We start from the raw sequence: 260,575 nt of genomic DNA, 5'->3' as shown, positions 1-260,575 counted from the left end.
CCTACCCTTGGACAGGACCCCAGTTCAGCCCAGCCTGGGGCTGTCTGTCCCAGCCCCAGAGACGCTGAAGGACGCTGGTCTCCAGTCCTGCAGCAGCCCAGCCCGTTCCCGTCTCCACAAGCCCTGCCTGGCCATCCTAGGCTGTGTCTGACCCTGGCGCCCCTCACCAGGCCCAATCCTGAAAGAAGAAAACTGGGAGGTTTGAAACTAGTCTGGTAGCGGTCTCTGGGGCCCAGAGCTGGCTGTAGCGGAGACCAGTATATAAAAGTTTTCCACACAAGCTTACCTAACACTAGCATTGCATCCTACATAAATCACACTTCAGAACTCATAAAGAAGGAGTGCTTTGGCTGGGATTGCCAAAATAATTTCAGTCATGTTTTAACATCTAGCTCCTTTTTAAAACTCAGTCTCACCTGGGGGCAAGTCTGTGTTTAGTTGGAGATTTAAGGTGATTGAAGATAAACCAAAGGTTTCTCCCAAGCCTAGACAGTCCACCTGACAAGCATTAGAAAACCAGGCAGGGAAGAGATGCACAGCGCAGTCTGGCTTTGGCTTAGTGATAAAACTCCTTAGCAGACAGGTCAAATGGGGTATGTACAGCCCGGAACTTGTAGCTACACTCCTTTACCATTTTCTTCTTGGCTGGTTGGACTAGAAACCAGACTTGGTTTTCATGTTTCAAAGTTCAACTAATTTTATCCATTCATAAACAGCTTTTTTCAAAATGTTATAATTTCTTTTTGCAACACCTGTGAGGGGAAATTTTGGCATTTGTAGCACTGGCAAATTTTAAGAAGAGGTAGATCAGACAGCTATCGGGAATGACACAGGTTATCCAACTTCGGGTCAAAGCAATGGACTAGCTAACTTGTGAGAAACTTTCTATTGGTTTAGAGGCTACTTCTGAGGCAGAGGGTAAACTGATGGAATAATTCGCTTATTAGACATCAGCTTCAGATTTCTCAACTCTTGCTGCTGCTTGTAACAGCAGGCAAACTCACTGCCGTTCATTAGAAACAGTGTTGGCCTTGTGCTAAGGTCGCAGTTCATGATACTGAAAACATTAATTTATAGCAGACAAATACAGCCTGTGATAAGCTTGGAAAAATTAGAAAAAGGCCTTGGCAGAGCTTCAGCACAATTTGAGATGTATTTTGGCTTCTTGTCCCTTGGGATGGTATTCGCCTAATAGGTGTTGTTTCACAAGAAATCATTAAGACCGATACTCTTGAACTACCTTTGACTCTTTCGGAACTTGCAGTCTCTCCAACCAAACAGCTTACAAACTCTGATAGCAGGATATACAGTTCAAAGATGGCAGGAGAGACTCTGCTTTTTGCTATTATTTGTACATTCTGAAAGAGGCATGAGTCACGGTGACTTATATTTATGATGAACCGTTCGCATTGTGAACCCATGCTTTACAAGGTTCATCATTTTCCCTACAGAGCTTGTAAAACCTTGGAAACGTTGATGCTAGAGACCTGCAAAAAGTATAAAATTCTTCAAACCTTGCGGATTTGCAATGAAGAATGTTCTTAGATTACAAAACCTATGAGTTATTTGGCCTTACATGTAGAATATAACTCTCTTCTCTCCCCTAGCCTTAAAACTTCAGTCTAGCTGGCAAACAAATCAGAAACTACTCCTTTCAGGATCTATACAAGAGTTAAAAACAACAGCCTGAAAGAATTTAGTTCTGAATGATACTGAAACAAGACTTCAGAGGAGCTAACACCAAAAAAGTAAATAAAAGGTTTCACTTCTGTTATTTAGATAACTTCAATTTTTCTTTTAAAATAATTTTTTCTTTTTTCTCGGGACTGGCCTACTTCATAACAATGTGACTACATTTTTCCTAAAAGGGCATAAATCTTAAACAGCTCTTTTATTAATGTGCAATTTGGAACAAATGGAAAAAAAGCAAATAAGTACCTGAAATAGTATTCATGCAACTTAAAAAAAATCAACTCAGAACATTATATAGCCCCCTGTAATGATCTGCAAAGAGCTCTGTACGGTTGCATCCTTGCAACTGCATGGGATTGTGGCCTAAGTCAGCACTTCTCAAAATGTGGTCCCTAGAAAGCAGACTGTTGCCTCCAAGTTTCCAGATGCTAAACTGCATTAAAAGAAGTACAACATACATTAAACCCTTTTACCATGTAAGTAATTGCTGCTGTAATGCTACAAAATTATGAAAGGAATGAAGGTCAGCACAATTTCTAAATGGGCAGAAACAGACTACACAAAGCAATCTTTCTCTAACCATGTGGCCTAGCCCAGAAACAAGCTTAAGAACTCCTGATGCAAGTCTATTTGAAATGCAGATTTTTATTTATTTTTTTAATGCTTTCTGCTTGTCAGGTTGCTTATATATGCTTCCATAGTTTGTCTGCATTCTTCCAGTTTCCTAGCCTTCTGCGTGACTGCAGTTCCTCAGGGCAGAGTGAATTATAAAAGAAAAATGGTATAAATCAAAAGTCCTTGTAGACGACACTGTGGGGAAAAAAATATAAAGAAACATAATGCTCTTGCCACCTAACTCTCAATTATAGAAAAATAACATCAGTGAGAAAATTACTAGTTACATAATTACTCCTCTCAATAGCTGTTTTTTGAAATCCCATGAAAAGCTCTCAGAGTGCATTTTAAACTTTGAAGCAGCGTAGTAGATCAAAGCATGTGTATGTTTATTTTCTCTTATTAAGGAAGCGGTCTGGTATTTGACAGCTACAGGCAATGTGAATTGTGTGAAACTTGTAGGATCATAACAGCAACAAACTTGAAGCAGTGTGTGTCTTGATAGATTTAAATACAAAATAAAAACTAACGTTGCCAGTTAAATGGATTATGGTGTTTTTCTCCCCTTCTCAGGCCAAGCACGCAGTGTTTTAGACAAGAAACAAAAAAACCCCGCACAGTTAGAAAGGAAAATGATATTTCTTTTAGTCATGGGAAGTGTACCTTTCCTGTGTTTTAACTAAACTGTATTTGGGGGAGTAAAAAATTATTTTAAAACAAAGTCTGAATTGAAGAGATAGGATGTAGGACATGGTTAAATGGATTAGATCATCTCTGGAACAGACTTTCATCAGGAGCATGTGTATTGCTACGTACACTGTCACCAAATCTTCAGTACAGAAATAATTGTATAGATAGGAATAAATCAGAGGCAGGGTAGCAGATGACAGTGTCTTCTTTAACAGAGAGCGCAATTGCAGAGAGATTAAGAACACCTTTTCTCTGTCATTAAATGCCTTGAACAATGAGTCCATCAGCATATCTGCTTCTTATAAAGCATGCCTACATTTGCTAGAGCTATATCTGGAAAGAATGTGACCTCTTAGTGTCACTGGCCCAGCCTTTGCAATGAAAAACTCATGGAGAAGCAAAATATCAAGGAAGATGTTTTGCCTGAAAGCACAAGTTCATCCTCCGAAGCAACATCTACCCTTCGCTTTGTCAATTTTCCAACAACAGCTGCTAGCTATCTGTCATATTAATATGCTTTCAATATACTGTGCTTGAAGCAGCTGGACCAACTTGAAACCAATTTGAAAAACATGTTTATAGAGAAAGGCAAAGGAAATGACCTGTAACATTGTAGACACAATATGTTCCACATGAGCGCTCCATCAGTTGAGTTTTTACCAACTCAGTTGTTTTATTATCATTCAAGGTCTCCAGTTTTCATTGTGCTGCTGTTAGTAGGTCTGGGATGCCTCTGACTTCCAATCTGTCTTCCCAATATTTTCCGTGGTTTTTTGGTCCCAGAGAAGGAGCAGCAGTAAAAGAGCCATTTAAGTGAACAGCTCCACCACACGTTCCTGTGCATCTGCAGAGGAGTGCAATGACTAAACCAGGATTTGCTTACCTAGTAGGTGTGTGAGAAGAATGAGCAAGCAGGTATTTCCTTTCTTTTGCGGCTATGAAGAGACAAGAATGAGCTTCAAAGAATAAGTGCTACAAAATGGTTCAAAAGAAATGTTTTTTCTCTCAAGCAACTTCCTTGTAAAAGGTGATGAATCTTCCTTGTAACAGTGATCCACCCCCCACCCACCCACCACTCATTCCAGCAGAATTTAGTGAAATATGACAGTTAGAAAGATCACAGTTTTAACTGTTTTGGATATTAGGGTCACATCTTAGAATGTAATGAAGGAGAACGTTGAAAAAGATCATTCACTCGTCTTTTGCTCTTTATAAAATTCTTAACTTGATCCAGAATTATTGCCAGTAAGCCAAACTAGTCACTTTTGTTTCATGAACTTTGAGGCTGAGAATGTAAACCTGAAAAAAAATAATAGCCAAACCCACAGACAAACATTTTCCCTACAACTACTATATTTTTCCCATTTCATAAAGAAATACATACATGCCTTTAAACAGGTATTTGATAAAGGAAGTACTGCAGGCTCATTGCTCTCTCTTGGTACCAATAATTTTGAATGTTTTGGTGATTTTGCATTTAAATTCTCAAGCCTAAACCAAATATTTACAGTAATTGCCTTTGTGTGTCCATGTGATTTTAAAATGGAAGTTATAAAGTGACCAATGGCATTTTGAAGTAATGATGAGCTATGCAAAATGTCAGTTAACTAAAGAAAAGATTAAAGTACAAGACTGACTAAAACACTCAGCCCTACATGCTCGCTATCAGCTGATCAAGATGCTGTTGCTCTGGAGAAACATACTTGTTTCAGTTGTGGTCAAAACCAAGCTGATCATGAACTCCTGATGCAATGCCATCATGCGAAAGCCATTGCAATGCTACAACATGTGACATGAAGTGCTGTCAAGAGTCAGGAAAGCACTGATGCTATTAAGCAAAGTCTCTTGTGGTTCTTCCTCTGAAATGCTAGCTTGGTTAGCCACAGTTAGAAGCAAAAGTTGAGACTGAAACAGCACAGAGCAAGACAGTGAGGAATTGAGTGCACACATGTCTTACAAACAAAAAAAAAAAAAAAAAGAGGCTTGTTTAATCCAGCAAATGCTTTGGTTTGTTTAGTCTAGCAAAATAAAATCTAAGATGAGATAGGATTATTCCTCATAAATACATCACAGAAAGGAAAATGAAGCTCTTCTAAAGCTAAGGGATAATGCTGGTATGTGAATAATTGAGTATCAGCTTATCATGAACAAATTAAGTTTATAAATTAAAATGCAATTTCCAACCATCAGAAGAGTGATGATCAGAAACAGTTTTCCAACAGGAGTAGTAGGAGCACCAGGCTAAACAGACCTAAGGTGGCACTTGATATGTTTGTGAACAGGATGGCACAGTGTGATGCCTGAGAAAGCAAGGAGCAAACCTGGTTTTGAAGCACAAAGTTCCTGTTCCCCTGGCAAACTGAATTACACAGCTCCTGATTTTGATGCATTCCTGAATCTGGAATATCAAGGGAAATAGATATAAGACCAAATTTTTGTGTACATTGAACATCCTGGAGGTCTGTAAATTACATTTTTCCCCTGCTTTTACTCTGTTCTGGCAGCTTAAGGAAGTATTTATTTAAATATCACTTAGACATACAGTAAATAAACATGATCACACACACCTTGCAGGGTATCTGAGCATGCAAATATAAAACCTTTACTAATGACAACCACATTTCTTCAGACAGAACTGCATCCACTAATGAACTGAAAGTCTGCTGGTAGTGCAGTAGAGACAGGATGAGACTTTTCTAATCTCAGTCTCCCTATCACCTCTTATTCTCAACCTGGCTTCCCACTTCTTATCATGCCTCCAAAATTTCTTATCTGTTTTACATCTGATCAGCCAGGGGATAAAGCAAATCCAGCTGGAATGCAGCAGCTTCAGTTCTTAAAGACGGTTTCTACCTTTTCTGTTCAGCATGTTGGCTGAACTGCTTTGCCACCCAACTTGAACCATTGCTTTTCCATGAACCTGCTGGTACCTCGATGCCAAATCTTACATAAAATGTTGGGTTTCACAAACAGCATTTTTTCAGCTCAGGTATCCTCATTTTACTGATAGGAAAGCTCTAAGTCAGAGTAATTGTCTCACTTCGGTCAGACCATACAATGGAAATGCAGAGCATATTACAGCAACCTTTACTATATCAGTTTCAGCAGGCATGTTAACGGTTACCCTGAATCTGCAGGAAAACCTGCAGCAAGCTTGCATCAGGATTTAAGCTAGCAAATCTGCATTGCTTTGCCCTGTGCCACGTGGCCTCATGAGCTCAGGAGCCTGACATTCTAGGCATCGCTGCTCCCTGCTCCACTTATTAGTGCAGAGGGTTTATATGGGTTTGGAAATGTCACCATCCTGACAGACCCCTATAAACACTACCAAGTTAAAAGTATGAACAGCAACTCACCTTGAAGACATCTGAGGGCTTTCCATCTGTAAAAAGTCTTAGAAAGTCTATAAATCCACTCGTCTATAAAATATCATGGAGTTCTGCACTGCAGGACCAATGAATCCTTATTGGATTTTTCATTCAAAATGGAAATCAGAGAACAGCAGTAGGATAAGGAGAAGCAGATTTTTTTCCCTTGGGCCTAGGTATTCTTTCAGCAGTGTTGTTAGTCAAACCCCTCACCTACAAATTACACTGCCACTGAGTATATAACAGCCCTTGCCTATATATCACGAGAACTGTAAATCTTAAATATAAATAAATGAAATTATTTTTAAAATGAAAATTCAAATATTATGTGTTCCATTAATAAATTATTTTCATGTGTTATTTACTAAAAGTATGATGAATCTCTCTAACAAATTCAACTGTGCACTTCCAATTTTAAATCAAATGTTAACTGCCAGTAAAGCAAGTAATAAAAAAAGACCTCTCCTTTAATCTTAAACACCGCTACATTTAGCATAATTTGGAAGGCTTATTCTGGGATTGCATAAACCTCTCAAGGATACTTTTCATGCCTACTAAATGTAAGAACGGTCTGTCTCTCTCGTATAATGTACACCCCATTGGCTTGCTCCACGTGGATCACTCATGAAGAACAGGGCTTTCCATTAGCACATGCTGAAGCATGGATCTAAAGACCTTAACATGGCCAGAGGAAAAGGGGAGAGTTTCTGCATGTCAAGGGTACTGGGATATGACTGACAACCTTCCTGGATTTCATTTCTATTATTTAGCCCTGACAAAACCTCCCATTTCAAGCTCCAGGATCTTGTTATTCAGTGAAGGGGAGGTATTGAACATCATGACCTGTTCTTATTTTCCTGGAGTGAATAATGACTCCCAGTTTCTTCAAACATGCGTGAAGTTCCAGCAATTTACCAAATTCTGAAAATAGGGTGGGACAAAGGCAGCATAAAGAAAGCAAAATATTTAATGAAATACTACGTATTTCATTCTACGTAGAAAAAAGCAAAATCCTAAACGTCACATATTCTGTTGTAAGCCTTCCAATGAGAAAGCAAAGCCAAATGTGAGCAACATAATGAACAAACGAGGCAATTTTGCTTAGGTAGGAAAATCTTTGGCAGCAAAGGAAGAAGAAAAAATTCCCTAACCTTCTGCAAGCACTCTGCTGTGTAGGAGTAAAAACCAGCTAACCACAGCAGGGAAGAAACTTCACCTTTCGCTATGAAACATCTCAAGGTAGGAGTATTATGGGTTTTTATAGGGGAAAAAAAAGTATTTTTATATATAAAATAGATTTTATATTCCATATTTTTATATATTGTAATTTTTTTTTTTTTTTAATCTGGACAGGCTCTTGGACCAGATCTTCTGATGACATTTGCACCAAACCAGCAGCTGAGCTCCTGCACTGCATGGCTGGAGTCCCTAGTCACGAAACATGATGGGTATGACATACTGGCTGCAGAATACAGCACAGGGCCTTGGGATACCTTTTCTGCCATTTCCATGAAGGACTACAGCAGCATTTCCACATCAAAATATATTTTTTTTGAGAAAATGTTTTAAATAATTCACAGAAAATGTAAGGATTTCAGGTTGCTATGATGTTTCAGGAGGCAGTGGATCAAAGCATGGTCTCTCTCTCTAGTCCTCTTTCACCCCTTCCCAGCAGATCTGATTTCAGGGTTGGAAGCTGAGAAGTGCAGAGAAACGTAAGTAAGAAGCAGAGATAAATTAGTAGTGAAAAGCCTCTGTCTAAAACTGGACCTGCATGGCCCCAGTGTTTGAAATACCTGTATTACAAACTAGTTTTACAAACTGTTTCCAATCAAGTTGGTAAAGATAATATTGTTTCAATCATGCTCTACCAAACAAAAAACCAAAATGATTTAATTTAAACATCCAGACTTGCATGGGTGTAATACAACAGAATCTGGACACTGAATTTAAACTAGCTCTTATCTCTGATGCCTAAACTTTTCCATGTGCACAGACAAAAATATTTCCCAAGAATGGTGTTATGTTCTGCAGCTTGCTTCTTTCTTGCTTTGTCAAGGTCCTTTTCATACAAGTTTAACAGAGCTGTGTTCAACTGAATTAGTTTTCAGATGAATTCATGAAAGTGAGATTACACCATGGCTACATGATGAAATTGTTTGCACTCTCTATGATTTTCTTTGTTCTGTGAAGCCTACTGTTTACTGAAAAACAGAAAATTATTCATTTCTTGAGAGGTACAGTTTTATTTTTAGTCATTGACTTCCTTCTATGAATAAAAGGAACTTTTCACCTAGACAAAAATCCATACCTCGGTCAGATTTGGTTCCACACACTTCAGTAGCATGAATTTGAATTCTTGTTATTTTTTCCCCGTGATAACTTACAAATAGCTAATATGCTTACTTAAATCAGACAGGCTCTCTGCTCAGTTTGAACTTTGTTTACTTACATGTTCACAGAGGAACAAAGAGTGCCAAGATTATTTCATTCAGCTTAATTTGCTACCCCATGCTCTTATAATGAGTGAGCTCTCACTATAGTTTTTGCAGTTAGTGTGTTTTAATAATGCTGTCCAAGTACAGATTATTAGTGCAATTAATTGCTTTGGGAAGAGTTTTATGAATACTTCTGATCAACTAAGAATCATGAGTCTTTTGAAAAGGAACATACTGTTACATGAACAAATTGATGTGCAGAATACCCGATTAATCTATTTGGACTTTTTGGTTTGGTGTTTTTTACATGATTTTTTGTTGTTTTTTCCTTTTTGCAATATGACATATGAAATCTAACTCCAAACTCTGGTAGAAAGTAAGAAGGGAACTAATTTTAATGATGTTTTAATGATGTTCTAATGTATATGTTTTGTTGGGGAGGAAGCCAGAGAACTAGCTGAAGTTCTACTTGATCATAGTGGAGTTCTACTTTCTTCGCAGCTTGTGAATTTGGCTTACTTCAATAAATGTGAACTGAGAACATTTCTTCATTTCTAAATGGACTTGTTTTTCTGAAACGGTAGAACTCCCTGACCTTTGCCCAGGTATAACAGCAGTTGATGCAACCAAAGGGCACCAGATTTCAAAATCATTCAGAGTTGAAGGTAGCTATCCAAGCACTAAGGTTCAAACTTTATCAAGTCCACAGATGAAAAAAAAGCTATACGGGAGAAGAAGAACGTTCAGGATTTACATCATCCATGAAGGCCAACACATACAAAAAGCAACACAGAGCAGTAAATTACCCAGAAATCTTTAAAAGGAAATTTCAGTTAGGCCTAAGTGTGGAATCAAGCTGCTCAGTCCACTCTCTTGAACCTTTCTTGCTGATGTTTTTTTATGCATCCTGGACTCTCCCGTATCTATCATCTGTCTTTACTCCCACGTTCATGGTGATCCTGCTGTGCTGTGTTAACTCCAATAAAGCTTCACTATCTGGATCATATTTAGCTGGATGAAATGGAGATTCATCTCTGTCTAAATCCTTCTGTTAAAGCTGGAGGTGGATGGTTGCACACTGACAGCCTGATTTACCTTCAGCCCCTGCAGAGCCCAGAATGGGAACTAGGGGAATACCGAGAAAGACAACGTGCTAACAACCTGTATTAGATATCCTGGAGAGGCCTCAACAGTGGGCAGATACTCCTGTGTCTCATTACAGAATAATTCTAGCACTGTCTCAGCAGCATCTGGTTCTGGCATTGCTGGAGACATTATATAGGTGTAAATGTTGTGCTGATCTACACCAGAAGAGAAACTCCTACACCCATCAGATACTGCAAGAAGATGGGAGTTGAAAGTTTCAACTGGCTTCTATTAGCAAGGGTACTGAGTGTCTAGTTACTCGTGTACTTTTTTGGATTACAAGCTTTTCACTGTAGGTGTGATCTCTCACTACATACCACATGCTGATCTGAGTGCCTTAAAAATTGTAAGGGGAAGGACCTTACGCTTTTTTGTATCTTTGAGCTGTCACCGAGTCCTGCCATGACCCTGCCAGCCTTACAGATGCCAGGGAATGGGCATGAGTAAGAGAACCCATCACATTCCTGTACATGACAGAAAGCCCATCCCGAGGACAAGCTTATTAAGCAGGTGTCCATAACCAATGGGTTAGTCCTTCTCATTGCTTCATTAAATGTCTTCTTTCTCTTTGTCACTAAATAGACTCTTGGTGCCCGGTTTCTGGGAATTCTGGCACTGCCAATACCTTTATTCACTGCTTCTATTTTAGTATATTTCACACTTTTTTCAATCAAATAAGAATCTGAATGTATACAGCATATACAACAACTTCTAGCTAGGGATATAAAGTACCTTCTAAACACTAAGCAATCTGTGCATTGATCCTATAATAAAGCTGCAACACATTCCATCTTAATCCCAGGTACCAGAGGTCAATGGTAAAAATATGATATCTATTTCACAGGAGATACCTTGGCAAGAATCCACCGACCCTACAAAAGAACAGTTACAGTTTTGCTCTTTCTCATCTGATGAGTGAATAGCAGAAGTAGAAACACATCCCAAAGTCATGACAGCTACCTTTTTTTCTCCATACCCTACGTCTCATCACTCCCATTCTTTCCTCTCCTTATCCAGTTCCTGTTCACATGTTAAATAGCATCTGCAAATGTGAAGAAAAAAAAAAAAAAGAAGAAGATACCTATACATAGCTACCACAACGGTAGGATATGAGCATGTCCCAGGGCACTAAAGTTGAAAAAGCCTTTGATGAATTAAAAGATGCAATATTAATAATATATAAATACAGAGAAAGTACCAAGAAAGCTTGGAGCATATGCTGGATAGCAGATTCTGCTGATCCTGGCCTCTTCAAAGTACTTTCAAAGGTCTTCAGAATATATTCAATAGTATTACTCTTCAAAACTAAGGTTAGCACATACTACCTTAACAAAGAAATGATGATAAGAGGGTCCCCATAATTCAAACACATATGACTGGCATGGCACGTGTTAGGATTTTGCTACATTACATACATAAGCAGTGTTAAGATTTGAGCATTGAGGAGTTTCTCACTGATCTTTTGGAATATAATAAATATCAAACAATATTAAGAAGATAAATTTGTCCATCAAGGATTATAAGAACTGACAATATTTTGTGACTAAAATAGAGCAGACTTTTTAAAATATAGCTCAACAAACTGCCTGATTCAGGAAATCTGTATCTACTGGAACTCGTAGAAAAACAGACATTATTTATCCTCAGACTTTTGGAGTTGGTTTGATAACAAATGGGATGAAAGGCTTCATAGGATAAAGGATGCTTCTGAAATGCTAACATTGATGTGTACTTTTTCTTTTATCAGTCTGCAGTTAGCCTTTATAAGCTTTTCAAAGTGGAGTACCAGAGTATTTCTATTCCTAAAACTGAAATAAGAAATTACTACAAAAATGAATTTCAGATGGAATATAGCCAATTATTAGCATCAAAACTTTTTACAGCTCATGTCACTAAACACACGGAATACTCTTTGTGAGTGACAACATCATAGAAGGCTTTATTTTTAATCATCAGAAAAGCAAACTACTGCAACAAAATTGCAATAACTGACACTTTTTTTCAGCTGTGCTCACCTTAAGTATAAGACAAAATACATGTCCTGAAGGAAATTACTACACACTCTCCTTTTGGATTCAGCTGTTTTTGTTACTTTCTTGATTAAAAAAATAAAATCTTCCTTCTGAATCTTTTCAAAGATATAGGTAATACTAGCCTCTGCACTCAGTGTTAAGTAGCACAGGCCAAGTTTACTCAGCCATGGCCAATTGATGTGCTCTTGGCTTGTAATCAGACACTAAAAAGAACAGAAGGCTTAACCAAATTTAATTTGCTATTTTATTTATCCTTATGTTGCCCCTTCATCATACAAATATTAAACATTTATATTATACAGTTAGAAAAACAAGACAATGTTTAGAGCTAGTTTATGAGCTAATCTGACAAATAACCATCAGTCCTGAGATGCAAAATAAATCATTTAAGTAGGATTCTGGGTCACTGTTTTTTTCTGACCTAGTCTGGGATGGAAACAGCGAAGACTGCCATTAGAAATTATAGTATTCAGTAACGCTTGCCAGCTCAGTAGTTGATGGCAGTAATGCTGTGTCAGTGATTGTTTGGAGAAAAAAAAAACATACAACAAAAAACCCCCATCCTCTCCAACTGCATGAAAAAGCAAAGAATTTCTTACAAGTAAACTCACACATTGAAATCTGGCAGTCTTCTATTTCCAAGATGCTTCTCAGTGCTCAACAGGGAATGATGACATCCACAATTCGTTTGATTACTTCTTCTGATCATTTATTCATTGCAAGATCCTGGCTTGATCAACTCCACATTGTTGTCCTAGCAGTGTTCATGGGATCAGACCATTTTATCTGATACCGTAGATCTCATAACCGTAAAATCGAAACTTCTGAAGACTTTGCAGTATTGTTTTGGCACTCTGTCAGAATAACTCCTGCTGTCATCCTTCTTAGGAGACTTGACTCTAAGTAAGATTGTTGCTGGGCAAAAGCCTGCAGTGCTACAAATTAGGTCATTAATTGTAAAGTAAGTTCAAACCCTATGATTTGGCAAAGACAGTTTTGGATAAATAGGCTCAGTGCAGTTTTGGAGTCTCCTTTTAGGAACATATTCATTGTGGGTCATATTGTTAACCATAAACGGCTGCATTTTTGGCACATTGACCTTGAAAATCTATTTCTAGATATACTGTATATAAGGCTGCTGCAGCTTTACTGAGTTGACCCCAGACAACCTCATAAAGAATTAGGTGCAGAGTCTGATGCCACATTCATTCTTTAAATGGCCATTGATGATTCAAATTTCTACACTTCGAAACTGTAACTGTCTTTTAATCTGAGGTGAATATATATTAATTTTCTAATAAATTTTTGCATATTATATGATATGCATGTAGATTTCTGCAAAATAGCAGACATGGAGCCAAAGAACATCTTCAAGATTATCTGTGTCTGAACCCCTTTAATTTGTCTGATCACTTAGGCATAACAGAAGACAGAACCAAGCTCATAAATTCCATGCTTTATATATTTGTATACTGATTCATTTAGAGGCTCCGTGTCAAAAACATCAGTCACCTCAGGACACAGCATCAACAGACAATTAACGTTACATTTAATGCCAAGTACTCATTAATGAAAACTAAACAGATGCAAGTGCAGTGATGCAAACACACTATTGTTTCTCAGATAGTTTAGGTACAACATGAAAGGTAATGCTAAAAATGCTTTTGTATGACTACATTGTCATACAAAAGCCGTCATTGTCTGGGGTTGTTTAGCCTGGAGAAGAGGAGGCTGAGGGGAGACCTTATTGCGCTCTACACCTACCTGAAAGGAGGTTGTAGCGAGGTGGGGTTCGGTCTCTTCTCCCTAGTAACGAGTGACAGAACCAGAGGAAAAGGCCTCAAGCTGCGCCAGGGGAGGTTTAGGTTAGACATTAGGAAGAACTTCTTCACCGAGAGGGTGGTCAAGCATTGGAACAGGCTGCCCAGGGAAGTGGTTGAGTCTCCATCCCTGGAGGTATTTGAAGAATGGATAGATACGGTGCTTGAAGACATGGTATAGATGGACTTGGCAGTGATAGGTTGACAGTTGGACTTGATGATCTTAAGGGTCTTTTCCAACCTTGACGATTCTATGATTCTATGATTTCATTTCATCTTCTTGGCCTATATGTAATGCCCACAGTAGTGCTTAACTTAAAATATATTTACCTCTGATCCTTACATGATTAAATCAGAGAATACGCAAGAATCAATGAATGTATTACATGGAGTATATGTACAACTCTACTGTGACTAGAAATTTCTACACTCTCAGTTCTGCAGACACCTGACTCACTCATAAGTTTCAGTGAACTGAGCAAAGAACAAGTTCAGTACTTTTCTTCTCTGTTGGGGGAAAAAAAGATAATTGGTACATCCCAGCTGTGTTTCCTCTTCCTTTGTCAGCGTCAGCCCCATATTATTCAGGCAGAGGGACAATGCTGTGTGATTAAGACCAGTCACACTGCAACAACATCGATAGACCTCTACCACTGCATAAAGTAACAATAAAGTATTATACAGTTTGTAATCCAGCAACCAAATCATTGCAAAAAAGTGTAATTTAATCAAAATACACATACAACAGAAAAGAACAAAGTAAATTAAATTAACTTTCTCATATCAAGAGTTTATCCAGCGCAAGTAGCAAGATTCTTTAGCTAGCCCGCCTTGAGACTTTCAGCTGTTTTCACAGGTGTGGGGTAAAAAACACATTATAAATAGTATGCAAACAAAACAAAGTCAAGGGCATAATCTATCAGTGGGTTGTTCTGGTGTATAATTGATAAAAAGCAGGACAAAACATGTTATAAAAGCAGCACAGAACTGAAAACCTGGGGTTTTTTTCTTTAAAAAAAATGTGGGCGCTCTTGGTTCTCATAGGTGCTGCAGCTGTTTCTGCTCACCTGCAGGATCTTGCCTTTGATCGGTAAGAACAGACATCGTTTTATATTTGCACAATTTCTTCTGCATGAGCAAAAGCCTTTCAACTGACTTACCTGTTTGAAATCCAACCTTTCTCTCCCCTTTCAGGCAGAAGGTGTTTCGTGTGATTCCGCAGAATGATGAGCAGGTGGAAATCATCAATTCCCTTGCCAGCAACATGCAGGTAAAGAATGTGGGGAAGGGGCTATATTGCATTTGAAAGGAACATATCTCCTTTTGTTCCACTAACATATATCTTAAAAAAAAAAATCATGCTACTGAATTAAAGACCTAATCTTGATTCCATTCAAGTCAACTGGAATGTTTCTTCAGAAGGAACAGGACAAGGTGACACAGCTAGAGCTACGCAAATACATTCCAGTACCTTCCTAGAAAGTCTGGGTAACCCAGTCTGCATATCAAAGTGCCCACCAGAATTTATTAATAGAATAAGTTAATCTGAAATGCTGTATTCAGTGTGGGGTGCTTTCACGAATGTATTAGATAAAACATGGAAATTCCAACTACCAGAACTTTTACCATTATACGCAAAATATTTTGCTCGTGTAAATAATCTAAAAATCCGTACTCCCACCAAACTGAACTTTTCTTTGGCCTCTAGTCTCTCATGTCATCTTTTCTTTGACTTTTCTTTAAAGCTTCCTTTCTATCCAACCAAGCTGCATGTTTCTTACTGACCTTGATGTAGATATATGATGACACAATGACATGAGAAAAAACAATAAAGACAGCAAATGTGTTTTCAATATTTCTCTTCAGCTTTGATGTAGTAAAATAGCTGTTGGTGAAAAAGACACCATTATCTGTAGGATGAAAGGACGGTATTTTTAACGAAGTACAGATGGGGAGAACTATCATCAACAGGCTAGTATAGCATGCTGGAACAGTAGTCTGTAGAAGAATATACTATTGGAATGGTGCTGCCAATATTAAGTAAATTAATATACCATGCTTCCTTTTAAGTGTGTAGTATAAAGGGATTGTTTGTTTTGTTTTTCTTTTAAGCAAAGAAAATATCCCTGGACTACCATTGTTATAGAAAGCAATCAGTCAGGACTGATGTAGTAGTATATCCTGGAATAGTCATCTCACTTGAAGACGCATAGCTCATGAATATGCCCACCGGCCCCAAATTCCTTTACATTCATGAGACGAAAGGCTGAAAAGGCATTAGGTTGACAAACCAGCTTTGCTTTCATTGCCTTTAATAGGGTGCTAAATCCAGAGGTCTGGAAGCTGACTTCAGCAAAAATACGTGAAATAGTAATAGGACTCTTGTTTGTCCACCCTGAACTAAATATCTTCTGAAGGCACAGGTTCCTCATACCAACTTTAGTGAACTGAGTCTTAAAAGCGCTCATACAGACAACAGTCTTTCCCAGCTGATTTATGTAAAGTATTCATGTAGCATCCCTCCACTACTGAGTCAGGAGTTCTACCTAATGCTTATAGGCAAAAATTTCCTATGAAATCTGTGCAAAGAATGAAAGAAGTTGTAAAGATAGTTATAATACTCACAAGTCTGTATGCACTCAGATGCTGTAGAATACTTGGCATTTGTGAAACTGTCACTGCCATCTCCAGTATTCTGCCATATAAATTGCAGGGCCTAATAAAATCTTCTTAATCAATTTCCAGTTAAAATTTAGGTTGATACTTCTGGCAAGCAAGGTTGGGTCAGTGTAATAGGATAGGAATGAAATTTGGTAATCACAACCAACATCATCATCACACATACACCTAAAAATCACAGCCATATGTATGTGTTTATTTGTTTATGTATTCATTTGGCCTTCTTTCAGGTTGACTTTTGGCAGCCAGACTCTGTCACACTGGTAAGGCCAAAAATGCAAGTTGATTTCCGAGTTGAAGCTGACAAGTCTTTTGAGGTTGAAGATCTTTTGAAAGAAAGTGGAGTGGAATATAGGTAAGTTTGTTCTCACTACTGTATTTTGAATAGAAGGAGATTAAATACTGGGGAAAATGTGTTTGATCTTTTCACATTAGTCAACTGATCTTCCTGTCACAAACTTCATCCCTCCTGTGGATGCCTCTGCTGGGTTCAGCTTTCCTATGGCAGTTCAAATGGACTGTAGCTGCTCTGCGTTAAAGGGGTGAGGTGAAATGTTGCTAGAGGTAGGAGACAGGAAGCAAAGACTTACTGCCAGGAATTTCCCCAAGGTGAAAGCTCACTGCAGTACACAAGGCTGGAGTACAGAGGGGACAAGAAATGTTTCCCACTAAAGCCAAAATGCAGCAAAGGTCTAGAAAGAGCCAGAAAGTACACCAGATGGGTTTGCATGATAGTATAAGGGAACTGAAGCCAGAAAATGGTGAGCCCCAAGGGCCACCATGAGGGGCTCCCCACTGAGTTCTCTAAGCTGCAGAATGATAGCTAAAGAGGCAAAAAAACCAAACTGATGACAAAGACGACAGTTGCTAGGTGAAGGGCCAAGGGAGTGGGGAGAACAGATTCCCAGGACAGCCTTGGGGTTACTCAAGTCACACAACAGATCCACGGCAAGGATTTCTCCAAAGAGAGAGCTCTTAATTGGCTTAGATATTTTGTAAGTATATTACCCAGAAGTAAAAACACCCTGAGTTTCCATGACTGAATACAACTGCAGCATAAGTGGAGGGAATAGACCACACTGCCACACTACATATTCCTGAGAACAGAAGCATTGCAGTGAGTAGCACTAATGGGAGGGTAAGGAGAAAAGAGCAGGACCAGGCAACTGCTTATACTTCATATCTTCCAGTCACTATGCAAGCATTAATCAAGGATGAGAAGTTGACTTTCGGCTGGAGTGGAGTGGGGCTGTCTGTCTTCGTTGCTCCTTTAGCTCCACCTGAACTTTGCAAATTGGCTTGGCCCAACTTGATTATCAGGCTTCTTCGATGTGTAATGGATGTACTGTCAGCATCATGTACTCAGACACTGAAAGTCAGTATTACTTGATCAAATTCTCATGACTTCATTTGGCTGAGTGGAGAGATTTTGTCTCTCAGCTCCATTGTTGTTGCCACCAGACCAAACTCCTTCATTGGACACCACACAGTTCTCATTAAACATAACTTTTATGATCCGCTAAATCCAAGGATAATCCATCCCTAAACTTACTGGCCTCATGTTAACCATGTCTGATTTGGATGGCGCTGAGGGAACAGAATCTAAAAACATTTTAGAAGAAATAATTTTCAAAAATGCCACAGCCCACATACAGCACAGGAATCCAACTTCAGTGGAATTTCCTCTTTGGCAAAGGAGGAGTTACTCTACACGTGTTAGTTTTTCCTATAATATTCATGAAGTCCCTCAGGTCCAAGCACAAATCTTTTGATTACAACAAAGGCCATAATGTCTGGAAGGTGCCCCTGACAAACTTGAGTGGAGCGGCCTTGTGACAACCCAAGCCGTTACAACTCTTTTGAAGTGCAGCCGCAGTGCCGTGACATCATGTCAATGCAGTCATTTGCACTGTTTGTTCTGAAGGCTGGTGGCACCTCACAAACTGGCCTCCTGCTCTTCTATCCAAATCACAAATGATCAAGGACATATCCTGGATGAGTAAGATTTGTAAGAATGTTAAGACAAGCACTGGAAAAACAAAAGGTCTTCATTTTTTGATAGCCAAGGTTGAAATATGAGCCAAAGGTCCTCAAGAGTATGCTCGGCGATGAGCTGTGCCTTTGTGTCAGCCCCAGCAAAAGATAAACAGGAGACATCCAACCAATCCAGACAGGATGCTGGGGTTTTCGTGCCCTTGTGTGTTCTACTTTAATAGCCCACCTCACATGCAGTGAAGTAGCTTGGAGGATGGATAATGCCACCTGCAATAGAGCTGTCAAACCACTGAAAGCTTGGTTTGACATAGAATTTCATCAGGCAAACATCTCTGGGTTGCTACATGGGAGTGTTACGTTGCTGCAGTCTAACTGTCCTCCAGTACCAAAAGTTCAAGAGAGGACCCTTTTCCTATTGAGGCAGAGGCAATCTGGGAACATGAGGTCAGCCCAGAGCTCATTTTCTACACACACTCTGTCTCAGCATTGCCATTCTTCCTAAAGCCAACTGTTGCCACCCTGGAGGTTTGTTAGTATGGGAGTAAGTAGGCAGGTGCTAATTAGGAGGAAGGTATTGCTCCCTGACCATTCTCACGGCAAGGCTGAGGCAGGAAGTAGGTTGAAATTTGAACGTAATATATCTTATTTTCAAATGCATAAATCAACCCCGCCACATTTCACTTCACAATCCATGTGGCCTTAATTTCAGGAAGACCCTGAAATGTCTACCTGGTGCTTACTTTCCTGCGAGCAAATTGTATGTTTCTCTTTACACTTTTCATGGTGCCCTATTGCAGAGTTCTGATTGACAACCTGCAGGCTGCACTGGATGCCCAGTTTGACAGCAAAACTCGTACCACCAGACACAGCTATGAAAAGTACAACAACTGGGAAACGGTAAAGTCTAGAAGTTTGCTACTTTATTAGCTCGGTACCTTAGCATCTGTAGTCAAAATGGCTTCTGATATGCTTCCAGCCTTCTTCCCTTTTCCTCTTCTGTTCCATCCATTAATATGATAACTCTTCCAAACTCTCCTTCCTCTTCTCCTTTACTGCTCATTACCAAGTTAATCTGTATAATCCATCCCCGTACACCTATTTCCTCTACTTCTGCTCCCAGTGCTGCAAAGAAACTCTGGCAGAAATCTAATGACCAGGCTGACATGCTTCACTATTAGTTTTCCCTTTCCTTTTCACTCCTCCTATCTCCTCTGCTAAAAAACTTGATTACATTCCTTGCCCCAATTCTAACTCTTCATCTTCCACCATAAGCTCTCCCCTCCTCCCTCCTTTTTTCACAGCCATGCTCATTTTTCCTGACACGTAACCTTGACCGTGTCACTCTTCACATCTTTGCAGAGGCTCCTTACCCTCCATTGCATCACAGCTCTTATACTTAAAAGTATGACAATCTCCCTTTCATGTCTTTCCTTGCAAAAATCTTTCATTTTTCTGCTGATCATTGCCCACTAAGCACCCGTTACATTTTCAAACAAGAAAATTTGTATTTCCTCTCCAAGTGGTATCTATAGATCATATACAGAACTAATCAATTTTCTTCCATCAGAACTCTCCTAAAAAAAAAAAGTCTCCTTTTACAAGGCTATTTAAAAATAAGAACAAAAGCTCCTCTGACTCTGCAAAGGTTATTGGCATGCAAAAAACCACCAACATCCATAATGTCAACCATTATTTCTAGTATTCTCTTGCCAGTTTGTCTAGATCTGTCTTCTGTTTCCTGTCTTTTTCTTAGTTCTTAGCTCTTTGGGCATGAAATGCTTTTTTGTGTGGATGTGACAACTTTTTTGTGAGCTTTTGAAGGCACCTGTAACAAAGGAAACTTGCTCCAATATTAAGATAATAAAGGCTGTTATTACTTCCCTTAAATAATAAATAGAATGAAGGAGATTTTCTTTCTTTTGTATCTGGCATTGGTGGACTGTTCCTACAAATCCCTGTCCAGCACTTCTGTCAGTAGTTCAAGAATGATGATGAATAAAAGAGCCATGAAACTGAAAAACATTACAACATGTAGAAGATTCAAGGCATTCAATCTACTTAGCTTAACAAGAAAAACAGTTTTCTTTTGTTAAGAGAGCTTAAGGGTTGACAAGGTCATAACTATATAGGGTTAGCATTCAAAGGCTTTTGTAATCCACCAGCCATACTCCAGTGATGGATTTAGATAAATTCATACTAGAAAATCTTAATTCAGACATGTAGCTCTAGTACAAGTAAGAATTAATTCTTAGAAATCTACAAACTGTATTAAATCAAGTAGATGCTCAGAAGGACCCTTCTGGCCTGAAGTCTGTGAATTAATTACTCTGGACCTGAGGACAGAAACATCAGTAAATATAACCTCCTTATTAAACAGATAGCTGCTTGGACTGCTGATATTGCTGCTCAGAACCCAGACCTTGTCTCTCGCAGTGTAATTGGGGAAACATATGAAGGACGGCCAATGTACCTTCTCAAAGTAAGTGCTTGGATTTCTTTGTGCTAGACTTTTCCTCTATTAACCTCCACAAGATTATGATGTCTGTTAAAACACCAGGGATGCTAAGATAGTAATATACATTTTGCAGAAAATCCAACACATTTTGTTCACTACTACTATGATTTTTTCAGCTTTTAAGATTTTTTTTTTAAAAGGGGCATAAGGAATTATTAGAAGTTCAGACATATAAATTTAACCACACTCCTGAGAGCTATTTGAATGATCATCTACCTTTATGTTCTCTGCATCTGTTGTTTGTAAACCCATTTACTCTGAAAGGATCTATAAATGTCACTATCTCTATCAATAGGCAACAAATTTGTTTGTATCTTCATCATATCTAATTTTTGGCATAACTCTTACGAATAAATAAGATACGATGACTTAAATAAAGGTGAAAGGATAAAGATTACTTGCTGAAAATTGCATAAGCATTTACAATAATATATCAGTCAAGCAAACAAGATCAACTCTTAGAGACACTACAGGAAATAAATCAACAGTGCAGAATAATCAAATAATTGGGGTGGGGGGAAGCTTATCTACATTAATAAAAATGAAATTATTAAGAGTCTATTGTTTTAGTTTGAATACCATGGTCAGCTACAGCTGAGAGCACTCCATAGATTTCCATGTAATCAAGGAATGCTGTATTTGTATAAAGTTTGACTTTTTGGGTCAGCAAGGTGACTGACTTGTTCTGCATAGAAATTATTTTGTTCAAGACCTGGATTTTTTGTTGGGTTTTTCCTAGATGGGAAAAAGTCGTCCAAATAAGAAGGCCATCTTTATGGATTGTGGTTTCCATGCAAGAGAGTGGATCTCCCCTGCTTTCTGCCAGTGGTTTGTGAAAGAAGTCAGTAAGCTTAATGACGAAAAAATATTTTACAAAATGCAACTATGTTTAAGAAAATCTTAAGTGAGCAGCAAGAGCTGAGGCCACTGCAGATGATTGCCTTTTTACCTCTAAATACCAGTCTGCACATCCCTTCTCTAACCTCAGACGGTTAGGGTATAACTACTTAAACCAGATCTTAATGGTTGGACCTGTAATCTTTCAGCAGCTTAAGACTACCTAAAAGCATATGCAAGAGGTACTGACAACTACAAGGGTTACTTACACAGTCTATAAATCCCTTTTTGCACCTGTAGTCAGAGAAAGGTGAGAGACAAGCAAACAGGTCTAGTAATACTATAAACATAGTCATGTTTTTTACATAGTCATAAGGAGTAGGGAATAAGGAAATTCAAGGGCACATCAGAAGGCGTCTGAATGCACGTCAGAACAGCTGTCTTCCTACAATGTCAGGTGCTGCATTCCCTGCAATGAGCTTTACTCAGTAAGGCAACAGAGAGGGTGGAGAGCTACCCTCAGCTAAGCACAGAGTGCACTGAGGAAATGTACCCAAGAGAGGAGGAAGACTGTAGATGAAGCTCCCTAAACTCCACTCAGGAAGAGGGAAATGCATACACATCCCTTTGAGCTGCCACTTCAAGTTGTACAGAACGTTTTCTAAAACATGAAACCATATTCAGGAAATACACACCTGTGTAGCTCACACAGAGCTTCACTTCAGGCTGGGATACTTTAGGCCTTGAGTTAAACAATTTTATCTCCTTTGACTTTTCCTTCTCCTTATCACCAATATAAAAGCAGATGGGAGTTATGAAATGCTGCACAGTGTTCTCTACAGAGAAGAGGTATATTCCCCCTCAACAGGGGGAGATCAGTCAACTTAGCAGAACAACTCACTGACTGAATCTCAAATTTTGCAAGAATCTCCCTGCTTGAAGATTAAAAAAAAAAAAAAAACAAAACAAAAAAACCCAAACAAACAAAAACCCAGAAGCAACAGCTGGGATTTAAAACCCAAGTAAAAGAAAGCCAAGGTACATCAGTGAGCCACACTGGCAGAGGCCTTGGTGGCAAGTATATTCTCAGTCTTACCAGACAGCCATGCGGTTTTGTGTAGGGAGCAGTGGAAATTGAAAGTGACATCTCAGTGGAGTCAATGGGAATGTGATTTCATTATCTCCTAATAAGGCTGCAACCAGTATTTGCTACCATTTTTCTCTTAGCAATTCACGTCACTACAGCTGTCATTTTCACTGTCTGGTCACTTAATTCATGGGTGTACCTGACACCAGCAGCGGCTCTGCTCAGTGGATCCAAGTGTGGATAGGCAGAAGTGCTTTAAAAGCACAGTCCTCTGAGCGTCATCAGCAGTTCACTTGGGATTGCTTCTAGACATAAAAGTGAAAAAAAACCTACAGAAAAACAGGAGCAAGGTGGATTGTTATATGCATCTCCAAAAAAACCCCAAGCATAAAAAAAAACAAAAGAGGAAAAAGTAAGTTCTAGTGATCTGAAACTGCTTTTCTAGATCCTGCAGTCAACCTCCCCACTTGCTAGTTACAGGACAATAGATGCCTTTCTCCATTGCATTGCTCCCTGTGTTGTCCTTTATGTCTGCGTAAGGGAAACATGGGTGCAACATACTACTTAGAGCGAATTTCCATGATCGTTGCATGCTCCTCGACACTGATATAAATCTGTGAACAAGCACACAAAATGCCAGGCCATGAAGAATCAGGATATATGGGTTTATGGCAGGAGTTTTTGTGTTATTCAATGTGTGTTTGGAAAAGTGCAGGGAAAAGTCTGCCTGCCTATGAATATGTGCATCCACAGCATTATGAGTGGAAATGTGTAAGGATGTTCTTTGGAAATATTCTCTATAATTTTGGTTATTGATGAAATTGCTCTGCACAACAGATAAAAAATGGGAATAATGATTTTTCCTTCTCACATAAATTAAATGCAAACCTTTAAGGTGACAGGATGTAGGGACAATATATGGACAGAGCTTTGCTCTGTCTTTAAACAAGAAGCTAGTAGATGGAAATCTCTGCCCAGTGATTTATTATCCTGTCTAAAATCAACATTGTTTTGCCATATAATTTATCTACCAGAATGAGATGACTTTCTAACAGCAGTGTGGTTCGAGTCAGTGTAAATCCTCTAAATATATGTAATATCACAGAGCTGCCATCTCACATGGAGGAGTGACCTGGATGACTTTGCCCATCACATTCATTAATTCCTGATCCAGACCCAGGCCTGGGTAAATACACACAGGAGATACAGACCTATGAAGGCTTCATCAGCTTTTTCTACTTTTCTCCAACTAGGCTGTTGAGACCTATGGAAAAGATACTGTCATGACCACACTTCTCAACAGCTTGGATTTCTATGTTTTGCCTGTTATTAATATTGATGGCTACGTTTACACTTGGACAAAAGTAAGTACGTTCTTCTTTCTCAAGAAGAGTATTGCTGAAAAAGCCAACTGTTAGAACTTTCTCTTAGTTTTGATCTATGCTTCACCATTCTATTTCAGGACCGCATGTGGAGAAAGACACGCTCTAAAAATGCTGGTAGCAATTGCATTGGTACAGATCCCAACAGGAATTTTAATGCTGGCTGGTGCAGTAAGTGTCTCCTAACAACAGGAGATCATGAGGTGCAATAGCCAAGATGATTAATTATGGATTTTCCCTACCTGATGGTTGGTCCAGCTCCAGCTTGAGTGAAGACTACCAGTATAGCATTGTGGAGTAGCTTGTGTTCAATTTTGGGGGGCGGTTTTGGGCAAAAAACAGACTTTGGTTACTAGTGTCATCAGTATGGCTACTTCTGTGAACATATATATACACACACATGCATGTATATATATAGACATATATACACTTACACACACGTATACACACACATATACGTATACACACACACACTTCTATGAGTTCAGAACAGAAACTGGGAGAGTTTTCTTTCGGTTGGTTTCAGTCAGTGGAGAGGGGTCTCTTTTGAGTGCGTTCCACTTGTTTTTTTCCTGGAAGCATCCTAGAAATGAGGGAGATGATATGCAAGGAGAGGACTATTAAGTACTGAAACAAATCAATATCCCAAATCACTTACATAATATAGGGCTTTACATCAATACTCATGTTCTTCCAACTATGCACACTGTACAGGGCATATTTATTTAATGCTATGTCATGTTGCCCTGTGTCTTAACTATGCAAGAAAATATTCTCTGCTCTGATATGGCATGTGTGTCAGTAGGATTTCCAAGGCTTATCTACAAAAGTGCTGTAACATGACTCTCCTAACAACTAACTTTTTTCATTAAATACTCATTAAATTCACCTTTCTTCCCAGCTCTTGGGGCCTCAAAAAACCCCTGTGATTCCACTTACTGTGGCTCTGCACCCGAGTCTGAAAAGGAGACTAAGGCTTTGGCTGATTTTATTCGTGAACATCTTTCTACAATCAAGGCATACTTGACGATTCACTCCTATTCCCAGCTGCTACTGTTTCCTTATTCGTATACTTACAAATTACCATCGAATCACGAGGAACTGGTAAGTCTCTTTGTCATTTTGACATAATGGAAAGAATAAGTAAAAATCATCACTTGCTATTTAGGTCCATTTAACTTCAAGCAGTTTCTGTAACATCTGGAAAGAATCTGTACTGCCAGTTTTTGAAAATACTTCAGTTTTTCATAGCAAGAACAAGGGAAGCCACGATGGCTTCAAGATAGCTCAAGCACAGGATAAACTCAAGAGCCTTATTTAATTTCCACATACACAATGAATTTGCCACAAGGTCAGGTTTGTCTTCCAGTCATGCGATACAGAAATCCACTATGCTGTGCAGCACTGCTTCGCCCTGACTCAAGAAGTTGCTGCGTACGTAGCTTTAATACATTACATGGAAACATTATGCCCTGTAAGTCAAGCCAACAGCTCGATGGATTGTAATAACTATGAAATGACTGAATTGGTATCATCAACAGCAGACAAGGATCTCTGTCTACCACTTCCTACCAACCCTTAATTCTCACTGAAGTAAAATGGTGAAACTCGTATTGATACAGGTTCAAGACAACGAGGCAGTTTTAATAATTAAAAACAGTTAGATATAAAACAGGTAAAAAGTTTGAGTTCTGAGGCCTTTCTAAATAGGCCAGGATTCAAACACACCTTTTATTTGGAAGAGGAGAGGATGAATATGGTGCTTAAAAGGAAAACGCCTCTTTTACGCATCCTAGAGAAAGGCCACACCCTAACGCCATTTAAGCAAGATAACAACAGTCTGGAATACTTTTTTTTTTTTTTTTTTTTTAATCCTGAAATACAGAGAGAGGGGTTAAAACTACTAAATGTGTATAAAAGTTGTAAAATTTTATAAGGTCAAAAATCAACAATAATGAATAAGAAAATGACTTCAGTTCTCTGGCATATTAGCAATTAGAAGCTGTTGGCAGGGAAAACAACATAGCAAAACAAAACAAACAAATCTTGATTCCCCCTCTTTCCTGGATGCTGCCAAAAGTCCAAGGCAACAACAGTGTGTGTTGCTGTGCTGTGCAGGTTTGACAGATTTATGAGTGCTCCCAAATAGATGTCATGATTCTGAAGCACAAATATAAACTGGGGCCAACAGTGAAGTTTCTTGTTACATTTTTTACAGCTTAAAAGAGAGGATGAAATTTAGATTAAGATTTTGTTTTCTTAATTTATATTCCAAAAAATTTTAGTTGTAATTATTCCAGGGAACTGTAGTAATATCTTGTCTTCAGTTTTTACAAAAGCTTCACATTTCACACATTGCAGCTCAGTCTAAAGCAGTAAAACAACACAAAACCCTCGAGGCTGCTTTGTTGTCAAGATCACAAAGTTCCCACGTGTTAAAAATTTGCATGACATTCTGCCCAATTTTTTGAATCGAGAGCAAATGTGATGAAACATAACTAAAAGTACAGCATGTTTCTCACAGTATTAAATGTAAAAAGTTTACGTTGACAGCTCATTATTAAAACAATCCTTAACAAAAAGAAAGAACCTATGTGCTTTTCTAGGTTTTCAAATTCCTTTATTAAATTAAAATTTTATATTAGCCATATTCTATTCTAATACACAGTAAAATTTAATGAATCACCCATACTAAGGTCCTACAATTTTTATCAATAAAAACTCTTCTTTCCTGCCATAGAGGACAATTCTGCTATTATCATTCAGCATAAAAAAATAAATAGCCCAGGAATGCAGGGTATATATTTCGTTTCAACCATTTGATTTCACTTCGTAAGTTAGTCTTTCCAACATCACTTTATCCTGTATTTTAAATCGGGCACACTGATCCCAGAGGGAGTTCCATTATTTTCCACTACAAAGCAATCACAAATCTCACCATCATGACGAGGCGACCTTATGAGTGTTTTTCACATCTTAATTAAGGGAAAATATTTCCTCTATTGGTGATCCCAACAAAAAGACAGCAGGATCCCAGAGGTGTTCAACTTGTGCAGTATCTGATTTTAACAAGGGAAGACTTCTTGCCAAAAATCCTTCTTTGGAGAATGAGATCAGAGTATCACCCAATCAATGTTGCCTGTAGTTGGGATAATTAAACAGAAAGGGCCTAATTCACTCCAGTGTCAGTGAATTAGAAAGACTGATTTCAACAGGCTCTGGGTCACGTTTGAAAGTACAGCTTTTCAGGTTACTTCAAATAACTAAACCACATTGATTTAAGCTGTGACTAAAGAAAATTTAAGGTTTTCAATCAACAATTGTATTTGCTTGAAATGAGACAGCTACCAAAAGAGGTATTATTTTGTATGCCAATTGTTGCGTTTCATGTCTAAAAGTCTAGATTTAGAATTTAGAGAAATGCTGAAGAATGAGAATCTCAACTTTTAACAGAAATTGTCTGGGCAAATAAAGGGATCATAAATCATTTTGCAAATGAAGAAGCAAAATTTATAGTGCCATTATCTTAGATCTTATTTTTACTCTGACAGATCTAATAAATTAAAGGAAATATAGTTGCAATTTCTTATCTCTTTCAGTGAGCAACTGGACATGTGCTTAAACAAAACCTCACATGTCTGCTTATCATTAACAACATTTTGTTTCATTGTATTTAATTAAAGGTAGCATAATACCATGGGGCTTATGCTGCATTCCAGTGTCTGAGATATAGAAGGGCACAAAAATTGAGTAATTGGAGATTGAAGACACTAAGTCTGCAGAAGAGAAAGATCTAGAGAACGCTCGTGCCTTCCTTTCCTGCAAGCATACTGAACAGCATGTCCTTGGGGCTCAAAAGACCTTTTCTGTTCACAGCCTCAAGAAATCACCAGACGGCATAAAACTTCTGGGTTTGGTTTCTCAGGTAGAACAGGGCACTCTGAGAATACCAGACATCCTTTATGCTCCACTGCATTGCTGTAGCAAATCAGAACCACCTCAAAGTTATTGTAACTTACTTTGAGTCGGAGATTAGAACTATCCCTCAACGACCCCTGGCCCCGGGGTGTAAAACATGATGAAAGTCACGTATGTCCCTTCCTTCCCACAACTTCCCACTCTTCTTAGATGCAAGAGGATCTCTGAGGATTTCAGCCCCACAGCTCACAAGGATTTTCCCAAAACTTTTCTCCCTTTATTCAGGGTTGTTGTTTTGTTTTTCACCCCTCTTCTGGGTTGTTGCACAAAACTTTCACTGTTATCCAAACAATACTTGAACAACAAAAATACAAATACCCAAGACAGGAAAATCTAGGTCAGGAATTTCTCAGAAGTTACACAATATTCTTGTGATGACACCCTGAAAGAAATATGTACTCCTTTTTGGTGAATCACATTTTGCCTGCTTCATAATCCTCTCTTGACTCATTCTTTACTATACCCTGGAGGGTTCCCCTGCACACAGAATACACACTTGAATCCATCTCCTACAGAGAATAGAAGCATTAGCTTTTCACAATTAAAAAATGTGCTTGGCAAGACCAGTATCTCTCCACACCCCAAAAAGATTCTTTTCATCTTATCATTTCACTATTCACATTTTTGTCCTCTTGCAATAAAGAACTCTGTATTTAATTGCACTTTTCATAAACAGTTCAGCCTATATTTTTTAATCCATTCATATTTTGGCCTTAGCTTCCTATTAGATCACCCTATGCTTTCCTTATTTTCAGCAGACAAATCTAGCTTTATCAATTCTTGTTTGTATTTGAATTGGCTCTGAACTATGATTTGATAGAGCAGGGAAATGTGCATCGTGCCCTTCCTTCCTTCCTTTCCAGGTTCAATCCTATCTCTCAGTTAAACAACAAACTCAGTGCCAAATACCTGTCTGCAGCCAGCTCATTCTCATTGTCAGATGTGTATTATTACACTCTGGCAGGCTGCAGAACATATATTATCTTACAACCCAAGATAATTTTCAAGTAATACAAACTGAAATCCTGTCTCTGGAAGGTGTACTGGCCACATTGGTTACTGTTTAAGCTCACAGAAATTCGCCTTCCATATTGGGTTGGTCTAGCATTTCATTTCCTCTTGAGTGCTTAAAATAGGATGTAGTAGAAAGTGGAGATATGCCCAGAGTCTGTGCAGCCTGCAAGAAGAGTGAATTTCAAATATATTGCATGACTTTGTGAATATCAGTCTGATTTTTTAACCTGATGCCTGGGAGCAAAGTCTTTTCACTCCTGATTTTATTCCTGAATGTGTTTAAGATATATGAAGAGCTGTGGGTAAGAATTTTTGAACAGCAAAAATCCTATCACCTAAAAGACTCAGACATACCAATGAGGAGTTGCAGCCTGTGCTGTTGTTGTATCTGTGCTGTTGCGAACTCCTGTGATTGTACTACTTGTTACAAGTAAATATTGGTAAAGTCAGCCGGGAAGCACAACAAACAGGGAAGTGGGCAGAAAAGCAGTATTTGGAACTGGCTTCACAGCTCCTCCACTGAATTTGCCACAACAGATGTCCCGCAACAGAACTGCTCTGTGCGGACAGTCTTACAGTTGTGAAAAAGGATGTTTTTAGTAGCAGCATCTTCCTGATGAAGCTCATGTATGAATCTGGCTCAAAAACAAGAGTCTCCAACAGGTGTAGGGCACATTCAGCTTAACACACTGGAAACCCTCTCACCAAGGACTGATTTCTTAAACACTCTGTGAGACTGCCACAGAGACACAGGCTTGCAAAGACACAAGAAGCATCATAGTAAAGTCCTCCACTTGGCTGGACTCCCTGGGCTCTTGGGGGAGATGCTTAACTATGAGCAACAACAGAAGAGTGAACTAAATTACACATCAGTCATGGACTCTTTTGAGGGGAGTCTGTTTTTATTGGCAAAACAAGAAGCCTCAGAAGTTTAGCTTCACTTGGCTAAAGCTAACTTTGCAAATACCATGTTTTCAGACTTTCATTACGAAGGAAGTGGAGGGTCGCTTAAGTAGCACGTGAGACCAAGGTGAAGTGAAAATACAGTTTTCAGCCTTCGGGCAAATCAGTGTGCAGTCCAGTGAGGGAAGAGAGCAAGAGGTCCAGTCAATCAGTGGAAAGGCTTCTCCAGATCCCTGTCAGACTGTGAGGGCAAAGGGAGTTGTCCACATGCAGCAGCTGCATAATCAACATCCCTGAAGTGTTTCTAAACAGCCACAATTTGCTGGCAAATCTGGCCTGATGACACAAGAGTAAAATGAGGGAGATGCTCCCAAAAAAATTACCTATTAAGACACAGAAGATGCTTAGTCTGACAATTTATCTTGTTAGTTCAAAACTCCAGATGCGGTCAGAAAGAGAGGCCATTAACATATCTTTCATTAAAAGCTAATAACTGAAAAAATAGGTTTAAAGGTCGTTAATTATGTAAGATAATGGCAACTGAGAACACAACTCTGCTGCCTCACTGGCCCGTGCACTCTGTACACAAGATCAAGCAAAATATTAGTAACTGCTGTGTAAACGCAGATGGGTGATCAGTGCAGGGAATACTGCCTTCTGCTGAAATGACCAGCTCTGCGAGTTCAGCTGCAAGCCAGAAGCTGAGAAGCCATTTCTGCTCCCAGTTACAAGGTATTAATTTGGAGTTATTTCTAGGACTTCAGGGCACCAGTTGTTTCTCTGCTACTATAACTCTCAGCAAAATTTTCCTTGCAAGAGAGGGATTCTTAACAGTAAAAAAACCAACCAACCAACCAACCAACCAAAAACCCCAACAAACAAACACCAACCAAACAAACTCCAAACAAACGGCAACAATTCAGTTAAGTCAGTTGTGCAAAGAGATCTAGAAAATCACTCAACAGCAATTACTATTAAGAGGTAACTTTAGTTCCTATAAAGTCGAAATTTCTTTTATTTACCTTTGGGTTTTGGACTATAAATCTATTAGGAAAGCAAATGGTAGAGAGTCACTTAAAGGAAAAAAAATCAGCTAGCAAAACTTCATCAGAAGTTTCATTTCATGATGAAGTCATAAATGCTCAGTCATGTTTTTCACTTAGAGAGGGTCATTTAAAATACTACCTCGATCTCCAACCTGGAGAGCGTGAGGAAGTTGTTTATTTGGATTCCAGGCTCTTAACAGCTGGAAATCTCAACTGCTCTTTCTACAGATCTCTCTTTTTACAACTTCCTGGCCAATAATAAGAAATCCCTCAGGTAAAAAGACTTCCTGACATACTTTTTCTAGTATCTGTTCTGGTATGATTTAAAGCCATCATTTGGCAGCTGAATGAAAGGCATGCCCTATTCTTCCCAAAGAGCAGCTCTGCTGTTCTATTGTTCCTACCACGCAGTTTACTAAAGAGACAGCAAATACCGGTTACCAACAGGTCCAAACATAGTATCAGACTATCTTTACAAATTTGATTTCCACCTTGCATATATTTGAAAAGAGGAAGAATCAGTTTACATCTAAAACTTCATTTACTATTTAGAGAAGATTTGACTCAACCTCAGCTGCTGGTTAAATGTATATATTATAAACAAAAGATGATTGAAGAAAACAAGGTATCACTAGCAAATAGCAGTCTCCAACCTCTACAATTCCCTCAACATGTGTTAAAAACTATTATGAATTTTAGAAAAATCAGCTTGTTTAAGGGATTAAAAAAACCCAACCAACCAACAAAAAAAACAAACCACCCAACACTGGAGAGAGCTCAGCTACCCCAATTGCTCTGAATCCAAGGTTGTGAAATGCAAAGCAACAACATTCTTCCTACAGTTGCTTGTCTTTGGGCAACAGAGAGGCCAGAAACTAAACCCCACATTCAGGTACAGGCAACGTTATAGGTGGAAGGACAAGCTTCAAATACTCTTTGGTCTGCCTTGTTTAAGTATTCTTAACACGCTAAATGACCACAAATTCCTACAGCAAACTCACATAATTCTAGGATGTTCAAAATACAAAATTTGAGAATGGGGAAACACTTGCGATTCTGCAATAAAGTAGGCTGCTAGTGCTAATGCAAATGTATTTCGATGCTGATTTGTAGAAGCTGAGAAAGCTCTCGCACTTAACTAAGATTTTCTAAACATATTGTCCAGTATGCCTTTTCGAGTAATTCACAGGAACACTTGAAGTATAAGGATGAACAGAGAATATTTTACAATATATCTTCCACTGGGAAGTAAGCCAGAGTATAACCTACAGAGAAAGAAGGGGCTTGAGGAAATTCCTAGAATAGTAAGCCATTCAGCTGCAAGCTATAAAGATATGGCAACCCATTGCTTATTCTCATACTGAACATCTGCTTTCAAAAATCGTTCATATTTATCATCTGTTAGTAATAGTTTTCATGTTTTATTACCAACATGCTGTATAATGAAGAACTGGAAAAGCCACACGTTCCAAAGAAAAGTCTGTTATTTTCCTTAATGCAAACATACAAAGCTTCACAGTACTATCGATGGGCCTGATCCAGCCCTCACTGAAATCAGTGGGAGTTGAATGAGTCCCTCTGTGCACAGGAAATGAATTGAAATTAATGAGACTACATATGGCTCCAAGGTAATTTATGCCTTTTTCTGGCTGTTAATATTTATAAGACCTTAATCTGCTTCCACTTGTATCAGTGTTCAACTCCACCGACTAAGCTGACTCTACCCTGAATTTATAGCTGCATGAGTAGAAGGAAAAGAAAGGCTATTGCATGTTTGCAATTTACTGTACCAAGTTATTACTATTCTCTAAGATTCTCTTATCTCTAAATAAGATTCCTTATTTAGTTTTAATCTTGTACAAGTTTCTTCTAAGTATAGAACATCCTGTTACCTATTGTTCCCTTACCTATCCAAACTATAGTGGACTATACAGCAGGCTGTACATCAGTAAAGCAATACACAGACTGGACTATACTCCATTAAAGTTTGGAGAACGAGCTCTTGACTGATAAGCTTTTTTCACAACAACAGGACCAGTTGTGCCTTGTCAGCTACTGACATCTAGTCATTCTGAGAGGTGAACAACAGTTTTCAAATAACTGCTCAAGCATGGCTTTTCAGTTTATTCAACAATGTATTTGCTTAGATTCACTGAGAGAACTTCTGAAAATCCGCATTTATCGTTCTTCTTTTCCTACAGAATTCCATTGCTCGTGCTGCATCCGAACAACTGGCCAGTTTGTATAATACCAAATATACATACGGCCCAGGAGCTACAACAATCTGTAAGTACTGGCCTAAATATACTAGCCATCTATATTAAGTGCTACTAAGACTATCAAATGCAGTTTTATAGTGATTCTTGTTCCTCTTCCTAAGCAGTCCCCTTCTTTCTTCACAAGCATATGCTCAGAGGTATATATGGAATCTGTCAGTTCTAAAATATGGGATGATATATTCCTTAAGGATCCCAGGGAGTGTGTGACCCCTGAAAAGTAAATTGACATGGTAAAGTGTTTAGGAATTCATGTGCATAGCACGAATTCCTAAATTCTACACAGGTTAGTTCTAAACATAAAAATCTCAAACAGAGATAACTACATTTCCAGTATCTCCAAGTCAAGGCAAAAAACCAATGTGAATCCTAAAGAACGGCTTCAACCACTCTAGCAACACAGATAATTATTTCTTTTACTTTGCATTACAGTTTGAGAAATGTACTAATTACAATTCCATTCTTCTATCTTTCTTGGGAACTCAGCTGTCAGGATATGGCCTTTGCAGCATCAAAAACTGAGCTGAGGCTGTCAAATATAGATTTCTAGTATTTTATCTCCTATATTTAAGATCTCTTAATTTCCTTAAATATGGAAACTAAACTCTTTTCCCTACTTCTCTTTCCTTAAATAATTTAAAACAGTTTCTGCCAATTTTTAGAATATTTATGAGGATCTCTCCTTTAAAAATGTTTCTGTGATGCTTATCAAGTCTGGAGGATCCTTCCTTAGCAAAAGAGACTGCCTTCATTGTACCAAAGCACTGGAAAAGGAGAGTACTACTTGTCCAGAAGAAAAAGACGGAGCTGATATCCCAAACCTGCACTTCTTTCATATTTGTATGAACCTCAAAAAGCTACCCAGTGAGAGGGTGTTTGCTTCTGATATCAAATCTTTCTAAACAACCCCATGCAAGCACGCCATTCTCCTGTTCCCTAGATGTTCCTCCCATGGTCTCCCCGCAATATTGACAAGGAGGGAGCAGTTTAGCTTGTTTACATTTGCTTGCATGCATCAGTTGGAACGAAGCTCACAAATGGCCTAAAATCACAGATGCTTTTCCGTGAGCAGAAGAAATCAATCAATTCACTGAATATTCCTTTTTATCTGTCCTTTCTGCATTTCTGGCTACACGGCTTGACTCCAAAGTATATCACATTTCAATGCATAGCCCCATTTTTCCAGTTAAGCTTTATTTTATTTCTTTATCAACAGATCCTGCTGCAGGGGGCTCTGACGACTGGGCTTACGATGAAGGCATCAAGTACTCTTTCACTTTTGAGCTCCGAGACACTGGTAGATATGGTTTTCTTCTCCCTGAATCTCAGATAAAGCCAACCTGTGAAGAGACTCTACTTGCTGTTAAATATATTGCCAATTATGTCCTTAAGCACTTGTATTAGAATGGAGTTCTAAAAAACTATTAAAGAAGGTTTTATTCAAAGATGCCTTCCTTTTTATTCTTCCCTAACAATAGTTTTTTATTTCTCTGTGCTTAATGTTCTTAGTCATAGCCTTAGTCCATCATAGGTCAATAAAACCACAAGTTTGTCAAGAGAAATTGTATCTTTTATTAAGGCAACTAATATAGTCAGGGGGGTCTAAAAAGAAAAAGCACAAGAAGCTTAATCAACTTAAGGTAAAGGTTGCCTTAATGATTAAAATTATCTTTACACAGAGCAGACAGGCAAAGCATTAGAACTTACACAGCCTGAATGCTAAACAGAATGAGAACAGCTACGTGATTCATATAAATGCATTTTCATTCAACCATTCATTGCCTTAATGGCAACAAGGGAAAGTTCACATCGCATACTTTTAAAATTATGTTAGCTGTGATATGCTCTTGTGAATTTTCTCAAAACCCACCCTGGATCTGCCCATCACTGAAAACTGGTTTGGATCTGAGGTCACTGCTAATCTGATCTGAACTCAGTGCTGAAGCTTAGAATTACTGTTAGTTTTAAAGACCAAGACTTGATACAAATCACGCTATAAACTACCCTGCATTTAAGGCTCTCACGCTCACTACAGCAGCATTTCTCAAAATATTCTCAGAGTCCTGGTACTTCCTGGGGCCCCACATGTTCCTACTGTCATGAGCGGAAGAATCATAACCAGCCATAAGGACAAAGCCTGGTGATAAATGATTAACTGCCTCTTTCGTGAGAAGCTGTAAAGAATTATCCCCTCCCGATCAACTTTCTGTACAGGTAATGTGGGTCTGACTGGGTCAGAGTGAGAGTGGGCAGCTTTCTCACGCAGCTGCAGAAAATGTGTTTGGCATTTATTAATGCTGATTAGAGCTTGGCTAACACGTTATGCACTCTGCAGAAAGCTGGGACAAACCTTATGTCAACACAGAACCTGGCTGATCTCCCTGCCATTGCTGGAAGCTCTGAACAGACTTCCGCTGTCCGTTGATGCTCCTGGAATTACCGCTATTTCTGGCAGGTCCCTAGCTGATGCACTCAAAACAGCCCATGAAATGCATCTTACAGAGAAAATGGTTCTCCCAAGAAAATCACCAACTTCAGACCTGTCAAAAACTAAGCTTTCTCCTTTTTTGCCTCTTCTCTGTGGAGGGAAACAGAAAGACAAGGTCCAATTTAAAATGACACTTTCATTTACAAGTATAAGAAAAAGAAAGGAACGCATCTGCTAGCCCACTCCAATTAGCCCAGCAGCGCTCATATTAAACTAGTCCTCACACACGACTGATCCAGCTGTTTTTGATCACTGGTGAAACTGAACCCATGTGTGAAAGTAGCACGTACCAGTAAAAAGACATGTCATTCTGTTTTGCAACAGAAGTGGGGAGAAGGATAATCAGCTTTACTAAAAATAGCACAGGATGCAAGCAGAACATACCGGCCAGAGCCAAACATGTCAAAAAGGGCAGGAATATAAATTACTCAGAACATAAGATATTTTAGCTAATTTTAACTAAGTATTAACAACCACCCAGGGACTATCCTAACTAAAACTGTAGTATTTGGGAAAGTATCACAGGCCTTACACCGACTGCAAGGTGAATTGTTGATACTTGGCACCATTCGTTACTAGGAAGGCTCTTTGCAGGACTGCAGGCAACCAAACACAGAATCACAAATACAGTTGAGGGGTAGGTCACAGCACCCAGCAGCTCCAGTGGTGTGAGGGTTACCCCAGTTAACTTAAACTGTGACTCTGAGGCAGAATATGGCATGCATTTGATAGCTCCGACATTCACAAAGTCAAATCACAGCAAGGCAGTGATATGCAGCTCTTCTGTGCCTTCACCACAGAAGGCACTCACTACCACCTCTGGTCAAATTACAGAGAGGCAGAAAAGAGCAATTAAACGTGAGATATCATCTATGCAGCTTGGAACATAAAAAAATACAGGGAGAAATTTAAGCAGGAAAGAGCATTCTGCTAGCAGGTAAACTGTTAGGACAGAGACACTGGAAGAAAACATGGAGAGGAAGCAAAGGTTCAGCAACAAGTCACAATGCTTCAAATTTCAGCATTGCTTTCAAAAAACATACAAAATCCACATGCAAAACTGATTGATAATATATTTTCAAAGACACCATTGTAGTTATTTGGAACCAATTCCTCAGTTATGAAATAGTTCTTAGAGAGAACTAGGAGAAACACAGGAAAAGAAATAAAAACATTTATATGGATGATGGAGGTACATTCCGACATTTGTAAGAGGTCAACTTTTTCAATAACCCTAAAGAAAAATTTCCACAGTTCTCCAAACTGAATCTTTTTCTTGCTTTCTAAAGCCAAATAAATCTGTAAAGGAACAGTAAATATTTTACCAATGTTAAAATATAAATAGAACCCACCTCACAAATAACTGTGGTTTTGATTTTTCTTTAATTGCAGAGTTTAAGCTGCGTCTTTACGGTGAATGCTATAAGCCCACACTGCAATTTTGTATCATATAACAATATTTTTAACCATAATCATGTTTATGAAAAAAAGCCATGAAAAAAACAGGGGAGTAACTCTGCAGCCCTGAGATACCTGGGAATTTTGTCAAGAATGGAAGGCGCTCTCAAAGAAATACCAGCAATGTGCACTCACAGCAAGGAAGGCCGGCGGTGTCCTGGGCTGCACTAGGCAGAGCGGTGCCAGCGGGTCAAGGCAGGTCCTTGGCCATCCATCCTTCCCCTCCACTCAGCCCCGATGAGGCCAAATCTGGAGTGCTGGCTCCAGCGCTGGGCTTCCCAGTGTGAGACACAGGGACACACTGGAGCAAGTTCAATGAAGGGCCATAAAGATCATTGAGGGACTGGAGCATCTGTCATGCAAGGAGGGGCTGAGAGAGCTGGGACTGTTCACCCTGGAGAAGTGAAGGCTCAGGGGGATCTTATTTATCTGTATGAATACCTGATGTGAGGGTGTAAAGAAGACAGAGCCAGGCTCTTCTCAGTAGTGCTCAGCAACAGGACAAGGGGTAATGAGCATAAATTACAGCACATGAAACTCCATGTGAACACAAGAAAAGACTTTTTTACCGTGCAGGTGCCCAAACACTGAAACAGGTTGCCCAGAGATGTTGTAGAGTCTCCATCCTTGGAGATGTTCAAAACTTGACTGGACACGGCCCTGGGCAACCTGCTTTAGGTGGCCCTGCTTTGAGCTGGGGGTTGAACTAGACTGTCTCGAGTGGTCCCATCCAACCTCAACGGTTCTGTCATCCTGTGAAATTCATCTCTGCCTGATGCAGATCAACCAAGGACTGAGATGAACAATTTCAGCTTTTCCTATTTGATTTATACTGCTCCTTTAATTAGATAAATAGAAAAGGAGCATTCTGTTTTCTTGGTTGAGAATCACACCAAAAAGCTGCCATCTTTCTCTTATTAAGCTATTGTTTAGCTAAATACATTCAAACAGCCAATTCATTCCAGTGCTCCAAAACTCAAAAGGGATTAAGAACGGATGAAGTGCTTTAAAGACAACGTACTACCCACGGGCCAGGCCTCACAGGAGTGACACGGGAGATACCAGACCACTCCCAGAGGAGATGTCCCTTCAGTACAGAGCTCAGCTGGAAAGGCCCAACAAAGGCAGCGCTATATAAATTCTTGATTCTTTAACATATAAAGCAGGTAACTCACACACAAAAATGAATGAAGTACAGTAAGTCCCGACAGTTGTGTAAGGGTTAAACACATGCTTCTGGGGCAGATATTTCCAAGTTTGCTCAAAGTTCTCAAGCAGCTGCTGACACATAGTGGTAATTCAGAGAAGGAAACTTCTGTTCTTAATGATCCAGACTCAACTGCCTCAAAACCTGTGCTAGAAATTAAACCTATCCTTCCAATGCAGCCTGTTCTGAACTCTGCTTGGCTGACATATGGCCTCAGCATGCTTCCTGTCACTTTGAATTCTTCCAAGGACAGATGTGGGCTGTGCATTGAAGCAGGTTGCCTCTGTGCTCCCCACTGCACTCGCAACAGCTGCGGTGCAGCTGCATACAGTCTTGTACCACAAGAGGAGAGGAAACAGCCGAATGCCACTTTCGAGAATGGGATTGCATCTCTCTCCTTTGCAGGAAGTACACTGGGCTACTTGCCGTAAACTTTGCAGCCACAGAGAACAGGGAATCTGCTATCAATAAATGAATAGATACAGCCTAGCCAAGAAATAGGGAAATATTGCGAAACATCTAAAACTTTTTCTTCAAATCTTTTTAAACAAAGCACCCCAGGTTTTTGGCAAACACTGAAGTGTTTTCTTTCTGCATTTAACAGAAGACCTAAGGTGCCTAACTTTGGAGTGCTTCAAGGAAAGTATGAATCACATTGTTTTAATTTAAAATCAACTCCCAATTTCCTGACTTTATGGGGGAAAATCAAATATTCATGTTTCTCTTCAATACATTGATACATTAGGCCATAAGAACCAGCATAAATACTGTAATGAAGAAAAAAAGGAAAACGGTTCAGGAGTAATGGCTGTCATCCCTGCAAATCCCTGTGCTGCTGCTGACATGAGAGAGCCAGGCCACAGACTACAGCTCAGTGTCACAACGATCAACCAGTTCACGTCCAGAAGTGATACAGCTCAGAGCGTCTCTGTTCAATCCAGAGTTAGTCCATAATCTAATCATCCTGCTACAAAAGTCAAGAGATGCTAGTAAATTTTGAAAATGACAAACAGAACTCAAAAGACAAACACGCTGTGATGCAGCATTGACATGCGTGTTGCATCATCATCACTCATCAGCACGGTCCCTTTTCTGCCATTGCAAATGTGCAACATTCTCAGATTATGAAACTGTAAATACAGTAGTAGATGCAAAAAGCCTGCTTTTCACTGACATTTTCATGTCCCTGTTCATAGGATGTGTGTGCGTAAAGATAATAACCTCACATACATAAAGTTTTAGAAGTTCAAATGTCCAACACGCTTAGCAGAAATATTCTAATATCCAGGTTTATAGTACATTCAAATCCAGAAACTGAGATCCTTTTCTCTTAAAAAATATCCCTCGCACCTGACAGCAGATACTCTGTTCACCCATTCTCTTCCCAGGTCTATGCACAGTAATGCCACCAAGGTCTGCGAATTCAGTCTTCATCCACCCTGGAGTAAAGGAAAGGAAAAGCAGGTCCTCCTTGTGGTATATTCAACTAATGAGTTCAGGCCTATTGAAATTAACAGTTATTTCACTCAAAAACTAAACTGTGAATACTGCAAAAAACATTGGAATTTCACTGAGGGGTTTTTATGTTATTTTTCACATAGCTTCTATTAATTCTTCAATGATTTTTTTAAATGTGCCCAGAAATTGAATGAATAAAGGTTTCAAAAGGGAATGATCATTTTATACAGACTTTCAGAAAACTATTCTTACATTTTTCTCCACAAATGGAAATGCTGTTCATGACCTGAAGGCTTTAAGGATCATAAATAGAACATTTCCTATTCAAATGGAACTAGAATTCCTAATGACACAAGGATGTTTTATACTTTCCCTCTTTCAATATGTATCTTTGAATCACGTCTGAAAAGCAACAATATATTCCTTATAAATGTGGAATACCTTTCCTCCATTTAAAAGGCAGGCTGAATAGAAAATGATGCTTTATTTCTAGCTTTTGTCACCACTATTCCTGTGCAGTTTCAGCCTCTCACATCTCTACCGTACGTTATACTGTCACTGGCAGCGATTGTGGCAACAACATATTGAGCAATAAAAAATATTTAGAAATAATGAATTATTTGAAATCATTCTTAACACAAAGTTAATTTCTATTATACGCTTTCTAAATTGGAAAATCCATTACACCTCAGAACTTAGAAAAGAAAAGAAATTAAAGATAGCTTTTAAAAAAGCCCTATTACACTGTACCTACACTGGACTTTGTTCAGGTATCTGCCTATTTTGGAAATCATGAAGAAGCTGATTTCCTAGGATTGCAATGATATGCAGCTAAGAGAGAACCTGATTGTGAAATTGCATAGCCCAATATAAACTTCTGGCTAACAGTGAAAAAGTAATTATTGAGAGGCAATTCCGCATTTTATGTGCTCTAAAATATTCACTTCAAATTTATTAAAACCTAAAATACCAAAAACTGAAATAAAGATTCCAGTACCCTCACATTAACTTCAGTCCAGACTAAACTCTGTGTGGTTGTATCTGCATACCCATAGAAAATATTCAATTCTCCCAGACTTAACAGCTGTAATGAAACTCTCTTCCTGAACAGAGTAGGTGTCTGCCATAACCATCAAAAAAGGAAAATCGTGAGCTTTGTTATAGTGCCAGGCATGCAGGGAAAAGCACCCTGGCCCTCCACGCAGAAGGCAGTCACAGTACCGCTGTCTGCATGCTCTGAAGCCTTTACCAGATATAACGCTGATCGTCCCTCAACGGGTGGGACAGACACGTCCTTCTGCAAACACCCAGTGAAAATATGCTCTCTCCAGCACTGCCCAACCAACTCTACAGCCTGAGAGCCCATCACAATCCTGAGCACCTTAAAGCTTTGGTACTTCAAGCATACAGCTTAGTATGATATGTTTTCTCTCCTCTCAGGACAGCTCTGCGTCTGGGAATAGTTAATTACCTTCAGATTTGTCTGAAGTTGGAGTCCTGACTCATTCTTTCCTAGAAAGAGATTAAAATTATTTAGTTGTCAGTTCTATTCATCTCCATATTGACAACAATGAATGTGCTGTGCCTGCTGAGCCGTGCACCGCTCACGGAGGACTCCAGCCTGTGAAGTACTCGGCTCAACTGGGAAGACAATTCACAGAGCACAACGAGAAACAGCACTGCTCGTTCACGTACATCAAAGTGATTTTGTTTTCTAATAGATTTCTAACGAATCAATCATAACAAACTCGGTCTCACACCAGTTTTAGTTCAATTAAATAGCTTTAGGGGAAATACATGATCAAACACAGAATCAGCACGGTCTCCGGGGACTGTTGATGGACACCGTGTATTTATTCAGTCTACTGGGCCTCTTTTAATGTTTTAACAACTTTGCCTGGGTGACCATTTAGAATCCAAATTACCGAATTAGCACAGATAAGCTGGAATCTTCCCTCACTTTTCACATCCTGCCAGCTTTCTGCACTCTTCGGAAACAAGGTCAAACTCTGCAGACCATCTAATATTTGTTGGCCCTCATGGCCTTGGATTCTGAGAAAAATGCTGTCCTGCAACTAATTTTGGACACGTACCCTGAGGGATTTTGAATCTCTCCTCGCAAAAAGCTGTGGTTACTTTTTGTGACGCTGTTTTGCTCAGCTTCCCTGACTCACTTTGAGATGCAACTCCGGAGTCAATACTGCTCCCACATGACTGTTCAAGAACTCTCCTGGCACGTTAGCATGTTTCACATTCAGTTTATGGAGACGTAAGTTGGATAAATGTCATTAAAGCACATTCTACTCAACTGCACTCTATAAAACAACTCATCAAACAGCCCACCATGACTCAAGGTGTGTGTGCGAGATCTGAGTAACTTACAAATCCTCTGCCGAGGTTCCCTCTGGCGAGCTTAGACAACACCAAACACCTTCTCCTTACAGTTGTGTGGGACAGAATGTTGCAAGGTTGCTGCTTGAAGGCTTTTTCAAGCTAATATGTAGATTTCAAAGAGGAAATTCAGCTGGGAATTTAAAAGCAGAAGCAAGTCCAGACACTTCGGGTCATTCCTGGATTTAATGGGAAAAAGTCCTTTCCAGTTCCTGGAAACACATTTCTCCTCTTACTGGAGTAAATTCAGAGGGAAAAAAAAACCAACTGCAAAAACCAAACCACAAACCAGCCCTTTGCCAGCATGCACGGTCGTGGTTACTCCATACAGAACTTTTCCGTTTTACAGTGCTTAGTGCTAGAAGGCGTGCTACATCTCAGCAACCTGAAGGCACTTCTACCTCTGCTGCTTCAGGGTATGTCAGAAGACAGTTTAATCAGTCACTAGTCACTTCTGTTCCAAGCAGAATGCTAATATGAAAGAGTTTCTTCAAGAAATTGAGACATTGCGTTAGCTGTATGGTGAAACGAGATGCTTTCAGAACACGTCGTTCCAGAACAACCACTCGACTTCGCTGATTGCGAGGACTCGCAGAGCACACTCATGTCGAAGAGACAGGGCTTCTCATGACATCTTGTGGCAGCGTGACAACCTGACAGGGCTTTGTTTTCACAAAAAGTCATTTAAGATGTTGCAAAACAGTGATACCACAGAAAACCAAACACGCAGCAAAAAGCACCAACTTATAATCAAATTCAGCTGAACAGACTAGCAACACTTTTTTAAGTCAGAAAAATTCCCCATAAAAATATTTAAAGACATAAAGTATAAAATAATAAGACCATTATTTTAAACTAATAAAATAAAGTCAGAAAAGTGGAACAAGTTCAGTTTGAAGCAATTCAAACTGCATGTGAGCTACAGATCTAAAGGCAAGTATGTATTATTAACACTTAATATATTCTTACCTATTCTAACTAGAAAATCAGAATCTCCTTTTCAAACCGTGACTTGCAGGGAGAGATTGGTACAGAAGGGAAAAGCTTAATTGTCCAGAAACTTAATTACAAGCTGACTCAATTAGGCTAATTTATGCTGATATTTATGTTGCATGTAACTGAAGAAATATCAAAATAGCAAATTTTATTTCCCATTTGTTTTCAAATTGTGTTCTGAGAAAAGATGTATTTTAATTATACCTGAAATAACACAAATTGTGGTTCAATACTGTCCTAATTGAAAAACATCAGTCCCAGAGGACTCAATAAATGGCCCACCTTGAAAAGGAAATCACAGGTAGCTCTAATTAAATACAATTAAAACCAACAAAATTACTTAAGATATAGTCTTATTTTCAAAAACATACTCATACTCATCCTCAAGACACTCAAGAAGGATGTTTTCCCAGTCATTAACTGAGTAATGCTTAACTCACACTATTTTTTGATGGAAGGTATTTCAGTTTCTCTCTATGCAACTTGGCATCTGAAATCCTGACTCAGCCCCTCATACAGCTTCTGGAACAGTGGTAGATTTTCCTGTCAGGGCAGAAGCAACTGGCTTTGTCTAGACTTTGCTGGAGGATAACAACAAAATACAAGCAGGTTTTACGTAGTCTGAGATGAGCACTGGAGAACAAAGCTTCTGGGAGGAACATTCAACCAGAACTGCTGCTCTTACTGAACAGGCAGGAAAGGGATTTCAAAAGCAAATGTCTGCTGCAGCACCTTTAAAGCAATAAAATCCTACATCAGGAATACCTCATATTTGGCCTTCAAATGTAGGGGGGGAAAAAAAAAAAAAAAATCTACATTTCATTCAGGTCATGCACCTTAGGTTACTGCTTCTGCCAAATTTAGCCACAGCACAAAGGTGCAACGAACAACCAAGACCCTCCGTTCTGCAGAGGGATTCATGTGAAAAAGCCATTCCATGCAGTCCTGTTCCCATTGAGAAGCACCCTCTGGGAATCCAGGCGACGGTGCTCCTGGGAAAGAAATGAAAGAGGAAAGCTTTAAACACAGTCTTCACTCAGCTGTTCCCTAGCTGTAAAATAGTACAGCAGTACCATCAGACTAGTGGAAGACTTAAGCAAAGGTGCCTGCAACGGCTTTGGAAGGTATATGAAGCAAATAACATCAGTCCTGCATGGAGAGGATTCATTCCACCAGATCCCTACTTTGTTCTTAATATTTATGATTATTTTGTAAAAATGGTTTAAAGGATCTGATCTATATCCTGCAAGTACTGCTCATCTTTCCAAACCACATGTGAGAAGCGCATTTGTGTGCCTTCCTAACACTCACACGTTACTGCGTCATGAAATACACGAGCATGGGTAGGAAAGACAGTCTTGTCAGCGCTAGGATTGAGGAGACCGAGAGGCTCAACTCCTCACCCACGACAGGCTTGTCACACACAGCATAAGCCCCCTTATGCCTCAGATCAAAAATCTGTAAGATCAAAAAAGGGCACTTTCCCACAGAGATACTCTGAAGCAATAGACATTAAAGTCTGCAAAGTGCCTAAGGACTACTGTAACTCCACAGAAACAAATTAGACATTTAAGACCTTGCCTACTGTCTCGTCAAGCTGCATGCATTTACTTTGTGTGTAATACAGAACTTTATTTCATAACCTGCTAAAGACCGAAAAACAGATTTTTGGCACAAGGGCATTTGCTGGCACAGTTACACAAAATATACTTAATGGGAGGTTGTGAAGCACGGATTGGGCATTTAAGAGTCAAGCCCTCCTTCAGGTGTGCTTTTGCATCACAGGTGTGCTTTTGGCAAAATCTGAAGAGGTTGCGGGGGGCAGGGAAAGAAGTCACCACAGACACAGCATATTGCAATAGCCGTATAAAAGACAACTAAGCTGTTGCTGAACAGGGAAACAGCAATGGGCTACAAACCCACAAATCCCGATCTCGAGTTGCCTCCACTCTAAAAAATGGTCTACAGATGAAAATTAGTTTTTTGTCCATTTTTACAACACAAACCAAAGCAAAATCTGGAGACAGTACAACATGCAGCTGCACAAAACAGCTTTCAGCAACTGTCTTCACTGTCAGAATATAAAAGCACACTAATTTTGTAGTCACTAGAGGGAGCCATCTGGCATTCTACTTGTGCTGCTCCTCGAGTGTTTGAAACTCAAATTTCATGGCTCTGCTAAAGGCAAAGATTATTTGTGTCAGATCTAAACATACTAAGTGTTGCAAAGAAGAGTTTGTATACTTATTTACCGGCTTTGTGTTTTTGTTTTTTGTTTGTTTGTTTTTCCTTCTTCTTCTGTAAGGAACCCTAATAGACACTCAAATAACCTTCAGATAGAAGCTAAAATAATCTTGGAGAATATTACTTCACCGAAGTAAAGTACATCTTTGTTTTTGAAAGCTGGTTGGGAAGCAGAGTGGCAGGAAGGTGATCTTCATAAAGTGTGCAACCCTGACACAAGAATGGATTTCTCCTGCTTTTCAAAAGCAATTTCTGAAAGTTTCCTCTTCACGTAGCTCTGTCTTCAACTGACAGGGACGTAATATACCTTCTCCCTTTGTGGTGCAGACATTGGGTGAAGTTACACAGTCTTAACATACAAATACTATATTTTTATGGATTTTCCAGACCCAGATCATTTGCCCATAAATTAGAATGGAACATAGAAGACTCTGCTCAATCCTGATCCACAACGTGCTATAGAAAAAATGCAACTGTGAAGCATTAAGAAAGTAGGACCTGCAGAAGACCTCTCTGGGCCAAGCTTGGAGTAAATTATATATGTACGTGATAATGAAAGGCTTGTGATCTATTTTTCTTTCAAATTCTGTTTTCTAGAATTGATCATGACTGGTTATGTCTATAATGGGACACTATACTGGGAACTTCAGATGCCTGAACTAACTTTGTGAGTACACATCTCTTATGGGCTGTACAAGGCTGTGGAAGAGACAAGACCATGACCAATTTGCTTAACTTAAACTTCTGTGGTGTCTCCTCGTGCAGTGCTGATGGCTGTGTCTGGAGGTGGAAGAAAGCAGTGAGCTCTCTTAATTTCCATCGTTCAACCAGTTTAAGGTCTGAAAATGAGCCTCGAAGGAGCTTTATTGCTAGAAGCCTTTTACCTCAGCACACAAATCATAAACTAATCCTTAAAAACTGAGTAGATGACACCCAAAAAGAAACTGTCCCTTTCCTTTACTATGGCTTCTCATCCAGTCTGGATAGAGCACATGTTTTTGAAAAAGGAGCAAGGCCTGTTTTCAGTTTGCACCATTACTGAAACCTTGGGATACAAACACAGCCAACCTTGAATAACCTTCCTCTGCCTACATGGGACGGACAAAGAGAAGAAGCAGTAATGGCGATAACACCTACCAGTCACAAGCTGGGACTCAACACCGGTCCTAGCCAGACAAGGGCAGGGAGGCCTCCTCCCCCAAGCCATGCAAAGCATTTACACCACCTAGTTACTCCAAAAAGGAGAGCAGAGGAGTTGTGTGCATTACTAGAGAGCAGCTCTGAGCATATCCAACCCCTTAGCAAAAGCTTATTTAGACAGGAACAGGCAGGAGACATATGAAAGCAGATAATTAATAAATTAGGTCATTACTTCCCAAACATGATAGACGTGTTGAAGCCCAGGACGCTTCTCTCTGCAGCCTTCACCAATTTTTTGGTACTTCACCTGTAGTCGTATCAGGACCTACACTTACCTGAAAGTACCAAATATACTCAGCTAGGAGCAGAAATCCCAGAGACTGCAAAGAAAAATGCCTACTCTAATTCTTCTTCATTTATATGCTGCAGCGTAAGGTACAATTTGTGCTTTAGAAATTCAAACGGACAACAGTTTATTAGATGTTCAGTCCCTGTGGACTGCTTTCCTTTGACTAGTATTGTCTTTGACTGTACAGATGAAAGCCTCTGTACAAACCACGTCAATTTTAGCAGAGTTCATTAATTTTTACCTTCACAAGAAGTCTAATCTGACAAGATGAGGTGCTGGATATTAGCTTAAATACTTTAATCATTTTGTCTTTCAGAATTCTCTACGTAGAAAGAACCATGACATTAACACCAACGGTGGTTGCATTGGCACCAACCTGAGCTGGCACTTTGCTGCTGCGCAGGGTAGTAAGTAACCTGACTAATATAAAGACCACCTTGAAACTAGCCCGCAGGGGTACGTTGGTAACAGGGATTATTTTGTCAGTCATTGAAAATGAAGGCCTTTAAGGCTCCAATTTACATTCTACTGATTTTACACTGTAATACAAAGGCTCAAATGCTGTGAATACAAACCCTGTTTCCAGCTATTGGTGCTAAAGAGAGGTACATAAATCAACCCACCATGAGCCTGCACGGGAGCCTGAGGGAGAGACTGAAGCTCTCGCTGCCTTTATTTGTAACAGCCTCTCTTCCATCAAGGCATATCTAAGCTTCCACTCATATTCCTGGATGCTGTATTTCTTTATGGATACAGTTCCATAAAAGTACCTAATTATGATGCACAAGTATTTAGAAAAGCTAATATAGAGCTTAAACTTCTATGAAAGTGCGTATAACCATAATGAACCAGCATGTGAAAAAAATCACAGGAGATCCTATACTTCCAAGGGAACCTAATCACAATGGACTGGCATGTGAGAAAGCTAAAGAAGCCCCCCAGTGAAGTTTTAAACGCTTAATTCAGTTACTTCTGTTGAGCACTAGCTTCAGCAGAGCCATGTCCAACTTCAGTTAGGGAAGGCAAAAATCAAACCGTGTTCAATCAATTTCCTCTATACGTGCTTTTGAGATACTAAGACTTCACATGATATATCATGTGCTTTTAAATCCCATTTTGATTGAAACGTCTCTCAAAATAGAAAATCTCACTTTAAAACAAAATCTTACCATACACACTGCACGTATGCAGCAAAAGACAGTGACGGTTTTGAGGGAAAATCTTATTGCCACCTCCATTTCATTTAAGAATGACTGCCTTGCGGCATTTACAATAAAAAAAGAATTTTAAACCTTATTTTTATACGGAAGTGCACCTTGAAAACTACCTGTTACACACCAACGACTTTCACGTCCACTTCAATATCAGTAAATGATTTAATTTCTGTTCTGTAATCCAGAAAGTACCAGAATAAACACCATTAACCAAACATCTTTCAGCATCCAGTTAAGAACTGAACAAGACTGAAAATCCAGTCAAAGGGAAGCAATATTCAGTCTCTCCATCTTAACAGGCACTAGAATAAAGGATGTAGACATGAGTCTGGATATAGCTCCTTTCTCCCACTGATTCTGTTAAAAAAAAAATAACAATCCATTTTAGTGTTGCAGCTTTATTTGAAAGTGACTTAGAGTTTTGGTAACACAATTTTTTATACAAAATTGATACAATGAAAAATAAACTTCAGAGGTTTCCTAGAGCAGATTACAGGCTGTAAACTCATAATCAAATGTACTATATAGAAAAAAGTAACTTTGTTCAAAGTCTCGTTTGCAGACCAGCACCAAGTGATCCTGAAAATCTAGTTTTACTCTACGTGCCAAAAAAATCAAAGCCCACACAAAACCTCACTTCCTAAGTAAGCAAAGTCTCATTGCAGTTGTTCTACCTCACTGTATTTCCAATTTACAGTAACAGTTGTGACTAACCGTACACAAGAGACACATCAAGATTTCCAACAGCATCTTCAGTGAGTAAAGATCAACTTTTACAAACCTGGTATTTTAAACGTTTTTAAGGAGTCAGGGACAACAAGGTATTTGAACAAAACTTTATGAATTGCCATTTCCAAAGAACTCAGAAGTCCATTAAAAAAAAAAAAATCCAAACCCCTGTAACAGTTCCTTTTAAACTATTTCACTTCAGCAGGTCAGTTTCACGGATCTTGGGGTCACTAATTATTTTTATTCCTTTGTCAGCAGTACATCATAATCCCATCATATAAACTGGCAGTATTAATAGGACCAGAGGCGGAAAAAAGAAAAAAAAAAATCTATACAGTCCTGCAATTATTTTACCATTCTTAATACACACTCAGTAGAAAATAAGACTCCTCCCAAAACTCATCTTTTTTTATTTTTACCTTTGTCTGAAATCAAGTTTCTCAAGTAGAAAATCTATTTTGAGAACAAAGTTTCTCATTACACACACAGATCCTCAAATGTCCCATTTTTGGGGGTTACTGTACAATTTGGCTTCATACCACCCTGGTAGGCACAGGAAAGATACTGTTCCTCAAATATTAAGGCCGTACAGAGCTACCAGATAGGAGCAAAACAGTGCTACTCCAACTGTGAAAGTAACTGCTACTGTAATTCTTACACTTGCTCTTCTCTGTATCCCACAAAGCAAAATGGTTCCGAATCATGCGATGTCGTGCAGTCACATTGTACTTTGTAGAAGACCTCAAGGGTCTGTTTTCTGCTCTCTGCTAGACTTGCTTCTCACTTTATGACTCCTGAACTCATCAATTTTATTGTGGCCATTCATGTAGGTGTGCTAGGAACAGCATCAGTGCAGAAGGATGCTAATCCAGTAACCCCAGAAAATCTGCAACTTTAAGTCTTCCCTAGAAATTGGAAAATTTCCCTAGAAATTCCACTTCCTTTTCAGGCTCTCTGCCTTTTTCTTTCACCTCTGAAACATACACCAATCCTCCTTTATCGCCGCTCTCCACCCTGTGATACCAATGTAAACAAAACCCAGTGACAGAATAATCAAGTTTTGCCAGTGAAAAAAAGCACCATACCATTAAACTTTTGTTCCTTTTAGTAGAGTTACAGCAGTATTTAGAGACCAACACCTCACGCATACTATTGCTTAAAACCTTGCTCCCAGGTCCTCTCTGTAGTGTACTCTGCAATGCTTTGGATCCTGGTATTAAAACGGAAGAGATATTGAACATATTATGTGATCACAGGAACACGGATAGTAGTTTCTGTGAATTTCTAGCTACATAAATTTGCGTGCAACAGACCTACTTTGTGCCTGGTGACATTTACAATGCAGATTTAGTTCTCCCGTGAGGCTGGTGAGTCATTCACTATTCACTGGCATTGAACAGTTTTGCCATAGCCACCTCTTCCAGCATCATAGTCTTGCCGATATTCATCTCGGACCTTACGAAGGAGGAAAAAAAGGAAGTCCAGTAAAGACAAAGACAAACAATTTCTCAAAAACTATTACACCATCAGAACATAGTCAAACTGAGTTCACAACATGTAAGTGGCCACAAGGAGCTGACTGACAAAACAGAAGGCAAAGTGCCTCATGCAGAAGATGAATACAGCATATACTAACTTCCTTTTTAATAATGCCCAGGGGGACCCTTTAATCAAGACAGCCAAAGTGAGGATGCCTCGCCTCATGCTTCAGCAGTAAAAGCATCTGCTACCTGCTCAACTTTAGGTGAGCTAAATGCTGTCCTTTGTGTTCTTGACAGCCTTACATTTTCTGGGCCTATTTATAAGCATTATCTCCCCAAGCAGCCAAGAAGTTTCTGAAAGTACTTCCAGTGAAATACATGAAAAAGTTAGTTATTCTTAGTGCATAACACCATCATCGATAAGATGTCTTACAGACTAAGGTATGTAATGTGCCATCTTAAACAATAATTTGTAAGTTGCTGAAGTTTTCTGAAGTTGTTCTGAGTGCGTTCATTTAAAAAACAATAATTTGGCAAAGTCACCAGTCCTAAAAACGAGACTGTGCAACAACCTACCTGGCCCCCTGATCTTCCACGACCATACTGTCTACCCTCCTTAAATCCTGCATCCCAGTCTGTCCTTATGATCCTATCATCAAGTCTGGTTCCATTGATATATCGCATTGCATTTTCAGCATCTCCTCTTGCATAATACCTTAGGAATAGGTTAACGGAAAAAAAAAAAAAAAGGGCTTCTATTTTCAATGCACGGAAAAAAGAACAATATCAAATAGGCTACAAAAACAAGTATTCGCTTGAATCAGGTTTCAGCGTGGTTACTTTTAAAACTAACCGCTTTGATGAAGCTATGTGGGCTGAGAAAACTGCTAGTGAAACAGAGCAATGTGCAGAATTCAAGCATATTAAAAATGCATATATTCTTTAACCAAGCTCACCCTTAAAAGCATAAAGCTCTATTACTAAAGAAAGAATGAGAAGCTCCATGCATGCCCTGTTCATGCTGCAAACCTTCACCATTTCGACGAGTTCACTGGGACCAGTAACAGAATGGTCTTCAAAGACACCTGGATGCAATGAAGTCAACACATGACGGGGATGCAAGATACCAACAGACACTTTGTGTGTATGCTTGTATGAAAAAAACGACCTCTTTAGTCCGGCAGTGACAATATGCTTTTACCGCAGAGGTCAATTATCTAAAAAGTGTCTGGCTTAAAGTATCAGAGTGAAAGCAACCTAATAAGCCCCGCTCGACGTGCAGTGTACGGTTGCCCTCTCTCGCCCAGGACTCCCACAGACGCTTCAGCCACCGAATAGTTTTATCCCCGGATAATTCTCCCGTGACTCAGAGCCCGCATTTCAGTTCACCCACGCCCCGGCCGCTCCTGCCCAGGGCTGCGGCGGCCTGCGGGCGGCACAACCAGCCGCCGCCCAGGCGCGGGGCCCGCGGCCCCCGCCGGGCCGGGCCCGCAGAAGGATACTCCACGAAGCAGAAGCCGCAGGCGGTTTTCTTCACTTTGTCCAGCCCCATGATGACCTTCTTGATGTCGCCGCTCTTGCCGAAGAGCTCGTGGATCTGCTCCTCCGTGGTGTAGAAGGAGAGGTTCCCCACGTAGAGCGTGCAGCTCTTCCTCAGCAGCCGCTCCTGGTCGTACCGCGTCCCCTGAGCCGCAACAACAGCGTTACCCCGCGGCGGGCCCGCAACCGGGCCCGGCCCAGGCGGACCGCGCGGCCCCCGCCCCCGGCGGCAGCGGCGGCGCCCCGCTCACCCGGAAGTGCTGGTCCCGGTACTGGCTGAGGTCGGCGTAGGAGTCGCTGCGCAGGATGCTCAGCGTCCCCCCGGCGCTCATGGCGGCGCGGCCGCCCGCCCCCCACCGGCCGCCCCTCCCTCACCGGCCGACCGCCCACGCGACCCGCGGCCGCTGAGCGGGCAGCCAATGGCGAGGCGCGCGCCGGCTCTCGCGAGAGCGGGCGGGGCGCGGCGGCGGCTCTCGCGAGAGCGGGCGGGGACGGCTCTCGCGAGAGCGGAGCAGGATGGTGCTGCGGCGGCTGCTGTTCGCCCTCCTCAGCAACCCGCGGCTGATCGAGAAGCTCTCCGAGTCGCGGCCCATCCGCGCCGCCGCCCGCCTCACCGCCGCCGCCATCACCCGCGGGCAGCTGGGCGCCCGTCAGGCGGCGCGGGGCCTGGGCCCCCGCCTGCTCCGCCTGCGCGACGCCTTCCTCGGGGAGCTCAAGGACGGCGCCCGGGCGCGGGGCTGGCCGTGGCCCCCCGGGCGGGGGCCGGGCCGGGGCGGCCGCCCCGGAGCCGCGCCCTGAGCGCCGCGCCGAGAGGGGGGCAGCTGCGGAGCCGCAGCCGGCGCAGGATCCCGCCGGGGAGGAGAAGGAAACCGCGGCCGCTTCCCGGCGCCGAGCGCGGGAGGACGAGCGCCTCAGAGCCGGCGGGTGAGCGGCCCCGGGGCCGCGGCGGCGGCTCCTGCTGACGCCGGACTCTCCCTCAGCCTCTCGCGGAGCGGGCACGGGGCGCTGGCGTGCAGCGCCGGCCACGGAGCACCCCGGCGTTACCCCGCCCGCCGACGGCGAGCTGCGGACTGGGGCTGCTTCCCCACAGCGAATCGCCAGGAGCGGTTCCTGAGCCCAGGCATGACAACGCGAAGCGTGCTGCTTACTGGTATGACGGATCTTCATTTCACAGTCGGTTTACACTTTCCACGGTACTCAGTAACAGGCAGAAGGCAGACGCACATTCAGCATCATCCAGAATACTGTCAAGACTGTCACTTTACGTGCTTGATAAGAAACTTGAAATAAAAACAAATTTCTCAGTGGAGTTCCTTTAACAACTTCTGTCTGTACAACAGTAATATTCTACATTTATACTGCAACTTCGGTACAAAAAGAGCTCTAAATGTCAATGATGATGGTGATGGGTAGGATAATTGCCCGTTTTACAGGTAGGTAAAAAAGAGATTCAGTTGCTATCCTAAAAGCACACCTCAAGTCTATGGTAGCAAGAAGGGTTTAGGGGAAAAAAAAAAATACCAATAGAGCCATTCTAACTATAAAGATGGAAAAAGATGTATCCATCATATGTGATGCTCTGGGCTGGTTTACTTAAGTTGCTGTATCTAACGTCATATGAGACTAAAATAGTTAACCTTCTGTTTCTCTATTTAGTCCAGCTGACGAGATGCTTAGTTAACTGGGGAGGATGATGTCCATTCTTTGTATCACCCCAGTTGAAAAGAACCTTGCAAATTATCTGAGATACAGTTTCCAGCATTGCTGGTAAAATTAAACTTCCCACCAACAAAGACTTAGGTGTACATGGATGGAAAAGATGGATCTACAGTGTAGATGATAAAGGTCTAGCTGGTGAGACAAAAGCAGTGTATTTTCAATCTGAATTGGTATTTGTAGTCCAGGTTCTCTTCCCGGCTGTATTACGGGTTACCTGTGCAGCGGTAAAGTCATCGTGCCTTGGGAATGGTGCTCCATCACATCCCTGAAGAGTTTCAAGATCTACCCCGCCGAGATTCCCACAGATCATACGTTTTATGAAAACAATTTTCAAAATGTAAAAGAAGCTGTTTAAGAAAGCTAAAAACAGTAAGCAGGACATGGAATACCGGCTGTGGCACACGGCTATCATCCCAATGTAAGAGAGCAAAAAGGAAGTTAACTTGGAAAATACATTTGGTGTCATGGTGCTTTCATCACTACTTCCACTACTTCGTGAGTCGTCCGCACAAGCATACATGCACCCCCTCTCCCCCTGCCTCCCCCCAAAACATGCTCCTTTACTTTACAGGCCTGTCAATAATGAAGGATGTGGGATGAACATGTAGGGGAGAATTAACACAAAATGCTTTACAAGAGAGCAAGAGCTATGTTCCTTAAAAAGCTAGATTGTACATTTAATTTGGAAGATAGAGGCCTTCACACAGGGATTTTTCCTAGCTTCCCTTTAGAGCCTGGCATCAACGTATATTGTCTCTGTTGAAAAACTGTCTCGTAAGACCTGACGTAAAGCTGTGTGGATGAAAAACTGCAAAAAGCATTGCTGCCTTTGTGAGCAGAAAGAATTCAAGTGCCAGTTTCGTTTCATAGGGAGAGGCTTTATGTACAACGCACGTGCCAAATTAGTATCTCTCGCCGTGTCAGATGTTTTGGGTCCAGAAGTTTGTGCAGGCAAAAATGAAAGTTGTTAGCTGTGCTATACTATTAAGCATATACGTCATTCTCAGGTGAAGCTCAGAGTTATTTGTATCCTGCTTTAAAATCAGACTGCTCTCTAACAGAGAGCCAGGATGTGATCTGTCATTCTCACTAAGCTGATTTAATGGGGAGCGGTTACTGAAAGGGGAGCAGGGTGCAGGGTCCTCCCTCGGATCCTCATGCTTCCCTGCAGGAGAACTGGTGGATCTCTAACCCTGTGGTTAAGCCAGTTTGGGGATCCATCTGGTCAGACGCACGCAAAGGATCAAATCCCTCTGAGTTACCTGTTTTCTGTCTGCACAGCTCCTTGAACCAGCTCACCGCAGGGCCTGCTCTGCGCCACTGCCGGTACCAGAGCCACAACAGAGCGACGAAAGCTGCAAGACGTGCAGTGGGAGTGCGCAAGGGAAGGCCTGCCCCGTTTGCAGTAGCTAAACAACAGATGGGCTTAATGCCATCAAAACGCAGCATTCTCAAGCTGCTGTATGTAATACTTACGTAGCACGTCCACAAGAGTGGAACTGTGGCAAGAAATGCTAAACAGGCAAAGCCTGGATTTTAGGATTTAGCACAAATACTTAGGCTGAAGCATCTTCCATGTCCTAAATCAGATTCTGTCAGATCAACACCGGAGATTTTTCAAGACAGCACCACCCAAGACAATATTACAGTGCCGGTGCCTGTATTGTGAGCGCAGTCTGGTCTAATGATCGAGAGGAAGCTCTGAATTTTTAAGAGCATGAAAATAAAACCTTATTGAGCCAGACCACCTTTTGTCTAGTCCTGTAACCTCTCTCCAGCAGCTCAGTTAATGCCTATTAGCAGTAAAAACCACACAATCCACAAACCCTCTGTCAGAGATTATAAGAACTTTGAAAAATAAATCTCAGATGGAAAGAGCTAAGTTTGAATCACAGTTTTGGTGGGCTCTGGTTTCCTCCTGTCTCATCACGAAAATTACCCAAGTTCATATGAAACACCACAGGGGCTGAATAACTCAAATTTTAAGCAGGTTCTATCCAGAAGTGACTACACTGGTGAGTGTAAGAGATGAAGAAAGGGAATAAAGAGAGGCAGGGGAGCTCCCAGTGCCACTGCTTGTGCCGAAGGTGGGTCTGTGAAGAGGAAGGTCTCGCAGCACCTTTGGGCAGTGCCCAAGTGAAACACTAAAGCATCGTTCTCCGAAAATCTAATGGCTCTGCTGACCTCTGTCTAGCTGAAGGATGTATAGTCCTAACTGACTTCTCCAATTTCCACTGAACAGGAAGGGTATTTGTGGTGGGTCTTCCATTGATAAGTGTGGAAATATCAAAGTCTCGTTCTTGAACGAGACACTGCATTTTGTAATTGTGCCTCTGACTGTTCCAGGGATTATAACAAAAACATGGCAGTCATTGCAGGTAAAATTGTTTGCTCGCTGCTCTACTGTTTGGCAGAGGGTTTCTCCTTCAGACCCAGCCATATCAATGACTTCTATGTGCGTGTCTCTCTTCTTGATGTTAAGCAGAGACCTAGGAGGCATGTAGGTGTGAGCAAAGAGGAGAGTATAGTGCCTTGGATGGTTTGAGGGCTCTGGAGAATGCATGAGTTGCTCCAAGTGAAACAAACATGGTATCAGCCCTCCCTGGTGTAAGCACCCGAACAGCAAAGCCCCGAGAACATTGAAAATAATAATGACGTGTTTCCACTTCACAGCTCTATTCTGTGACATGCTGAACAGGACTAATGGCAAGATGAGAGGAATGAGAAACCGAGGTTCTTGGTGACTGAATAGGGAGAGAAATGCCAAAGGAACAAAATAAAACAGCAGTAATGTTGGATTGCCCTCAGAATGCTCTAACAGCCCAGATGACCCACGGTAATGTGATTTGACCCGTATCAACTGATGGATATATTTCTTTAACATTCTAAAACCAGCACCGATGGCCAGAATATGTAACATCCCAAAGAGCATTATTCCGTTGACTGTAAAATGTGTAACTCGTGGGTGACTTCCATGCAGTGCAAGATTATGAGGATTAAGATTATAGCTGAGAAAATTGAAAGGGGTTACTATCATTTTCTCATTTAATTGACCTATTACATCAAATAGGCTGCTCTTTTTAATGCTGTAGAGGCTGTCTAAGCCCATGGAGGTGAAATAGAAGGTGTCAGCTGTTACAAAAACAATGGCAGTAAAACACGCGCATAGGACAAGCTTCAGAAAGTGGTTTATGACAGTTTTAATGCTCTTTTGAGAGTCGACAATTAAACCTGCCCAGTAAAGCAGGGGCATTAGAGCAAATGCCAAAAAGGTTGGCCTGTTGAAAAACCCAGCAGTCGTTATAATACCTATGAGAGGGCTGCTTGTAGGCTCTGCTAAGCTGCCATCAGACTTTCTTGAGGAAACCAATACCATCAGAAGAGCAAAAAGAAGTCCTTCAAGTGTGTTGGTAAACGTTCTTGTATAAAATACCAGGGTGACATACGACCCAGCAAGAAGTACCAGCGCTTTCCACGGATCCGCTTCCCAGAAAGGAGCTAATCGGTAAACACTGTAGTCGAGTATGAAAGAAAACATTGTAAAGAGAAGGCGAGGTGATACGAGAAGGGTGTAGCTGTTGATGCAACTTGAACATATGTCCAGCTGCTGCAAAGACTTGATCACCCAGTAGCTAACTCCAGATGTCATTAATGGGAAAACAACCGTTCTGCAAGGAGAGCTGGAAAGGAACTCCCAAGGATAATAGACCTGGAGGTTTAAAATATCTCCTATAAAGGAAGGAAAAAAGAAAAAAATGCATACATACATAATAGATTTTATTCAGTACTTCAGCATTAGGGATACAACTTAGTGCGAGGCATCACGATGCAGAGCAGTCCCTGAACTTCTGAGACTACTGTCAACACCGAGGTTTTTAGGAGTACGCCGTTAATCTTTACAAAGCTCCAAGGAAAAAAAAAAGGCAGCCTACCGTGGCGGCAGGGCTGCAGGCAGCACTTGGGGGCAGCGCGCAGCGGGAACACAGCCGCCCAGGGCTGCAGACCCGCCGCTACCCTGCCTGCAGGAGCGGCTGTGCAGGACCCCCAGCGGGTGCCCCGGCTCCGTGCTCTCCGCCAACCCCTAACCGCGGCTTGCGGCACCGGAGGCCGGCGCTGCCTCACGACGACGCTACGCCATAGGTGCCTGCCTATACGTTGTGCAGCACGGCTTTACATCCCCCGCGGGCCCCGCGCTGTAGGGCCGCGAGGGGAACCGCGCCCCTCGGGGGTCTCCCCGCCCCGGGCGGACCGGAGCGCTCCCGCCGCTGCCCCGCCGGGCATGCGGGCACCGCGGGGCCACCCCGCCCCTCCCGGCACCGCCTTACCTGCCATCACCTCGGGCGACTGGAAGAACTCGTCGGGGTGCAGGTAGCCGGCCTGCGGCAGCAGGCACCAGCCCGCCCGCAGCGCGGCCAGGAGCGCCCACAGCCCCCGGGCCGACATCCCGGCACCGGCACCGGCGGCACCGGCTGCGCCGCCCCGCGCCTCCCGCTCCGCCCCGCCAGGGGGCGCCCCGCCGGCCCAGCGCCGCAGCGGCGGCCTGGCGCGCATGCGCGGCGCCCTCCGCCCCGCCGGGCCCCGCCGCCCCCGGCAGCGGCGCGGGGCGCACTTTGGCTTTAATTATTTCATAACTGGTCCAAACCCACGCGCGGGGCAGAGCTCGGGAAAGGCGCAGTCACCGCCTAGGGTGGCGGTCTGCCCGCGGGAGACGTCGAGCACCGCAGTTCCCGTCACTAACGCCCTGTGCCTCCAGGCCGCCGGGCTCGGCCTGCCGCCAGCCCCGGTGCACGCACAGGCCAGAGCCTCGCTGGGCTCTTAACAGCGGTTCTGTAACTGAGGCGGAGCAGGGGAAACGCCATTCCTGCCCCTTCTTTCTTATACTGAGCAAGTCTGAGAATAATTTTTTTTAAACGGCTTTTCTGTAGCATTGTGTTCACAAAGATAATCCACTATAGGAGGAAAACGTGAGGATGAAAGCATTGCGCAATTCCTGCCTACAAACAACATCGCTCCGTGAAGGAAGTGATGAATCCAAACATTTGTACAAGCGATGCAAGAAACCAAGGGGGACGTGGGCTCCTTCAGGGGCCTGCTAAGGAACGGAGCAATGCCCGGTAACAGTGGGGTAATGACAACAGTAACAGCCTCGCAAAACCAAGGGACCTGGGGATCCAGCTATGTATCCTGCTTAAAAAGTCACTCTGCAAGAAAGATCTGGAGCAGCACGGCAGGGATGGGCGCAGACGCACAGAAGCTCCCGCCCTGTGTTTGCACCCCTGAACCCCCCACATCGGCCGCTCCTCGGGTGCTGCTTTTCCAAGCTGTGCCCTGTGTTCTGCCAGCACCTCCCGTCTTCCATCTTCCCACAGACTCCAGGCTCTGCTACAGGCCCACAAAAGTGAAGTCCTGATGCTTATAATTTATGAGGGGCCTGCCGCAAGCTGTACAGGTTCTAGGGGAAACATGGTAGTCTGTCGGCAACTGGGAAAGGCGATGAGCTGTTCCATACCCTGAAAGACACTGTCTTACGCCCCTGCTGCTTTCTTGAGAAATGCTGAAACCCCATATACAGATTCATACATGATGCCCGCCTTAACCCCAGCTAGATTGTCTCGCCATCAGGCCTATTAAGAGATGGTGTCAGCAACTTGCGCAGTATGCAGCAAAACTGGTGAAAAAAACAAGGTTCCATCTTTAATATAGTCAGGAAGTCCAGGAAAACACAAAGAACTTAGAATAAAAAAAAAAACCCAAAACATACTATTGAACCATCTTGCCGCCCCTGAACACCCAATAAAAAATTACTGACCTGAAAAAAAAAAAAAAGCTGTATACAAGTATAACAAGTGTACTTTCTACTATATATGCTGCTGAACCTTGACTGGCCCTGAAGCCCTTACCTCAGACAGACACCTCCACTTCTCTCGATGTCAAAACACACCTACCCAAATCGCTTAGGCAGGTTAAAAGCTACAATCAACTGAAGGAACAGCAGAGCACCAACACCAGTCAAGCCCAGGAGCAGAATGAGCTCCCGGAATAGAGGCTGTGACTCATTTACCCCGGGCCCCGCCCACCACCCTTCCCACAATCCCCTGGGAAAGGGGAGGGGCAAACCACCAGAAGGCATAAAGGCAACCAGAGGAGTGATGGGAAGTTTGCTAATCTGCCTTAAACTTAGAGCACGTAAAGCACTGACCAGAGAAAGCGACCCTTACTGGAAACGACAATATCAGCTCTTTTACTACAACTACCTCTATTGCATTAGCAACGTGATGGGGGAGAGAATTAACCTTGATTTTTCTGGGGTGCAGACAGAAAAAGATGTCATACTAAACTACATAGCTCATTAAATGCAATAACAGTAGTATTATCAGAAATTACGTGCTTTAGGATCCTATAAAAAACCCCAAATGCTATGGGGTTACACTTCATTTTGTAGGGCCACAAAAATGATCAGAGGGCTGGAACACCTCTGCTATGAGGAGAGGCTGAAAGAGCTGGGGTTGTTCAGCCTGGAGAAGAGAAGGCTCCGGGGAGACCTTATTGCGGCCTTTCGGTACTTAAAGGGGGCTTATAAGAAAGATGGGGACAGACTTTTTAGCAGGGCCTGTTGCGATAGGACAAGGGGTAATGGTTTTAAACTAACGGAGGGTAGATTCAGACTAGATATAAGGAAGAAATTTTTTACAATGAGGGTGGTGGAACACTGGAACGGGTTGCCCAGAGAGGTGGTAGATGCCCCATCCCTGGAAGCATTCAAGGCCAGGCTGGACGGGGCTCTGAGCAACCTGATCTAGTTGTAGATGTCCCTGCCCATTGCAGGGGGGATGGACTAGATGGCCTTTAAGGTCCCTTCCATCCCCAAGCATTCTATGATTCTATGATTCATTTCTAGCAAGACCACACATGCTATCTAACTTCTACCAGAACTACGTTCTGGAAAGGACTGAATGACAAAGCCGAATTAGATCCTGTAAGAATCCCTTCCCAAAAATATCTCTGGTTGCAAAGTAAATTATTTACTCCAAATCACCAACAATTCAGTGTCGTCTCGATGGTCTCTCCGACTGACTCCCTTAACAGAACGAGATGAGTCTCAAAGGACAAAAACCACAATAAAAACATGGAAATACAAAAAATGTATCACAAGTTGTATGAAGCAGCCTAATTAACACCTAAGTAGCTAGAAAAAAAATAAATTGCAAAATGCAACAAAAAACACTGTGGGAGATGTGTCGATAAAAAATAGATGAAGGCTATTGCCTTCTGAGCCGATGGTAGACAGCATTGTGGTACCGGATACCAAACGGGAACGTAGTATAAGCCAGAAAACAGACAGACTGCTGTGGAGCACGAAGACGGTTTTGGCAAAGGCTCTGACAGAACAAGAGGCATCGTCACAGGGATTAGAGAGATCCCAAAGGGCCGGAGAGACCAAAGAAGTCTCGGGGATGCAATGAGCTCAAAAGGGAATTGAACAAAGTACAGATGTCCTCAGGGGACTGGGGACCGAATGGAGGCACAGCAAACGGGTGAGAGGACGGAAAGACCGACCGGGGCAACAGATACGGACTCAGGAAGGGTTCAGAGGGGAAAAGAGGGGTGCAAAGTGTCCTGCTGAGCTACAACAGGGCTCTGGGGCATAGGGGATGTCTCACAACAGCTTGGCAAAGGGAGCAGAGGAGTCCTGAGGGGGCCTGATAGACGAAAGAAGCCTCAGAGATAACAATGAGGAACTCTGAAGGGATTTCAACAAAGTACAGATGTCGTCAGGGGGCTGGGGGCTGAATGAAGGCATCCTAAATGGCAAAGAGTAAGATTAGAGCGCTCTGAAAGCATGTGTGTGGGGAACCCACAAAGGGAGCTAAAGTGCTACAAGACTGCTGTAGACTACAAGAAAGGACTCAGAAGACACCGTTATAGAGAGGAGAGGAATTATGAGGGGGCAGGGCAAGAAAAGAAGGCTTGGAGACACAGTGAGGGCCCTGGAGTCTCAGGAGGGCATCTAAGCAAACTACAGATGACTAAGTGAGAGAGGAACCCAGCAAAGAAGCAGAAGAAGTTGGGAGGGGACACAGCTGGGACAGCTGACCCCAGCTGACCAAAGGGCTGTTCCATACCATATGACATCATGCTCAGCATAGAAAGCTGCGGGAAGAAGAAGGGGAGCGGGGGATTCGCAGTTATGGCATTTTGTCTTCCTGAGTAACTGTTATGCGTGATGGAGCCCTGCTTTCCTGGAGATGGCTGAACACCTGCCTGCTGATGGGAAGGATTGAATGAATTCTTTGTTTTCCTTTGCTTGCATGCACGGCTTTTGCTTTACCTATTAAACTGTCTTTATCTCAACCCATGAGTTTTCTCACTTTTACTCTTCTGATTCTCTCCCCCATCCCACTGGGGGGGAGTGAGCGAGCAGCTGTGTGGGGCTTAGTTACCAGCTGGGGTTAAACCATGACAGTCCATTTTGGTACCCAGTGTGGGGCTTGAAGGGTTCGAGATAATGACAGATTTGATTGGAATGTGCTAGATCAAATTTATAGCTGTTATTTCTCTTTAGCTATTGATCGGCAGGCTCCTGTGCTTGCCATGAGGCTTGCGTGCCTCACCGTACGTTAGAGTCTGGTGCTCGTTAGTGGCTGCTTTTTGTTTTCACTGCTTGCTGTACTGCTGAACTGCTTATCATCTTACTCTGCTGTGCCTGGGAGCATTTTGACAGCAGCAATGGCGATGCGCCTGGGCTGGCAGATGGCCAGGGTACCGCTGCTGTTTCTGTGCTGCTGTACTGGACAGGCTGGAACTCCAGCGTGAATTCGAGTCGAAGGGACTGTGACCTGTGGATGAGTCCATGCAAGAGCAAGGCAACCCAAAGTGTCCGTGGCTGTGGATAAGCCCATGCCAAAGCAGGTACATCTCGAAGTGGCTGTGGCTGTGTCTGTGCTGCAGCAGGTATACCTCTGAAGGGATTGTGGCACAAGGATGAGTCCATGCTGCAGCAGGTACACCTTCAAGCATCAGTGGCTGTGCATGAGGTCATGCTGGAGCACCTCAAAGCATGTGGCCATGGATAAGACCACGACAGAGCAGGTACACCCCTGGAGGGCCTGCAGCCATGGGTAAGGCCATGCTGGAGCAGGTTTACTTCTGAAGGGACTGCAGTCTGCAGAGAAGTCCAAGCTGGAGCAGGGGCAAGGGGAGGAGTTCATTGCAACGTTAAACCTGATAGTCTGGTGCGAAGGGACCAGGGGTGGAGGTTGTAATGGAAATACCTTTAAATTGTTGTAACCTGTGATTTGAGTTGTGTGTTATGGGAATTACTATAGCAGGAACCCCTTGTTGCTAGCCAGGCGAGGAGCAAGGGGAGGAGTTCATTGCAATATTAAACCCTATAACCTGACTTAAAGGGGCCGGGGTGGAGAGTGCAATGGAAATACCTTTAAATTGTTGTGACCCAGGATCTGAGTTGCATGTTATAGGAATGACTATAGCAGAAACCAGCTGAACCAGTGGAGGACAAGCCATACAAGCAGCAGTGACCCGACTGAGCTGGCTTTGGTGCCCAACAGCTCCACTCAATGCACCACCTCTCTGTCCTGAGTGACCACTGTAACAGATGGAGCCCAAAGTCATGGGCTAAATGAACTCAGTGGACATTTTGTGGACATTTATGGACATTTTACAGACATTTCACAGGGGTGGGCCATAGACTAAGGGAATGATATCTGTGTACTATATCAATGGATGGGAAGGGGGGTGGTGGGTAATGAGGATGTATTGCATAGTGTGGGACCTGAGCGTGATGTAGATGGTATGAAATAAGGGGTGGAGAACGTGCTGGTTTTGGCCGGGATAGAGTTAATTTTCATCATAGTAGCTAGTATGGGGCTATGTTTTGGATTTGTGCTGGAAACAGTGTTGATAACAGAGGGATGTTTTCATTACTGCTGAGCAGGGCTTACACAGAGTCAAGGTCTTTTCTGCTTCTCACCCCACCCCACCAGTGAGCAGGCTGGGGGTGCACAAGAATCTGGGAGGGGACACAGCTGGGACAGCTGACCCCAACTGGCCAAAGGGATATTCCACACCGTATGACGTCATGCTCAGCATAGAAAGCTGAGGGAGGAAGAAGGAAGGGGGCGACATTCAGAGTGATGGCGTTGTCTTCCCAAGTACCCGTTACGCGTGATGGAGCCCTGCTTTCCTGGAGATGGCTGAACACCTGCCTGCCGATGGGAAGGAGGGAATGAATTCCTTGTTTTTCTTTGCTTGCATGCACGGCTTTTGCTTTACCTATTAAACTGTCTTTATCTCAACCCACGAGTTTCCTCACTTTTACTCTTCTGATTCTCTCCCCCATCCCACCAGGTGGCAGTGAGCGAGCGGCTGGGTGGGGCTTAGCTGCCAGCTGGGGTTAAACCACAACAGGGGTACAAATTAGAACAGAGAAAAAAAACAAAAACAAAAAACCAAACAAACACAAAGAAAATTTACAGAGCAACAGGGTATGTGACAAACAAGAAAGAATTAAAAACCAGGGATAGCTAGCTTGATAAAAGTAGACATAGAAAGAAAATTTAACACACAAAAGGGTACCAAGGCAGAGGAGAAAAAAAAAAATAGGGACAGAAAAATAGATGAAAGTAGACAGAAGAAAAATTTAAAAAACAAAGGCATTAAAGGAGGAAAAAATTAAAATATAGGCACAGCAAACTAAAACAGACACAGAAAGAAAATTGAAAAATTGAGACAGTATGCAACAGACAAGAAGGAACTAAAAAACAGGGACAGGAACTAGATAAAAGCAGACGTAGGAAAAAAACCTAAAAAGCAACAAGATTAAGGAACTAAAGGAAAAAAATAAAAAAACAGGAACAGCAAACTAAAACAGAGACATAGAACAAAATTTAAGAAGTGACAGGGTACAGCACAGACTAGAATGAAATAAAAAATACCTACAGTGAACTGGATGAAAGTAGATACAGAAAAAATTTACAAGCGACATGACACAGGAAAGACAGGAAATAAAAAACCAGGGTTAGACATCTGGATAAAAGCAGACAAAATTTTAAAACTGACAATGTAGAGGACAGGTAGGGAAAAAGTAAATAATAGAGACAGAAAAATACATAAAAGTGAACACAGAAACAAAAATTCAAAAGTAAAGCCATTGAGAGGAAAAAATTTTAAAGTAGTGAAAACGCCTAAATAGATGGAGACATAGAAAGAAAATTTTAAAAGCGACTGGGTACAGGACAGATTAGAATGAATTAAAAAATAATGAGAGCAAACTGGATAAAAATAGACAAGGAAAGAAAATTGAAAAGTGACAGGTACAGGACAGACAAAACAATTAAAAACCAGGGAGAGACATCTTGATAAAACTAGACATAGAACAAAAATTTTAAAAGCAACAGGATACAGGAAAAAAGTAAAAAAATAGAGACAGACAACAAAATAAAAGTACACCTAGAAACAAAATTTCAAAACTAAAAGAGAATTATGAAGAGTAAAAAATTGAAAAATAGGGACAGTTAACAAGATAAAAGTAGACACAGAAAATTTAAAAGGCAATGTGGTTCACGACAGACAGAAAAGAATTAAGAAATAGAAACAGGATCTGGATAAAAGCAGACAGAAAGAACATTTTAAAAGCATCAGGATTAAGGAAATAAAGGAAAAATTAAAAAATAGGGACAGTGAACTAAAACGGAGACATAGAAGGTAAATTCCGAAACCAACAGGGTACATGACAGACAAGAAAGAATTAAAAAATAGGGATGGGAGCTTGATAGAAGTAGACTTAGAAGAAAAAATTTAAAAGTGACGGCACTAAGGAAAGAATAAAAAAATGAAAACGGTGAATGGGATAAAAGTAGACAAGGAGCATTTTAAAAAAAGGATTAGGAAAATAAAGGAAAAAGATCGAGAAATAAGGACAATGAACTAAGACAGAAAATTTGAAAAGTGAAGGTATAAAGAACAGACAAAAATTAAAATACAGGGAACTGAATAAAAGGAGACAAAATATTAAAAACAAAAGGGATTAGGGAAATAAAGAAAAAAAATTTAAAATAAGGACAGAGAACTAAACAAACAAACATAGAAAGTAAATTTTAAAAGTGATGGGGATTAAGAGAGGAAAAGAATAAAAAATTAGGGAGAGGAAATAAATAAATGGAGACCTAGCAAGCAGATTTTAGAAGTGACAGGGTGCATTACAGACAGGAAAGAAATAAAATATAGGGATAGGGAGCTTGATAAAAATAGACATAGAAACAAAATTTGAAAATCCAAAGGATTAAGAGAGGAAAGAATTAAAAAATAGGGACAGCAAACTAAATAAAGACATTGACAGATAATTTAAAAAGCGAGGGCACTAAGGAAATGCAAGAAATAGTAGACAGTGAACCGGATAAAAGCAGACAGAGAACAAAAATTTAAAAGCAACGTGTTAGACAGGAAAGAATTAAAAACCAAGGATTGGCCTGTTGATGAAAGTGGTCATGGAAAGCAAATTTTAAAAGCAATGAGGTACACGACAGGGAAAAACGTAAAATAGGGACACCAAAGTAGATAAAAGTAGACATAGAAACAAAATTTTAAAAGCCAAGGGATTAAGAAATGAAAAGATTAAAAAATACAGACAGCGAACTAGAACGGAGACATAGACATAACATTTTAAAAAAGGTGGCACTAAGGACAAGAAATAATTCAAAACTAAAGACATCAAACGCAATAAAAGTAGACAGAACATTTAAAAAGAAGTGGCAAGGACTAGGAGAAGTAGAGAACAAAAATTAAAGAATAGGGACAACAAACTAAATAAGCAGAGACATACAAAGTAAATTTTTAAAGCAACAGGGTACGTGACAGGCAGGAAACAAATAAACAGTAGGGATAGGGAGCTTGACAGAAGTAGGCATAGAAGGAAAAATTAAAAAGCGATGAGGTACAGGACAAACAGGAAAGAACGAATAAGAGAGACAGCAAACTAGAGGAAAGTCGATATAGAAGCAACATTTTAAAAGCCAAGGGATTAAGAGAGGAAAGAACTAAACAATATGGATCTCAAATGAAAACAGACATAGAAAGAATATTTTAAAAGCGAGGGCACTAAGGAAAGACAAGAAATAATGAAGACATTAAAACAGTGAACGGAATAAAGGTAGAAAGAAAGATTAACGAAATAAGGGAAGAATTTAAAAATAGTGACGGCAAACTAAAACGAAGATGTAGAAATAAAATCTAAAAAACAACAGCAATAAGAAAAGACAAGAAATAAAAAAGACAGCAAAGGGAATAAAAGTAGGCATAGAAACAACATTAAAAAAGTGATGGGCATTAGTGAAATAAAGGAAAAAATGAAATTGTGACAGCAAACTGAGATGGAGAAAGAACATTTTAAAAGTGAGGGCACTAAGGAAAGGCAACAAATAATTAAAAGGACAGCGAAATAAAGACAGTGAATGGGATAAGCGCAGAAATTAAAAAGCAACGGGAATTAAGGAAATTAACGGAAAAAATTAAACGAAGTGACAGCAAACTAGAACAGAGACAGAAACTGTAAAAAGTGAGGGCACTAAGGAAAGACAATTAAAAATAAAGACATGGAAAGAACAGACATAGAAAGAATGTTTAAATAGCGAGGGGCATTAGGGAAATAAAGGTAAAAATTAAAAATAGGGACAGCAAACAAACAGATGCGGAAAAAAATTTAAAAAGCAAAAGCACTACTAAAGGCAAGAAATAATTAAAAATAAAGACAGCAAATGGAATAAAAGTAGAAAATTTTAAAAGCAATGGTGATTAAAGAAATAAGGAAAAAATTTAAAAGTAGCAATGGTGAACTAAAATGGAGATGTAGAAAGAAAATTTAAAAAGCAAAGGGATTAGGAACAGAGAAAAAAAAAATAGGGTGAGCAAACTAAATAAATGAAGACATTGAAACAAAATTTTAAGAGTGATGAAGTAGAAGACATGCAGGAAGAAATAAAAACCACAGACTTGGAACTGCATAAATGGAGACCGAGAGAAAATTTAGAAAGCAATGGGGCACTGGCCACGCGGGTAAGAAGTTAAATATCAGGAGAGGGAGCGGGTCGGCAGCCCCAGGGAAGGGACGCTGGAGGAGTGACGGGGTGCAGAGCAAAGGCAGCCACTGAAAACAGAGAGAGGTCGCAAGCAATTGGGAACACGGCAGCGTGGGAAGGCTGGAATGATGGCGGGTGGGGAGCCGGGAGGGGGAGGCACAGAAGGGAAACGCAGAAGGCGAGGGTGTTCAGTGCCAGCAGGAGCGCAAAGAGCTCTGGGGAGCTGGACAGCCCAAAAGGGAGGCGGAGGCCGGGACAGGCGAAGAGGCAGGCAGGATCCAAACGTGGCAGAGACGCACACACCAAACCCGTGGAGTACGTATCTAATACAGCAACCATGTATTTGACAGGTAATATCTAAGACAGCATATTCAAAGGTATACAGACAGAAAGCCATGACGAGGCGGCTTCAACTAAATGGCCAGAGGTGTCATGGCTCCCCGGCTGACAGGAGCAGAGCTCAGACCCAAGGACTTCAATCCTGTATAATTGTGGTTTCGGGTGCTGCTGCGTTGTGTCACTACTTGCTACTGCAGACACAGATCTAAAATCTAAAATAAAATAGCAGGAGGCTGTATGTTCTCTCTTTTCCCCTTAAACCCAGGTAACCTTGGAGCAAATTAAATGGGTGAGAAAAGCTGGAAAGTGCGATAAGAGAAGCAAGGAACAAGTCTTAATTTCCCAGGAAAGTGAGAAACTATGTAGTTTAGCTATCAGGCCAAAGTCTGGATAAACTGTAATTACTTCTCATGTTTATTTGTTAGTTTTCATTTATTTACATTATTATTACCTAGTTTTACCAGGTTTTTTTTATTATGTTGAATGTCTTTTCATCCCAGGATCATGAGGTGGTAGGTGTAGTCAGGAGGACGCTGCCTGCCAGCAGCACAGCAACGTTTGTTGTTATTGCAGCTATGGATAAAAATAAAAACCGCATGCTACAAGCCAGTAGATACAGAAACAGTTAATCAGAAGCCAACTACTTTGTTTCACTAACAGCAAATACAAGTTTCATGCACAGGCACTTGGATAACCCCATGTAGAAGGAGGACAGCCACAAGTTTCTTGATGGAGATTGCATCAAATTAAAGATCGCAGGGCAGATGACATCTCTCTCAAGCAGTGAGAGCACTGGTTGTGGAAAGTCAACAAGCTCAGTGGATGCACACATTTGGCTTCATTCTTTCCTGTGCCAACAGGTAGTCCCTCCAAGTCTCTCTGGCCTTCTTTTTCGTCCAGTGACCTTGGAGATTCCCCCTACTTTCTTCTACTGGAAGGTGGAGGACCTTGGCCCATGGCAGAAGCTGTGTTTTGGACTGCAGGTCATCTCTCTGTCCACAGCCTGTCCATCCTCTGTGCACTTACCTCTTCTGGCAGCAGAGCTCAGGAGAAACCATTGCCCCCAGCAAGGGTAGGATGGGATAAGCAGGGATGTAGGAGTCTGAACGTAACCAGCCAGGAGGCCAGAGAGGATTCACTAGACAAGATTTTTGATACTGCCTCCCAAGATGCAGAAATTCTTCTACAGGTCAGAAACCCAGTATCCATCTAACAGCACCTGGGAATCCTCCAGGCCAGGGTGGTTCAACATGAGCAACGATGGCAAAGATGCTCCAGTTTTGGACTGATCTTGTGAGCCATGCTGACACTGGCTGGCTTCTGCCCCAAACTGCACCCCATCCACATGGACAGGGACAGCTTCCAGCCCCACCCCACTCCCCTGACAAGCAGGTGCTGTTAGCACTTGCCCTGCCAAGAGGCAGGAAGAGGCATTCAAACGTTAGCACAACACGTTATCCAAACTGCAGCTTATCTGAAGAGAAGGTGGTAGGCCAGAGGTGGCCTGGAAGTTGCCATTTGGACCATCCTAGTCCCAGCCTTGCATCTGACATAAAATAAGGGGAATAACAGTAGTCATGAGTAGGTATTGTCTTATCTTATTACCTGCCCCAGAGCACTGTGGCGTTTGCATCCCTTCAAGGGACTCAATATATTCACTCCCCAGCCATTCTGCATATGTCCTCCTCTCTTCTATTGGCACAATCTCAACAGCAGAATCCTTAAAGATCAAGTTTTTTCCATGAAAAGCTGAAGAATCAAACATTTTGAATCCGTTTCCGTTGCTGCTATTTCCAAAGTAGACCTGAGAACAATGCAAAATTTTCAGTATTCTGCAAGATTAAGTGCCACATTCCTCTCGTACAACAGGAAAGACGATAGGAACTGTTTTGTAGATGAAAAGTTCATACAAAATTGCAGAATCTCTCTTATGCGTTTGCTTTTAGAAGCTCCAGTAGATTAGATACGGAATTCCGCCATTGGCAATTACAAGAACACCATGTGTGATTTTGGTTTTTTTTAGTTACTATCTGGAAAGAGCTGCATTTTTAAAAAGTTCTTCTGTCTAAATATTGTTGTGTAATATCGTGTTTGGCTGCACAGGAGTAACAGAAATGACTGAAGCCTAGCATGGAGATACCCAGTACTGCTTTTAAACTAGTTAACTTCAGTATTGACAGGAACCTAGCTGTGGCAGCCATACATCGTCTGCCTAGATGGTTTACCGTGTACGTGGCTGCAGCATAAATATACCCAGCAACGTTCTGTTGCATTCCTAGGAAAATTCTAGGATGGAAAAGCGTTAGCAGGTACTCTATTTCTTGTAGACTTCAAAGTCATGCAGTTTGGGAAAACACCTTGAGCTCCAGGAAAACGACTACTGAAACCAGTGGCTGGGCAAAAAGTTGAAATTCCTTGTGCACCAGGGTGGTTTTACTAGGATAATTACACGGGTTGTATTTTACGTTCTCCGTCCCACTCCAACAACAGGGCTCTGCACAGTGCACGTGCTGCCAGCCCCATGATGCAGGGGACATAAGACAACAGGACCATATGCCATATTATACTTGGTCTGCGTTAGACCATACCTAACTCCCCCACGGCATAAATGGATTATGAATACCTGGGCTTTGTCCAGTAGTCCATAGAGAGCAAAAACGCTGGTATTTGGGTGAACCATAATGGCCTGAGCTGGCACCCGAGCCAGGTGACACTCAGCAAACTGGGTGACTTCAGCACGGGCACCGTTTGGACACAGTAACTGGAAATCACTGGACTTCAAGTTTTGGGCCCAACTGTCAGTATTCTTACCTGAAAAAAGAAACTGGTCATTGTCACTCATCGAATGCTTTAAAGCAAAAAGGTTCTAGAAAAATTACAATCAAGAGACATGTAAAACTAAGTACCATCTGTGTTCTCAAACACCGTCGAGTGCTTCACAAAGGCCACATCCCCAGAGTCCTGTGCCAGGCACCTTTAGGAAATGAGAGATAAAAATTCAATTCAAAGCATCTTTATGTGAAACACATTTTTTTTCTAATGACTGATAGGTTTAGAAGTCAATTTTTCTTACATACATTCCTGCAGACAAATGCACTGGACCCTAAGGTAATAAGCACAAACGGAGAAATGAAGCATCCCGAAAGGAGAGAAAACCAACATCTTTGCGAAGTATTAAAAATATTCTGAATTAAGAATTTTGAGAGAGGAATACAGCAGAAAATTTTGATTAAAAACAGTGTGAGAAACAACAGAAGAGGCCGATATTAGATGAGCAAAGAAAGAGAAGATATATTATGTGATACTCAGTGCAGTATTCCCCATCTGCTAACATTTTCACTCCTTTTTAAATCATCTACAAAGTATATGTCATTTAGGCCTTTTTGAATAAAGTAATTTGAGTGCATAACCCAGAAGTGTATCAGATTCTGCGTAAGTGCATGTGTGCACAGGCACACGTATGCTTTTTTTTTTTTTTTTCTCTTTTCTCTCCAAGTTGGAGTGACCTTGGTGCTCGCACAGACCCTGCTTTTACAGCCCTGTACACTGGAGATATCTGGTTAATCTAACTGCAGTTTCTAATGGTACTGTTCCAGAACTAAGTTCAGTTTCGTCTAATTTTCTGAAGCAGGAGCAGCCCAACATGCCCAGGGCACCCTGAAATCTCCTCCTCTCCTACGAGCGTGGTATCCCATTACAGAGAGTTTCAGGGCGAAGGTGTAGAACACGGCAGCTTTGCCAGCATTGGCTGCTTCCCATGTTATATCGTGGTGTTGTCTAGCGCACGATACAACAGGCACCACAGACTCTTAGGTGATTTTTGCTAGGCCTGAAATATGAAGTCAGCAGATAGAAGAAATGCATGGCACTTGCTTCAGACAGCAAGTAATACCTATAAAAAAATCAACCTCAAATCAGTGAGCTGGCTGAGTTAGTAAAGAGATCCAACTTCCCAGGTATTCTGGGTACTGTGTGCTGGCAGCGAATCTGTGGGTAATAGAGTTTAGTGGTGGTACCTTGTAGTTTATCCTGCAAGTGTTTTCAAGAAGCATTTCCTAAAACAGGATCATTAAACCCACCAGTCAAGATGTAAAGCTGTAACTGAGCATGGTTTATGGAGTACAAAACGTGAGGGAAAATTATTATTGCTAACAGTTACCAAAAATACATACACTGCACATGTACCTGGTTCAACAGGAGCAGTTATAACGCATGTTCTTATCACCACGTGGCCGACATCGTCATGCAGAGAACAGAGGACTCAGCAGGTGCTGTTCAGTGCATTCCCCCCTCAGAAAAGGCTGTTCCCAATAGATTTTTTCAGTACTCTGCGCAGTTTAATTTGCCCCATGCAGTGGGATATACACAAACTGAATGACCTCTCAAACCTCTAGTCAGGTTAGTGTGAAGATAGACAGAGTTGAAGGAATCTGGAAATCCGAGGCTGAATTTTAAGCTCATGTCAGTCACCTTCTATAACTCATTCTTCTTTCAGAGAGGATCACCTAAGTATCACAGCCAGACCCATCCCTACCTTGCAGAAGATTTTTTCACCCAAATCCTAACCTTTTAAATACCTAAAACTTTCCACATCACATGACGAATTAAACATCTACTCTATTAAATAAAAAAAAAAAAAAAAAGTAGTAGTGGTCTCCATATAAAGTTTGGGCTGTATGGGCACTATTATTAAATGCACAACCTTAGAATATGAGCAAGGCTCAGACAGCCTGAAACAGCATTTGTTGCTTATTCATTTGGTGACTGGTAGCTAGCTCTGTTAGTCTGTGAAGTACGGCAGGGGATCTGGAGTTTGCCTGCAAGGCATGTACCACAGCACAGCGGCTGGACACAACTAAATAGATTTGCAAAAAGTAGCTCTCCAAGTCTAGCAATTCAGTAGTTAGCAGGCAGCTGCTGTTGAAGTCTCCTCCCCTGAAGGAAGAAGACGGCTCACTGCCAGCTCCCTTACACGCACCATTACCTTCAGAGGGGAAGGTCAGGAAAAGGAAGTGCCACTTCCATATCTAAGAGCGTCACAGTCTTTGGGTACGGCCCCGTAGGTAGATGCCTGCTCTTACGCTAAGTATTTATTCCATTTTATACTATTTTCCCCCTGTACATTTAACACATCCTGTTTCGAAGAGGATTTGATATTTGAACATTGGCCGTAGTTGTTTGTGCTGTTCAGAAACCTGCCTTCACATACAGCCACCAATGAGTAAGGACAGTGAAGGCCCAGTCCTGGCTCCCCATCACTAGCCTGCCGCTCTCAGCGTGGATTTACAGCAGCCAGATTCTGGCTACTATTTGCCTGCTTCTCTGCTAAAGCTCTTTATGGATGACCCGACCATTCAGAGTGGCAGACTGTCACACTAGATAAACGCAAGACTGGAGACCGATGACAATCCACTTGGTCCTCACTGGGTGGGTGCCTGTTGCTCTGTAAACAGCCATTATGGATGTGGCTGTTGGTCGTCTGGTTGGCTGCGGGCCAGGAAGCTGGCAAAAGGCTTTGACATGATCTAATGTAAATGATCTCTGCCTTATGACATACCTGTATTGCTGAAGACATCTGGGGACACATGTCCCACTTCAGTTACAGCAGATGCCGTCTAACTGTAGCAACAATAACCACTTTTTGCTGACGGGAATGGAAAACAGTTCCTCCTTGCATTTTGACAAGCTGACAGACTAAGTAACAACCACATGTATTAATTACCTGAAGGCTCCGCTGTAGCTGTAATAACGTTCTTGGCTACTTGCACTGCATTTATTTTTTCCACTATCATCTCCAATACATAGCTGGCAGAGTTTTGATGGGTAACTGTCCTGCTTAGCTGAAGGCACGCAGCTGGCAGAGAAAAACTCACTCACAGCTGGGGAAAGACAAACCAATATAATGAGCGAAAAGCATGAGCTCTTCACAAGAAAGGTAGTTACACTGTCATGAAATTATAACCAATGCAGGTTTCAGTAGAACACTAGAAACATGAGTTACAGCTGCCTTACTGGAATTCACAAACTACAACTTTGAAAATATTTTCAAAGCACTCTGTAGCCGGTTATGTAATGAAAGCAAAGCGCTTTCCTGGGAGATAGGAGACAGGCAAGCGACACTCGAATCTGGAGACCTGTGGTCATAGATCTTTTGCTTGTTGTGCTACGTTGCTCCATTAATAAATACAGTTTGAAAATAAATGCAATAAAATTCAGGACAGGGATACATCATTTACTTCAATGAAATCCCAGAGCTGGAAGTACCACCTGGAGAGGATACGTCTCTCTAGACAACGTGAGTGTCTGTGGGTACCCTGTTATTGATATCTGACTTGGGTCAATATCCTCAAGCAAAAGCTGAGACAGCCAGGTGTAAAAGCAGGATTTTCAAGACCATATGATAAGCTTAAAGTTGACTAAATACAAAAAGCAATGGACTCTCCAAAGGCATTTCTGAAAACTGGAATAACCTTTGGCAACTTGATACACTGGAGGCCAGGGCTGCCGTTGAGATGGATCTGGACAGGCTGGAGAAACAGGCTGACGGGAACCTCAAAGTTAACAAAGGCGAATGCAGAATCCCGCTTTTAGGACAGAGTAAGACCATGAAAGGCTGGGGGCTGGCAGGCTGAAAACCAGCCCTGTAAAAATGGGCCTGGGGATCCTGGCGGACAGCAAGCTGACCAAGAGTCAGCAGCAAGCTTTTGTGGCAATGAAGGCTAATGGGGTACTAGGTTGTGTTAGTGGAGCAGTCAGGGGAAGTGATGATTCTCCTCTGACACCTGTGCCAAGTTTTGAGCTCCCAATGTTAGACAGACATTGACATTCTAGAGCAGATGTGGTGGGAGGAGAGTAGGATGCTCAGAGGGCTGGAACATGTGATTCAGCACTTACCAGGCTGAGAGCTGGGTTTGCTCAGCCTGAAGAGAAGACAACTACCAGTGTATTGCTGTCTTCATTTACATAGTGGGTTTTTCAAAAAGGCCAAGCCAGGTCCTTCTCAGAGATACAGAGCAAAAGGATGAGAAGCAACAGACTGAAGTTACAAGAAGGAAAATTCTTTATACCAAGGATGGTCAAACACTGGGACGGGGGTCCAAAGAGGCTGTGTGTAATCTCCATCGTAGGAGTTACTCAAAACCTGCCTGGACACAGCCCTGGACAATCTGATCTGACTGGACCTGCTTTGAGCAGCTGGTTGGACTAGATGACCTCCAAAGGTCCCTTCCAACCTAAATTAGCCAATGATTTTGTGATAAAGGAAAGGAATACTTTCGTGTTAGATGTAACATTCTCAGTATGACCCCTCCGTTAGTCTACTCTGGTGGCAAACTTAAAATTTCAAATCATTACGTTAAAAACACAACATCCCTTCATGAACAGATAAGCCTAATGTAAAGCTATGAAATATCAAAATTACTTCCCTGATTAAAGTTTATAATTAGACTGTTACTGTATTTTTGATATGTAGTACTGTTGTCTTACCTTGAGGAATGTTACAGTCTCTGGTCTTAATAACGCCCCTCTTAATTAGCAGACCAATGGGGATATTCCATCCAGCGGTTCTCCCCAGCCCTGTGTGGCAGGACTTCTTCCCCTTCAGGTCACTGATGGTGAATGCATTAGACAGATTTCGCTTCACTAACGCCACAGCATAGTATGCATTGCTGTTGTCATCAGCTTGCAGAAAAAAAACAAAACACACTACAGCTTCCCTTAAGCATTCCCGCTGCTTAATGATCACCTACAGATCCATTACACGTATCTGGCGCCAACTTCAATTGCACCAACAATCAGCTAGTCAGGAACTACGAACGTACACGTAATTACCCTTCACTTCTACTACTTCACAAAGTTGCATTCACTTACAGCCTGTATACTGGTACTGCTGTGCACTTGGACTGTATAATCTAGAGACAAACATGAAAGTGTTCTTGTTAACACCAGCTCTTAGAAATACATCCCTCTGAAAAACAACATTTGGGTCATTAGTGACTTAGCAAAACTGCTTTAAGAAGTTATTTTTATGTGAAAACCTCAAACCTGTATTAAAATTTCCAGGAGTTTTGCAGCATATTGAAATTCTGCCTTAGTGACACAGTGCACACAAGCCTTCTTTTCATCGGCGACTCTGAAGCAGCCACATTGACAGGAATAATTTCTTTCTAACTAGAATCTACCATGTAATTTCTGTATTTTTGCTTCTGTTAAAAATATTTTGATTTTGTGAATACTAATTTTTTCCATTGTAAATATTTTTTTGCACAATTGACAAAGAGGTACAAGACTCAAAACTGCCAAAGACTCAACCTGGTCCTGCAGCAGGACAGATAAAAGTTGCCACAAACTCACTGTAGGAACCCATCCCATACTTATTTCCTCCTCTATCCATGATGTGAGGATAATAATTCTCACTTCCTTTGAAAACAGCTTTCCCAGCAGGGCTAAGGAACAGAGGCTGCGCTTTTAGAGCTGTTTTCAAACAACCTGGAAAAATAAGGTCTATATTTATGTTTCCTGACCTTCTTACCAGAGTAACTTTCTCCAGCAGCTGGTACAAGGCCGTATGTCTTCCCAGCTGTGTAAATATCAGCTCCACCCAGAACTACAGCATCACTTTCCTTTTTCTGAAAAATAAAGTAAAAATTAGGATTTCCGTGAAAAAAAAGCAGATACCTTCCCTGCTACAATGATGACACCTCCAGCATCACACCTGTTGCATCTCAAAGGGCAAGTCTGACAGCAAAAGAGCAATACACTGCTAAAAACAAACCAAACCCAAAAGCTGCATAAAGCATCATCAGTGAAATGGGGACAGGAGATTTCACACATACAGGCTTGAGCTAGATGGGCAACAATGCCCTCATCACAACTGGAGATCATCAGGGTTCAGGGTCCATCCACACCACGTGAGCTACAGATCACCTCCTTGAAATCCAGTATTCCTGCTGGTCGCCTAAGTGCGCGTATCTCTGATCCTACCTACCCAGCAGAGCGCAGCTTGTGTTGGTTTGGTTTATTGCACAAGGATTGTAGCAACCTACCTGGATCAGCTCCATGCACTCTTCCTTTGTCTTGGCTGAAATACACTGAATTGCTGGTTTCAAATTCTTTTTCTTGAAGGCAACGGCCATTTCACCACATTTCCAAATCTCCTCAGTGGATACAACACACCAGTTCAGGCTTTCTGGCAACGCTACACAAAATTGGAAAGTAAATATTACAGTTCACTTTCTAACAGGCAAGGAGGGATGCATGCTGCCCACTTTCACACAGGTACCATACATGCTATGAAAAATGGTTACTTCTGTGTTTCTCTCCATGTCTCCAGCTCAGACTAATGCCTGATTAGGAACCACAGAGCTCTCCAGATTAGTGCTATGTCCGCACTGCAAACCTATCCATAGCAAAGGAGCAAGAACTTTTATGACTGCTGACCATTAAGCACAGCCATAATGTGTTAGCTGAGTGCAGCAAAAAACCACCCTCCGGCTTCCTCGTGCCTGACAGTCACTGAGCAGCCCCCAGAAGAGACAGGTCCAGGAGGCGGGGGGCTTTGCCACAGCACAGAGCACCTCTGGGACGCTCAGTTGCCGTGATTATTAAGCCTCTTAAGGCAGGGATTCTTACAACCTGTGTTTCTGACTTTGCCAGAATGCACATCAAGTAATTTCTACATTCTTCTGATAGTATAAAAGACCATAACACTTCAATAAAGAGCAGCTGAGGGTTTCTTCAGCTTCTGGAGGAAATTCTCTGCTAGGAACCCATGCATCCATTTTTTTATAGACTACCTGAGGACTTACACAGCAACACATTACTATTTACCCTTGTTAGCAGGTAAGAAATGGAGTACCAGGTAGCAGCAGCAGCAGCTTAGCAGATTAATGTGTCTCATACACCAGAAAGGGTAGGAAGTGCCTGCATCTTATAACACAAAGTGGGCCTATTTGCACAGGAAAGTATTCTGCAATGTGATACTGTTTCTAGGTCAAAAAGTGACCTTTCTCCATGCTCAAAAATTAGACTGGCATCTTGCCATAACCCTCCAAGTGTCAGAAGAAAATAAAGCAGAATAAAGATGGTCTCTGTTATCAGCTGCCTTTGATCTTGGTAATGAATAGGAATCTAAAGACAACTTACTGTTGGGGTCGCAGCTCAGAGCTTGCATGGCATGAAGATACTCATCACCCAGCCAGGCCTGGTAATTCTGAGCTGTGATTGCAATGAGCTCTGTGGTGGAGTCTCTGAACAGAAGATTTTGGGCACCGTAGGCTGCGGAGTCAAACATCTGAAACTTGGCGCCTATCCCATTAAATCTTTGCTGTAATGTTAAAGAAAGAAAAAAAGCAGCTGTCATACATCCCTCTACCTGGGATGTGTGACATCCCGTACCCCTTCCCTCTACCTGGGATGTGTGACATCCCGTACCCCTTCCCTCTACCTGGGATGTGTGACATCCCGTACCCCTTCCCTCTACCTGGGATGTGTGACATCCCGTACCCCTTCCCTCTACCTGGGATGTGTGACATCCCGTACCCCTTCAAACCCCACAGAGCTGAAGGTGCCCAGATAACCTGTCCTCAATTCAGCTAGACAGGTGGGAGAACCCCTCTAAAATGCAACGCACTGATGAAAAAATGGTGTCCTACTTGTCCCTGGTTCAGGAGCTGGAAGACAACTGTCCCATCTGTGTCAGGCCGCACAACCACGGCACGAGCTGGGATTCGGGCCAGGTGGCAGGTTCTCCACTCTGTCACATCAGCTGTGTTGCCGTTGCGGCACAGAAGCTGGAAGTCCTGGGAGCGAAGCTGCTGGGCCCACGAAGAAAGACTTCTTCCTGAAATCAGACAGAACATGCTCATGGAACAGACATCAGGTGGGGCTGATGCTTCTGGCTCCGCATCTGCTCTAAGCATCACATGCACACGTGGAGCAGTACACACATCTCCTGAGCATCTCTGAACTATTCCTGACTGCACGATATATCCCATGCATCTATGTGGTCCTTTAGTCTGGTATCTCTGACAAGACAATAAACAGGTGAACGCTTGTAAGGCTGCATTGAACTGTACTGGGGTCTGCAGCAGTATCAAGAGCACCCCTAAGTACAGGACCACACGCAACGTTTTTTGGTTTTTTTCCCTGTAAATGATGGTCAGACAGGCCCATGGTATTAAAGTAAGGCTATGCTCAAGGTAGATTTCACAAAGTGCCAGACAGGGCAGGCCACATCTTGTTAACTTTCTGCTAGTCTCTGCTGAAATCCCTGGGTAGGCAGGAGCAATGTAACAGCCCAGGTCTGTATAAAACTAAGAGCTTAGTGCTGTTTAAGCTCTTTCCAAAAGAAGCTTAAGATTCCACCTCTAACCTTTACTGAAACTATCAAGCATTTAAAAAAAAAAAAAAAAGATGACATGGACTCCTCTGTCTCCTGGTGCATACATCTGTGGGTACATCTGTTTTCACTATTAGAGCATTTTTGCTGATTTCTCAATTCAAAATAAATCAAACATTTGACATTATACTGCCATTACAGACACCGTACTTCAGACCTTGCAGCCGCTATTCAACAAGCTTCTGGAGTACTCACCATCTGTATTTTCAGGCACTGTGCTGTGCTTCACAAAAGCGACTTCTCCAGCACCTTCAGCCAAACACCTAATAAATATAAACCCAACCACAAAGAAGTGTTACAACGCACAGCTCCCATGCACTGGACGCTGCCGGCTGACAGCCGGAGGGCTGTGTGCTACGTTCCATCAGCCGCAGACACTGACCTATTTCCTTGTGCTGAGGGTTTTGCTCAGGGCAGAGACTAGTGGCTGTTAGAGCACGAAGTAAACTATCACTGTCATTTGGTGAACACGGACAACATGTTCAGTGCTGCCTGGGACAGACATCATGACCTTCTTTGTCCAGGAGAGTTCTCTGTCTAAGGCAATCGCACAGTCCTTTGGGAATATGCAGAGAGGAGCAAGTGTTTCACACGAGCAAACTCTGCCCGTGCTCGGTCAATGCTATTGCTCAGGGACTGGGAGCTGCACCACAGCACACAGACAGGGAGAAGGAAAATAAGGGAGAGATCGGTGTGCGAAAACGGAGGGCAGAGCAACTCGATAATTCAATGCAACTGAGGTGGGATGACTGAAATAGCTGAGTAGGACGGCAGTTCAGCTCTCAGACTCCAAGGGTCATCAGGTTTTACTGGGAAAGATACAGCCTGCCGAAACAAACACTCAGACTTGTATCAATAGCTGCTGGACAAAGCGGACAGCAATGGGACTTCCCTGCCCAGTTTAAGTGCTAAATATCCATTTGGTTTTACTACTCAGGTATTAATACCTGAAATAGTGGGTTTAGAATTACTTTTGTTCAGTCTCTAGGTTTAAAGCATGGTTGTCCTAACACAATAGCAGGTTTTCTAACAAGATCAACTGGAAGGTCCCTGGCTTCAATTTCCTGTCAGTGAGGCCTGGACACGATGGCTATGGATAGAGCATAGCGATAAAAAATTTGACAGAGCTATGATTTTTACCTGAAAGCCCCACTGTAGTCATAGTATTGCTCTTGGGAATTTTGTTTGCATTTGTTCTGCCCAGTCGAATCCCCTTTGCAGAGCTGACAGAGGGATTTGGGATAGTTTACGCCATTTGCTCCAGGAACACAGCTTGCATTGAAATAGTCACTTACAGCTAAATGTGAAATTAGAATAAGAAATTTTTAGCAATGAATAAACAAGATCCTACAATCTCATTTTAACATATCTACACAGTACATCTCTAAAAACATTTAGAAGGGCTAAGTAATTTTGTTCTTAAAAGATGGTTTCCAAGTTTAACACCCCCCCCCCCCCCCCGCAGTCTTCATCAGACCTATGTTAGGTCTATTCCATCTTACAAGGAGCATCAAAGAACGGAACAGCAGCTAGAACCAAACATTTCTGTCCACACACAGGGTCCCAAGACCACATGGAAAGGCACTGCTGAAGAACGGATCTTTGCCCTGTAACTCCTACCTTTTGGAAGGTCACATCCCATTGCTGCCAGGCGCCCACTGTCAATTAGATAACCCACTGGCACGTCCCAGCCTGCGGTTCTGTTGATGCCTGTGTGACATGAACGGACACCCTTCAAGCTGTTGATGGTGATGTTGGAGCTCTTCCTTACCACAGCCACGGCATAATAGGAAGTTCCAATCTCTGCAGCGGAGGAAGAAAGAGAAGCAAGCTAAGTAGCCTCGCAGCAGCATTACTGTGAGATACACCTGTTTGTGGCCTCTTGTGGCTCCCCTACCCATAGGTAAGTCACGTTGTTCCCATCCTTGGTGAGAACCTGCTGACTGTGAGTGAGTGTCCTCCATTATCTTTTCAGTGTGAAAGGTCTCAGTTAAAGGCCACAGGCAATCTGCTCTAACTTGGAAGGTCACCCTGCTCTGAAAGGGAGGTGGGATGAAAGACATCGAGAGGTTCCTTCCAGGAAGAAATTTTCTATGATTCTAAATATATTTGGATTGAATTGAAACCAATATAATTGATAGTAAGAAAAATTATTCCCCAGTTGTCTACAAATTTGATCGGAATTTTGACACAGCAAAGCAAGTTGATGTCACTGGAGCATCACAGCTGATTTAATTCTCTTTGTTTAATAGTTTGATATAACCCAGAGTCAAGAGTTTAGGGTGTGAAGTGATCATAAGGTCTTTCAATCTGACTTGATTTAGATCAGAAATCATTAAATTTCATTCACTTTGATTTGAGCTCAAACCTGACTAATGGAGATAGCCAGCCTGTGGATCATGAGGCCCAGTTGGTTTTGAGAAACTGAAGTACAGTTCCTTCACCAGGGTCGTGATGTGGTTAACGGGGGCGGGGGATGCTGCTGCAGGTGATCCGAGTCCCTGTGGACTGAGCCCAACAGGCACTTCTGAGGATGCCTTGGCCAGATCACACCAAGCTGCAAACCAAATCCGGCTCCATCTCAAAGTAGAGTGGTGGGACACCCCTGCCTGCAGACTGCTTCCAAAGCTGTCCCTTCCCTTGGGTCTCAAAGTTATGGGGGCATCGTCCAGCTCTGAACTACACAAACATGTTGATACTGAGCCCTTAGTCAGGACGACAAGTCACCACTGAATTATTGTCTCTGTCTTGAAAGGAACTCAAGAGCTTAAGGACACCCAGATAAGGAGCAGAATCTATCACTTCCTTTCTTCCAGCAAGTAATTATATATACTACTAAAAATAAAATTGAGTTATTCTAATTTATGGGATTGAGAGATAAACCTAATAACAACTTATGCTTTGCAATTCATTTATTTATCTGCAAAGTATAGAACAGAGAAGACAGTAGGTAGTGACACAGTAAAAAACAAAACAAAAAGAAAACAAACAAACAACAAAAAAACCCCAAACCAACCCAACAAACCTATTACAGGAACAGCTATTTTGACCTAACTGTTTTAGGACAGACTCTGCTACAGCCCTGCATCTCCTTTTTCCCCCACACATTCTGTTATGGGCAGGAACATCCAAGAGGAAATCTGACCATTACCTACTGTTTAGAGTCTTCATGAGGAGGACCCCAAAATAAAATGGAAACAGTAAAAATGCATAAGAAAAAGCTCGCATTAAGTAATCTAAAAGTTATTTAGTCAGAATATACCTTGATCATATACTTCCCCAACCACAGGTTTCAGACCATGCTCCTTTCCAGCCTGGTAAATCAAACGCCCATCCAGTGTCACTGCATCTGCCAAATCATCCTGTGCAGACACAAGGGCAGAATACATGTCGAAGCTTAATTATCAGTATTTCTTAACAGCCAGAAGCAGAGTACCCATGAATTTAAGAGAAGACGCCCCTTAATCTGCATTTGTGAGTTTTCTTTTCTCCAAAAAGTTCTTTTAATGGCACTCAAATTTCTGAAGAACAATTACCAAGAGGGATTTTAGAACTTCAAAACTGCCTTCCTTCAGAAATAATGCAGAAACCAGCCCTGGACCGTGATGGCCTCACTAGTCTTCACAGTCCAAAGGCGTCTTAGAAATGGATCCTGCAGCTCTGTGACAAATCTTAAGACCTATCAATTTAGAGTTTCATTTATCTCTATAGCTAGTGCCCCAAAGCTTGAAGATTTAAATAAAGTGAAAAGCAGGGTGGAATCCTGCTACGGACGCAGGATTTCTCTGGCTAGCACGGGACAGGACTTCCCACAGCAGGGAGGACTAGAGAACTGCTGTACGCACCTCGGAGCAGCTGAACCTGGCTCTCGCTGTGTACTGAACCTGGTGGAAGCCAGGAGAGGGCATCTCGCACAGAGACAAGATACTGCTCAGAAAATAATCAGCAGCTTGCCATTTTGCATTTCTAAGCTGATTCCAAGTTTCTTATCAGTTTGCTTAACCTCTGGTTCGGCACTGGCGGGGGTAATTTAGTTTATCCATCCCTTGGCATTTTGCTGAGCGTTGGTTAGGGCAGTGCTAGGACTATACTGCCTAGTATACCACAGCGATTTCCCACAGGCTGAGCCACATAAAGAGCTTGAACATTTTTTAAGGGATCTCGTGAAAGCATAGGTAATACATTGATGTTGATACCTAAAGCAGATTTGAAGTTGCCATGTAGTTTGAAATATTTCACTTATTCAGCTCAAGGGAGAAAAAATATGCTATTCAGTAATTAGCTGAAACAACAGATGTCCTGACAGTTGCTTCTCATGAATGAGAGCTGAACAAAGCTCCAAGGGAACCCGGAGAGGAGTTGGGGTTGGGAGATATTTGCATCTTAAAGAACAGACACAATCTTTCTGGAATAACCAGATTTGATATTCCATCGGTAAGAGTCAGAGCACAGGACAACAGTTCAGGAATCAAATGTAGTTTAGAAGGGACACCTGACAGTGAGAGGAAGAGGAGGAGGTGGGAGTTAGAAGGACCTTACCCTCAGGGAGAACAAAATGCGCCTCTAGAATTGGTGGCGGACAGGAAACAGAGCAGATAAAGTAGGAAGGGCTGGCCACAGAAGACAAGGACTGTATTACATGGACATATTTCCATGTAAGATAGCACTTTTCTGATTGGAAAGCTGAGCCTTTGAGCTCTGTTTAGCAGAAGAGACTCCTATCAATCGCTTGTGTATAAATAACAGTGTATAAATAACAGAACGAGGCAGAAAAAAATGCCTATTGTCGTATTTAACATGAAGTAGTTTACAGGCTACAGACCTCTACTTTAAATGCGTACAATCACTGCTGAGGTGGCTTATCAGCAACAGTATGGGTATTTTATTTTTTTGTAGCAAGCATTTGCCAATACATTTAGCAAAAGCATGGGATTATTCCACATATGATTTTTTGATAAGTATATGTGTAATACCCTGTTAATTATTTTCAGAGGGACTTCATTTCTGTGCGTCACAACGTTTGAGAATTACCTACAGAAGTGTTTAAAGACCTGCTGAAGAATAGCTGTGGTCACATTAAATATTGCCAGGTTCCCTAGGTTAATATTTAAACATTTCTCAATTTTTAAACACCTTCAAAGAAAAAGGTGCTTTACTTTATCCATGTGCTAACACATTCACAGGTCTAAGTCCAAGTTATGTGGTGTTATAAAACAGCATATCTCTGCCTCTTCAGCCATTGCGTCCCACTCCCTTTTTGGCCTCAAAGGGCAGAGTTCAGCGTGGATGCGGACTCAGGGGTTCCACACAGTCCTACACAGAGTAAGCCAGCTTAAACGTTTAGTAGATTATTAGCACAAGAAAAAAGAGGTCTCAAGGACAAAGCCTCGTCCGAAGCCTTACAGCGAAGATTCATTTTAGCAGAAAGCTACTTACTCATGCTATCTGCCTGCAGGTTTCTGAGTTCAGCTAATCAAGTTTTATAGGAATCCAAGGTTTTAGTTAGGTGCCTGCTGCTTGCAATGGCTTACAAATGCAATTCTCTGTGCACTGTATTTCAGAAGCAGACACTCATCAGCCCTTTTAATAACCTGCTTTGCAGAGTCTAACAGGTCCCTCTGGAATGCAGCAATCAGCCAAGCGGTTTTAGGAAGATCTGACATTAGAAAGTGTTTCCTGTCTAATCCCGAGGTAAGATCCACGTATGTATCGATATCTGCTCCTAACATTCTTCAATACAGTCTTGGTTCCCTCGCTCAAGAACAGTATTTTTCAAGAGGCAATGCAGTAGTTTTAGTAGTCAGATGACCCTTCTGCTTCTGTTGACAAAAATTTACAAGATACCAATTTCTGAAATTTGTTCCTTTTTTCTGGCCGCAACCACCTGCCTCATCTCCCTTCAAACTACCCTCCCGGGCCTCGTTTCCTGGCTCTGAACCTCTTGTCCTTGATAGGCTGCATCTCCTCCACAAAACCCTGATTTTTGGGCATGTCCACACAGGATACACAAAGAATATTATTTATTAACACAGCCAGCCAGCCTCCCCTTCCCCCCCACTCTGCCAGTGAAGACGACCATGATTACCTGCCTCCACATTTCCTCCAATATCCACTTGTTGCCTCCAGTCCCCTCCTAAGGAGGGAATTATTTTCCATACATCATTTTGCAAAGCCACATTTACAGTCCTTAAAACCTTCCCCAGAGCTGTGCTCCTTTTGGAAACTGAGCACGCTGTGGGCAGCTGAATTAATACAGCTGGGTTTGCATGCCCTTTGCTCACCCTACTTGCTGCCTTGTCTCTCTCTCTTGTACTCCAGTATTGGGAGATTTGATTTGGCTTTACACTCATCTCATCTATATATACAGCAATTTCCATGACAGTACCCTGAAACGGGAGTTTGATCCAGAGTTTATCAAAATACAATCTACTTATAGGCTCAGCAGCACAGCTTTAACTACTGCCTGCATCTTATAGCTCCATCCCTTCTTAAATATCTGCTAAATAAATCTGACACAATTCCCAAATCAAAGATTAGCATTTGGGAGGAAATACTTAAGACCTTTGCTACCTTCCTAATGACTGTCCATATGTGACTAGCCAAACAGATGACACAGGGCCATTCTGACATTCAGGTTCATATGTATACCTCTATGTCTCTTTTTAAAAAAATATATGCTTTGATTTTTCAGAGACACAAATGCCAGGAGGCGTACGGTCAGCTGCCTGGATCATCAGACACTCACCACAGAGCTGTGTACATTGCCACTGGATTATTATTGGGCACATAGGGAAATTAAGTCAATGAGACTGCTGTCACTCACAACTCACCTTGATCATGTGCGTACAGTTAGCAGCTGACCCCCCCTCTGTACACTCCAGACGGGGGAGGATGCCAGCCCCACCAAAGGCCTTACTCATGGCATTACACTTGGAAAGTTCTTGCTTAGAGACGGTGCACCACCGGATACATTCCAGGCCAAGAGCTGCGAACCCAACACCAAGAGAAAATATTATAAAACACATCGGTGCCTTTGTAACAGAGCTTACCATTTAAAGGTTCCCGAAGAGCCAACCTTTCATTCCGTTCCTCCTCCCAAAACAGAAAGAAATCAGGGCTCTTTCAACAGTGAGTCTTTAGAGATGATTCCCACTTCCATTCAGATTAACATGAATACTGAATTTTTTTGGACTGGAAACAGGATAGGCTCAGACTCAGACACTGAAACCCAATGGCATTTGTTTCTTACATAAGAAATATGAGTACCATGGAATAGGTCAGGGCATCCAGGCTATTCTTATATTCCTTGCAGAATATATCATCTTTTCTCGAGACAAAAGTGTTTAAAATGATTATTTAAAATGATACACTACAAAACCAAAGAGACTGTCCAAAGACAACTCTGTCTCAAGCACTGCTAGTTAATACCTGGAGTCCCACCCCAGCCCTTTTTGGTCTGAATAAAAAAAAGCAACCTTGGGTGCTCAAGAGCCTTGCCACCAGGCTTATTACGAGAACTAGAAAAGTAAACTTGTCCCTTCAAAGCACTCTTTCATAAGAGGCCACTTCCACAGTCACAAAAAGGGGAGGGTGGTCCCATGAATGAAAAGACTCAGGTTGAGCAGAGATTCCATTAATCAGTGAAGAAAGGCACCTTCCAGCAGGCCCAAACGCTGCCCTTCTAAGCACCAAAGCCACAAATGCCTCGTTGCTTTTGTAAGGATACGTCATCATGGGCAAATGGTGCAGCTGTACATAAAACGCATGTGCAAGTATGGTTTATGCTGATAAACAGGCACAGCCCATTTTTGTAAGAAGGGGGCACCACATTCCATTGCTTTTCTACAGTTTCAATTTTTAAGTTGGAGTCTGCTGTAAGTTATTTGTCACGTGGCTTTCTAAAAACTAACTGGCCCTCTGCTTCCCCACCATTGCCGTGCAGCTGACATACCACACCTAACTTTGCAAGTTAAAGTCACTCCGCTGGCACTCAGTAGTAGCCATGCATATTTTCTGACTTCGTGGCTGCAGACTAAACAGGATCACTGATGCCAGAATGGCTTGTTTTGCACCCGATACTGAAACGGAGGGTTTGGCTTGCTGTTCCACTGCAACTCGGAGCCAACTCTATGGCTGTCAACAAACATTAAGGCAGGCTTGGAAAGCTTGCAGGAAGTTTTCATGTGCTAGTAAAGGGAGAAACAACTGCCCACCTCTGAGTTGCAGGAATTCTGAGCACCAAGGTGGTTAGAAGAAAGGCACAACAAGGTCATGATAAAAAAAGCACCTCATGGAAACTTAATGTCCACCTCATCTACCTGGGTGACATTTTCACCATTAATTTCTTGGGGCAGGAGGAACCTAGGTTTTCATTGATAAAGGGGTTTGGGTTTTTCTTCTCCTAAACACAAGCAAATGGAAATTAAATTGGGGTCTCAGCATCTCAGTATGTATGGCTAAGTGCCATTCTTCAGCCTCAGCGTTCTGGTTTTAGATATAAACACACAGGAGATAGCGCATGAATTATATGAAGAAATCATTAGCCATATACACCTGAAACATGGAACAGAGCTCATTTGGCTCCGTATTTCAGCCAAAATAGTGAAACAGCATGAATCTGTTCGTTTTTTTTTCTCACTTGTCTGAAAGAGGTAATTAATTTGTCCCTTTCCAAACTGCTGAACTTTGTTGTTACAGGAAAGCCAGATGCTGGGCAATCTCCTCTTTCCTTCCTTACAAGTTAACCCATTTGAACGGGCCTTGAGCACAGACAAGGTCTGTAGTTAGCCTCTCTTCCTACTGCCAACCAAGAACATGTTAAAACAGCAGGTCAGTCTCTGAACCCAAGTTTATTCACAATTTTGGCCCTTCTGTGTATTTTTAGATATACATAAACTTTATTGCTGGCAAACATCCAATTAACTCCTTTGCTGAAAGTAACAGTACTACATTGTGTAACATCTTATCAAATGGCTATTAATACAGCTATAGAATCATAGAATCATTAAGGTTGGAAAAGACCCTTAAGATCATCAAGTCCAACCGTTAACCTAGCACTGCCAAGTCCACCACTAAACCATGTCCCTAAGCACCACGTCTACCCGTCTTTTAAATACCTCCAGGGATGGAGACTCAAGCACTTCCCTGGGCAGCCTGGTCCAGTGCCTGACTGCCCTTTCCCTATTAATGCACCATCAAGGGCTTTCAACAGAAACAATGTGGCAGCGGGGCAGGGAGAATATACTGGGATCATTTCTTTTTGAAGAACTGTGGAGTGCTTCAGAAACAGCTTCTACACCTCCGGTGAAGTTAAAAAATATTTGCCATCAGAATTTGGGAATGACAGAAGAAAGCCAACGTGTCGCACAGAGCATAAGTGGAATAAGGCAATTATTTCTATTTTTACAAAATAAGTGTCATAGAACTGTTAACACTTGTGAGAAATAGACACTACTGAACCAAAAGAAGTAGATTCAGTGCTGAGGAAATACAATGTTTGACACCAATGACTCAAGACATGTACATGGTGTTCGATACAGCTTTTTCTACTCCTTTTCTATTTTTTCTATTATTTCCTTCTATTCCTTTTTCTGGCCATGTGAGATTGGTTCTGCAATGGTTCTAGTTTCCTTCTGCTCTCTCACATCACGTACAAGTCAACCCTAAAGACACCATGCCACAGCAAAAGTTTTTGGAGGGCACTTACCAGCATGAAAGAAGAGAAGATAGAAGACATTTCTGGAAGTCTTCATGGTGAAAATTTTGAGATTTGTGCTTTTTCCAGCCTTCAGAACCCCCAGAGATCAAGGCTTCTCAGGTGTGCTCTCCCCAGCCTGCTCCTTGGTGAAAATCAGCAGCATTCAATTGTAGGTGCACTTTGTTCAACAATTTATCTTGCTTACCTTGGCACACGTCACCTCGTAACGACTACGGGGAAAAAAAGCCTACCTCTCTCCACACCGCCTCTACACTTGAAAAAAAATTCAGACTAGGAAATTGCAAAATACCTGAGGCACCAATGAGGTTGTTACTGCTTTAGCACCACCTATAGACTTAGATAAACAGCTACACACAAACTCACGGGGTAAGGCAGGGCTGTGTAAAGAAAACCTCATTTTAAGTGTGAGTTCTCTGTATCCCCTGTGTGTTGGGGCTCAGGAAGCAAAAGTAGATTCAAGCTAAGCACTTTATCTGACAGAGCTGATGGTCACTTTTTTTGCCACGTTGTCAGTGTTGTCATGAATCCCATAAAACCATAACAAGAAACCCAGGCTTTTACAATAGTGAAGCCACTGGCCACAATAACCTCTTGGGCCCTCTGATGCTTGCAGAAAGGCTTATGCGCATATATATATATATTTTTATATAGATAGATAGATAGATGGATAGATAGATGACAAGACTGATGCACAGTCCTATACTCTACAGGCGGTACAGTGCATGCTAAGTGCCCATCTCCTGAAATTTGACAGCAAGTGCTATGAAATAGCTGAAGTAGTTTGATTTTTTTTTTTGTTAAGGTTTTAGAGAAGCCCCAGGAAGGCTTCTCTCTCCCAGAAAGAGTAAAAACTCTGCTGACAATAGCTCTGTTAAAAGCTGCTGTGACTTTCAGTCTAGCTTTCACAGAGCAACACTCATTTGTGCTGCCCTTTTCTTCATTTCTCATTAGTCAATGAACTGCAGCTGCCTGTAACACTTTGTTTAGATGAAAGCCATTTAGTGCTGCTTTGCTCTGCTGCCTGCCATTTCTCAGCTCAGCACCCAGCTACCAGAAAAAGAACGGCTGTGTACCGCCGTGAATCCCCATGCACACGTCTTTACTATCTTCTACTGAGAGCATGCACGAACAACACAAGCGTATGCATCCTTCAGATAGCCTATACATCCAGTAGTGTTGCATGGATGCTTTCAGGAGTTAGCTACTTAGCTACCTGACAGCAATTTGGCCAGGCTGCTAGCTTTAATACCTACTAGCACCTGTAAGATAAGAGCTGAGTGTAAGTCAATTAATTGTTATTTCAAGTGTAGAACTTCAAAAAACAGAGCATGACCCCTCCAGACCTTCTTCTTAAAACCTTATGGCTGAACTCTGATTCTGGCTACCTAGACGATCTGGAATTAGTTGTCCCTTTGTTGTCTAAAGTGCTACAGAACGACCTGGCACCACTGGAGTCCTTCCAAATTTCTGGAAGGATCCATTATTCAGAGCCCTCCTGTGCCCTTCCCACTGGCCACAATAACCTCTTGGGCCCTCTGATGCTTGCAGAAAGGCTTACGCGCATATATATATATATATTTTTTTTTTTTTTATATATAGATAGATAGATAGATAGATGGATAGATAGATGACAAGACTGATGCACAGACCTAGCACCAGTTGCTTAAGTCTGCAAGGGCAAGATGAATAAAAAATGCATTTGGTACCAGGCCTCTCCTGTGATTCTTCTGATCCTTTACGAGAAAGTTTCAGAAGGCAGAGGAGCAGCTTTTTTGTACAGGAGGCCTATTCTGAATGCAGCCCCCTGTAAACCATCACACAAGCACAGTTCATGATAATTTAGCTCATTTTCCTATTTTATTCATAATTCTATGAATATCTATGCTTTAAGGAAATATTGAATTTCTTAACCTGATTTTCAGCATAATTTCGCAAAAATGCCCACAAAGGAAATAATTAATATAACTTAATAATAAAGAGCACCAAATACTTCATCAAGCATGCTTCTGTACAGCAGTTACAAATAGTTGGGTTAGCAGGCGGGAAAGAAAACCCATGGTGCCTCTACTGGGCCAGCAAAAGTAGGGTGGTAAAACATCAGTGTAACACCACCTGGATTTCCTAATTACTCTAGTTGTTAAATTGGAAGCCTTAAGACAAGTACACATATTGTAAAATGTATCTTTAAAATACAGAAAGTAAAAGGTACCCAAGAATCAAAGATATATCAGTACCCAATACTGGAAAAATGAGAAACAGCAATTAATGCAAAAACCTAAAAATTACAAGATAAAACAAGTCAACTAGGAGCATCAGGGCTGCCAGAATCAACTTTTCTGCCAGGGCTCAAGGGCAACATCTGAAACAAATAAAATAAAAAATGCAAAGAAGATACCCCAGAGTCCTTTGGATTTTCTTGATCCGAGACTGGTTTTCACTCTAGTGTGACAACCGTCCAAGGTAAGTACTGGGGACTTCAGTCTGAGTGTAGTATTTGGTGACACCAGGACAAATGCCTGGGAGAAAAGTTCTGTAACTCTCTTTCTGATGGGTTAAAAAAAAAAGAGGTAGGAAAAATAAAAATGTATACAATGTAGAGATCTCATATGTTATTTTGGTTTGCAGATTTGATAGCTGAGATTAAAAAAAAAAAAAAAAAGGATCTAAAAGTTGGTCCGTTTTAAGATGTCTCACTATACACCTCAAATAATCAGTGACTTTCAAAGAGTTAGACTATAGTGAACTTTTAGCTCCTTTAAAAATTTGTGACATTATTTATCAAAGTTGCATCAATCTTCCATAGACAGAAGGAGCCTCAGAAAGACAGAACACCTATTTCACACATCTAGAAAAACAAAAATTATTTTGGGCCGTACACCAGCAGCTTACACTTACGGTAAGTTTTATAAGCATGCCACGTAACACCAGCGATATTTGTGTCCCAAGTTTAAAACTGCATTTAATGTAATAACTTCACTGGCCCCGATCTGGTCACCAGTGCTCCTCTAACACATTATTTTCATTTACAGTCCGAATCAATTATTTTAAAATGCTACAACATCTGTTCTTCTTTTGATTAAAAACACACTTGACAAATATGTTGTACAATAAAGTTTATTAGCTGTTCTCCTCTTTCTAACAAATGGAATGGATAGTGTTGATAGTTCTTTACAAACCAAAGCTAATTTGGTTGTGTGACTGCCCCGTGACTGCTGTAAGTACATCTCTCTCATAAACAATCAGTTTCAAATAAGCAATGGCAGGCACCAAATAATAGGGGAATTAGAGAATTTCATTACTGAAGGTAGTTCCATGTTTTGGTACAATGTATTCATAACATTCAGCACAGAAGTTTGTGCGTTGCCAATGGAAGATCTGTGGCTATGCAATCCAAGATGAACACGTACAGAAAAATAAAATGCATTGTTGACTCTGAATTCTCCCTTTGGTTAAGACATGCATAGTACAAAGGGGGGAAGGGGGAGACAAACACCTGAAATTCCGTAGAAAAGAGGAGAACTTGCACGTATTTTTTTTTCTTGTAACTAATATTCCCTGGACTTTATGCCCAGCCACCATAGCCCATTTGATTTCTTGTGATTAAGGAAGGTAAATTCTAATTTGTATTTTTATTTAAAACAAAAAGCTAGGAGTAGGTGGTAAAAGAAAAATATATATTTTATATATATATTTATATGTGTGCGCAACTATGTAAAGAAAATAATTCCCATAGTTACAGAGTTTAGTTAAAGAAAGTTTAATATATATATATTTATTATAACAAAATAGGCAGTTATTGTGGGTAAAATAGTCATTAAAATCTGACCCCTAAGAACACACACATTTTTAGGCTATGAATCACTCTCTCATTGCCCTAATGACCATCTCTGCAGCTGTTTTCTGTATTACTGCCAATGGAAATTCGGCATTCCTCTGAAAAATACAAGGTTTCCTAGCACCTAAACATATTTCAGGCTCAAAAAATGTGATGACCATTATCTATAAACAATTTCTGTAAGACACTATAAATAGTGTTTTATGAGGAAGATTAAAAACATTACACATCTTTGTCCCTAGCAATTTTACTGGCAAAAAATGAAAAAATAGATTATAAGAATATCCATATGAAATTATGAAAATGAATATCCCTTGAGGAGTAGTAATGGGAGTTAATGAAAATGTTAACTCAGAATTTGAAAGTTTCTCTCTAACTGCCTGGAAAGAAAAAAAAAAAAAAAAACAAAACAAAAAAACCAAACAAAAAACCCAAACCAAAACAACTGTGAGAGTAGAATTTAACTCGGAAAATAAAACCCGAAATTGATTGCCCTGACCAAACCATGCTATTAAAGCTAAGCGTGCAAAGTTACTCATGATTTACAACTTCCTTGAATACAACTTTTCTTTCAGTTGTTATGAAATTTTAAAAGAATGTCTATAAAGCTTTTTTGAAAAATCTTTGAAAGTTACTTTCCCTTAAACATTAAGGAATTTTACCAAGCAATTCCCTCCCACCCCCACCCCAAACTAATAGCTGGTCAGGCCATTCCACTGTCATGTTAGAAAAATGGCAAACCAACAACACACAATACAAATTATTTAAACTAAGAGAGACACCAAATGTAAAGCATCATGGGAACTGCAGAATGTGATGGTTAGGGTATGAACCACGCTGGAAAGAACTAGAGGCAGGCTCCACTGGAAGGGCTTAGAGTCGTCAGATGTAGTAGGTGATGTCAGTTAGAAAATGAAAAATAAAAATCTGTTTTCATAATTTTTCCTTTGCTGGAACCCAGATGTAAGGCCCAGACTGTTCCTCTATGATCTGTTTCACTTGGTTGTAGATTTCTTCCAGTGTGTCTCCTTGGACAATAGCTGCAAAACATAATGTGGCAATCAGCAATCATCCTTCTCAGCTCCATACAGAAATCAAGACGTTCCAAGCCAAGCTGTTCTTTTTTCTCAGAGCGGCAAGAGAATTTCAGATTGCTGAAGGAACGGACACCCACAGGGATTTCTGGTTTCTGGGCTGGAGTGAATGGTTGTTGATGGTATTGCAGGACACACAAAGCACCATCTCTCCTACTCAGAGGCTTGGGATTACGAAGTGTTTTTTCCTTTACTGCAAGTATACGCATACAACTGAGGAGTGTTTTTTGCATTTCCTAACCATGTTAGGAGTCGATTCGCATCCTCCAGTATTCTATTTGGTCCAACTTTCATGTGTTTCCAACACAACAAGGCAAAACAGAGTACCGGGCTGTCCCCTCATGCAGTCAGTCTGAGGCCTGGCTCAGTGTAATGCAGACTAGTGAACTCCTCAGCTGGATCCTGAAACTTCATAGCAAGGATCCTGAAACTTCATAGCAATCCCATACCTTGGGATTTCTACCTACTAGCACTAGCTTTGCTTTTGGCCAAAACAAGGAGGAACTCATGGAGTTTGTTGCCCAGCCAATAGATTCAAGTTTTATAGACAACAGGCCTCCTTATATAGTTAAAAATGCAATTTATATTCAGATGGTGTAAGTTAGATATATTTTCTCCAAGGCTAGAAAATAATTAGAAAGGAGCCAATATGGATGTGTTCTGACATATCAGAGTAAAGTACGGTCTGGTGAGAATGAGGATGAAGTATGAGTTGTTCTTACCACACTTCAGTCTGAAAATGCAATCACCATGAGACAGCAGCTTCTTTTTAATTAGGATTGCCACCTCAGTGTTGATAATCCAAGAAACAAAATTTAGCATGAAAGATAATTTTGGAGGCAGGTCAGACTCACTCTTTTGTGCATTAATATATTACTGCTGCTTCCAAGCATTGCTTTCATGCAAATTACTTCCTTTTTATTCCTACTCATCATTCCCATCTCTTAAAAACTATCTCCCCATCTGCAGCCCATTGTCACAGGGCCTGTGGGAGGAGGAGGCTGTTCAATTATTACAGCTCAAGTGTAATGTTCACAGCACAAGAGTCCGTTAGAAAGATTCAGAAATGTCTTTGCAATGCAAATAGCCATAAGCTCCAGCATCTTACTTCTCTCCAGCTATATTTAACCACACCTCTTCCAAAGCTCAGTACCCTCAAAACAGAAGATGGATGTGCTCTTCATGTGCTTCAGTGCAAAGTTTAAGTCTATTTAAACTCAACCTGCTGATGAAGTTGATTTCCGTTACCCCACACGATGTGGTATTTTTTAACAGATTAGGGAATGCTCACACATCCTGTTTTACCACCTGACTCATGGGTGGCAGCCTCCAAATAAGCAGTTAAGTGGGATCTGTAACATCTTCAAGTATCTCAAACAGATTCAGAAAAGGATTTCTGGCCTGAACTGGATTATCAAGGACAGAAGTCTGACAACGGCTCTCTCTCTCAACAAGCCTTATACTTCTGAGAAGAAACACGCACCTGAGCACTAGAGCTCTTAAAAAGGCCCATGGGTTTTTGAAACATCTTGAGTTATGTCCCTTGGTTTCCTGAAAAAGTGTCCTATATAATGCCCTGAGAGAAACTGGGAGAATACCAGCTACTAAATAAATATTTAATTGATTTCTATTAAAATAAACTCATTCATTTCCTGAACAATAAACCTGGCACATTTGCAAGTCATTTGGTAAGGGACTCTATAGTATGAAGAATTTGCAATGTATGTTGAGAGTCCCATAACTTTCTGGGTGCAGACAAACAGCTATGGGAAGAGTGGGAGAACTAGATACAGTACTGGGATAAACTGACAGCTGCGAGGTAGCAGAGAGGGAGGGAGGCAGACAAAAAGGGATGGACTCAAGCTGTTCATTGTGTGGGTAGCATACAATGTGGAGAACAGGGCAGCAGGAAGACTGGGGCAGGGAGCCTACTGGTTCCTCTGTCTTCCTCCCATGTGAAGCCACCACCCCTTCCTGTGCCTCTGCCCAGGCGGAGCAGACTGCTGTAGTCACAGCTCTGTCCACATAAGATGTGGAAGAATGAACTGGGCAAAGGAGTCATGTCACAGAAAGGAGGTGAATGGGGCAGCAAACACTGAAACACTGCAAAAGAGAACATAACAGCAAGGGAAAGAGCAAGTGTCTATCTAGGACAGGAATAGAGAAGGCTCTTTTCTGTCCTCCCGAAAAACCTGATTTGATCAATCTCCTCCTACTGCAAGCCACAATGCAAACAATTAGCACAGCTTGAGCGCTTGCAGCCCATCCCTTGCTGTGACAGTTAGGTCCATGGCATACACAAATTTGATTTGCCATAATGCTGTGGTGTCCAATTTCCAGAGGCTTAATTAATTACCATCATTCTTTACTTCCTGCTTTTAAAAAAAATGGAAATTAATCATTTTCTACAGGGAGCTTTGCTGGGCAATCTCAGCTCTGCAAATGAAAAGCTTTAAGCGTACAATATATCAAAAAGCAAACATCTGCATTACAACACCTAGGAAAATGGTAGAAAGTCTTACAGTTTTTAAAACCTAAATTAAGCTCCCAGTAAATTTTTTTATATATTGAATTAATTGATCAAATTGAAATCAGTGTAGAGGTACTAAGATGGCTCTATGCCTCAAAACAATCACAGATTAGCCAGAAAACAAAGTTCAGCCTTACGTCAGCAGTGAGGCAATTACTATTTTACAGCAAGCAATAAAGTTTCAACTCTGGCAAGGGAAGAGTCCCACGTAAAACACACCTGTGAAGTGTTCAGTAAATTCTTGCTCCAGTTTCATGGCTCTCTCAAATGTCTTCCTGGCTTGCTCTTCCGTTAAGCGTTTATTCATTTCCCTGAAATTGAACAAATTATACCTTTAAAAACTACTATAAAATACTTGGAGTCTTTTGAAGTAAGGTTTTAAACTGTTGTTTGAGTATTAACCTTAATAAGAGGCAGTCTCCTAAATGACACACCTAAGCAAAGACTGTAGTGGGAATGAGCTGTTCTGACACGATATTGCATGGAATTTAGCACAATGACATTTGTTCTCAAGCACTTTAATTTGGATTAAAAGTCCCTTCTAAAAGCCCCTAGAAATTAAACTTAGGAAATTAAATATTGTTTAAAATGCAAATATTACAATTGTCTTCGCATAACTTGCAGCTGGCTTTTCAAATACAATGACAGTCTCAAGCAATTTAGCCTGAGGTACTTCACTTTTACTTACATGATATTTTCCACTGCTTTGGGTTTAATAAAAATGGAGATTGGGTACAGCTGGGCAATCTGCAACCTTTTGATCGCATTACCAGAAACATCAAGAATGCAATGTTTACCCTAAAAAGTGAGAGAGAAGGGAAAACGGCACTAAGCAAAGTTTAAGTCACAGGTATGCATAGCTAATAATTCAGAAGAGAAAACATGTCTCCACTGAAGCCAACAAAAGTAGAGCATTTGCATCAATGATATTATGATTTCACCACTTTGGCAGAAGGTCCCACAATGCTCCTCTGGTGGGATCATACATCATTTGAGATGTTCCTGACCCTTCTTCCTTCCTCCCTCCACCAGATGTTGCAGCCCAATCGACAATGCAGAATCATCCAGTGCACCAGCTGTACTTCAACCACACCACCAAAATGTTTGTTTTTTTTTTTTTTTAAATAATTTGAGGATCCTTTGGAGGTGGCCATGTCACAGATGCAGTTTAGAGAAGAGCCAGATGACCTAACTGGCATACCTGAGGAAGTGACCACCTCTGATGGCAGGGAAATATGCCACCATCAGAATTGTTAGATGGAACCGAATATGAGCACTCTCCTCCCCCCAGGTACCACACAATAGAATGCCAAGTTTGAGATGGTAAATGCAATTTATTTAGGCTGATTTTTTTTTTTTTAATCTCTTGAGAAACAAATATAACCTAACTGTTCCTTGGGCAGTTGGAAGACAATGTGGCAGGGCTTCTTTTCTCCCCACCTCTATTCTCCTATTATAAGCAATTTTCCAGCTCTTTGGGATATCTCATCTCAAAGGGTCTTCTGTTTCTCAGCTCCTCTCATCTCTGATACACTCATTTCCACCTCACATGTTTTTATTTCTTTCCTTTCTGAGTAGCATATGAGTAATTTAGCATACCACCATTTTAGAAAGGGATGGGGGGAGAGGAAGAGAAAAACACTGTCAGGTGACTAAAATAAGAAAAGCTTTTTCTTTAGCAGGAGACCAATGTGAATGGCAGAATTCTGTGAGCCAGGGTACAAACCCACAAGCACCATAAAACCAAAGGCTACTCATATCATACAACACGCTTCCTGAACTCCTGGGAGATCATTCCAGGAGGGCCCGTTGAAGAGCAAGGAAGTGACTGCAGTCTGAAATGACTGACACGTTTCTGCTTCCTGGCAGATGAGATCCCTAGGATCATTTACATTTGATCTCTTGCACAACGAAACCATGGAATTTTATGTCAGGAATTCTTAAAGGGGACAGAAGTGTTCTTCCCACATGAACAATACATATCTACTAGCTTTCAACTGATGATAGCTGTTTTCCAGATCCAGTCCATAGATCTGGATGCTGACTGGTATAATTTAAGAAAAGTGTTTGTATGTTCTAGCAGAGTGTTTTACTACATGTGCTGACCTACCCACATCTTTCAAATAGTTTCTCTTTAAATGTGGCACATGCTCTGGGAATAGAGAATTAAGAGCATTACCTGGTCCATTTTCCTCTTTGGGATAAGACACTTGGTATTTGCTGTGTTTGGCCCAACAATTTATGCCAGGTGCCAAAGGATGTTGAGCAAAGGATGGAGGTGATTGCCAGCACAGTAGCTGTACGGAACCTTATGGAATGTAACTGTAACAGTTTATTCCAAATCAATAATGAATGTGCATTAGCAGTGGCCTCAGACACAGAGATTTGCAAGCTGCTAGTGATTCCAAAGAGGATATGAAAATTCCTTTCAAGTGAAGATTTGGAAGACAAGGAAAAGAAACACAAGTACTTCACGATATAATTATCATGTTTTCATCCAGGGAAGCTGTTTTGCTCTTTGCACAGTGCATTTAAACAACGTTTAGTATTATTTTTTAGGTTCTTATTTGCACTGCATCTGATTGAGCAACACAGCACAGCACTCAGTGCCCTTTACATTAACTGAACAATGACATCAAAAAGCATCTTTAGCTGTGTCCATTATAGGTTAGGAAATGAGAGAGATAGGGATCAGCTGGAAGCAGGGGCAAATGACCTCAATTTAAAGCTATTGCAAGAATACTATTTCTGAATCTTTTGGTGTAGTAGCAGTCACTTCTGTTGTGTCTGCCCCTAAATTCATAATAGAAAACTTGGAAATCATCTTTTGTACCCCAGTAATAAGACCCACTGAAGAGACTCATCTCTTAAGTGAGATGGAGAGGACTACAAGGAAGGAGTAGACCCAGATCAACCAGTCTGCAGCCCTGTCACGATTTTGAAGTCCAGTTCTGAAGGACAGGCCATTGTTTCCCAGAAAAATAACGTTAGCTGTAACCGAGAAATTGCTGCATCTACCCGAAGTCCCATGGTGCCCGTGCAAGAGATTTAATAGCATGGAGACATCTGGTAGTACTTTGTTCTTCGTGTTGGTTTATAAAAGATGCACCATCATTTTGTACCTTACTAGTCCCACTAGATGGGCAAAAGAACACAGCCAATTTCAAGACTAGGATGGAAATGAAGGATTTCACAACTTCGTTCAGCCTCCCATACAAAGTACTGTTTGTTTACTTTAACAATTTTGTAATTAATTTTATTTTCTTTACTTTTCTTGCTATATACCATGGGTCCAGGTTCTATTCCATAGGGTGAGAAAGACAGCAAAAGAAAACTCCATCACATGAACCACAGAATCTCACCATGTTCGCCCTGGTTTTGATTCCAGTAAATTACAGTTGCCAGAATGGTCTATGCTGTTTTCCAGAGGACTGACTACACTCCTGTGTCACACGTGTTAACCACACTTACCCTCTGCATGTCCAGACTGAAAGTGCTCACACTTGCGAGTTCCCACCTAGAAAATAGCTGTTTCTTCTCTCATACAGATAACATTGCCTACTGTAAATGCACCATATTTGTAAACAGTAGAACAACACTCGTCAACCTAACGTGCAACATTTGCAAAGAATTTTCACAGAAAAATTTTCTTTAAAACAAGCATCTTACTCTAAGAAACACACTTCCTTCTTCCCACTCTTTTTCAGAGAGCTCAAGTAAACTTCACTTTGAATTTAGCAATATTTAGATTTTGCAAGAAATAGTTAATTGAAGTCTGTTCAAGATAAAACCAGTAAAGTCAGTCTTCAAAATGTAGTGCTAGTTATGTAAAATATCTTTCTAAAACTGAGTTTATCACATTCACTCTTTTCCCTTTGTCAGCTAAATCCATGAAGGGCACAAAGAATAACAATTTTAGAAGCTTTCTTCTGCATAGGTCTTTATCAAACAGATCATTGTATTAATCGACTCCACCACCACTATTTTTAATTAGTTATTGATCTATGTATGTGAGCTAGGCTAATTAGCCCATAATTCCAATTATTTCTTCTCTATTTTCTTTTTATAAAACGGCACAAGCTATGGTTGCTCTTTTCCTCTAATTTAATCACGATGCTTTCATTATTCCAAAACTTCATTATTTCCCTAAATGCATTTGTGACAATGCACTTTGTTTCTAGTTTTGTACAAATTCCTTTCAAAAGTCAGAGGGTTCCTAATGGCTTCTTGCCATTCTTCTCTTTTCCCCTGTCAGCACAATCAGATAATCACCTCAGTAAATGAAAGTAACTGGCACTGATTTACCTTTTCTGCTACTTCTCGCACTGATTGGACACTTGTTCCATAAAGATGATTATTGTACTGGCCAGCTTCAATGAATTTGTGATCCTGAATATCCTTCTCCATTTGCTCTCGAGAAGTGACAAAATGGTAATCACGTCCATCCACCTCATAATCTCGTTTTGGTCTAGTAGTATCTTTAAATATAAACCAGTAATTTTTAAAGCAAAACAAAAAACAGTGACTTTTTTCCCTACAATATCCAAAAATAGTCTCCCATTTATACTGCAAAATTGTCACAAGCAATGAGATGACTGACAACTAAGACAGCTCTATGAAGTGTAGACAATATATTAACTTTTTTTAACTCAACATACAGAGGATGTCTATTAAGAAAATTAACACAAAAAGTCATTTAGAATTGCTCTAGTATTTGCTGAGACTTACGTGGAACACACGAGCCAAATTTGTCTGGAAATTCTGAGATCAGATCATCATTTATTCTGTCTTTCATGGGTCCCAAAACAATCACAGGTCGAGTGTAACTGACTATTAAACATAAAGGAATAACGTCAGTTACATTTCAGCATGATTGTTTTCTTTTAACAGTTCAGCAAAATAAGCTTTATCACATGGTAATGGTTTTAATACCTAAACGAGCATGTACTCCTAAAGAGAAGAAAAACATGTTGAAAAATGTATATCAGTTAATACCATAGTCACAGTAAGATGTTAGATCTTCACTCTCAAGTTACTATCCTGGGGGATCAAAGATGTTTTAAATTACGAAGTCTTTGGGGGAAAAAAAAAAAAAAAAAAATCTTTTCACAAAGTAACATCCTTCATTCTAATGAAAACAGCAAAAGAAGGAAGTTTTAAAATCTTTTCACTTCAAAGAGGCACCTAAGCAGTAGCAGAGTTTGTGAAATTCTAGTTCTGTGTTAGGAGAAGCTGCTGCTTTTCCTCTAAGACTACAACTTAAATACTCATATATGAAAAGACACAACTATATATAGCTTCTGTAACTACTAAAACTCTTATAAAATGAAGTATAGCATCTTTTAAAAGCAGCTTAGTTTTTTATAAGGTTATAAAGGGCTTTTGGTTGGAAACTAAGTTCAAGCAGAAAATATCTGATTATATGGCAAGAACCATGAAGACAATAGTCACAGAACCATAGAATGCTTTGGGATGGAAGGAACCTTTAAAGGCCATCTAGTCCATCCCCCCTGCAATGGGCAGGGACATCTACAACTAGATTAGGTTGCTCAGAGCCCCGTCCAGCCTGGCCTTGAATGTTTCCAAGGATGGGGCATCTACCACCTCTCTGGGCAACCTGTTCCAGTGTTTCACCACCCTCGTCATGAAAAATTTCTTCCTTGTGTTTAGTCTAAATCTACCCTCCTTTAGTTTAAAACCATAACCCCTTGTGCTGTCGCAGCAGGCCTTACTAAAAAGGCTATCCCCATCTTTCTTGTAGGCCCCCTTTAAGTACCGAAAGGCCGCAATAAGGTCTCCCCGGCGCCTTCTCTTCTCCAGGCTGAACAACCCCAGCTCTTTCAGCCTTTCCTCATAGCAGAGGTGTTCCAGCCCTCTGATCATTTTTGTGGCCCTCCTCTGGACCCGCTCCAACAGGTCCGTGTCCTTCCTGTGCTGAGGACTCCAGAGCTGGACACAGTACTCCAGGTGGGGTCTAATGTCTAAGTATCTTGGCATTAGCATATAATTCAGCTGTATAACTTCTAGTTTTAGGTTCAGTCTGTCTTTCCTGCACAAAAAAAGTCCAAATTAAATAAAGTCTGACCTATAAAATACATTTTAACTTGACTCTCAGAACTATTTCCTTTCAGGGGTATTAATATATTCATAAAAGGAATGCCTGGGATCCAGTAACTGTTAACCTATTAATTTAACAATAAACATCTTTGCCTAAAGACTAAGGGTGGCCCACTAGTGTCTCAAATCCAAGCACCTTTAAATCTATTTTGGTCATTACAGTTCTTTATTCCTCTGGGCTTCTTAAAAAAAAAAAATTACTGTGGAAGTGAATTAGTGGAAAAATGCAGATAACATATACCGTGAATATATTACTGCACTTAAACAAAGGAATGAGGTGCTGGTTCTTTTATGGCCTTCCCCATACACTATGTTAGACTCAAAGGGAATTACAGTTATGTACTCAAATACCAAAGCACTTGGCTCTCTAAAATCTTTAGTTTTACAATATGGTAGTTACTAAACCATCAGCTTGTGCAAAGCCTCGTTCACACCTCTTCTCTTCAACCTTGGTGTTAATTCACTTGGTATTACTATTGTTCTCACTAAACCATTAAGCTATCACATCTGGGAAGCTAATGCCAGCTAAAAAGATGTTTCTCATTTTGTGGGACCTTCTGGTGGGCATACACAGACCCAGCAGCTGCTTATTTGAGGGTAACAAACCTCCAGTTCCGTAGCTTAAGCATAGCTTACTTAGCACATTGAAGAGGGCCTACCCATTCCTAGCATGGTCTCAACTCATGCATTTCTCATCCATGATTTTATTTGGAGCCTACCAAAATTACAAATTATATGATATAAATAATGTAGTTTGTGTTAGTCTCGTGTAACGATTTTTACTACTTTTGGAAGCTTAATGATGAAATGGAGCCCCTATGCGACAATCAACAAGTTGGAGTGGGGTGTCTATACAGGCACGCGTGTTCCACAATGCTATTAAGAGCAACTGGGCCGTGCCGCTCACTGCATGAAACCAAAAATGAAATCCTGACACTCAAAATTCATGTAAATACATGATACGTATTTACTTCAACTGCCACCTTATTTGCTAGGTAACAGATATCAAGTATGCCTAAAAGACATCCCTTTTACAGATTAATTTACAAATATATGAGCTATGTATTAGATAATGTAAATCAGCCATTAGCACCTGTGGCAGTGAAAGGGAACACTAAAAATTCTGTATCTATTATACACAGTGAAGCAAGATCAGGACCAAGGTGAAAAGGAAATGATAGCATCCCACTGGAAATCAGTGAAAAGCATTTTATTTTAAATGCAAGTGTGAGAAAATATTTTGTCCTATCAACTTCCATTTCATTCAAATTTTTTTTTCCTGAAAAAAAATCACTTGGCAATTGTTAACCAAATTAGCCATATAAGAAGCCCATACAGAAATGGGAGACTGCCATGTTTTAGAGACACTTCAATTAAAGCTTACTAAAATAGACAAATGATCTACTGAGACACTTTTTGCTGGGACAGTAAAAAGGAACTGCAACAGTGCGAATGCTAAAGCAATATGAAAGAGAAGAGAACTATGATTTCTGAGGTTCACTCTGACGAAACTGTTGACCATACGATATTTTCCTTATGCAATGTAAACCACACATAATAAGATATTTTAAGTAGCACACCTTTGGGTTGTGCACTAAATAATTTAGCAATTGCATTTAATAATTTATGCCTTTATGCTTTATTCATTTGAATAATGATAACAATTTCAAAAGTGAAGAAGTTTGTCATGGTGCTCAGTACATAAGGGCACATGAAGCATTCTGATAATTCAGATGATATTTATGTTATACTGAGTGAGATCTACAAACCTTCTTGTTGATTGACTGGTTCATATGACAAGACATATTCCTCTTGGCCACCTAAAATGTAAATGCAAAGACATATCAATGTATTTTTTTCTAGACAAACATATTTAAACTGAGTCATTGAATGAACTATAATGATACAGACATTCCTCAGTAATATGCATCACAATGATACTGATGAAGGACATTTTTCAAGAGCGATGAATTATAAAAATCACACAGATAAGCCAAACACAAAATTTTAAAGCATAAGAAACATACAGTATAAATAATTTCCTGGTTTATGTTAGCATGTCAAGCTGACATCAAGCACAAGAAGAATTTTAAAGCATTATTGAAATGCTCTTATACACGCTTCCCTGAACGAAATGCATGCATGCTATCATTCACTGCTAGAGGCAATGCCACCTTCATCATGAACATTCCCCACACTTTGAAGCCAGCATTTACAACAACATTTTTCTATATTTGTAGAGGGCTGACAATCATGTATGTCAAGGTGTACATATCTTCCATTAACTTTATCATGAAGTGGCATTTATATAAACACCTTCAACCACTCTGACAAAAAAAAATTATGATTGTATATACTAAATAACTGTTATTTTATTAATGAATTTTTAAAGACAAACTTGAAAACAAAGAATGCTTTTTATTGTTCTCAGCTCCAGTAAGCACATCAGCAGTGAATGAAACTAAAATAACTGAATTTTGACCTTTGACAGCTGCAGGCTTTTTAAATGTTAGTGAAAGTATCTGAAATATACCTCAGTTGCCATCTCTCTAAAAGATTATTTCTAGTCTAACAAGGTATCTCCGAGTAAGATTTCTTGCAATGGAATCACTAAAAATTAACTTCATGACAGCAAAGAATTTATAATTCTGAAGATACAAGCTCAAATTATATGACAGTACTATGAATTTTGAATAAAATACAGTCCTTCAATAACTCACTTGTGTCATTTTGGAACATTCTTTGTAGTTCATGAGCCATACTTATAACAATGCTATACCACAGGTGTATAGAAACAGATAGCAGATAAAGGCTTTTATAAATGCATATATTGCTTCTATATATCTATTCTTTATGTCATAGTAAATACCATTGATCTTTTAAATCTAAAATTCACAATTTCATTAAGAGAAATATTTCTCTTATTTGCAATAAATTTGCATTCAAACTGTACTACAGCAATACATGAATGAACATTTTCATTTTTTAAGTTATTGCAAGTGAGGAATACGTTAAGACAGACACGAAAACATGCAACCTGTATATTTTAATATATCAAGAAGTTACTCATGCAAATGGATTTTAGAAGGACAGTATATACTTTCAGAACCCTTTTTAGGCTAGGGAGAGGAATAGGGAGTCACCAGCTATTGATTCATCTATGAAAGCTCCAGCTCACATATAATTAGATACTTCTTTGAAGAAGTCATATTGCTATAAGGTCAAAAATTAGTTAAGCAAACTACTAAAGAGATAGTAACAAGTAAAAAGCATCCCCTGATTGAGGGCAAAAAGTATATATTGTCACCGCTTTTCAGTACTTTGGAAAAATGAATATTAATAGAATGAACCTTTTGAACAACCGTACTCATCTGTAATCAAGATAACTTTCATATTAGACAGCAGTAAGAAGAAATTAGAAAAATCATTTTAATAAAAAGTGCTTGGAATTACACATTCAGATAAGCAAATCCATGACATTCATAAAAATCAGGGCTTCTCCAGTAATAACGAAGTAAAAAACTAACTAGTAGTACCAATAATGAGCTTTAAACATAAATAAAGCAAGCTCTGAGAAAAACCTTGGGGCGGGGGGAAGAGAGGAAAGCAGCAAATTTATGGCGAAACAGTCATGGTTAGATAGTTTTAATGGTGTGTCAGTAAAAATGGCTAAAACTTGTCAGTTTGTCATATAGGCAAAGGCAACTTCCATACATGCTCAATTTTGTGTTATTCTCAGGGAACACGAATGCCTCCCCCAAATGGTTTCTTTTCAATTACAGTCTATGACACCGTTAGCATTGTAAGCGCTGGGGATTTTATATACATGTATAAATTCTCTCCTTGAGTGTAATCATCTGGAAGAAAAAAGGCGGATCATCACCTCTGAGAAGATCTACGGCTTCCAAACAAATATATCTGTTCATGAACCACCTTCCTTATTACCCTAACATAAATAATATCTGTTTCTGAAGTGCCCGTTATACCGTTAGCAGGCAACCAGGAGGGGATCAGTGAGCCACTCAGTGTCACACTGACTTTTACTATTCCTTCTTTCCGTATTCCTCTTCAAATCCTCAACTTTTTCATCCTCCTGCTCTGCTTTGTTCTGTGTTCCAGGTCTGGAGTGTGTGACCTTACTGAGGAGTTGTTCACTGGAAATGACCAGTGGGATTGAAGTTCTGGCTCTGGTTTAGACATTTTAAAGCATTGTAGAGCAGCATCATGCAGCATATTACCCACTGTGAACATGTAGTACTACTGTAGCTTGGGTAATAGTAAATAGTACTGTAGCTTGGGCTAGTACAAAAGCTGACTTAGTCTAGTATTTAAAAGATACTATGTCTTCAGAGAGAGAGAGAGAATGTGTATGCATGCCTAGCATGCTAATTTATCATAACTGACTTCAGCACTTAATGTGTGTTGTATGCTTTGAAAACAATTCGTACTAAGCACCCACACTTGACAAAATAGATAATTGAAAGCTGAAGCAAGGGTAAACATGTCTGCTTATTTTTTCTTTCATTAGAAGTATATGCATATTAAATCTGAGTATCAGTTGTGAAAAACTGTAGATAGTTATTGCATTATTTAACAGATTAAACAGTTTAGTTATGCTTCCAGTATTAAGCTCAACTACATATAATTATCAGCATTAAATTTACATTTAGCTTTTAATAGGTCTAGCTAGCTCACATAATTTAAAAAAAAAAATAGGAATTGATTCAAATTAAGCTGAACTAAGAAAATCATAGATCACAATAAAAATTTCCATAAAGGAGGTTTGCAATAATTCTCTCTAGTCAGTTTTTTAAAAACAAAGACACAGCAGAATTTGCAGTACCCCACCAAAAACATGAATATGGATTTCACCTGAAGGTGTCTGGGAAGTTCTATTTAACATGTAAATACCCAGAAAAGACAGACAAACACAACCAAAGAAAGAGCTACTAAACAAAGGTTCTGAATAAACAAAGAACTTAAAAACACTTACGGTAACTACTTTCACTATCGCTGGCATTAGAGGTTACATGCTCTGAAATTACAACACAACGGAAAAAAAAATAAGGAACATACACTGATGGCATGAGTCCAAAAGAAAGCAAATTGACACAAAATAATCCAGATGAAAGACAATACTGATATCAAAATGCTGAAATCAATACATACTGTATATAAAAGTTTTAAGGTACTTCTCATAGCTCTCAGGATCAAGCTCAATTTCATATGAAAGGAATGGATGTTAATAAAAACGTTAAATAGCACATCAAAATAAGATTACAAAAAGTACGCTAATTCATAGTTCACATGTAACCCTGCATTTTTTAGGTTATCACTTACGGATGAATTTTGTTGTGTAAAAACTATGGGATTATGCATTTCAATTTCTATGCAGGCAATTTATTGATTATATTAAGAGTCCTGTAGCAGAAAATACTGGACTATATTGCAGGAAATATAATGTAGCATTTTGAATAATAGACACCTTCCAATGGTATATTAAATAGTTTACTTGAAGTGCAATGCAGAATTAAGATTTGCACACTGCCCCCCGCCCCTTCCCAGTAATGCTTTAGTTTTCAAAAGCTCCTGACTTTTATTCTGGACTATCTGTATTAACTTCATGCCTTCTGCACAGTAATCAAATCAAAATATTTCAGTAGCTACAAGGTGTTTATATTGACTTTTTTAAGCTAGGTAACTGTGTTAAATATGTTTATGATAAAAATCAATGCAATTGAAGAATTTCAGGTATCAGTCTATTCTGTTCCCTGAAAATTCTACAAATCTGGTGCACAAATATGAACTTTGATATTGCTGAACTTTATTGTAAAGAATCAATTTTTATGCCACCCAATGAGTGTGTCTATAACACTAACATTCACAGGTTAAGACTGCATAAAGAAGCTTGTGGTTGACCTATACAAATTAAGTAAAATTAAATTTGACATGATGTACTTAACTGAGTGCATATGATAATACTTATTGTTGTCACGAGGAGCCTTTATAAATAGACATTAAATACAGTGCAGTTCCTCCCCTACAAGATTGAAGAGAAGGAAGCAAGGGGACTCTAGAAGTAGGAATACAGTTATGAAGCAAGTATGCTTCTAGTGATTAATAAACATTAAAAAGTTACAGTCATCATATGTAAACTAATTAACCTTTTAAAATGTTTTTGGATACAGTGAACCAATATCTTTAAACAACAAATCTCTGGCTAGACTGAACTCCCTCACTTCATTTTTGTGCAGGAAAAAAAGACCAATAGTTCCAAATCTTTGCGAGTACCAGCAATTTGTATCTACTTCCATTTCATTTTCTTGTCTCAGAAAAAGAACGTCTGCATTGGCATGGAACAGGCAAATAGTGATGTTTAAAAGCCTCGTGGCAGAACATGAAAGGGAGACATTGTCAATTCAGAATACAAGTGTTGTGATAGTTGTAATGGGCACAATTAATGAAGATGGAAAGCCCGAAATGCCAGCAAAAACCGCAGTCTTGCAGAGCCCAAGTAACAGTTTGCCTTAAGTGTGGTAAGGCAGTTTCCAAAAGTCTGACTGTGTTGAAACACACTAGAAGCCATTTGTTTTTATAACAGAATCACCTAGTAACATTTCTGGACCGCATTACATAGTTTAAACTAGGTATGATCATAAGGCCATAAAGGCTGCTTATGATCTTCTGCTCTAAACCATAAGGCCATAAAGGTTGCTAAGGTCTTTGGCTCCGGACCAAGACTTTCCTTGAAACTAGGCATTTCAGAAATGGAAAATTAATGTTATAGCTACTAGAATTTTTATTTCATGATTGAGGCCAAGTATAGAAGTACACTGCTGCTTACATGTAATTTCAGGAACACTGTGCATAACAGTTATGCGCTGGGAAGAAATGTTATCTTTAATGACCTTTTGTCACTTATTTTAGTGACTAATGTTACTATTCCATAAACACAACAATGTACATGTTTAATATCTGTGATGAAAGCAAGGTCTTGACTTTTTTTTTAATTTGTCATTTTAGTACAGTGGTGGTCTCTGTGTACACAAACAGATCTGTTCGAGTACTCAGCAACTTTTGAATCTTACTGTATTCAAGTAGTTAACATTTCTGCAGGAAATACAACTACCGCTTATGTGTCTCCTCCATTAGCTACCCCTCTACCTGGTCTAAAAGCATCATAAGAGTTCAAATAAGTCAGACAGAAAAACTCTCATGGCATTTGTTAAGCAAAGTTTTTTTGTTTGTTTTACATAGCTGTAAACATCAGTCACCTAGAGAGAGAATTGAAAACTGTAACTAGTTAAAGTGTTATGGCAATGGTGGTACTATTACTGTAAAAAGCTATAGGTTATTTTTAAATAAATAAGAACACAAAGACAAGACAAAAGTGACATAAAAAAATAATCACCAAATTTAAAAACACAATACTATTAAGGACAAACAAGTAAGTGCTGGTAAGCTTCTGAATAAAAAAAAAAAAAAAATCTAACGTGATAGTCACATGAGCTTAAAGTAACACGTTCCTGAAAGCAAAAACCCCCAGAACATTACAAACTAGAAGAAGCTTATGAAACATTTTTAGAGTCAACCTCCTTGTGCCAGTAGAGCACCAGTCTCAAAGAGATCTGTTAAAAAAAAATAGTAATTTTTCAGATGGAGGTTAAAATAACTTGGGAGTATTTTGATCACTTACTCAGGCCTTTTGATCCCATGTCGTCAGGGACCTCCTGCAGAGTAGTCCCCAGAGGGCAAGCAATAAAAAGACAATCACAAAGAAAATAATTGTCAGTAATATATAAAATTGGCGCTACGACAGGAGACAGTTCCCAGAACATCACAGGGGAAGGTAAGCCTATAGGATTTGACCTGACTGGCACATGAAGTGTAATCAGTGATGCAAACAGCAGAGAACGCAGTTTGTAGCAGACCTGGTCTGAATTAGCAAACTTATGCAACTGCTTTTTGACAAGACACTTTTTTTTTTTTTAGTGCTGGCAACACCATGAAAGTAACCTCTCTTCATTAGGAAAACCAAATTAGAATGGAATGACTTTGAAGTAACCAGTCTAAAGGGACTGAATCAAGAAGCTGGTAAGCTCCGTTATACTTTCTTCATTGCTGCGTGTTCTCCTCCAAGTCAGAAATGAAGAACCATCACTGACAGTGCTGGAAGACTTATCTCCTCCAGTTACGTACACACTGTTACTCAAGAGCATTACCCAGTTTATTCCAAACTGGGACACTCCTGGGTTAAATTTTCCTTTAACAGCAGTGTTATTGATTTTGTAGATTGGTTTGTCATTGGCACCTCAAGCTCATTAGCCTGTTGCAGCTCATGAAACTGTCTCCATGGTAACACCCTACTGCAATCTAGCAGGCCCTTCTACGTGTGCTTTGCTCTCCATCGAATGCCACATACTTACGGTCAATATCACTGGTTTCCTGCTCACTCTGGTCCTTGTTCTTGTAGAAGGGAAATTTTCGGGAAAAGAGGTTCTTTTTACGCTTGTCATTGAATGACTGCTGAAGAAGAGAAGGAGGGGCAAAACAAAGGATGTCTAATGTCTGTGTGAACAAAGGCCCAGACCAGCAGCTTTGTGGAAGCTGACTCCTATAACCACATTATGCAGTGCATATTTCAGATTAACATTATCTTCTCAGCTCATTAAAAAAAAAAAGAGATCGGGATCATGGCTTTGCTCACACCCTCTGTATTTCACATGCTTACTACTAAATTTCACAAATTTAGGCCTGCTGGGAGTATAAAAAGATGGGAAAAACTAGGCTATTAGAAGATGTCCAAACCATAATGAACTCAATTAAATCACTGATATTGTCTAATATAGGGGTTACAGTATTTTAAAAAACCACTGAGGCTTTACCCATGCTTTTGCAAACAGCTGACATCATAACAGCACACCAGAAGTATTTGCCAGTGTTACCCATTTGCAAAGGCAAAACTATAAATACTTTGGTGCCAGCTGCTAAATAACATATCATACAGTAAAGAAAAACAGAAGCTAAAAGCTGGCGTTGTACCGAATGCTTTTACAATAAAACTAAGTAACAGTGAAGTAGGAAAATAGGAAAAAAAAAAAAGTGTCTAGCTAAAATATCCAAACAATAAAAAAACGCAAAACAAATTGTATTTGTTTCAATCTTTCACAGTTGCAATTCATTGCAAGTTCACTGAAAGAAATTACTTCACTCTATGTAAGTCTGCATCCCAATACCAAGATTAACTTTCAAAAGATAGACTCATTTCATTTCCTTACTGTGGCAATTATTTTTTCAAGGGTGCATTTACAGAGAATTACCACGTGAAAACCCCTGCATGTCTGAGGATCACATTCAGCAACTTTTGACATTAACTGCTTGTGTTGCTGAACAATTTCTGCATCTCAGTTACTATGAAAATTTCTAGAGTTACCTATATAGACATATACATATCCACCCATTTGAATATAAACTATTATTGTGCTCCTTGTCTGCGTGATGGAGACCATCGATGTATTTTCGTTCATATATAGGTATGTCTACAGGTGTAATTAACACAGAATTTAGTAATATCTGCCATTTCTCCTGCTGAAGACATTATGTGACTACAGCACCTTTAATTTACCGTTCTAAGTCAATAAAGAAATTCAATGGATAAATAAATCAGTATTGCAATTATGCCCAGAACTAGGACTAATAGAGCTAACTTGAAGCCAGCTGAAATTTCTTTTGATCTTTAGGCATAAGTGAATCATCTGCCCAGTTTTGCGAAGACATGAAATTTGCCATGCTTTTGTCATTTGGTTTGCAGAAACTCTATTACAGGAAGGATGGCAACAGTAAGAAAACGCTGCCCAACTTGGTTTTGAGGCCCTGTGCTGCAAGGGGACTGTTTATTTCTAAGCCAAGCAGAGCCCATGTGCAGCAGGAAGTAATAAAACTTCAGCAGAACCATTTTTCAGCAGCTATTTTCAAAAAAAACAAAAATATTTTCAATTCATACATTAAAGACTCTATTAACAGCTACTTCTAAAATTTGGAGCATGTTAACTTTCAAGTAATTATCTGTCTTCAGCCAGTGTGAGTTCATCTTCCTCTATTATAGGCAATACAGTTGCAAAAACATGTATTACCTTTTCTACCAGCATTAAGTATGGAGTGAAATATAGTAACAACTGGGGGTCAAATCAGACAAAGTTTTTTCAAACAGTGGGCTATCTTCTTTGGTACAATTACAAAACTAGCATTTGGCGTTCCTAAAGAGAATGCCTATAGTGCAACACACAAGCTGCACCCTGCTGCAGTACTAACAATCCTTCTGGCCATCTGTTTTAATACAGACTTGCTTGGCAATATCAGATACTGAAACATCCAGTGATATTTTCATTACCATTGTTTAAAAAAAAAGTTTACTTGAAATTACCAGGTGTTAAAGAGGCACATGGTACCATGGGAGCACAATCAGTGACACTGAGCTCTGGAAATAGCAATACTGTGTTGAGTAGGAAATCCATAAAACATTTAATTGGCTGGCACCTGTGTTCGACTAAAATGGTCATTCCACTGTAAGAATTGGTAAATTATCAACCTGACATATGGACAAAAGAACTGGTTTGGGGCCAATCATATGCTTGCAGGAACCACAGTTGGCATGGGCAAGGTTTTAGGTTATGGTGGTCCTGACCTTCTTTGTCTGAAGTCAGCAAGTCATTGCAATTGCTTTCTCATAACCCAGAAAGATTAATGTACTCTACAAAACAAGAGCAACAAAGAAATATGCCCAGAGGAACAGATCTGGGCTGAGGATACTAAAAAATACTGTAACATGAATTTCAAAAAGTGGAAGTCTCACATCTATATGATTGGTCCATTTAGACAAGTCCTCAGTTTGGGCAAAAGAATAGGGGAAATAAAAGTAACAAACCTAAAACGGTGCAGTTTAACTGAGGTGGTGAGACTCTGCAATTTGTACAGTTAAAATAAAAGGAGTGGCTGATTTATTGTACCTCATAAAACATAATCAGGTTCTTCATTTTAGTTTTGAAAATATTTCGTAACAATATTTATTTTAACTTTCTGTACAGTAAATCTTACTGAACTAATATTAAATTTTATATACTGCATGTATAATGGTCAGAGTCAGTTCCATTGCCAAAAAAAGGGAAAATAAAAGTAATATTATACTGATTTTGCACAAAAGATTAGCCAAAAGATTATTTTTAAAAGATACCATGATTATAAAAAGCTAGAGAGAATTGCTTATTAGTTGAAAATGCATAGTAATTGTATTAAATTTTTCATAAGTCCAAGTCAAATTATAAACAGGCATCATAAGCAAGAATATATTAAAACAGAAGCAGCACAGAAAGTGAGATAAATGTGTATACGAAAGGAACAAACAAGAAAAAAATTCAACCGTTTAATTAACCAGGTTTTTTAGCTTTCCTTAAAATGAAAGGAACATGGATTTTAATGATTGCCATCACTAGGGTTATTCTTTAAGGTTTTAATGCAGAAATTTTGAAGAATTGTACAAAGTTGGTATTTCATCCTGTCCATGGAGTATTATCATATACAGACACAGGAAGACACACAGTCCATGAGGACGTGTATGGTGCAGACAACTTAACTGGGAAAAATTCACCATGACAAATACAGGAAGAATACTTTAAGGAGAAACTGTAATGTTAAAACATTTACAGCTGAAGCAAAAGATTGTGAACAGTGTAAGCGTGTTTGCAAAATGAAATGTTACTGAAGAAAAAGAACTGCAGTTCTGTATCAATGGCAAGCGTAGTTGCTTTTCCACTCAGTATTCCATGCATATCTTTGGTGCTATGCTAGTACACAGTGACTGTGCACTAACTCTGCTATTGTCAAAATGCTACTTCAAATACATCGTTAATTAAGTTAACTGTTTGCAGTTTATTGATAGACAAACTACAAGACCATGCGATTATCTTCCAAAGAACATGGTAACATTTGAAAAATTACTTAATGTAATTAAAATAATCGGAAGTATTTAAGCCATTTTCTTTATGTGATTTCTAAAAAGTGAATTCAAATTATAAAAATGATCAGGTTAAAAATTACCACATCAGTTGATAACATTTTATTCCAACACCAAAATATGAAAGTACCAAACCAGAAAAAAACTGCAAATAATCCTCAAGGCAGTACTGTAATTGTTCATCAGAAAGTAACTAGAGATACTGATTTCCTTTTAAACAAATACTTATAGAAACAACCATGACATTGTCTTTATTAATAAACTAAACTGAAACCTTTGCCGTGTAGCAGAGGGATGTACATATGGATTTGACAATCTTTAACGTATAAAGTCCTGCACTATCAGGATGAAGTATTGAGGCTTTAATACTTTATATATGTGATTTTTGAAGTTATGAAAACATTGTAACTGAAATAAATGACTAAAAGGAATCTTTGGGATCCACAATAACAACTGACTAATGTTACAGCATTAGTGCTATTAAAAAAAAAAAAATCATTATTTAAAAAATAGCTTCCTCAGGAGCTTAAAGCATGTTTCACATGTAAAAAAATTATAATATGTTATTACTTTAGAAGGCTCTTACGTCTAAAATGCATATACCTAAGTCTTGGAATTACTAGTTATATACTATCGGTAGAAATTCTGAGATTGTGATACTGTTTCTCAAATTTCAAAATGACCAAAACACTGCAAAAAAGCCTCACCCTGAAAATAAAAAAAAGAATTTGGCTGCTTTACCATTATGAAATTGCTATAATTTTGGCTACAAGCATTCCTGTTACTACTTAAGTAGCTACTACCCTAAGTAGCTACTCAGTCCCATCACATGTACTGGGACAGGGATTGCATGTCATGCAGTGAACTGCACCAAGGGACTGCCTAAAATTAAACCCAGGATTTCTTTTGGATTGGGTTATTTTTCATCTGCATTGGTTATTTTACATGATTCGAGCACAGCCACATCAGTATTTGTGCCAACAGAGAGCAGCGGTGAGAAAAAACAGCTGTGAGACGGAGATTTATTCTGGTCAGCAATAGCACTAGCCTTGAGTTTTTGTTGGCCTATACCCTTGCATGAAATTCTTTAAAGCTTCTGCATCCATAATTGTAACAAAAGTTACTTTATGCTGTCTGCGTAACTGTGTACATCGTAAAACCTCATTTTATTATAGGTACCCTTTTAAGCTCTACTTCCTTGTTTTCTATATGCATTAAAAACTTTAAAGAAAGGAACATATTACTTTTTCTGAAAATTGATAGTAAGCTCCTCCTCCCAAAAAAGGGAGTCCGGGAGCACAATTCACACTAAACGACTAAACCGCTTTATAAACAGCACTTGTAGAGCTGTTAGAAATGGCACTATTCAATACTTGATTAGTATCTACAATTCCTAGAACGTTACAGTATTACTGATAATATATATTTCTAACCTAATTGTTCAAACAATTTGCAGTTGTTTTGGCAATGGTTTACTTCTAAAGTTAGCTTTGGTGCTCAGAGTTATTTCTATTTTCTATCTTTTCACTAAAAACTGAAACTGAGTCTGTATAGATAAACCACTGAAAAATGTTACCATTCACAATGCCAGGTGTAATCAGTACTTCATTAACTCACCCCTTTATCTCCTCTTGCTTTGGAATTGAATTTCACTGTCTTTAAACGGGCTCGTTCTTTTTTCTCAACTCTACCACAAAAACACACACCAAAAAAGTTAAATCAGCAAAATTCCAGAACTTCAAGTTACTGCTTGTTACAGTGTAAGCATACAGGTGTACCTTTTGTAGTACAGATTTTTGTTGGTGATGACACCTTCAGAAAACGGGCAGCCTGCTAATGGCAGACTGTATTGGAAAAGTAGGGTATTATTTCTCAACTGATGAGCTGTTAGGGTATTGGAGTATTTTGTGATTATATAGGTTCAATAAATTGGAGGGCAAAAAGAAAAAGCATGTCACAATAAGTGAGCAGCCTCAGTTACCCTTCAATAGCAGATATTAAGACTCAGAGCACCTAATCTCTTATTTGGGTCTCTGATATGCCAGCAAACACCTTGTCTCTGTTTACTCTGGCCACCAAAGAAAGACTTTCCGCCTTCTCATACATAAATAGTGTAATGTTATTAAACCCGTAACTTGCTTACAGTGAGAACAGAGAAATGGACTTGGACCACCTTTATCAACTTCAACATGCAACTCCTAAGGCTAAATGGGATTTCAACAAACTTCTCATTGAGTTAGTCAGAATCCCATGACAGATTATTTAAAACAAACAAAAACCCCAAAAGAAAACCAAGTGGCTGATGTGGTACAGAATTAACAACAAAGAGCAAAGCATATGCAATATATGTATTAATCATATCAGATGTTTAATAGCAGATACCTCAAAGTCAATAAAATATCATGACATACCTGCGTTTGCTTGGGATAACTCCAATTTCATCACTTTCTCCATCTGGAGTTACCTGCCGTGCTTGCCACCATTCATCATCAGAAGCATTAATGACATGGAGAATATCGCCAAATTTGAAGTTCAATCCTTGACTTGGAAGGCCGCTATCTTTAGTCTTGTCATAATCAAAAAGAGCTCTAGATTGAAAAGAAAAAATTAAAGACAGCAAAGCTAAGAAAAAAGCCCAGGGGAGTATGAATAGCACAAAATATGAAGCTGCCTGTGTTGTTCACAAACGACTGCATCATTCTGACAGTTGCTTAAAAGAAGAACGTTGAATGCATTCTCTCTCATATATATACACACACACACACTAAGAATATATAGGATAGTATTCACACACACTTAGTTGTTTTAATGAATGAGAACAAACTTTGTACAGAGCAGAACTCTAGTACTTTGCAAAGGGCCTACAGAAGATGCCTCCTGCAATTCAATAACTACTCTGAACAGAGCAAGTTACATGTCAGCCTAGAGAAAAAAAAGCAAGTATTCTGTTGAAAGTTCTGTAATGTATGTTGCTTTATATCAAGTTACAAATTGAAATTATTTTATTATATAAAAAATACTGTCTTTAAAGTAAAAGTCGATTTCCTGCTCACAGGGTGGCAGGAAAAAAAAAAAAGCTTAGAAATACAATGAGAACACAACTTTCCTACGGCAGTACCCAAAGGCAAAGAACTTTATGTGCATTCTTTTGGAAAATTCCCAACCGTTTCAAGAGAATCTCATCCTTTTTTCTAAAGTAAGCCTGTTTTCGCATAATAGGCACCAGCAATACCTGAACACCAGCTGCATGGCTACAGTTTTATTAACATTCCCTTTGCCAGCAAGGTTGGTTTATGCAAGTCCACTATTATCCGTACCCACATTGATGCCTGCTTTGTACTGATTCCTTCCCCCTTCTTACTTTGAAAGCACAATTGTCTGGAAAGGAACATGGTGCACCATCCTGTGGAATTGACCTGGGGTAAAATTAATTTCTTTTCTCCCTGTTGGATCATTTTATATCTGGATCAGTTCCCTGAGGAACTGAAGAGACTTGCAGTGTGTTTCTCCCAGCGCAATCGAGGGTTTAGTGAAGATGGGGAAATGACTGATAATAGGAGCCTCTTATCAAATTCTAAGAGATACTCCTAAGATTATGCCTTATAAAGGACTCTTATTTTACATTTGAAAAAGGCGTATGAACCTCACCTATGTAAAGTGAGAAGTGCCTGTATGACACAGGCCAAAAAGTCCTCAACTTTATTTCATCTGCAAGCTTGTAAGTTTTTCAGTGATGCGCTTTCTAAATGAGACCCTATCTCGATTTAGAGGCTTGATAGCAAATCCATCTCAGCCTTAGGAAAGTAGCAACAATAGATTACAATGTGATGATTTAAAATGATGTCCTTTTCCTTGTCCAAATTCAGTTAGTTTCTTCTTCCCAAACACTAGTCTTACGTACCTTTTTCTGCTACGTTTTTAATGTCTCAGAATTTTTTTAACCCATTTAAGTAGCTGTAAGTCATAACTGTTTGCTCCAAAATGTATTTTAGCTTTGTAAATTTTGCCTTTCTAAAGCACAGCGTGTATTTCTTTGGGTTTGAACTGTATTTGCTCATAACCAATGTCAAATGGCTTACAGGGAAGAAATTCAACATTTTCTGTCAGATCAATTGATCTTCAGCATAAGGTCTACTGCAAATTCAGAGCTGATTGAGACACCATGCCTTTCTGGGGCCGTATAAAGTATCAAAAACTTTTCATAACGAGATAAAGGTTTTAGTATTTTTTTAGAAGTCTATAACAAGACAGACATTTTAAAATGGCTTCAAAATATTTACTCTCATGATACACACAAAGCCCTACAATTAAATGTGCAATACTTTTAATTTGTAAAATTTATAATAAAATTTAGGTTTCAATTTTGAAAGTGCTTGGAGGTTGAAATACCACCTTCCTTCAGCAGCTCAACCTCCACTAGAATATCTTTCAGTTAAATTCCATAACATTCTTGTGTGTTTAAAACTTGTACTTTTATCTCTGTTCAAAGCAAATACAAATGCTTGTTCAATTTTTGTTCAACAGGATAATAAATACTTGTAGTAACTGAGATATCCAGATTCTTTTTAAAAAAATCAGAATTCTTATTTTCTTTGAAATAGTCCAAATATTGCAGGACTATACACTGAACTATGCACCTAGTAGTTATTCCTCCAGATTTATTCTGCACACGTGTGTTGAAGAAGCACTATGGACAAATATCGTTTCATATCTCAAAATAAATCATAATAAATTATGTACTTTTAATGCAGATTCAAGTTGTTTACATTTTCACTGAATTAATTAAATGCATCATGAATTTTTTTTCCTGAGAATTCTTGTTAGCATTCAAGCAACGATTTCTACCAGCACTACTTTTAAATTTTAAGTTTTAGTTTGAAAATAAACTTATATGAGCAGTGAGCTGGGCCTAACAGCATTAATATGTGGTGACTGCATGAGAAAAAAAAAATACACAGGACTGAAATGGAAACACAAATGGATAAAAACCTTATATTATCAACATGCACTCTTCAAACAAGATAAATGGTTACACTGCATAGTTTGTGCACAACAAAAGGCAGGTTCACCAAATACTTTTCCTCTGAAGGAGTCACTTCAAGAAAAATAGTTTTATTGGGAAAAAAAGTCAAAGCTAATACAGATAGTTTTATAATAAGATGAATTAGGGTGTCACACAGTAGTGACAAAACTATGAGGCTAAAATTCAGAGGAACACCAGGAACTGGTAACGATCAAATAAACGAGCCAAAACGCAAACAGAATTAACAAAAATCTCTTTTGATTCCAACTGATTAACATGGCTTTTCCTGTATGCCTGGCAAGTCAACAAACGAGAACTCATTTCACAGCCAAGATGACATATTTATCTACAGACTGGTATATAAAAAATACCTCTTTTATTAACTCCCTGTATGGAGACTTTTAATACAGATTAACAATACCATGTATACATTTATTTACTGTAAGTTATAAACATTAACTTACTTAGAAAGACATCTGGTATTCCCGATCAACTGCTGCTTTGAATGCAGTCCCATGGTATTTACTCTAAAGTACTATTTAAATGAGTCATAAAAATTATTTTGCAGAGAAAGCATCAACTGCTCCCTTTTATTTCACCTTGTATTACTCAGCAACTAAACAGCACTAAAAAGGTAACTTGGTTCCTTCACTTACAAGTCTACAGAAACTGAAGCTAAGTTGCATGTTTCACAAGTGTTTATGCTTCAAAGCCAAAAATTTAACAGCTGTGTTAACAGTGCCAAATTTTCCAAATGTCTTTTTACCTAGCCGCACTCATTACTTTCACTATCACAGGCTGTTGATCAAGTTTTACTGAAGCATTTCTTTTAGGGTATTCTTGCCAAACTAAGCAATCAGGAATTCCTGCAGCAAAAGCATCTCCATGCCTTATTTCATGAAATATGAATTAATCTTACCACTTCAGAATGAATGAAGGTCAGCTTATACAGGAGGTTCTCTTTTTCTCCCTGAGTTTTTGGGAAAGCTGCCCAATTAAGCTCCTCCTGCAGGCAAGTAAAGTTTTCAGGCCTGGTGCTGATGCCAGATCCTATTTTTCAACGGACTTAGTTATAATTTCTTAAGGATTTCAAAACTGTGAAGTTTCTTCCACTTGGAGATGTAACCATTTTTTGCTCTAATCCAAGCAGGAATTGGCACCATTGTTCGAATTTGTAATGTATCATGCTGGTCAGAAAAATGCACAGAGGTAAAAGTAATTTTCAATTTTGAATTCTACACACATTGCACAGACTGAGATTTGGCGTACAAGATGAGATAAAATATGGAACAAATTTACTCCCTGTCAACGTATTATCATAGAAACCTGATACTGTGAAAGTATCTCACTTTTTCACATGTGCTTTCTGAATCTGTAGATGAAGGAGGAGAGCATATAGATGTATTTCAGATGCAAAATCAGAAACATTGCATGAAAGGATCTCTCTCCTCTCAGAATAAAGATCAAAAGAAATATAAAGCAAAAATAAGAGGCGGCCATTAAATCAGTACATCGCGGGGGGGGAGGGATTAGATGTGCAAACGAAGAGTTAGCTGATGCTGAATTGCTGTATTTGTATTGCCCTCCAAGGACTGTTTGTTATATTGCTATTCATTGTATATTGATATACATACAATTAAGAAAAAAAAATCTGCCGTTTTACTTCAAATTGTATTTTCAGGCAAACACAATTGTCTTTTCCTTAATATTACATAGCGCCGCCAAAATGCTGTTTACAGGCAGAATATTCATAAAAGATATCAAGTTTCAGTTACAGGGACACAATGATGTATCTGATTTTATTTGCTATTTTGTTACCACAATTTTGAGAAATCACCAGATTATTATTTTTAGAGTATTTTTATTTGATAGAATTGTGTTTGAATGCCTATAAACATTTTACTGTTGGATTTACCATCCAATTCAGCATTACGGTACATAACTGGAATCCTTTAAGGCATATCCCAAACCAAATATTACAGAAAAATGATAGCTTCAGTTACTAAAATTGGCTTTGAATTGGTACAATTAAAAGTACAGAATGATCATACCAGAGTGACTTATAAAAAGGAATAAACTGGATAACTAACATGTTCTGTCAGTATCTAGCAATATGTGAAAAGATTCATAAAACTTACTTCAGTGAGGTCAAAATTACATCAGAAACCAGACAGAACAGATGTGAACCCATCCTGTGCATACCAAGTTGCCTACCAGTCTTTGGCATCTTTTGGTGTGGTGACAAGAGTAGATCTCAAAAGCCCTAGCAGCACCCTCTGTTAAGAGATGTGGGTGGAAAAGCAGTTTTTCCGAGGAATCTCTGCATTTTAGATTTTTGTTCTAACTTATAACAAAGCTGATTCCAAGAAAGGTTTTTGAGAAAGGTAAAGGGAATCACCAGTCTCCACGAGGCTTCTGCCAACAACCTGGAGAAGGCTGCATTTTTGCAGCAGCTGGCAAAGTCAAAAGCTCAACCTCAATCATTTACAGATAACAACTTCCATCAGTGGAATAAAAGCTACATAAACACAAAATGCCTGTCAGTGGCTTAAAATACCAGACCAATGTGTGAACATGAGCATAAACCATTGAGAATCTAATCAGGCTATAGCTAACCAAGCAAAATAAAAGCATTCAGAATTGTTTAGGCTTAGTTATATGATGAGGGCTAAAGCGATACATCATGGGATTATGGAAAGGAAGATGACCTCACTACAATATCCATATATACACCTACCTGTGGAAATTCAAAGATATGGATAACTGTCATATCAAGCACTTATCCTTAGTATTTGAGGCATTTATCCTTAGAGATATAAATTTTGACCCCCAAAAATATTTAAGGCAAAGTACAAAAAAAGGAACAATATCAGCTCTGCAAAAACAGAATCCAGATAAAGCTACTAAAATAACAGGTCAAAACACAAGGGCTACATGTTATAGTCAATCTAAATAGAAGCCCTGTATGAGTAACTTGCTACATTTGTTTCAAAGCCTTCAGAAATAGGTTGCAAAGGACTGAGACTTTGCTGAGCGTAGATGCAATTACTCAGGTAACTGCTTGTGTACGACTTGCTTCCTTTCCCATTGCTCAATATATACAGCACCAAGAACAAAACAGTATCTGCTTTGGATGGGAAAAGGCAATGGCACCTGAGCCTAGGATTTTAGCAGGTAAGCCAGTCAGGTCCTACAACATTTTAAACCAAGTTTAACCCAAGCACCAGCACTACTGAAGTCTTACCTGCTCTACTAAAATGTTCTGGCCCTGCCAAGAGGCTACTGCTGGCCCTTGTTCAATCCAGAGATGAGCTGGTTCGGGGAACTCAAAAATCAATTTATTTTAAAAAATGCAATCCTTTTACCCACATTCCGTACTTGAAACGTTATGCTTTATCAGTATATGATAACTGATGTAGGAGTTAGTTGGCCCATTAATGAGGTGCACCTGGCCACAGTTTCCTGGTGAAGCCACCTATTTTCTTAACTGCTTCATGCTCTTTTATATTTCCACTTCCTTTTAGCCTCCTTTATGTTTAATTCTATATGGATAAATTAACGAAGAATATTCAGTTCATTTGCTTTGATGCATTTGCTCTCCTGGTTGCCATGGAAAATATTCTATAACAAAATGGTACTGGATATAGAAATAAGATTTCTTAATGCAAGCTGAGAACACAACTAAAGTAAGCTGAAGGAAATAAGCTGGAAATCTGTCAAAGCTTAAGTAAAGGGAGACTATAAATTTGAACTCAAGAACTGAACAAGGGAGAATATCAAGACTACTGTCACAAGAAACACAAACTGAATTAAGCAAGTTAAGACTTCACATACGCTGACTTAAAGAACAAATGTGTGGTATTGCTGAAGGATTATCATCTGAGAGGCAGGACAGAAAGCAAGTAATAGCACCACTCTTCAAAGTTCATACAGGGTTCTCAGAGCTAGTACACCTTTTTGAGCTATATTACATTAATCAATCTAAATTAAGCTTTATTTTTAATATATTTGGCACAAAATATCAATTTGTTAAGTTCAAAATGCAAATACAGAAATACTAAGTCTACAGAAAAACACACTAGCGATACCATGAAAAAGATGATTACCTGACATATAGGGATCTCTTCTGGCTGGTTCGCAAAGATCCAGATCCTGAACTAATGCTACTGTTCATCATCTGTTCCCGTAAATCATGTATTTTAGCTTCAAAACGACTGTATTCTGTAAGAAAGGGAGGCACCGCAATTAATTTCCTCTGAACTTCAGCAGTTACTCACAAAAATGCTGAAAAATCTCAGAGAATAAGCATTTGCTACAGCTTTTTTAATACAAGAAAAACTCTCAAACTCCAACATTTTTATTAAGCACTATGTTTTGTAATTAAAAGGTACGTGAAGTTTTACATTTATCAATATTAACCAAAATAAAATTTAAAATAATTGTGATTAGGCAAAGCAAATAAACAAGAGCAAATATCGATTATACTTAAAAATTTCATGTTTTTAATCTACAGTTCACAGTAACTATTTTTTCCTAATTAGAACAAGCATTTCTACTAACAATTATCATTTTTATAGATATAAAAAGACTGACACAGACAAGTTTTAACCCATGACAAAAAGAAAACTTCAGAACATATATCTGAAATACATATGCTTATAATCAAGAACTATATATTTTAAATCTTAAATGTTAAGAAATGGGAAAGAAAAGTGTCTGAAAAACCAATATGGAACAGAGACTTTAAAATTACTAGACTTGAATTAGATAAAGAATTTAACGCTACAAGGTGGGAAATATACAAAACATTTTCTGACTAAGACAATGTTCTCATGGGAGCTCAAGAAAGAAAAAAAAAAAAATCCAGAATTCTGGCATGAATCTCGATCCACTTATAAACAGCATTAGAGATTCAAACTCCCTCTATAGAATTATGTACAATGTTAATCCTGGAAAAACGGATTGTGTTCCTCAGCAGCACTGTGTACTAATAAAACTAAGCTAAATGCATTTGATTTTAGATACAAAGGCAGGCAGTAAAATAGTAATAGCTTCTTCAGGACAAACATTTCCTGAAGTGAGGTACTTACATGCCGTCAGCATAAAATATGAACTCAAAACAAGTAAGTTTTTCCTTCAGTTGAAAACTTTAGACTTCAGGATCAACAGACCCACTTGTAAAACCTTTCTAGTTAAAGGAAACATTCTGCAGCCACCACCTTTGCCAGGAGACCACGTGATGCCAGATTATAACAAGTCAACGCTGGGAGAGCCAGGGTGTGTGCAGCAAGCAGCTGCTGCACCGGGTAATGCGCTGCTCTTCCTAGCTGCACCCTCATTCCCCGCGGGCATCAAGTTTACTCAGCAAATGCAAGACTGATAAAGAGGGCTCTGAAATGCAAAAATCTTGAGGAAATCTCTAAACTAAGGTTCCTTCAACAGTGATCTAAATACCATGAACGATTTATCATATTACATTCTGCAGCACTTTCTCCCCACACACTCATCAGACAGGGAGCGCCAAGGCTTACAGACTAACCAGAGAAGAAAAAAAAAAAATTAAGTTACAGAAGAATATTCTGTGAACCAGTTTCTGGTATATCACTTCATTCATCAAGGTAACTATAAATCTGATGCTTTAGCAATAGCAACTATAATTAACCCTATCCAGATTATGACAATATGAACAAGCTCCTAAATAATCCTGACTTGTCCTTTAAAACCAAAAGCTAATATATTTTAAGATAATATCTCAGTTTTTAAAACAGCATCAAGTGCCGTTTTACAAATAAAGTCCAGATCAAATAATTTACCAGCACTAAATCAGACTGATGAGGTTGTTTGACGAGAAACAAAAACATTATTTCTACCACTACCAATGCTATCACTAGCAGCAAAAGAATTTAAGATGACAGGATGGTAACCCAAGAGAAATGTGAAAAAAAAGACATTTTTTAAAAAGCAATATCCCTCAGGGGAAGGACCCAGATGCAGAGAGAGGACAGTCTGCTCCTGCTGTGCTACTGCTGCACTGCATGGCCTTGGGCAAGTCACCTCATTTTACTCATTTATTCCTGAGAATAGGTCTTTTAAGCCTCTCACCTGTTTCTTGGGTGCTCTGGAAGATTAAAGCTCTAAATTTCAAACATACTACAAGAACGGTAGCTGAGATTTCTGACATAAGAGATTTTTCTGTGCCCTCTCTGTGAAAGGAAAGTAAGCATGGAAAAGACCAGATAATCCAAGCATTTTCTACTGAAAATATCTGCAGTTCTTTGCAATAGCTACTGAACAAGACTAAAAATTTCTGTTAAGAAAGTATGATGTGTCATCTGTTGGAAGAATCAGATTTCCTCCTATGTAGCATGTAGTATGTAAGAGAGTTAACAGGGGAGGCTATTCCTTACTATTGCATAACTCTATATCATCTTCAGGTTACTCGTCTTGCAGTTTTCTGCAGTTAATTTAATTTTTCTCATCAGAACTCCTGGGAAGTAAGTGCTGAATGAGTGACAGGGACATCTGTAGGAGTAAGAAGGAGAATAATTTCTACATAGAGGCTCCTGCCATACCAATAAAGAAAAAAAAAAAGGAAACTAATGGGCTGGGACTGTGAAGGCTCTATGTTCAAAAAGAAGGGGTGCCAAGAGATGTCATATTTAGGAAAAGCTTAAACACTCTGTGCAGATGGAATCTGGTGAGCTCCTTTGATGTAGAGCAAGCTAAAAATTTGAGTTATATTCCTCTTACAGAAGGTTTTGCAAGGAACAGGATGGATAGAAATCTCAAAATCATTGGGTCTGGAGCTGAAAAGTAGACAGGATTTTTGTTTTGAAAAAAGAAAGCTTGGTATTAGATACGGTGTTACTGAAACTAATGCTGGAGACAGAAAATAAGACAACAGCAGGACTCTTGATAGCATCAGAAAAGCAGTATCAGTTTGGTACCCAAAGGATCAGCAGCCATCCCCTGTTGACTAATTAGGCTTGGCTCAACTTTGGCATTATAAAGCAAAGTGTGAGCTCTGCTAATCTGTCTAGGAGTGGTTATATTTCTATCTCTATGATTAAGAAGAGTTGGATATCAACTGTCTTTTGCACCTTCAATCTCTTATTAAACTGAAGAAAGCCGATGCCATCTGGTAAGTTTATGAAATGTAGAAAAGTAGTTGGAGGGTAGGAGTCAGAAGACTGGCCACAGCTGCTCCATCTTACATGTTCTACAAGAGGGGAACATCAATAGCCAACAGCTGGGAGCGAGACTGGAGACTCATACCTGAGGTGTGCGTGCATCAAATGCGATCCACACAAAGGGCAATTTTATTTGATTACAGAAGCACCAGAAAACTACCTATACACCTCTATGTTTTTAATCAATCCCTGCAGTAATACCTTACTACTTATTAAACGCAAAAAAAAAAAAAGCAATTACAGAGAAGTAGCATCAAATTTACACTAATGAAAGACTTCATATAATGGGTATACCAGACATGAGTTTGTAAGAAACCCTTTAGCTAAAGTAACATAAAAGCAGAAGTACTGGATAAAACCAAAAGCACAATCTTAGCTTACCACTTGTCTCTCACACTGACAAGAAAGCATTTAGGGATGAGAACTAGGCAAGCATAGAGCAATACCTTCCCTTCAAGTGCTCTCCCATCCTCTAGTATTTTCAATGTTTACAGAATGTCATTGTATGTTTAAATTATCTATTTCATTCAGCTTATCGTCACAAAATTCTCCCAAATGCTAGAGAACTGTTTTCCTTACAATTCCATTCTTTCTTATGGGGTATGCATAATATTACATATATGGTGTATGACAAAATTGATCATATTTTTTTCCCCTAAATCATAGCAAACAGCACAAAAAACTTCCACATGGCTAAGTGTGACAAAGCCACACAATGCACATATAGATATAAAACTTTTTAAAGTTTTATTTTGCCACTTCAACATTGCAGAAATTTGGAGCTGGAGCAGGCACAGTGAACAAGATAAAAAGGACACTCTGCTTTCTTGGTTAAGAGGAAATGAAGAGCTTGGCTGAGAAGGAATGTAATTGATCTCTGGTCAAATGTGATCGGGGTAACCAAACAGAAAGGACATAAGCTATTTAAATGAAAAAGCAAAACTGACTTTAACCCAAATGGAGTAGGCTGGTCATAGGAACTCCATCTACAAATATGCTTCCAACTTCCACAGCCACCAAAACACTGAGATTCTGAAATAGTATTTTAGTAAGAACTATGGTGGCACAAGAAACACCACCCCCCTTCCTCCCTGCCCCCCCCCCCCCCCCCCCATGAAATTAAAAGACAAAAGAAAACCACACAATCCAAACCCTCAATCCTTGCAGGCAAGAATTTGACCAGGATCTGAAACCTGATGTATACGCAACAGCAGTGAATGGGACTTAACTCAGAATCTCTTCTCGTGTTCTGACTTTTAGGAAAGCTGCTGATGCTATACATCAAATTAGAGGGTAACAGGCAGCAAGACTAACATGAAATGCAATAAAATAAGAACATAAGAATAACCTCTTGGCTAGAATTTTCTCAAAGTTTCCAGTAAGTTTAGGGGCACGGGGGGAGTGGTACCTATAACAGAGCTAGAGGAAGCACAAGCATCTGCTGCTTCAATTCATGGCATTTATCCAACAGTACCCCACCATCACCAAAGAAAAAAACCCAAAGCCTACTCTGGTTTACACATAATCAGTTGTTAAGAACATTGGATGGATACATCTGGGCTCAAGTTTAAACTTCAAAATTACACTGGATAAACAGATGGTGCAAAACTAGAATAAATCTGCTCTATTCAATGTCTGCACGTACTGCACAGCAATGAACAAAAAGGAGTGGGGGCAGAGGGGGGAAGATTAGGAAATCCTGGAAGAGTCCTCTGCTCCTGAGCTCCTAAACTGATTTTACCTAGAAAACCGTTAACGTTTTCAATGTCAATGTTTAATTTAACAGAAATCAAAACTTCAGAGAAAGGGTCTGAGCAGTGAAACTCTCCTGGACTGCCTATCTGGTGGGCAACAAGCGGACAGTGATAAACACAGATACATGGTGAATAGTCTATACAGTCAGGGGAAGAGGAGAAAAAAAAAAGAGGCTGCAATGAAAATTAATTTGGTCTGGAACACATGTTCTAGCAAATAGGGCAAAAGAACAGAAGACTACGACAAGGGATGGAAAATTCAGCAAACAGCACAGAAGGAAAAGCAACTCATGGAAGCATGGATGTGCGTACAGGGAACAGATGGCAGCACAGCACTGAGAAGCAGAGATTCTTACATATATTGAACCCAAGAAGAGCTGAAAAAGTTCACTTTAATTAAAAAAGTATGCCCCTTGCTTCCCTCTTCCCATCTGTCTGTGGAAAGCCCTCCTTTAGCAGGATCCATTGGATCTGTCAAAGCAGTACTCTTGTGCTGACAATTTTATATAACTACTGATTTACATTCTTTTCTCCACTCTCAGAATATTCAATTTTCCTTTTCATGGTGCATCCAAAGTTAGGATGGCCACCATCACACTGATCTTGTGTTGACCTTCCGTTTGTTTTCAATTCCAAGCTTGTGAGGCAGGATTGCAACAGCATATAGATGACTGAAGTTGTATTTATGAGTTCTAGGCATGTACTACTACCATCCCTTGATTATCTATACCGGTATTTGATAAATTCACGGGTACCATTCATGTTTTGCACATCTTTTCTTGTTACAGACTGTAGTATAAATTTCAGTTGGTAGAGGAGGTTGTGGAGTATAGCATGTTTAGTACAACCACTCAAAAACACTAGCAAAGAGGTTACCTATTAAAATGTAACCATTATTGGACCACAATAAAGACATCATAAACCTCTTCTGAGGAGATATTACTTTGCTTCAATGCCTGTCGTTTTATATTAACTTGACCTGAGAGAGACCAGAATGCATTCCACATGCTATTGGTGGCTTTCATGCACTGTAATGTGTAATGAGCTTGTACCTCATTAATCACCTGAAAGACTAGGCCATGGAATTTCAGAACAGATTAGAAAAATTGCACTTAGTTAAGAACACCTCCCGCAGAGCCTGCAAAACTCAGAAAGAGACTAGGTCCAGTCACTGCTGAAGTTAAGCCACCAAAAATGTTGTTGAAGCTTTACCACACATTCACAACTTGCAAAAGGCTAAACTGTTCTTAAAGAAAGACAAACAATTTTATTTACTATATTAAAGAGGAGTGAGGCTTTAAAGGATTAAAACATGTGTAAGCCGCCTTACAGCATCTATCAGGACTATATATAGCAGAACCCTTCTTCTAATCTCAATGGGCCCCATTTTAAAGATACTTTAACTGACTAATCTGGATTATTTGCAAATGAGTAGAACCAGGTTCAAAACAAGCAGGAACAAAAGTTTGGAAGACTAAAGACCACATACCCCAAAATAGGGTAAACTTTTTTTTTTTAATTATTTTTTTAATAATCTTTCATTTTACGAAATTGGTATGTACTGATCTTTTAAACCACCCTTGGTTAAGACAATCCATGTTCTCAGCTAGAAAGCACGGGAAGCTCATCCTCTTTGATACAAAACAAATACTGAAAACTAAGTTTTGCAAAAGCATTGGCTTTGTGCTCCTCCAGCTGGACTTTTTACAAACAGAAGATTTACAATATATTTCAAGACAAATGCTCAGAAAATAATCTTAGCTTATACACATGAAAGTGCTACCATTTCCCAGAGCTTAGTTATTCTGTTTTAAATTCCACTAGAAAACAATGCATAGATGAAGCGACACAAACACAAAAATTGGCCAAATATTGGTCATTGAAAGGTAAGCTCTAACAAAGTTCCCCATCCTTTTTTTTTTTCCCCTCCCATCCTTTTTTTTTTTTCTTTTTTTTTTTGACTCATTTGTTTTAAAGACAAGCAAGGATGAAAAATACAAAGCTGTCATACTTAGATCTTATTTTCAGTAGATGAATAAATTCCTTCAAAACAAACAAACAAAAATCCCCCAGGAAAATCCACCTAAAAATCTGGCTAACAAAGTATGAGGCGTTTTGATTGAACTATGAATCTTGAACACATTTTACCATGGAGATTCACTTACTTCCTTTAATAAAGTTGAAAGAAACATGTGTAAACTACCTATATGAACAATGTGAGTTCAGAAGCAGAGGTCTTACAAAAAATACCTTAAAATCTTCTCTTGAGGTTTTCGCTCCACCTTCTCCTCATCTTACACTGATCCACCCAGTCATCTAAGAACATGGAGCTAATCTGATCACGTAATCATCTTGCTCCTCTTTCAGAAAAGAAGTGGATATATAGAGATGGATTCGATCAACTGAATTACAAAGACCAATGTAGATTCTAAATTCTAAGTAACAGGCAGCTGATAACTCACATGAAAAAAGACTGCTGTCCTAGTTAAAATTATAATTTTTTTTTTCTCTCAGTATGTCAAGTGGATCCTTGAGAAAAAATGTTTAATCCACAAAATTATTTTCTATCCAATTTCAACCAGATATATTTTTAATGTATTTCTTTGGCTATTCTTCTTAATTTTAAACACTTACATGCACTTAAGCTATAATACAGTTACAGTAGCCTACTGGCACCTCATACCTTTTCAAAATGGCAAAATCTAACCTTCCAGAAATTCTGAATTTTGAAGTAACGCTATTATTATGTCATCCTCAAAACACATAAGAATGTTTCAGATGACCTTTTAATTTGAATGGACATAACAATGGAAATGTCAATGCGAAATGAGGGGAGAGCCCTCCAAGGACTCTACACCTCTGGAAAGTACTATGCTTCCCCCTTGCTGCTCTTCTCTTACCGTGGACTCTTCCTCTGCAGCATCCAGCCCCAGCAGGTTCAAACACAGTGATCTCTGCAACTAGGGAGATATTGTGTGTGTGTGTGTGTGTGTGTGTGTGCGCGCGCGCGTGTGCGTGTGTGTGTGCGTACCACAAAAGTATGTAGAAGTACAACCAAATAGGTGACGCAGCATTTTACAACAATAACTCGTAGGCAAGTTGCAAGGTAAAGCATGGACTCACAAGGAGAAAGCAGAAGTCAACTGACTACAATTGTGGTACTGCAGAAGTGGTGCCTGATGCATGAGTCACTCTTGTAAAAGGGAGAATACCTTCACATTCCCTATTTGGCTTTTAGCTATCCCAAAGAGTACTGGCAAGTTGCTGAAATTTGGTTCAGTATAGTAGGAAAATTTTGTAAGGCATCTCTCAGATTTACAGAACACTGCTGGAAACTAAATGAATGCCCAGAAGGATATTTTAAGGAATGAGATTACATCTGGTTTTACCCGATTCTGTAACCAAGGAACATTTTGGAGATTTAAGGGAAAAAAAGTCAGCAGTTATGTAATTTGAGCCCAGATAATAATAATAAAAGCAGTATCGTTCAGCCATATTAGCCTTGCCCAAGTCCAGTCACTAGCGTTTGATAAACCATGTTGTCTAATTGGATTTGAAGAGATAGATATGGAAAATTCAATCTTTTCCATGATAGGGCTTTTCCAAAGATTAATTTTTCTACAGCCTACTCAGGCTTTTCTGTGAGAGAACTGCTTGCAAAAATCCTCTTTTCCCCAGAAATCTGAGGAGAAAGACAAATGGGGACTTTCTGATAGAGCTAATGTGGTAGGATGTAAAAACATAGATTAGCATTCCCCACCACATCTATGAACATATAAACTGTCATAAAGAATTACAGGGAGTGAAGTGAGCTGGTCCCAAGTGTCTTCCAAATGCTCCTATCATACCGAATCTATTTACACAGCTATAATGAGCCCTGATGGATGTCTAGAATCTCCTTGATCTGTCCTAGCTGTCAGCATCTTTTACAAAATCCTACTGGATTTATAAATATAAATAAAACACAGGTGCAATACAAGCACTTATAACTGATGCTCTTCATCTTTACGAAGACATTTGAGAAACACCAATGATGAACGACATTTTTATGAACTCTTCATTTTAATACATGTTAACCTTTTTCTTGAATGGCACAAACAAAAAGTGGAGATAATTATATATACATATATATATAGATATAAAATTTCCCAACTTAAATCATCAAGTGAGGGGAAAAGACGACCATCCATTAGGGAATCTGAAGGTGATCAAAGAACATACGCACTTTTATCAAGTACCCTCAATCACATGGATGATATTTTCTATTTGAAAAGTCAAATCTCAAAACAGACTGCTTTCCTATCATAATAAACAAACAGTAACCTTTAAGGAAATACTCTCTTTACTAATCTCTAAGATATGAACAGTGAGTATCTGATCTAACCTACCTCCCACATCAGACCTGAAAGAAGATGACAGCTGGAGTTCCATTCAACCTCTTTTACGAGGAGTAAGGAAAAGGCAAGCAGAGATGTCAAAGTCAGACATCAGTAACCTGAGCACTCTGAGGTACGTTGCCCATGTTGTTAATTCATACTTTGTCTCCAAACCACAAAGGATCTTAATCTCTAGTTACACTTTTCCTTCATGATATACTTCAAAAGGGTAGAGTAAGCCCTAACATGCTTCCAACACCTTCACTCCAAATGGAGATTTTAAGCACTATTTCAGAAAGACAGACGGTGATGCAGACCAAACACCTTGGGGGGGGGGGGGGGGGGGGGGGAAATCCTTTCTTTGAATAACGTGTCAGATGTCTGCCCATAATCTAGGATAATTCAAGTAACAGCTCCCACATGCATCCTCTCAAATGGGCCCTATAATTCTTTGAGAATTGCACTCTCAATACAGCTCAACTGCATGCAGTCTTATTCTGAATGCTTCAGTAGTCGCAAAGGAATGAGTACAGCTCTAGGTTTGAAGTCGACAAGTGACAGTCGTTGAGAAATTTGTAAAAGGCAGCGTATGTTGCTCTGGGCAAATCTCTGCGCAATGACTCAAAATCCCATCAGTCAGTCAAGCACCTCAATACATGTTTCAAGAAAGTAAGTTATCTACTTGGACAAGTGATAATGAAGAAAGCTGTTACTTCCAATGCAGAAAGAGCAGGAACCATCCAAAATACTGAGTTCTCTTATTCTAAAAGGAAAAGGGAGTTCTGACTTTCAAAGTATGAAGGGATTCTTTTCTTTTTAAAGCCTGAATCCCAGACAGAGAGGACTGAAACACTGTTGCTTTTCCATACAGTCTGGATACATTTTTCGGCAAAGACAAAAAAAAAGTGCTTATGTCCTGGGATATGTGCTACCGGAGAAACATCTGTTCTGCTACTAGGAGCCACATCTCAACATATCTTACTGGCAGAAGAAATAGTGACCAAGAATGCCCTCTTTGAACAAAAAAGTGGCCAGATGCTCAAAAGGACAACTTATGGGCAAATAAAAGCACAAGTTTTATTTCTCACGAAGGTGAGGGATCCCTATGCAGGGAGCAAGAAGGTATAACAATTTGACCCACCTGTTACAACACTGAAGAGCTAAGCAGAGGACAGGCCAAATGTGTATCAACAGAAATATTTGACAATTCTAACACAAAGGCAAAGCAAGTATTCCAGAACCAATGCTGACCTTACTATTCTTTCTAAAAAGAAGTCTCAGAGCAAGCACTCCTAGAAAACGAATCCTGGTACAGAGCAATCTACAGATTCAACATGTGAACAGGATGCACACCTCAAGACAATACAGGCACTGACAACATGGGCTGGCTGCAGGGAACTAGACCAAGAACTAGACACAAACAAATCAGTTGGCCTTATTACTGACAGAGTTCCTGGGTCAGTGGAGATACATGATGTTGATGCAGGTGGAAGGGGAGGGGAATGTGAAAGCTAATGTTTCAAAGACTTGGGGAGGCCAGGATAAGAGAAACGTGACAGAAGAGAAGAAATAAAGAATGAAAAGTGTGCTGCAATCAGCTACCTAAAAATTTCAGACGAAGGCAGCAGTCCTGCTCAATGTCCAGTTCTGATAAACACCTACACTTACCCTTTGTCAGTGCTGTTAAAGGAAAGGTTTAAGCAGACAAGTCACTGAAGGGAAGATTTAGTGATGGGCCATCCAATTTAGCAAAATCGGAGAAAGCTGTTGATCATCACAGTTCATCTTAAGACATTAAAAAAATCTCTTATTATAAACAATAATATATGGGTTTACAGACTCAAGGTAAGCATATAATTTTAGACTCTTGAATTTTTTGAAGTCTCAAATAGACAAAGGCATTTGAAATGTGCTGTAGAAATACAAGAGGACAAATATGTGTATTGTGATGAGGCAGCATTATTTGGCTTCTGCAGAACACACAAGGATGGTTACTCAGCATCAGCTGCAGTCTAATCTGGACCAGAAGAAATTGCTGGGTAAACAGAAATACCAGCTCAGTACAAAACAGAGGAATGAAAACCTGATGGTCTCCTTAGGTCATCTGAATCAACGCAACAGAAAAAGAATTAGTCTTTTATTCTCCTACCACTAAGGAAAATAAAACCACCATATTAAAGAGTGAAGACAATTGTGAAATACAAAAATAACAATGTGGTATTTCTACCAAGTTCTGAATGTATGAGGCAACCCTTACCTTCTGGACGATACTGAGCTACGATAGTTACTGCTTGGCCTGCGTTCTTCAGGGCTGCTGCTGCCTGTTCATGGGTTGCTGCTTTTAGATCTACTCCATTTACCTACAAATAATACAAAAAAGCTCTTTATCAAAATAAATGTTTGTGTTCACCATCACAGAACACAGTTTCCATACGATGTGAGTTTTCCCTGTTTCCAACATTATAAGCTAGTTAATACAAAGATTACTGATCCTTAATGAAAACCAAAATCAACAAATCCTCTCTCACATATACCCCTCTTCAGAAATACTGTAATCGTCATAGCATATCACTTAATGAATTTGTATTCGCTAGGTCAATTTTCTTGTTAAGACCTTTTTCTTTTTTTTTTAAGGAGACACAGAGAATGTTACTTTCTCTGATGGTTCACCTCACCTTTCTACAACAGGGCTTCAGGGACCTCCTTAGCCAAAGCATGCCTACAGACCATTATGTTTAAGATCCAGTGACAGACCACACCCTCCATAAAATTGTCTAGCCTTGTTTTCAATGCAGCAGATTTTAAAATAGTGTCAGAAAAAAATGAAGCAGAAATGTGTGTTACATTTTAGACCAAAAGTATTTTTCATAGTTCAAACTAAAATAAAGGTGCACTTTAATATCAGCATTTTAATAACAGCAGAGCCAAGGTTATTTTTTCCTCTTAAATACCTACCAAATTACAACAGAATTGTCCAAAGAAATGACTCTCCATAAATTAAGTCATTTCACAAAGAAACACACAAACTCTTTATGACCTTCAGTACTAATATAGAAAAAGCCCTCAGACAGGTATGAGATGGATCTGTTTAAGACTAATGGGAAGTTTAGTAGTTACTCCAGGAAGTAAAGCACCCCATTTTAGACACTACTGCCAATCGCTTCCATCTCAGTAGAAGGCTTATTTCTGAAGCCTGCATTCTTTCAATTTAGGCACACACCCCCCTCAACTACCAGACTAGGAGAAGTTAATGTCTTCACTTAAAAAAAGATCTCTGAGACAGGAAAGTGCTATTTTAATCAGGTTACAGATGAGAAACTGAGGCAGACTAAAGTCCTCAAAGATACTTCGGAAGTATACTGGCATCTGTTCCATTGTCTCAAATTTAGCTCAGTTAATGATATTCTTTGTCCATAAATCATATTAACTGGCACTAATATCCAGGGAGGGGAAAACCTTTGTTGTTTAAATAAAAGAAGCAAGGAATCCTACAGAAATTATACGATCTCCTTTCCTAAGCTCTCCGCTCAGGTCAGCGGGCCCTCCTGCAAGTATGAAAGAAATGAAAATTCCTTCTCCATCTTCTCCTCCAACAATGTTGAAACCAAGACCTGTTGATCCTCGATGCAGGACGACCTTTCTAGGCTCCCTGAAGGAAAGAAAGGAATACAAAATCTTGGTCACTAGCCATGAGTAAAAGTAAAATAAACAATTAGAAAAAGCTAAGTTTTCTGAGAGAAGCAGTGTTGAAAATTTAGGTATCAAAAGTTACACATTTCTTAAGGCAACAACATTGAGTGTCCCACCTCCCCGCCCCTGGTCCTCTCCCCCAAAGCTCAGAGTTTCAAATAACAGCTTCTATTTGTATGCTTTCAATTCTGCTTGTTGTTAGGTGAAGTGAACAATTCATAAGTATGTATGTATTCTAAATTCCTATGATGCTACAATCCTATTCAGCACTACATGTCATTACTTAACACTTCCCATATTGTTCAAGAGCCAAATAAATTTGCAATTTATTTGCAGCAACTGCAATTGAAAAAGTTCAATATAAACCAAGTTGTTGCATTCTTTTTATAGGATCCCCTCCTGGCTTGGATGACAAGAGGAAAGAAGAGATGCTGGTCAAGTTAAGATAAGGCCAATCAACTTGTAATGCAGAAACACTCCTTCCAAAAAATCTACTAACCTGCTACTTGACCCCATACAAGAGAAGCATAAATGATTTCAGAAACAGATATTTTTAATAAAGCAGAGCAACTGTGCACTGCATTTGAAAAATCACTAGAGAGCACTAAAGAACAATTAATGGACATTCTTAAGTATTTGGAGACATTAATTATTAATTTATAGAATAAACTAAGAAGCTCCATTTTTCCAAAACAAACAAAAATATCATCTAATCTGATCTTTAAAAATCAGTTCATTTTTGCACTAGCTCTTAAATCAACTTAGTGTCAAATTCTTAAATTAACCCCCTAGCAACTATTATATTCATCTTTTCAGAGTACTATTTTATTACAAATAAATGACATTGTGAAAACCTATGTATATTGCTCTGGATCATGCTAATACATTAACAAAAATGCTGCAGTTACAGAACATAAATATACAGTATCTTTTAAAACATTACTCAAAATTTCTCAACCTCTTTTTCGGATGGAGGGAGTGGAACATGGGAAGGTAATTTAAAAAAAAAAATCATCTAAAGCCTTCTCTGAATAGCTCTTGTGTTTCAGAAGAAATCTAAAAACCTCCCTTTATAGTAATTTTAAAGGAAAGCTATAAAACCCTAAGTTCAGCAATACTATCAGTGGGACAGAATCACTTTAGCTTATATGTCCACCCAACCCTAAGCTAAAAACCCTAAGCTAAAAACAACTACAAAGACATATCTGAGGCTCTCCTACCTTCCAATACACTAAAAATCATTCTCCAACTTATTATACCACTTATGTTTCCATCCTGGATAGACCCTGCCTCAGAAACTGAGCGACATTATCCATATCAGATGATGGTGTGGCACAGAATTCAGCAACAACATACTGAAAATGCAGCATATCATCCCTATACTTGCAGAACAGAAGGGTAACAAAATTAGAAGAGCTTCCCTTTATCGGCGATGATGAACAAAAGATTAATGCAATCTACTGAATCAGTGAAGGAATGAATAGTCTGTTAATGGGAAAGGATTAAGAGCTCTCTAGCCTTTCTGGATTTACTAATCCATCAAAACAAACCCTTGTCTCTAGGAGGGAAAAAAAAAAAAAAAAAAAAAAAAAGCATTGCTGGCTTTAAAACAAGAAATAATCTCTGGTCTGCTCATACTACCATCCTAAAAAGCTCAGTCAACTCATGGAGCATTTTGGCAGGACATTCTGATTTTAATACTATTCCTGGACTGATAAATCATGTGTATATGTGTGTGTGTGTATTTTTATATATATACATAAATAAATCTAGTTTTTTCCTTATAGCAATGTTTACAAGTGTTAAGAAACTGATGATTTGCATTTATTTGTTGAAATAAAATCTAGTATTCACTAGTATTTTGCCCACAAACACATCCTATGAGCTTCCCTGGTTAACTAATTTAACATGTAGCTTTGGTTATTCATTACCTGGTAATCTCATCATCTCCAAGCATTCCCTTGGGAATTGGTGAATATCGTCCTGGTGATGCTGGGGGCAAGGACTGTCCCAAGTAGGCAGATGGAGTGATATGGTTATCCACTGGCTGAGAATAAGCTTCAAAGAGGAAAAAAATAAAATAAAATAAGCATTAAGACAATAAGGAAAAAGCTGGAGGAACTGAAACAAAGTATTATAAAGAATGACCTATTCTAAAAACAAAATAACAGTTGAAATGATACATTAATAAATATCATAGTTCTAAAATACTGTGTCACATCTAGACATTCCCCAGTCTCCTCACACTTTAAGTCAGTAGGCAAATTTTTCAGTTTGGTTGCATCTCAAAAAAACCCTTTTTCAGAAACAGATACTGGATAGCTGAAGCTCATGAGGACAGTCGGGAGATTTATCCGTTTTTAAAGTTGTCTTCAACTTGACTGAAATCAATTAAGAATTTCAGTTTCTTAAAAATAAGCATGTTGGAGCAACAGTGAAAAATACAACATTTCAATGTTACGGTTCTTCCAAAACTGTCAACCTGCCTACCGCTTCCTTTTCAGTGCTTTGATGCGGCATCCTAGCACCTCCAGAATACTCCAGGCCATTCTGATTACCAGGTCTGAACAGGGAGGGACGTTACATTTCTTAGACGCTGAACAAAACCATCTTTAATAGCACAGGTGCTGGTAGCGATGCTAGTATGCGCTCAGCCAACAGCACACAGGTAGGATTATTCCACCTCCTACTCTTCAAGGCAAGAGGCATCAATTTACTGAAAGGAATAAACAAGCTAGTGCAAAAAATGTCAACTGTACTGCAAGGGTCAGTTGCCTTATTCACAGCTTCATTGATTAAAACCAGAAAGAAGTATTAAAAGGATAGTCTAACCTCTGGCGTAACAGGCCACAAATCCTGCGCATAAAGTGCATGTGTTTTACCTGAATCGCCACACACATACTAACAAAATTCAGCATCTTAATGATTTCAATCAATAGGAAATATTGTACAATTGCAGGAGAGTTCTTCCAATAAATAATTAAAAGGGTACATTATATTTCTAAGTTAGGCACATCAATTTTAAGTGTCCATTCACCAGACACAGTCATACCCAGTGTCTCCTATTACAAAGCATATTATACAATTGAAGATCTTTTTCCTGGTGTAGATGCTGCACGCTTTGATCCTTAAACATGGAGGGTGGGGACACTTCACAGATTCAACATTATTAAGTTGCCAGACCCTCTTCACTGTTATTCGCTTGCTGCACCTGATGTGGTGCCTGACCTTTGAGGATTTACACTAAAACCAAAGCTTTTTAACTGAATAGACGTGACACAGATTGCAGAAGCGACCTGTATATTCTCCTTTTTTTGTTTTTCTTTTTAAACTACTGGCAGAACATTTGGATCAAGCAAACAAACAAATCAAACGAACTTCATCAAGAGTATTTTTATATGAGATATGTGCTACGTAGCCAGCTTTCAAACCACCCAATCCACGCTGGATTGATCCTATGTTATTTTAGATTCCTAGTAAACCTGTGTGCAGTACATTCCATGCATGGAGACTTTATCACATCAACATCATCTCACCCTCATCAATGGTCTAATAAAAGAGGTACCGAGCCAGATAGGGAAGCACCTATAGTATCTTAATGCCTGGCATATAGCATCTGGTGTCATATCTGATTAGCCAGATTGCTTCTTATTCTTTAAAGCTTTGCCACAGTACTGGAGTTCTTTCCATTTTCTAGAATATGTTTTGGCAAGCATTAAAATCCACTATTAACAGCTTAGGTAGTTTAAAAGCACTAGCTGATAAAGTACTTCAGTGTGTTATTTGGACACGCCAGCCCTTAGTGAGCTGCATGCTCTAGTCTGGGACTGTGCAGAACTTTTGCAAATTGCAACTCTGGATTCACAAACGGTTTCAGCAAAAATCAGAATCTGAGTGCAAGAGGTCCCCTTCTACAACACAGACAAAAAGAAGCTTCCTCAAGTTAGGTTCATGAGGTCTACAGCAAAGAGAACGCTGCTTTTGCTAAAAGCAAGTGATCAACAAAAGCATTCATATTTGAGTTGTTCGAGACACATGACTCCTAAAACCATTTTTTAGAACAGCTGTAACACGTGTACATTGCACCTTCATCCTTCTGCTCCCTGCCAGGATTCAAAGACTATAGATCCCACTGCTTAATTCCTCCTGTCTGCCCCAGCACTACGTGTACCTTCCAGGCACTGGTAACAGATTTGGACAGTTTACTGTCATTTTCAAAACTTGGTTTTTGGCCACACTGGAGTTTTGGCAACAGATCTTCACAATGATTACCAAACCGTACAGCAATATTTACTTCTTAATGGAAAACAATGTATGTATTTTAATACAAAAGTGTATTTCCATGTCACTGTACAGACTTTTAGTTTAAAGCAAGTGATACTTTAACAAATGACTACTGTATGTAAATATAGTTATTTTGGTTTTCCTCAGAAACGTTTACAGCTGAAGCACAGAAAAATGGAATGCAGACTTTATGAGCTCTTTTCCAATTAGTGGAAAACGGGTTTTGATTAAAAAACACTAAACAATTGTATCAGAGTAGAGTAGCTCTGTACATTCCGTTCATGCACTAAATCTTTTCATTTCACAAAATTAATTTACAATTGCTTTTAACAAGTCAGTGGCAGCTATAAAGATGCATATTTTATAGGAAGTAATAAGATTTTTCATAACAAATTCTATGTTCATTGACTTACAGTGCTTTTCATTCGATTGTTTTTAACTGCATCGTGTTCAGAAACATACATACCATCTAATACTGTCACATTTCCTTGTATTTTAAATTTCGTATCCTTTCACCATGTAACTAAAACTCAGCTATCAAGCAATGTAACAGTTTATTTCACACCTGTGGACAGTTTCACATCAGCACTGGTTACATCATTTATAAAGTTCCACACATGGTACTTGCTTAGAAAAGTCAGGTCCTTTTTCAAGGCTGGTGTTCTCAGCGCTAGGGAAGCAAAGCTACAAGGCATAAAAAAGCTCTCTATGGAGGTCCTAAAAAAAAAAAAAAAAAAAAGTGCCTGCACCTTTCCTAAAACCATTTTAGCTGGAGATTATACCTGAAGAATATTCATGAGGAACATGATAGAAATAAAAGGCAAGCCATCACTTTCTGAATCCTAAATCAAGTCTAAATTTCTCTTTCCAAGTAAATATTATTACTGATGCAACTGATAAAGGAACTGTGTTTTGGATGAACAGAAAATTACATGCCTAAAATGAACTTGCTTTGACAGGAAAAGTCACAGACTCCTAAGGAGAGATCCCATTTCCAAATCCACCCCCGTTGACATAACACAGTTCTACACAAAAAGAAAATGGAAGATTTCCTATTATTTCCTTATTATCTGCAAACTGAGGACACCAATCACAAGTACAATCTCTAAAATTAGAAATAAAATTAAAATTTTATTGTAATTTAATGTTATTACACATTCTTTTCTTCCTGTATTTATGCCATTTAAGGAATGATAAGGCATTTATGTGTCTAGTGAGGAAACTGAGTATTCCCTACGCTGCAGAATTTTATTTCTCAGTGCAGGGTGGAAATACTGTACCAATGCACACACACAAAAGACAAATACTTTAAAATGGACTAGGAGTCAAAATTGCTCCATTAATAATGTCTTCAAAGAAGGCCTGAACAGGAAGCAAGTCCTCTGTCTCTCAAAAATGGTGTAGGTACTTTTCTGACTCTGTTATTCTACAATATGCACTGTACAGGTAACGTTGGTGTTTTTAAATAGCAAGTTCTAGACCTAGACCTTCTTAGTAATATTTCAACTGAATAACTTTAAAAGCATTTATACCACCAAGTTACTGGACGGTTGTTCCAGGAACCATTTAATGACCAATATTTACATACAGATTACTGCGGCAGTTTACATTCCCTACTGACATGTGGCCTACTACAGAAGACAAATAGCTATGATTATTGAACGCACAAATTGGTTTAGCTGCTAATGGTGCTAGCCAGCTGGGTGGCATCAGTCCACAGGACCATCCCACCTGCAGTGCTGCTGTTCCTCTGTGGGTTTTTCGGTTGAATTTCCATGTTTCCTATACTGCAAGTTCTCGTCTTTCCGTATCTCAGAGACCAGATGCCACACAGGAGAAGGGTACTCAAATGGCAATGTGCTCAGAAAGAATAATCTTTCATAATTGCACTCTTCTTGAGTCAGAAAATGGAGATCACTGTAAAGCAGCTGTTTAAACTAGCAATCCACACCTCAAAGGTTAAAAGAAACCTCTCACAGAAGCAATAGAAACAGGCATAGCAATCAACTATTCCAGACTGTCACGGGCTGTGGTCAAGCTTTCATTGCTCACAGTACCAGTCTCTAGAGCTACAGCACGTAACTATGAGCTATTTTTCCCCACATTCCCTGCTAAGTGCTCTTGTCTCAGAGCCCCAATTCTTCTTTAACAAGATTCTCAACATTAATTTCCCCCACGGGCAGCCAGAAGCCGTTCACTCACTCAAATGACAGAGGTCTACTTTCAGCCCCAGGTGCACAAAGAATTATGTTGGCAGGATCTGTACTCAGTATTAATACTGCCATAAATCAATCTCAGAAACCTCTTGATGAAATGTCCCTTGATACAAAGACACTAACTCCAAAGAAATATCAAATATCAAATTATTTATTTGTCTACATGGATGCTAACTTACTTTGTCCCATCTTTTGCACCATCAAACCACCTGACAAGACCATACTATTATGTGGCTGGTACTTGTACAACAAGAGTTCTAAAAGAAAACAGATTTTGCAGAAAACCTAGATACTGAAATACGTGAACCTGGTTCTCAAACAGTTTTTCAGTATCCTTAGCTCTGTGTTTTAAATACCTATCACCAGGGAAAGTGAGGCAGCCCTATAACCAAACTAGACCAGTTCCAGAGAGAAAGTCTTGAAGACAACCAAATTCTGAATTTGGTGTTTTGTGGACCTTTGAATGAACTACCATGTTGAAAAAAGTTAGCATAATGAGCAATCTACTGCATGTTCTGCAGACAGTACAGATACCAAGCCGGTAAGTACTGTGCACTGTGCTTTTAGATGTTTCTGATAAAATGAGTGTTTAAAAAACCCACAAAAATAAAAAAACACCCAAGGGGAGTTCTGGGCAGTGAGCAGTCTACATACATACTCAGACAGTAGACAGGGTTTCTACCTTAACATCATTTGTAATGGGTATGTCCATAGGCAGCCTCTGTGCGAATTTAAGAGATTCGGTAGTGAAAGGAATAGTATGTATTACTTCCCCTTTTTGATGGGCCTGAACTCCTAAGAACCTCGATAAGAGGATTCTGACAGACAGAAATACAAAGGAAGATTGCAAATACTTGTCTCAAAACAGCTGCAGGTGAGCAGGTAGAGAAGGAAGACTGGTAACTGTTCCAACACTCACAATTCAGGTGATTCTAGAAAATACCTCTTTAATTGTCATTGGGGAAAAGCTCTTCAGAGTCCCTAACCTGAAGCTCCTGAGCCAGGTATTGCTCTGCCAAATGCAGCATCACTTTTGGAGGTCTCATCTGAGATGAGAACGAAGGTGCAAACAAACCTTGAAATGGTGGCCCTGAAAACATCAGCTTCTAAAATACTATGTACAGGAGCCACCATTTTTTGGTATGAGTTCTAATTGAGCAGCTCCTTACAGGAAGTGGAGGCTTTCTAGGTGCAAAGTTATAGTACTCCTTTAAAAAGACGCAAAAGCCTTCAAGGAGACTGGTGTCTCCCTTTGAAATTTCCATTGGAAATGTGAAAATACTGAGGAGCCCTGAAAAAGCTTTTGTTCCGCCCTGTGTTAGAAAAATAGCATCTTGCATCTTAGCCATATGCAGTTGTTTCTGATAAGTGAAAGATTTAGGAGAAGGCTAAACTGATTTCCTTGAATTAAGTCATTAAACACCTCAGGTAAGACCTTTGGGTGCACCTTTGCGTGCAGAATTCAGGCAGCAGATCCAGAGTCTCCATGCCAGCTGCAGTAACAGCCACAGCTGCACTTTGATCAACAGAGACAGACAAGCGTATGAAGCCTTGGCTTTCCTGTTGTAAGGAAAAAGAACAGACTGAAGTTTCATCAAAGGATCCAGCACTTTGCAGAAGAATGTTCTTTGGTTAACTGTTGACAAAAGTCTACCAGAAACAGTGTAAAAAACCAGACTAACTTCAGACAGAGAACTGAACACTAGAACTGCAGCTAAATGAAACCCAGAAAATCTACTCAAAAGTACAGACAGTGCTTTAGCCCACAAACCTTGTCAAAGGTCACCGAAGGACAGAAGACAGACACCTGGAATCCAAGAAATCTTTTGTGATTTTTTTTCAAAATGCTTCATCAGGAGGAGAAAGGTTCCCAGAAGCAGCTGCTGGAGCTGGAGGGGCATGACAGCCCAGGAGGTTGGCTTTTCACTTCTCAGTGGACAGAAATGCCACTTCACGCAAAGGACAGGTTACTGGCCTGCCCAGAATGCCACTGCCTCTCTCAAGTCCCGCTTACAGGGAGAGCAGCCAAATGGGAGAGAAACTTGGGAGGGAGGACAGTAATGGGATGAAACAGGACCTACATTTGTGGCCAGGTCATTTACCTCCAGAAAATGGATGTGACACTAAGTCATATATACTGGGAAATTAAGGACTCGAGGCAAGATGGCAGCGCACATCTCCATGGCAATCGTGTGGGACTACCCTTGACAGAACTTTCCTGAAGAGCCAACAGACATGGTAAGAAGGTATTCCTGAAGATACCACCATCTCTTTTATGGGTCTATGTTATGATGCAATTAACTTCAAGGAACTGAGTCTCCAGCTCATCCACCATTTGAGAGAAACTAATTTGCTGCATGAAAAGAGGGCCAACAGCATGCCCTTATGCATACTGCTAGAGCAAATATTCCTTTAAAAGTTTATATTGATACAGATAATGTGAATATAAAAACAAAATAATCACCCAAAGGAGAACACCAATTTGTAATCAAAGAGGAAATATGACTGCTGCTTTGAATAAGACGCTCAGCAGTCTGATCTCACCTACCTAAAACCAAACTACTGAACTACAGTACTGAGAATCAGCTGCGCTGAGTTTGGTGTCTGTGTTCTTAACTTTTTGAGTCTACAGACAGTCTTTTTAAGGTCAAAGTATCATTTAATGAACACTACCAAAGCACATAAAAATTTAAAATGAGAATCTACATTTATATCCAACCACTCCTCTATGGTTACCTAGTAAAGGAGTAGGTTTGTCAAATCCTACTACAGGTTCCTCCCTCCACTCACACAAACTGAACAGTTTCAGTTCAGTTTTCCTCCAAAAAGAGACAGTCAGGCCTCTAGATTGCTATAGTGCTTTGTTCTTTTCCATTTAAGCCTTATACCAATTTATTGTTTAATAATCAGAGGCACTGAGGAACAGTTAATAATTATGACTTTTGCCGATATCAGGGTATCATTGAGTTATTAGGATTGGGCAAATTATCAGAAACCAGCTCCTCTACCTTCCTCTCCCCAAACTTTCTTGAAGCTTTGCCTTTGCCCCCACAAAAGATTCATAAAGTAAATATCCCAATGATTGAGTAAAGATACAGTAGTAATAGATAAGATACTTCTATGTTTGTCACATCACCATCCACAGCAGTGTAACTGCATTACTGCAACACTACCGGGAACACTACGTACAACTCAGGTTGCCTCTGTTCCAGAAAATCTGAATTCAAGGTGAAACATATGAAGAGGTCAGTTACAATGGAGAGAGAATAAGAAGTCTGCCTCTTCCAAGGAAACAGTGGGAAAGCTGTTGGACAAACTAGATACCATAAGGGAAAATGGCTGCTCTCTAACCATATATATGACTATAAAACTGGGGATGAATACATGAAGACTGAAAATTAGTTTTATGTCAAAGAATGTAACCTTCAAGAACATCCTTCTAATAAGACAGTGAAGACATAACACCTAATTAGCTCCAAATTGTAACTCAATAAGCTTACAAATAGATTTAAAGATACTGTAGCTATTACCAATAAATGATGGGCTCATACGGTACTTCAGTCCTTTGTTGTGCTGCATGTTTGTTGCTGTTCTTTATATACTGTTTTAGATTACATCAGTGGCTCTTTAGTCCAAAAGTGCTCCTTTTTTCATATGAAGTAGTATCCAAACAGATCAAAACAGATCAGTGCTACATATCAATTACTTGTACCCAACAGCAGGAAGAAACAAACAAACAAACAAACCCCACAAACCCAAAACCCTAAAATAACTCTCCCTCAGAACCATTTTATGTGACAAGATGAGTAAAACTGGTCATCCAGAAAAGTCCACCTATTCAGTCTTGGAAAGATACAGTTATATCATTCTCATCCCTTTCTCCAAACACTAAATGGTAATATCCCCCTTGAAGAAACAGGACATTAAACTCAAATTTTTCTTATTATTGTGGTTCAACCCTGAACTTTCTGGATTTGGACATTTGACTTCAAAAAGACTTCTGTAAGCAGTACCCTTATGTAAACAAGAAATTCTAACTATTTTCAATATAGCATTCACTGGTTTTCAACTTGAATTATCAACAATTATGTCAAAAGTGAAGTAAGATTTCCAGTAAGTCAACATGGAATTTCACAATACATTTGCAGGTAGGCATCAGAGGTAAAGACCTCCCCCTCCCCCCAGTCTAGTTTCTTCAAATACAGGCAGCTCATGAAAAAGCAGGAAAACAGAAAAAAGTAAGCCAGAACATCACTAACCTCTACCTGAAACAGTATTGTCTTTTGCTCAGTTCACAGGACACTGAACATCTACACAGTGCATTGTTTGTTACTCTTCACAGCCTCCAGGAGAATGAGGCAGGTGTCCTCCTTGTACTCATCAGCAAGTGGTCACAAACATTAAGTCACTCTGACAAGGCCGCATCAGTCACAGAAACACATTAAGAGCCCCATTGTTGCTGTATTTTCAGTATACAAGCTATAGGATGTTATTCTGTTTAGCATATAATTTTCCTGATTAATCAACTTTCTTGTATCAGATTTTCACACTGTATAATTTTAAAAAGCTTGAAGCTGTTAAAATACTAAAAAAATGGGGTACGTTAAAGCCTTAAAGGGAACAATAATTAAGTCACAAAGATAAGCTGAACTTACAGTTTGTGATGTCAGGAGGGGCATAACTGTCATTCATGAACATGCTGGTGGGTTTTGCAACTTTCAGATAAACAAAGTCAGATGTGTTTTTTAAGGCAGTCACTGCTTCTTCATGAGTAACTTCTTCTAAGCAAACACTGTTCACCTAAAGATAAAAAAGTAAAAGAATTCTCAACGCAAAAATGTATGTTTTCGTAAGACACTCACTGAAAGCTGTTGGAGCACTCTGGCATTGAGAGTTTTTATTAGGATTCATGTGCCGCAGACATAATGGGTTATATAAAAGTTATACAGAAGATGCTTTGTAGTGCTGTGAAATATAAGAAAGACAAGTCTTTCCTCAAAACATTATCATAAACTGTATTGACTGTAACACTGTAAAGGCACACATGACTTTGGAAAACTAACGGGGCAAATATGACACTCAAAATGCCATAAGCATGCAATCACAGCACTGACTCAGTATATTATTGCAAACATTGAATAAGAAGAAGTTTCTTCTAGTAAAAATAAATCCTACGTGATCTTGTCATGTCATAGTTAAGTTCTAGACATTCTAATGGGACAACTATTCTCACAAGAGGTCAAAAGTAGGGATCAAAACTGGAGAAGATCCTAAAGTGACTGACTTACATGCCAAGTAACAAGAACTAGTTTAACTTTACAGGAAACAAGTTGTTTGTTTTTTTTTTTTTTAAACTATTGCTATTAAGGTGAAACAATAGCACTTCAGTTAGAAAAAATTAAAACATGTTTAACAATTAGTATCTCATATAAAGCCTTAGTAAATTGAGTTCCTGACCCTCTCTTCCATGTTTTGAAGAGGGAAGTAACTTCTGCAGATAATTCCAGGCAACATGGAAAATAAGGCTTGTACTGCACTGAACTTGAGGGACCAAAGACACTTTCTCCGATTACTTAACTTTATATATTGTTAAAACATATAAACATATATACATATATATGTTTATATAAACAATTGGGCCTTGTCAATTCTGTTATTTGTGGGGGGAAAAACTCTACTGCTTAAATATATTCCTTCCATCTCTATTTTCTAAGTGTTCCCTAAAAGTTTTCTAAATGCCTCTTATTGCTTAAAAAAAAAAAAAACAAACCCAAAACCAACCAAACAAAAACGACAAAAACCAAAAACCCCACAGATTTAAACTCCTACCACTCCTGATGACTGAAAAGTCATTTTGCAGTGCATTGGTAACTGCAGTACAACCTAAACACACGGACAGAAAGTTACATTCTGCAAAATACGGGAGCTTATCTCTACGTTAGTGACTAAAGCTTTGACCAAGTGAAATTCAGCTAATCAGAAGATATTATAGGTGACATTTTACTTGCTTCTTTCCTAACTTAATTAACTGAGGGAATGATTGCAGCTACAATAAATCAGGACATTATATTTACTATATCCAATATCATACTGCATATGCTCCTTGTACCCCCAAAACAGTATCTGATATTAATCCAAAGCTACTTTATTTAATTTTGTCAAGCAAATTTTTTTAATGGATAAAGTAATACTGGAGAAAGTAATCTGTCTCAGAAGTTTGACATTTCTAACAAAAATTCCTTAAAAGTTTCCATATATTTTATGATATAAGCAAGTTAGCATGAAGTTTTCCTGTATAGGTAACAAATTATAACTCTGGAAAGCAGTTCGCCATTAAAAGGAAGCTCTCCAGTGCCCTTACATTGTGGGGAAGTCCTATAACCAAAACACTTCCTATGATGCAGATTTTAAAACTTAAAAACATCAAATATTAATAGCAGTCATCAAGTAGCTGGATCTTTGCGTTTGTGAATGTGCATGGCATATAAATGTGTATATTTATTGTGCAGCTCATAGTAACCGTAATATATTCTCTCTTTTTTCCTCCAAATTCTCATGTGAGGATTTGCTCATGTCTTGAGCTGATTTCACAGAATTATCCATTGTAACACCAAGATCTCATTCCCAATACTTCAAAAAAAGCATGATTCTTTAGATAAAGGGATAATGCCAGGATTCTTTATCTTTGAGTAGCTTCAGTTTTCCCAGCTCTTCATTTGTAAGTGGCAAACTTATCCAAAAAGTCTTTTTACAGATGGGAAACTCTGCACTAAACATTTAGAGTCAGTTTCTTACTGTTTGAAGAGCAATAGAGCACATTCTGCTGTCAGGTACTCCGAGTACAGATGTAGTCAGTGTTCTTACAGAAGCAAGTACTGCCTGGTAGAGGTAGGAGGGTGGAGCAACTACACCTTACAAAAGCTGAGTTTACAATTCAGAAATTCATTCAGAAATTCCTGGCTCTGGCTCTTGTTTTTCTAGATGGACTAGATTTCCATATGGAATTTAAGAAAGTTAAAGGTTATTTTTACTTTGTGCATAGAAAATTCCACTTTGAAGTATTTTAAGTTTTTTTTTAAAAAAAAAAGCCATTCAAAAGCATTAAAAACACTGAAATCCAATGTAAGCAGCAGTTTCACTAGAGGCTAGCCAGCCACCAGTACTCGGAGTTCCTTTCCATTCTTTTTTTTTTTTGAGGAGAAACAATCCCATTGTATGCTGGTTTACATTCCCATCGCTCAGATCCCAGAACAGTAATAGCAGGCATCAGAAATAAACAGGCTGATTATAATAGAGGCTTTGCGTGAAACACTGTGCTGAGGAACAGATTTCAGATTTCCTGATGAGATGGTGCTGAACACTGCAGATTTAATTTTTATCATTGATTTCCTGGCGATATCAAATTTTTTTACTGATTTCTAAGAAATAACACTCCGCCAGCAGGAAGCTTAACCACAAAGTGAATCATGCCCTTACTGGGACTAAAAGTGAATGGGCATCAAAAAAAATGCAGCTCTTACTTACAGCTAAAAGTTTGTCTCCAATCTGAAGTTTGCCATCTTTATGTGCTGCTCCACCTTCAATGATTTTGGTTACATAGATGCTGTTGTCTCCAGGTATATGCTGATTTCCTACACCACCAGCAATACTGAAACCAAGACCTGCTTGAAGATAAAGTCATTACTCAAGAATTCATTAGATTCAAATTATTATATAAATAATAATGCTATCTGTATCATATATGCACATATATATACACACACACACAGACATACATACATATATATATTTATATATACATATATATATAAAAATACAAATATTATATATTTGTGTATAATATATATAAATATTAGGCCCTGGTTGAAGCAATACTGGATGCCTTTCCAAGTGAACTCCATCATTTTCCAGAAAGTTCTGGAAAAGACATAACATGCAGAGAAGTTCCAAAAATCAAAAGGTACATCATTTACTTCACGCCTTATGAAAGATGCACACAGCACAGCTATAGCATCACTGCTGCTATTTAAAGAACCACTGTCCAACACTTCCCCATATAGAAACAAAATAATACTTTCTTTAAATGTTTTTTAATCTCTCAAAGATCCTTCTGGGTAATTCAATGAAATATTTTACTCCCATTTGTAATTACTAAATACCATCAGAAACACATTTTTATCATTTGAAAGAAAAAGATGCATTCTACAAGAACAGTTTCAAGACAGAGGGATGAAAATTCAGCATCATTTGCAATGCCATTATCTTATTTTTCATTATTCTGCATTTCCTAGAACTTCATATACAAGGTACTGTTTTATATAAAAAAAAAATATGCAGAAATCTTATCATCAACTCTATCCTTCTTGTGAAACAGAAGTTTTATACTTCTACGTACCTTTAGGGCCTTTTACAAGTTTGATTTCCACTATTTTTTCTGTGACTGGTTTTCTTCTTTTGACATACAATCGTACAATTGATCCCGCTTCTTTCAATGCTTCAACTGCTTTGCTGTGTGTCACATCACGAACATCCACCTCATTTACTCGTAGAATACAATCGTTAACCCTAGAGACAGCAAAATTCATGTTCAGTTGTTGTGTTATAGCAGAGCAGACACATTAGGAGCCTAATATTTTATCTACAATACGCTAACATATATGTTAACGCGTCAAGATACATAGATTTTGCTTCAAAATTATATTGATTCAACACAATGCTCTAAAATTAATTATTAGTGCTTAAAAGTAAAACAAGGATCACTAGAAAACATTTAAAGGGAATATTTTGTTCACAGCCAAAGAGGACACCATCTTATATGCGTTTCATTTAAACAGTATTTTGAGCAGAGCTTCATACAAACTACCTTTTGTTTAGGACTATAAGAAAGAATTTAAAAATTCAGCAACTAGGAGGTACACAATGAGAACACACTGGTTTTAAGCCACGATATGAACAAGTCAACCTCCATTCCTGCTTTTCACAAGCTGTTTAAGTGCTTGCCTTCCACTCCATTTAACATGTTGCTGTAGTAACACTGAGCTCTCATTACACTAAGTACAATGCCTGACCCACCTGTCACCATGTTCTGCCAGATGCACCTCTGACAACGGCCAACAAGCTAAAATGAAACCTTGAAATAAGCTTATTAGCACTAAAACCATAAGGCATCAGGCATTTGCACCAAAAATGATAGGGCAGGTTCTTGACAGCACAAGAGAAAAAAAGCTGGTCCTACAATCGGATGTCTTTTTTTTTTTTTTTTTTTTTCCCCTACAAAGTGATACAGGAGTATACTTAAAGACTCATATCTTTTAGCTCCCTCATAGAATCATAGAATGTCCTGAGTTGGAAGGGACCCACAAGGACCATCAAGTCAAACTCCTGTCCCCGCATAGGACAACCCCAAAATTCACACCATATGTCTGAGGACATTGTCCAAATGCTTCTTAAATATTGCCAGGCTTAGCGCCGTGATTAGAAAAATAATTCATTAATGCAATTTGTTATTACCTTCTAACAGTACTCTTCAAAGGAAGTTGCAAATATCACTTGCTACCATCTAATAATATGCCAACATTTCCTCACTAGGAGTTAAGCAGTAGTATCAATCCAAAATTAAATAAGAAAATGGGGTATACTGGAGAAGAAGTACTCTTAATTTAAACAAAAAAATATGGCTTTTGAAGATGTGTAGTATCTTTGAAAAATTAAGACACAGAATTATACCAAGCATAAGAAAGGGTTTTTATTAAGCTCAACTATCTTACAGATCAGAAAATCTGCACATGGATAACCAAGACTCACGTATCCTCCCTGTCTAAGCTTTTCCTTTGTGTATTGAATTAAGGACTATAGAACATATGGCATAATCAACTTATACCACCGAATAGACAAGATCAAGTTATCTTAATTTCACTTAACTACAGATTTTATTGGGGGGGGGCGCGGCGGAATTGGTCCACTCAAACATTTTTCATTATTTACAGAATACTTCTGTAAGAAAAACTTATTGAAAACGTAATGTAGCATGATAAAACTACTAAACGTAACAGAAAGTGTTCTATCCACTGTTTGAAAATATAATAAGAAACATTTAGCAACCCAACACAGAAAGTCATCATACCGTAATCTTCCATCCTGTGCAGCTGCACCCCCGGCTATAATTTTTGTAATGAAAATACTTGAATCATCCCCAATATGTGGGTTGTCTGTACCACCTGCGATGCTAAAGCCAAGTCCTGAATTTCCCTAAAGGTAGAGGGGAAAAAAAATTAACACATTTCTTTTTTGGGGAAAAGATATTTGCATGTATCTATTTGATTCAATATAAACCCAAATCTATATAATTTTCACTGATAAAAAAATAGTATACTGCTTAAAGTGTCTTTTATAATACATATAACCATATGTAAGATGTAATTATATTTATTTTCATAGAAGTAAGGACAACGGAAGTCATTGTGTCACTGTAAGAGATAACAGTTCCAACCCCACAGCTTTCTCATTGAAGTGAACTTGGTAAACTGGATAAAAACTTCCCTCTCTAGTGAGCTAGATCTTTGAGATTATTCATACAAATATTTCCTCCTCGTTAAATTATTAGTGACAAATTATTTCTCCCAGAATATTTCTCTCCCAAGGTATTTGTGTCACATACGCAATATATCCTCACTGATGCAGAGACTCAGATCCACATTCTCTCTTCAGATGTTGCCTGCCCTTACTATCAACTGCAAGACCTCTTCACCCTCTCAGTAACCACCCGAACTGCACGGGTATCAAATACAATCATTTCTTTCTCTCTTTTTGTTAACAGTGCAGCTCAAGAAAAGAGAACAGAGACAGATCTCTACATCGCAAACATAACGAAGCAATGCATATGACAAGGTGTAACTTGTAATCTCAACTGGAAGCCTGAATCTCAATATAAATCTTAATGGTATAAATAAAAGCCTATCATAAATGGCAATATAGGAAATGAAATAATAGTTTGTGTTATTACTCTCTACAAGCCTAAATAATAACATTAAATGCAGTATGTGTCCGGGAGATCCTTCCCCCATATTACTATTAATGGTCAAGGTTATTAATAAAAAACTTCTATTCCTGCTCTAGTAACTGTATGTATTTTTTTTCTTTAGGATAAATAATCTACCTAAAAAAAAAAAAAAAAACAATAAGGATTGTTTTAGATTGCCATTTAACAGTATCAAGAGGTTAATTTTTTCCATATTAAGAGTACCATAAATCCCATTTAAAATAGAGTACAGAAAGACATTTAGCATGTTACCCTTTCAAGAGTAATTTCTTCATACTCATAATCTGCATCCGTGCCATTGACCTATAAAGAAAGAAAAGTGAGACTTCCAGAGAACTTTATACTTTACACACTACAGTTTGCTCAGCTGGTGGTTCACTCCCATCAAATCTCAACTGATTCACACTGACCACTGAGCTCAGAGGGGACATGTGATTTTCACATTGCTCTGCATATGAATCAGACACTCTTTTTGTATGAGTTTAAAAGTTACGATTTTAGACAGCAGACTGTTCTACACAAATACTGTAGAGCAGAGGCCCTCTGCTTCTGACTGCCAGAAAAAAAATGCTCAAGATCCTCAGTTATTCCTCAGGCCATATAGCAGGTTGAAACTGTCCTTAGTAGCTTGTTCAGTGAAAAAGATAACTGTAGTTTGAACACATGATATTTCTCCATTAAAAAGGGAAGAGGTCTTGACCTTCTGAGTACATGAAACCCTATCTATTACTACCCCAACACCAAAGAAGCCCCTGTTATCAAGAAGTTTTTATGTTAGCTTAGTCCTTGAGCTATTATCTACAAGAATGACAACATGTGCTAACTGAACCAGTCATCTAGCATTACAGTACCTGGGAAATGGTTCATGATGACCGAGATCAGTATGTGGCCTTCCCCCCCCGCCTTTTTTTTAAATAAACACCACCATCATTTCCCTATTCATTACCATTAGGCAAAACAAAGGCAATCCTAAAATATTTAAGCAGTCTCTTGTTTATTTCCATGTACAAAACTCTGTAATCCAATTTTAAAATATCCTTTAGATAAACAGGAGCAAACAAGAACCTCCAACTTTTGGTTTAGCTCAGTTGTATAGTTTCCCCCCTCCCCCTTTTTTTTTTTAAATTTACCTTTGAATTGATTTTATCTAACAATAAAAGGAAAAGTGCAGGAGGAAAATTCAGACGTGAAACCTGTGCCAAATTTATATACATTCCAAAACCTCTGAAGTCTCTGTCTGCCAGTGGTATTCTTATCACAGAACACACGCTGCTGAACACAAATTTTAGCCTCCACATAACTACACTTATTACCTTAATGTTTCAAACAGAACCAACCCATTTTTATGAACATTTAGAGCACTAAAATCTTAAGTATAGCCACTGCATTAAGAAGTGTTTTTATGAGAAGTGCAAGGGAAATGGCACATTAAATATTAAAGCATCTGCCTGCACAGTTGCAGAAACAGATGTTCTCTGAACACTGAACCTCTGGAACCTCAAACAAGGGTGTTCGGCACTGTCACACACTGGTACTCACACAGAACCTTCCACCTGCAATCTACAACTTTTTTTTTTTTCATGAAACAGCTGTTTAAGGACTTCAAATAACCATCAGGATAGCTGACAAAATCAAGCACCAGAGAGATAAATCAGTTTTATTAAACAGTAGAAACAGACCTAAACAACTATATACATAAAACATTATCAACAGTTACAACTGAAAGCAAGTGTAGGCTTACGTATGTTGGAGTCTCCAAAGAATCTGTATTCACCAGCACCGGAGGGGGATTTGCCTTTAACAAAAAAACAAAAAGTTATACAGCATAAAAGAAAGCAATACTAATGATAATTATACAACAATTAATTTGTGTTTGAGTCTCAAAGTTCTGTTAAAAGCTAGCCTCAGCTTGAGAATCTCAAAAATTCACCTTCTGAAACACTTGTTTCTATCCTGAACGAAGTGCTTTCTTTCCACGAAACCACTCTTCCAAAACTCTGAGCTCATATTTTATATACAAGTTCTGTCATTTCTTATCTTGTTTCTCAAAAGAAAAGCTGAGTCATGCTATCGTTTGACATTGTGTCAGTTACCCTAGTACTTGTGATACGACATTCAGAAGTTCCTTTACGAGCCAGCATCTTAAAACTAGATTTTGGTGGATTTGATTCCTCTTTCTTCCTACCATGAACACTTCCCCCCCCTCCCCCTTCAACCTGCAAAATGGAGACTTACAGAAATGCGAACTTTTAGAAGAAAGGATCTACAAAACTGAAAGCAAATCCAGAGCAGACGTTCATCTACCGCACAGCAGCATGTGGTTCCATCACAGAACTGTTATGGATTCACAAGCCATAAGCAGTCCGAGATTATTGCTATAGGAATATGAAATAGTATAGCGTTCTTGCTAGCCAGCAACTGGTAGAATAAGCTTTTACTCTCTGATATTACTGAGAATTTTTCTGTGAAAAATGTAGTTTCAACTGAAAGAAAATCCATACAGACTGGTGGCATTTATCTGAAATACTTCCAAATAAATAGATTTCCTGGTTTTGCATCAATTACCTGCCTATACAATAGGTAGCACCTAGCCTGCTCTAAGAACAAAACAAAAAAGTGTGCAGATAGATTCCAGGCTCCAAATACTGTTGATGTATTAAGTTCAACAGGACCTACAAACTCAGTGGCACAAAACAAAGTTAATCTCCTTAATGCTTTAATGAGGCTGAGATTTTTTAATGTGTATAAAAATTCATTATCTTTAAAATTAAGACATTCTTTAAATTTTTTTTTTTTTTTTCTTTTAGATCTCTTATGTGTGCATGTAAGTGTGGAAATAAATTTAGGGACAGTTTAACAGGCTGCAATAGAAGCTAGTATTAAACTCATTCAAAGATAAACAAGATCTACAAAAACATGACAATTGTATTAACCTATTCATATTCTGCATTTTAGTTTCGTTACCATGACAACAACATACTTCTGAAGAATTCATGATTTTTAAAAGCCCCCAAAAGCTAGGAAGTAAGCGATGACTCAGAAGTTCCTTACAAAAGACTGAGATGAATTATCTACCATCACTAGACAGGAGTCGTCAATCTGCTATCAGGTTGCTGTGTCAGAAATTAGACCTGTATCATTTAATAAGTACTAAAATCATGTGGTATATACAAAAGTTAACAGAGTAGACTACTAAAAAAAGGAAACAAAAAGGATGACACTTATTACTCCGTCAAGATGCCATCAAACACCTTTCAGTAGAAGCATGGGCACACTTTATGCAGTATAGAAATCAAGTACTAGTTACTAGTATCATGATATAAATCTCTGTCAAAACAACGCTATCCTTCACAACCATTTTCTGTCATTAAGTTACATTCCAATTTCTGCTTCTTATTTAAGTGCAAGTTCTATTAAAATAAGATTAAATTAAAAATAGGATCGTGTGCTAAAAATACCAGTCAATTAAATTACACATCACCATGCCGGTAAGAGCTTTACAATTAACATGATTTTAAGAAAAACAAAGCAATACATTGTATTAAAAAGAACTTGACCGAATATGAGGCAGTAGGAGTCTAATCTCCTCTGGATGTACAAGAGAACAGCATACCTACATTTATTTTATATTTGTGTATCATCTATGAAAAGATTTTTAGTTTAGAAATAGAAAACAAAACAAGGATCAATTTTGAAAGTTCAGTCATGTTCTTTACATTTCACTGAATTTTAGAATTATTTTTATTTAATATTAGGATTCTGTAATATCCAAGTATATTCAACAAAAGCAGTGTTGGTGAAAGCTGGTTTCCCATGAATCTTTTTCTTGAGGCTGACAAGTGTTCTTCTTTTAATGTCTTAAAAAAAAAAATAGAAGAGGAAGACTAGCTAAAAGCGAATTGCTATTAGTAGGTGAGGTTTGTAGGTGAGGTTTCTAAGTGAACAGTACGTTTGAGACACAAACAAGCCAACAGATGCAAAACACCTTCAGTAAGTTAAGTGATTGTTCCTACCACTCCTTCTGCATTTATCCGAATTCTCCATCAAGAAGCAATAGTTTACCATCGTTTCCAAGCAGGAAGGAGAAAAGCTTTGTGCTAGGCATTCCAAAGGCACACCTGGACACTAGAGAGACACAGGACAACATCTAACTCAACACATCAAATGTTTTTGGAAGGAAGACCTGGTATTTCAGTCTGTTACGCAAGACTTCTCCAAATTACCTAACACTGTGAAGCTTCTGTGCCGGGGCTTGTTCCAATATTTAAAAGCCATTTGACAAGTTTGTTTACAAGCAGACTAAGGGCTTGCCTAAGGGCTAAAGTGACTAACAAAATAGAGAGATGTATCTATTGCACAAAAATGCATCTGCCAAATCCGAAGTTGATTATAACTTTCTGTGGTATTTTCTAATTGCTTAGAATCAGCTACGACGCAGAATTATATAGCTAACTCCTGCAGACATTTCTATGCACTCAGAAGAGAGAGGCACAGACCACTCAATTCTTACTGTTCTGCTTGTAATCCAGTATCATCAATGGACATTAACACTGTCACAGCAATCGCCATCAAAGAAAATATAAATACATATAGCACTAATTATTTTACTTTAAACTAAGTTTAGCCTACTGGCAATTCTCTGAAAGTAAATGCTACTGGAAAAATCTTTATCCACCAAGGCTGACAGCAGAAATCTGCTGGTCGCACTAGCTGTGTGTCTCAAACCCTGACGCGGGCAGAATCCCTCTATAAGAGGGAAATAGTTCTTAAACTAACCAAATCTGTAGTCTGCCTGTTGGGTAAAGTAGAGGTGGCAGATTCGTGTAAACATACATCCACTAGAAGCTGCACTATAAAACAGCCAACTGTAAAAACTTTTGATAATTATTATGTAAAATTTAACAATGTAGCAGAGATAAAAAAAGATTACCACCTGTTGCAAGTTTAGTTGCATAGCTTGAAAGTAGACCTTAAGAAAAAAAAAATACTGACGTGTATACTACAAAAATATCCCAGTAATACTCTGGATAGCTTAATTCCCTTTTAAAGTTAATAAATATCAGTCACCAGACAATTCTAAAAAGTGATCCAACTTTTCAGAAGGTGTGCACTCATAGTTTCAGATTTTTGTGCTGAAAGTTACAGTAAAGTGACAGAAAATAAAAGCAGAATGCCATTCAACACTGAAAAATATAACGGCTATCCTACATTATTCCATAGCTTGCCATGCTGTGGTCACATATTCCAAGTTATATGCAACATAGTAATGTTAACTCATGTTTACTGCTTTCACTTGTCTTGACAGGGGTTTTTTTTTGTGTGTGTTGACATTAATTGACCTAAAGGATGAAGGTCCAGAAGGGAAGCACATTCTATGAGTCAAATACATTAGGAATACAGGCGTAAAAAAAACCCCAAACCTTTTTGTATTCTAAATGCCTCCAAGCACACTAATACCAACAAATGGCTGGAGAACAGAAGAAATGTTATGCAAGTGCAATCAATGAAAGACATATGTTAAGTATTTGTATATGAGATGAGACAATTTTCTATTAATAAAGAAAAAAGCAATAACACTTTAGTAAGGGTGAAATGGCTCAAATTATTATGTGAGAACACAAAATATCCTATTGCTTCTTTCCATTCTTTTGGGTTTTTTTTTCTTTAGCTATTTCACAACTTAACTAATATACTTTCATATGAAAATATAGATATTTTAAATGGACTAAAAGCTGCTACAAAACAAACAAACTTCAGTGTGTTATTAATTCAGCTATTTCACAGTTCATCTCAAACCTGTGTGTACGAATACCAAAATGTGAATTTAAACAAAGCAATGAAATAAATTGAATAAATAAAAGTTGAACAAATTTAACAACAACAAAAAATAATAAAAACCTGTGGTACGGTGGATGGGATGACAGTGGTCTCAGCAGGGACTGGTGGGACAGGGATCACAGGGACAATGGGAGAAGAGGAAGGAACAGCTTCTGTGGGCTAAAAATTACCAACAAAATGTCAAAAATAACGAAAACTAGAAAAACATTTTCAAACGAACAAGATTCAAATGTAACAGCTTAAAAAAGATTCTTAAATAGCATATGGATTTGGAGACTATAACCACAACTGAAGACAACCAACCACCTTTAACCATGCTGTATATGGCAGTGCATCCCCAGCAACGCCCTAACGTCAGAGAACCCAAAGTAGTAAGACATATCCACATTGCTTATTCATACCAAGTTACTCACCTTGCAGTACAGAGTAGTAAGACTTTGGGATCCAACAGAAAACCTGTTTATGTCAATGGACAGACTCAGGCTTTTTGTGGGCTGGTTTCACAACAGAAGCCCTTCACCATTATACAACAGTATGCAAAAGCAGGGAAACAGTGGCTAAAGTTGATAGCACTGGACAAAGTAAATATTCCTTTTTGATAAGGGGAAAAATCAGAATTACATTAAGGTTTCTAAACCAGGCAAAAAGCAAATAAAAAGTTTTAGTCAAATGGGTGGAAGACCCTGAAACAGATTCCATCTACCTCTCAAAGGTCTTCATACAGGTTTACCATACACCTTCAGACTAGTAGAATTTTGATCTGGGGGATTTTCATGAAAATATTAACCAGGAAAGCTACTGACACTTAAGCTGCAAGGGAACAAGATTACAAATAGCATTTTGAGCAAAACATTGACTCAAATCATTTTGAGATGTTAACATACTGGTTGTCAACAAGTTGTCAGCAACATAAACTACTGGCAACTATCACCAAAATTACAAGCTGAACAGCAGATCAAAGCTCTTGCAACTTATTCGTTCCAAGACATTCTTGTGATCTTTAAATATAATGAAGCATAATGACAAAAGATAATACAAAATCCTGAAAATGAACAAAAAACCCAGAACATAAAAGCATAAAATATATTTTTTAAGTTTGAAATATTTTAAAACACAAAGCAACATACACCAATAGCATACACCAAATTAAATGGTAAAAGCAATTAAAGAAACCTGAAACAGTCGAAGAGCAGCAACTCTTATTAAATGTACATATGGTATTTCTACAGGTTTTTTTTCAGCTCAAAGTCAATCTACACAAAATGAACAGCTGGTGAAAAACGTTGCAGTTATTGGAAGATGTAAGAACAAGATATATTTGGTATCCTGAAAGATTATTACTATTGTCATTTAAACATCCCTACATCTGTGGACAGCAGCACGATCTTTCAAGTGTTAAAAAAGGGGGGTGGGGCAGAATCTAAATTGGTCTAGAACAATGATAATATACATTTTGCAAAGGATGAAGGAGGTGCTCAGTGCAACAGACCTCCAGCTATGGAAGAACGATGCAACCTTTAGAGGACAGATCAAACTAAATAGCTTGAGCAATCACTCAGCCATACAGACACAAAAAATAAGCCACCCCTTCAAGTCTGCCTTGTTCCAAAGTAAGCAGCTTCCCACGTATGCACACAGTAAAAAATCCTGTTAACCAAAATTTCAGATATACACATATTACATATGAAAATACAACACAACATAAAGGCTGACAAGCTAACTGTTAGCAGGTCAGAAGAATTCCAGCTTTACGGTTACGACTCCTGCAATAAGAGAAGCTTAAAAACAAATCGAAGCTATTCGTAGATCCTGACCACATTCCCCTGCCCTTTGACTTAGCAAAAATGACTGGCACAGTCACAGCTGATTTCCTTACGGACCAAACAATCTGCACCCCTCTATCTGCACCAAAGTGCAGCTTTATGTTCCTGCTTCCTTCCTCTTCTCAGTTCTTAACTCCCTTCTCTCTCTGGGGTTCTCATTCCCAAATGCTTCAAGAACCCTCCCAACCAGTTCCAATTTTTATCCTGATTGTTTTAAAACTGACATTGTTCAAAGTCCTTTAATTCATTCAGGTTCCAGTCTCATAAGCTATTAGTACTGTCACTGTCTTTTCCCTTTGTGCTGATGGTTTAGTATCCACTGACTCTTAAAAGCCACTCCCTGCTCCTCCAAGCTCCTGGCAATGTTCCTATTGAGTCTCCTCCACTACCATGTGCGTGAGGGAGGAGGTGACAACACTGGCAACCACTTTCAAAGGATGTGCAAAACCAAATGAAGGTAAGACTGTCTTCACTTAAATGTTTCATGGAATACAGTGAACTGATGTAGGCACTATGGCTACCACACGGAAGCACAACACAAGAAATTAAAAGATTTCAAACCATCAGAGCAAGAAGACCTGTAACAGCGTTATAATAGAAGAATGCTAATTTTATGTAGTATGCCACATAATCAGTCTGAAAATTATTATATGATACAGGTATCTGAGAACAGCTGAACAGGCTCCAATAGCTCAGGGTATTGCTTTCAATACTCTGCTTCCCAGGAATTTTCAAGAAACATTTGTGATCTTTAGGAATTCTCCAAATTGATACACTAAAGTATTCTGAAAAACAAAAGCTTATCCTCAAAATAACTTTAAATAAATACATCTCTGACTACAACATTTAATAATTCTGGTTTAGATAGACACAAACTTATTTAAACTACAAAGAAAGCAACGGGTCAATTAAAAACCTTGTTTTGAACATATATGAACTATAGCACACAAGTATGATAGACTAATATATACAGGAATGCATGACAAAATAACTCACTTTAACAGAGTCTGTCAGCCTAAATAAATGTGCTACCACCTACAATGAAATGCCATCCTGTTACAACAGTACAATAAATATCAAGTAATTCTTTTTTAAAGTGTAAGGATGGACTTTCTAATATTTATAAACAAAAATAGTTTAATTTTAAGCAGTATGTTTAAAAAAAGCTAAGATGACAATACCTTTAAGTGATCAAACAACCCGAGTGCCTCCAAACCTAACACTAAGTCCAGATGTTGGAAAAGGAAGAACACATCCATTTTCTTATGTTTAACCAACACACACCCAGTAACTCCTTCTGTGACAAAATACCGACTGACCTGGAATTATCAAAGCACCATACGCATCCCGTAGCAGATCAACTAAACCAGCAAATTCCATAATGCTGCTATTTGTCAAGTACTAAAAGACATATTTCAGAGAACAAAAACAAACCAGTCTTTCCTCACTTTCACGAAATTACTATAAAAACCCTACACTGTATACCTTACAACAATCTTAATGGGAAAACACCGAGCAAAAGTATTTCTTTGCCAGCCCAAGTTCAATTATTACTACTTTGGTTTCTAGTGATAAAATACAAAAGAAAATTAAGTAACATTAAGCCTCTAGAAATAGCAGGGATGAAACTACAGAAAGAAAGTGCGACATACTTTCTACGGTTTACACTAAAAATGCACATCTATAAATACCTAGTGCAATACATACCTTTTCTAAAGAACAATTAGAACATGAGCCATCAGACACCCAACCACTAGCAGCTTTTACTTTTGCTGTACTTTTTGTAGGACTCTTTTTTACACTGTCGCGTAGGTTTATAAATTTTCCTCTGTGTTTGGAAGACACTGGCAACATGGATGAACTGAAAGATGTATGAATGCTCAGCGCCCGCTGCTGATGCCGGAAAGGCTGCTTTGGCTGCATATGAAGATTTTGACGTATTTCCATTCTTGGGCTCCTTGTTAAATCAGTGAGCTTGAGTGTTCCCATTTCACTGTCATCTGTAGCACAACAGTATTTGTAGTCGTGACAGTGAGTAGTCATGAAACTAGCAACACAAATAGTCCTTTTTGCAAAAAATAGAGGGAAAGACAAACCAAAACATTGCTTCCTGAGAAAGTTCAAAATATGACTGTTTTCTAGATTATGGTCATAGGAAGAAACACTAAATGCTGTTTTAGCTAGTACTGCATGTTGTGTACTCTCTCACTCTATTTAAAGAGCACCATTGAACCACCACACGACAGTCAATTTGCTGGGCATAAATAATCAATGCAATGCACAAATTATTGAATAGATGGCAAAAGTCATCCGACATTTTTTGTTAAAAAGAAGCTATGTAAGGTTATAGTTATTTTCTTTCTTCCCTAAGCTACTACTATCCCTAAACTTTGTTGTATTTTACCACCTCAAAACTTCTCCAAGGTTTACATCTAGAAAATTTTAAAATATACCAATTCCTCTGCTTTTCTGAACACTTTATGGGGGCTGAAAACTAATGAATTTAAAGAAGCTTATGATGAAAAGTATTGAATTGCAAATAGACAGATACATTGTACAAGATTTCAACATTAAAATTCCAAAGAAAACAAATTTGTTCAGACCATAACAAGAATGACTTTGTTTTAATAATTTTAAGAGTTGCATTTCCATGAAATGCAGCAGCACTTTGAGACCACAATTTTAAGGTGCACATTGTTTAAATCAAAAGCTGAAAAAAATGAAGATAATAAAGAACTCAAGTTCATTTAAATATTTTATTCATTCAGTTTTTAATGCCACAGATGCATGATCTCTATATTACATTTTTACCCCAATTTTCAAAACAAAAAAGCTTCAAAATAACGCCTGCCCCCCCCCTCAAGCACACAATAAGGAGCTAGCTTGATTTAATCATGCTGTTGAATATTTAACTTTACCAGTCAATCATTCTAAAAAGAGGTAATGATCAAAAAGTTAATTTCCCAGAGTCTACATGAAAACTGACAGCTAAATAGAGACACCTAGCCTCACAGAAGGAAGAAGCAGGCTCAAGTCAGCAGTCAAGCAGTCTTCTCGACAGTGGACACACAACCAGCATTTGCACAGCTCTGGACCAGCCACATCACACACCATCTGCCTCTTGCCCCATGGGTCTGTTCTAGGAATATGCTGTGAATCTGAATATCTGGCCCTGGGTATGATAAGAATGAAGGACAGCAGCCCATAGGAAACAAAGCTCGATTAGGTCAGCTGCACTGTATTGTGATAAAACGGAGAGATTTCATCAGTTCATAGCATTAAAACATGGTTATTCTCCCTCTCACTGTACACGTCGCTACAGCAAATCTAAATATTTAAATAATATGAGTCAGCATAATTTTTACACATGGAATAAAAATCTGGAAATACAGACCTAAGTACAAACATTTCCAGTTATTTATAGCATTGATATTAAGAGATAAATAGGGACTGACAGATGCTCCTCTAATCACCAAGAGCTGCCATGTCTCATCTTCTCCCCAGAATGGATGTAATCAAGAGCTGCATCATTAATGCAATATTTGTAAATGCAGAGACAGAAAGGTTTCTGGCCAGTGACAGGAAGCTGGAAATGCGTTGGTCATACAACATTCACAGACTTGCGCATGTGTATGGTAGGTATGTCTTTTGCCTTTGAAGTATCAAGGAGTTGGAGGACTGTGTCCCACTGATACATCTGGACAGATGTACCTGGGTTGTTCTGCTCTAGACAAGCCAAGAATCTCTAGATTTTGTTACTGAAGGTCAAAGGCAGAGAGGAAGATAAGCACGTTGTGAAAGGGCATACAGGTAAACAGTTCAAAACCAGCACATCACAACTAACAACTTCTCCTTTGAGAAATTTCCACAGACACATTAATACTGAGCAACTCTGAGGCACATTGCCCAGCCTGCAGGGATTATGGGGACAGAGACTGTGTCTTGTGTCAAAGTCTCCGTCAGTCTTCCTTGCCAACAGTGTGCCAAATGGGTGCTTTTTAGACCACATTTTTTTCCAGAGATGTTATCAAGATTGCTTGAGGTTTTAGCAGGCTGTGTTCATACCACTTGTTTTACTTGCATATCAGTACTCTCTATTTTCCACCCAGCATGACATTGACTAAATACTAAAATGTAGAAAGGAAGAAGCAAGGGGGTTTGGGGATGAGGCTTTTCTCTTGCATACATAGTAAATCCCAAAAGGTGTGATGCTCCACATTCAAAAGGAACATCTTATTCCTGTAGGCATCAACTTGGTCTACGTGTTTTCAACAAAGTAGCCTCTTTAAAAAGAGGCTACTAAAAAGAAAATCAGCCTTGAAGCGTGCTAAGTGAGAAAGTGAGGGCAAGGGGAGGAGATGCTGGATACCATGCTCTTGGAAACCCAGTTGTCTGGCTTCCTATATTCTCCTCCAAACAAGAAAGAGGAAGACACAAGGCAGAAGATGAGACACAGGAATTCACATCTCTCCAGCGTGCTTTCAGACATGCTGACTTCAGTGGCAAAAGAAGGAAGATGATGTAGCAGATAACTGGTAATAGCACAAGTTTTTTTCTGGAAGTCCTCATGCCTTTGGTCCCCGAGATGATATCAATAAGATATCAATAATTAAAAGAAAAGAAAAACTTGAAGACACTTGTAGTTCCAAGAGCAACAGTCCAAGCACTAAAACACAGCCAAGGAACAGGAGGTACAGGCAGAATACCCAACTCATCCAGGGCTGCATGGTGTGCCAGGGCAATCTCCAGTGAAAAAGCTTAGGCCGCATTGAAATTTAGCGTTATGTAAGTATGGAAAGTGAATATAGCATCTTCGTCAAAAAAACATGGGAAGAAGAGAAAAGGAATATATAAGCAAAGCATAATAAGGCTTATCTAGTACAATCGTGGTGTAAACAAAATTAAAACAGACAACAGCAAAAAAAAGAAGGAAAAAAAGTAGAGAAGGCAAGAAGAATGATATTCAAAGAGATTAATCAGATATTTGAGAGTCACAGGGATCATTCTGCCCAATTACATTCACACATGTGAGGTACAGCAGAGCCTGCCTTGCAGTTGCGCTGGTAGAAAGGGAAAAAAAAAAAATCTCTGGCAAAGCAGTGGGACATATGCATAATTCAAAGCAAGAAAAAGCAGTTATGTAACTAAAGCTGCACAGGGCTGGCAGATCGTCTTTTGACTGCAGAAAGCCTGAACCCGCAAATGTTCTCTGCAGACTGTATTAATTACTAGCATGAACTGCTCCACTCTAATATCAAGCACTAAGTGATTTTTCATAACCAGAGGGGGTTCAAGATCAGGTTGTGCTTTCATATTACATACAAACCCTGAACACTTTGTTGCTCACACAAAGCCGAATCATCAATATTTCATTCTTTTAAATTACTACATCGAATGTACAGTGCACACTTCTTTGCAGCAATCTGTTAAAGTGCCAGTAATCTTTTACAAGTACTATTTCTTCAAGAATCATTTTCTTTCCGCATTCTGTAACACCCACTCAAGAACTGGATAACAACAATACCCGTGGAAAGGGAAAACAGTACTAATATTTCACCAGCAATGTCTACTGCAAAGGTCTTCAATAACCAACTTCCATTACTTCCAAAAGCAATTCTAATAGCTGGGCGAATCCTCCAAAAATAATTTTGCACTTCACCCCTTCCATTGCCTTCAAGCAGATACCGCAAAATCAGCGACTTCTGTCAATATGACTTGACTGATGAAAACAAGCCCATATTCATTACCTCTTCTTGAAAGGAAATAAAGTATCTTCCAAAGCGAACAAAACTTTAAAAGTGGTAGAAAGAAACAATTTTGATTCAATACCCAGTGGCAAAGCTGAAGATAAATGGCATATTTTCTTTCTAGAGATACTTTAAGGTCTGGCAGTGTAGTTTTCTATCTTTTCTCTGAACTACATCCTAGAATGCCACAGGACACTTCACTAGTGAAGCCTGCTATTTTAAGACCTCTGCATCCATCTTCCTCAAAATCACAGAAGTCAATACTAATCTAAACATACCTTCAGGGATTTATGGGCTGTTTGGTGGGGTCTAACGGTGGTAAGAATAAAGCACAACTGCCATCCATCCTCATCCATAATCCGTGTTAGCTGTACGCTGCCCAGAGCGTCCAAGTCCGAGCACACAGCTAGCATTAAGACTGATGCACCATCTCTGCCATATTCCTCCCTAAGGCAGGGCCATCCTCTGGCCTGGGCATGTCCTTTGCACCACAATGTCAGCGACTTAAGCTGTTAAGCAATGCACTTAAGACATGCATAGTTTTCCTGAGTGTGTTTCTCCAGGACTTGAAACAAAATGTAGCATCAAGAGGATCTGGAAATAAAACATACAAGTATTTCCCTACTGCCAAAACGAAGTTTCAGAGAAATCAAATACCAAGTTTCACAAGAGCTAAAAAAGTGTAGAACTACCTGAACATAAGCAATCATTTAAGTATCGACTTGAAATCCCAAATAATGTTTATATATCAAAACAGCATATAACACAATCAGACACGCTAATACGCTGCATATATCTGAAATTTGAGAACTGTAAAGAAACAAGACCCAATTCTACCCAGGCACAAGTACTGCCATTGCTGATAGTCTAGAGGGTAAAATATGCCAAATACAGAGCATGGGAAGCAGAATCACCAAAAAAAGAATATCATTAATACAAGTATGACTCAAATTTTCCCCCTCTACAGGTTTGTGATTTCTTTCATGTGAGAAAGGTTCTCTTATCAACAGACCATTACTTTGCTTTAAAAACGCAGTTCCCACCTGACGAACTCAAACTCACCTGCCCACCTTGCTCAGTGCGTTAGTACAGTAACTCCCCAGTTTTTATATGGACACCATATCTGACTATTTCATACACAGCGGCTAAAAAACAAAATACACACTTTTTCAGCTTTCTAACCACTCATGCTTATAAATTTGTGACTGCATTTGTGTAATATGTACTTCATGGGGGTGGGGGTAAGTCAGCATACTCCATAGTGTTTTTCAACAATAAACTGATTTACCACAAACAAAACCTTGAGAGAGACTGGCTAGGGTAAATGATAAGCTTAATTATGATGGCCTTAACCCATGGGTGGTTACAATTAAGCCTGCCTATCATTCTGCACTGATAAAAGGATGAAGAACTTTTGGCTTCAGATTTGGGTTTCTGACCCTCCTACCCCTGAAAGGGCTACCCCTGGTCCTTGCCATGATGGAGCAAAGACCAATTCCCATGGTCTCCCAAGGATGAAGGAATAAAAATACCTAGATCTCCACCTGGATGCTATCCAGGTCTCTCCAAGGAGAGTTTGGACACAAAGCACAGAAACGAAGAAGCTGAGCCTGAAGCCCGTCAGGGTATGTCTACAAAAGAGGGGTAGGTCAGTACGCAATGGTTTTACTAAGAGATTTTGAGGACAGACAAGCCATCTTGGAGCTGTAACATCAGTTCAGGTAAGTACTGTAACAAAGATATGAAAGTTTTTCTGGATCGCAGAAAGTAAGAGGTTTACCCACCCAGCTCTTGTGGATTAAAAGGACTAGTCTGAATGCCTGTGACTTTACTTTAGATCTCACTTTTTTCAGAGTAAACCATGGCTCTTGAAAATCATATCTATGTAAGCACTCTATTTTAAAGATGCACAGCTAGCATGCTAGATATGACTAAACTGTAGAGGTTATCTGGTTGGTTGGTTTTGTTTTGGTTGGTTTTTTTTTTTTTTTAAACTCAGTCAACAAATTGATTCTCTAACCTAGTTTCCTCCTCAAACCCCACAGCATTTTACAATGAACTCAAATGAACTTAAAACTCTGAACTTAAAACATAAATAAATAGCTTTGAAGGGGAAAAAACAGTGACAGCAGAATATCAGTAAAATCACAGACGGTGACAGTGACCTGAACTGATTTAAAGACAAATAAGCAATTTATTTTCTGTCAACTCTTTATTACAATCTTCATCTAGAAATACATCCCAGTAAGGAACAATTTGTACCGTGATTACCCAAGCAGAAGTAAAGCAGCAAAGGCAGTGACAGAAAGAACCTTATTTGCTGAGACCTAGTAAGCAATTTTTTAGTGCAGAAAATTTAAAAAAAAAAAAAAAGAATGCTTTAACCATAAGCAATAATATAGGACAAGACAGACTGTCCAGCAGTTTGTGGGATGAAGTCCTACTCTGTAGCAAAAGCAGAGCTTTGCGTGTGAGATAAATCAAAGCAGAAATGGGGAACCTGGAACTACAAAACGATCACCAGCGCTCTCACACAGTATCCAGTGGTTGGTTGACGAGTAAAACTCTCAGGTGCTTAAGAATCTCATGCAAATACAAACAATAGTCTCAATAGAGCAATAGTTTCAGCAACCCTCTCCTCTCTCTGTCAGAATCTAAAAATGGACCCTTATAGACTTAACATCACAGACTGTTTCATACAAAGGAGACCACCACTATCCACTGCTTATGTCTGGCATTCAGAAAGATTTACTTAGCTCAAACTAATTTGTCCTGCCAAATCTCTCAGGGATGCTTAAGCAGTTGAATTTCAGTCATATTCCAAATCCATAGTATAAAAAATGTAGACAAAGTTAATATTGGTTTTAATAAAGGTAATTTGTGACTTTTGTTTTTCAAATACAAAACAAATGCCTAGCTCTGAACCTTGTGCAGCAGGTTAGTCATCTGTATTCACCAAGCAACCCAGCACTCTAAGCTCAAAACAGAACTGCAAGGCTCCTCATTTAGCTTCGTAAGTGCTATTGAGAATGAATTTAATGCATTTAATTTGCAACTTAAAGCAAGGCCTAGAAAGCTCCATTTAAATTAACATCAGCCTTAAGAATAGTAGCTTTGATTATAATGCTAGAGAGTCCACAAAAAAGCCCAAGCAGGGTTTCAGCATCAGAAAGAGACTAGGCAAAGAGAAAATGTGTTCTAAGACTTTATTATAGAAAAATACTGGCAGCTCTAGGTTATCAATATTTTAGTTTTTGAAATTCACAGTAGAAAGGGTATGCTGTGGTAGGAAACTGAGATGTGATAGACTCTGCTCACTCCTGAGAACACTATTAAATCAAAATACAACAATAAAGGTTGGGTACTGTTTACATGCTTCACTAGATGTGACACTTCTTCTAAGCCCTCGGAACACATAATTTCCAATCATTCCTAAATTATTCAGGGAATAATTAAGTCCTCCTAGACAGCATGATTATTTTGTTCTTTATAATTCATTCAAATAGCAAAGATGATCTACATCTATGCAGCTCTGATAGTAGGAACTGATCTCTCTCAATACTAGAAATGCATCAGTTAACTCTTGAAACTATCCCACTACTCTGCTCCAGAAGTTTTTTTTGTTGGGGATTTTTTTTTTTTTTGAGTAAATCTATAAGAAACATGATTTATAAAATATTATAATGATGCATGCAAACCTCATCTTATCTAAAGCATGATTTGTTTTTTCTTCAGTATAAGAAAAATTCAGGTTCACTTATAGCACCCCACTGCCCTTGAAGTACTTAAGAGTACAGTCTTAAAACAAGGAGTAATGAAGTGAGCTGAAGGAAGTCAGTGAATCCAAGCTAGAGCTTTCCATTTTAAGGGAAGTATTTATTATTTTATTGACAATTGTATTATTCCATGAGCAATCATTATCTGTCCAAAAATCTCTTTATAAAATTAAACAAATTTGCCCTAAAACACTGAGCGTGAGCAGAAAGTCATTTACCTCATATTAACGAACAGCAAACAGAAAACCACACAAGAAAAGTCATCTATAACAACCCATTAATTAAAATCCATTAGCTTTATCAGGATGTAAATATCAGAAAAATTTGGAAAATTAATGACTTGATTTACACAAAGAGTGGCTTTATACTAAAGCTACTCCTTACTTCATTTACAAAGGGCTTCATACACGTAAGTGCCATTAGCATTTATCTTTACACATCCTGAATTCTTCCCAAACATACACGATTACTTTCTCTACAGTTCTGATAGCTTTATATTGCTCTCCAGATGCTTTGCTTCTTCATTGCACAGAGCTAAGGCTAGAATCTTTACCATGCAATTACTAGCTAGGTACCTCATCTGATTTTATTCATTCTTACACCATGGAGACACTGAAAGCTCCTCAGACTTGCTTCCATGACAACATGCACTTATAATACAATCTCAAAATAAGTACTATTATACAACATATCCAGGCTCTAGAATGAGTCATAGGAGCCTTGCAATGTTTCAGCAAAATAGGCACCTTTTCTGTAGTGTCAAATACTCCTTGTCTTCAGTAAATTAAAATACTATAAGAGTTTTGACAGGTTTAATGCCTAGCATTACATGAGCAAACTTCCACTCCACAAGTAAATAAAGACTGATTTTTTTTTTCTTACAATGCTGTTTGCTAAAAATTTCTAAAGATTCTAGCACTTTTCAGTATAACTTAGGAAAGAATATAGCCTTATGCAACCTTGCAATGGAAAAACAAACATTTATGTATAATTTTAAGCTTACAGTGTTAACTAAAAATGTGCTTTAAAAACAAGGTTTACAGATAAACTGACTTTTGGTCCGTAATTATCCATAGACATTTTATCTGGATTTTGGGTTAATTGCACCATAGAAACACAAGTCAGATTTGATCAATTTATGATCAGTGCTGTACCAACACAACTATGGTGCATCCCTACCTAGCTAGTGCAGAAGCTGCTTAACCTCTTAAGCAGAGAGGGAAACCTGAGCCAGTCATTCTGGGTTCCATACAAAAACAGCCCATCTGTCTCATGAACTGGAACTAGGCCAAGTCAACTACAACTGGAAGTAAAACGGAGCTAACTAAGCCCTCGTGTACCCCAGTTGAGTGCAGAAGTCATTTAAACAGTTCCCTGCAGTTTCCGTGAGGACTCACCTGTCCAGGACAAAGACACAGGAGCCAGAGGATGAGGTTCAGCCCTGAGATCAGGCGGTAAACCTCCTCTGGGAAGAGGACACTGCAGTGACAACCACACGGCTCTGCAGAAGTCAGACCTAACGTGCAAGACTTCCTATTCTGTGTCAGTGCCAGGGCAGACCTGGGATCACACAAAACCAGCATTTGTGTTGGTAACACACCAAAACTTCTATCAGTCAGGTTTTGGTGGCAGATCCTTGCCTCATTTACTCTGGATAAAAGAAATATTAACTCTACTGACCTGAAAAAAGTGGGTATCAATAAATGTTACAAGTAGCAGCTTAAGTTTCTCAGAATACTTTAAAATACATGAAACAACGTAAGCTTTTCTTGAGTCACAACTTTAATTCCATTCATTTTTTTGGTCTAATCTTGACAGGATACTAGTTTACAAAATCATTTTTGCCAATTTCTCTTTAGTTCAGATAATTAAAAGGCCTAACCTACAATAAAATGTTTGAAGCCTTTAGGATACAAATATTTGAAATTCTTCATACAAAAAAAAAAAATCTGTAGAAAGGGCTAAGACAAGGGTTCTGGCTTCTGAATTTACAATTCAGGAAAAGCAAAACAGGATTCATCAGACCCTCAAGATTACAAACTATTTAAACAAAATTTTACAGTTTCATTTTATAATTCCAACAACACTCCACAACACGATTCTACTAAAGATTCAAGCCCTTAGACATTGAGAAGCTAATAGATATCAATAAAATCTCTGTATACTAAACAGTTTAAAGGAAAAAAAAGAAAGGAGGTCTCACGGCCTGTATTTACCTCCCTAACACAATTACTCAAAAAATACTTTCTTCATTCTTACGTCCTCAGAATGACAAGATACCTTTAAATGTACCTTTAGCCACACTTTTGTAACAGTGGGCAGGCCATGGGTGCAGTTCTGGGTTTCAGGCTGCCTTTGACATGTGAGGTTCAAGTTTCCACTTCTCAGGCCAGTGCCCGAGCTGCTCCTTGCACAGACCGCTCCAACAGCCCGGGCCTAATCCCCGTCTGCCTTCAGGAGGAAATGAACTAAAACCAAATAGGGCCAACAACAGAACAGAAAAGACCAATCTGACTCTTCAGTCCAAGAGAAGGGTATTTCCTTAAAAACAACCTCAATTCTGTTTCCAACACTGTTCTGCATTAAAAATCTTGGAACAAAATACACAAGAACAGGTGCCATAACCGCAACTCTCCTCCCCTCATTAGGCTACGAACAAGCAGAAACTGGTCTCTCACTGTTGAATCCTTGCCACTACAAGATGGCTGGCCAAGTCCATGAAAACTCACGGATTCAGCGTTACTAAACACACAAGTCATCTCCAGCTCTTGGAATCCCTACACTGGAAGAGGCAGAAAGCTCTGAAAGCCCTCAGAGGAAGCACCATACCTATTTGTATGGCAGAAGTTTTACAGGACAGTTGTGACAGATTTAGAATTAGAGAACTACTAAATCATTTCTCATTGAAAAAATGAAATTAAGAAGGTTCTATTTTATGTCTCTAGCCTATTAAATCAACTGTCCCTATAGGTAACTAGATTATTCCTCTTAACGTTTTATTACCCTTTTCTTTTTTACCTATGCTATATCCTTTCTAAGATAAGGCAAATGGAACCCCACACAAAATTCAAAATACAGATACACAGTATACTCAGTGTCATGTTCTGTGTTATTCTCTACTTCTTCTTTAGTAATACCTGACATTTCATTTACCTTCTTCACTACTGCAGAGTGCTACGGTGATGTTTTCAGAGATCTATCCGTGACAACTCCGAAATCTCTTTCTGGAATAGAAATACTTCCTTTGCAGCCTATCGCTATATGCACACGTGCAGGGTTATCCTTCTCTGTTCCTCATTCATTACCGTACAATGAATATCACCAGGTATTTTTGTGCCCATTCACTTTTGTCTGCTATTCTCTGCAGCTAGTAAACCTGATAATAAAAATAAATTTAAAAAATAAAAATCAATCACATGCCTCTGCCTCACAGCTTCACCTATGCCCCCCCCGATCTTTCACGAATATAACCCCCTGGGAATCCAGCCCCAGTTGAAGGCAACTGTTTTAATCAATTGAAAATCTACAAAACATCCTTCCCCTTTATCTCATGGCAGCATTAATTTTACCAGCCTTTGATCTAAGAACCATTATTTTCAAAGACTTCTGTAATTATAATGACCTTCTGATGACCACATATTCCCACGTAGATTTTTATCTACTTGCTCCCTGTTTTCAAAGAAGTCTACAGAATCTGCAAGTCCTTTTCCCTTTACAAAGACAGGATGATTTCTCTTCAAAATATGTTTATCCATCTACCTGTTAATTCTTTTTTAATAATAAAGAATTTCTCAAAGTTTGTACAATAAGGAAATCAGACCTGCTCAGCTGTAGTCTCAGAGAGTCCTTTTCTAAAAAGGGCATCGTATTTGCCTTTTTTTAAATTTTCATTCTAGGAATACCCAGACAGTTTAAACAAAAAGGTCACACACAACACAACAGACAGTTCAGCCATATTAAACACAAGCTCCTTAAGAAATCCTGAATAAATGTCATCTCCTACTGATCACCTGTGCCTCTTACCACATTAATTTAAATTCTCTTCTATTGGCACCTGAATGTTTTTATTTTTAATACCATAAAATGAGTCATAGGAACTACCCCGAGCTCAAAGGTGGGACAGCCCTAGCTGTTTGTTGTTTTGTTTTTTTTTTCTCAGAGATAGGCATCTGCTTTGGCATTCCACACTTATCTGGGAATACAGTCTTAGGTCTGTACTATCACCACCTTGATCAGTACTGTTGCACAGTCAATTTGCATACCACTTGATTTAGCATCTAACTACTGAAGTGCTGCTCTGTAACGAGGCTTAATGTGCTCCAATTCTAAAAAGCTGTACACAGAATTTTGCCACGTAGTGTTCATCTTTTTAAAAGAGTAACAAAAATGACAGAGTTAAAATAAAAATTAAAAGCAGTAGTAAAGAGATATAATAAAAGAGTTTTTAAGAAAATAAACTGCTTTCCAGCAGTTTACAGCTTCCAAATAGCAGTTTAAAGTCTTTATATTAGATGGTGATTCAGGGATTGTGTAATGTATTTTGACATTTTCAAGTACAAACTTTGTCATTATGCTTTTTACATAGGAAATACTAATTTATTACCCTGAATTAGCAATTACATCATGTCCCGCCAAGCTTTTGAAATGCTTATTATATTAATATCCTTCTTTAAAATTAAGTTTTCTATCTAAATTTGTCTAGCCTTTTTCTATTAAATAAACAAGCTTGCTAGTTTCGAAATCTATCCCTATATATTTATAGTCTGTGACCAAATCCTCTCCTGACTTTCCTTCCGATGAACTAAGGAGAGGTTCTTAAGTTTCTCATTTTAAAGCACATCTTCCTGAACACAGTCTACAGTTATAATCCCTTTTGTGAACACTCCCAATTTATCAGGATCCCTTTTCAGGCCAGGATTTCAGACTGGAGACTGTAGACGCTACAGACAGAATCCAGAGTTCCCTCTTTCTCCTTCTCCAAAGGGGAAGCTGACTTCCTTCTCACCTGCTACATCACACTGTGGAGTCAGATACAGTTAGTTACCCAAGAAAAACAACTACAATTGACTTACTAAATTAAATTTGCTTTGAAGTAGAACTGTACACCAGAAGCACAAGCAACCTTTACGCTGCTCCCTACTCTGATATAAAAAACAAACACTATTACCTGGGAGGCACATAACACAGGTTGCTCAACTAACTTCTACAGGCATCGGTCTTAGAGAAACAATTTTAAATAAGCAAATATACACACTGTGAGGCAGCACTGATAAAGAAAATAAAGGCGGAGAGGCTAGAAGACTCATCCAAAACATTCCCACAGTATGGCGGTTTCCAGTAAATACCACACAAAGCAGTGGGAAGAAATTGAAAATTCCATGGTCAAGGAAAAATCCTGTACTATACCTGCATTCCATAAAATATCTGAAGTCATATGTTACAAGACTGACACAACTACATAGATACTAGCCTCCAATAACATTAATACTAACTTCCACACAGTTTAAAAACCAATGGTAACTTAAAAATACTCTTAAGCTGACTATAAGGACATGAAAAAAATGAATAAGGATTTATATTTTACCAGTGTCAAAATAAAATTTAAAACTATTTTGTCCTGACGCTTTCTTCTTTTCTATGGAAATATGAATAAGGTGATCTGCTTTTATTTCAATCATTGCTTAGATGTATCATTTCACAAAAGAGACGGTTGCAAGGGACTAGAATATGCATTAGAAACAGTTTAATGGAGCAAAAGACTGAAAATTCATAAATGCCAAGATCAGCTTACAAGAGAGACAAAATGAGTCATAAATGTCTGTTTTCCCTCTGGAGAACACATCAGCTCAACTACATCCTAATGTGAAGCTAAACACAAAAAAACTGGAAGAGCAGCAAATGCACAACAGAGACAAGCTGTAGAGCAAGCCTGATACATCAGAGAAGGGGGTTACAGGCAGCGAGATGAAATTCAATACTGACAACCAAAGTCACATGGAACAGCAATAAGCAGCACAGACACTGAGGAATACCAAACTGCAAACCAAGTCCAGAAGCGCTTTGGTTGGTGGCAAAGATTTTTTAAAATTACAAAAGATAGACACAGAAGGGGGTCCTTGTTCAACACTGACTGCAGCCCTTCAGCGTGCTTTTTTTGATACTGAGCCTTGTGTGTGCACACAAAAACCTGGTACATGGAAGCGAACCTTAAGTCTTTCAAAAAGCAAGTGATAGAACTGCATAAGTTTTGGGATCCCTGACATTTTTTTAGGGGATAAAACTGCCATATGGACATGATGCACCAGAGGACCTTAAAAAAGGCAAAAACCAAGGACCACAGCCCACTGAAACAAGTGCCTCCTCCTACCCCACCTCACCGAAGAAAAATGTGCAACAGTTTTACTTAAATGCACATCAGTGTGGAATAGGTGGCTTCTACCCACTAGAAGATAAGCATCAGCCATCCTGGGCAAGCAGAGGCTAGAACATCACTTAACTCTAGCATCTACTCTAGCAGCAGCTCTCAGCAGGTAACATTTGTAAAAAATGAATGAGGTACAGAGAAGATACACAGCTCAGGAGAGTCAGGAAGCGCTATTGGGCTTATTGTCTTGGAGTCCAAGCAGTTCCTGGAAGAAACTCAAGCTAGTAGCAAGAGGTGACTGCTTGAAGTGGCCAGTGATGATCCCAAGTAAACAAAGGTATAGTTTAAAAGATATTGCAGCTTTCTGAGTACAAAGAGTAGACAAATTTTTTTTTTTTTTTTTTTTTTTTTTTTGTCATGACAGACTACTTTCAGGGACTATGTTGACCTAATTAATTTGACTGGTATAGAAATGACAGTAGCTAATGATACTTTGGGCAAAACCAGAAAAGGTAGGTCCAGAAAAGGTACATTCGGGATTCAGGGAAGACTCACCAGGTGGTGGTGGTATTAACAAGAAATCAGGTCTCAGTCCTGAATTTGGCCTGTGTATTACAGTTTTCTGAGCTTCCTGGGCAGGTGGCACAAGGTTATCAGTCTTTGATGTGAAACAGGAATGCTCCTATCCATTTTGTAAGGAAAAAAATGGAAGGACTGAGAGTGCTGGCTTAACATGAACATGGCATCTGACAGGTGGCTTATGTCCTTCTCAAAGTCTACTGATGTATTTGATATTGTTGTTTTTGTTGCCTATGCCCCCAAGACCATCATTGCAACCGCAGTGCCCTGTTAGACTTATACCTGTTAGAATTTCATTACAATGCTTGGTTAGCAAAGCATCTGTTGCAGGAAGAGTCCCAGCTGAGCAGAAGGATTTCTCTTGCCTTCTAACTGGAGGAACCTCTAAGCGTTCCTGAAATCATATGTAGAACTATGCAGTCTTCACTTGAATGAAATTTGGGAAGGCACATTAGAAACAACATTAAAGGAAGAATCTTTCCTCAAGGGAGAAAAGCATCCACTGGGACCTGTCTGTTACAGAGTCATTATATGATAAGCAAAGTGTGAACAATGTGGTTATACTAATAAACAAGGATGAGGCACTTCATTTCAGTTGCACGAGATGCATCACATGAAAAGGCAGATGTTTTCCTGACATGTTCATCTTTTATGGATCTGCCGTAGTAATACAAAAAATGAACTGTACTGGAAATGCTTCACAATATGCTTGTGCTTGAAGTTCAGCAAACCGTAGTGTGTCAAACATTAGTCTGAACTCACTCCCAGGGAGAGTAGTGAAAGACATGTTCTTCACTCAGAGTGCCATGCCCTTGCGATGGCAGAAGTTGTGTGCGTAGCCCAAACTGGTAGGCTTAGTCAAAAAGAGTTCATGCCTTGCAAAGACATCTTCTATAAAGGGATCTACAGATACGCACATCTGGCATTTTACAACAGCTCCAGAACATGTTTGCTTCCATGCACTGAAATATCTGGGAGGTTGACTCAGTGTCAAGGTGTAAGCAACAACAATACACAGTACTATGTAGGTCTTGCAATGTATCAGTCGAATAGATAAAACTGGTCTGAAGAGACGGTAGAATAATATATATGAAATAGAAATAACTGGTTATTATGTGACGATAAAAATCACACTATGAAACTCAGATGAGGATAAGACAGGAATACAGAAATACAAAGTAATTACCTATCAGGGACTAGGAGTTAATACTTAACACTGAGTAGTTTACACAGGGTAGGACAGCTTCTGAGAACTAGAAAAAAATTCTGAAGATAAATGATTCAAACACTCATACAGAAAACTGAAAATTCTAATAAGTAATTGTTATTCATAAAGACAAATTCAAGTAACTCCTCTGTTTTGGAGTACAGGGGAAAGCACTGGCCTCAACAGAGGTTCTAGAAAAAAGAACGATATTCTTCTGAAAAGAGACTGCACAGGTAGTGTTGCACATAAAGATTTCAATCTCTCTTGCTTTAACAAGACAACAATTTCTTTCCTTGAGTTACTATAAATCCCAGAAAGGCTGTGGACACAAAGTTTAACAAGACTCTCAGCTGGGTATAAACTAAGTCTCTTAAGTTGCACAACACATGATATCATGTCAGCCCTTAAGTATGGATGCAAATAATTCTGAAAGACAAAGTCACGTTTTCTGAAAACATCTAAGACATTTCTGTTGCATTAGCCTCTTCAAACTAAAAGAATCATCCTGCATATCCTTAATCATAATTGAAAGTGCTCTTGATGTTGTAGACCAAAATAGAAGAACAGGAAGAAGATGGTGTTCACTTTAGATGCAGTGGTTCTGTCAGTCATTTACTTAATAATTGTATTAACTGAAACATACAGCAGCTTTGGCAGCAAAACAGAAATGCTATACCACAGGAGCCGTGCTAGAGCTGTTTAGTAAGCTGACAGCTGGTGAAAGACAGACTGGCCTGTATTTGGTTTTCAAAACACTTTGTCAATCAATACAAGCCTCAACTGAGAGGGCAACTATCACAATATAAAATAAATGAGCGAAGTTATGTAACAGACCTAAAGAGTCCTACCTCTTTCAGAGGTTTCCATGCACTTGGCTTCATACGGCAAGACCCTGTTAGTCCACCCGAGTTACTAGTTGGAGTTGAAGACAATGGATTAAGAGGGGATCCAGTGCTTGCCTTGCCTGAAGGTTGAGAGTCTTGGGCACAACGTAGAAAGCCCCTGCAGTAGCAGTAGTACTCCAAAAGCAAAACATTCTGTGTCCCCTTCTCCCTTGCTTATCAGATTTCTGACTCATTCTGGAAAAGGTAATTGTCTTGAGATACAGTGGAACAGAAATATGAAGAAAATCTGTTATCAACTCTGAGACAGAACAACAGCTGTGAGAGAAAGTGGAACCTAAAACCCTCTGGCAGCAAGCAGTGCCTGCAGGTAGCTGGAGCACCGGTTCAGTTCTTTTATCATCCCTGCCGTGCTGCGAGTGATTAACTGAAGTAACGCACTGCACGTGACAACACTGCAGCCACACACATGGGTTTGGGAAGGAAAAAGCACAAACCCATTACTCCATGAGACTACTGGTTGACTTCATAAGAGGAGAGAGAGTAGGCTACAGCAGGAACCAGCATGATCCTAACAATATACATGACACTACATGATTCATGATATATATTCTTAAGATTTATTGATTTTAATATGCTTTTAAAACTGCATTTTAAATTTAAACATCAAGCAAACTTCAGTCTTCAGAAGTTTCCATCTCCACTGTACACAGTTAGAAAGTGTTTACAAAATGGAAGCGTTTACAAAAGGTTCCAGAAACAGTCCCTTAAGGCTTGAGTTTAAATTGTCAAGAATTTCCTATTTCTTAGACTATTGTTTAGAACTCATATTAATGCACTCCTATTACAGCATAAATTCATACCATTTTTCTCTCTGCTATAATGTCCTCTCATAGAAAATGCAACCAGTGACAGAACTAAAATCTGCAAAATAAATTCGTACTGTTAAAAATGTGTGATATTACATGGCTAAAAATCAAGAATAAGAAGGAAACTTAGTACAGAAAACTCATGTTTAAATTTCAGAAGGTGCCTTCTTATAGTTAAAACCATCCAAAGCAAGTACTACTTAAAGCTGCTTTTTTATGTGTTCATCACAGTATTATCAGCAACGATTTCCAGGCAATGTATGCTTAAATTTTAAACTCAGGGGAAAGTCTGCATTATAAATCTAACAATGACAACAGTTCTTCTATGTACTCATACAAACTTCCATACGGTTACTCCTGTAACTCCTTTCTTTACTGTATCACCTCTTTAAAAAAAAAAAAAAAAAAAAATGTATTGACTCAAACAGATCCTGCAAGTAAAGAATTTCACATTACGCCATGGCTGGCATAATGAAGTCCCAGTTTCACTTGTAAACTTGAGGGGATGCTAGAACAGTCACACATCCACAGAGTTTAATATTGTTCATAAAACATATCACCCCCTGTGACACATTCTGATATGCCAAGATATTTAATAGTTAAGCTGATTATCAAATCATCTGAACTTTTAGTTGCAGTATCTTCCCACTGCAAGTTCCAGATTTAATTCCATGTCTTACATTAAACACCCCTCTTTTTTTTTTTTGCTTTTCAACTTCCACTTGTTTAATTAAACCTCCACATACTACATCAGAACTATTTTATCTTTTATCTCACATTTTTAGCATGTGCCTTAGTGTTATGATCTGTATGTCTAGAAATACATAAATACTTAAGTATACCAAAATTATAGAAAGGATGGTAAATACTGCTGTAAGAAATTAATTTTTGCAATTCCTGAACTGTAAGAAGTACAATAAGAAAGGGGTTAGGGTAGTGACCTGGTTTTTTTTAAATCATTATCTTTTAAACACACCTTGTAACACCTCTATGTTGTCTTCTGGTTACATATAGCATTTTATACATGCTAGAACTATGTTCATAGTATTTCAATAAATTTGAAAGCAATATTCTAGGAATAATGACATACAGTAAAACTTTTATCAATATCTTAAAAGGAAGAGATATAAAGACAAGAAATGCCTGGGCTCAAACGACTCACAGAAGCAGCTGATAACCTCTGAAATGTAAAGCTAAGTTTTTGAAATGGATAAGTGGAATTTGGAGGGGTTTTCTGCACCCCTCCTTCTTCTCCCCCTGCAAACATGTCGTAAAAATGTAAGTATAAATTAGCACAGCATATTCAAAGAGCTAAACAATTTTTCAGTATCAAATGCCAGAAGACTATTATACTATGTTACATGCTAAGAATAGCCTAAATGCATTGCTGTTAGAACCAGTTTAATGCCATGTGAGTTTCAGACAAATCAGTTTCCACATTTGTAGCACAACGTGGGCCAAATACTACTGACAGTTAAAATGCACTCTGAGACATGATAGCTGTATTCACTGTCAAGAACAGGTGCTTCTCAGAGCTCTAGAAAGACTCTGGGTGAAAGAACTGCCCTGGCTACAGTTATCTTTGTTGATGCGATATGCGTATCTCTTGTTCGGACAGCACTGGAAATTACCCAGTATTTTTCATTTGCATAACCATATATTTACTAAGCTCATGGCTTAGTTATTCACTCTTGCAACAGCATCAATTTGTTGTATGTTTGTTTTTATCCTTATCTTTTATTTTATGCAACAGATTTGGCTTTTATGAAAGAAATTAATAAATTTGCTGACAAAAATTGAAAGGCCAGCTTCTAATCAATTTCTCTAATTCTTCTGAGTAACTAACTCATCACAGAGAATGCAGAAGGAAGCAACAATAAAGGCCTCAAATGCCTGAGCATGTTAAATAAGGTTCCCCAGACCCATAAAGGAGCCTGGTGTGGTTGGTGGGGCAGGACAGCATCGCTACCTCTACAGTAGTTCACCACTGCAAATGGAACAGGTATTAACCCAGAAGGATGTACTGCTGCTCTATGGACAGACTGCAGTGTCTGATCACTGAACTCCTTGTTACTGAAGTAATGCAAAGCCTACAAACCACTACAACCACCTCGAGTTCCATGCAAAGCTCCCTGAAGACCTTGGCTAGGGTAGGACGCAAGTAGAGAGTCAGAATGACCACTTCACTGTGTTCGTTTGTATGTGTTCACACCATCTGTTTCCACTGCTGCCTTCTTCCTATGAGAGATGGGTGATTTGAATCTTCTAACAACATTAAAAAGGGGCAATACTAGTAAATAAGGCATCTTCGATGTTTGAAAATGGATTGCTAGCCTTCAGGGTGCTGTGGCTTTTTACAGTAGCCTTTCACTCCCGACTAGTCCTCCATGCCACAACGCATTTGTGCACACGTGCATTCTTTTGGGCATAAGTCTAGCGATAACTACAGCAAAAAGCAGTGCTACCAACTTCTTCCTTGCTAATTTAGGGTTCAAGACTCCCTACTCAAAAAATACCCTACTGCAAAACCCGAAGTCCCTTCTTTAGCAAAAGTCCTCGTACCACCTTGCTGGGGAGATGGCGACCTGTTGCAACTCCCGGAGAAGGACAGGGGTGTGTGGCCTAACCTCCAGGAGTCATTTCCCTTTCACTGGTAATGGAGGGAACTAAGCAAGTATCACCACTCCGCGCCATCCCACCCCATCCAAGAAAGCCCAACAAATGAAGGAACAGCTAAAAATGGGTGCTATGTAGCAGATTCACAAGGGAAGTAGGAGACCAGTACTTTAAAAAAACATCAGTTTGGTTTTGTAGATGTTAAAAATCATGATATCACAACAAGAATATATAAAGCCCATCATCACAAGTAGAATTTCAACGGACAAGGTTAGAGAAGTACATCATATCTAATTATTTATTTGGACTCTGCAAATGTGATTACATTCAAGTGATGGGGATGTATCTTAAATGAACAAACAAAATTCATCAAGAATTTTCAGAATACTACATCACAGAACAAAAACTGAAGAGGACTCAAAGAAAAAAAAAAAAAAACCTGCACCACAATGAGCAATCTTTAAATGTCTTTTTTTCCCTCCCTGAGGCTAGAACAGCTGCAATGTGTGGATAAGGTAGGAGGATAGTACAGCATCTTTCCAGAGGAAGAGGCTTCAACAAGCTCTTATGTTCTCAGTGCATTACATCCGAATATGCTCATTAAGTTTTTTTACAACCACTTCATAATATTTTATGTTGTTTTTTCCCCCTCCATCTGGCCATGAACATGTATAAGCAGTTCTTTTTAATGGAAGAACTGTCAGACTTATGAAAAAAATTTGGCAGGCTTTCACAGAGGTAAGCTATCTTTTTCATAGCAGAAAAAAAGAACAAACACTGAGATATTCACAGAATCACAGCTTTGGTTTGAAGGGATGTCAGGATCTTTGTCCGGCCCAACCTACACTCAAAGCAGAGGCTATTCGGTATTTCATTTATCAGCAAGTTTTTAGTCCTGACTGGTCAGTCCAACTGCAAGTTTCACGCATTCCAATATTACTTGTTCAAGCATTAAACAAATAAGAGTAACCATAATATTTATTCAAAAGGCTAATACTGTATATTTTGTCTTTAAAAAAATAACAGTACTTAAAAGCTATTCTGTCTACCTAATGCATCACTTAAGAGTTGTATAACAACCCATGACAAACTACAGGATCCCTCTTCAACATTCATGTACATTTGCAACAAGAAAATGAAAATCCCCTTCTAAGATCTCCTATTCAGTCTTCATTCTAAATTCACAAGCAAAAACCAGGCAACAATAAGCAGACTTCCAGAGGAAGTGGCAGTTTATCATCTTTGAAACAATTACCAACAGATAAAAAACATCTTAACAATATTACAGTGTCTGAGGGTAACAAATGTTTCTTTTTTTTTTTTTTTACAAGTTTTTGTAGTACTTCAGGTTGTACGACATCAAGAAAGCAATTATTATTGACAAAAGCTGAATTTAGCTTGACAGTAAGCAAAACAAATCTAATCTCACATTTTTAAACAATGCTGACATCTCAGCATTCTTCCATATATCCTCCTTTGTTGCATTATCCAAAGAGATACTCATCTGCTAATGCTAATAAGTTTAAACTTCTCTTAATATCAACCTTAAGAACTCACCCCAAAATCCAGACTTGAAATTTGGCTTGCCTCCTTTTACCTGACTTTCAATGATTACTAAAAACATCACTCAGAGCAGATTGACAGTCATATTGAAAAATGTCACGTTTTTCTTACAGACTGCACTATTAAATGTATATTCTGTACGTAAGGAAGGCATTCCTTAATCTTATTTATGGATTATTAGCAGCCAAAAAAACCAGAAAACTGATAGAGACTAGAATTTGTTGTGCTACATATAATTAAGACTTTAAATTATTTAATCTTTTAAATACAATGCCTTAATCAGGAAATATGTGGTCTTTATTTGAACTGTCATCTTACTACAGCTATGAAATTGGTATTTCTTAACTACGTTATTCCCCTCCAGGGCTAGGCAGTAGAACACAAGCTACATTTTTCAGTATTTCATTAAAATACCTCATATTCAAACTTGCTGGAGGCTCACCACTTGCAAAATAACTTTAAAAAAATTGGATCTTATTTAAGTGCTTCCATTTTCATGCTTTAATCCGAAATATTAGACAGAGCTCTAAACTATGAAAATGAAAGCAGACAGAAAATACCATTCATAAATCACAGATTATATGAAAGCATGCATATATAAATAGATTGCTATTTCTGATTAGCAAGTAACCAGAAAACATGCAGACACAATAATTTCAACAAGTGGCATATTACCTGGGTGGAGCTGGCAGCAACAGAAATGCAGTCAATGAAACCATGTCTCCGAGTGAAAAATGCGACTATCTGCTGCCAACGGGAAGGCTCATTCCGTAACTCATCTGTCGAGCCTTTCTTTGCCCACTGCTTGTGCTTTGGGCCTACAGAACTGTGGCTTGAGCTAGTGTTGCCTCGACTGGCGCGAGAATAGAGGAGTGTGTTATTTCCGAAAATGTAATTCATCTCTGCAGCTCTGCAGGTGGTTGCCAGGCAGTCTTACTTCCCTACCAGCTGCTGAGTGGTGAATGAGCAGGGAAAAAAAAATGCAGATAGAATTACAGCAGCATCGTTTACAAAACAGGAAAACAAAATTCTTGATAGCTGATGCTATTTTTCTTCCAAGCTTTTCCAGCTCCTACATCCCTTCTCTACCTGTGATTACAATGATAAGCATAATCTTGAGCAATTAAAACAAAGCAAGCAAATATTTTTCTTATTTTTCCTTTTTCAGAACCCACAGGATCGAAAGCTTGCTTCCCCTTCCTAGCTGACAACAGATACTTAAGAGAAACTGCGTAGCAGGTACAGTACAACGTTACGAATTCACAGCTATGAGAACGGTGGTGCATGATAACAGCTACTGGGTGGAGAAAGCACGGATCAAAAATAACCAAGTTTCAATCACTGCCTGGAGTAAGATCCAATAGCATCTTTTCACTTCCTTGCTTGCATAAATTATAAACCTGAACCGAACAAAACAGGGAGCATGCAGTATAATTGCAGTTGTTCACTGATTCTGTCTTTCTGAAAATGCTTCACAGAGAAAAAGACCTTAACAACACGTCCAGAAAAAATATTCACGAAAGAAGTGTTTGCTGGTTTCTTCTTCCCCTCCCCCCCCTTATGTTTTTAGTGCATAAAACAACCATAGAGGGAAGATATCATTGTGCCATAACACAGTCATTTTGTGCTGCATATTAATGGGTGTCTAGTGGGGTTGTTTTGTTGGGGTTTTTTTGTTTGTTGCCTTTTTTTTTTTTTAACTAGCAAGAAGATTAGGGATGTTAAGATTAAAACACCAGAAGTCAACACTCTGTTGTTCTTATTTTATGATTAATGTGTCATGATCATAACACCTATTTCCAAAATTCTGTGAACACTGTAAGCATAATATGAAAACAATAAATACGAAAACAACATTACTTCTCAAAAGTACAAGAACTGGCAAAAAAATGAAAAATTCTTAATATGTACTAATGAATTTTCTATAAAGTTACTTTGATTGTCAATGCAAATCACAAGCATATTACTGCTATAGGTGTGCATTTTCTCTGCTCTCTTCACAGTAAAAAAGGAGAAGTCACACAGTAAATATCAAAAAGATTGTAAGAATTCAAGTTACCTTACTGAATTCACCATTCACATTTTTGCAGTCAATTGCTTTAAGAAAAATCCTCCAGCTCACATGAAAGAGATTACTTAGGAAATCAGTTAAGTGTCAAGGTTTTCAGTGCAAGCTTGCCCCCAGAATTCCAACAAAAAGTTATCAAAACTGTTTGTGGTATATTTCTAAACAAAATGCTCTAACAGTCATAACCATAACAAACCAGGGCAAACATTTTCAAAATGAAGAAAACTCTCAATATGATGATCAAAGGCAGAAGAGTTCCTTACAATGATGCCACAAGTTACAACAACATGATTCTACAAATCCACTGACTCACGATGTGCATTTTAGTGGGGATTACCAAATTCCCCCATATACTTTTTTTTGGTGCAATATACTCTTCTGTTTAAGAAACTCTTACTGACAGCTATCCTATTCTGTGTAACAAATTTTTCCCAAGAGCTTACATTACAAGCAGAAATAATAAGTACATTAATTTAAAACTGTGGTAATAAGATCAATGCACCATTTACTTCTAGTCACTAGTACAGCTCAATAACATATCACATACAAGTAATTTGAGTACATCTTTCAGATAGACTTTATTAATATTCATAAAATACAATGGCTTATCAGTGTAAGTCATATGAAACTCGGTCTGACTTGTGCAGTGTCCTCAAAGCTATGTTCATAAGATAGGTAACGGAGGTAGAGAAATGCCTGAGACATAGCAGATGCAATGAGCCATTTAAATGGACAAGGTTTTCATGGGAAGACTGCAGCCCTGCCTGAGCCCTACCCTTTTCCAGACTCAAAGAAAATACCTAGTCTGAAAAATGCCTATGAATTTATTACTGGAGAAATTCCTTAATCCCTCGCTATGATTGAAGATGTTTGGGAGAAGCTACAAATTACATGCTTTGAATTCTGAGTCTTTTTATAAAGAGTCAAAGTGAAAATATTTTTTGTTTTTCTTCATATGGCCTTGAATGTTGACAATCTTGCACATTTCAAAAGACCTGAGAACACAAGAATATTAGTATAACTTTCAAAAAAAAATGTTTAAGAATTCAATAATGTATATATGAGATCATTCATATACATATGTGTGTGTGTGTGTGTGTCTCCAGAGGCTTCAAACCGAGAGTCACATGGGGAAGTATTGTTTAAAATTCTGAAAAAGAAACACCACAATACATGGACAAGCCATGTAACAAGTACTTATTTTTCTTGCTGTTATATCAATCTGCCTGAAGATGCGACAGGTTTCCTGTGGTTTAAGGTAGTTTCTTTCAAGGATGATTCCCATCCACCCACCGATCAACTGCGGCATCACCGACAAAAAGACTTTAGAAATCAGCACTTCAGGAAAGGCTCATATGGACAAAAAAAAAAAAAATCCTGAATGCGAAGCTATGATGATCTCATTTCAACAGAGACAGAAATCCAGAAAAGTACTTCAGGAAGAGGTTATGCAATCACACTGGTGATACAAGGCAGCAATCTGTGTCACCTACACTCCATATGGATATTAACGGTATCGAGCAAGATTTGCTGATGCCTAGGATACAGTTGCAGTTATTTGTAGAAAGAGCCTGTACTGTGGTGATGAGACAAGTCCCGATTTTTACAAGTTGCAAAGCAACCTGAAGATAAAGGCATGGTGTAACTCTAGCGATGATACAACATCAGGATAATGCAAAGGAATCCAGACTAGGAGAATAGTCATTTGTATAGTTAAAAAAATGATGGGTGGGAGTAAAAACAAGGGTTTGTTTTGGTCAAAGAGCATTTTGACAGAGGGTCAAACACCTACAAGTAGAAATCAGAGAAAGTGCTATTTGGACAGAAAAAGGAGTATCCAGAGAAAGGAGAATCTAAGAATCGTCAACACAGAGGTGGTAGCCGAAATTGCATCTGTGAACGACTGCCTCGAGCCAGGAGGCAGAACAGGGAGGCTCACCAAGGAATCTCAGGAAGTCCTAAAGGGACCTGAGAGCTTCCGTCATCCCTTTTCATATTCTGGATGTTGGACTGATGGGGATAAAATTTAAACCAAAAAAAACCTCAAACAACCAACACCAAAAAAACCCAACCAAACAAAAAAAACCAACCCCCCCACAAAAAACTCGCACCAAAACCAAACACCACAGCAAAACAAAAAAGCCCCTATTTACTGTGAGGCAAGAATTAAGAACTTGCAGATTTTTTTTTAAAAAAAAAAGGCACATAATTAAGATTTCTACATTGGTAAACATACCTTTCTACAGCTTAATAAATTTACTGAAAGATACATCCGCATTTGTAGTGGATGCAGAGTAACATTATTTGTTCTGTGGCTAATTAACAATATATAGTAATCACAGTGGTTACTGAATTTAAAAATTACCATCAAATGCTTGCAATAAAGTTCCTCTGATTTTGTACCTGAGCCAATTCTTATTATCAGCTTGCTGGGACAAGTTAAAACATGACATAATGCCATATTTTTATCTCACAGATAAAGTTTCCCTAGACATAACTTTACACGCAGCATGCATACCTTGAAATTAAAAATGCACAGCAACAAAACCTGTTTGTATATGGAAACAGCAGTTATACCTCAATTACCCTTTTTACACAATAACAACAAAACTCCTGAAGGTTTGAAGTGTCTTATGTTATTTTTATTACTATCCTGCTAAACAGAATATTGGCTAAAATAAGCACAGACCCTACAGGAATAAACTGATACACTTAATAAAGTTCAAGAGCCACCTAAAACAATAGCAAGGACTTATTTTCAGTATCACTTAGGTTTTTTTCAAAAATAGATACAAAGAAATGTGCAGAACTCAATTTAAATACTCAGATATAGACTATACAGCTTTAACTCTCCAGACAGGGGAACAAAAACCACCACTGAAAATATAGATATAAATTCATGTTTACTTTTTACACTTTTCAGAATTCTATGTTTAATACATTTTTACTGGCATAACAAATTTAAGCCTCATTAATAAGCATATGTAATATTCTAAGCCAAAGCCCAGGAGTACAGTACTTAAATTGGACACTGTGGAAAAAGACATTGTTAACTCTTTCAGCTAAAATACATTAGAAAGCCTAACTTAGCTTTTAGTTGAGAGACAGGACCGCAGGGCAGCCCTTGATCAAGCGTGATTCACACAGTCAATAAAAAGTAGATATTTTACTGCTGAAACCACCTTATAAGTAAACACCCCAGCATGATTATTCTATAGTGATACATTTTAGTATAAATATTGAATATAAAATATTATTACATTATTACTCATACGACACCTCAGCCAACCTACCAATCTGTGCAGATTAAACTGCCTGTTCTTCCATACCCTGTTCATGAATCTCCGGCCCATCTTTTTGGCACGCCAGACTGATAAAAACATTCTGTGTTTAATGCAAGTTTCTTTAGGCTTTCTTCAGTGAACCCAACTTCAAATGAACCCAACTGCACTGAGAGCTCAGGGGAAATCTCAGGCGAAAACAGTATAACCAGTTATTAAGAAGACTTGATGTTGATTACTGTATCTTAGGTTGTTCTAATGTTTGGATTAATCCACAGTCCATCTGTTACAGTTTTTCTTTCTTGTCTCTGTTGACAAGGATGTGTTGAGCAGACCCATACTGAGAAAAGGCCAGATTTGGTCAACTGCTTCTTAGTGTAAGACACAAACTGACACCTTTACGCATATTTATATAGTCTTCAATTATAGGAAGTTTAAAAGCAGTAACCTATCAAGAACTTGGGCAAGGCATTTTAATTAAAGATTGTAGAGCACCTCCTCTCAAGAGTGACCACCAAAGTATGACGCTAGTCTAAAAATTAGTATTTCTGAGGGTATGCTCAAGTTTTTCTTATAATTTCCACTATTCTAGGTATGTTTCTATTTCCAGAAGTTCCAGAAGTACTGTCTGCCTGCTGAAGATGTTGGAAAGCTTTAGAAAGGTCTCCATTTAGAAACATGTAACAGATTGCAACTTTCTCACAATCATAAATATCAATCCATCTTGCAAATTACATGTCATCCGATCTTTAATTTCTAAATGGAAACCGCATCTTCATCTTCAGGGTAATCTTGCCTACCTGGATTCAGGAAATAATATAAACAAGAAAATGTACTAGGGCAAATAGAAAGTTACAATTACTTTGACAGTTAACCTTGAACATGCCTTCAGAGTTCCTCGAATCATAAAGACCATCAGCTCTTTCTGAGAGCAGAAAAAACTCTCCTAATGAACAGAGAAGTCTATTTTAACAGAAGCTCCACAAGCTCTAAGAGACTTCTGAGCAAGCACTTGAGGGAATGGAACTGGAGGGAAGACATACCAGGAGATAAAGAGAAGGGAACCTATGAAGCTTATCAAGATTCAGGTTTACAGGGAAAGGAGGTTGTCCTCTGTTACAGGAAGCATGTGTGTATATGCACATTTATATAAGCAGTTATTTCCTATACAGATTAATTGGAAGGAGTTAAATAAAAGTGCTTGCTTCCCATTGAAGAAAAAGGGCAGAAGAGACAAGCGATGCATGCTGTAATACCTTTGCTGGTGTAGCCAGAAACCAAAAGACTATCAGCAGCTGAAAGATTATTCTAAAGACAGAGGCTAACTGTAGATCACTGCATCTAGGGGCCATAAGATAGCTATCACCTGCTAATTTATGTTTTTGAATATGAATTTATATTTCTGAAATAACCATTCCCTAGTCATTTTCGCAGTTTTAGTGACCCAACCTTACTGACTGTAGTTTTATTGATATCTCCTGACTCAGCTCTTTCCCAAACTAAGGAGTCAAACTGATTCACCCTTCATTGTACAGTAGCTGTCCCCGCCTCTGACCACTCTTATTCCTCTTCCATGAACCATTTCTAGATTGAAATGCCTTCTCCATCAAGATAAGGAACAGTGCAGATTTCTAGAGTGATAAAATAATGTAGTTTTATCCCCATTTGCTTCCCCAGATATTCCTTGTGTTCCATTTGCCTTTTTGACTGTAACTTGAGTACTGAGATGATGATTCCATTAATCTGTCATAACCCTGAGCTCTCGTTCCTCTAAGATGATGCAATGAGAACACGAGTTCTTCTGAGATCCTTCTGGTAACTTCCACCCATCACGATTACTGATCTTCTTTCTTACCTTTTACTTTCCTTTTGTTGTTGGTTTGTTTTGATTTTTTTAAACAATTAAATCCCAAGATATTTTTTTTTTCTTATTCCATGACAGCTTAAATTTCTCCGTAAACTTTTTTGAGGAATTCTATTGTGTGCATCTAAGAAAACCTAGAAACTTACACCAACAAGATGATATTTATGCACATGCTCTAAGAGATTTGTATGGCAAACTTCTCTTTACAATGCTTTCATTGCTTCCTTATCTGTAATTTCTCCACATACTCATTGATTCTGCTCTTTAGAATAGTTTCACCATGTTTTGACAGTACAGAAATGAGAGCGAGTTCTCATTTCTCCTCTCCCTTCTGGATGCTATTTTAAGACCGAGTACCACCTTGCCATATTTCATTCCTGTGATACCACAGTCAATTTAAGTAGACTGTTATACAGCATTGCAGAACTAACAGATAAGCAGTTTCATATTGGAGTTCATTTAAAACCATTAAGCTTAAATACCATTAGGTCCTGGAAATATGTTTCCAAAGATGTCTAAACACGTGGAAAAAAAGCAGGCATACACCAAGTGGGCACAAGACATTTATTTCACAGAGTAAATCTACAGTGCATGTAGTCACCTGGACTGCTGTACTAGGATTACAAAGCCTGTCGTGTAGATTTGGGTACCGCTGATATATACTATAGGAAACTTCTTTGAAACGGTGTGCAAGCTACACTAAGTATGGGGTATCTGGCACAAAAACAGGGGTCGCTACTTCTAAGCAAGAGGAAAGATAATGCTAAAGACCATATTACTTAGATTGGATATTAGGACAAATTTCTTCACCAGAAGGGTTGTCAAGCATTGGAACAGGCTGCCAGGGAAATGGTTGAGTCCCTTATCCCTGGAGGTATTGAAAAGACATAGATGTGGTACCTAGGGACATGGTTTAGTGGTGGACTTGGCAGTGCTAGGTTAATAGTTGGACTTGATGATCTTAAGGGTCTTTTCCAACCTAAACGATTCTATGATTCTATACCCAACAAGCACATAATCACAGCGCTAGGTCAAATAAAATGCCCAACTAACCTACCGTCTGCCTCAGTAGCTAATAGTGTAAGCATAGAGTAATCCTTCCCTCCCCACTATACCATCCCACGCTCCAACAGTTCAGAGATTCATAGAGCCAAAGAAGGTAAACTGTTTTACTGCTTTTATTCTAATAAACGACTACTTTCACTCGAATACAAACTGAGCCTTATTAAGTTCAATTTCTCCCAGATCTGACACTGCTAGCTAAACACAGATAAAGCAGAGGGGCACTGACATGGGGCAAAGCTGCTGGTTCAAAGGTATTCAACACATTACGAGATTAGTTTTGGACCCAGCACCAGATGCTTCACTTGCGCAAGAAGATTCTCGTAGTTAAAATTGGAGTGTAAAACTGTCATCTTTTTTAATGGAGAACAGTATTTCACCTTAGTTTGAAATACTTCACTGTTCAGAGATAAGGAGACAATAACTCATTTGCATTTAATGTCATAGTATTATGAAGTCATAGTTTTCTTTAACTGAAATGAGTTTATATAACCACAGAAGACTCCACCACTGTGCTTTAAATGGGCAAGTAGCATTAATCCACATCTAAAACATTTTTTAAAAAAGATCTTTGGTATAGGGAAGTAGGGATTTTTACTGCATTATCTGACATTCAAGTACTCTAGCAGAATATAACAGCCCTCAGCTGGAATGACAGGCCTTTGCATGAGATCAAACAGGCAGCCGGTAATGAAAAAGGCCAGTCGCTGCACTGCTTGACCTGCTCGCTATTGGTTTTTTTCCCAGCACCACTTGTATAGAGATGATAATTTCTGAGCACATGAGAACAATAAAGCAGCCGACTGTGCTGCATGAAATATGTACAAGAGTCCATAATTATGTAACCATAAATTAAAGATCAACATACTTCTCCCCCACCAAATTTATTTCTTATAGTAATAAATAATAATCCTGGATTTTTCTGCTACTTCATTGATGATCGCACAAAGCTATTCTGAAGATGCCAAATATTTAATGAGTAGAATACCTTTAGTTCCTTATGGCTGTGCTATTCAGTCAGCAATTCAAATTTTCCTGTATAGCATGAATAAGCAATTTTAGATACCTTACTAGACTAATAAAGCTAGTACAATGTTCCAACTAAAGCACTTATGTTCAGTTGTCAATGTCCACTATGTGTGTAAGGAACAAACCAAGTGCAAGCATTCTTCTCACCCCTTGAAGAGTGGTGTTATGGTGAAAATCTCCAGAACTTATCAAATACTTGGAAGACTTTCCAAGAACAGCCTTGTGAGAATTTTGAATGCGAACTGTGGATATAATGGAACTGCGGTGAATATTATAATATTAAGAGAGTTTATTACAGAGCAGGATAGATATTAACATTTATCACACTAGTCATGGTCTACCTTTCCGGTACAAAATATATTAGTAGTTTAGAAATTATGGCATGTTTTCTTTGGAGCTTCTGTATTACCAGTAAAATAATGGCCCCAAATACCAACATATAATACACAAACATAATACAGAAAAATATACAAGCCCCAGTCAGAGTCTACACTTAAATATTGAATTGCCATGCTACATCATAAACATAGAACTATAAATAAAATATTTTCCCTTTCATGCACAGGTTGCTTTAAGTGAAGAATAATGCAATTTAAGATAGATTTTTTTCTTATTATTACATCATGATACATTATTATAAAATCTTGTAATAATCTATTATTCAAAGCTTTTTTTCCTCGATAGAAAACTCCAGCTTCCACTCCACAGTTTAAAAACTTGTTTGATATCATATTACATCTATGACAGATTTCACTTAGTTGGAGCTATTTAATAAAACATGTTAAATTCAAAAATGTCAATCTGAAGGTATGATAGAGAAGCTAAATTCAGTTTTACAATCGAAATAAATCCTTCTGCAGCATCACCATCTAGTGGTCAATCTTGGTAGCAGTGTATTGCTTCAATTACATCAAAGTCAATTCAACTTCACATTTTATTTCCTAACAACTCACGGAACCTCATACTATAAATCGCAAGTTTCTATGAGTGTCGTGGTTTAACCCCAGCTAGCAACTAAGCACCATGCAGCTGCTGTCTCTCAGGGAGAGAATCAGAAGTGTAAAAGGGAGAAAACTCATGGGTTGAGATAAGAACAGTTTAATAATTGAAGTAAAATAAAATAGAACAGTTAAATAGGTAAAGCAAAAGCTGCGCACACAAACCAAGCAAAACAAGGAATTCAGTCACTACTTCCCAAGGCCATGTTCGGCCATCCCCAGGAAAGACGGGCTCCATCACGCGTAACGGTTACTTGGGAAGACAAACTCCATCATGACGAATGCCCCCCCCCCCCCCCCCTTCTTCTTCCCTCCGGTTACATACTGAACATGACGTCATGTGGTATGGAATAGCCCTTTGGCCAGTCTGGGTCAGCCCCCCTGGCTGTGCCCCCTCCCAGGTTCTTATGCACCTGGCAGAACACGAGAAGCTGAAAAGTCCTTGACCAGTGTAAGCACTGCTCAGCAACTACTTAGCACTACTTAGCAAGAACCAAAGCATCAGTGTGTTATGGAGATTTATCTCATCCTAAACCCAAAACACAGCACCATACCGGCTACCAAGAAGAAAATTAACTCTACCCCAGCTGAAACCAGGACAATGAGCAATTTGGAAACCTCATACTGAAGACATTCTGGTAGTAGCTGCCCACCTACATGAAAATATTTTTTAAAATGTTTGGGACAGAATATTTGGGAAGGATCTGAAGCCTGACCATTTCACTATCTGTTCATGATTCTCTACCATTAAACATTTGAAAAAAAGCTGTTTTACAGAATTAACAAGAATTCCTCTTGACAGAGTATTAAATAGGGAACAGAGTTCACGAAATCTCCTGGGTCAAGTTTACTTCTTTGATGCTCGAGACATACAAAGTATACATTTCTTCTTAAACTGACAAAGCTCCACCCTAACAAGACAAAACTTGTAAGCCCTGTCTCACTTTTAGACTTTAAATCAAGTAGAGCTACTATCAGTTATTTCATACTAATTGCAAACACGCAATATCTTACCCTAACCTGAATCTGGGGTAGCCCACCCCTGTGTCAAGAAGGTAAACCACCCGGAGTTACTGCATTACATAACATAGAACATTTGATAAATAGTATTCACGTGCTCATCATCTAAAAATTTAGGATACACGTTTGTCTTTTTGGTCATTTGAAAGCTGCTCTTTGAAAACCACCCACCTCTCCAAGCAAGTTGTAACAGCTGCTTTAAGTCCTAGAAAATTTGAAAGCTTTTCAAGAACAAAATGTACACTAGTTAAAACCAGGCATTTCCCTTCTTCACTATCTTCTACTCATTTTCTGTATTGTTGCTCTAGACCGCAGAGGGTTTGCTATAAAAGAAGGTATTCCTCAAAATCTGATTCTACTGCCCTCTGCAGCATTCTTAAAAAGCAGCATATGATCATAAAACCACTGTTTACATTTGTTCTTCAAACTAATAACTATATTTGAAATTTCAAGTGTATTTAACATTTATATTTAAAAAAAAATCTTTTTTATTAGTGTAATAAACAACATCCTCTATTACATTTAGTTTCCTTAAGCAAATGCACTATTGAACAAAGCTAATCAAGATCTTGTATATTAGCCAAAACTTAGTCCATACACAGTGCATCAAGCCAACCTACCAAATAAATTACGCAAAGCACTCTTAACTCAGAGCTGTTGTTAAATCGATCTTCAACATGAGCTATGCCAAAACTATGAACATCTTGCAGATCATCAGGCCAAAAGAAGAGAGGACCAGATATGCTAATAATACAATAGCAACCTTGGGTTTTTTCTGACATACTCAAGTTCAATTTTTAACAGGATTTATTCCAATAACTTTAGCAAACTATCTCCTGACCGAAACTTTGTGAGCTTAAAGGCATTTTACTCTAAAAGGTCCCATAAATACCTTAAGACCTCGGACTGATTAACAATTTATGCAAAGAAGTTAGCTTCTTCAGGAGAGAAGCAAGTCAGCAGCCAACTTAGCATCAGAATTCAAAGTTCCACAAAATGCTGGTGAACAACTGAAACCTGGATCACCCACCCCACTTTTCAGATGAACAAAGCTCAGAAATTCCAGTTTACCATACATTCCTTTGAAATTAATAAAGAGAGTAGTCACATGAAAATAATCAGATGTATCGTATAAATGGTAATACAAGTTGCACGATGAGATTTTTCTTATACACATTCTTTCCTATCAAGTGGTGATTACCCCGCACTTACCAATTTGAGAAAGATAATAGTAATCCTCCTCAGAGACCTAAGATAGGCAGCATTTTGAAAAGGCCTCACCATATGTTGTAATTATACTTGCACACTGCTTAACTATTTCCAGAATAGTTTAATCGAGATGTGGTTTCTTTCTTCCAGAAGAGTGCAGCAGAGTTGTATATTCAATACACCCCAAGGAAACTAAAAAACTTTCAGCTTAGACCACATCTGAGCAGAGGAAGGCAGAGTACAATCATTCATATCTATTTCTGTAAAACTGTTCTGGGCTTTACATCAGTATCTTTACAGAAAGTTACAGTATTAGATAAAGCTCAATTAAAACAGATAATCAAGAGTGCCATATAACACACTAAATACAAGCCTCACTTGTTTGTGGAGACTGCCTAGTAGGATCTCTGTAAGGCAGAGATCACTTACACTATGGAGAGGTAAGAAATTAAGTCATCTTCCACGGAACATTAATATTGCCAATATCAAATCCTCACTTCTATATTTCTGTAGTTGGTTATTTGCAAAAATAATCTGAAATAAAGTCAAACACAGGAACTATTCTGAGTAGTTTGGTTTCCCTTAGATCCAAGCAGCCAGAAAGAAACCAAGGTAATTACAGCCCTTTGAACAGTCTCAAGTACAATGAAATAACACCTAGTCAGTTCCAAGAAAGAGATCTTCAGTCTCACATAGAAATAAAAAATAAAATTCTAGAATGGGTATGAGTTTCTGGATAGTAAAATGCATTATACTTGATCAATCACAGACAGTTTTACAGTTTGCCTCTTTGCCTTTTTGATCCCTTTATGCTTTCTGAAATGCAAGACTAACTGCACTATGAATTAGGAGAAGCTTGTGAATAAACAGAGTTGACCTTAAGTCCCCAGAGGCAGAGGTTTTGGTTTTTTTTTTCTAATGGTTGCGCACAAAATGTGATGTATTACTTTCTGAATATCAATAAATTCACGGAATTAGACATGTGAAAGTGTGTTACTGTGTGTCTACCTTCATAAGCAATAGAAGATTGAGGTCCCAGCCATTCTCAAAATGAAAGGTTTGTCATATTAGCTTTTTTACAAGGCTCTTCAGAGATTAACATAGCCCACTTCAAAAAGATTATTCATTAGGGTTTAAATAATTCAGCTTGTCTAGCTCCTGAAGACTATGGAAACACACAGAGTTCCTAATGGAGTTGTAAGAAAAATAAATAACTGTGTTCAAAACCAACATACACATTTTAAAAAATCTTAGAAAATCTGGAACACAATTACTGAACACACCCACCCACTACAGTTGGTTCCTCTGCAGAATACTTACAAGTCAATTACAAAGAGCTGATATATTCAACAAGATTTTCCTTTATAATAAAAAAATCTGAAAATGTAATTAAGTTGAAAATAACTTTTTTCTTAAAATATAGCGGCGCTTGTTATAGTACACTGCCAATTTCAGTCACAAAGGATACTACCACACACCAACGATTCATGCTAGAAGTCTCAAACTGTAGGCCTACCACAATGTAAGCCCACCTCATCATTCTAAAGCCCACATACTCATCAGTATCAAGTAATTTCTCCACTTTTTCCTCAAAACAAGCCATAAAGACTCAGAAGTGTTATAGAAAACAGCACTTAGTCTGGCACACTAAAATATTATGCTGTTCAGAAAACAATTAAGCTGCATCTCCTTACTAACCCAGCAAATAAAACTGCCTGCTACAGCCCCTAAGCCCCCAAAACCTCACACTCAGTTTGTCCTCTTAGTTTTTAAATCTACCTTGAAGTTACTGGAGGTGTCTTGAGAATAATGGTGCTGCATGCTGAAAAACTCCAGAGACATATATTACACTTGGCTTATTATGTTTTCCACATAGGTCCTTGATTAAAATATTTACCAGAAACAAACTCTGAACTGATTCTACAGGATCCTGGTAGAAAACTCAAAATGTAACTGACAGCACTAACCATAGTGTCCATCACAATTACACCTGAGACCTTAAGTTACCTACATTTGTTATCTGAGCATTTTACTATCATGCATTTTTAGTCAGAATGTGTGGGACTAAGTCAATGCCTTAACATCTACAAAGTGAATTTTACAAATGAGCAGTTCCATTAGAAAACCAGAATCGAGTATAACTCATGTAATATTTTACCCCACAAAATTATATCCCTGGAGAGTATATCAAGAGAGTTCACTCTTATAACAACTTCAAAAATGCCTACCTTTACTGGTGAAATATGAGAATGGGAAACAAATCCATGCACATTCTCAATTTGTGACAGATTCTTCTCGGATACATGAACCAGCTCTGGACCCGTCACCTCATTGGTAATGTGCGGAGAGCTGTGCTCCTGTGGAGGTGTATCTTCATCCTGATAGCGGTATTTCTGAAGAAAACAATTATAGAAAAACATCAGTCCACCACAGAAATGTGAAAAGATTATCCAGAAAACCTAGGTGAGACAGAAATAGTTATTTTCTGACCCTGCTGACTTCAAGGCAATAAAATCCAGAAATAAAAGTTTTAATTAGTATTTTCAGTTTAAAGACTGATTCTGTCTAAAAAGGTTCCAGCCTTTTTAGTCTCACCTAGAACTACTATAAAGCTACCTAATTTTCTTTTGCCTGTTTGCATACAGTAACATCTCCCCAAACCCTTTTCCAAAGAACTTTTCCCTTTACCAGCTTTTTTTCTTACGAACACTTTAACACTACATTATTCACTAACAGCAGAAATTCTCAGTACCAACTGGATTTATCACCTTCTTCTGCCTTTAAAAACTATCAGCCTCAAAAGCTTTTTTCTATACTTCCAATTTAGCACATCTGCCAAAAGCGGGTTTTTTTGTCAGCTAAAGATTTTCAGCTTTTATACTGGGGTATCAATATAGCAATTCACTACTGCTAACTTAATTATGAAACAATAAAATGTGGTTTTGCTACTAGACAGATTAAGCTTCCTTAACAAGCAAATATTCAAACAGAAACACAAGACATTATTCAGTCTCAGTCTTATTAATTTGCATTCAATTTCAAAAACCAGAACCTATTACTTAGCCACCAGGGATGCACTCTAGTCAGACTGTGTTGTATCCACATTTGCAGATGCCTACTAAAAGGTTTTCATGAAATCAGGAGCAGACATAACATTCACCTGTTCTCTGGACTGCAAAGAGAACTGCTCATCCAGCACCTCCAAACTCCAGAGCTAACACGGGCTCACATTACAAACATACTTAAATATAAGCTTCACCCCAGTTTCAGGTTTGTAGTCCCAGACAATTCAGAGGCACTTTAGGCAGTCCATGCATTTTATTGCTAGTAAAAACTAAAGCTGAAAGCTGAAGTCACATAACTCTTCCAGTAGCGTTTACTGTGTCCATGACACGCACCCCAACGTTTTACAGCCACATTCACTTTCACAAACTACTACTATACTAGGGAGTACATATATAGTTGTCACTAGTTTACAGGGAAAGCATGTCATATCCTTAAAGGAACAGAAAAACCTTCTAAACATGTAATGGTTTTAAACTTAGAAAAAGCTATCCCTATTATTAATAAAGTATATTTAGAATAGAAGACATTTCCTTGAGTTTTTTTAACAGAATGCTAATATTTACATACTACCATTTAAATAAAAATACTCATCATCTTGCTAAGTCATTTCTACACTGTAATCCAGTAGATCACTGCAAGTAACCCATTGTCTATAAGCATGTGAACACCACACCAAGGCAGTACCTGATAAACAGTGTATGATAACTAACGCTGTTAACAATTACATGAAAGTACAATTTCAGGCTACCACAAAGATCCCTGCCCTTCACAGAACAGTCCCGCCATATTACACAATTATAAAGTCTACAGGGTAAACCACAAAGAAACTGGTTGAAATGATCCATCAGTTACCAACTCCTGCAATGCCCAAGCCATTCGCTTCCTTCCCACCCACCCCCATGTGCCTTACAGGAAGACTTAATTTTTTGTCAATCCAGCAAAAAAACGATTTCTAAGCATGGTCAAATAGCACAGCTAAACTACTAACAACAGGAATCCCTTACGCTTCCCCATCTCCCAAACCCTGGGGAAGGCACCATATCCCCTTCCCTTCTTTGGTTCTGGCACTCAAATCAGCAGAAAATTGCCAGCTTTTTTCTCCTTCGCGGGGTTAGACTCATAGGACCCCGATTCAGGCAGGGACTCAAAGAACACCAGAGACAGTGCAAAAGGAGGAAGGAAATCAGGGCGAGATCTCTCTTTTGGAAGTGAGCTACAGATCAGTCTACTCTGTCTTCTGTAGACTCATCATAAAGCAACAGTGCGGAGTTTTGCCAGTAAAGAAGTGGTTACATGGGGCAGCTGAACTCACATAACTGACTTGTGCTGAAAGAGGAAGGATTTGTTCACTCTTCCGTGCCACGCTATTCTGCCAATACTAAGATTCCTTGGGAGACAAGCTAAAGTTCCTTTACTAACTTAGAAGGAACAACCTGCAGCTTTACATTTCCATCACCCATTGCACTTCACCAGGCCCAGCCTGCACTACAGCACACCATCCCCACCCCGCCTCCAAACCCCAAAACAGCAGCAACAAACCCACACCCAACCACACCCACAGACGCGAAAGATGCAGTTTCTTTTAGCCAGTAACTGATGAGATGTCAGATCTTTGGAGTTAAAGCTGATTTATTTTTGTGCTTAAAAAATAAAATTAAAAATCTTTATCCACCCTACTCAATACCCTTCGTTGTTGAGACCAAACGAAATCAAGTTCTACTATATGAGAGAAATTATGCTTTCAAAGTATTAGAAACTATAAAGTAGAAGCAATATAAGTATATTTCCTCTAAAAATACCAATGATTAGCAGAGAAGCACAAGGCAGAAGAAAAAAATTCCGAAGAGGAAAGCAAGAGCATTAAGACTTCTGTTACTACAACAGCCAACCTCAAAACACTTCCAAACCTTCTCCTTAGCTGGATGGCAAAGGAGAGCTGGTGAATGCTGATAGCTGTGAAAAATTGCAATGGTTACTCAAAAAACCCTAATTTTTCAAATCTTTAGCAGAGCGGTTTCATGAGATGACCAGGTCAACTTAATAGGTCACTACTAGCAGAAGATAAAAGTTCTTTTTTTTCCCTTTCCCTGCAGCAGTGAGATGCTAGATTGCTCAGCTTCCGACTCTTGCCATTCATCTGTTTTCTGAGATTGACTTGTTTTTAACTTATCAAAACAAAACCCTGAAAGGACTTGACATTAACTCTCTAGAGCAGCCGTGTTAAAATTCAGAAACAGGGAATAACTACCACATCGAGAACAGTGTTGGCCTAAAATACAAGTGAACAGTATCAGATCACAAATAAGATCACATTAGAAATTAGAGAAAATAAGCATTAGAGTTGCAAGAAGCACAGACAATGCCTTGCAACATCAGAGAAAGTAGGAATTCTGCTCTGCTGGTGAGGGCAGCATTTGGCTGCACTTGTGACTCAAAATGTTTCTGCCAGATCTCAAGCTTCAATTTGACTATGAAATACAGGAAAATGGGACCTGAAAGTGCATTAAGTTCCCAGTTCATCTCAGAGAAGACCTGTGGAAAGCTAGAAGTGGATCGTTCCAGTTTTATTTAAAAAAAAAAAAAAAAAAGTTAGTCACAGGCCAATCAAAATTAGCTTCCTTTGCAGAACAGTCAATACCTTCAGGCAAAATGCAGAATTACCTTGATTTTTTTCCTGAAGTCAGACACATTTATTAGAAACAGGTATTTGGACCTGCCTGAGTATAAACAGGCTCTAGATTTCACTAAGAAACACATGTTTACGTTATAAAATGTATCATTGCTTATAATAACATAGTGTGTATGAAGTTTTAATAGATCAGTATGTCATTATAATTTAGATTAAAATTGAAAAAATGTTGTGGTAAAGAATTCTCTCTCATATGAGGCACTGACAAGGGCTATAAGCTTCTCAAAAAAAAAACATCTTAAATGGCAAGTACTAATTGGATTTTGATGCAATATTCAAGATTAACTTTAATATTACTCAGAAAATATTTCCAAACTTGAAACTACTAACAAAAACAGAATTTATGTTTAAGATATACTAACGGAAATACTTACAGGATAACGTTTCAAAGTCCAAATAGAAGACAAGGACATGAAGTGCAGAAAAACATAACCACAGTAGTTCTAATTCTGAAAGGTACCACGCTATCCTTGCCCTTTGCAGAAATTACTTTTGAGCAAAGTGCTTCAAGTAAAGGAAATTACCGTATCTTATAACAGGTAATTCTCCATAGAAATGGAAGTGTTTTGTACAACTTTACTGTGGAGCATCACCTCTGAAATACTACAGCTCTTGACGGAGGTAGTGCATACAAGTGATCTAGCGTGGTCAAACAGCCACCATTCAAAATTGTCTATTCCTTTCCTCTCCCAGAGGCTGCCATCCCTTGAACAAGAATTCAGTCAACTGTTTTAGTCATGCCAAGTTCATTCTGCTGCTATGTATGAAGCAAAATCCCATGCAAGTTACCCTCCGTAGGAGTCTAAAGAAACTGTTTCACAATACGGCCTAGCTCACTCAAAGGGCAGCTACTGTCCAAAGGACCAGGACCCATTCAATCCCTCTTGGTTGAGCTGTACAACTACATCTCCCGGACCCTTGCTGCCAGTACACATCTGACTTCAGATGGTGAGCAAGCTAATCCAGCAGAATGTTCGTTCCCTCTTCCAGCAATATTATATTTTCTTTAATTCCCTAAAGTGGCTCACAACAAGATGAGACATGCAGCAGTGCTGGCATCATAGCAGAGAAGCAGGTAGGGAGTAGGACCAGCCCATCTCATAGTGACTAGCAGAAGACCATTTCTCTGCTTACAACCAAGAGAATCCAATCCTGCACCCAAATCCAGGCTCCAAGGAGACCCTAGCTCAGAAGCGCCAGCCAAGCAACGGGCAAGACAGATCACAGGAAAGAGAAAAAGGCAGGTGTGGCACAGCAGCTCTGGACTTGCACACAGACTGCCTCAGCTGCACATCTCAGAAGTTTCCCAGCACTCAATTAGGTAGTAGCCAAGCAATTTAACTATTTTTAAGAATCTTTATGGACTGCTGTATAATTTACAATCATAATCTAAAGTCCAAAGCAACCAAGCGATAAACATTTAACACATACTTCTGACAGAGATCCTGCCCCAAAGGATTCAGTTGCAGGTATATAGGTGTGTCAAAATTAAACACACACATTTCTCTTCTGATGCAACACAGCTAACAAAATTTCTTCAGGCTAGATGATACCTTCAGTGAGTTTTGAACTGTCACCAAACACTATGGACTAAATTATTTACTGGTGTAAACTACTGAAAAAATCAATTGACTTTAATAAACCAGTTCTAGTTTACATGAGACAAGATGGTCCAAATTCACCACAGTGAAATCATTCATTGTGTTAATTGTTCAGGCCCACAGCCTCCCTCCTTCAATTCCCAGGCCTAGCAGAGTGAGGCAAAAATAAGGATGAACAAGTTATCTGCAACAATATGCAGGACAAACAAGGACTCTGTGGACATTTTATAGCACTGGTTTTCAGAATATAGATCAGCTGTTCACAGAAAAACCACGGAAGAGCTTTAGGAAACTCATACTAAAAAAGGTTCACTTTAGTCTGCCTAAGCTCTTGTCTATATTTTTAAAAGAAGATATTTCAAACAGATTCATACATAATCTACCCCTAGAGATAATTAAGTTGTGGGTTTATAGTCTTTTTAAAGATCCTCTAATGAGAAATCTTACTGAAACAGAAATGAAAGGAAATTATCTAAAGAACACTTAAACCATCCCATGCTCTAAACTGGTGACCCATATCCACAACACCATGCAATGCTGTTATTCCAGAGATTCAAGCCATACAGAATGCCACGTTCACGGACAGAAAATTAATTACGCAAGAACGTCCTTAACTACCAGATAATTCAATGACAAAATGCAAGGCAGCAGTAACTACAGTTCTCTTCAAAATGGGATGTATATCAAAATCCAATTCATTAGACATACACATCAATCCACTGTCTTATGTGAAAACAAATTTGAAAGCACAGTAATGTATCTTCTCTACACACAAAGAAGAAAATCGGTGCTAAACCAGCTTTAATAAGAGTGAAAGGGTGCTTAAAAAACCCAATTAAAAAGTTCATAAGTTGAACTCCTTATACTCACACTTCCCTTCTCCTCCAGATTTTAACTCTCCCCACCTACACAGCAATGCGACTCCCAGGTTACTGCACACTTCAAACAAAAACTACAAACAAAACCCAGGAAAACATCCAGCCTGACTTACACAGTCTGTCCCTGGGTAAATTTTTTTGTACAAGTCTTCCCTGTAGTCTAATGGAAGTGTTAAACCAGAAAGTAGTGCTTAGGGAAATAATAGTACCTTCCTCAGGGAGGAAAAGAACACAAAACAAAAGCCATGCTCCACTATTGCAGAACTGAAGTTAACTTTTCATTTGTAAAAACGAGGCAGATTATGAAAGTCAAATAAAGTCTCTTTGCCACACTGAAAAGCTGAAAGCCTGGGGCTAACAAAAGAAACTTCAGTAGTGTAAGAAAAGAGGATATGTGTTTGTGTTATTCAGAACTTCTTCACTGATCACAGAATAGGACACTCGGTATTATTTTCAATTTAGGCCTCAACATACAATAAAATGAATGACTTGAAATATTAGAAGAGGTTTTCTGATCTTTGGGTTTATTTTTTTTAAACGCAAGTTCAGTACTTTGAGTAACTAGCTGCTTCGTTCTCAAATAAAAGCACTAAGTTTTCTTTTAATAATTAGAGCTAAGCCAAAAACATAAGGCATTTCACCCCCCCTTGGACAATTTCAGTTTGACACCGTATCTTGAATAAAACCACATGTAATATGTTTATTTAGGTCACAGTGTTCCATCATATGTCAAAATGCACAGCTAGCGTTAAATGTAAGTATTTACGTAATGCTTCATGGCATGGATATCCAGAAACAATCTAATTTAAGATAGACACATTTACAAAAACATCAGAAATACTCATAGTGAAGAAGTTCACCTATTCCAGAATGCCAAGGAAGAGACCAAAGAAGCAGCAGTGAGATTGTGAATGTTCTTTTCATATGTGGTCAAAAAACAGTAAAGGAAAATGGAAAACACTTAATTCATAGGATTACTTGTGTGAGATGAATTGTTTCTTTATGTAAAGGACTGAACAGGTTATCCTGTATTACTGTTTCACATTGTCATTTAAATATTGACTCTTTCAGTATTCAAAGGCTATCTTCTCGGCAGACATGAGTATTTTATTTTTAGTGCAATACAACCCTGCAACTTTTCTTCAAAAAACGACAAGTGCCTAGTGCAAAATCTCTCTGCGCTACCAGCAAGTCACAACTATTTAAACCTAAATCCTTCCCTTCATTCGGGATGTAGATCGTATAGAGTACCCAACTCTAAATTAACAGCAATACGTGTTTATTTGAAGATAATTAAAGCCTGTGTCTAAGATATTTTAAAACACAACACCGCTAAATTAATTGCGATCAAGAAACTATTGGTCTGCAAGATACATGTCTTATTAGCATACAGCCAAACGACATTAATAAAAATAATAATAAAGAATTCTGGGGACTGTGTTTTGTACAAGGTGCTTTACCTCCCTCCTTCCACACCAGCCCGCGCTGCCCGCGAGCCAGGTGCTGGCGGCAGAGCTCCGGCTCCCTCCCCGGGGCAGGCTTCCCCGGGGGCCGGGGGCGCTGAATTACAGCAAGGTAAAAAGTCATTAATGCATTCGGACAGACAAAAAGAGCCGCTGATGCGCAAGTACAGTAGAAAATGCCGCCATTGCTCAGATCCGACACAAAATGCCTAAAGTGCATTCTGGATGTTTGCTGGGTATTTTTAGTTTGGTCTTAAAGTGAACAGCATCTCTCCTCTGCAGTTCAACTGGCAAAATTAAAATCAAGATAGTATTTTCATTCTATGGCTTTCTTCCCAAGTTTATTATTTAAATATGAGAATATCTTAAATAAAGGCATGTGCGATTCCACAAAAAGAAGGAAAGAAATCTTAGTTTTATAGCAAATAGTTTCCAAATTGCATTCAATACATACATACATATTTTCAGTTGAAAAATGCTTTGGACACATGAAAGATAAGTAGATTCAAAACAAGGCAAATTCTTCCCTCCTGGAAATAGAGCATTCAACTCGAAGTTTCGTAATAAATGATTCACACTATCAAAAGACACATAAAAATTTAGACTCCTCCCTCCTGACCTAGGTGACATTTATTCAACATCAACATTTTATGATATATATATATATATCTATCTAAAAATGCATCACCCATATGCATATATGTGTGTATATGTGTACACACACACACACCAGTTCCCAATTTCTAAAATAAAATCTAGTTCAATTATTCTTTGTTAAAAATAAACGCTGACTTGGAAACACCGGATATTCAAAATAAGTTTTGGAGAGAGAGATTTCTGAATCTGTCTCAAAAGTAACTTCACACACACACCCCTTGAATTTTAAAGGGGCTTTCCAGTACTTAGTGTTCTCATCATATCCTTCACACTGTGCGTTAATTTTACTGAAAAAAAGCATTTTTGACACAACACTGAATATATTCTGTTTACTATTCTGAGGATTACTAAATTATATATGTTTTATTACTCTGAAACCTAAACAGTTGATGTAGTCCTAAAATGACTGGATGCCCAAGGGCACTGTTAAACCCAAACCTGCCACTAGCAATTGCTTCCATCAATATGATGTCAGGAGGCATTTCCAGCCCTGCATCTCAGTGCAAGTCTACAGCTGAAGAAAATTAAAGCCAAGGGCAATAAACTGATTACGTGATGATTAATGCTGATTAATGGAGAATGACGACATTTTACATGCAGCATTCAGTAAATTCAAAAGTGTTCAAAGGGATCTTTACACAGTAGGCATGATAATTCATTACTTCTGTCACAATCACCAAGAGCTCCGATAATCGGGTAAGGCATGGAACAAAATACACACTATTTAATCAGAAACGTAAGGTACAGTTACATTATACATAATGGCAATCATTCATTAAATGCAGCTTACATTTCCAGGAAAGTCCTTTTATAGACCCACCTTACATCCAAACATTAAAGATATTGTGTTGTTGGTACATGCTACTTTACAGTGGCACAGCATCGGAGAAAAACAATCCAAGTTTTTTATGCTAGGAGACATTTTTTCAGACCCTGTGCACTTCAATCGATCCGTGACTGAGATTCCAGAAAAATGCCTCTGTAAGCGCTGCTTGCTGCCTGTCTTTGACATTTAATCTAGGTCCATAGTGTTCAAAAGCGAGCCTTTATATAAACAGGTTGAAGCCTTCGGGAAAAATTTTGCTTCACGTTAGAAACCAGATCTTTAAAAAAAGGCAAAGAAAAAATCCTGTGTCCATTTTTAAAATTTGAGTCAGCTTTATATTTAATTAACGTTAGCGTCAGCTTGAAGTGACAACTGTCTCACAGCCCAAGTAATACTCGGATCCTCTCAGCCAGAACCCAGGGTTAGATCCACCAGGGCAGCTCCACCTGCTGCAGTGCAAGGTCTGCTATCTCCTCCGTGGAAATAGAAGCAACTCTAGCAGAGCCACTATGCTCAGCGTATGCTGGTTGCTTAGGGGAGGGGCAAGATGTTGCAGCAAGGGACTCATTTCACCGCCCGACAGAGATAAACCCAACGCTTCCTGCAAGGTGCTTTCGCACTGCACCAATGAGCATGTGAAAACCCATTTTAAAATCAGCTGTGCATAATTATAAAAGCAGGGAAGTTGTAAGCTTAACAGCAGGGAATTTGCTGATCGGCAGTTTACACTAGCTTTTTCAAGGAAGTGTCAGCAGACCACAAAATGAATGGCTATGGAATATTTAATCCTCATTTTCAAACATTAAAAATTCAAGGTTATTTGACACATGTTAAAAAAAATGTTCTTTAACTGCGGAGTAAAACTCCTAATGGTCTACCAAAAGCAATAAAGAAACAGCTACAAAAATACACAAATATTCTCCAACTTCAACACACAATGAAATGAGAAGCTGCTATTTTTTCCCCCAGTTATCACTAGGAAGTCATGAATAATCTGGACTACGCATCAACTTGGTTATGAGGAGCTCTCGGTAAAGCATTTCAAGCAACTGTACATGTAAACACTTAAACAAAACAGTTTGAAGAAAAAGCTTTTTTCCTTATAACTGAAGTAAATATGGTCGTCATCTCCTTAAGATTTGTTGTTCTTTGTTGTGTGCTAACAAGTCTAAGACAAAATTCTTTTTAAAATGGTTTATTTGGAGGTTTTGTTTGTTTTAATCAAGCCCTATAAGGATTCAAACTTTATTTCCTTTTTTAAAAGTATAGGGGTCCCTGCAGGATTGTAGTGTATTTCTATATTTTAACAAATTGCATTACAGAATTTGATCAGAAACACATCCTCTGTGATTTCTCTGCTCTTGTACCATAAGCTAACAAACCTTTGCAAAAAGCTTCAATGAAATAATGTTTGCTATCACTTCTATTTTTAATTGTACTGAACAGTATTGTAAAAAAGCATTTCAGATTTCCAGAGAAGCTTTGTTAGATCTCCCCTATTTAGGACCTGACTGTTCACCTAAGTTTACACCTGTAGCAGCCTTCTGTCATCTCCCTTTTACTTCATTTGGTTTACCTGGTAACTACCCTTGAGGTATAAAGTTTAATGTAGTGTAAAATTGACATCCACACTTACAGCTCAGAAACAAGTAACTTCATGAATTATACTGAGACAGTCATCTTTATATAAATGTACAGATTGATGAAACCAAAACTAAGGCAAGATGTCTGGAGAAAAATGCGTAACTCAGCCCACAGTAAACCTCAAAATAAACTTCATTTGCATGAGGACCTCTTTCTTGGTAGAATATCCAAGGACTACAGATGACAGCATTTCCATACTAATAAGCATAGTTTTCTTTCCACCATGTGCTGTGACCTACGATTTTTCACCAAATAGCCTTAGACATCATTTCCCACAGTAGGTCATCGTCTGCATGCAAGTACAGCCATAGGGCAGAAACAAAGAAAAATCTCTAACACTCTGCTTAATCATCACAGAAAAAGAAACGAAAGACTATAAAAAAACAACAACAACAAAAAGAATAAACCTTCTTTGTTTAGCTAAGTTAGGTTTTTTAGGTTTTTTTTTTTTAGCTAAGTTTTTCTTGCAAGAACATTCAAATCCAAGGGTAGCCCTAAGTGTAACAGAATGATGGAAGAACCTAAACAGGCCTTTAATTTTCCTTCAGCTGGCTGGGGGTCACAGCACGCAGTCTCTTGTCTGAAGAAACAGGGCAGAGCATAACTGAACACATACTCAAACACCACACGTGGAAAAGGAAAAAAAATGCAAAAGGGGAAGGAAAACAGTCACACAGTACTGTCTCTTGCCAAACACAAGAATGTTCCTATCCCACAAAACCACCTTGTCTATGCACCACAGGTCAACAACCCATCTTATGTCCATACCTCTAATCACAATGTAATAATATAATTTCTCACTAAAATAATACACAGTCAAATGCATGGCGACTTCATGACAACAAATAAAGCCAACGAGCCAAAAGCAGTTCTGGAATGTTGCAGAAATAGCTTTTTGCGATGCAGAAAATATAAGCTCTAATGTGCCATGGGCATAGAAGAATCAATAGGAGGAAGATATAGTCTACACATCTACAAAGGATTCCATCAGTAAGATACAATAAAGAAGAGAAAGCTTAAGTAACTTCAGGCAATTACATCTACATCGTTGATGAAGACTACATAAAACATCTGAATCTTTCAGCCATATATTTGCAGCTGCAAACAAATAAATTGGTTACAGTGCAAAATTGTCTTGATCTTTATACAAAGATGGAACTTTTTATACATCTTGCTGCCCACCAGCTTAAAAATACAATAGTTAAGCTTGTACAATTAAAATCTATTCTTACATACTTTGCTGACTAAATCCAGAGGTTTAACTGTAATGAATGTTTCACTTGTTCAAAACAATTATTTGTGCTCAAAGGCTTTTTAAATACACAGTTGTAAACATAAAGCTTTCTGAAATAAGAACATATAGTATGTTACCATATAGAGAAACATATGGAACAGAATATTTGGAAATCTACTTTTGAGCTCTAAAGAGACATATCTCCACTTACTTAACTATTGCTCTGATTCAAATTGAAGGTTGGATTAACATTTCAAAACACAAAAAACAATTTATTAACACAACTAAGCTGTTGATAAGAAGAATATGGCCTTAACTCCTTAACTATCTATCAATACTCCCTCCCGATTTATGAGTCTGTATTTTGTGTTATCACATACAAGCTTGAGCTCTTACAGTCAGAGCCCACCGTTTCCATGCTGATTATACAAAGCAACAATTTTTAAACTGGGAGACTGCAAGATACACACAGTGCCAGTACTTCATCCTATGCTGCCATATAGATAGTCAAGAACACATCAGCATTCACTGAATATAGAAAACCAACAACCTAAATTTTCTTCTTGCACAGGATGCTTCTGCTTGACATTATACAAATGTTTAAATGACAGTTTTAACTAGAACAATCTAAAGAAACCAATTAAAAACTTTTAAAAAATCATGTTTACTCAAAAGTGTTACCAGTAAAAGTGACTGGTTTCATCCTTATGAAAACACTACATAAAATGAATTGCCTTTATTTCAAGTTTTGTTTGTATGTTTACTTGGCAATAACCCATCTTTATGCATGGCTCCCACATGCACAATAAAAATATCAACATCATTAAGATCTTTAATTAGTGAGCCAGACTAATTTTGTTATTATCATAAAATAAGAAAGCTCTATCTTCCAAGTCTCCCTGAGCAGTACGAATATCTGATAGAGAGAAACAAGAGTTATGCAGCATCAAAAAACCACACTACAACACTTTCAGAAACTTAATGCTTCTGTTCAGCACTTGCCAACTATTCTTGATTAAACACACATAGTGCACATTTCATCGATCCATGTGTTCCACCCATATCCTCAATACAACACAGGTTAGGAAACAGCAATCTCAGAAGCAGTAAGACCAGGAGCTTTTAATGAAATAAGTAAGTGAAGGTCTAACTTGACAAACGTACCAACTGTTCAGACTGCCAGACTGAAGGGGAAAAGGCTATACTAACCTTTGTATTTCTTCAGACAGAACATGTCCCTTAAGTATCCCTGCAGGCATCTGTCAAGCTGGTGGGACTCTAGTTTAGGTCCCTCTTCCCCAGAAGCCTGAACTGGTATACTTCCACAATCCAATCAAAAAAAGAAAACAAAAAAGATGCTTTTCAGCATCAGAATTATTTAAATCTAATACACTTATTTTAGCCTCTGCTCTGCATAATCTTAGTCTGTATAGTCTTGAAAGAATACATAGAATTCCAAAATTAGTCTCTGTAAAGAACCTTGGATACTGGTTTTAGATTACCACATACTAACACAGAGCTCTAATGTAATGGCTGTAATGATTCCTTACTCAAGGAGTAGTAATTTTATAAGCATTTTCTGTAAGGTAAATGAAATTTGAACACTAGTTTCATAACAACCAATGTCTGGTGCAGACTGCATCCATCAGCACCATGAAGCTCTCTGGCTTTGCAGTTCTTGCTCCCTGAAGTATCAGATAACCATCCAAACCAATTTTGAGAAAGCAGCCAAAAAATGTACTGCTTGTTCCTACATGCTCCTAAATTGCCAGAAAAATCATTTGCACGCTACTTTCAGGCAAACAGGTTTATTTACTGAAAACACTATGAGCTGCAAATTCCCCTTCTAAAGGATGTCTTTAACAGGTATCCATACCTTAGAAGCACCTTTTTGTGAGGTTGGCAGGTAAATATGTTTGCAGGAGTTAAACCATCAGCCACTGTTGTATCTCCAGTTCAGAACGCTTAAGTGCATCTGCCCTTCTTAAGAAGCTTAATACTCTCATGTACAAAATTTGCAGTGCCCACTCAATCTGACCCATACGTGCTGAAAATAATCATCACCAAACTCTTAAAAATTGAGAGAATCCTTTCTATTGTTTTGACACCACCAATAAAAATATTTTCTGGTACAATTAGCATATTGTAAATACAGCTGTCTATGTTTTAAGTTTCCAAAATCTTGAAGAATACCACAGCCCCATTAACTTCAGAAGGAAGATGAACTGTTACTTTGGAAAGAGGAATTCGATTAATAGTTGCATTTTCCTAAAACCTGCCCCACAATGGCATTTAAGCCCAGAGCAGGTCCTATGAATAGAAACTTTTCAGTGGGTGTTTGTGATTTTTCTCCCAGTTTATTCCAAGTCTTAAATTGTTAAGTATAAGACAGATCTGGGACATCACGCCAATGAGGTCCTTCATAAGCCTTGATAACTCAAGCCAAAAAACAGACAAGAATACTTTCCTTCCCAACTAAGTGACCATCATTATGGGCATCTTTATAAACTTGCTTTTGGAGTTCTCTTCATTCCAAACCAGAGCAGGAAAATGTAATGCCATGTCAGAGAAAGAACCCAGAGGTGCCTGTGTTATGATCACAGAATTACAGAATCATTAAGGTTGGAAAAGACCCTTAAGATCATTGAGTCCAAGCGTTAACCTATCACTGCCCAGTCCACCACTAAACCATGTCCTCAAGCACCATGTCTACCTGTCTTTTAAATACCTCCAGGGATGGGGACTCAACCGCTTCCCTGGGCAGCCTGTTCCAGCGCCTGACAGCCCTTTCAGTGAAGAAGTTTTTCCTAATATCCAACCTAAACCTCCCCCGGCGCAGCTTGAGGCTGTTTCCTCTTGTCCTATCCCTTGTTACTTGGGAGAAGTGACCGACCCCCACCTCGCTACAACCTCCTTTCAGGTAGTTGTAGGGAGCGGTAAGGTCTCCCCTCAGCCTCCTCTTCTCCAAACTAAGCAACCTCAGCCGCTCCTCATAAGACTTGTGCTCCAGACCCTTCACCAGCTTCGTTGCCCTTCTTCGGACGTGGTCTAGTACGTCCTCTATGTGCATATGCTCTAGTATGTCCTCTATGTGCAAAAATAATCAGGTTTCAAAATACAAGCTGCAAAATGATGACAGACTGAAGAGCATTCAGAAGCAAAACTTCACAAAAAACAGACCTTCCTGACAATTACCACTGGACAGAGATCCTATGTATTCGAAGTGTGATTTCAAAGACATATAATCTTATCATTCATCTGTCAGCCCCTGACTCTTAGTAATTCTAACACTACACGTTCATTTCAGCCAAATTGATTGGAGGGATAGAGGTCTCTGAGGATATCAGTCATTTGCAAGTTTCTTAGAAGTAGGTAGTAGGCAAGGGAATAAATATCAAAAAAATCCCCACCAAAGGAAGAGGGAGCAGGGAGGGGGTAAGGCTGCCTACACAACAACAGGCAGAATTTATATAACGAGAAAGATATAAAGAATATCAAAGGGGGGGGAAGTATAGTAAAATGCTATATAGTAGCTTATATTAAAATGGTAGTACACCTTGACAAGAAGTTACAGGAAGTCGTGCTTTGTAAGGCAGGTATGAGGCCATTTCATGTTTTGGAATTAAAAAGGCCCAGAGTGGAATCTCCTTCCCCTTCTTCAGATGTTTTGAAAGTATTTTAGCACTACTAGAGCATGCCTTTACATCTTTAGTTGTCACACAAGAAGTTCCTGAGAATTACAGAGGTTACAGAATTGGCTAGTATGACTACTGTGAAATCCAAAATCCAATGTTACTTTTTACTAGCTGGAAACCACCAAAATCAGGAGAACATCTTCAAACAGACTAGGAAAGGACTGAAAATAAATGGTTCCTTTTGCAAGACTTCAAGTTTGATCCAATAAAAAGGATGTAAATGCAGCAGATAGACTGAAGCCTACCTGACCTCCTCTGTTAAATTCACTGCAGAAAATTAATTTCATTATATTGTTAACATCTCTGTAAGGAAAATAAGAAAAGGGCAACTGTATTCTGAATAGATTGTACTGTGATTAGAATACAACTCAGTTAGGAAAACCCTAAAATGAAAAAAGTACTACATTACTTCAAATGTATTTAACATGTCTAGAAACAGTCTGTGGTAGGTTGACCTTGGATGGTAGGTAAGTGCCCACCCAGTTGCTCACTCACTCCCCCCCGAGGGATGAGGAAGAGAATCAGAAAGGCAAAAGCACATGGAGAAATCTCATAGGTCAAGATAAATAAGTGAAAGGAAAAAAACCAACCACACACACACATACACACAAGTGATACAAGCCAAATCACTAACCGCCTCCCACCAGCAGACCGATGGCCAATCTGAGCAACAGCTACTTTGGAAAGACTTTACCCCAGTTTTATTGTTGAGCATGATGTTAAAAAATAAGAGTATCTTTTTGGTCAGTGTGGGTCACCACCTCTTGCCTACCCCCAGCCTACTTGCTAGGTCAGTAGAGTGAGAAACAGAGGAGGCCTTGACACTGTGGGAGCACTATTCAGCAACAGCTAAAACATTGGTGTGTTAATCAACAGTTTGTCACAATCTAAAACACAGCACCATATGGGCTGCTGTGAAGAAAATTAACTCCATCTCAGCCAAACCCACTACCAGTCTGACCTGAAAAGTCCTTTAAAATTAAGAACTGAGATCTTTGCATTCAAAAAACAGTGCTGAAATCATCTTAGAATAAAAGTATGGGATTATTCTAAACTTGCCTTTGATGTGTTGCTCCCATCTGTCCACAGAGGAGAAAAAAATATACGTATTTAGCCCTAGATAGTTCCATCCAACTGTGGAGAAGATTTCTAGTGAACAAGAGACACTGAATCCCAAAGATAAAACTGATAAACTATGAAAGCCCACTAAGTAACATACCTTCTGAAAGACCCAAAAGCTTTACACCCTTGTCTCATCCCTTCCCCACACCCTCAGTGAAGCTTCCACTCAGTTTGTATTTGAAGCGGATAGACTTTAAACTCAAGTGATAAAGATTATTAGCCAAGCGAGGTTATACTTTCAAGGCTATACTCAGTGGGAAAGATTGAATCCAGCAGGGTGTGATTAGCTGGGACTGCTCTCCCCAGCATGAAGACCAGGCTGGAGCAAGGATCTAATTCATCACTCTGGATTGCTCCCAGTAGGACCCAGGCTGACTAGGCTAAGCACATCCTCCAACACATCATTTTCTTTAAGCATCTACTGGGCTGAGACAGAAGGCTAGTTTGATTCAGACTGTCATGCAAGAACTATTGGGGGGGGGGGGGGGGCCCACGATGGGAGGAATGAGAGAAGACGTCTTCGAGGTTTATCCCAGAATGGATATTATATGAAGGTCCTTCAGCTACTGAAGGACTGCTCAGAATCCAAGTCATCCCATCCTATCTTTTTGAAAGAGCTCCTTTTGGACCAGCAGTTTTTAGTACTGGAATACCTTTTAAATGGTCCATGCAATGCAGCCAAGAAAAGTAGCTCTGCTGCTGAGTAACTCTCAAAGTACTAATCAAGCATCTGTGCCTCCACTGGAAAAATAAGGGCACATGGGTAAAAAACAAGTGAAAACAAGGGAGAGGAAATATACTAATAGTACATGCCTTTTATCTGGTGAAGCCTCATAGTACTCCAGATTCATTTCGATAGCCATTCATGCTTCCTTAACACAGCATCAAGAAAAGCCTGCAATTTGATATGTTTCTGCTCTACTGCTTTGATGTAGCACCAGAGGAGAGGCTAAAAGCCTCTCATAGCCAGTGGAGATGAAGTGCTTGCACAATACTAGTAACTGTGTTTCTTTTTTCCTCCACTGCAGACAATGAGAAGGTTGTTCCCAGAGACAAACGCAAATCAGTCCTCCAGTCCCGCTGCTTTAAAAACAGTGAAGACAGATCACATCTCAGTTATAAGATAGTTTACTGAGGGCAGGACAAAATCTAGGCAGTAATATTGTTCTGTTGATGCTCAAGTATCTGCCATACATTTCTGAGTACAGAGAGGACTGTCGCTAGGTTCTATAAGAAACAAGTGTTTTCAAAAAGACTTTTTCATACAACAAAGTTAGTGCAATGCTTAAAGGGGAAATTCCCATAATGTATTTCTTCTGTCATTGTAATAGATCTGAACATTTCAAAATCAGAGATGACTCCTTCCTCAAAGATCCATAATGCTACTATTAAACTGCAAAGGACTCCAAAGAATTTGCTAGCCTAGTTTCAATTCATTGCAATTTCATCACTTTCTCCATCTTAAAATGCAAATCCTCTTACAGGAAAGGACTAAGATTGCCATCTCAATCCAGATGGGAAGGATAGTGGCGATTTACACTTTGTTATTAACTGAGAACAGATAAGGAAGACTGTTATTGCCTGCAGGCCACTGACCCTCCTCCCATTTTCTGAGAAACTAAAAGGAAAAGGGGACAGTTGCAAGAAGGCACAGAACAGATGGACAGGCAGAGACCAAGGCTGTGAAAGGCTTCTGACAGCCTCTTGAAGCTTTCTCATCTAGAAGTTAAGGTCTCGCAGGCAGGATAGACTGTTACACAGGTTGAAAATTTGCTGGACCACCAGGCCTAAAAAGTGACTGATCGCATGGTACCTGGCTAGCAGCTGTAACAAGCAGAGCACCTGAGGACAGATACTGGGGCCCATATTGCTCAACATTTTCACTAGTTTCTGGCATGATGACACACAGCACACCCCACCAAACTGACAGGCGACGCTCCGCTAATTAAAGTGGCTAATACAAGAATTTGCAGGACCTTAACACAGACCTCTGTGACCTGCAGGATTGGGTCAGAAGGCAGTTCATGAAGCTCAACGAGAAGATGTGCCAAGTTCTGCAGCAAGGATAGAACAAACCCATGCACTGGTACTGGAACAGCAGCTGTACTGAGAAGCATCTAATAGTTACGGGGGACAGCAGGCTAAGTAAGAGACAGCGCAAGCTATAAGCAGGTTAGGGTAGAGCCAATACTGCTAAGAAGTGAGTATCAATTCTCTCCAATTTTTAAAAAGTATTTTTCCAAGTATTTCTGCTGTTGTTAGCAGATTCTTTCTCTTATGCAGTGCTCATTAATATGGTAGCCAGCGCAGTAACACTCTCAGAGCTTGCAAATAAGGAGGAAATAAGTAATTAACAAGCTGGAAAAAATAAGTTGGAGGTGAGGGTGGTGTTATGCCTTTTAAAAGCTGAAAACACAAGTTACAACTTTATCACCATGACAGAAGAGCTTAAGTGAGAAATGTGGGGACTGTTACTCAAACTGAACTTGAGCTCCACAAAGGAATTTCAAAATTACATTTTCTTCTAGCAGGTTGAATTCTCTTAATGCTAGCTAATGCAAATTAAAACACTCTCACAGTAAAAATCACTGTCAAATTAAAGCCAAACTTTGCCAAGAATTCACACAGTGATGCTTTACCTACTTCCTTATTACCAAATACATTACCCTGACCATAAGCTTATTCCAAGTCTACCTTGGTTGTACTTCACTTACTAATGCTTTCAAATCCTGCTTCTCCCCTCCTCCAACCCTTCATCATTTGAGAGAAGGCACAAGGAACACCCCTTATTATAGCAAAAACATAACAGTAGGTACTTTGACTGGCAATGAGGTCTGAACCTGCTGAAAGCAATCTTCAGAAACAGGTAACAAATATTTGTTTACTATTACCTCGCGACTATTAAAGCAGACTAATATTAAATCATAGTTTTTAAGCTTACTACAACATTTGCAACATTAGCAGCCTAAATCAAACCTAACTTTGGTTTAGATTTGTATCCACAGTTTATGAAGCAAACTTTCAAAATATTGATCCTAGACTCAATCCTACTTATCAACCCTAGAGCCTCTGCACATTAAAACATGTTTCTAAACCACAGTACTTCAGCAGGAATCTAGGGCAACACACACACCAGTCCTTAAGAAACACCAGCAGCTGTTGGCAAACTAATTGCACAACTCTTCAAAACTGAATATTTCTTCTCAGTATGTTTTAGCAAGATGCAATACTTTGCTACAGAAAATAGTGCCCTACTTCAGCACTGGAATTACTTCAGTTCGGACCTATATACCTGAGTGATTGTGACAGCATGTTAAAGCAAACATAGGTCACTCTCCCCTTTTCTCACCCCTCTGTTGCCTTTAAAACACCTAGAAAATAGTACCTTAACTAAAAAGATAGAGGAGTTTTTAAACCAAGTGGAGTTTGCTGCTTTTGGCTGGGACAGAGTTAATTTTCATCATAGTAGCTAGTATGGGGCTATGCTTTGGATTTGTGCTGGAAACAGTGTTGATAACAGGGATGTTTTCATTACTGCTGAGCAGGGCTTACACAGAGTCAAGGTCTTTTCTGCTTCTCAACCCACCCCACCAGCGAGCAGGCTGGGGGTGCACAAGAATCTGGGAGGGGACACGGGTGGGACAGCTGACCCCAGCTGACCAAAGGGCTGTTCCACACCATATGACGTCATGCTCAGCATAGAAAGCTGGGGGGAAAAGGAACGGGGGGACGTTCAGAGTGACGGCGTTTGTGTTCCCAAGTAGCCATTATGCATGATGGAGCCCTGCTTTCCCAGAGATGGCCTGCCGATGGGAAGTAGGGAATTAATTCCTTGTTTTGCTTTGCTTGCGTGCATTGCTTTTGCTTTACCTATTAAACTGTCTATCTCGACCCATGAGTTTTCTCACTTTTACTCTTCTGATTCTCTCCCCCATCCCACCGGGGGGGAGTGAGCGAGTGGCTGTGGTAAACCACAACCCGGAGGAAAGCCATTAGCTCAAAAGTAGTGAGTTCCAATTTTCAAAAAAGAAACTTTGAGAAAGCTAGAAAGTACTACTTCTCTGTAGAATTTTGAGGTGTTCACAAATGTTACCTATTGAAAACATTTCTTACCTGAGAAAAGTAGCTACAAAAAAATCAAAAAAGTACCGAGAATAAGAGCAAAGATGAAGATACTCAGTGGCTTCCATTTGAGAAGATGAAACTGACAGAGCTCTTCGCCTTCTAAAGCAAGCAGCTGAGCATGGAAACATGACACAAGATCTTTCAAAAGATGAACGACATAGAAATGGCATAGAAAAAGCAATTACTAACTATTTAAGACAACACAGGCATTAGCAGACTATTACATTATCCAGCAGATGTTTTAAAGCAAACAAAAAACTACCGTAGAACTCATTGCCACGGACATCAAATGTTCAAAAAGGAAATATAAAACAGTCAATCAAATGTAGACCAAGGTCTAATAAAAAATGTACAAGTCTAATCACTACCTCAGGAAATCTTTAAGATGCTGCCTGCTGGAGTGGGACAGCAACTGAAGTGGGGATTTGTCCTTTACTTACCACGTTTTTCTTACAACGAATTACCAGTCACACTCAGAAACAGGCCTAGGCTACATGAAATTTTTGGTCTCATCCTATACATGTTTTTTCATACATTATATTCTCAGCTTCTGCGAACCAACTGTTTAGAAGAAATGAAGAATTTTGTGTTATTCTTATTTTGTCAGAAGAATTCCTTTTTAGTCATTAACCAGAGGCTGCATATATCTGAAGGTGACTTCAGGTGCCACGTAAGAATCATGTCTCACACTAACCTAACAGAGAAGGTGTTTTTGATAGGAGTACGAGCACTTTAAACTACTTAGGAAGCAGAAGAGCACTTATCTTGCTCTCTCCCCACAGCACCACAATCTGATCCATCAATAAAGCAGTCAGGTCACAACAAAGCAAACTTCAGTTCCTTTCACTTCGGTTCTTATGCCATTTCCACCAGTGAAAAGAGGCTGTGTGAGGCAATCAAGGAATTCAAAGATATTATCCTTATTTCAGGTAAGATTTTTTTTTTTTTTTTAAAAACAAACCACACACATCTTTCAAGAACAACTTTGAACATGGAAAATACATGTCCAGTAGAGTCCTATAATTTTCTTTCCAAACTATATTTCCAACTCAAATCAAAGTGGTCTTAATGCTTGGCACTTGAACAAAAGCATGAAAGCCAAGATGTGAGAAGGACTTCTGTCAACTAAACCAGCGCTAAGAGAGTAGTAACTCTTAAAAAAAATAGCTTGAGGCATATTTTAAACCTGTACAAGCTAAGACTTCATTTCTGCAAATTCTGTTACACAGTATCCGAAACTAACACAAGGTACAACTGAACTAAGCCAACAGGATGCAGTAAAGAGGAGGAAAAGTGTTGCTGCACATGAGAGAGAAGGGATGTATCAGTGGTTTCTGGAGAACAGTCCAGCATGCAGAAAAGCAGAAAGGGTTAACCAAGGCATAATTAATGCTACATACATTATGGGCAACAGTGCACTCAGCCCCTTTAGCAACACCAAATCAGCTGGAGAGTAGGAAGTTCAAGATGGGAGAGCCCCTTGCCAGCTGAACTCTCACTTAACTCTTGGTTCACAGTATTTGACAGTGCTCCATTTTTGAAGAGTATTTGTACTCCGAAGGATTCAATTTGAATCACCTCCTCCTGACAGAACATCAGAGACTCAGATCAACTCAAGGCTTCCACTGGGCGTCTTGAGTATTGGTTAAAGAGCTGCCGATACAAGGACAAACAGGAACAACAAAAAGGGGAAAGGGAAAGAAAATTACAGAAGGTGCACTGCAGTGTCTACATAAGCCATACAACACAAAAGGCAGGTCAAAGTTTTCACAGTTCTAGTGTCTTTATTTGATGTTGTAAGGGAAGTCATCGTACAGAGTTGAGGACACTTTCATAGTACTTGGGTTGCTGAGGACACGCAAATTCAAATTAAGAAAGGGAAAGGATACACACAGTACTTGCCAAAGTTTGCAAAAGCCCTTTAAAACATTTCATAGAAAAAACAGAGATCACTAAAACAAAAAATGGTTTTGCGTTCCCAGTTCTCACATTACAGGAAATCATTACCTAGGCTAATGAGGGCTGGGATAATCCAATTTCAACAAAAATTACCACATGCATATTTTTATAGTGGGTGTGGAAGGACATTGACTGTATAAAGGAATTCCCAAATAATATAGGAATTAAAAAATAAAATTATATCAATCAAGATTTTACAGCTTCGTGATCAGCAAACCAACAACTTAATTCTAGCTCTGTAACCTGTAAACTAGCACTACAATTCTGTAATCTTCTCTACCTTTCAAAAGGACGTCCTCACATATTTCAAATCTCGGAGGGCTAAGAAAGCCTTGCCAAGTTCTCAAAAGTGTAGATGCCCGCTTTGTCCCGCTTTTGTTAATCTAAGAAAAATGATTTATCTAACAGTAGAGGGCAGCATTTCTCCATTTCCACTCGAAGGCATTTCACTGCTTGCTAACAGCAGAATTTAAAGATAAGGAGGTAAAACACAAGAGCCTATAGTAAATGATATTCCCTTTTCCCAAGTCTTCATTTTACAGAAATACACTTCACAGCCTACAAACCAAAAAATCCACTATGATATCCAAGCATCAGAACTGAAGCAAAGACAAAAGCAGAGAAAATACAAGTTGATTCTGCCAGAAAGTTTTTCATTTCCTTCGTTATAGTCACAATCTGCTACCAAAGTTGTTCCAACATGCTGTTTATAAATTGTGGTGCACTGGTGAACTGGTGCACAAAAACTCATTTTGATTTTATTCTCTGAATGTATACATGAAGAAAGATTTTAATTAATGGGGAAAAAGTAAAGGTTTTTGGATTGCCAGTGAGTACTAAGGAAGCTGAAACAACCCTATTTTGAAATTAACTTTCCCATTTACCATTATCAGATATGTACTTTTACAATCCTTTTGACAGGAGAATTACATTAGACTAAGCTACAAACAGTGCTTACACAATTTTAGATGACTAACAATCCTCATTTTTGGATCCAATCCAATCTGATGCTTTTCCTTCAAAATTATACAAAGTGAGACAGATTTTTCTGCTAGGTCTCTCAAACAACCTAAACCCTTAATAAACAACTTAATGTGATCTTTAAAATCATCCAGCTACATCATAATGAGCTCATGTTATCTACGTTACTGTTATAAAAGGCTTTTATTGAACCAATTACTTTAGCAGCAAGGAACCTTTTGATTTCCAGCTTTGATTTACTTTGCTTTAACGCTTATTGTTCCCATTTCAACATCATCTCATTTGAAAAGTCTTTCGATTTCAGAAACATATTCTCTACCTCGTCAAGACAAGCTCTTCCAGTTTTTTTTATTCCCCTCCTCCCCAGACAGCACTTCCCTCACTGCTCTAATAGTACTTCCAGCTGTGTATGCACAATTTGGAGTGGCACTTATATAACACTGTATAAAACACTGTTAACATTGTCACAATCAATCAAAATAAGATCAGGAATGGAGTTAAAGACCATGCTGCTTCTAGCCCAACCTCAAGCTTCTCTCCAGTCACCTGAATTCCAGTTACTTGCATAAAACCAGCTGTGTACATCCGATCCTGTAAACAACCTATTAGGAAGTGAGGAAATAGAAAAATTGATGCTTTTCTCACCATACAAGAGATGATGCTTATTTCCAGGAAATTTTCTACAAACAGCTTTTAAGATGCATTTATTACTAATGGGTCACTGAGTTAACCACTCCTCCTCATCTTAACTGGGCTTTTTATAGCATATAAAGAGTCAAACTTCAATAAACACCATAAACACACCCCCCCCCCCAGTGTCTAGCTAAAGTATTCCCTAGCCATTTTCTTAGACTGAAGGAAGATGAAAGCAGCAGGTAAAAAAGTTTCATGTAATAAAATAGTCCTACTTTTGCCTTCTTGAGTTACAGTTAAGTTGTCATCGATCTTAATTACAAATAGCAGCAGGAAGGTGGTTTGGTTTTGTAGGGGGGGGGGGTTTGTTTCTTTTTTTGTTTGGTGGGTTTTGGTTTGTTTTGGTTGTTTTTTTTTTTTAATAAACTGCAACAGCATCATCACTCTAGGCTGCAGGAGTATAACAGACATTTCTTTTTTCTGTTTTGTTGTTGTTGTTGTTGTTTTTGAGAAAAACTACCTGATTTAACTACTATCGCACTTTTCTAAACTAAAGCTAAAGCAATCAAAGTAGAACTTCAGACTTGGTCATGCAATAAATGGTTGCATTTACCACATGTGAATGAATTTTTTATTTTTTTTTCCAAATAGAAAAATAGCAAATTGAAGAATAAGAAAGAAGTCTCCTTCTGGGTAAAACATTTACAAAAAAGATACAGGAATATACTACCTGAGTCAAACATGCATAATTTTGAATTACTGTATATTTTCAAAGAAATAATGAGTGTATAAAAGGCCATCTTACAAAACCACAAAAGAAAAATGGACCAAGTTCATCATTATAACACTCCAAAGATTTCAACAGAGTTATGACAAAGAGAAATAAAAGCCAAGTGCAAGAATGCAAGAAGTGTGACTGTTCAGTTCCAGATTCACTGCTACCACATTTGGGCAACCCACCACCGCAGCAGTCGTGAGAGCCCAAGTCAGAAGAGCCTTTGTATTCTGCTTAAGAGAAAAGCTCTGGAGCTTGCACTTCATCTATCACATATGCAACATGCAAACAAGGCACTCCTCAGTGGGGGTGTCTTCACCAGGTAATAAAGGCGCCCCCAAATGCGCGTGGCTAAATGCAACTATCACACTGGCTATTTTTCCAACAGGAAAGAAAGAACAGGCCCCAGAGGAGTGGAAATTCACGGCAGCGGAGTGCTCCATCTCAATGGCACATTTGAGAGAAACTTGAATGGTGGCTGGCACACTCGGCCGTGCCAAGATAAGGAAGGAGCGAATATGTCCTCAACATACATTATACGTGGGCACAAGTAAACCCACTGCTAGAGTACAGAGAGAGACGGGAAGAAGGAAGTAATTCTTGTTCTCGTGTTTTCACACAATGGAGGGGAGGGAATCATTCTTCCAGGCAATATGGGTTTGTCACTAAAACACCCTAAGGACTGTTCATTCTCTGTTGGGCATTTAGATGAGCTCAGAAAATGCTGATGATTCCTGCCCACATTGACCTTTAAGACAGCAGCCCTCAGTTACACTTTTAGTGTGTATTAGAATTTCCTTGAAGTGTGCCCTTCCCTCCTCCAAACTCAAGACGTGGCAGCATATGGTCTTCAAAGAACCCTCTCTTCAAAGAAAACAAAAAACAAAAACCAAAAAAACACCAAACAAAACACCCAACAAAATTTAACAAGGCTGAATATCATTTAAACAGCGATAGTCTTCACCTGAAGATGTCTTCAATGTTTTACTTTTTTTTGGTCTGGTAAATACCAGTCCTTTGAATAAAATTCAAGTAATGTTATTGCCACTTATGAAAGAATGAGTAATACCCACTGACAACAAATCAGGCTATGATTAAGCCTCAAATAAAGTGTAGAAACACACCTCATGTTAACAAAGCCCTGGTGCAAGTTACTGCATTCACAAAAGAGAAGTGATCAAGCACCCTGCCGGCTAGTAAAACAAAACCGACTAGTGGCATACCAGATAACCAGCCTGTGAGCTCAGCCATCCTGAAATCTCATTTCAAAGAAGAGAGGAAGCCTTTTGTTTTTTTGCCATCAAGAATTCTAAATACCTCTGCCTACTGAAGGAATCATGTTGGAGACCATATGTCCAACTACGAACAACCCTGCATTTATTCCCCCACTGTTTTCATTACAACAGGAAACTATGCCAGAGCTGTTCACTCTGAGGGTCCGGTTTCACGAGCAGCAGCCAAACAGAGCAAACATTTTGATTTTGCTGGACAGAGAATCACTGCTCTCCTCCCCTTCTTCCAAAAGTGTTGAGCTGTTAAGTCGTACCATTTTACCTGCCTTTTCACAGGCAGCTGAGTCAATTTAACTGCTAAATACTTTCCAACCCTCCACCCCAGCAGCTACCTTTTCCATGAGCTGATTCCACTCACTAGCCAGCAGAAAAGCACACCAGGTTCTACTAGGTTCCTAGTAGGTGAGCAGTGAAGAAAAGGAGGTAAAAGCACTCTCAGTAGCAGCAACCTGATCACTTCAGTGCCACACGTGAATCCACAGATGGAATTCTTTTCCCATAGTAAACAAGGACAGCAAAGCAAAACTGATCAGGAATGAGTGTTTCAATGCTCTGCTCCCATTAATCCTACCTGGAAAATTACTCAGGTTATGATCATCACCTCCTCTGAAATAAACCCACACAATTCCAGGCAGGCAAATGGAGTTATGAAAATGCTTTGAAGGGGTCTTATTTATAGAACTGATTTCAGAAAGTTATTCTCTTTTTTTACTGCTGTATTCAGCATCTCCAACCTAAATATATTTCACACCATGTTCTCAGAATCAGTCCACAAGTTGTATACTTCAACTGGTGGAAATATTGATATTTTAGAGGCATTTGTTTTATCTGCTCTTCAATCAATTCCTAACCAAACATGGCCGGAACTGGTGCAATAACCAAAATATAACTCATTTGTCACTTATTTGTAGTATTAATCAGCGGCTTTTACATTTAAAAGAGGAGGGGAAAGAAGTACGAACTTGAACACAAAGACTCAAGAGCTTCATGTAAGATTCATCAGCCTCAGGTATGTGATACCCAGCTTCTTCAAGCATGCAAACTCAAACAAATACAAACTTCACTGATGTCTCTGCCTGAACAACTACACAATTCTAATAACTTTTGGTTTATCAATGAAATGACCTTGCAAACTTGCAGTCATTTAGAAAGAGCAAGCAAACACACGTAAACAAAGATGATGTCTGGAGATGCTCTGTATATGAAGCACATGCCACAGATTTGTACCTTTGGTTTGTATTTTATGAGCATTTTGGTGAGACTAGACAATCCATGTCAGAGAAAGCCAAAAATTACTAGAGAGCAATTGCCTCTGGCCCAGGAAGTCCTTGAGTCCTAAACTGTTGGTGGTTGGGAGGATACCAAATAACATGTTAAGAGAAAGATAACTGAATTTAAGAGAATCCCCTTAAAAAGAAGTTAAATGCAGAAAGCTTATTATATCCTTGTAATTGATACACAGTAAGAATGTTAACTTTTACTTGATTTAAGTTAGCCTTAACTTAGTCTATTTTCTCATGCCTTCTTAGTACAGCTTTTCAGATTTTGCGTATCAGGTTCCTTTATCATTTCCATCACCATCACTCTCTGCCACCTTCAACTTCTTCGTCACTCTTGGTGTCCTCAGTCATCACCTTCAAACCTACTCATCTTCAAAGCTCAGACAAGCCACCTTCAGTTCCACCCATGGAATCCAAAATAGAGTATTTCTTAAGTTCTTTAGCTACAACTTCTGGATTTAACCAACTTCATGCAATCTTGTGTTGCACTGGGCTTCTTTATTTGCCACATAGAGGTCAGAAGCATGACCCCCTCCCAAAGTCCATTCTGTGTATTAAAACTTCCAAGGCTTGCTCACGACCACAAATACATGCACTTAGGACATCATTTCTCCTGGCACGACCACAAGATCAGTGTTCTCTGCTTGTATTCCTCATTGTTTTTGTCAAAAACCCTTTAAACCCACCTATGGCATACATTACTCACACACTTGGTCTCCTATTCCAAACGAAAGTTAGCCAATCCTTTAGTCTGCAGACAACCATCCTTGATTTTGACACTTACCAACTACCCTAGTAGGCAGCTGTTTCTTTGGCATTGCATTATACTTCAAGATTACATGCAAGAGCAACTTCATACCATCTGCTGACACTGCCAACGTTAGTGATGCACAACTTTTTTCACTTCCCAAAGTTTTTATGATGATTGATTCTGCATGCATTTCTTCAACACTGTAACCAGATGGCGTATCAAAGCCAAGTGGTGTATTATTAGCACTATGCAATTGGCTCACCACATAACTATGATTTATACGCAATCTAATCAAATACATTTGAAAAGCTATTTGTTTTTTAGTGAGGACATGAAATGTTGGCAAAATTATATTCCTTGCCAAAACCCATCATGACACATCATTAACAAGTACGAACCTGGAAGGGCTGTTGTGGACTATTTAGCAGTCATGATATTCCTTAAGCTTTTAGTGTAATTATTTCCCATATAACTGAGTTTCCATCTCTTCTACAATTTTAAATTCACAACATTCTGTATTTTGTTCCACCCCTTTAAGAAAGCAGCCTCCTTTGGGCCCACCAAGTTTATATATAAAAGCTTAGATTTTAACTGTTTCCATTTTCACACAGCTGCCTCTATCACATTTTATTTCCTACCAATATCGGAGTTTTTATGCACACAGTACCTCCAGAAGGTTAAAACTTGCACTGTAAGCTCCCCTTATGCTTTTTCAAACACTTGTTAGGTTATATCTGGAATACAGGAACAAGTACCACGGAGAGCCACCAAGATGGTCAAAATGGCTGAAGCACAATGAAGAAAGGTTCAGGGAACTGGGCTTGTTCATCCTGGAGAAAAGAAGGCTTTGCAGGAGCTAGTAGCAGCCTTCTAATGTCTAAGAGGAGGTTACCAAGAAAACAAAGCTTGGCCCTTGTAGTGCACAGCAGCAGGAGAGACAACCTTAAACTGAGACAGGGCGAGGGGGTTTACAAGATCTAATCAAAGCCCTAAGTAACCTGGTCTGAATTTGATGCTGACCCTGCTTTAAAGCAGGTAGCTGGACTAGATCACTTCCAGTGCAAGAGTCTGTCATTCCCTTTTGCATTTGCAACTGGTAGGTGAGGAGGCACAATTCACTTAAGTTGAGGGAAATTCTGAAAACTGACAATAACAACAATGGGGCTCTCTGAACTACAGCACACCGCACAGCCAAGGGAGGAAATCTGCAGGAATCACACAAGCTCAGTGTCATCTTTCCAACTTCGGCCACACCAGCTGTAGTTGTGCTCCTGTGTTCAGGCACCACGCAGCCTCCCACCTTGCACAGCCACATCACTGTGCTCACCCAGAACAGAGGTGACCCAGAATTTATGAGGACTCATGGCTTTTAAGTTTAACAACTTGGAAAAAAAAAACCCCTTCATCTTTCTCCCTTGGTAACAGGCTGATGCATCATACATGCTTCCCCTCTCCCAGGATACCAGGTTTTGGCTACTGTCAGAAACCAGATACTGGACTAGACCGATACTGGTCTGGTATCGGTACATGCTTCTCAGTATTTTGAAATGAAAATGGTACAAAATAATCGTTCTTTTGCACTAGTCTTACCAGAAATATTATTTGAAGCAATTTCACATCACTTTAAATTCAACTGTCTTACTGAAAGTATACTACTGAACAAGCAAGCTAAGAATGACTGCTCAAAAATTGCTTTTCTGGAAGAACTAATGATTTTTCATATCCTGTATTTTTAAGTGCCATGAACTCATTTAAAACTGTTACTTAAATAAAAATCATTACTGTAAGCTCAGCCCACATGCCTGCTCTTAATAGTATCCATGGTTGCAGTGATGCAAATTTGCCTACCTACATCAAACCAAATGTGCCCACATAAGGAGAAAAAAAAATACTGTATTAATCAGTACTTTTTGCACTAGATTAGGGCAAAGTAAACCAATTAGACCTTAGAAGATGGGACAGAAAGTAGTTTAAGGACCTGTTCACCCATCGTCACTAGATTTTAATTCTGAATTAAGTAAAACAGAATTATCAAAGATCAAATTATGAAAGGTTTCTCAAATTCATTAGAAAATTAATCTCACTGACCAAATTCTTCTCTTCCCTATTCAGAAATAAAGAGGATGAATTGTATGAAATACTCCTCCGCTCAAGGTGGAGAAAGGGGAAGCATTTAACACTATTACTATCCTATCATACATTTCTTTAATGCTGATTTCAAAATTGCCTTACTTACATGCATTCATTTTCCTTTACGTTTGAGAAATAGGTTTATGCACAAAACTAAGGAATGTATTTTTCATTAGACTACAACTTTCAAGTCATCAGATGCACACATGTTCACAGGGAAGTAAACAGTTCTGTTACAAGCCCCCCTTTAAATAAACAGCTTGAGTTGAAGCTACAAGGTACTACAGCAGCCTTTAGTTAAATGAGGCCAAAACTTCACATGGAACAGGCAGGAAGGATTAAGTGGTGATAACTCCAGCTGGAAATGCATGATCAGTCTAAGCCCACCTAAGACTATGCTGTGCAGAGAGGATGATCTCTTCCTCTCCTGTGCAGCATTTCTGTGAGCAGTCTTACTTGTTTAGCACTCAGAGCTAGGCTAATCATACTAAAAAACAGTACTTCCCTCCCCCCCGAATACATTTTCTATTGGCTTAACTTTCCATATAAGTTATCCTTCTGCTCTTAGACAAGTAGATATGGGAAAGTAAACAAATGCACAAAATAAAACTGAAGTTGAGCAGTTCAATTGTAAAAATGACAGCACTGCCCCTCCCTTTTTTAAAATGAGTACAACAAAATTAAGGTACCTATCAATATAATCCAAGTCAAGGAATTAATATCCGATCCTAATATCACTGTACAAAAGAGATTATTCTAAAAGAAATGAAGCAGAAATGCCACAAATGAATGCTATTAATCAAACATGATTTAAAAGGGTATGTTTCACTTCCAAAAAAGCCCTGACAGTTCAGACACCAGGAAGACTCCTTTGCTGGTGAGAGACAAGGTAACTTCACCCATTCCAATAAGCCTATGCTTCCTTGTGTCAAACAGACTGATAAGCATCTTGACCTTTTCTTCTATAAAAGCTATCACTGAACCCACACAATATTCTCAAAGATGTTCAATTTTATTATACTTCTTGAGAAGGACATTTGTATGAACAAGTTTTATGGTTTCAAATTACCCAGAAGAATGCTAGAAATCAAAGTAGCTCGTTAAAAAAGAAAAAAAAAAAAAACACCAAAAAAAACCTGCAACTATTTGAACATTCAGGGGAAACGGAGCAATACAGAACAACAGTTTACCACTTGCAGGAAAATAAAAAGCTTCCAGAAAACCAAACTCACCAAGTCAATATTTCACAAGCACACTACTAATACATTCTGTTTATGCACTAGATTTTACCTTTAACAGTTACAAGTGGACTGTACGAAAAACAATCATACATAAAACTTCATCCTAGCACAGAAGTAATGACACTAAGCTATCTGGGTGTCTTCATCTCAAAGCAGCAAGATGTCAAAATAACAAAGCATCTTGAAATATATCCATCACTAACAGGACTTTCCAGATTCATCTTCTTCTCTTTGATGATTATTTTAAACATGTCCCAATAAAGGTTATGTAAAACATCATTTGGAATTCCTCATTCTGGAATAAAAAGCAAACTACTATTTTAGCACATTTAAAGAGTGAATTTTTATAGAAAAGAGTCTTGCTGCAGAATGACAAAAAAATTCATTCTACTACACTTGAGGTTTTTCAGTATGTGCATAATCAGCTCTTAGAAGAATTAACGTCTATGATTGTTCTTAGCAACAACTACAGAATTTATTTTGGCAATTCGTGCAGTTAAAGTTAAAAAAATCAACACTAGAAAACCGTCAAGACTTTTCATTACAGGTAGACAAAAACTGGAAGAAAGATTCAACAAGAACTTCCAAGACTGTAGGCATTAATCAAAAGCTTTATCATCTTACCTTTGTTGTTACAATGCATAAGCAATCCATCGTTTCAGCACAGCAGGTATCTTTCCAAACATTTAAAAGGTTTATTTTCAATCACAGCTAAACACCCATCTCAACAGAACGAGAAAGAGCACACTTATTTCATAGTCAAAACAGTAGAATGCATGCCAGGTTTCCCTTTGGATTCATTCAGAGGTAGAAACACCGTGGAGAAAAAGCAGCAGGCTAAAATACAAATGCTTTAAGTTTCATGAAAGATTCTTAACCTATTTTGATTATCTATGTCTGCAAAACTTAAATTTATCCTTGAAAATATCCTACAAAAGATGTCAAATCCTATTCCATACCAGTTAAGTACCTCCTCGTATTCTATTTCATATACTCCTCTTTCAGGATTACCTAACACATGAGCATCACAGGGAATCATTTGATGAAATGCAATACAAAATTATTTTACAGCAAAAAAATCTCAATTCAGCTTCTAAAATGAAGCGTTCATTCAAAAATAGTTTTGGTTGCAAGCAAGTATTTCTCCTCTAACGTCATTTCAGCATTTGCAGACTGCAAAATAACTGATTTCTTAGGCAGTAATGAATGGAATATTCCATGTAGAACAGGGAGAGAAGAAAGTGGCAAGGAGAGAGTAATGCATATTGCAAGAGAAACGCTATTTTGAGCCTCGAATTAACCTAGAATTTCATTTCCTTTTGTAAGGCTGTAAAGCAGTGACAAGGCAAAGTTTGTATGCACAGGCATTGTCTTCTCAGCCTAATTAGCACAGCTGGGAAAAGTCAAACACTTGGGCACAAAAAACCCTATGTACTATGGAACACTATATTGACACTTTCATACATTGCTAAGAACCTTATTACATTAATTTCTCACAAGAGGCACTGAAAGCAACTAGTTAGCTCAGTTTCTGCTATCTTGTCCTATTAGGTCTCCCACTAACACCTTTGCTACAAACACAATGAAGTATATTGAAAAAATTCAAGAAATAATTTTAAACTATTAAATCTCATCTGCATCATTTTGCTTTTAGCCCAAGATGTACAACTAGCCAAAGTGATTATATTTCACATCAGCAAACAACCCTAGAATATACTACCTATGTATCTAGAGCATTCTCACTATTCCCTTTAAGTTTTCTGCAACTTTACTCCACTTGATTCCCTGGCTCTGCCAGATACACACTAGAGGAGTGGAAGGCCAGAGAAGAAAAAGTTAAGAAATAAGGAAACTGTTCTTCCTAAAGTTACACATATTATTTCACGGGCAGGTGGTGCCTTTACAGGGCAAAGAGGAAAAGGAGGACATTACAAAATCCTTCTCCAATTTAAAAAAAGAAAAAAAAAAAAACACCAAACCAAAAAACCCACCACACACAAAAACCCCCAAAAACAAACCACACCCCAAAAAACCCAAACCATTAAAGAAAAGCACGATTGCATACTAGTAAAAACAACTCCACTCAGCTTGAATGGAATTTCAAGGTAAATCTTATACCATTCAGCCACCAAGACCAGGATTTTTACCTTGTGTGTCCAAGTCAAACCAAAGATACTTTTCATTTTTACACTGTCTATAAAGTCTGTGAAGAATTTCCACTATGAACACCTAGGTGAAGCTTTCACTGCTACAAAGCATCAATGGGAAAAATATTCATCTTTCAGATTGATAAGGCTCAACCCAGGCAGAAATCTAAAAGTTCTAACTTCAGAAAAGAAAAGCACTACTTAAGCTGATGGAACTTTCCTCTTTGTCAGAAAAGGAAAAAAAAAAATTAGTCCTGTAGCTGAATACACATGAGGTACAAATTATCCTTGAATTTCCTAAGTCTTCTGTTGGGAAGACTGTAAAGTTCAGAGAAATTAACAAAGTGCAAGCATCCAAAAAGGTAAGGGAAACTGAGGAAACGCGTTTTTAGGTGACTTGGCACGTGTCCACCATCCTGCCCAGAAACATCTTCAATGACTAGTCCAAGACATGCAGTCAGTCCACATGTAAGTTTCTTGCACAAACCTCACTTCAGAAGCCCCAACAGCACACACAAACTCTGCCTGTCCCTCATGCTCTGTCTATGAGGGGGAAAGATCAATGATACTTTCACATCACTCAAATTTCTCTCAGCCACCTTGATTCAAGATTAAGCTTCTGCAGACTAATCCTGGCTACAACCGGCTTACATTCAGGGTCCATCACTTTCTTCTTTTCCCTCAATTTTTTTATTCTCTCATCTTCTTTGGGACTCCTTCAGAACTAAGCATCAACATCATGCCTTTTTTTCCCCTCCCACTCACCTTTTAAGAAGACCTAAGGCCCATTAGTCTTGTCATAGAAAGCACATAACTTCTTTCAGGTTGCCAACGCCGACTATGAGATGTGGGAGAGAGACCTATCCAGAGAGGTGGGGAAAAGGTATTTCTTTGCTGAGGATTTGTGGATCAGACTGCTCATCATGGACACTAAACACTTCAGAGCAGAGGGCACAGAGAGAAAGTCGTCTCATAACAAGTGTGCTTGAAAAGTAGTAACACATCCACTGCACACATCAGAAGAGCATGTACAACCAAGCTACATTAGAGCCCTTTACCAATCAGTGCATCGCTACAATGGATTAAAAGCCCTTCTGGTAACTGCACAGGTCTCTCAAGACCCATCTTCAACTAAGCACAAACAACAGACTGTCCGCACAGAAAAAGACACCGATCACACATACTATACTGGTAGAGCAAAAAATTTTGTAGCAAACACCAATACACATTTTCATAAATGTAGTACACAGACAGATAAGCACTTGAAGAAGAGAGCACGGTACATAAAGTATTTCCTAGCCCAAAAGCAGTTTCTGCAGACTTTTCATTGGAAATACTGCACATAGAAGAAAAATATTCAAAAAAGATTGACCAAGACTCAAACATTCATGAGGTTTAGCATTGTCATAAGAAACAATAATACAGCTTCTTGAAGACAAATTTTAAAACTCCTTGAATGAGCAAGCATGTGTTAAATTTTGGAGCTCGGAAGAAACAGTTTTTTCAAAATGAGAACTAGGTAAGGAAACCAGAACTAAAACATCTGGAATTAAACAATTTAATAAAATAACTTAGAACCTTCTTTCCTTTAAATTGTCTTGTGAGGAGCAACAGAAAGATATTAAAGGACACATCAAAACTAGAATCAAAATCCTGAAGTGCATGAAAAGCCCCATTTTCAATGCACTGAAGAGTAAGACATTTCCACATAGTACTATCAGCCATTAAAATCACTATTATTCTACTGAACTTGTGAGAAGCATTGTGATCTGTTCATGTCATTCATACTTGCTGAAAATAAACCTTTCTTTCCTGTCAGCTCCAAGTGACCTCAGTAACAATCAGCAACAACAATTCCATGCAGTTTGGACAGAAGGAAAAAGTGCCTTTCCATTCACCACTATTTGTGGCATTGATATTAAAAAACAAAGGATGATTCTCACGTGAGAAACACAAAGGAGAGAAATGTTTTTTTCTTGCCTTGAATTATCTGCCAATTATTTCAGATTATGTTTGGCAGTCACTTTTTTGGGCCTTCACAGGCTTATTCTTTTTCCAGTGTGAGAGTCTACCTACAAAGTCACCAGATAACTAAATAAAGGAAAATTCATGCACAGGTAAACCATGCATAGAAATAAATAATGCAAACGAAAACAATGCTTTGGAAAACACCAATTTTCCAGATAAATAACTTCATCTATCCACAAATTTAGAAGTGCATATGGGTATTTAAATATTAATTTGCTCTCAGATTCTATGAGAAAACCTGCATAACACACAGCTGTCACAGGTGTAACCAGAGAAGCAGGCTCAGCTGGGCTTTGCAAGGGTACCTCAATTGCCTAACCTCACCATATTTGAGGAGACATTTCAAAGACTCAGTAAAGATCAAGCACTATCATCACTGCAAGCGTTTTCTCAGCTCCTTTAGTAAAGAAAGTGTTAAAATTGTAAGATGCTGTAACCGCATTCATCTTGCTACCTTTGAACCTGGCTGCAAGATGTAATTATTACAGGTTAAAAAACATAATTAGATACCAAATTCACATCATTTTTTGTACATTCTCTATTTACTTCTGAACTGAGAAAGGTAAGTTTTTAGAAATAGCAGATTTTTATTGCTTGTGTATGCATCCTGAACTGAGCAGGGGGTTTTTGTTTGTTTGCTTTTGCATTCAGTTTGACCAGATGCCTGCCCATGGAAGACTTTTTTTAGTTTTGGTTCAAGACTTACATTCTTTTATTTGTACAAACAGCCTGGATTTCAAAAATTGAAGGCTAAATACATAGCAAGCCAAATATCATTTCCCCACTGTAAAGTTAACAGCGAAAGCAATGAGGCTCCTGAGTGACCCAAGACCACACACTATTAGGTGCTCAAATAAAACAAGCACACCAGTTCTGCAGAAGGGGAGTTGATATAATGGGCATGATATAATGAAATAATGGGCAATACACACATACAGATACAAGCGTAAAGGACCTGTGTTACAACAGGGAGTACAACAATGAGACATAGCATATCAACAAGCTAGCCATTACTGAATCATTGTAAATATTAAGGCAAAGAAGGTATTTGAAGACAGCACAATAGGTCTGGGATTTTCCCAGGAACAGCTTGTTATTATGACAGATACAATTGACTGCATTTGTGAAGGCCAGGTGAGGATACTGCAGTTAACAAAATTCAGAAACAGAAAAAGAAAACTAGAGTATCCTGCCACTTTAATAATGCACTCTACATAGGCAGGTATCTCTTTCAAAGATTTCCTCTAAGATCCCGATTAACTGCTTGATGCATCATTCCATTTTGAATACAAAATGCTACTGATTAAACACAGATTTTTTCATTCCACTAGACACCATACATCCAAAGTTGTTTCCTCTAAACTATGTCAGCTCATCTTATTAAGCAGTTACACAAAACTACCAAAATCTTAAAGGTTAAAAAGACATTACCACTTGCTTTGTAAACAAAACCAATTCCCACATTGTAGGTGAAAATTAGGTTAGCTTAACTCTACCCGTTTTCAAAATATGCACGTTGACTGTTATTTGTCTTTTTACAGATGTTGAGCAAACCGAACACGAGCCTGCAGTACGCTTTAATAGCAAAGGAGGCTAACAGGAGCTGCGTTAGCAGAAACAGTCAGTAGTATCAAGCAAAACTATTATTCCTCTTCGCTTGGCACTTCTAATAAGTCATCTGGAATACTGCATTCAGTTTGGGGCCTCCCAGTACAACAAGGATGTTGATAACCTGGAGCAAGTTCTGCAGAGGGCCATCAAGATAGTGAGGGGGCTGGAAGACTCCTTAAAGAGAGAATGAGGGCACAGGGCTTGTTTTAGCTTTGAGAAAAAAGTTCAATAGAACCTAAAAGCAGCCTTCCAGTACCTACAATGAGGTTACCCAGAAGACAGAGCCAAGTACGTGTTGCACGATGGAAAGACATGAGAAACCACAAATAAATGGAAACAGAGATTTCAATCAGAAATAAGGAAAAGCTTTTTCACCATGAGGTTAGTCAAGCATTGGAACAGATCGACCAGAAAGGTTTTGCAGTTCCCATCCTTGGAGGTTTTCAGGGCTCAGCAGGTTGAAACCCTTTGCAATGTGATCAACCTCACAGGTGAGCCTGAATGATTTTATAATTCCAAGATGTTTAGAGAGGTTCATTTCCACCCTGCCTTGGCATCAAATTTAGCTGACACATCTATAATTTCAGCTATTTTCCTTACTTCTCTTTTGCTTTCTTTTTATTAAAGAAATTGGCAAAAGGCCTTAGAAGACAGTGAGCCAGGCAGTCTCTCTACGTGCCAGACACTAAACACCTGGGCACATGCAGATATATGGGGAAACCACATATCAGACCAAAGCGCTTCAGCCACCATTACCGACTAAATAGAGATCTGTTAGCCCAAACTAAGAATAAGACACTCCAGATCGAGTTCCACCTCCTAAGACAAAACATTTCTTTTGCGACAGCGTTCAGTGGGGTTTTTTTCAACACCTAAAATGAATTTATTTTTGCTACTTTTAAGTCTGAGAAGTTAAAAAGCATTTGCTGTTTAGCTTGAATTAAAGTGATCACAATATTAAAGCATACCGTACAGATCAAAAAAAAAAAAGAGAATGTCACTACTATTTCCTTAGCAATACACTACTCAATTAGGTCAAAGGAGATTTCTACCAGTGATTGAAATTTCACCACGTTATTTCTTAAACACAAACTGTCCCACCTACAGATGGCACTACAGATCACAGCAAACAGCTTAAGAGACTGCTCCCTCCTGTACACATACTTCTCTCACACGATTACTAGCGTTGAGATCTTGCTTTAGATTTGTTAGCTGCTTTGCCAATGCACACCTAAAACTCGGTATTTAATGCACATAAGAAAAAGGTATGCACCTTTCAGCCTTTTCAAATTGAATCTGTATTCTTTTTTTTTTGCTAGTCCCTAGTACTGAAAGGATTAACATTCCTTTCGTGCTTATCATCATCTTGAACTTTTTTTTTTTTTGCCTCATCATCTTTTTGTACTGGAGATTAAAACAAAACTGTCAACTAAGGTTCCAGGAAATACAAAGCATGGAAAAGAAAACAGGTTGCTGTGAACTGGAAAACTGCAATCTGTAGCTCTAACTTTCTCTAATACAACGCCTATGGGGATTACAGACTCCAGTCTTTTGATCCAGAAGTAGGAAGGCAAAAGCAGAACTAGGCTACGTCCCATTAGAAGTCCTCAGGCAACCTAAGCTTGTATACCACTATTCTATGTATATACACAAGCACACATTGCTAAAAAGTCATTCCCAAAGTCAGCTGTGTAGAAAGTTCTTGTAATACAATCCTCAATCACTTTAGGGGAGCATTACATTCCCACTCTCAAGCAACTCTCGCATATACCATCAAAGTGTCAGCTAGAAGACTACTCATTTGGCACAGAGTAACTAGAGCAAAAATATATTGTTAAGGTAAAAGAAACAGGGTTGAAAGCTATTACTTCCAAGGCTACCAATTTGCAAGCAAGAAAAAAACCTGTCCCATTATTATCACCTACAGTCCTACCAGCCTGGCAAGCAATAGAGCTAAAATAACCTCAAAGTGCATCTGGTATGCCGACCTGGTTATATCTGGCTAATGAACTAATATTGAACTGGGCAGCAGCGTTGCAAGTCTAAAAAGTGACAGTTTCTGTTATAAAAAAAAAAAGCTGCCTATGAACAAAGTCAGATATACTAAACTCAAGTTCTCTCCAATCTCTAGTAAGTTTCAGCAAGCAAAGCAAATCATTAAACACACACTGTACCAGAATCGTTATGCCCTCCAGTTGATTAAACCCAAATATGAAAAAAACTAAGTACCTAAAAAAGAAGCATATTATTGAAACCAAAATGCATTAAGTTTCACAGGATAAAAACATTAATCTTCATGTACTACATATAGCAAGTATGTGGAATACGAACTGTCAATACATAAGAATTTCTCCTCATAATTTTCATTAAGTTTTAAAACATTGAGGGAAAGCTATTGTCTTACAGGCATATGAATTAAAAAAAGGCACTGAAGAAAGAATTAAGGCTGATATGTACAAGATTATGTTTACTGTAACAATTTTCATATATATTTGAAAGCTAAACTAAGACATTCAGATATACTAGAAAAAGCAAATGAAATCAACACTTAACTACCACTCTTCAAAACTGTCCACCTTTACAACTATAATGTGGAAGCAGTATTCTAACTAATAAAATACAAGGTAACATTTACTGTAGGTGACAGAGACCGTGAGAAAAGTTTGGTTTCAGTTTCACATAAACTAGCATCAACACCAATATATGCAACTATGCTTTTAAATACTGGCAGTAAATGTAAAATCTGACCTTCATATACAGAAGGTCAAACGACTGCCTTTCGCATGATACTAGAGACAAAAAATCTGAAGGAAGACAGGTGGCTTTGTCATAAATGTTCAAATCTGGGCCACTTAGAAAAATAACAAAGTAATCCACGCTATATCGGGTTCTGTAAGATAACACTATATACCATGACCACCAGACTGTACTGGAGAAGCAGTTGCATTATCTAGCAAACAGTTCAGCTGAGAACATATGCTTATGTCTATGGTGAGACTTCCCAAGGTAGGCCATTCTTCCTTTCAACACGTTTGTGATCTTGCCACAATAACGTGCCTGTTGTCAGTGGTGCAGTGTCATGGACAACAAGTCCTTTTATTACTGGCAGTCTACTAACACATGAGAATAAAAATTAAAGATGCAACTTCATAATTAAATTACACCTTCACATGCATCTTCATGTAAAATTTAGGAAGATACAGCGACAACTCTATCCTTTAGCTGATAAGTTAGTCCTTCTTATTGTGGACTTCTTGGTAGGAAAATAAGCAAACTTCTACAGGATAAACTTCCCAGTTTCTGGAGGAGGTCAGGGGGAAATAATCACAAAGCCTGAATTTAACAGTATGCACTATCCTGCATTTCAGATTTCAGCAGGTTTCCCCTACAGGGGAAGCACAAAACGTACGCTACAGTTGGAACATCGTAACACAAATCTCATAGCAGCGGATATTTGCTTCACAATCCCAGCTGCTGGAATTAGGAGCACGTTTAACAACAACAAAATGATTTGGTAGGGACGTAAATCCTCAAGTCCATTACACTGTTCCAAGGTGTATAAGAGGGGGAAAAAAAACCCTCACCAACCCAAACCAAACCATTTAAGCCATTTAAGACAGTTATGCTGCCTGTAAAGACCTTCAATAAGGGAGACTGCCCATATACAGCTATTCCGCTGCTTAGGAAAACATTTAAAATGTTTTTGCTAAGCCTATTACTACAGTGTAAGTCTAATACATCTTGTACAGGCACAAAATATTAACTTCCTTTTTTTTACGTTTGCCTACAAACACAAGAAAACTCTGTTTCCCGGTTAAGTGTTCAATTCTTTCAAGCAGCACCAAATCTTTCCATCGGTCTTAATTTCTTTTCCAGCTGTAGATCTTCCTTGTCAATCTCTTCTAAGCACTTACATTCTTCTACATCTTTTTTGCACCACAGTACCTTAAATCTGACAGTATCTCCAGCAAAGCCTTATGCAGACCAAGTAGAACAGAACAGTTTTACACCACACTCTTATGTCAATAAGGTGTTTCTTCTCGCATATTAACGTGACATGGTTGACTCACCTTGAGATTCAAAAATGACCCACATCTTTTCTGAGAAACCACTATTTAACTATTCAACTTCTACGGGTGCTACTGAAGTACAACCAAAGTGCAGGACACTGGACTTGGTCCTGCTGAACTAGAGCCTGCCCATTAATTACTTCAACTGCTCAAGGCTTCATTCTAGTCTTAGCTTCTGAAGCAGCAACACACCATTCCCCTGCCATGGTTTAATTTATAATTTAATCAGGATATTTTCACTAATAACTCGAACTAGGATGCATTTTTTAGAAACTTTAACTGATATATTATCTCAAAAGATAGCCTGTTAAACCATGCCAAAAGTTTTACTTAAGTCAGATTTTATCACATTTACTGTTTCTTCCTACCACAAGTATCACTACCATGTTAGAAAGAAACTAGGTTTGACAAAACTGTTATCAACAATTATCATGGCTGTTATTTGGCTCCTTTCCTGCTTTCAAGGAGCTACAAAGACTACAGAATCATTCCTTGTACCTGTTAAACCTGGATCCTCCTTTCCTGCCTTGCTCCTATATACACTCTTTTTAAAAGATAGTGTTTGCCCATCTGCAATTTTCCAGAACTTCATCCATCCTCCCTGACTAAGGGCAACAGTACCGACTCTTAAATTGCCTCATTAAGTTATCTGCACATGCAAACATGAAATGCATTAGAACCAGCTTATTTCAAGACACCTCAGTAGAAAAAAATAAAACTTGGCCTCTCCTTGCCTACAGTCCATTTTGCTCCTGCTTCTAAGATACTCCATTTCCACCATACCTTCAGAAAGAGAAGGTCTGTGGCTCTAAGCCTAAGATTTAGATGATGGCATACAAGTAAATAGCACAATGATGCATTCCATACTATTTCTCATATACTCTAGCATTAGTCCATTTTTTCCAAAGATGACAATTCTTAGAGAAAATTTTCATTAAGATGACTATGATGACAGTGGCCTTCTCTATGCAATTTCAGGTAACTAAGATTCCAAAGAGACATATAATTTAAGTTTTCCAGTGTATAATCAAGGTTCACAAAAGTCAAAGGAAAATAATCCATTCCTACACTGCAAGTTCAACTAGACTTTTAATCCCTCAGTGTTCAATTACTTACAAACCTGAAAAATATGGTATACCTAGGCTGCTCAGTTTTTTCATGTGAAGATATTTTAATCACTGTTCTTGGCAAAGTATAACTCTTGTCCCTGGCTAGGCTAAAAAGCTGATCTTTATCTACTAGCCGTTTTCTACTTTCTGAGAGAACACAACACAACCCTTTGGATTTCCTCTATAGCTTCCTTTAAGGCATTTCTGACACATTTCACACTAGCTTCAATATGACAAATTTCAGAGAAGCTACAATAAGCACAAGCACTTTTTTTTAACTGCACAAACTCACTAGCACATCACATGATTGCTTATGTTCTGCAGCTAAGTGGACTTTCGTACACAGTCCGAACAGCCTCTGATAGAGTTCACTCAGTAAGCCATCCTAACCACTTTATCTTGCTGGGCAGTACAAGCTCCCGAGCTTCCCTACAGGCCGCAGCACTACTACTTTGGCTGGTCTCCCCCAGTGTTCTTCCTGAGCACTATGACCATTTCATGAAAACGGGTCATCACAGCACACTGCCCTCAGTTACTACTGAGACGCTGACACACCTTTTCCAATGCTGTCAGTATTGAGGGCGCACTTGAAACGAAGTTCACCTCTCTGGGGACAAATAATAGTTCTGATGCAAAAAAATTCAAGCAACATTATAACCTTAACTTGGGCAGTAAGATCTTGATTTAGTGAAAATATACATCAATGTGCATTTCCCTGCTCAGTTTTCTCACCACTCACTAGCGACAACTGGATTCATGTAGTTGTCAAAAAAAAAAGTCCTTCCAAAACATAGCTGTGTAAGTAGCAGAGAATTTCTTATGAACAGACTGAAAAGTTTACTATCAGAAAGACATAGCTTCAGATTTCCCAAATTATTAATGAAGTAATGACTGAAGAGTCGTCAGTATGCATGAGTATAAGCATACTAAGCCTGTCAGCGAGGTTCCAAATTCAGAGCATAAATCCAATTTAATGGTCACTTAATGGTACATTTGACAAATAAGTTTATAAATTTTTGACTAAGCAAAATGCACACATCTGTTACTAAACATTTCAATAATTAAATCCCCTATGACTATTGATCTTAATAATTTAAGTTTTCTATGGAACTAAATATTTTATAAAATGAAGAAAATGTAGAGAACAATGCTGAGCTAATAGTCTCCACAAGAAAAAAAAAAAAGATTTCTATATCTTACCTCTACGCTTGGGCTAAGGCTGCTTGGCAATGTTTCTGATGTCACTGTTGTGCTCGGAAGGCTGGAGAAGTCCCAGGTATTCACAGGCTGTATTGGTTCAGATGGCTGAGAGTGATCAATGCATTTTGGATTGTCCAATAAGGTCACTTCATAAAATTCTTGAATATCTAAAGATGTGAAAAAAATTAGAAGTTAAGCTTTATAGTTACTATAACATTCTGATTTTAACATCATCTTCCTCCTGCAAAACAAATCAGATACCTACTATTTTATCTACCTATTACAGATGAAGCTGTATCACCAAGATCATGTGAGCCTCCCCACAGAATACGCAACTCGCTCTCTACACCCCGTATCTCAGAGCCTATGTGTCCCCGCTTACTTTGGTCTTCTGCCACTGACCCCAGTAGCACGATCTGCAGCATGAACAGCAGAAGCATATGGAATAACTGCAGTGCAATAGTGGAAGGGATGGATGTCTATGCTTCAAGTTATGGTATACATAATTTCAGCTAATGTAGCCTTCGCTTATCTGAAATCTACTGTTCAAGGGCAATATTAGAAGGTCTTTTTTGTGGTATATGTTTTAAATAAATGACCACAGAAATAGAAGTATACTGATGAAATCAGTAAGACAGAAGTTGCAAGAAGTTAGGAAAAAGGAGCTTTTTCAGGATGGGTCATCATCTGCTTTTTCAGTCTAAGTAACAGAAATAGGATGAAACCTTAACAGTATGAATTACGAATCATACTTACGAACTAATAAACAGCTTTTCCTGTAAACCTAAAGACTCAACTGGAAAATTCTTGGGAACAAGAATCTGGCTGCATTTGTTTGTTTTATTGACATCCTATCAACTACGTGAAGCATCAATAAAAATAACAGTCTAAAGAAGCATCAAAGGTGTTTCTATGGAAGTATAAGCACATGAAACTCGCTACCACAACTGTAATCACATCCATCAACACTCACATTAAAAAAAAAAAAAATCTGGAAAGGTATAGGCTAAGGGAAGGGCAGACAAATGAAGAAGTTGTCTTGTAAAGCTTTTAGTCTCTTCTTCAAAGTAGAAATCTGCTAACAGGATTTGTAAACATGTTTTTAATTACACCAACTTCATAGAAGACACACATACAGACACAGTTGGTCGAAGAAGTAAATAGGACCAAGCCATGAATAAGGAGGACTCTGATCTGCAGAATCTTACAGCTTTTCAGCAGCTGCCCAGAGTCAGTAACAAAGGCACAATAACTAATTGCTTTATAGAGCTGCACCACAAAAGGGAAACCACACAAATGAGGGAAGTCTTACTGTTGCTGGTGTTCCAGTCTTAGATTTTTTTTTTTTTTTATATATAGACATTGCATTCCTGCTCTCTACCCATTCAGAAAACTGCAATTCTCAAATTCCATTTGTATCTTTTCTCTGAGCAAGAGTCAAATTCCTGTCAACTGCTTACATTAATTTTTAAAGTTATACTTGCTCTTAGCACTGCTGATTGGAAGAAATAGCAGTGAGGGTTGCAGATGATGTTAAGTGACCTAGATATACAGGAGCAAAGCAGTCTAAGAGATACAAATTGCCTTTAAATCTATCTTTCACATTAGCTCCCACAGTTGCAAATTTGTCTTGTAGCTGCATTAATACATCAATCTAGCACACCAAGTAAAGATATCCATCCCATCCATCCCCCCCCCCCCCCGATAGAGAGTACTTTGTATATTAAAATAGGCAGTGGTTTAAGTTGATTCTATAGCTGCAATCCACAGCAACCAAGCCAGGAAGACTACTGCATTATTTATGGGAAGGGGTTATTTGTGCAACTGTTTTGCAACAGAAATCTAGAGCACCAATTCTCAATTCTGCTACTATTCTTTTAAGTCCCTGCCAGTGGAGGTAGCCATTTATTCATACTGCAGAATGACTTGTTTCAAAAAGCACAGTATTTCCCATACATCATCTCCACTTCTCTATGAAGGACACCACAACAGACTTACTATTGAAAGATGTCAGAAATAAATACACCGCTTAATACGGGAATTAGTTTCTGTCTATCCTGACCTCACTCCAAATCTGCAAAAAAGTTTCTAGGAATTTGGTGTCTATATGATAATATCTACCTTTCTAAAAAAAAAAAAAAACCAAAAAAACATGTATTTACATTTTTACTGTTCAGAATGCAAACATTTAAGTACTTACAAGTATGGGCAAGCAGTTTATGCACCCTGAATGCTTTAGGTACACAAGGAATGAGTGCTGGACATTTACATTTTTTTAAAGCAAGAAACTCAGGCCATACTAAATCCAACCTAAAAAAATTTCTTCTTCTGGTCTACTGCTATGTATCAGCTCACAAAAATATTTCATCACATGAACACACTTAAATATCTACTGAAGTCATATCAATCTGTGAATGCATTATTAGCATATGAAAAATTCTAACATTTTCCTAATTCTTACTAATAGAAGGTAGTAAAATACAGATTTTTAATTTTTTTTTTTAGTTACATTTATGGTTAGATTCCCTCTTCAAGCTAGATGTGCTTTTTCCCAGCCCCTTCCTCCCATATTAATTCCAAGACAGATTATACCTCAAACTAAGTTTCAGAAAAATAACTCAAATCAGATATCACACAACAGTAAAAGAAAACGCAGATTGGGAACATTTCTAACTAGAGGGGGGACACTGAAAGAACAGCTGACTGACAAAAAATAGGAGCACAAAGTTTCAGGAGAGCCAAAGTGACAAAAAGCGATGAATGGTAGGCAACACAGAAAATCATCCTGGAATTATGTCAGCTTACAAGTAAAACCACATTAAGTAGCCAAATCAGCAATATGTTTGATGGCAACAAGAATAAAAGCCTATAGAAAGCAAATGCAGACCACCAGTTCTGAAAAGGAGGACTCTTCAGATATGAAAAAGAAAATTATTTTTCTTATTAGTAACACGAAAAGCTAAGCAGTGGTGACAAACACAATATTTTTTTCAGTATTCATTACAGTAGAAGTTGACCAACTACAAGCTGTTTGCTGGTGTATTATTTTTTCCCCTTCTCGTATTCTCCACTCATCTTAGTTTTGTTCTTTGAACAGGCGCATTCACCAGTAATGTGATACACTAGAAGCTAAAACTGCTCACTCTTAAAGCAAATGAGAGAGAGTTATCTACCAAATATAAACTGAAACCCAAATCGACCTCACAAGACAGTTCCAGGTTCACTGAAAACCACAACACAGTAATTAAAACAACAGCAGAACTGCAGAAGCAAACAAATTCTTACAGCATCTCCTAAATTAAGTATATTTGATGGCACTTCAAGAGCCTACATCAATTCTGTCCAGAGGATCTGCCTCCGAGGACAAGGATGCCAACCAGCAACATGACACCATTCCTTCAGATAGATTTCTTCCCTGCTCCTTAGAAATCAGACATAAGGCCTCTGCTTGCCATTTCTGCTGGTATGTGCAGTGTCTGATACTTCTTGCTATATATTCAACAGAGTACACTTGTAATCAGGATAACTTAAGATCAGTGTACGTTCTAAAAATCCCATTGTCAAGCCAAGCTCTCCACATATACCTTCCTGCAGAAAAGAATATGTAATTTTAGTATAGTCAGCTAGTAAAATAATAATATTATTCTCTGCATTCACTTATGCATGAACCTTTTGATAACAGTAACCTTTTGATAACTTTGCAAATCAAAGATGGGATACCTATAATTGCATTTTCTTAAGAGAACGGTGTAATCCCATAAACAAGGTGTTGACATTGCTTGTAACAGGCCACCGGCCTCACATTAAGCTCATAACCAGGCCTCTGAACTTGTCTTCACCTGCCTGGAGCTATGTTTTATCTTGTCCAACTCTAACAGCAATCATCTAAAGGCCAGGTGACTTATCTAATTTGTATAGCTTTTACTTAGCTTCGGACAATTGTGTGATGTAACACCTATTTTTATAAAGATTTACATTTAAAATACATGCAGCTTACACAAATGATATTTAAATACGTAATTTTGCATATAAATATATATTTTACATATTCCATATATTATATATAAATATGTAAAACCAATAGGTGTTACATCACACTATTGTCCGAAGCTAAGTAAAAGCTATACATTCAGTACATGCACACACACAGATTGTATGTACAAATCAGAGTGTGTGTGTGTGTATTTCTGTAACTAATAGATATCAATAACAAGTCACTATTCTGTGGGGAATTAATTACCTATGACCCCAGAATAAAAAGCAGCATAGAGGAGCACAAGCATAGAATGACAGCAGAGGCCTTGAAAATAAAGGCACAGGACGATATCAGAGGCCTCAAGGCTATAAACAACTCTCCAACTGCTAATTACTGGTCAAAGGAAACCAACCTTGAGAACTGGGCAAAAACAGTTTGGGGAATAACAAAAAGAACAAGCATCCAGTCTATGTAAAACACACCGTATATACAAGGAATTCAAATGTAACATGGAACTGCAAAGTAATGAAGAACGAAGCACAGAGTATGGTAGCAAACAGAAATAACCTCAAGAAAACACAACAGTGAGGAGGAGGAAACCATCAACATGGGAAGGATTCCCTGTACCACTCAGACTCCCATACCCCATTCTTCCTTGCCTATATTTTAGTATGTTTTGGCTTTCTAACAAGTATTAAGCAACGCACTGTGATTTTTTACATGCTGCTGTTCTTTATGTTTCTGATATTGGACCTTTAATGTTATGGTATAGAGGGAATCACTAAAATTTCATTGGCATTTACTACTTATTAAAAGTATGTTAAAAAAAAAATTAAACGCAGTCCTTTGATGATCACAGTAACCTACTGTTTTTAGGCTTTGCATTTTTACACTTTAAGCATCTTGACCATTTGTGGGATATAGGTGGTTTCTCTTAAATAAATGCCAGGAAATTCCACACAAGCTTGACATTTCATGGACTAAAACACTGACACATTTACTACAACCGACTGCACTGGACACTGTGCATGTGAAATAGTGAACTGTTGCCCTTACACCATACACTACACAAAGTTGTAAACAGCTGCCACAATATACACGAAGTTAACAACCACATTTCTATATGCTGTATTAATTGTATTCTCTTTTTCAGTTTTAATGTATTTAACAGCTTTGTGCATGAGCAAGAGTTAATTCATGTTTGTCTTCTGTTTGCTCATTTTTTATAAACTCTAAATTCATATTCTGCATTCTAAAAAGCAAAGGGGAAGGGTCACCTCCCTCTGCCTGCTGGCAATACTTTGTCTAATGCAGCCCAGGATACTATTCGCCGCCCTCGCTGAAAGGGCACACTGCTTGCTCATGTTCAACTTGGTATCCACCAGGACCCCCAAGTCCTTTTCTGCAAAACTGCTTTCCAGCTGGGTGGCCCCCAGCGTGTATTGGTACGTGGGACTGTTCCTGCACTTCTCCTTGTTGAACTCCATGAGGTTCCTGTCAGCCCATTTCTCCAGCCTGTCGACGTCCTGCTGCACAGCAGCATGACCAGGATTTATGTGCTCCAGCTATATAGTTAATTCTGCACTGACATCGATGAGGTATTCCTTTCTGATAGATGTTCAACAGCAGAACAAACCAATTTCAGCCAATGTCAAAGCCAGCAAGTCAGAAAACCACTAGATACATTTGCACCAACATACAGACTTTACAGCACAAAGCATTTCAATACCAGCTTTGTTCAGGAGAACCCTTCAGTGCAACCATGCTCCCTCAGGCTTGCAAGCAACCAAGGAGCTTATGAATTCTTTCAGTAATTGACTTATTTCAGTTTAGTACTTCACTTGAAGATCCATCCATGTGAGCAATTCCTTTGTCATCTCTCATTGGTCTGCCTCTTCTCAGACATTCGCTCATCCAAATATAGCACATGCAAATGCCTGTTTTTTTCAAATACGAGTAACTTCATAAACAAACAGGTCTGTTAAGAATTTGACTACCTGTACGTTGTCCAGGAAGAAGTATCCTCCCATTACAAATTAAGTACTTCTCTAACTTGGGGGGGGATGGGGTGGGAAAGACATCTATCTTTCTTAGGGCTTCCTGCCAAAGCACCTGAAGCACTGAAAACTTGTCTCAAAACTACTAGATAGGAAAACAAAGGTCAACACGTTATTTCAGTTCAAGGCAATTTGAGATGTATGGCATTTGCCAAATTCTTAGCAGCCCTACACAATGAATGTATAGACAAAATGTAAGTAGAGTAACGATCACTGTCAGAACAGGTAAGAGTCTGCCAATGCTAGACTTTCATGTTTTAAGTCATAAAGCAACTCCTACTAATTCTAAGGAAGTCTCAATCCTGCATACTTTACCTGCTATATCAAGCTAAGAATATCCATTTAACACAAGTAAACCAAGACTTGAAAAGTATACGAGTAGCGATCAACAAGAAAATACAAACACAAAGAGAAGCTTCATATCCATTTATCAAGCCAATGACCAGAGTCAACTAAATATTCTCTTTGTGTATTCATTGGTTGTGTTGTGTCATGGTGTGTGTGTCCAGTCAAAAATAAATGTTTGCATTCATACTATGAAGAGAGAAAACCAGCTTCGTCACAACCCATGTAAAGCCCCTTTCAGGGTTGGTTGTTTTGGGTTTTTTTTTTCCTTCTTTAAAAACCTAAACTGACTACTGCTGTGCACAATCAAGACTTCTTAGAAGTGAAAGTTTCAAGTTGCAGTGCAACTTTCCCCCCATACGTGTTCTGTTCTACATGATCCTTTGCTACAAGCTGCAGCATCCAAATAGTCATCCTCAGCCCTTCCACTTGTTTCAGTAACTGTGTCCTACCCTTTAAACCTTCCTTCCACACACACTTCTTTGCTCAACTCAAATCCCAGGAGATGCTATTTTCCACTTCTAACACAAATGCTCCTTAATTTGTGCTCAGCTGAAACCGCCCTCATCTACCTCTGATCTAGTTGTTTGCTTTTATTCCTCTAGTTGCTTTTTACAGCTAGACATGTTCAACTCATTGCAAGCCTGTCCACTTACGCTTTCCAAACCATTCATAGTTTCCTCTTTGCTTACTAATCACTCCTTCACCATATCTTCACCTTGTCTCTTTCCAATTTTCCTTCAGAAACCCACAGGGTCTTCTCCTCTATGTTCAGAACTAAGGTAGGAAAAACTTTAAAAAAAATAAAGTTTTCATCATACAGCCAAAACTGGCATAACAATCTTATACTGTCCAAACTCTTTTCCATTTAATACCACTTTGTGCACATTTAGTCATCAACCTAAGCCTAAAAAAAAACAAAACAAAAAACCACACACGCCCCACCACCACCAAACCCAAACTAAAAATGAACTCCCAGTTATCCACCCTCTCCGAATATCTCAACCTCCATTGCAAATCAGCAACCAATATAACAATGTACTTTTTTTTCCTAAAAGGATGTATTTACTATTGTCTTTAGTGGTAACAGAAACCTGTTAGGGGCAAAGGAAGTGTTACTATTAAGTCTTATTTGTAGGATGTCCCCTAAATAGTGTCAGTACAGAACTGAGGAGTTTTCTCTCCAGAGAAACGTGTTCAAAAAATCAAACTATTTTTGGGATGAGTTCACTCAACACTCCCAAGTTGAGCTTTCATACAGGTGCATAGCTCTGCTTAAAGGAGACAGCACAAGCATCAGTTTCTTCTACTAACAGTAAGCTCATAGCATCCAAGGTAATTATCTGACATTAGTGGCAACACAAGGACGGGTGGCACCACATACTAGCATCTCCACTAGCAGTGACATCTGTACATTTCCTGCAGCCAAATTCTGACACAAGTTTCTGAAAACAGGACTTAAATTTGCAATGTTTTTACAATTTGTCCACAAGTTTTCATTATTGCACCTCTGTCTTAGACTGACCTTTTAATTTCAAGCCAAAATAACTCAGCTTTTTTGAGGACATGGCTGGGAAGATATTTGCACGTGACAAGATTCCTATAAAAGCTTTACCAAAGAGCTCTAGAGCCTCCCTAATTTGGAGAAGGAAAAAGAAGCTAAGGAGGTTATTCTAGTGTCAGCCCTACACCTTCTACGGTCTCTTAACATTCTTGCAAATTTGGCCTAGTTATAATTCAGGAAGCCATCTGTGCAAGGAGACTACTAGTCAGCTGCTAGAGTTCAGTTTCTTTCAAGATTCATTCCACCTGCACCAAAACAAGCACCATCCCTCAAAACACAGGCAACCAGATGCACAGGAGGCACATGGCATTCCAGCTGCAGATCTGAACAAGGTGTTCTGCCCTTGCTGCTGGGACTACCATGGAAGCAGGACTAAGATTAAGACCAAATATCCTCTTCCATGCTTTCCCCCTTCTTGTACGCTGCACCCAAGCACTGAAGCAAATGTTGAGGGATATTAGGAGCAAAGCCAGGTACACCACAGCATGGGAGAAGACAGGCATCAGAACTAGGGAAAACAGGTAGAAGAACACAGGAAAGAAAGTAAAGCAAGAACAGGACAGAAGATAAACTTTCCCAGAACCTGGTATCTATACCAGTTATTCCCAACTTTGACTTTCTTTTCAGCCCCTGGATGAACAGCAGACTTATTGACAAACTTTTCTTGTCAATAGCCCCTTTTAATGGTAACCCTGTAAAGAGAATAATACTGTAATTGATAAATTCTACAGTGCAGCTATTCAACACTGAATACACAGTCAGTATAATAACCACAAGGATAATCTTTTGCCACAATACTATTTATCTGCATACCAGTAGCTACTCAACTTACACTAGTCTTACTTGCTATTTTAGGCTACCAAAAGCAGCACCTAATCCCAAAAATTCAATACATTGCACTGTCACACACACACACACACATATGTATATATAACACAGCATGGAAAACACTTAAAAAAGCAAGCACACAACCCCAGAAGTTTCTTTGCTATCGAACTGCATTACATACATACAGAACAGTAAGTAGTTCTTTAAAAAGGAGGAGCAGTGAGACTGTTTCACTCATTATTAGGTTCCTTGAAGAGGAAGCCATGAAGTTCTTCCAAAAACTGGGACATTCTGAAGCAATGACAAACTACATGGCAGAAAGCATACTAACAATGACTGAGTTAACACTCCAATCGTCTGGACACCAACTAAAGAGTTTTATCCTCCCTCCATCGTATAAAGAAAAATACATGTCAATAATCAAGTACTTATCTACCTTTGAAGACACAACCCCAGGACAAATCTCTCTGCAACTGACCAACTTTTGCATAAGTTTCAGAAGGGGACCATAATAAGCACAACCATAACATATCCTTAGGTAACTTGTCTGAAAAGCAGACAAGCTCTCAAAGTTGCAAGAATTATATCCATGGATGTTTCAGTCTCAAATACGAGCAAAGATGTTGTATTATAGAAGTTGCAATCTGGGGGAAAAAGTCACAAAAACGCAGCAAGGGTAAGATTTCAATGTGAAAATACCCTATTTGGCATCTGTAACAATTTCAGTAGTATCCAATAGAACAGAAGATCTGATTCTCTCTGAACTTTCCTCTAATTAAAAAAAAAAACAAACACCAATATTCACTGACTATCTAACCAGATCCTTGACTTACTGTCAAGAATTTCTGGATTCTTAATGTAAATATTATTCAACTGAGTCTGAAAGAACTTGTACTAGGGCCTCAGTAACATTTAGAAAATACAAAGCAGTTCACAAAGTGGCCTTCCTCAAGTTAACTGAATAGCAGTCTTACACAATGACACATACCCAAAACTAAAATTCTCTGAGGCCTGAACTGATTTGAAAAGTTAGCTGTGTCATCATGCCATATGCTCTATTAACTATGTCCCTGAAATAAAAGCTGATACTGAAGTTTCCCCAAGACCAAGTACTTTTGGTTTCAGTTATGAAGAAGAGCTTCTGCATTAACTGTGTTTGATTTTAATTTAGCCAGCAAGTACAGAAAACATTTCCATGCTGGATAATTGAGAGGGAGCTAAAAGAGCAAGAATGTCTACAGAGATGCCACACACAGCTCAGAGAACTGGGGCCCCGTGCCATCTAGCAGAAATATGGTCAATCCCTCCAAAGGCTACTAACTTTGATGAGTGCTGACCCAATCCAGTCTACTTCAGTCTAAAATCTAGGGTTGTTTCCTAGAAGTTTCAGCCCCAGTCAGACTGCTGATAAATCTGAACAAAGTGTTTACCTTAATGCAGCCATCAATTTTACAAAAATTTCAGAGACAGAACTATACTTTCTCTGGTGTGTAAAGACATATTAACAGCATTTTTAATATATTCTGTCCAATTCATAAAGCTCACGAATCCAGACTATGGTTAAAAAACCTTAATGATTACTGGGGGGAGCTGTTCTTTGGTTCAGTAAGGACTACTGAAACCACTACATTTTTTTTCTTCAAAATTTCCCACACCAGGTATTTAGTGTCAGGAATAGCCAGCGTGTAAGCACAACTCTCGAGGCAGATCTTTGTGCAAAAGGACTCCAAGTGAAATAAATTAGACTGCTTACACATACGAAATTCAACACATTCAACCTCCCCTACTCAAATTTGCCATTTTATACCAAAAAGTCTTTATACACGTAGCCACAAAATAATACATAAAAAACAAACAATCAAACTTAAGACAGACAAGGCAAGAAAGACAGCACAACCAACTCCATTGCCAGGGTATGTAGTGACTCTCTTACAATTCCCTTTCTCTGACACCTGTGCAAATGGAGTTAGTTATTGTCAGGAAAAGCAATATTTTTATAGTAAACTACTTCATGTTTCTAGCTATAACTAGCAATATTTTTCATTTTAGAAGACTTAATATGGTCAACTGCAGCACACAACCATTAAAAACAGATTGATTTTTTAATCTATCTGTATTTTCAAAACAATAAATACATCATATATCTGTACCTTTAGAAGAACCTGAATCTCCTCAAGAATGCAAAAAAGTGCCTAAAGTAGAAGCAGAACTTATCTGCAGAATTATTACCTCACTATCTGAAGATAAATATCAAATTCTTTACCAAAGTGAAATTAAGTCTATGCCATGCCTCCGTATGTGGATATCTTTCTTTGGTCTCTTAATAAATGGGTTCACCTTAGCAATTATCAGAATATCAATAACAAGCTATTTTGATTACAACCAAGAAATGACAAGCTAGAAAAAAGATACCACACAATTCTGAAACTGTACAGTAGGAAGTTTACTTAAAACTGATACTGTTCTCAAGCCGATTTCAATCACAGGCCATTGGTATCCATTTAATTAAAAGTACTAGACATCATTACACTTGGCTGGTTGAAGCAACGGTAATGGGAAATACCACGTTACAGAAGACAGAAAATTTAAAAAATGGGCTTTTCACAGACTGTTTTAAGGAGGTCACATTTGGTTACCAATTTTGTAACTGATTTGAAGTTCTTACAGTTATTTCACTTAAAATATAACACTATTGTGAGAATGTCAATTTCATAACACTGGTTGTTCACACTGACTAGTTACTGCTCTAATTCAAATCATTTAAAGCCATAATTATATATTTAAGAACCAGGTCAAGTTTGTAGATTGCTGAACTGAAGTTTTATTGATAGAATTAAAAGGAGAGGACAACATAAAAAAAAGACTCAAATGAGAACATAATGCCATTTACTCTTCAGCATCCAAATAGAAATTCACGAAAAAAAAAAACCAAAAACCAACCTTTAATTCCTTCACGTGCATCTAAATACATGAAATATTGATAAAGTGTATAGTTTTCAGGAATATCTAATTTCCCCATTATAAACCTAAAGATACATTTCTGTACGTAAAGTGATGTCTAATTTTTGCTTGAAAGAACAGCATTTGATTGCCAAGTTAAAAATTATACTAAAAAAAGATACATTAAGTTGACAGCAGATCTTGACTGCAGCCTTCACAAACATTCTCACCTATCATGGACAGGGAGGTCTTGGATATAGTGCAGTAACTTGGCAGAAAAAGCAGAAAATAAATGGATGAAGTTTTTTTTCTTTTTCAGTATTATTTAAAAAAAAAAAAAACAAACAAAACAGAAACTAAAAGTAGCACACTTTCTGGAAGGAGTAGCTATATGAGAAATAACTTGGTAGTTGAGCTTGAAACTTTCTGTCAAAACAGCTTGGGGACACACCACAACTCCTCTAAAATGCACACTTAAAAATCTGCTATGAAATAATGTGGAACTGCAGCACAACTGAATACTTCATCCAGTATCTTCCAAATCTTCATGGAAAGAGGACAGGCAGGAGGAGGCTCAAGGTCTTCCCAGTAACTCCAGCCATCCTCCAGATAGCATCTTTTCCAGGAAGTTCCCCCACTTTGTACCCCCATCATGCAGCAGTCACAGCATAAAAAGATGTTTCCAGGGAAACAATAGCCAGGAGCAGCCTGCCACGAACAAGAACTCCCCCAACGTATTTCCACGGAAAGGAGCAGGTTAAAGGAGAAAGACTCAAGCTGACAGCATAAACTGCTTGGAAAGTACTAGCCTTCTGTGTTATCACCTTTCAGGGAAACAGTTTGGGAACATACGCGTAGACTCTGTAATAAACAATCATACAGGGAACCAGTAAATGCAAAGTTAATGCAACAGAGCCAAGAAGCATGACACCTATTGTGCACGCACAGATGAACTGAACTCGTCGAAAACTAGGGTCATATGGTTGCAAGGTACTACTTCTTATAAGACCAGAAAACAGGCCATGTAGCCCACCCAGGCAACGACACATTCCTGTTTTCTGCTCTTGCAGAATGAAGCCAGCAGACACAAGGTTGCCTGCTGTTTCAAGTTTACTACTACTAGGTGTGAAGTTATTACAACAATGAATATCCCTACGTGGATATGAGAAGAAACTGTCTTGCAGGTTAGAATAGCAAAGGTTAATAGATTGGTATCTTATGCAATGGAGGGGAGAAAACAGAGTACTGCACGGATCTTCAACACAGTTTAAAAAAAAATACACACCCTCAGAACAAGAAAAATGGTAGTCAACAGTGAAATTTTCCTGGTGAAAATAAAAAGCACAACTGCAGTACATTAAGCTTCTAATACAAGACTTCAGTATGTCTACCTTTTCATCATGGAGTTGGTTAGCATCAACTCAGTATTGAAGAGAAATGCACACAGTTCCTGTAAGTAAAAGATTTCTGTAACTGACCTATTTTCACAACTACCTTTCATGAACTTGTATGATCAAAAAAACACAGCAAGATTACTATCTTCTGAAAACCTACATAAGAAGATGAAATAAATGCTCCAGAAGAAAACACTCCACATGCAGCAACGCACGTTTATGTTTTGCCTGTCCCTGTGTTTCCACCACAACGTAGATTCAAAGGTGCAATACTATGAAGTAAGAGGTACACCTGTATGACACTAACCATGCAGTAAGCCAAATAACAAACTTAGCTACAGTGTTTGTTATTAGTACAATTCAGACACAGGTTACTTTGTTAAAAGACAAGGATGCAGAACTTTACAAATTTTACTCTTGAAAGTAAACTAACAAAACCCTTTCATTCATTAGCTGTCATAAAGATAGTGACAATCAATCAAGGAGAAACCACATCTCACTACTCCCCTGCCTAAGTTTCCAAATAAAGTCAGGATTCTGCAAGTTGTATTTATGCTCAATTTTTTTTCTGAACAGACATGAAGGAAATTAAAAATTACACATAAGTAGTTCAACAAGACTCATGGGAACATTTTAAATGAAGCACCACAATACTCTAAACTAAGAATCAGTAGTGTCTTCACTACACTTTAATATGCAACAAACAAAAGAGAAAAGATCACTGTAGTATTCCTTGAAGCATTAGAGATTTCTTCTCATTTACTTTAAGTTAACTTTACATTTCAGATATACACTTTGTGATGTTTTTAGAGATTCTTCAGCAGGAACATTTGCCTGAATCCTACCTTAGATTAAAACCATTTCAACTCACTCATTAACCTATTACATATGGACTGACAAAAAAAAAGTGCTCCTTAGAAATTGTTCAGGTGAATAAAGACATGTGGAAAAACAGTCTACATAAAGTAATCTACAGTAACATGTCACGGAAGAAAAAAATTGCACCACAGTTTTAAGCAGTTTGGGCCAGTCAAAAGCCTCAAATAAAGTATATGAAACAAGTGAACTGTTGATCTGTAACAGCACGTGCGTTACTATGCAAAACAAAAACACAACGACAAAAAGCACATGGCATCTAACGCAAGGGCAGAATACCTTTTCTTCTTAGCACTGCAAGTGACAGCATGAGCAAGAAGCGACCGGCTAGAGCGCAAACCGAGAGAAGTCAGCCTTTACCTATCAAAGCCTGGAAAAGGTTACTTTGGAAGATGCTGATGACACGCTCTATGGAGTTTCGCAGCTGCCGGTCCTCCGCCTGGCTCAGCTTGGAGCGGTATTCCTCCAGGAGGCGCAGGGCTCGCTGGGTATCTGCAAGCGGAGACCAGACACACCGGTGACCCCGGGGCACCGGGCAGGAGGAGCGGGGATGCACCCGCCGGGGACGCAACGAGCCCGGGCGCTCGGGACGGCCCCAGCCCAGCCCGCCAGCTTCTTTGTTCGCAGCCGGGAGAGCGCGGGCGGGACCGTGCCCCTCGGCGGGATCGCACCGCCCGCTGCCTGCCGACCGGCGGCTCCCGGCAGCCGCCCCTCCTCGCCCGTCCCGCCGCCGCAGCTGTCAGGCAGCGGCTCCAGCAGCTGCCGGGGCCCCTCGGCGTGCGGCGCTCACCTTGCTTCCTGACGGGCATGGCGCTCCGGGGCCGCGACGCTCCCCCGGCGGCCGGGGCTCCGCCTCACAAACTTTGAGCTCGAGTCGGGGCGGCGCGGCGGGGGCGGCTGCGCCGCTCCCCGTGCCAGCCGCGGCGGGGAAGGGGACGACGACGGCGGCGGCGGCGGCGGCCGCCCCGCCTGACCGACCCGCACGCCCGCCGGCCGGCCGGCGAGCAAGCGGCTCCGCTCGGGGCTCCCGCCGCGGCGCCTCGGCGAGGGACGGAACGGAACGGGACGGGACAAAGCGGGCCGGGCCGGACCGGGCCGGGCTGGAGGGCGCGGTGCAGCGGGGCGGGCCGGGCCGGACCGGTGCCGGGGCGGGCAGGGCTGAGGCGCTCCCGCCGCCTCCCGCTCGCACTGCTCGGAAATTCCAAACTTTCCAGCCAAAATGGCGGCCTGGCGGCTGTGGGGAGCGCGCCCCCCCCCCCACGTGACCGGGCCCGGCGGCCGCCCAATCAGGGCTCGGCTCGGCGCGGGGCCGGTACCTAGGCGGCGGGGCGGGGCGGGGCGGGGCGGAGGCAAGGTGAGCGCTCGCCGCCCGCCTTAAAGGGGCCGGCGCGCGGTGGGCTGGCCCCGCCCAGGCCCGCGCGACGGGGCGGTGGTCCCTGCGGGCCGGGCCCCTCAGCGGCGGGCAGCGCGCGGCCGGCGGTTGGCGGCGGGCTCCGTTTCCCCCCCCCGCCCCGTCCCTCCCTCAGTCCGTCCCGCCGGCCGAGGCGGCGCGGCCTCACCAACGGGACCGGGACGGTCCCCGCGAAGAAACCCGCCCTCCAGCGTCCCCGGCGCTGATCGCCACCGCCCCGCTGCGGGCGTGAGGCGCTCCCCGGGGCGGCGGAGCCCCTCTCCCGGGTGCACGGGCAGCGTGCGGTGTGGGAGGGCGGAACAGCCACAGGTGTGCCGCCAAAGTTACTTGGCAGTACCGGTTATCCGCCCTTAAATGCCATTTACCCAGCGCGTACGCAGCTGGCAGGAGGAAACGGGCTAAATAACTGTGTTGGCACCGGCACTGCAAGAGTCCCGGGCACGGATCGGCTCTGGTTGTGCTGCCGGCCGTGAAAGCAGACGGCTGGAGGTGCTCCTTGCTCCAGGAAGCTGCCAGCCTCGTTGCATGGCGAGGTCATGGGAGAGGCAGGGCAGCTCGCAGGCCTCACCGGCCCAGGCGATGAGCAATGC

General features: G+C 39.1%; 5 protein-coding genes and 1 long non-coding RNA gene across 33 annotated transcripts; 2 read left to right on the top strand and 4 right to left on the bottom strand.

The window, feature by feature from the left end:
* The first annotated feature begins 14,500 nt into the window (after positions 1 to 14,500).
* Positions 14,501 to 36,545, top strand: CPB1 (carboxypeptidase B1). The gene is made up of 11 exons (XM_009468476.2): positions 14,501 to 14,892; positions 14,997 to 15,072; positions 16,712 to 16,836; positions 19,274 to 19,373; positions 20,854 to 20,955; positions 21,731 to 21,832; positions 24,169 to 24,279; positions 24,378 to 24,468; positions 25,199 to 25,401; positions 33,440 to 33,524; positions 34,731 to 36,545. Exons 1-11 carry the CDS (start codon positions 14,822 to 14,824, stop codon positions 34,916 to 34,918), a joined length of 1,254 nt encoding a protein of 417 aa, XP_009466751.1. The 5' UTR covers positions 14,501 to 14,821; the 3' UTR covers positions 34,919 to 36,545.
* A 724-nt stretch (positions 36,546 to 37,269) lies between these two features.
* Positions 37,270 to 52,617, bottom strand: NCBP2 (nuclear cap binding protein subunit 2). 6 transcript variants are annotated; one of them, XR_015700398.1, is made up of 8 exons: positions 52,460 to 52,617; positions 52,172 to 52,353; positions 51,246 to 51,384; positions 50,506 to 50,643; positions 42,508 to 44,504; positions 41,597 to 41,637; positions 40,018 to 40,106; positions 37,270 to 37,901 (listed from the first exon to the last, which is right to left on the bottom strand). XR_015700398.1 is itself a non-coding variant. In XM_087739016.1 (4 exons), exons 1-4 carry the CDS (start codon positions 52,538 to 52,540, stop codon positions 50,572 to 50,574), a joined length of 474 nt encoding a protein of 157 aa, XP_087595142.1. In that variant the 5' UTR covers positions 52,541 to 52,616; the 3' UTR covers positions 48,844 to 50,571. The 6 variants fall into 6 exon arrangements, 1 of the variants encoding a protein (XP_087595142.1); XR_015700397.1 differs by lacking the exons at positions 37,270 to 37,901; positions 40,018 to 40,106; positions 41,597 to 41,637; positions 42,508 to 44,504 and adding exons at positions 48,460 to 48,816; positions 50,274 to 50,398 and having other exon boundaries at positions 52,460 to 52,616; XR_015700394.1 differs by lacking the exons at positions 37,270 to 37,901; positions 40,018 to 40,106; positions 41,597 to 41,637; positions 42,508 to 44,504 and adding an exon at positions 48,534 to 48,816 and having other exon boundaries at positions 50,274 to 50,643; positions 52,460 to 52,616.
* Positions 52,618 to 53,011: 394 nt separating this feature from the next.
* Positions 53,012 to 55,669, top strand: LOC148050837 (uncharacterized). Its single transcript, XR_015700735.1, has 2 exons — positions 53,012 to 53,641; positions 54,108 to 55,669. It is a non-coding gene; the product is annotated as an uncharacterized LOC148050837 (long non-coding RNA).
* A 108-nt stretch (positions 55,670 to 55,777) lies between these two features.
* PIGZ (phosphatidylinositol glycan anchor biosynthesis class Z (Gwada blood group)) lies at positions 55,778 to 64,209 on the bottom strand. Its single transcript, XM_087740559.1, has 3 exons — positions 59,828 to 64,209; positions 58,253 to 59,595; positions 55,778 to 57,656 (listed from the first exon to the last, which is right to left on the bottom strand). Exons 2-3 carry the CDS (start codon positions 58,476 to 58,478, stop codon positions 56,095 to 56,097), a joined length of 1,788 nt encoding a protein of 595 aa, XP_087596685.1. The 5' UTR covers positions 58,479 to 59,595; positions 59,828 to 64,209; the 3' UTR covers positions 55,778 to 56,094.
* Positions 64,210 to 68,751: 4,542 nt separating this feature from the next.
* On the bottom strand, positions 68,752 to 89,778 carry MELTF (melanotransferrin). 4 transcript variants are annotated; one of them, XM_087740995.1, is made up of 16 exons: positions 89,464 to 89,778; positions 86,588 to 86,742; positions 83,020 to 83,119; positions 81,378 to 81,560; positions 80,898 to 81,054; positions 79,953 to 80,020; positions 79,012 to 79,199; positions 78,503 to 78,683; positions 77,404 to 77,555; positions 76,882 to 76,986; positions 76,229 to 76,269; positions 75,845 to 75,966; positions 74,082 to 74,238; positions 71,266 to 71,333; positions 70,983 to 71,170; positions 68,752 to 70,163 (listed from the first exon to the last, which is right to left on the bottom strand). In XM_087740995.1, exons 1-16 carry the CDS (start codon positions 89,507 to 89,509, stop codon positions 69,888 to 69,890), a joined length of 2,187 nt encoding a protein of 728 aa, XP_087597121.1. In that variant the 5' UTR covers positions 89,510 to 89,778; the 3' UTR covers positions 68,752 to 69,887. The 4 variants fall into 4 exon arrangements, with proteins under 4 accessions (XP_087597121.1, XP_009466749.2, XP_087597119.1 ...); XM_009468474.2 differs by lacking the exon at positions 76,229 to 76,269 and having other exon boundaries at positions 68,752 to 68,932; positions 69,965 to 70,163; positions 75,845 to 76,039; positions 76,890 to 76,986; positions 89,464 to 89,774; XM_087740993.1 differs by lacking the exon at positions 76,229 to 76,269 and having other exon boundaries at positions 75,845 to 76,039; positions 76,890 to 76,986; positions 89,464 to 89,773.
* A 2,795-nt stretch (positions 89,779 to 92,573) lies between these two features.
* Positions 92,574 to 259,804, bottom strand: DLG1 (discs large MAGUK scaffold protein 1). Of its 20 annotated transcripts, XM_087740989.1 has the most exons (26): positions 259,365 to 259,804; positions 258,935 to 259,066; positions 244,595 to 244,761; positions 200,616 to 200,780; positions 160,531 to 160,629; positions 156,374 to 156,427; positions 154,885 to 154,935; positions 153,718 to 153,842; positions 151,990 to 152,159; positions 151,119 to 151,255; positions 148,250 to 148,394; positions 139,026 to 139,152; positions 136,897 to 137,053; positions 135,662 to 135,764; positions 124,191 to 124,305; positions 117,473 to 117,649; positions 116,679 to 116,748; positions 111,478 to 111,577; positions 108,045 to 108,086; positions 106,402 to 106,437; positions 104,821 to 104,871; positions 101,663 to 101,764; positions 101,240 to 101,412; positions 97,623 to 97,732; positions 97,154 to 97,245; positions 92,574 to 94,350 (listed from the first exon to the last, which is right to left on the bottom strand). In XM_087740989.1, the coding sequence occupies exons 1-26, from the start codon at positions 259,381 to 259,383 to the stop codon at positions 94,244 to 94,246; spliced, it is 2,826 nt and encodes a 941-aa protein (XP_087597115.1). In that variant the 5' UTR covers positions 259,384 to 259,804; the 3' UTR covers positions 92,574 to 94,243. The 20 variants fall into 20 exon arrangements, with proteins under 20 accessions (XP_087597115.1, XP_087597098.1, XP_087597099.1 ...); XM_087740972.1 differs by lacking the exon at positions 106,402 to 106,437; XM_087740973.1 differs by lacking the exon at positions 106,402 to 106,437 and having other exon boundaries at positions 111,478 to 111,574.
* Positions 259,805 to 260,575: the final 771 nt, after the last annotated feature.

This window comes from Nipponia nippon, unplaced genomic scaffold (assembly GCF_047370975.1).
Source record: "Nipponia nippon isolate SJK-2023a ecotype South Korea unplaced genomic scaffold, ASM4737097v1 scaffold_7, whole genome shotgun sequence".
Classification (NCBI taxonomy): Eukaryota; Metazoa; Chordata; class Aves; order Pelecaniformes; family Threskiornithidae; genus Nipponia; species Nipponia nippon.
The sequence above is the reverse complement of the archived record's forward strand: the minus strand, read 5'-3'. Positions and strand labels throughout refer to the sequence as shown.

What these genes read in the sequence shown, in the direction of transcription:
- NCBP2 (XM_087739016.1), bottom strand. Translation starts at nt 52,540, where the DNA reads ATGAGCGCCGGGGGGACGCTGAGCATCCTGCGCAGCGACTCCTACGCC. An exon ending in ACCGGGACCAGCACTTCCGG is followed by an intron (nt 52,354 to 52,459) that starts GTGAGCGGGGCG and finishes GTTGCGGCTCAG; the next exon opens with GGGACGCGGTACGACCAGGA. An exon ending in TGCGGCTTCTGCTTCGTGGA is followed by an intron (nt 51,385 to 52,171) that starts GTATCCTTCTGC and finishes CCTATTCCTAAG; the next exon opens with GTATTATGCAAGAGGAGATG.
- DLG1 (XM_087740989.1), bottom strand. An exon ending in AGCTCAGTATCGTCCAGAAG is followed by an intron (nt 124,306 to 135,661) that starts GTAAGGGTTGCC and finishes CCTTTCTTACAG; the next exon opens with AATACAGTCGTTTTGAAGCT. An exon ending in AAGAGATCCCTATATGTCAG is followed by an intron (nt 117,650 to 124,190) that starts GTAATCATCTTT and finishes TTTTCAATCTAG; the next exon opens with AGCTCTTTTTGATTATGACA.
- PIGZ (XM_087740559.1), bottom strand. Translation starts at nt 58,478, where the DNA reads ATGCGCGCCAGGCCGCCGCTGCGGCGCTGGGCCGGCGGGGCGCCCCCT. An exon ending in GTCGCCCGAGGTGATGGCAG is followed by an intron (nt 57,657 to 58,252) that starts GTAAGGCGGTGC and finishes CTTCCTTTATAG; the next exon opens with GAGATATTTTAAACCTCCAG.
- CPB1 (XM_009468476.2), top strand. Translation starts at nt 14,822, where the DNA reads ATGTGGGCGCTCTTGGTTCTCATAGGTGCTGCAGCTGTTTCTGCTCAC. An exon ending in GCCAGTGGTTTGTGAAAGAA is followed by an intron (nt 21,833 to 24,168) that starts GTCAGTAAGCTT and finishes TTCTCCAACTAG; the next exon opens with GCTGTTGAGACCTATGGAAA. An exon ending in CATCGAATCACGAGGAACTG is followed by an intron (nt 25,402 to 33,439) that starts GTAAGTCTCTTT and finishes CTTTTCCTACAG; the next exon opens with AATTCCATTGCTCGTGCTGC.
- MELTF (XM_087740992.1), bottom strand. Translation starts at nt 86,809, where the DNA reads ATGGTAAGCTCTGTTACAAAGGCACCGATGTGTTTTATAATATTTTCT. An exon ending in TCTGAGCTGCGACCCCAACA is followed by an intron (nt 77,556 to 78,502) that starts GTAAGTTGTCTT and finishes AATTTTGTGTAG; the next exon opens with CGTTGCCAGAAAGCCTGAAC. An exon ending in AGCTACAGCGGAGCCTTCAG is followed by an intron (nt 71,334 to 74,081) that starts GTAATTAATACA and finishes CATTTCCTAAAG; the next exon opens with GTGCCTGGCACAGGACTCTG.